Here is a 288,358-nt window from a genome sequence, read left to right as displayed (position 1 = left end):
ACCACTGGGACATCCAATGCAAAAATCGTTACTCCTTCACACAAATTACAGGACGCCCGCTTCCCGCTGCTTCCTACGGCGCCTTCCGTTCAGAGCCAACTTGTATATCTCCATGCGATAGGTCCGGTCCCACACTCGCTGCGTCAACCCGACAACCGTCTTCCACCACGTCCCGGAGCACACCCCCGCAAAGGACCTCGCCTCGTTACTCCTCCGTGGGTCCCATAGGGCGCTGCTTACCGTCCTGACCGTGGCAGGAAAGATAAACCACCAGAGTGGCACTATCGATATGAGCCGCCACGGCTCAACCAAAATGGCAGATTCCGCAGGTGTTTCGCCCGCCCTAACCCACAGCAAGGCTGCAGCGAAAGAGGCGCGTGAGTCGGCTGCTCCCGTCGATGTCAGCGTCCCGCTTGCTGCAGTAGAGAAGGTATTGGCCGACAAGGAATGGCAGATCGCTGCGCAAGCGCAGGAGCTGCTCGACCAGCATTGGATAATCACCGACCTCTGCGGCTCAAGCAATTCCCCACACGAACAAGCACACTTCATATCACACTACACTCGCCTGCAACTGGTGATTCCTGCACAAGCGTCCCACTGCGGCAGCTGACTCCAGCGGCAGAATCAGCGGCGGCAGATGCGGACTCAGAACACCACTACACTGGGCCCTGGCAGGTGGAGGGCGCACGACGGAAACACAAGAACACAACGCAAACAAGCGAGCAACCACACTCGCTAGGCAGCCGAAAGGCGCTGCTGCATACACCAAAACCCACACTTCCGGCTAGGAACACAGACACCCCAACCAACGTGAACCGACCTGGGGTCAGCAACAACACAGAAACACTAACTGCAGCTACGCCCGCACAACAAAAGACTGGTTTTCCCCCAGTCGTAATACAGAACTATGGCGACCTTAGTGTCCTCAGCACAACATTCACGGAAAGGACACACCTTGTAGGCCTACGCTTCACACCAAGTACTCTGGGGATAGGGCCTCATTGTACGTATCTACGAACACTGAATACAAAGATCTCCTTAACTTCCTCAAAGAAAAGGGGATCGAGCACTATACGTACACGACAGCAGAAGAACGAACACAGCAGTACGTGGTCAAGGGAGTGGACCCCAGTACCCCAAACACAAGCGGCGCTCAACTTCCCGGGTTTCGACTGCAAAAGTGCTTCCCGGATGACGGGCTTCCGCTCACACACCGTCTGCCACACTACCTGGTCGAGATGGCCGATACGGCCGCCTCCCGCCGTCTTCTGCAGATAAAGAGCCTTCTGCGGATGGACGTAAGGGTAGAAATATTCGAACCACCACACGTCCCCCAACAATGCAACAACTACCAGCGATTCGGTCATTCGGCCCTTCGCTGTGGCCTGGCACCCCGTTGCCGCGGATGCATCCAACGCCTGCACACTCATACAGCAAAACGTACGCCGTTGCGCCAACTGTGGTGAAGGCCACTTGGCCAACTACAGGGGCTGCGACGTATACAAAGACGCGCAGAGGCGCAATACACAAAAACTGAGGCCACCCAACGCCATACCACGTCCAAGGCCCGCACCAAACCCTGTCAGGAACAGAGTATCGTTCGCCATGGCTACCCGCCCTGGAGGAGCGGGGCGGGCCGCAGAATCTCCGCGCCCATCACACGCACTTGACACCACCGCTGCGACAACAACACAACCGTCTCAGCCAACACAAAACACCACAACCACACCGGTACCAACACCAGCTCCCCAAAACAACACGACCCCAGCACCTGAGGCCATGGCCTGCGAAACCACGCACACCGCACAGGAAGACGCACTCACACAAGGAGTCCCAGAACCCAATACCAGAGAAAGCGTAGGCGACCACGAGGGAACAGGAATGGGGACACACGCACACCACAACAAGCCACTCAGCAACAACAGAACACCGAAATGCAGGCACACAGCCAGCAAGCCAGAGACACCAGCACACACATTACTCCACCCCTCATCACAACTGTAACACAGGCACCGCAGACTGCACCACACAGTAGCAACAAAAGCGCCAGCCCACACATATCGCCAACAACCGCACCAGCAGCCGCTAACATTACAATCGAGCCACAGGCCGACACGCACAACACCAACACAACACTTGAGGGAATATTGACAACACTATTCCCTCAGCATACGACCGCTCAGATCTCTAGCAAGATCATGGTGGTCGTCACCACACTTTTCACACAGCTCATGACTACTCAACCCGGGCAGTACTGGGTTGCCATACAAACAGCACTCACAACACTGTTCACACCCCTTCATGAATAACACGTCACACCCAGCCCCCATCGCAAACAAGCAGACACTATCACAGATCCTGTTCTGGAAAGCAGACAGGATCAACACCAAAAGGGCGGAACTTGCCGCGCTCATGGAGCGTAAGAGTGTCCTTGTTGCACTACTGAGCGAAACTAGGCTCAAAGCAAGCAACCACAAAACTTCACCGGCTACTGCGTCTATCGTACCAACCGACCGGACGGCTCCGGTCACGGTGGAACGGCCATCATCATACACAAAGACGTAGAACACACAAACATAGTGCTCCCTGAATTTGAAAAATTAGAGGCAACCGCCGTCAGGGTCAAGTTCAACGCAGCCTACACTACACTGGTGTCAGTATACAACAGCCCTAAGAACATCAAGACACGCGACATCAACACTATACTCAACATATCACCGCGCGTAATCGCCGCTGGAGATCTTGACGCAAAACACCCGGACTGGAACTCACGAATACGAAACTCCAACAGCAAGAAACTATACGAACACGCACTAGGACGAAACTACATTACACTAGCGCCGACCAAACCGACGCACATTCCCTGCCGGAGGGGTCACAGGCCACACGTGTTAGACATGGCCCTCATCAAAGGCATAACAAGGGCAATCAGCGTTGCTGTTGAAAACGATCTGCCCTCAATTCACCAACCCGTTATACTGTACATTGAAGAAACACTGCAGCACATGGACCAACGCAGGATGTTAGACTACAGGCTCGCGAATTGGACTTTGTTCAAGGAAACGCTTGACAGTCGCATCCCACCCACCCACGCGATTAACGTGACAGCTCAAGTTGATGAGGCCGTTGAAACCCTCACTAGCGCCGTCCAAGACGCAATAGCCGACACCATACCAATCCGCACACCACAACAACACAGTGCTGCCCTGCCCCGGGAGATCCTGGTCTTATCTCAATGAGGAACCAACCGCCTCAGTAGACATTGGCAGCGTACCAGGCGCCAGCACTTCAGACAGCACATCAACAGGCTCCAGGGAATAATCCGGGACATAATACAAACATTTACAACATTTGTCTGGCGTGAGGTCAGTCGCTTGACGGCGCGTTTCGGTGCGGGCCCGCCCGTCGCCGGCGCGCCGTAAGGCACGGATGCTCGCACTGGAGCGTATCGCTTCACGTCAAGCGTGCCGCGACAGTCCTCACTTGGGGAAGTGATGCGTCTCTCACAGCCTCTCCTTCCCAAGTGGCTCTTTCCGCCTTCCCGTGGTGCCAGACGTCAAGCTTGGCATTCTGCCTTGCGTCAAAAGGGAGAGCTGCGACCCAACCCGATGCGAAAGCGAAGGGTGCGTGGCACAGGGGGAGCTGTGTCGAGGGACCGAACACCAGTCCCTTTCTGTTCGCAGGGCACAGACCAGCAGGTGCTCTGCATGCCGGCGACCTCGTTTGTCGGCGTGGGATCACGGCGCGAGTCGGCAAGGGTGCTTCGCCGCGCCCCTGGGTAACCGGGGCGTGTTCTGCCAAACCCAGGTGGTGGTGACATCGCCTGGGCCAGGTTAGATGGGCCCAGACCGCCGAACGACTGGGGGACCGACCCACCACCTGAGTAGGAGTGGGTCCTTGGCCTTCAGGTGGAAACTCGGGCAAGTAGGCGGCGAAGGGCGAGAGGTGCATCCGCCTCTCCGGAGTGCGGGGTGCAGTTGCCGAGGAGCGCCGTGTGAAATCGTCGGCGACGAGGCCATCGATGGGGACCAGTGCGCTGGCGACGGTGTGCTGAACCCGGCAGCTCTGGAGTGCCCTTGACCTAGGGGCGACGTCGGTGGGCGAGCTGCAGAAGTCCCCCCCCCCCCCCCCATGCCAGAGGAGCCGGTCCGGGGCAAGAGACGGGCTCCCACTTCTTTTATCACTCGTTCAACCATGGCTACAAACGAAACGAGTGATTCGTGTGCGACTCAGCGTGCTTCCGTTGTGCCTGATCCCGCTCCCCAGGACGAGCAGGGACAGGCAGAGAATGAATCAGTCATGGAAAGGTACACGAGAATCACGACGCTCATGGAGCAGCAAATTAAAAATGGGAAGATAAGCCAAGCAGGACTTGCCATTATCAAAAATGAGCTGGCAGCTTGGGCTATTGCCCACGCCAAGCTAGAAGGTAGGGTAGAAGAGCTTGAAAAGGAGAATGATAGACTAAGAAGTCAACCGACAAAGACGTGGGCTGCCGTGGCCGCGCAAGCGCCCACTAAGCGCCCACAATACACGACGAAAGACACTATTGAAAAAATGACAAAGAAAACAGATACTGCAGTCTTCCTAAGGACACTACCTGGGCAAGACACAAGTGTGAAAAGAATTCAAGAATTATTTACGAAAAGTATTGACCCTGTAAAGGACAAAATTAGAATCAAGAAAATAAAACCGAGTAGAAACTCTGTCATCGTAGAAGTAGCCTCTGAGGAAGATAAAAATAAATTACTGAATAACCAAAAACTGAACTCGGTGGTCAAATGTGAACCACCGAGGAAAAGAAATCCCCTAGTCATATTATATGACGTTCCAACAATAATGACCAATGATGAACTCTCAGATAAAATTAGAAAACAAAACTTTGATGATATAGACGAAGAAGAATTTAAGAACAGCTTTAAATTAAAATTCAAGACTGGGCCAAGGGGTCGTGATGTGGTACATCACGTCGCCGAGGTGTCAGCGCAGATGTGGAGAAAAATAATAACAATGGGCAGAATATATGTTGGCTTCCACGCCATAAACACAAGAGACTATGTCGTGGTACCTCGTTGCCACAACTGTGGTGACTTAGACCACGTCCTAAGGCTGTGCACCAGGGAGCCGGCATGCACCAGGTGTGGGGAGCACGGTCATGGCCGCAAAGACTGCAAGGCAGCAGCAGTCTGTATACCTTGTAAGAATCGCGGGAAGAAGTCTTGCGGAGCCACAGGCAGGAACTGCCCAACATATAAAATGTTGGAACAAAGGTTAATTTCCAGAACGGACTATGGCTGAGCCCGGCATACTGAACAGGATGCCGAAACGAAAGTCCCCGAGCAAAAGGAGGAGGGACGCCATGAGGGCAAACAGATTTAAGGACTTCTTGAGGTCGCTCTCGAGCGCCACCAAAATTGAAACAATAGATAGAGCAATACAAACTGAAATTCCAACTATGGACATTGGCACACAAACTGATCTCCCACTCATGGCCAGTACTCTCTCCTCTGGAAGCCGGGGACCAAAGCCGGAATTACACCAGCAACGGCAAGGGCATCCTGTGGCTGTGGCAACGCTTAAAGACAAACACATCAGTCAAACAAATCAACCCATACAAGAAAATATAGTAACAAGCTCGAGTACAAGCCCCGCTGTACAAAGTTCACCAATAGTTAGACTGCCACCAGTTGATCCAGTTAGGGTGTACCCCAACTTGGAGTACACCATGCAACTATCTAGATTGGAGCAGCCGGCTACCCTGACCACTGCCTTGCGACATGTGGTCCGTGTAGGACATGAGGACGGCAGAAAGATAACCTTCTCGGTTATGGAGGCTGTTGACAGGATTCAGTTAAAATCAGTGAATCTTCCCACCGACTTCGGAGCCTTGCGAGATCTGCTTAAGAAAGTTTTTGAAAGACGAGGTGAGAAATTTGATCTTAATGACATTTATGAGCAATCAGTAGTAGCACACGGACGGATTGCATTCGACTGGACTAAGACTTGGCCACATGACCGTATACATACGTATTTCCCCTAATGACGAAAATAACTATTGGACAACTCAACACTCATAATAGCAGACTCGTCATGCAAGAGCTCCGTAGGGAGGTGGAGGAGAGGAGATTAGACGTACTCTGTCTACAGGAGCCATACTCCCTGGCTGGAAAAATAGCTTTTGCCGCTGCGGGCTGGCAAATAGTCAGCAGAGGGGATGACCCGAAGGCAGCAATTATAATTGTTAACAGACTGTTGAGAGTCACCACGCTCTCAAAATTTACAACCAGCCACTGTAACGTCGTGGAGGTTCAGACCCCTATGGGGATCATAACTCTCATAAACATGTACTTCCAGTACGGGGACAGCATAGAACATCATATAGACCATCTAGCGAGAGTTACCACGGCGTTACAGGGAAGAAAGATCGTGATAACAGCTGATATCAATGCCAAATCCCCCCTGTGGTACAGCGGCACAAGAGACGCTAACGGTGAAAAAGCTGAAGAATTCATAATGGCATCACAACTTGTGGTTGCAAATAGGGCCGGCAATCCTCCTACCTACGCTGCAGGGGGAGGACAGGGTACAAATATTGACGTCACACTCGTAACTCCAAATATGGCAAACACCATACAAGACTGGAAAGTCATAGAGAACGCCACCACAAGCGACCACAACTTGATATGTTTCACCTTGGGAGACAGAGAGTGCCGCTGGGCCACGGGGTGGGAGGTGCAATTGAATTACAGGAGAGCTGATTGGGAACGGCTAGCAAGGGAGTGTGACATTCCTCCATTACCAGAAGGTGACATGCAACTGGACATGGACGTAGACCAGAGAGCAGAGGAACTGGTGAATGCAGTGACAAGAGCGGTGAAGGCAGCCGTACCGACAAGGAGGAGGGCCATAGCGGCCTCTCCGTCACCATGGACTGCTGAACTGGGAGAACTGCGTCAATCTGTCAGAAGGCTGAGGAAGCACTACCAGCGCAGTGTTGTCTGGCAGGAACGACAAAGGTGGCAGGTGCTATATAGAGAGGAAAAGCGGAAGTTCCAAAAGGAACTACGCGAAGTCAGGATGAGAAGCTGGGAAAACTTTGTGCTGAACCAGCTGGTCACTGACCCATGGGGGCTTCCTTATAAATTGGTGAGGGAGAAAATCCGCTCTCCTCTGGAACTGTCAACAGTCAGGCACGGGGACGGGATGACGGAGTCCTGGCAGGAGACTGCGGGGGTCCTCCTCCAGTCCCTGTTGCCTGACGATAATGCGGATGGGGAGACAGAGGGACAGAGGCAACTAAGAGACGAAGATCAAGAAGAATATGTTAATGAAACGGCTGTCTACCCCTTCTCAGAGGAGGAGGTGGCAACCCATATAAAATCGCTGAAAAAAGGAAAAGCACCTGGGCCAGACGGCATTGTGGCGGAGGTAGTGCAGTTTCTGGCGCCTCAGTTAACTGCGCCACTAACAGAACTATATAACGAATGCCTCCGACAAAGGAGATTCCCAAAAAAATGGAAAATGGCAAACGTGGTTATAATAAAGAAAGGATTAGACAAGGACCCTGCAGAAGTAAAATCCTACAGGCCGATCTGCCTGTTGGACGTATTCGGCAAAATCTTAGAGAAACTGCTGGCTGACAGATTGACAGCACACCGAGTGTTGTGTGGGATGAGTGACAGGCAGTTCGGTTTCAGCCCGGGGCGATCGGCATCTGATGCAATTGCCCTGGCGGCCGAGGTCTGTGGCTCGACCCCGCACAAATACGTGGTAGGCATCATGGTGGATATCAGTGGCGCCTTCGACAACCTGTGGTGGCCTTCGCTCTTCTCCTGCTTGCGGGAGAAAGAGTGCCCAGGGCCGCTATATGGTTGCCTGAGGAGCTATTGTAAGGATCGGGAGGTCTGGTTATCATCGTCTAGCGAAAGAGTTGGGAAGGTAATCACCAAAGGATGTCCACAAGGCTCCGTTTTAGGACCCCTTTTTTGGGACATCCATATGGAGCCTTTATTAGATAGATTGCAACAAAGCGATGAGGTGCTAGAGGTGATAGCCTACGCAGATGACCTCCTTCTGCTGGTTGGCGGCCGTAGCCGCGAAGACATCGAACCGAAAATAGAGACGGCACTAGACAAACTCCAACAGTGGTGCCACACGACTAAAATGACGATTTCACCAAGTAAATCTACTTACTTACTACTAAAAGGACAACTTATCAGAAACCCGACAGTACGAATAGACGGTTCACCAGTTCTCCGACGACGAGAGACACGCTACCTGGGAGTCACCATTGATGAGAGGTGGAACTTCGGAAAACACATTGACATTGTCACGCAAAGAGCCCTTCAAATATTAAATAATCTCATTTCAATTGGCCACAAAAGATTTCATCTTCCTCCACACTTAATCAGACTCTACCATAACAGTATCCTAACCTCAGTTGTGGGCTATGGCTCGGGAGTCTGGGCGCACAGGCTCACGAGGGTTGTGCCCGCCATGGCCGTGAGACGGGTCCAGAGAAGCATGGTACTAAGAGCAGTAGGTGCTTATAGAACATCTCCGGGGGGGGGCCCTATTAGCCATAATGGGGCTCTGCCCCCTGGACATAAAGATAAGAGAGCAAGCGGCGTGGTACTGGGCCAAGAAGGGAAATTATGATAAGATTGCCGATATCATGGGTATTAGAGTGGGGGATAAGAGAGAGATAAGGAAACGAGGGGAGGAGCTCTGGCAGGAGACCTGGGAGGCAGAAGAGACGGGACGAAGAACCTTCCAGTTCCTACCTGATGTCAGGGAACGACTTGGACTACATTACTTCGAACCTACGCGAGGGTTGATACATTTTCTCACTGGCCATGGCCCCTACCCGACATACTTATGTCGATTTGGGAAGAGGGCATCACCAGCGTGTGACTGTGGTGATCCAGAGGGCACACCTGAGCATGTAGTTTACGAATGTCCCCTCTTCAATGATGTTGCCAATACACTACGAGACAGACTACCCAACCGCGACACATACCAACTACTAAGACAAGAGGAAACATTTCAGACATTAAACACCTTGGCTAACGAGGTATCTCGAAAAGTCCTAATTGACTATTTAGCTGAGATATAATAACCACCAATTGCGTCCAGGAACCCTATTCCCATGCCGCCTGTGCGTGGACTGGCCGACCACATCTAAGTTGGAATCCGCCACGTGCAGGATTAGGGGGAGTAGGGAACTAACACCGATTGTGAGACACACCGGATTGACGTAGGATAAGTTAGTATGTAGGAATTAGTTATAGGAAATAAAGATAGGGACTGCAGCGATTTAACACCGAGGCCTGCCCAGTGCCAGGGGCATGCTCTTCGGGGTTAGCTCGAAGAGCAAGGCAAATACAAGTAGGTTTATATCCTTACTGGCACACATGTGACGCTGCAGATCACTAATTAAGTTAGTCATAGGAATAGATAATAAGTAGTAAATGTAGATGTTAGATGCCCATTGTTATTAACACTAATATAAGCTGTAGCTCACTAACTAATACTAAACTAGCTGCAACATTTTAATATCAATGTATAATTGCTAGGACCCACTAATGTAGTAAGGAAGTGGGTTATTTTGTATAAATATAATGATTTGATAATAAAGAATTTTTTTTTAAAAAAAAAAAAAAAACATTTACAACACAACAGTGGGACCAGAAACTCGAAGGGCTGGACACCACGCGACCTGGCGTGTGGCAGATGGCCCGACACTTCACCAGGGAGAAACTGTACACACCCACGCTACAAGGGCCCGACGGACCGGCATATTCTGCGGAAGAAAAAGCGGAACTGATGGCCCTCACACTTGCAGCGTCATTCACACCGAACCTGGGTCCCTCAGACCCAGCGTTCACACTTGGGACCGACCAGGAGGCTACACGCATCTTGGCCCAGCCATCGCGCAACGACATCCGACAGGCTAGCATAGCTGATGTCAAATGGGCCATCGTGCATACCACAGCTAGGAAGGCCCCTGGTCACGATGACATTAAAAAAAACCGCGTCCTCCAGGAGTTCACGGATAAAGCAGTAGAATACCTCACACACATCACGAATGCCATTCTTAAGCGCCAACACTTCCCCGCCTTTTGGAAGACGGCCAAGGTCCTGATGTTCAGGAAGCCGGGGAAAGACCACTCCCTCCCACAAAATTACCGACCGATCAGTCTGCTGAGCGCGCTCAGCAAGATCGTTGAGATGGTAATACTAAAACGACTCACTAGGCACTGCTTTACAAACGACACCCTGCGGCCGGAGAAATTCGGCTTCAGGAATCACCACTCGACAACACAACTCCTCTGCGTCGTTGAATACATAACACACGAATACAACACAAACAAAGCAACTGGGGCGGTGTTCCTGGACATCAAAAAGGCCTTCGATCGTCTGTGGCACAACGGCCTCATACGCAAACTCAGCGACGTGGGGTTCCGCGACGGGACCGTACGTCTCATACACTCATATCTCACGGACAGGAGTTCCAACACCGACGTGCAGGGCAAACAATCAATACGACATGGGATCCAGGCTGGAGTACCCCAAGGAAGCAACCTATGGCCCTTACTGTTTAACCTCTACATTAATGACCTCCCAGCTACACGCAACACGATGGTGGCAATCTACGTGGGTGATACTGCCATCCTCGCGCAAGATTGGAAGCCGTCTAACATTAACTCACGACTACAGACTGCACTCAGAGCGGCAGAGTCTTGGCTGGTAAAATGGCGTGTTAGAGTAAACGTGGACAAGTGCGAAGCCGTTCTGTTCACTAGAAGACCGAAACTACTGCGCAAACATCAACACTGTAACCCAATAACACTAAATGCACGCCCAATACGTTTCCGTGTGAAGGTCAAATACCTCGGTGTCTGACTGAACCGGAAACTACTCTGGGGGGGACCACACTCAACACGTGACCAACAAGCAAACGCGAGGCTTAAACAACTATGCTTAACAGGCGTAGCACACTGAATAGGAAGGTGTCCAGGTCCATGTACATTACACTTATCAGACCTCTGATGGCGTATGTTTGTCCCGCCTGGGGATACGCTGCGCCCACACGCCTGCGCCGTCTGTAGGTCATACAGAACAAAGTACTCAGAATCATAAGCAACGCTCCGCGCTACACACGCACTGCGGATCTTCACCGGGAACATCGGCCAGATACCATCTTGCAGGTATTCCCAAAACTCTCCACACGACTGTACAGAAACACGAGACACTCGTGTAACCCGTTTATCCTTTCTCTGGTTAACTACGACCACAACCATGGATGGAAACGTAATAGACCAAAGACACTATTAGCAAGAAACTAAGCATGGTCCATAGCACGCAAACACGACAGTACTGGCGAGCCCCTGCAACACAGCTACTACTGGCAACCCCAGATGCTCGACCCTCCGAAAAACAGGCAATCGCAGGGAAACCGTACTGTACACAGCGCGCAAACCAGCCACACACACCCCTTACACTGTGAGCTGATCTATGACCGATCGCCCACTAATGTATGACGACCTGGAACTGTTACAGGGAAGAAGCAACTGCAGCAGGCCCTACAACGAGCACCCGCAACGACAGAGGTAACGATGCACGATACCTCGCACTAACATAACCATACGTTGCATGCACTGTCGCAGCTAGCAAGCCGCTACTGCCCTTACTACCCGTCCTACTGTCGCAGAGGTTTTTTTTTTTCCTTGGCTCCTGCCTTGGCACTTTTTTCCCTCTGCTCTTACAAACCGCTGCCCTTCGATCGCTTTCGTCTTCTTTCTGTCTCCTGATGGACCATGTCAATGATTAATCCTACCCAGACGCATGGACAACATCACAGCCCGCATCCTGTGACTCACGATTTGAAAACTAACATGTTATACGGAGGTGACAGTAGAACTTTGGTTTGGTCAACACGTTGGTGTGGGCGTGGAGGGGCCCCATCCTTGCCGGAGCAAGGAGTGCAGCTCAGTCCCTTTTCTGTGAGTCATCTGTTAACGGTCCTTGTGGTCACTGAGGCACCAGCTGCACCTCGGATCGATGACAATGATGAATCTGGGACTCTGTGTGCATCTCTGACGGTTGCTCATTTCGCGTCTCTGTCAAAAGTAATGAACAGCAGAACTGTAACGAGCCACTGGGTGGCAAGTTGCAGGACGTCGGTACTGTTATCGACTACTAATGCGATGATAATTTCAATATTTCATCCAGGCTCAGTCAACCAGACCTCGCTACATACAACTCGAAATTTCCGGTGTGACCGAATATTATACGCAACTGAGTAGCCATTAGGGGCATCACAGAAAAATAATAAGCAACAAAAAACATGCACAGTCACAAGGTAGAATTACATTCCAAAGTATATACTTTGGACATATATATATATATATATATATATATATATATATATATATATATATATATATATATATATATGACTGCTCGACTGCTTTGATAGCTCGTTGCTGATTTTAGCCAATTCGCTCAAGAATACACAAATACCTGATCAGGATTAGAATATTGCTTTTATGCAGAAGCACTTATTACTTCTTATTCCAACTAGCAGTAAGGAGGAACAATCGGGCCATAAATAAAGGAATTCAAATGCAATCTGTTTATTGGACTTAAGAAAGTACTGTGAAGTACCCCATATGATTTAAATCAAACTTTAATTACAGAGTGTTATAAAAAGGTACGGCCAAACTTTCAGGAAACATTCCTCACACACAAATAAAGAAAAGATGTTATGTGGACATGTGTCCGGAAACGCTTAATTTCCATGTTAGAGCTCATTTTAGTTTCGTCACCTACGCTTCCACCTACGCTCAATGGAGAACATTATCATGATTTCATACGGGATACTCTACCTGTGCTGCTAGAACATGTGCCTTTACAAGTACGACACAACATGTGGTTCATGCACGATGGAGCTCCTGCACATTCCAGTCGAAGTGTTCGTACGCTTCTCAACAACAGATTCGGTGACCGATGGATTGGTAGAGGCGGACCAATTCCATGGCCTCCACGCTCTCCTGACCTCAACCCTCTTCATTTTCATTTACGGGGGCATTTGAAAGCTCTTGTCTACGCAACCCCGGTACCAAATGTAGAGACTCTTCGTACATTTTTGTAACACCCTGTATAGCTTATGTCCATCAAAATGTTAGTAACAATTTGAACTAAAACGGTCAACAACTTTCCGATGTTTTTGCTAACAACGTTTCCCCTTTACATATTAAAGCATACCCTGACAGAAAAAATGGCAACCCCAAAAAAAATTAATGTAGAGCGAACAAGTTTAGGGAATACATATGCCTAGGTAACATATTCAAGTGATTAACATTGCAAAATCACAAGCTAATAATGTGCGAGGTAAGCCGTTGCAAATGTGAAATAGTGGTACATTAAGAACCTCTGTACCAGTCAGAATATTGAATGCAAGCGTGCAAACGCGCCTGTTGAATATCAGTTTGTGGGATGGAGTTCCATACCTGCTGGACTTGTTCGGTCCATACAGGGACGGTTAATGCCGTTTGTGGATGACGCTGGATTTGTCATCCAATGATGTCTCATATGTGTGCGACTGGGGAGAGACCTGGTGATCGAGCAGACCAAGGAAACAAGTCGACCCCGAAAAGAGCATGATGGGTTCCAAAAGCAGTATGTGGGCGAGCGTTATCCTGTTGAAAACACCCCCTGGAGTGCTGTTGATGAATGGAAACATAACTGGTCGAATCACCCGATTGACGTACAAATCTGCAGTCAGGGGCGTGGTATACCTACGAGAGTGCTCCTGCTATCGTACGAAATCGAACCCCAGACCATAACTCCAGGTGTAGGTCCTATGTGTTTAGCACGTTGGTTGCATGCCCTAAAATGGCCTCCTTCTATCCAACACACGGCCGTCACTGGCACCGAAGCGGAATTAGTTTACACCATAAAACACAATAGACCTCCACCCTGGCTTCCAATGAGCTCTCGCTTGACACCACTGAAGTCGCAAATGGCGTTGTTTTGGAATTAGTGGAATGCACGCAATAGTCCGCAGCTCGTGGTCGTGCGGTAGCGTCCTCGCTTCCCGCGCCCGGGTTCCCGGGTTCGATTCCCGGCGGGGTCAGGGATTTTCTCTGCCTCGTGATGGCTGGGTTTTGTGTGATGTCCTTAGGTTAGTTAGGTTTAAGTAGTTCTAAGTTCTAGGGGACTGATGACCATAGATGTTAAGTCCCATAGTGCTCAGAGCCATTTGAACCATTTTTTTGCACGCTACAGGGCGTCTGGCTCGTAGCTGTCCTTAAATACTCAATTTGTAACAGCTAGTTGTGTCACTGTGGTGCCAACTGCTGCTCAGATTGCTGCTGCAGATGAGTACGATGTGCCGGAGCCAAACGGCAAACACAATAGTCTTCTGTCTTGTTGTTGCCACGTGGCCGTCGGAGCCCGGTCTTCTTGTGGCCGTACATTCCCGTGACCACCGCTGCCAGCAGTCGTGTGCAGTGGCTACATTCCTGCCAAGCTTTTACGCAATACCGCAGAAGGAAGGCAACGGCCTTGCCGCAGTGGCCTCAGCGGTTCCCGTGAGACCACCGAAGTTAATTGCTGTCGGGCGTGGTTGGCACTTGGATGGGTGACCATCCAGGCGGCCATGCGCTGTTGCCATTTTTCGGGGTTCACTCAGCCTCGTGATGCCAATTGAGGAGCTACTCGACCGAATAGTAGCGGCTTCGGTCAAGAATACCATCATAACGACCGGGAGAGTGGTGTGCTGACCCCATGCCCCTCCTGTCCGCATCCTTCCCCTGAGGATGACACGGCGGTCGGATGGTCACGGTAGGCCACTCGTGGCCTGAAGACGGAGTGAGTGAGAGTGCAGAAGGAACGTCCAGCTTCTCGTAGCCCTATTACACGATCTCGTTCAAACTCAGTGAGGGTTGATAATGGCGTCTTTGTCGCCTTAAAGACTACTAGCGCGAAATTTTAATAGACATATATTTTCAGATGTAGAAATACAAGTACCAACTTTCGTTTATGTCGCACAGCTCCTGCTTGGCGTTGCGATTTTTTTCCGTCAGTGTATATATGCATTACGTATATTTAAAAAATATAAAGCCAATATGAAACTTCCTGGCAGATTAAAACTGTGTGCCGGACCGAGACTCGAACTCGGGACCTTTGCAAAGGTCCCGAGTTCGATTCTCGGTCCGGCACACAGTTTGAATCTGCGAGGAAGTTTCATATCAGCGCACACTCCGCTGCAGAGTGAAAATCTCATTCTGGAAACATCCCCCAGGCTGTGGCTAAGCCATGTCTCCGCAATATCCTTTCTTTCAGGGGTGCTAGTTCTGCAAGGTTCGCAGGAGAGCTTCTGTTAAGTTTGGAAGGTACTGGCAGAAGTAAAGCTGTGAGGGCGGGGCGTGAGTCGTGCTTGGGTAGCTCAGTTGGTAGAGCACTTGCCCGTGGAAGGCAAAGGTCCCGAGTTCGAGTCTCGGTCCGGCACACAGTTTTAATCTGCCAGGAAGTTTCATATCTGCGCACACTCCGCTGCAGAGTTAAAATCTCATTCTATAAACCCAATGTTTGTCCGGATATTTATTAGAGTATTGCGTTAAAATTTGAAATATATTTGTAAAGAACTTCTCCTCCCGCCTTCCACCCAAAAAAAATATCTCATTACGAGACTAAGCTTTCCTGCAAAAGCACGAGGTATCAGTTCGTTTACTCTGTCTGTAGTCTTCATATAACAAATAATACCGACTGAACATAAGGCTGTGAGGAAGTCGTACTCACTGGACCTGTATCAGGCAGTGGGCTTACCTCACACCAGCGTGCTGTGCCGAGAGCAAAGAAGTCACCTGAATAAATATCCCGTAAATCAGAAATGCTTCCGAGAATCCGTAAACGGATACTCAGAACACCTGCTCCTAAACCAACAGTTGTTCCTAATTTTATTTAATGGTAGGAGCGTTACCACAACATTACGTACCTCGTACCGAACGGCTTATTGCTGATTCTTCCAGGTCGAAACGCCTGGCACCCAACAACTGACACCAGAACACACCTGTTATACCACAAGGCATACGTAGTTCTGCCGACTCCGCCGTGTTTACCACTACGGCCCCGCTCACATAACTGCACCTACCAAATAAATTGTTATCTTCGCTTAGGGACGAAGCCCGTACCGCTCACCAATCATATACCAACTACCCCACTCCACAGAACACACTTCCCCCGTGTGGGCGTACCATATCGTTTAATGAGAAAGCTAACAAACGAGAATATATCGACATTGATCATCATGGAGAAAGGTTACGACACACGCCAAAAATGAGACATCTTCCAACTATAGGAAGGAGGCTGAAACAGAAAGCATGTTTCACATTGTCTGGACTAGAATGCAGTAACCGCTCACATTTTTCAGAACTGAGACTGCCTGAACAACAAGGATGGGTTGAGACAGCAGCTTCCCCAAACTCAGAGTGACCAGTAATCAGTAAGCTTCCACCCTCAAAAAATAGCTCTCCTGCCAACTACTGAGAAAGGCAGCGGCCAAGTTCTACCTGCCAGAAAACAGAAACAGATAATTGTTGCGCCCGAAAATAATATTCCCGACGGATATTAATAATTTGTCAAAGTTCTACCATGCCAACGTCAGAGGCAGAACAGGATGGGTCAACAGCGAGGTATTCTGATAACACTGTCTCATTAGCACCTTCAAGCATTTTAAAAAATCCTCACCACCGTATTCTGAATGACGTTGTCCTGACGACTGTGGAAGCGACGGTCCAGGCATACAATACAACGTTTTTGTTTCTCAGACATTCCCCATCCTGCTTGGGCGCCAGCTGATGTGGAGGAGAACGTTTTCTGAACCAAGGCTCTTCTTTTAGGAAGAAGTAGCTGTTCTGACTTTCAGCAGATTGTAATGGTTCACATTCCAGGAAGAAATGGAACAGCAAGGACGCCACCACAAGTTGTATTGTTGCCAAATTTATTCAAGATGGCGGATCCAAGATGGAAGCAAGAAATGTGGCAACATCGCAATGACGTCATAGCAGGCAGTTCAGATTTTGACGGGGAAATAGGTCAATTGAACTACCTCCCCTCCCCTCCCCTATTAAATGGCGGGAAGTTCAAATTTTTGTGGAAGAAAGGTCACTTGGACTACTTCCACTCTTCTTTTCCTTCAGCGTTTGTCCCACGTGCCTGCGCGGTCCACTACATGGGTCTGTTGTCTCCATTTCGCTCTATCACAGGCTGCATCTGGGTGGATGTTCACGCATTTATTGTCTTTATGAATTGTATCAGCCCAACGTTGCTTAGGTCGTCCTTTGGGTCTACTGCCGGTGACTTCAAGTGTGTAACCCGCCTTGGTAATAGAGTCATCACCGGCCCATAAAACGTGCCCAAACCATCGAGGACGACTCTCACGCATCTTATCTTGGATCAGTGCAACACCAAACTGTTTCCTAATGCTGTCATTAGAAACGTGATCTAACTTAGTGAGGCCCACTGTCCACCTTAGGATCTTCATTTCCATTACACTTAGGCTGCGTTCTCAACTGTAGTCTGCCAGCACTCACAACCATACAAGGCAACTGGTCAGATGACAGTGCGATAGAGTTTTGATTGTAAATTATTGATTTTAAATTATCTTACATCCTGCAGTCACAAGTGACTCCGGTCGTTGTTCGCCACTGCATTCAGGCTGCCTGAGTTCTGGTGTTGACTCCTTCGGTGAGTCGGCTGTCAACTTGGGCTACTTCCACTAACCTAAGAAAATGGCGAGAAAATTTTGGTGGGAAAATAGGTCACAAATTTTGGCGGAAAAAACGTCACTTGGGCTACCTCCACTAACCTAAGTCATCTGACCGCCACCTCTTCCTTGGAACTGGAGGGAAAAGGACCCAGTCTGTGCTGGATAGGATGGTTGTAAGTCTTTATTTTGCGTGCAGTGTTTATCTAAACAATTTGAGGCAGTAGCTCCATCCAGTGTGTTCACCATGAGGTCCGGAGTCCAACTGACCTAGTACACAGTACTGCTTGCAGGGAGCGCTATCATCCCATGATGGTCTGGGGAGAAAGATGGCGGGGAAAGGACTCAGCCTGTGCTGGGCTGCTGGAGAGATGAGGGAGTGTACTTTATTTATTTTGGAACAATTTATTTAGGGACGGATTTCACATGGTTCATTTATTACACTCACACAAAACAGTCACCCTGACTTGCTTGCTGGGGGTCACACTACATAGCACGCATACCTGCAAACTACTCGTAAATCACCGAAATAATGCAGTACACTGGTGTAGAGACACGAAAAAAACTCGTAAATTGTCAAAAGAATGCATGTAAAACGCTCTGTAAACACGCTTACTAATTATAAACTGTCTAAATAATGCAGCATACACAGCATACATACCTGCAAACTACTCGTAAATTACCGAAATAAAAATGCAGTACACTAATGTACAGACGCACGAACAACTTGTAAATTGTCAGAATAATGCATGTAAAAGGCTCTGCAAACACGCTCACAGAGCTTAACCACCTTAACATAACGCAGTGCGCAAGCACTCAGTGCATATATATAAAACACTTTCGAACTATCGTCAACCACGACAAAGCAGTAAACTGTTCTGATGCGCATACATGCCAATGCCGCTGACACTGCACAGGCAATTTGCAGGGCCAGCCGGACGCAAGCCAGCGGAGAGACGAAAGCCGGGGTGCGAGCCATCACTCTCCCGCTGCTGCTACCCACAGCCAGAAGGTGCAAGTCGCGTCTATTTCTGGGTGTACAGTTAGAGTTCTTCGAGGGTTATTCTGACATCACATGTCTATGTAAGAAAGAGCTATGTCACCCTCTGGACACACACGCTTTCACCTAACCACCGTGGTTGAGGCGTACCTGCCAGTCCGGCACCAAGATAAATTTTTGCATAGTGACTCACTGTCGCAGACGTGGCTAAAAGGTTCTCAATGAGAACCTGAACCTCTGAATGAGCTACAGAAGTCTGTTGCAATGTTTCCCAGAATAGCGCAGGGTGCATTGATCCTAGCGATCCTAATGGGGTCTGCAGCTCGTGGTCGTGCGGTAGCGTTCTCGCGTCCGCGCCCGGGTTCCCGGGTTCGATTCCCGGCGGGGTCAGAGATTTTCTCTGCCTCGTGATGACTGGGTGTTGTGGGATGTCCTTAGGTTACTTAGGTTTAAGTAGTTCTAAGTTCTAGGGGACTGATGACCATATATGTTAAGTCCCATAGTGCTCAGAGCCATTTGAACCATTTGATCCTAACGGGACATTCGAGACGCATCGGCCTTGCACACGTGTTTACCTGCCCAGCGAGGCTGATGCATCGCCATGAGAGGTAAGCATAGCATGACTGGAATTTGCGGTGTCCTACAGCTACTGGTCTGGTGATGTCCTAATACCACAATGTCGGAAGAGGGACAGCATCACACCATAGATGGATGGTCTGCTTCAACTTGTCTTTGATCAGCTGAACAAAGAATACAACACCTTACACTCAGAAAGTTCCGTAGATAACTTGCCCCCCACCTTGTTCAAACAAGTCTGTACAGGCTCCTGTGTCCGAGCACAAAGGATGTCTTGTGAATGAATGGAGCATTCTGCTTGGCCCTTACTGAATTTACCTGCCAAATTACTGATGCTGCCAGTGTGGAAGCTCTGTCGGCCTTTTTTTCTGAAGACAAGACTTTCTGTGACAAAACTATTTTGTACAGATCTCCATATTGCACTGATAGCCAAACCCTGCAAAAATGGTCTACAGATGGTCAAATACATCCCCTGTATATACCGTGCTGTGCAGCGCCAGTGGAAGAAACTGCCACCATAAATGTGGGCCATGACCACAGCCACAGAAGAATGTGTCAGCCAGAGAGAGGCCAGGTACCCGTGGATGACCCCACATCCCTGGAGAACCTAAGTGGTAGGAGTTGGTATGCTGTCAATACTCCCATTGCAAACACTCATCATACTGAATCTTCTGACATCTCCACAGAGTATACAAGTGACACATGCGGTCCAGAAGGCGACTCAATGCAAACTGGGTATTAGTTCACTATTCACCTGTCCAAGGCAGCCACGAGCCAAATCATCATAAGCCAGAAGCTTTCTCGGACTCTCTGAACTAGTGTACAAAGGATGGGCAAACCCCAGCTTGGAACAAAGGCGTCCCCAGAGGTGCTGTTTCCAGCTCTCACCTGCTTGCTTGCTGCTGGCTGTGCTTTCTATAGCCATCTCCAGACTCACAAGAATATGGGAACCAGACACATATTTATCAGTGTAACTACAATTAAATATTAGAATTGCTGCCACAGTCTGACACCGAGCAATGTACTTGATATGTCTCCTCTTTACATCCGTGGTTCTGGAATGAATCTCAGTATCTGTAGCACACATAATTTTCCACATAAAAAAATCTTCCATTCCCCTTACGGCTGGATCCATACTTGCCTCACGATAGGACATGCAGTAGCGACCACCAGACACTCATACATATACTGTGAAGACTGTTGTACAAAGTCGGGCTTGTTTCCCCTCAGCACAAAGGCGTTATTATTTCTGGCCCTGACCTGCTTGCTTGCTTGCTTTGTACACCCACCTCCAGACTCTGGAACTACAAGAACACTATTTTCACATGGATACTTCTCGATACAAGCAATATTACCTGCATAACAATATCGCTTGCACAGTATAATTCCAAAGATTTAGACTCAAAACTATTTCTCTAGAAACTCGAAACGTTAGTGAGATGGAGCATGCTGTAAACCACTGAGTAACTAGAAACTTATCCCTTATTTACATAGACTTGTGATGTCAGTACAACATTGAGAACCCACTGCGCATCAGTGTACTGCATTATTTCAACAGTTTATAATTAGTGAGCGTGTCTACAGACCGTTTTACATGCACTTTTCTGACAATTTACGAGTTGTTTGCCTATCTGCAGGCTGTGCAATGCATCATTTCGACAATTTACAATTATCAACCATATTTGTAGAGCATTATACATGCATTATTTTGGCAATTTACGAGTTGTTTTCGTGTCTGTACGTCAGTGCACTGCATTATTTTGGTGACTTACGAGTAGTTTGTAGGTCTGTAGGCTGTGTAGTGTGACCCCCAGCACATCAGGGCGAGCGTTTTGTATGAGTGTAATAAATAAACTATGTGAAATTCATTCCTAAATAAATTGTTCCAAAATAAATAAAATACACTCCTTCCTCTCTCCAGCAGCACAACACAGGCTGCGTCCTATTCCTACCATCCCCCCCCCCCCCCCCCATGACCACCATGAGACGATAGCACCCCTGGTAGTAGTACTGTGTACCAGGTCAGTTGGACTCCGGACCCCATAGTGAGCACACTGGATTGAGTACTGCTGCAAATTGTTTAAATAAACACTGCACGCAAAATAAAGACTTACATCCATCCTATCCAGCACCGGCTGAGTCCTTTATCTATCAGTTCCAAGGAAGAGGTGGCAGTCGGATGACTTAGGTTAGTGTAGGTAGCCAAAATTACCTGTTTTCCCACTAAAATTGTCCTGCCATTTTGTTTGGTTAGTGGAGGTAGCCCAATTGACCTATTTTCCCGCCAAAATTTGAACTTCCCACCAAGACATTATTGCGAAATTGCCATATCTCTCGCCACCATATTGGATCCGCCATCTGGCAACAATGCATACTCAGGTGGTGTCCTTGCTGTTGCACTACTACAGCATACTGCTCTGCAGTACATAGGAAATCTGCCTATGATAGGCTCTTTACTCTATTGAGGGCTAATCTGTATATAAAGTTATATACACATCGAAATAAAATTAATATTAAAAATGAAATGTACTAGATTGTTAATTGTAATGAGAGGATCAATATTCAATAAGAACATAAATTTAAATTTAATCTATGTATGATTCTTTTTGTGTTATTTGACATCGTGCAAACGCTCATGTGCGCGTTCCGGGAAGCGGCGAACCTGGCTTGAGTCGGAGTGTTACCATACCACAGCGCCACATTATTCAGTATCGTTTAAAAGCAATGCAACATGCATTTGTTACTATTATCTTAACTTATTGTTCGACCAGGAAAGAAATTACCAAATGAGTTTTAGTAACATGACAACTTTGCCAGAGTACTGCGCCAGTGTGGCTGTCAAAATACAGTGCCTGACAAGAATGTGAAACACCAGAATACAAGATCTTAGGTCAGTGTAACTGTGTACACGTAGGCCCTACATACCAGCATGGTCGGATGTCAATGTAACTTCATACATGTACGCCCTACACACCACCAGCAGGTATGTAAATGATTAATCTAGCAATTTTGTGTGACAAGTAGGGTGGCCATAAGAGTTCATTACAGTTGTTCGTTTTTAGTGTTGTTACCAGGCCTGACAGGGTACATAAGGGACGTCAACAGCGTCATACATTGCGTAATAACTGAAGGACACGGAGATGCTGAGTGTGTATGAGACAGAGTTATCAGAACTTGACAGAGTATGAAAGGGGCCTCATTGTGGTTCTCCATTTGGTCAGCTGGACGATTGGTGCAATTTCCAGATTTGTCAGGCATTCGGATGTGACAGTGACCTGATGTTGGATTGCATGGGAATGTGTGGACAGACATACTTGTATAGCTTCCAGTCGTCCACATCTGACCACAAGGGAGGACCGCCGTATTGTGCACCAAGCACCACATCCTAACACGTTCACATCTGGACGTGCTGACAACATGCAATGGACTTCCTGAAACGTTCTGTGTCATCCTGCACCACTTGTCAGAGACTAGCAGTTAGTGGTCAAGGAAATTATTGCGCCATGTATAGGCTGTCATTAACACCACAACGCAAGCCGCGCGGAATCAGCCGAGAGGTCTAGGGCGCTGCAGTCATGGACTGTGCGGCTGGTCCCGGCAGAGCTTCGAGTCCTCCCTCGGGCATGGGTGTGTGTGTTTCTCCTTAGGATAATTTAGGTTAAGTAGTGTGTAGGCTTAGGGACTGATGACCTTAGCAGTTAAGTCCCAAAAGATTTCACACACATTTGAACAACTACAACGCAAACGGCTGGAATATGGTGTGGTGCTGTGACCGGGAAACAAGAACTGCTGATGAATGGCTTCGCACAGTGTTCAGTGATCAACTCCAGTTCTGCACAACCCCAGGTGATCATCATAGGCGAGAGCACAAAGACGACGTGGGGAGGGCTCTCGTTCTTCCAGAGTTTTGCACAATGTTATTACAGCTGGCGTCGTGGTGTGGAGCGCCATTGTGTATGACTTTAGATTACAGGTGGTACTGATTGAGACCACACTGACTGCACAACGGTTCGTCACTTGCCTCCTGCATCCTCATGTGTTACCTCTCATGTGACAGTATCGTGATGCCATTTTTCAATAGGACAACGCTCCTCTACAAATGCCATGTGTTTCTTCAAACTGTGTGCGTGATTTTGAGGTATTCTTGTGACCAGCGAGGTCTCCAGATCTATCCCTGCAGAACATGTTCCAGGACCAGTATCGAGGATATCAAAGGCCATGTACAGTAATTGTGGGCAAACTTGTGTCCGCAGAGCATACAATGGCTTTTCAAACCGAATCGATTTACATATTCGGGCGAGAGTGGATGTAACGTCAATACTGAAAAGTGGGCTCATACTGCCAAGTTCTTTGTAAATATGATCGGACTTCGTAATTAGTGAAATAACATCACCTACCATCTCTGCCCGTGAAGTTTAATTCCGTTTTCTCCTCTCCTTCTGGGTCCTTCTTTTTTTTTTCTTCAGGAAGTTTACTTCACTAGCTAGTCTCATACAGACAAACCTTCAGTACTTGTACAATCCTTAGGACATTGTGCATGAGTTTTGTAAAGTTGTGTTCAAGATGCAGGCAGCATAGTGAGGTAAACTGTGCTAGCACAATGTGGTAAGACATATATAAGGTTGTTGTTCGGCTGGACATATTGATTAATAAACAATAAGATTTATTCTCGCGTTACAGGAATACACAGCGACGTGATTTCTACGAACAGGAAACTACAAAAATTAAAGAGACGGTTTTATTTGTTCTTTGTAAAACGCTTATAAAAAAATCCGAACAGCTTAGCATTACAGAGCAAATGCGTTTTCTCTTCAGATCGCGTCCTAACAGAAACGCTAAACGTAAATCCCTTTGTACCAGTATCGTCTTTAAAGCACCAGATGAAACCACGGGGTGCACGGGCAGACGTTCCAAATTCTGATTTGGTCCGCAGGTCGTGGTCGTGCGGTAGCGTTCTCGCTTCCCGCGCCCGGGTTCGATTCCCGACGGGGTCAGGGATTTTCTTTGCCTCGTGATGACTGGGTGTTGTGTGATGTCCTTAGGTTAGTTAGGTTTAAGTAATTCTAAGTTCTAGGGGACTGATGACCATAGATGTTAAGACCCATAGTGCTCAGAGCCATTTGAACCATTTGAAGCCAATACTGATTTCCATAAATCAAGGCAAAATAACAAGAATGATAACAACTCGACTAGTTGACCATCGAGTTTTATGAAACTTACCCAAAATGAACAACAAATAACGCCCCAAAAAGAGAACGTAAAGGCACATGTACTGAAAATATTTATTTTCTAAATTACAGAACTTAACAAAACGTTCGAAATGTAAAGTAAAAACCGTTAGAGGTAGGCTTAGAATCGGTTACATCACTGTTCGTTACTGTTGGTGGCCAGAGCAGCAACACAGCACATTCAGCGATGAATGGTGGCGTCTATGAGCTCAAAGTCACTTAAACGCCCATTGAATTGGTCAGGAGAGATGCGGTCAGTAACACGCCTCTCAAATAAACCCTGATTCGTCACAAATATTTCATCAATTATTTTTCGTTCTTCCGTTTTCGGCTGGTTCGTTTGAGTTGGTAGATACCGATAATAGAATACTTTTTCAGTAAAATATTTCGTATCATTACATCAAAACCACTGATTTACATTACTATAGTAAAAGAGTTGTGATATACTCCATGTGATACGTTCCTATCAATATATTTCGGGTAAACCAGCGGCGGTGCTTTGAGATGAAGTTCTTTTACACGCCGCGAGAGCACACTATATCTGGATGTGCGCTCTGGAGACCCCGCGCAAACGCAAAAGCGAAATATGGGGCTTGGCCGGACAGTGATGGTCAGTTCGCTAGCGGTCGGAACACGCGAAGGTTGTCCTGGGCAGTGGAAATTGTTGGTATAGAAGGGCAGCAGGTTTCCCTCTTTAGAGAGGGCTGTGTGAAGGGGAACTAAAAACGAAGTTGTCTTTCACTTCTCGGTACGTCCATTGCTGGTGTGGAATATTCAGTACAGGGAATCAAGGTGAAGATGCTCTTGGGAGACGGTTTGTCCGCTTTTACCATCGCACAATGAGTATGGTGAGGTCCTGTCTGCTTCATTGCGTAATAACGGTTTTCCCAAAGGTGACTGAATGTAGCAGTCCTCTTGGGTGTTCCAGTCTACCATCATTATCGTGTAATTCTATTCAAAATTCTAAGAGAGTGTCAAGGATAAAAACCTTATACAATCAGTGCCAGAACGAGCAAAGAAACCTATGCACAATATTCCTAGTATCGCCACAGTTCGGTATTGAATACCACCCGACATAGTGAAATAGTATCACGAGGATATCCTGAGGCTGTAGTTTCATCTGGAGTCAGTATCTGGACGCATAAAATGATACAGGTAGAGCAAGCAGTTCACAATCCTGCGGAGAAAGCGGAGTACCTTTACGACTCACTGGTGCATACAAGACAATGCCAGGAGAATCCCAATAAGTAATCCTGGGAACATACCACAACGATCTACAGATTGGAAGGAGAGAAGCTGCTTAGGCCTACTGGATACGAAAAAGAATCAGAGGAAAAGTGCAGGCAATATCTGGAGAGATATTGAATATTAGAGATGCAGTATGGAAGTGGCTAGACAAAGAATGGCAACATATTTAGACAAATGCATTTACTGGCAGCGAAGTGTGTTCACTTCTGTCAAAGTAAAAGGGCAGAGATGAATGAAACAGTTGGCTCCCACAAGAGGTCTTGTTCACATTATCTCTGAGCATGAATCCTACCCCTTGTATTTTTAATAAGGTTGGGAAGTGAAACAGGCTTGTTGCCTATCGCCTTTCTTATTCTATATGTAGGCTGAGTAAGCAGTAAAGACAATTAAGGAGAAATTTTAAAAGGGGATTATAGTTCATTGAGAAGATGTAAAAACTTTAAGGTTTCTCGGTGACACTGTACTCCTATTAGAGACGACCAAGGATCTGGATGTACAGCTGAACGGCATGTATAGTGTCTTGAAAAGAGATTATAAGATTAACATCAACAAAAGTAAAACAAAGGTAATGTACTGTAATTGAATTAAATCAGAGGATATTAAGGGATTTAGATCATGAAATGAGAAACTAAAATTAGTAGATGAGTTTTGCTATTTGAGCAGTAAGATAACGTGCTGGCCCATGTAAAGAGGATAGAAAACGGAGCGTGACAATAGCAAGAAAAGAGTTTCTGAAAAAAGAGTAATTTCTTAACATCTGACACCAATTTCAATTACAAGAAATCTTTTCTGAAGATGTTTGCCTGGACTGAGTGTAGCCTTGTATGGAAGTGAAAAGTGGACGATAAGCAGTTGAGACAAGAAGAGAATAGATACTTCCGAAATGTGCTGCTGTAGAAGAATGTACATTAGATAGATATAACAAAAGAGGGGCTACAGATTCGAACTGGGGAAAAAAGACCATTAAGGCACATCTTGGCTAAAAGAAAGGGTCGGTTGAGAGAACGCACTCTAAGTCTTCAAGCAACTGTTTATGAGTTAATGGAAGTACGTGGGGGGGGGGGGGGGGGGGGTAGATTAGCATGAAGGGCTGCCGGCACCTGTGGCAGAGCGGTTCTAGGCGCTTCAGTCAGGAACCGCGCTGCTGCAACGGTCGCAGGTTCGAATCCTGCCCCGGGCATGGATGTGTGTGATGTCCTTACGTTAGTTAAGTTTAAGTAGTTCCAAGTCTAGGGGACTGATGGCCTCAGATGTTAAGTCCCATAGTGCTTAGAGCCATTTGAACCATGAAGAGCTGCATCAAACCAGTCTTTGGACTGAGGAGCACAACAGTAACTGTACAGATCAATGTAGACGTACAAAATACTGTGACCCAGAGAGGTGTGTAAAACTTTGTGGCATCTTGGAGATATTCACTCACTAAAGGACATGTAGCCATACATCAGTGAAGGGCCTGTAACGTGATTGCCCCAGGACAACGATGTGCGATGGAGGCGGGAAATTCGAATGCTTACCACTGCAAGAATGCAACACAGCCAGCCCAGACAGTGACGACGCAAATCTCATCGAAGTAGAACCATAAGAACTAAAGCGAAACGTGCTCCCTCTGAGTCGTCTCTGGTGCTGACCCATGATAGTTGTGGAGATCTGCTGAAGGTTAATGCCAGAGATTCTGCCCCCAAAGCCTTAACGTGATGGAGACCATGGCCACGCTGCGAGATAGCTTGGAGGGCAACTGGTAACAACTGACAATGAAGCGTTGCTCTGAGAGGAGAAAATCTGCGGATGAAGATTTCCAGCTCTGTGCCAGAGGTACATATTCTTATCTTATAGCCTCACAGTGCAATGTAACACCACATCATGCACTGTCTCCAGTGATTAGAGACTACGACCATGTCAACCGACTAAGGGCTGAAACTGATTGGGGATGTAGTAACACCTGCATTCCTTTTTTGCGGCCAGCTTTTGAGGGTGCTTGTTCGTATAATCATAGAAATGGGGTATAACAATACCGGAAATTAAATAGTGAATAATTTTTCTATTCTCTTACACATATACAGGATGTCTCATAAAAGTCGCGATAAAGTTGGGGGGAGGGGGAGGAGGGTGTTGTAGAGTGTGTCCTGAGGAACAAAACGAGAACAGTAACCCGTCTCCGAAAACGTCATCCAACAACGCTACATAACATCGAAGCTATAGGCGCCACTAGGCCACTTCTTTGGCAGCAAACGTGACTTTGTGCACTGACAGAAGCTAAACGGAACGTGCGCAGTGTTGTTTATTATTTAGTGCCACAATCGCCAATGGAAAAGATGGAGCTCGTTGCTGCTTAGAAGAGCCTTGTCTTCTATGAATGCTATATGTTGCCTTTGGTGGATGACAGTTTTGGACTGGGTTTTCCATCTGGTGTTTGTTTTTTTTCTGGAAAGCTCTAAAATCTCCACTATTTTTCGGTATAAGGGAGAAAAATAAACTGCAGATGGAAACCTGTGTCCGAAACCGTCATTGCCGGCCGGAGTGGCCGAGCGTTTCTAGGTCCTTCAGTCTGGAACCGCGCTACCGCTACGGTCGCAGGTTCGAATCCTGCCTCGGGCATGGCTGTGTGTGATTTTCTTAGGCTAGTTAGATTTACGTAGTTCTAAGATCTAGGGGACTGATAACCTCAGATGTTAAGTCCCATAGTGCTTAGAGCCATTTGAAACATTTTGAAACCGTCATTCACCAAGGCAAGAGAGCATCACATTAATAAGAGACAACTCCCTTCTACGCAGCACCTAGCTCTTTCTTCTCCACTGGCGATCATGGCAGTCAATCGCGATCACTGAGTAACAAACAACATTGCGGGACGGTCTGCCTAAGGTCCGTCAGTGTACAAAGTCACGTTTTCTGCCGAAGGGATCTATTGGTAGCCGCCATAGCCAATAACTTTGACGCTCTGTAATGTCCTTGAATGACGTTTCTGAAAACGGGTCCCTATCCTCGATCTGTTCATCAAGACACCCTCTACAACACCTCGAAGTTTGTCGCAACACTTTTGGGACACCCTGTATAAGTGATCAAAAACAATTTACTTACACTAAAGTCTGAGTTCATCGCAACAAAAACTAACACACAAAGCTTGACTACAAAATACGGTCATATCAAAGACTCCCATATTTTAAATACTTAGGCGAAGTCCTTGAACCTACGGGGCGAGAGGAAATAGCACAAAACATTCACCTCCAAAAACTAAAGACAAGCTATGGAAGAACCTACAATGTGTACAATAAAAAATGCTTGTCCAAAAACAATAAAATTAAACACTGTAATACAGTTTTAAAATCTGAAGTCCTGTATGCCAGTGAAACTTTCACAGTCCACACAAAAAGTGACCTTGAAAACTTATTAAAGGAAGAATGTAAAATCATCAGAAAGATACTAGGGCCAAAGAAAACAGAAGAGGGCTATAGACAACAATCTCGTCAAACAACTGAGAAATTGTCCAACCTTGCAGCAGACATTAGGAAAAGGCGATTAAAATTTTATGGGCACGTCTGTAGGCTTCCCAAAACAAGACCTACGCACAAAATTCTTAAATACATAGAAGGACTTAAATCTATAGCTTGGATACAAGTGGTCAAAAAGGACCTACAAAAAGCTCAGATAAATTATTCAGATATTTTGGACAGAACGGTATTTAAGCAGAAAGTTGACAGATGGAAAGTTAAGTCAGAGAACAAAGCTCCGAAGAAAGCAGGAACAAAATGGGCGGAGGAAAGGAAGAGAGCCCATGCAGAAAAAATAAGAGTAGTGTGGAAAGAAAGGAAAAAGAATCAAGAACCAAAAGATCTAATCGATACATATGTATATAGTTTGGTATACTAACACGCATAGGCGTCCGCAAGGGGTGACGGGATAATTGGCTCTTGTGTTTCTGTTCAGTACACAATTCTCTTGAATTCCTAGGAATGATTGTCTGCGTCTCCACTAAACGGCAAATTTAATACTGCACACACGAGGAGAAGTATTCCAGCTTTAGCAATCAGTATAGGTTTTCGGTGTTCTTAGATGTCACGCTTTTAACGAGAAATCGTTGGTGCGGTTGTGGTTTCGGCACTGATCTGCAGTCAAGCTGGATACGAAACTGTACAAATGGTTCAATTGGCTCTGAGCACTATGAGACTTAACTTCTGAGGTCATCAGTCCCCTAGAACTTTGAATTACCTAAAGCTAACTAACCTAAGGACATCATACACGTCCATGCCTGAGGCAGGATTCGAACCTGCGACCGTAGCGTAGCGCGGTTTCAGACTGAAGCGCCTAGAACCGCTCGGCCACACTGGCCGGCGAAACTGTACAGAACCGTGCTGAAGTAACGTATTTTTCTGTCACTTTCTAGGGTCAGCCCTTATCTAGGTGTAGACAGAAGTCAATGTATGAGTAACCCCCTGGCGCCTGGATCCCGTCACCGATTGTCAACACTTTATCAATGTAGTAGTATAGATGCCAGTCATCCTGCCCCAATTCCCATTAGGAAGGTCCCTGCCGTTGATGCTCAACGGAATCACAACGGTAGTTCACTATTTGCCTGTGGGAAAAGAAAAGCCGTGATAGCTCGTTGATTCTGCATTAGTTTTACACGAGCATCACATCCACCAGAGCTGGAAAACGTTGAGAGAATTTGCGTTTCACAGAATATCGGTGCCAGTACTGGCAAACAAAAGAGTATCAAAGGGTATAGTGGGCGTCGGGAGTCGAACTCGGTTACAAATAGCGCCACGAGACCAACAATAGCTCACAGTCTGGTTGGAGTACACGCAGCAACAACACGTAACAGCAAAATTCGTAGCAACTGAAGAAGACAGCTGGGTCGGTCATTGGAATATTGTGCAAAAAATGTAATCAACTCGGCACAGTACCCGGATCTATATCATTATGTTGTACATGACGGTATCAACGCTTCAGCCCAAACTCATCAATAGCAAAAAGAAAATAATTTCTGCCCTATAAGAGAGGGAAAACATACGTGCTTTCCAGAATTGTGAGCTCATCAAAGTGTATAGGTGCAACATAGCGCTGCATACAGTCACAGAGTTACGAATTCTGCATTCCAGTTAACATGGATGCACAGTAATGTAACAAACTGGAGACAAGGATTACCTTGGCACATTAATAGGGTGGTTAAAAGTTAATTGGACCGGTCAATTTGAGGATGATTTTAGGAGGTTTCCCACATTCATTCAGTCTTATGTTGGCACTGGGATACACTTTACCTAACTGATAAAAAAAAAGTATCTTTCAGAACACATTTTGTTCATCTTTGGATATGCCCGTCAACAAAAAATAAACAAAAAAATCGAAATCTTGAAGGCACTGCAATAAAATCATTAATGTGAAGTTTTATGAGCAAATAAAATGTTAGAGCTGCTATCAAAAAGGCGGCATCCATATTCATATTAATGACATACAAAGATGAACTTTACATATTGCACACCAACGCTAGCAGTGCGACATCTCGAAAAAAAAACCATTTGTAGGAAATTCCGTTTGAAGATTTCAGTAGTATTATTAGAAAGTACAAATATCTTCATCTTTACTATGTGTGCTTTAAGTATCTATCCAAACATTTGCTGAGAATATAACCATTTTAAAGTACACTTATGTACAATTTATATTAATCTTTAAAACTATTTGAGTTATCGCGTTGTTCTATTAGCTATCATGAATCTGGTTTTGAGTTGTAGCTTTTTATACTTGTTAAGCAATGAAGTATGTATATAAAAATCAATTGTTTCTACATGTAGTTATGTAATATCGGTGTTTGTCTTTGCAATTTACTACCATACTACAATTTTATTTTTAAAAATTATTTGACGTCCAAAATTTTAAAGGTTTTAATTGCCAAAAACCAATGAAATTGATAAACTCAGCAGAACAAAACTTTGAAACTGGTAAGGCTATAATTATTTAACTAAGATTTTTTTTACAATGGTGTAAAGGCTGAAAGTAAACTAATATATGATTTACTGGACTGAAATAAAGATTCAAATAACTGTTGTTATTTTTCTATCTACCATTGTGTTGTGAACAGAATTTGAAATCTTGATACCTTTTTAACTTTAACACAGTAATGAATCGTGGAAGAAGAGATCCAAATTTTGTAGAATGAGTGTCTAATGTAATAAAAAATCTGTTTACTTTTTTTTTTAAATTGCTGACGTGTCATGTGATACGTAAATATAGTTAGTTGTTCAAAATTTATATTAGTTACATGAAGGTACAGAACTAATATAAATTTTAAATGAGAAAAGACAGTAACACAATAAAAATGCAAAACGAGAATGTTTGAAAGACAAAAAGTGTTATAGTATTAATTGAAACACCATTTTTATCACATCCCATTTTAAATACTCAAAATCACGTACATTTGGTAACACTATGGAGCTTCCTATTACGATTAGCAAATAAGACTACTCCTTGTTGACACTGAGAGAATTTTAAAAGTTAAAGCAACAAGCTGGGATGTTTTCCTGTTGACTTGAGACATCATGTGTTTCCTTTTATTCATAGAGATTCCCAATCGCGTTTGGTAGGCCTGCACGTCTTTCCAGTGTTTAATGATTTGTTTCCTCTTTCTGGTGGATTGCGTTTTCGTTTATGAATTTAATATCTCCTCCTTTTCCTCTCCCCTTCTTGGTTTGACCTAACTTTTCCTTCCATACAGACTTCATCTCTGAATATTTGTACTGCTTCATAATCTTCACTACAAGACTAGTCATACCACACGTAGCAAGTTCCTTGTTTCGTTTTGCAGACAAATGCTATCAGATTGTAAGTAGACAGTGAGTGTATTTTTATAATAAAAAACTGAGAGGTCTCCTTTAGGTGTAGGAAGCGCTCGCTGCCTGTGAATTACATGCACAAACGATCATATTGGAGTCTGGATTCAGTTTATCACATTGCAAGGCTCTTTTCCAGTTGATGTAAGTGATACTCATCACTCTTTGGCTGCTTGCTAATATCATCAGAATTCCCATATGCTACGCAAAACTCATCTAAATCTTTTTTGGGCTCGAAAAGGGAGATTTTCAATTCAAATTTGAATGATTTTGGAAACACACAGAGAGTACCATCAGGCTTACCATTCTTTTGCGATCTCCTACGTTGTCTCTGCATATACTCGCAATAGTTCTTCCTCCTTCTATAAACTTGCAGGACGTCTGCGGTCGTAGATAATGATTCTCAATACGAGGGACTGATTTAATATAGTGGTCGTCAAACGGCATTCGAATTAGTCTCCAGCTGTGGGAAAAGACAGTTCTCAAGCATATCGAGATATGTTTTCCTGTAATAATGTTCGTGGCAAAGAAAACTGGACCATACACCTATTCCTGTGAAACTGCACAAAGCACATTAAATTCTGGGGAGTCCCTCTCATGTACAACTTCATGTGGTCGCTCTGTACCCCACATTCTCACATTATGACGGTTCACCTTTTTTGCCGAATGCTACGCGAGTCAAGTATTCGTGCAACCCGCGGTTCTCAGCCGTATTTTATAGTAATATGCATTAGGCAACTAACAGTCGCGCCTAAAACCTTCAACTAACGTTAAGATCTTTTCAAACAGTATTATTTTGTCACTTAGCAACAAGCAAAAATACTTACAGGGACGGTCATAGTTTATGATGTTCTTAATTTTAATCGCCGCTGATGAATTCGGCCATGAGCTAAGTAAAGTTAGCTGCCTCCCCCAGGAGCGCGGGGGGGGGGGGGGGGGGGGGAGGAGAGGAAGTGGCACGACCATTGCAGGATTAGAAGACTCAATCCTGTATTATTCTTCCAGTATTCTCAGCTCACTGACGTGCCCGATTCGTACCAATCAGCAGCTATGGTATAAATTTTGACACGGAATGAACATCTGTTGGTAAATGCACATTATGCAGATTATCACCTAAAACTGCAGTACTTGTTAGTGGCAAGCAACAACATTAAATTAATTAAGGCTGTTGTAATGCAGAGTGTACCAAAAAGAACCGCCCGATTTAAAAAAATTTGTGACTATTATGTTATTTGAGATATGTGCGTGAACAACGTACTGTTAGAAAGAGCGAACTCTCGAGTTTTACATGCTTGTCGCTAGGTAGCAACAGTGTGCGCCCAATTCGGTTCTAGTAAAAATGGTATCGGGACAACAGAAAGCGTTTTGTGTTCTACGCTTACGCAGTGAGTGTCAGTAATAGCCGTTTAGCGTGACTTTCGTACTACGTATGGAGTGGATCCTCCTACAGCTCAGAGCATTAGACGATGGCATGAACAATTTTTAGAAACAGGCTGTTTGTGTAAAGGCAAATCGCCGGGCGATTCCCGAGTGTCTGACACAGACGTGGAACGTATCCGCCATAGTTTCACGAGTTCGCCGTGCAGCTCCACAGCTCAACATGCCCCCGATGTCAATCTGGCGTGTGTTGCATCGACGTTCACACATGAAACCATACACAAGCTCTTCGTGAAGGTGACAAACAACAATGCGTGGAGTTCTATATAATTTCGTTCTTGACAAGAGGGAGGTTGACAGTTTTCTTCCACGCTTAATATTTAGTGATGAGGCAACATTCCATGTAAATGGAAAGGTGAATCATGATAATGTGAGAATGTGGGGTACGGAACAACCACGTGAAGTTGTACAACATGAGAGGGACTCTCCAACATTTAATGTGTTTTGTGCAATTTCACAGGAAAAGGTGTACGATCCATTTTTCTTTGCCACGAACATTGTTACAGGAAACACATATCTCGATGTGCTTGAGAAATTTATTTTCCCACAGTTGGAGGCTAATTCGAACGACTTCATTTACGAACAGAACGGGGCACCGCCTCACTGGCATCTGGAAGTGCAGGAATTTTTAAGGCAAAGAATTACTGAACGATGGATCGGTCGCACTGGACCAAATGATTACTGGCCTCCAAGGTCATCGTACCTGATTGTATGTGATTATTTCGTGTGTGCCTCCTTTACCAAAAACAATGAATGAACTGAGACATAGCACAACAGCAACTGTTGAAGTTGTAACTCAGTTCTCGCTGAGGTATGGGAACAATTTGAATACCACAGTCACATACGCCGTGCATCTCAAGGAGAGCATATTCAACACCAATGAAAAGGCATGAAAAAAGCTTTTTGAGTTCCCTGTTCATCAAAAAACAAAATTCATTGTATATTTTATTACTTTCAGAAATATAGACGTGCTAAATTTGATTATTCTTTTTGAAACACGCTGTACAATGCCGCCAGCAAAGGAAAATGACATTCCAAATATTTAGTAACCAGTTTTCACAGTGTCTCATATGGCACACACACAATTGGGCTAACTTTTTACCAGTCAGGATATTTTTGCACCAGTTTCTACTTTTGTTTCAAATAGATGGTATGCCATCTACTTGCATTATTTTATACTGAAAATAACAGTTTTATTACCTCTGTGATTTCTAGTTGGTATTTGAATTCTCTTTTCACCTCATGTTGGGGTTATTCTTTGACTGCGTTGGCTGTGAAGAGAGCTTCTGAGAATAGTAACTGAAACTGAACAATGCCTGGTCGATACAAATATCTTATTATTTCAAAATTTGGTTTTATGTGCTTCCATTCGGAAGGCTGGGATTGTTTTTTATTTTTTTATTTTTTTATTTTTTGTTCTTTTCTTTGGAGTTTGCGTTATTTACGGTTGCCATCTTTTCTTCATTTCTGGTACTAGATGGAAAGAGTTGTTTGATCACAATTCACAATCTGGGTGATGGTTCTTTTCCAATTGTTGGTCCTCAGAAGTAAACGACTTCACGCTTTCGGTACTGTTGAGTGAAATCTTCATAGGAGCTCGATGTCTGTTTCTCTTTAGCTTCCTTTTGTTGTTGCTATGGTCTTCTTCTGATATCGAAATATCCTTACGTTCCGAGTCACAATGAGCGTCTTCTATACTGACAGCAATGTTACGGAGTAGTTATGGTTATTGTTTGGATGGAAGGACGTTATTCCTTCTGAGCATTTGACTTCAGGAGACGACGGCGGAAACTCTTTTCTTAAAAGAACTGCTCACTTAAGGAATGCAAATATTGAGTGTATTCGTAATTGCACGGCAGTCAAAAATTCCCACTATCAATCTGCTTCTTAGAATTAAAGCATGTACGCTTTTTCCTTTATGGTTTTTTTTTTCATCCTAAGCACTTGTGGCTCTAGATTTTCCTCATTGTTTTGCTACTTGGCAACTAAAACCATTTTCCAACCTCTCCCAGCGAGGCCTGGAACTGTTGGAATGTTGATTATAAAGTCCAAAATATGAAAAAATGAAAATAAATAAAAGGAAATTATGCCTATACTGTAGGCCATATTTTTCTGTGTGGTGGAATGTTACAAATCAAAATTAGAGAAGTAACGTGACTTCACAAAATCCTACAGGCAAGCAATGTGACAAGTACAAATTCAATAGACTAGCAACATGATTATTATAAAATGCTATGGAAACCGACAAGCAATGTAACAGCTCAGACAGTCACTTCTCACCATACGGTATACTCGACGTCTCGGGACCAACTAAGCGATTCGTCTATTGTCGCGATGTTGGACAAGCCGTTGCTCTCTCGTTTCTCCAGCTCAGCGTTGCTATAACAGACATCTCTCGGCAGCTATGCACACTAGTAATATCGCACTACTTCAGTTCTGCAGAGCTGTTTCCGCACCATTTCCTTCGATAACTCAAAATTCGAGTTTTTTGAGATGTCACACTGCTAATGTCGGTGTGCGATATACTATTGATATATTCTTACTGTTTAGGTCCCGGATTAAAATATCTTAAAAATACGAAGTAGATAACTACCAGTCTCTTGAGATACAAGAGGTTTTACTGAAAATGTAGTCAATATTCAGAATCAGCCAATAGATAAATGAAATAAATACTCTAAGGCTGCGAGAGAAAGTAACGTCAACAGCTGTCGGCGCGGCACGTGTGTCACAACGAACAGCGCCATCCTGTTGTAAACAGGACGCGCACACCGCAGTTTCCTTCAGTCTCTGGACATTCCTTCCGGTATGGATTCAGGTTCACGTGAGTACAATTTGAGAAAAGAAATAGTTATTTTTACCAATATCCCTGCTTAAGAAGCTGACGAAAATCATTGTTGTCAGAACTGTACTGTTTTGTTTGAGTATTGCATTTTTTTCATTATTGCGAAGCCATGGGTGGTGTGACTGGACACAGTTTCACTGTTGAGGCTGTTGAGGAATGGTTTGTGGCGTAAGTGAGAGTGGACGAACGTCCAAACACAGGGTAAACAATGGCAGAAAAAAAATGACTCTGAGCACTATGGGACTCAACATCTTAGGTCATAAGTCCCCTAGATCTTAGAACTACTTAAACCTAACTAACCTAAGGACATCACACACACCCATGCCCGAGACAGGATTCGAACCTGCGACCGTAGCAGTCCCGCGGTTCCGGACTGCAGCGCCAGAACCGCACGGCCACCGCGGCCGGCAACAATGGCAGAGATAATGAGTGCGTTTAGAGGTTACTTTCGCAGGGCCCACCTCGTAATGCAACCCTGCTTGATTGAACTACAGACTGGTGGTGTCTGTTCTGTCGGAGATGCCTGATACAACAGTGTGCTGCACCACCCTTTAGATACCACGAACTCGTAGGAGATACACTGTATGAACAGGTTCTAACAGCAGTGCAATAGGTAGGTGAAAAGCAATTTCAGACAATGTAGCTCACTCTCGTGAGCTGTTGTCCTGACAAGACCTTGCCTACATTCAATGACCTGTGTGACTTGAAACACGTGTCTGCACTGACACGAAGTCACGTTTGATATTCACCTTCTTACGCTATAAATCACACTACAACTCGCTATATCACTCTGTACGAAAGGATGGACACAACTACACTTTTCGTGGTATAATGGGGTCAGTGACAGCTATCTGGATATCAATTACAACAACGCATCTATCAGAGCTCAGTAGGGTCGAAAGATAAAATACCACCAAAGCTAGTATCAGTCACCAGAAAAATACTAAATGCAGGAGTCTACGGGGAGTAAAAATGATGTATTTACGTCACCTGCAATGAAGCTTACTCTTTGTACTTTTTTGTACTGTTTTTTACAACTAATCACTTTCTCAACATAGGCACCAGAAACGATAGCTTTCGTATATAACTGATGAATACGTCATATAGGTCCGTTGCCTCTTGTACTTGCTCCTCTTTTAAAGCTTCAACGAATAATCGTATATACACTCAATCAGTGTGAACGTGATAAATTTTTACATAAATTGGAGAATACATTCATAAGGCAAAGATATAATTTATATTGTTTATTTCTCGTTGTCAATCAACGATAACCTCTATAAGTAGCGCCCGTCGACCATAAATATAATAGACTGGCCCTGACGTCATTTTCGTGGCTCCAACATCTCTGGGCTGAAGTCACGTGAATGTTGGCAAAACATGGTTGTTTCGTGTTGCGCTTATGGCTGTACTCAGCGTTTTGTCGGGGAAATGGCATTACATTTCACGTGTAAGTGTGTCTAAGATAGTGCAGATGCGTTTATTGAAATCTGCTGAAGTGACTTTTATATGTTTTTCACACTTGAAATTGAGTATCACGTAAATTCAAGTGTTGAAAGTGATGCCTTACAGTCAGATTCATATTACATTTTGGAAAGTATCTGTGATAATTCGGTTACAGAAGTAAGTATAATCGTTTTTCGTTCTCCTACTCATAGGTTCTGTAAGGATGAAAACCGAAGGCAGCTTTGGATACAGGCCTTGAAACGGAAAAACTTTAAGCCGTTTGCACATACGCGCCTTTGCTCGAAGCACTTCGAGGAGAAGTGTTTTGATAGGTTACTTATTATTTACAATGTATATCTATAATTTGTATTTACAGTGTCTGTCATTTTTAAACCTAGGCTCCAAAATTATTTTCTGAAACTGCAAAGTCTCACCTTTCATCTAAAATATCATTTTTTTTAACTGATAGTTTAAACTTTTGTAAAAATAGTGGGAACTGAACCTTTGAAGTGCACCTAAAATTGATACTCTAAAATGGACCTGCTCCTAAAGTAAACAATTTTGACACCTATAGTTGACATAATTCCCATAGCCCATTTTCTTTTATAAGTGACTAAAGCTCTAAACGTGGCGAATACAATGTTTAAAGTTTTGACACGAGCCCACTCTTACTGTTTAAAAGAATTTTAACGACATTTTACTATAATTGATAGTTTATAGTAATTTCGTCCCGCTGCCCACCAGAGTGGCGTTCGATGTATTCAAATGTAGCTCTGGCACAATTTTTCACAAATAAGAAAGTAGTTTTTGTTGGAAGCGTTTGGCAGTCAATTGAGAAATGTGGGGAAAATCCGATACAAACATAGGATGGCAGACTGCTGATTTGAAATCCCGCCACGTTTTGCCAACAGTCACGTGGTTTATGTTGGAGCCACACCAGCCGTATAGCTTCTGCACAGCAAGGCCAGTCTACTAGTATCTATGGTCGAAGGTAGCGCCTTACTACAACAATATCCTTGACTCTAGTGAAATTTTATCATAATAAGCTATTTCGTTAATCCCAACCCTTTAGAATTACATGGAATTTCAATAAAATGCAAACGTGCTTTCCACATCTGAAGATTAATTATCTTTCTTTTCGCTGCAGGTCGTTCACTGAGAAATACTATTCCTTCTCTTAAATTTCTATGAACTTTGCTTTTACCAGTATTCTAGTCTTTTTCTTTATTGAGCTTTGGATTCATTTTGTTACGAAAACATATATTCAAGATATTAGTCTTCATTCAAATAAGCCTTTGATTATTTTTGATTGCAATAGTTTGGGGATAGAGGATTAGTCGGGTGCTGACTTTTTCTGTTATAACCGTTTTCTTTATTTCCTGCAATTAAATAATTTACAGGAACAAGTCATCTTTTTTTACGAGTGTTGGTTCTCTATTCAAAACCCCACTAAGCGGAAATGTAATTTACAAAAAATAAAACATAAAACGTGAGTGTCACAGCCACTTTTCAGCTATATAAACAAATAATCAGACAATGTTCAACTACTTCGGACTTCCGCAACCCAGCAATATTTAAAACTTAAAACACAGCACTCGATTATCTCTTTCAGAGAGAATTGGCTTGTTTTGTAAGAAATGGTTTTTGATTTGTAGTTCAGGGACAAGGGGAAAAGCTATCAAATTCTCAATAAACTTCCGACTATTTCTCAATAAATAAATATTATGTAGGACAACCGTTCTCTTTCGTGTACACTACACATTAAGTTCATCCAACGATATTTCCAGAATTTACTGTATTACGACGCTTACGGTGAAGTCACACAATAAATCTCAACCAAATATCCCTAAGTTACTATTGCTCAGTGCTTGCGTACACCTATACAACCACAGTAACACAATGCAACGCTACCATCCCTACGCCGCCTACGTGTTGCCTCCCTACCCCCCAATCTACGGAAGATCTGCCACAGAGCTCAAATATTCTGCCTGAACCATCAGTACGTGTCTATCGTTCTGCAGCGTCGTTCGCATTTTTAGAGCCACGGCTTCTGAGGAGGTGAACTGTTTTATTTGTGTGCAAAGAAGTAAGGTTATTGAAGTGTAGGGAAAAGAATTGGATACATGTCATAGCTCAGATGTTCCAAGAAAGGACAACAAAGGCAAACTCTTGGAGAGACAGAGATCGTTAGTTGTTCACGATGGCTGACGAAAACCTATAATAACGAGAACTTAATCTTTGGGTAGAGGAAGCAAAGTCGCACCTTCCCATCCACAACTGCGATCCACTACCCCAACATTCTGATTCAGAGATCATGGTTTCTTGTGTGCTACTGAGATGACAGCAGAGTGTAGTGAAACAAAAACAGACGCATTTGCGCGATCGTGATATTGTGTATAGCGTGAGTACATAATCAATGAAAAACAGCACTTCAGACTTGCTAGAGCTCATAACGTTAACCGGGGTCGAGCTAATGTTCATTGTCTCGAGCATTTGAATGTGGTCGCAGCCGATGCACAGTATCACAAATCGTGCGTGCCAAGATTGTACCAGGTCCCATCGATTGGAGAAATATGTTCGTATACAAATGAGATCTATACTGCAATGCAGTATATTTACTCTTATCTCGAGCAGAATTCTGAAGAGTGTCAGTTTTCTCTGGATGAACTGATGACCAACACACAAAATCTGTGAAAACACAACTCGTCAATAAATATGGTGACGTTATTTCGATTGCCTTCACTGCCATTAAGACTTCTTGTTGAAACTTATTTCTTGCAAATGCAAAAAGGCATGTCGGGGAGCCTGTGGACGCAGAAAGACTGAATAATGTACTCTGTTATTTGCACGAATTACAATGGTACCTGTGATAATTCGCAAGCTCCACTACAAGATTGCGATGAAGAGGAAGAAACGGAGACTGTTCTCGAGCAAACTCATGACGAAATTGAGGAACAAGAGGGTTAAAATTAAGCTGATAATCATATCGCGGATAACGTGGAAGAAATTTCTGTGTGAGACGTTTCGCTCGGTACTGAAGACAGTGAACTCACAAAACACTGCCCATCGATGATAGGGAAGCGAAGGATAATGCGCTAAATTTCATAATGGTGGATAATGGCCTACTGGCTTGACCACAAAAAAAGAGGCGCCCCTTACCCTACCTCAGTGGTGGTATAGAAATGAATTTTTTGGCCAGAACACGTCTTGGAGTAGACTCTGCGGTGCTCGTTCGCTAAAACTATTTATTTTACAAAACAATGTTACCACATAAAAATGATTCAAATGACTCTAAGAACCATGGGACTTAACACCTGAGGTCATCAGTCCCCTAGACTTAGAATTACGCAAACCTAACTAACCTAAGGACATCACACACATCCATGCCCGAGGCATGATTCGAACCTGCGACCGTAGCAGCAGCGTGGCTACGGACTGAAGCGCCTAGAACCGCTCGGCCACAGCGGCCGCCAATGTTACCACATAAATTATAGGAAATTTTCTCTAATTTATTGTGTCAAATAATAATTAACTATTTTCACCATAAAATGAGTTGGAAAGGAGATATTGTCAAAAAAGTGTTTTGTGGCACCATTTTCCAATATAGCGGCGCTAGCAGCAAAGATACGAGGTGGCAAAGTAAGAGCTCGAGAAAAGCACGTCGAAATCTACAAAAATACGTATTTTCAGAACTCCCGGGGAGTGGACTATTATTGCTGACCGAAGCTACTGCGGATGTCGGCAGACAGCCCACCGCCGGCGCTGACTCGTCGGCACGCCCGCCGCCGTGTCTGTGACGCAAGCTGCAAGTCTCGTAACGCCCGCTGTTGTGCAACGCATCACTCTAGCCGGGGCGTGTGTCAGCGCCCACCGGGCTGCACGTACAAGCGTTGCGCAGCTCCCCCCACCCCGCTCCGCCCCCACCGCCACCTCGCTCGAGGCGCACACCTCTTTCCACGGATTCCTCGTAACACTGAGCTGTCGGCAAGAGCCACTAACGCTGACGCTGCTTCGCAAGAAGGCAACGAGCGTGGCCAACGAACCCTGACCACTGTCGTGACATCCGAAATCTGCTGCGAAGTCGAAGAAGAGTTGTTACAGGGAGAGATAAGATTCCCCTACAAACTAATGCTAGCTATGATGAAGCGCTGCGTGTGCATCAGTCGACAGTCTGTGGGCGCTGAAATGTGTACGGCAAACTGACTACACAACTTCAGGCACATTGTGAAACAGCGCTCATGTAACGTTCTTGTTCAGTTCCGATACATTGCATTACGACTCATTAATGTAAAAAAAAGTACAGTTGGATCATTACTTCTCTGTTGCCTAAAGAAAACAAACTTGACACTTGCTTTCAGGCCTAAGTGGCAAACATGTCTAAAATTCCTAAAACAAATTACCTAGCGGCTGGCGATAGCAGGCACACGCCTTGCTTGTAACAGAGCTCATTACCAACCGCCATTAGAAACAGTACCACGTCGTCCTTTATGGGTCAAAAAGTATTTTGACCAACATTATCAATGACAGAAAACGCGATCATAACACACATTAATACAGGAAAATTTTGAACGGTTGTTTTTTTAGTATGGAATCATTTCACTGACCTGAGTACGCAATAAGAAGGCAATACGGTTGGCATTTTAAAAATGAAAATAATAACTTAACGCGGAAAACATTAATTGCTGAAAATAATTTGCTGATGTATGCCAATCATATGATTTTTTGTGGAAATGTTGTTTATGGCATAAACAATATTTGATGATAAATGTTTATCAGGTGATTAACCTTTCAGTAGGACTATATTATTACATTATTAACTAAAATATGTCGTTATACTTGCAGTCAGTTGCCTGCGCCGAGGTAATTTGACAAGCTGCATCATCTGTAATCAACACTTACTATCACACACACACACACACACACACACACACACACACACACACACAACATACAACACACGCACATTTAAAAGATTTTAATTATTTTTTGGACAATGGACAATATAGTCCCAAAAATAAAATAGTTCGAATTTCCTTGTTCGACCAAAGTTTCCTTTTATCATCACGCGAATGCATGAACTGGAAACCTCGTGCCAAAGATTCCCAATCGGCATTTCCCCTGCCCTATTCCCAACTTGCTGATATATTTGGCGAAAGGACGAGCCTCCAACAACCTCCTTGCTCACAAGAGGTGGGGATGAAAGATGTTGAAAATAAATCACCGCGATATGTACTGCAATCCAAATTCAGAAGAGCACTGTACACTTGAAATCACCGCTCGTGTTGCAGGTCACGTGTGAAATGAATATTTTTTCCATATTCGACTGCATTCCTATACCCTGCCACGAAAGTTCAGTCTCAGAAATTAATTACATAGAATCGGGATCAGATATGGATACTTAAAATGTAAAAATACTAGTAATCAACTCTTTAAGTATTCGCATAACTTATCCTCCTCTCTCATCCGCCCACTCCCCAAAAAAGAAACAATAAATAAAGAAAAATGTACACAAAGGAGGTTCCCTTTCGCACCACACTAGGAACCAAGAACTAGTTGAAACACAAGGTTTCTACAGCACATGTAACGGACTTTGGGAAGATACTCCTCACAAAAGGACTTACTATGGTCAAGAGTACATAGACTTATGTCACCAGATATGGCAGATATCTCAGTTGCGGGATGCAGAGGCATCATTCATAATATCATTCAACGCAGTCTAAATGAATGCTTTGATTTTGGGGGGCGGGGTGTTTGAATTTAATTTGCCAGCTATGGAAACAGTACCGATGACAAATAGTATTGCGAAATAATACTGCATGCATTAGCGGACGATTGTTCTATTAGCAAAACCACATCCGAGGTAAATATTTTAGGCCTCTTAGCTAATCCACAGCGCTATTAAAGAAACACGTGTTATATGGTTCTGCAGTGATGATGACAACCGAAAGCAAAAATTTTGTCAAAAATGTGAGTATTCGCATTTGGTACAACACATAGATACTAACAGTCTATCTAAAAGATTAATTGGAAGTTCAGATGAGTTGGACGTAGAAGAGTGTAGGTCAAAGCTCAAATACATTATTCCTGGATAGATATGTTGAACGTAAGGCAACAAAGGCCATATCAAAAGTACTTGCAGCTCGTGAATCTGTAAGACGGGCTGCGCGAGGTGCTCACAGTTAACCGTAGCGCGAAATACGAGGGTTGGAACTTAAATAGTGGCAACTATTTACTCACAACTGATACAAAAGAGTTACATGTTTGCACCTGTTACTGTCCATCAAAGTAGTCACCAGTGTTGTGTAGAACCAGTCGCCAGCGATGTGGAAGGGGTAGTATACCGTTAGCAGAGCCTGTTCTGTTGATGGTGCGAATGGAGCGGTCTGAAGTTATGGTGGTTCTCGTGTACGACTGTGATAGTGTTATCCTAACGCTTTACGTTCCTCCACGGCAGACCGTCAATGCACAGTAATACTGTTCGTTTTTGGAGCATCAGCTGCGACCAGCTTTGCGAAAGAAGCGGCTACACTTTCTGCGCAACCCACCCTTCATTTTGCACGACAATACGCGGGCGCATACAGTGCAAGCTGCTGCTCTGTTAGGTCGATGGGACTAGGAAGCACTGTACCATCCACCATACTCCTTGTGAATTTGATTTGATTCCGAAAATGAAGGAACCATTTCGTGGCATTCACTTCAGAACTGTTTCAGAGATTCGGCAGGCAGTAGACAGCTCCATACGCACCATCAACAGAACAGGCTCTGCTAACGGTATACTACGCCTTCCACATCGCAAGCAACGAGTTGTATTGATTGTGAATAAAGTTCCAACGCTCGTATCTTTCAGTATATCATGGAAAATTGCGCTCCTGTTAAGTCGAAGAGCGGGTAGAGAGACCTTCCTTCCAGTGAGTGAATTTGGGCTGAAAATAAAAGACAATAGCTAGGGAACCTTTAAACTATGGATTTAAAAGTCCCTCCACCCACATCGTATCACTGTTCGATCGACACACGAATTCGTGAATAAGTGATAATGAGAGAAGTGCTACGGGTATTAAAAAGGTTCAAAGGTGTGTGAAATCTTATGGGACTGCTAAGGTCATCAGTCCTTAAGCTTACACACTACTTAATCTAAATTATCCTAAGGACAAACACACACACCCATGCTCGAGGGAGGACTCGAACCTCCGCCGGGACCAGCCGCACAGTCCATGACTGCAGCGCCTGAGCCGGCCGGGGTGGCCGAGCGGTTCTAGGCGCTATAGTCTGGAACTTCGGGACCGCTACGGTCGCAGGTTCGAATCCTGCCTCGGGCATCGATGTGTGTGATGTCCTTAGGTTCGTTAGGTTTAAGTAGTTCGAAGATCTAGGGGACTGATGACCTCAGATGTTAAGTCCCATAGTGCTCCGAGCCCTCTTTTTTTTTTTTTTCCAGCGCCTGAGACCGCTCGGCTAATCTCCGACGCCACGCGACGCTACGGGTGTTGAAAAATACTGGAATGTAGTTGCAGCGAAAAGACGCGAGACCTTTACGGAATTACTGTTCAAGTTTACGCTGAGTCCATTGCGGAATTAGCGCTTTTCCTACCTCACATTTTATTATCTCTCATTTACCTCGCGTAATGAACAGTGTCTAGTGACTGCAGAAGAGCGGAGGTTAATATCATTGCTAAGAACAGTTATAAAAAAGATGAGTAAATATCCCAACGTCTGCCTATTGTACTTATAGAATTCTGGAGCGCATTCTAAGCTGTAATGTAGCATTAATCCTCGAAATAAAACAAGTTTCAAAGAATATATGTGAATTCTGGAAGCACCACTTGTGTGAAACACATCTCACTCCTTTCACATACGATCTCACACACAAGACACGGCACACAAACGGATTCCTTCTTCCTACATTTCCTAAGTGGCTGCAACACTGAGCCGCAGTGTATATTTATAAGAAAGACTACCTTCCTTGGTATGTGAGTGGTTTGAAGAAATTTTTATTGTTAGAACTCTATATATTATAATGTATGGTGAACGCATTGCAGAAAAAAATACTAACAACGGGTGGAGCATAGTAGGAACGCTAATGTCGTAGATAGATGTGAACGTTTTATCAAATAGTTGCGTAGTAGAAAGTAACATTTCTGAATTATTGCGAGGAAACGCAGGACGATTTGAGCGGTATTTCCAGGGATTTTAGATTTCTCATAAAGAGAATAAACGGAAGACAACGGATATAAACAAGGAAAAGAACAAAATTCAGATTACGGCATTAGTGAGCCCGCAGTAGCTACGAGTGATTGACAATATCCAGTATCTCCCTTTAAAATGTCGGAAACATCTTCTCGAAGCTAGGGGTGTTTATAGGCATTCAGAAGCCCGCAGTTTACGCACGAGCATCGTGGCTCCGGCTTCTGGATTTTGCGTTGCGGACTGTCGCTCACGCGGAGAGGATCCCAAGTGCTCCCCGAGTATGTTTAATTCAGTGATATTTATATTCAGTGTTGTGTCATATTCCGACATCTAGTTGACCTTTTCTATATGACTGGTAAATATTTATGTTGACCACAATGCCAATTGTGTTACATGCGAATGTCGGATCTACCACTCATGCGGCATTTCGAGAGGCACCGTGACAAACACACTGCAGGCCATCAAAATTTTAACACCATGAAAAAACGGACAAGAAATATACAGGGTGAACACGAAGTCTTGCCCTGATTATAAAAATTTATAAGAGAATAACCGTGTGACATAATAAGTAATATTTGATGCCGTTGCATAGGTTAGTGTTACTAGTTTTTTTTAAGACCACTTACGTTAGTAAACCTCAACTTGTGCTCTCTCGGTAGCTCGGAGAATGTTAGGCGGTATTCCAGTTCCCGCCAGGTGTTTCGTAACATGTGTTCTGTCACAGTACCCACAGCGGAGTGTATCCTAGCCTTCAGTTCGTCGACGTCAGCAACTGGTGTGACGAAGACTCTGTCCTTGAAATAGCCCCAGAAAAAAAAGTCAAGGGGCGTAATGTCTGGAGAGCGAGGTGGCCAGGGTGTTGGACCCTTCCTTCCAATCGACCGATCCGGACATTACTCCCCTCAAACGGTTATTCTGAAATAAATTGTTATTATCAGGGCATGAGTTTGTGCTCACCCTGTACTACATAATGAAATCCTCATTTTGTAGCGGAGTGTGCGCTGGTATGAAACTTCCTGGCAGATTAAAACTGTGTGCCGGACCGAGACTCGAACTCGGACGTGTGCTCTACCGACTTTTTCCCCTTAGACCTTTCAAACTTCAAGCGTTGGCCACTAATACCCATACTCCCTCCAAAACCTATCTAACCTACAAACAGAAACAATATCTAATCCCATGCCAAATCCACTCTAAAAGCGAAGTAGAACTGATTGTTGCCACCACTTAACGCTCCGCCCGCGAAAGAAAACGAAACTTGCCTGCGATCGTTCTGAATAAAACGAGGGTGTACGGAAAAGTTATAATCCTCTTTTCATTTTTATTTATTTATTTATTTATTTTTTACAACCATTTTCATGAGGGTGCCCGCAACAGCCTGACAGTGGATGTCCAGGTGGTCTTCTCGCTATTCGAGGGTTAATTTTGTTGTATGGGCTTCAGGGCGGGGTATAACCCAAAGGCGCATTTCTGTACCTAAAATTTCGTGCCAAGAGACATCATCAGCGGCTATAAACACTCAGATAGCAGTATGAAACTTAAACAATCTCAGCAACCCTAGCCGTTTATGTGTGTTCACGCAAGGTCAGATCGTGACGTCACAGCGGCCGGATCACGTCGCGTGTGATCGATGCTTTAGGAAAAGAAACTTTACGCCTTGGGCCGTGGTTGAATGTTCATAAAATAAAATTCACCAATTTAAAATTATGTGCCGATCCGGGACACGAACATCTTCAATCTCCCAGGAAGTTTCAAATCAGCGCATACTCCGCTGCAGAGTGAATTCATTACGAAAAATTCGCTAAGAAGGTAAGTAGCGGCCCTGAAAGCCTGCATTATACAAAATAATGAAACACTTTTATGGGGAGGACTTTTCGAGAAAAGCTTTTGAAAGGCACACAGAAGAAGAGATTTCGTTCTTCATTCCTTTTTGCTACGATACAGAAACATCAGCAAGACAATGATCTTTCTGCGGGAGAAGAGAAACTTTAATTCGGCATCTGTGCATCGGATCTACGACCGACAGAGTCCCCGCTCCTCTGAGAGCGCATCCATCACACGCAGCGTGAACTCTCTGCTGTGACTTCGAGACCGACCGTTGCTTGGATACGTATAAACGATTCGACTTGCTGTCTGAGTCTTTATAACCCCTGATGAAGTCTCCAGATTAGGAGTCGAAACTCTGTACACAGAAATGTGACTTGAATCACGGCCTAATGCATGTAAAACAAAGTTCACGAAAGACAGGTATCCACAAAGTTTCGTGTATATCGGACTGGTGCTTCACGGTGTAACACTTCCCGTTTTCGTCAGTGTATACAGGGTGAATCACCTAAAACTTGCACCGCAAATATTGCGGATATGGAAAGTGCTATTGATGTGCGGTTTTCACGGAATGTATTGATAGTCAGCGGCTCGTACTGTTAGCCATTAAAGGAATTGCAGTAATACTGACAAAGTGTATTTTTTGTGCAAACATACACTTTTTTAAATGGAACAAAGACTGTTGACACTATCAAACTAAAAGTAGGGTAAATTGGCATGTCAGAGGTATTTGCTGCAGGAGTCAAGAGCGAGTCGTTTACGAGACATCGTATTTTGAAAAGTTTCCACGCGACACTTATTTGTCCCATTGAACCTGCTTAGTTGCTATGCACAATATTGCTATGTTTCCTTCTAGTGTGCTTTTGTTTTTCTTAAGTGCACTGCGATTTGCTAGTCAGTTTGTGTGTGCCAGTCCAAGCAGTAGATCGTGAGTGAACATTGCGATTTATCGATGCAGAAAAAGCCGACATGCTCATGGTGTATGAAGAGTGTAGGAAGAATACAGTTCGTTCTTCCAACTGAACGTCAACTATCTCGGCAATTATTTATCAATCTCTTCAACCAGTTCCGTGATAGTGGTAGTGTAACACGTAGATAACGTAACAGAAGGAAACAAGTGACGACAGAAGAGAGTGAAATTAATATTCTTGCTGCTGTTGCAGTTGAACCGCATGTTAGCTCCCGCGCAGTCGCACGAGGATGTGGCACGAGTCAGGCAAGTGTTCTGCGCATTCTCCGTCGACATAGGTTCCATGCCTGTCACATCTCTCTCCATCAAGAGCTGCTTGACAACGACTGTGGGGATCGTGTCAACTTCTGTACATGGGGATTAAGACAGGATACTCCAGATGTATCACGTATCTTGTTTAGTGCTGAAGCCACAGATACCAATCATGGTCGGGTAAACTGCCGGAACACGCACTACTGGTTGTTTGTCAATCCCCGTTGCCTTTGTCAGGTGGAATGTCAGCGTTCATGGAGTGTAAAGATATGGTCCGGTATAGTGAACCATCAGCTAATAAGACCACGTTTCACAGACGGAACAATGAATGTGCACAAGTAAGCCTCAAAACAGACAATCTTCCACAGATGCTAGATGTTTCTCTGTAGTTACAAGGAACCTGTGATACCAACATGATGGCTTTCCAGTCCACAGTGCACGAAGTCTTCATGTCTTCTTTCCAAATCGTTGGATATGGCCTGTACCTCCGTACCTTGGCTGGTCCATTCCCTGGATTTGATGCCTGTAGCCTTTTTTTCTGGGGGGGAAAGCTGAAAGACGCTGCCTGCATGGACATACCAACTAGATCCGCTGATACGCAATGATGTATTACCGCAGCCTGCTAGGATATCTCCACTGAAATGTTAAGACGTGCACAGCAGTTGCTCCATGACAGACTGGAAGCATGTTTTCCGCTACTGGTGGTCATTTACAACAGAACCTGTGATAGTCAGTTGACTTTTGCTGGTTACAATCCATATAACTAGTTTATGCTCTTCTGTTCTTTAGTGTGTGCTACCACAGGTACCGTACAGTACAAGTGTCGGTGTGGGATCTTTTCAAAATACGATATCAAATAAGTGACGTGCACTAGACTACTGCAGCAGACAACACTGAAATGCCAATTTACCCTACTTCTACACTCATGCTCATAAATTAAGGATAACTGCATATTGTGGTACCACAAAACGTGGCACTACACAAAACTAGCGCTAATAGCATAGGCACATAGGGAACACACACGACACAGTTATGTAAGTTCACGGTATTGGTGATAAGTTGAGAAAACTGTCCCAAACACATCTACTATAAAACGCCACTGTTTCCTGCGCATGTACCCCGACATCAATATGGGATATGATCACAATGCACACGTACACAGGCCGCACAACGGGTTGGCATACTCTGGATCAGGTGGTCGAGTAGCTGCTGGGGTATAGCCTCCCATTCTTGCACCAGAAATGTCGTAGGGGTTTGAAGACGTGCAGCGATACGTCGACCGAGAGCAGCCCAGACGTGCCCGATGGGGTTAGGTCTGGAGAACAGGCAGGCCACTCCATTCGCCTGACATCATCTGTTTCCAGGTACTCCTCCACGAAGACAGCTCGGTGGGGCCGTGCGTTATCATCCATCAGGAGGAAGGTGGGACTCACTGCACTCCTGAAAAGGCAGACATACTAGTGCAAAATGACGTCCCGATACACCTGACCTGTTACAGCTCCTCTGTCAAAGACGTGTACCAATCTTAATTCCACCCCACACCATCAAACCACGACCTCCCTACAGGTCCCTTGCAAAGGCATTAAAGGGTTGGTATCTGGTTCCTGGTTCACGCCAGATGAAAACCCGGCGAGACTCATACGTGAACATAACCTGGGACCACTGTTCCAATGACAATGTACTGTGTTTTTGACACCAGGCTTTACGGGCTCTCCTGTGACCAGGGGTCAGTGGAATGCACCTTGCAGGTCTCTGGCCGAATAAACCACATCTGTTCAAATGGGCCGGCCGCGGTGGTCTCGCGGTTCTAGGCGCGCAGTCCGGAACCGTGCGACTGCTACGGTCGCAGTTTCGAATCCTGCCTCGGGCATGGATGTGTGTGATGCCCTTAGGTTAGTTAGGTTTAAGTAGTTCTAAGTTCTAGGGGACTGATGACCACAGCTGTTAAGTCCCATAGTGCTCAGAGCCATTTTTTGTTCAAATGGTTCAAATGGCTCTGAGCACTATGGGACTTAACATCTGAGGTCATCAGTTCCCTAGACCTAAGGACATCACACACATCCATGCCCGAGGCAGGATTCGAACCTGTGACCGTAGCTGTCGCGCGGGTCCGGACTGAAGCGCCTAGAACCGTTCGACCACCGCGGCCGGCCATGTCTGTTCAGTCGTCTGTAGACTGTGTGTCTGGCGACAACTGTTCCAGTGGGTGCGGTAAGGTCTCGAGCAAGGTTACCTGCAGTACTCCGTGGCCGCCTGCCGGCACTGATGGTGGGATATCGGACTTTTTGTGGTGTTGTACACTGTGGACGTCCCGTACTGTAGCGCCTGGACAAGTTTCCTGTCTGCTGGAATCATTGCCATAATCTTGAGATCACACTTTGTGGCACACGGGGGCCCCGTGCTACGACCTGCTGTGTTTGATCAGCCTCCAGTCGCCCTAGTATTCTACCCCTCACAACGTCATCAATATGTATTCTTTGAGCCATTTTCAAGAAACAGTCACCATTAGCACGTCTGAAACGTTTGCACATTTACTCGCTGCACCGTACTCTGACATGCACCAACACACCTCTGCCTATGTGGACTGCTGCCACCGCCACCGTGCGACGACCGCAAGTCAAATGCACCGCATGGCCATACCCCGAGGTGATTTAAACCCGCAGACCGCCCACCAGAGCGTTGTTTCACCATGTATCAGCATTATCCTTAATTTTTGAGCTTGAGTGTAGTTTGTTAGTGTCAATAGACATTGTTCAATTTATAAATTGTATGTTTGCACAACATATTCGTTTTCTAAGCATTACTAAAATCTGTTGATTGGCTACCAGTACGGGCCTTCACTACCAATCTATCCTGTCAAAACTGCGCAACAGTAGCACTTTCCGTTTCCGTAATATTTGCAGTGCAAATTTCAGGTAATTCACTCTGTATAGTCTACAAGGAAGCTGCACACTGCATAGCGGAAAAATGACCGATATTCATTTTGAAACACCCAGCGCAATGACAACAGGATCTCTGGCGTCTGGCTGGCTTAACAAGTGGTCTCGTTCTCTGGAAGGTGGGGCTGAAGGAGACGTGTGGGACGACTCCAGTGGCACGTGCCGAAACAGGCATACCTTGTGTGGACACGGCTGGCTGTGTGCTGCGCATGCTGATGACCAGAGTCCCTCCTAATGAGGCGCAGCCGGCTCGCGACCGATCGCCCGCAAAATGAGGCTCGGCCGGAGCGGCGTGCGCCTTGCACTGGCCGGCGACCCACTTGGTCAGCCGCGCGCTCCTTTCCCTTTGTCTCAGGTGGCCGCGGGCTCCAGCTCACCTGCCGTCTCGCTTTACAGCGCCCTAACGGCCCAGCCGTTACGGTCACCCATTTAATTTGCGGTCGCTGCGATCGTCTTCGTCGGGGGCGTGCGATCGAGAACTGGCAAATTCCGCCCGGTAGCGGCAACCGTGCCATTCCCGCTGAGGTAGGTAACCTCCATGGTGTGATGCGACTGCAAGACGTAGTTAAGCATTCCGGCAGTGTTGCCCTTCCTTACAGCTGGATTTAGACGTGTGGACTCCAGAAAGTATGTTAAAATGTTCGAATATATGCTTTCGCGGCGAAATCCGTCAATAAAACATTCTCGGGTTTCAAGCCGCGTCAACTGCCCACCAGCTTTCGGCAGAGATCTCCTCTGCCATTGTAAGTGGATGACTGTCGTGCGTTTGTCATTGCCATGCTTATATAGCCGCGCCTGGAGCACCTCAACAGCATCCACTACCACATCAACTTCACAATGGAAGTAGAGAAGGAGGGTTCCCTGCCGTTCTTGGACGTGCTTGTCTACATCTACATCTACATCTACATACATACTCCGCAATCCACCATACGGTGCGTGGCGGAGGGTACCTCGTACCACAACTAGCATCTTCTCTCCCTGTTCCACTCCCAAACACAACGAGGGAAAAATGACTGCCTATATGCCTCCGTACAAGCCCTAATCTCTCTTATCTTAACTTTGTGGTCTTTCGCGAAATGTAAGTTGGCGACAGTAAAATTGTACTGCAGTCAGCTTCAAATGCTGGTTCTCTAAATTTCCTCAGTAGCGATTCACGAAAAGAACGCCTCCTTTCCTCTAGAGACTCCCACCCGAGTTCCTGAAGCATTTCCGTAACACTCGCGTGATGATCAAACCTACCAGTAACAAATCTAGCAGCCCGCCTCTGAATTGCTTCTATGTCCTCGCTCAATCCGACCTGATAGGGATCCCAAACGCTCGAGCAGTACTCAAGAATAGGTCGTATTAGTGTTTTATAAGCGGTCTCCTTTACAGATGAACCACATCTTCCCAAAATTCTACCAATGAACCGAAGACGACTATCCGCCTTCCCCACAACTGCCATTACATGCTTGTCCCACTTCATATCGCTCTGCAATGTTACGCCCAAATATTTAATCGACGTGACTGTGTCAAGCGCTACACTACTAATGGAGTATTCAGACATTATAGGATTCTTTATCCTATTCATCTGCATTAATTTACACTTATCTATATTTAGAGTTAGCTGTCATTCTTTACACCAATCACATATCCTGTCCAAGTCATCTTGTATCCTCCTACAGTCACTCAACGGCGACACCTTCCCGTACACCACAGCATCATCAGCAAACAGCCGCACATTGCTATCCACCCTATCCAAAAGATCATTTATGTAGATATAAAACGATAGCGGACCTACCACACTTCCCTGGGGCACTCCAGATGATACCCTCACCTCCGATGAACACTCACCATCTAGGACAACGATCCGCCGTAAACCCAATGGGTCTCTAGGTCATAGCGTTTACCACAAGCCCAACCACACGGATCGGTATCTGCACGCCACCAGCTTCCACCACACAGCTCAGAAACAATCACTTCTGAGGACCTTCCACATCGAGCTGAAACCGTCTCAGGCGCTGAAAACTTGAGCCACTTACGCAACGTTTTTAAGGAAAACGGTTACAACAACAAACAGATCTCACAAGTAGTGTCATCCAAGCCTCAGAGGAAGAAGACCTCTGAAGAAGATACCAAGCCCTGCATTCTTACCGTTTTGTGGTTCGACAACAGGAAAGATTAGTCGGCTCCTGAAGAGGCATAAAATAGACACAATCTTCAGGCCGCCGGCAAAGATCCGGCAACTAATGAAATCTGTGAAAGACGATGTAGGCCTCAGAACGCCAGGAATTAACAAGATACCGTGTGGATGTGGGCATTTCTATGTCGGCCAGACTGTTCGCACTATTGAACAGCGCCGCATAGACCATGAAAGGTGTTACCGTCTGTGCTATCCCGAAAAGTCAGCTGTAGCAGAACATGCTCTGGAAAACGGACACCGAATTGCATTCGATGAGATCTCTTTTATTGAACGGACTACTGGCTTGTGGGATAGCGTGATAAACGAGGCTATAGAGATTAGAATTTCTGACAACACCTTCAATAGAGACGGTGGATTGCAGCTGAGTACAGCGTGGGGTCCGGTGTTGAGGGAGTTGAAGCGGGTCCGGCGGTCGCGCGGCCAAAACATTACCATATATGGTGCGGGACCAACCAACAGTGATGTCACGAGCGACGTCACGAGCGACGGCGCGGCTATATAAGCACGGCAATGACAACCACACGACCCCGCCACCGGCAATTGCAGCGACATATCCGGAACCTCCTTACAGCAAAGAAACGCCGGGACTGGCGTCAGACATGCACACGCCTCAACTCCACCCTCCCTGTCAACTCCTCCAAGTACTGGTCGGCCTTCCATCGCCTTACTGGTAGCCATCCCACCCCACATTACCCCATCCTCCATGACGATCGACCCTTTCCTGACAACCTCAGTAAGGCTAACCATTTTGCCTCCCACCTATCCGAGGTCTTCTCCGTTCCTGACGATCCCCATTTTGATTACTCGCTCTTCCCCACCGTCCTTGACTGCACTGACACCTCTGTCCCCCCACTCGCCCCTAGCTTCCAGTACTTGGATCGGTTACCCCCCTCCGACATCAACACTCCCATGACCACGCAAGACATCACACTCGTCCTTCGCTCCAAACGCAACACCGCCCCTGGTCATGGTGGCGTCACCTCAAGGAATCCCCTCCATCCTTCCTGTCTGTCCTTGCTACCCTGTACAATGCCCTCCTCTCCACTGGATTTTACCCTGACCTGTGGAAGACTTCCCGTGTCCTGCTGTTCCCTAAGCCTAACAAACCCCCCTCTGCTACCTCTTCCTATCGTCCCATCTGCCTCACCTCCGTGTTCAGTAAGGTCTTTGAGGCCATCCTCTCTCGCCGTATCCACCGCCACCTTAACCAGCACCGCCTCCTTCCTCTTACCCAATGTGGCTTCCGGCCTTCCTTCTCTGCTGACGACCAGCTCCTTAACCTTACCCATCTTCTATCCCTCCAACTTAACTCCCGTCGCTCTGCTATCTTTGTTTCCCTTGATCTCCAGAACGCCTATGACCGTGTCTGGCATCCTGGGCTCCTTTTCAAACTCCAGACCTATGCTCTCCCCATCAACTTCGTCCGTCTCGTTGCTTCCTTCCTCTCCCATCGTCCCTCCTATGTGACTATCCACAATTCCAACTCCCGTACTTTCTACCCCTCTTCCAGCGTGCCCCAAGGTTCTGTCCTTTCCCTTCTCCTCTATCTCCTGTACACTGCTGATATGCCCAAACCTCCCCCTCCTGTTCATCTTCTCCAGTTCGCTGATGACACCACCTTCCTAGCCCTTTATCCTACCCTTCAACGGTCCCAACGTACCCTCCAAACCCACCTTGACCAATTCACCGCTTGGTGCAACCAGTGGTTCCTCCTTGTTAATCCCTCCAAAACCCAGGCGATCATCATAGGCCGCACCACCCGCTCCTTCCGCCTCCATGATTTCTACCTCACCATTTATGGCCGTCCTATCCACCTCACTCCTACCCTCAAATACCTTGGCCTCACACTCGACCGCCACCTCACCTGGACTCCCCATCTCCTTACCATCCAAAACAAAGCTCACAACCGCCTCCGCCTCCTGAAACTCCTGTCCGGCCGGACGTGGGGTCTGAATCCTTCCACCATCCTTCACACCTACAAATCCATGATCCACCCCATCCTTTGTTATGCCAGCATCGCTTGGATTTCCGCCCCTCCCCAGTTCTATAAAGCCCTCCAAATCCTCGAACGCCATGCACTCCGCCTCGCCTTCCGCATCTGCCTTCCGTCCCCCACGCGCATCCTCTATGACCTCACCCCCTTCCCCCACCTTCTCCTTTTCCTTGAACACATCCGCACACTGTATATTGTCCGCCGCCTTGATCCCCCTCACCCCCTGGTGTCTCCCTTCCTCTCCACTCCCAACCAGTTGCCGCACCTTTACCGTTGTGTCCCTCCCTCTCTCCATCTCCATACCCTCCATCTCCTTTCCCAACACCCCTCCCGGATGATGAGCTTCGCCCTGATATCTACCCTTCCTACCAACTCTAACCCCCTGCCTCCTCCTCAGGGCTCCCTCTCCCCCCCTCCCTCCTTCTGAGCGGATTTCCCCTCCTACTCCCCCTCCATCTCTTGTGCCTTCTTTCAGTGTCTCTGCGCTCCCTCCTGCCCTGTCTTCCCTTTTCCTCTCCTGCCCCATGTGTCTCCTGCCTCTTCGTGAACCCACGGTTGCCCCACCTCTTTTCATCCCGCCGCTTCCCCAGCTGCCCCATGCTCTCCCCTCCTTTTCCATCCTCTCTGACCTTTCCCTTGGCAGGTCCCACCTGGTAGTTTTATTCTTCGTCGTGTGTGCTCCAAGTGGGTTTTAAGTGTGTTGTTTCGGAGTGTTTTTAATACTGTGGCCAACTTTTAACGTGTGCATGCGCATCCAGTGTCTTCTCTGTGTTTTAAGAATCGCCAACTGTGTTTTTTAACTTTCTGGTAACTTTTTTAACTGTCCCCAATGAACGTCTACGTGTCAGTGTATTTTTCCCTCCATTTTCTCCCCTTACTCTGTTTTATGTTCCCCTTTTTATCTCCTTATGTATGTATTATTTTATTCTTGTTTTAGTTGTCATGTCACTCGGCTGAAGAGCGGCGGATTGTGCTGCTGACAGCCCTCCCCTGCCCATATGGGGCAGGGGAATGAAATTACAATAAAGAAAAAAAAAAAACACACGAAGTCATCCACTTGGCAATGGCAGAGGAGATCTCTGCCGAAAGCTCGTGGGCTGTAAACCACTTGACGCGGCTTGAAACCCGAAAATGTTTTATTAAGTTAAAATGTCGTCCCACTCTGAAACCACTGCGCAACAGGAGCGGCGCATCGTCACAAGAGAGTACATGTTCCAGGTTTCATGGAGAGACAGTGCTGCGGCAGTATGGATGAAGGTCAATTGACACTGGCCGTCACAGCACTATCACGTGAAGGTGTATTCACATTGTTGGCACGCCAAGTCAGTTCATATCACGTGATCTCAACTCTCATGGCTGTCCTCGGTTGTTTTTTTGTGCGAATTGAGGTCTATGCAAGATGATTTGCAACTGTTTTCACGATAGAATTGTACACTGAAATGACAAAAGTCATGGGATACCGCCTAATATCGTGTCAGACAGCCTTTGTCTGGCGTAGTGCAGTAACTCGATGTGACATGGATCCAAAAAGTCTCTGGAAGTCCAGGACAGCCATGCTGCCTCTATGGCTGTTCACAATTGCGAAAGTGTTGCCGTGCAGGTTCTTGTGCGCGAACTGACATGTTGATTATGTCCCGTGAATGTTCGATGGTATTCATTTTGGGCGATCTGGGTGACCAGATCATCCACTCGAACTGTTCAGAATGTCCTACAAACAAATGGTGAACAATTGTGGCCTGGTAACATGACATCGTTGTTTGGGAACATGAAGTCCATGAAGGCTACAAATGGTCTCCAGGTAACTGAACATAACCATTTCCAATAATGATCGGTTCAGTTTGACCAGAGGACCCATGTAATGTCAGCCCACACCATTATGGAACTTCCACCAACTTTCACAGTGCCTTGTTGACAAATTGAGGCCATTGCCTCGTGGGGTCTGCGCCACACTCGAACTCTGCCATCAGGTCTAACCGGCTCAGATCAGGACCCATCTGACTAGGCCAGTCATCTATGCTCCGACCGACACGGTCACGAGCCCAGGAAAGGCGCTACAGGCGATGTCGTGCAACAGCAAAAGCACCAGCGTCGGTCGTCTACTGCCATAGCTCATCAACGCCAAGTTTCGTCACACTGTCCTAACTGATACGTTCGTCGTACGTCCCACATTGATTTCTGTAGTTATTTCACACAGGCAAACGCCGCTGCTTTCGGTCGCTACTCACAGGCGAGCATTGTCCATCCACACCACGTAGTTACAAAAGGCAACCAATGTTCAGATGATACGGCCTTCATGTTAAGATTTGGAGTAAATGTAACACTACTTGCATCCGTTGATGTAATTATTGTGTTTTTGCACTGACATTTAGTCTTTAGAAACTCTTTACCCTTCACAAGAATCACAAGCAAACACTTGGAAAATCAAAGAGCATGTTCAATCCGCGGATCATGCGTTATTTCTCAACCTCTGAAGACTCAACCACAATAGAAATATGTGTGTTGATCTCTTTTACCGGTATAAAAGAATCCATTTCCAGTGAGTTTGTTTGATTGCTGCTTAATAGCTAACGTCTAGTCATCAAAGTATTATACCCTAGCCTTATACCTATCACATTTAAGCACAGTTAACCCAGTGTGGGTGACGATATCCTTCACATCATACACTGAACTGCACAATTGTATTTGTTTTGGGGAATGTTTTTGGATATATTTCCATTCTGTATAGGCTTCTAGAATTGTAGGCAAACAGCTGTAGGCGTTGCATTTGACTCTGGACAGACTCTCAGTACTCTTCCACATCCATCACCCCCCTAGCTCCTTATTATAGAGGCGCTTGTCTAGTGGTACTGTATTTAATCTACAGAGCATGTTTCTGAGTGTTCTCGAGACTGTGGGAGTTTACTCCTGTTCAAGTTAATGGATCCGTTGTAATGTCTCCATGTATGATGACAGACCTTGGATGACCACGTTTAATGTCTTCCATTCCCAGCCGCTGCCAGTCGATCGGCAATGGCACTATCATGAGCGCCGAGGCATGCTGAACAGAACAACGGTTTCGGCTGATCGCCATTTAGCAAGCCTGCTCAGTCGATAATCCCATTTGCCTTCCCAACAACGACAAACGCAGCGATGTCACAGGCTGCCGAGCAAGAAGAAATGGGCGTGTGTGTGGCGCTGCGCTCACACGCCAAGCTCAAGACAACTCCACCAAGTCTGATAGCGCTACGAACCTGCGCCTAACAACTTCGTCTACCGCCATTGTCGTAGCGTAACTTGAAGACGCTCGACGATGGAAGGAGCTGTCAGAAGTTAGAGGACGGCAGACTGAGAAGTTGTTTCCCGCCAAGCACCACGAGAAAGAGCGCCACATACGCTAGGAAAGTACAGAGCCGTGAAAGATCGCAGGGAGAGCCAGACCAAATAGCCTCCCCTTGGTAAGGAGCATCAAGAATACACAAACAGGAAAGGAATGCGGCACCTGAGGACAGCGAGTGGAAGAAGAAACTTGCCGCCAGCATTCCGTGTGCCATAAAGGGGCACAAGGCGGAAGTTGTGGCCGACAAGCGACCATGGTCTACACTCATTGCCAACCAAGCAAGAGCAGTACACTTACCAGACACAGACAGTCGCGTCGAGTCGCAGCGCAGAGGGTCTGGCGGGGTCTTTCCAGTCCTCTACGAAGAATAAGACGAAGACGATCACACCACCTGCTTCTGTGGATCACAATTTTAGTTCCAACTCTCGCGACCAACGACCTGCTGGGTGGAAGGAGAACAGACAACAGCCAGTCATCATTCAAGCACATGACGACTACCAAAAATTTCTGCAGATAGTCTCACTGTGGGTCACGAAAGACAGCACCGTAAAATCGACCGAAAAGAATGGGTACGGGTAAACTTTTGCAATTGCGAAGACTAAAGGAAGGTGATGAGTGAAGCAGCCGCTAGCCAGTGGTCGGTTTACAGTTGCTAGGTGCTGTTCGTAAGTTGTCAGTTTACTAAACGACGCCGGCTGCACTTTCCGACAGAGTACTGGTTCAAATGGCTCTGAGCACTAGGGGACTTAACTGCTGAGGTCATCAGTCCCCTAGAACTTAGAACTACTTAAACCTAACTAACCTAAGGACACCACACACATCCATGCCCGAGGCTGGATTCGAACCTGCGACGGTAGCGGTCGCGCGGTTCCAGACTGTAGCACCTAGAACCGCTCGGTCACTCCGGCCGGCGACAGAGTACTCCCCACTTTCGCAGATACGTTATTTAAATATCGCACAGCGGTTTAAAAGAAAAGGCGCATTCGTAAATGAATAATAGATGCCAGTCTTGCAAAATTATTAAATCGTACGGACAGGGATCGACTACTTACAGAGTCCACAGAAAAAGTCCAGCAACACAGGAACAATCCATTAATACATAAGACAAAGTATTAAATTACACTGATTGTGCTTTAGATAGTTGTGAACGGGCCCCAAGGATTGGGGAAACAGAACAGAAAATGTTGTCTCCAGGGATCACGTTCCATTTTACATTCGCCAGTGCTACAAAAGTAATTCAATTGCCCATGCTGTGAGACAGGGTGTTAATCAGGCATGCAAAGGAATTACCAATTTTGCACTTGACAATGTAATGAGCACTGGGACCATGTACACAAGGATTCACTCAGACAAGCTCAATTTGGGAAATCGACAAAAGTAAGGTAAGCATTAATGCGATACGAAACAAACCAAAAGTCACTGTCACGATTCTAAAAATAAACGATGTGCGATCGAAACTCTCCATTTTCGGTTCAACTCAGCGACGCAAATGGAGCAGCGCTTACCAAAAGCAACCTCCAGGATCGGAGTCCCGTGTCACAGTGCCAAAAAACTTTGCTCAAGTCTCATCTTGGGGTCACCATGAAAAAAGATATGTCTAGGCTGACATCGGTCGATCGAAACCAAGTGACATGAAAGGAGACAATCATCATAATACCCCCCCCCCCCCCCCAAAGAGAAAATTCGAAATAACTACCAACAAATAAAATGATGGGCTTACTGGTAACTGACAGACAAGCCGCCACATTGTCACAATATCGGTTTGCTCAGAAAATTTCAAATGTTACCAATACATCGCCCTTGCTAACAAGAGGAGTCTGTCTTACAGTGGCAACTGCCAACCATGACGGCAAAGTTCCTAACCCCAGAAAATTCGAAATAAACCGTCAAGTCACAATAATGTGACCACCGCCCATGGTTGACGTCAACATGCAACAACCACTCACAGGCGGCAGGTAGCAGCACTAGCGTGTTGTGGAGACGAAGGAAACAGAGCAGTCGTTATCGTAACACGGAAACGGAGCGATTTATCTGACGTCCAAACGCGCATGATCATTGGCTTTCAGGTCATGGGCGAAAGCATTTCAGCTATGACTAAGTTTGTAAACTGTTCGCGTGCCGCCGTGGTTAAAGTATGACATGCATGGCAAAACGGCGCTATCCAAAGCCGGCACCGAGGCACCTGTCGTGCATCATAGGCTGTAGATGACAGGTGTGAACGACGGCTGCGGAGATGTGCACGGGCGAACAGACGTGCAGCTCCTGAAGAACTGACCACTCAGCTGAATCAAAGAGCTGCCAACAGTGCCAACAGTGTCTCCTCAACGGCTGTTCAGAAAACTTTGCTGCTTATGAACCTACGCAGCAAGAGCGTCGTTCATGAAACCGTGCTGCCTGCTATTCATCGACGACTAAGACTGGAATTTGCACGCTGATACCTCAACTGCATGTCCACCGACTGGCGATAGATGGCCTTTTCAGATGAATCACCTTTCATACTCCATCAGACAGATGGCCGTTGGCGTCTACGTCCGAAAGCAGACACCCTGCCACAATCGTCGAAGAGTTCAGGCCAGAGGAGGGAGTGTTATGGTCTGGGGAATATTTCGTATTATTCCCTGGGTGATCTCGTCTTCCTGAGAAGCACAGTGGATCAACACAAATGTCTTTATTTTCTTGGGGACTATGTCCACCCCTACATGCAGTTCGTTTTTTCTCGGAATAGTGGCATCTACCAACAGGATAATGCAACGTGTCCATAGCTTCCTGTAAGTGCATGGTACGAAGAGTACCAGGATGTGTTTACAGTACTCCCCTGGCCACCAGATTCCCTGGATTTAAACCCAATCAAGAGTCATAATAAAATGAACTATATGTAGATTTTTTGATGTTACTTTACTACACTACAATCAGTTACAGTGACTCAATACACCATCTTCAGACTTTAACTAACGCTGAGGGATTGAACTATAGTTGTATACAAGATAGCATTAGTGGCCAACATCTATGAACTAGCTTGTGTAGAATATTATAAAAGCGATGTTGTGTCTGTAATCATCAACTATCAACTCAAGTTGCTGACAATGAACGCTGGGTCATCCCAAGCTCTTTTCTCATCAGAAAATGATTTTATAACACCTGATGATGCAGCTAAAACGCTATGAAACCGGTCGTGCCTGTAAATAAAGTATTTTCAGCTGAAGCGGTTTTATCTTCAAAATGATATATCCAGGCCGCGGCTGCCCTGAATACAAAGTCTTAACTAGATATATGATAATTATTATGTACACCAACCCCCTTCTCCCTGATATTTCTATGCTCCCACCACAAATAATAAAAAAATACGGAAGTAGCCAACTTGGATTGGATAGAGAGAATGATACAGATGAGAAAGGGATAGGGAATGGAGAAGATGGTTATGGAAGAGGGGATGGCCTCGAACAGTGATCTTTAGGTTACAAACTAAATCCACATGAATGGATTACGTGGATGATCCACAACTATATAAACCTACTATCAAAGTCGGGCATATGCTGTAGTGACCATATGCTATGGTAAAAAAATTCTTTCCAAGCAAAACAGATGTTGTCTTCTGCTGATAATGCTATTGCACAGTCGAGACTATATGGTACTTTTTCAATTTACAGCAAAATTGTAACAAATTCCCCTAGAGAGTGTCAGATAATCAATCAAAAATAGTAAAATTGGAAATTTGTGGTAAGTCCTATGGGACCAAACTGCGGAGGTCATCGGTCCCTAGTCTTACACACTACTTAATCTAACTTAAACTAACTTACGCTAAGGACAACACACACACCCATGCCCAAGGGAGGACTCGAACTTCCGACGGGGGTAGCCGCGCGAACCGTCGCAAGGCGCCTTACAACGCACGGCTACCCCGCACGGCTCGAAAATACTAATCTCAGGTACAGATAAGCTCCAGACTCCATACATCACCATATTACAGCAAAATTATAACAAATTGACCAATACAGTATCAGACGGTCGATCAAAAATAATAAACTCGGCTACAAATAAGCATCAGACGCCATACATCACCATCTAACAGAAAAATTATGAAAAATTGCCCCATGTTGAAGCAAAATGGTAACGCAACTACTCTGCTATCCACGTCCAACTGCTTTGTGTAGCGATCCACAGACTACTACTCGACCATTCCACTCTCGAATAGCATATAGGGAAGATGAAAAGCTAAATCTTTCTGTGTTAGCTTTGATTTCTCTAACTCCAGAAAATATTTCTGTATACAAGTTTAAAGATGGGAAGTTATAATGACGTACACGTGATACAAACAAAGAGCACATAGCACATAACTGTGTTTTATCGTGTTCCCCCCTCCCTCCACCCCTCCCCCACACCAGATCCTGATGTAAGCTATACAAGCCACTGCTGCGAACCATGTAGTTGTGATGAGATATTTTATGGTTGATACTATTTCCATTGCACAGTAGGTTACATTTATATACATTGAGGGTTACTGAAAGACCCTGTACCAATCACTGATTCTCTGCAGGTCTTCCTGTATTTCGATGCAGTCTTCGCATAGATGATAATATTATTTGGGAAAGTTTTATGCAGATTTGAATATAATCTATTGTTAGCAGTAACGATCCTATAACAATCTTCTGGCCTTAGATTATGGTTACTTGAGATTAGTTGGATGGTGTGGTAACATATAACTACGTGTGGGAACTGCTATAGAACATTCTGCTGCTCAAATCATTATAGGTTCTGTAAGCTGGCTACAGCCCGAGATAAGCTCAGCTGAAATTTTTGCGAAGAACCTAACGGCGATCCGAAAGGACAGACTAAACAAGGTTCGCGGTGGCGTGTTTGTTGCTGTTAGAAGTAGTTTATCTTGTCACTAAATTGAAGCAGATAGTTCATGTTGACTTAGTATGGGCAGAGGTCATTGTTAGCAACTGGGATAAAATAATAATTGGATCCTTTTACCGACTTCCCAATTCAGATGATAAAACTGCTGAAAGGTTCAAAGAAAACTTGAGTTTGATTTCAAACACGTACCCGACTCATACGATTTTAGTTGGTGGTGACTTCGGTTCACCTCGATATGTTGGCGAAAACACATGTTTAATTCCGGAGGTACGCATAAAACATCATCTGAAATTGTGCTAAACGAATTCTCTGAAAATTATTTCGAGCAGTTAGTTCACGAGCCCACGCGAATAGTAAACGGTTGTGAAAACACACTTGACCTGTTAGCAACAAATACTCCTGAGTTAATAACAAGCATCAAAACGGATATAGGGATTAGTGAACCCAAGGTTGTTGTAGCGAGATTGAATATTATAACCCCCCAAATTCACCAAAAATAAACGAAAAATATATCTATTCAAGAAAGCAGATAAAAATTCACATGACGCCTTCCTGAGAGACAATCTCCACTCATTCCAAATTAATAATACAAGTGTAGCCCAGATGTGGCTTGAATTCAAAGAAATAATACCTGCAGCAATTGAGACATTTATACCAGATAAATTAACAAACGACGGAGTTGATCCTCCTTGGTACACAAGACGGGTCAAAACACTGTTGCAGAAACAACGAAACAAAAAACAACCTAAAATCCCCAAGATTGGCGATTTTTACAAAAGCTCGAAATTTAGCGCAAACTTCAATGGGAGATGCTTATAATAGTTTCCACAACGAAACTTCGTCTCGAAACCTGGCAGAAAATCCAAAGAGATTCTAGGTGCATGTAAAGTATGCTAGCGACAAGACACAACGAATGCCTTCTCTGCACGATAGCAATGGAGATACTATCGAAGACAGTGCTGCCAAAGCAAAGTTACTAAGCACAGCCTTCCGAAATGCTTTCACGAAAGAAGACGAAATGAATATTCCTGAATTTGAATCAAGAAAAGCTGCCAACATGAGTAACGTAGAAGTAAATATCCTTGGAATAGTGAAGCAACTTAAATCACTTAATAAAAGCAAGTCTTCTGGTCCCGACTGTATACCAATTAGGTTCCTCTCAGAGTATGCTGATGCAACAGCTCCATACTTAACAATCATATACAACCGTTCGCTCGACGAAAGATCCGTACCCAAGGATTGGAAAGTTGCACAGGTCACACCAATATTCAAGAAAGGTAGTAGGAGTCATCCACTAAATTACAGGCTTATATCACTAACGTCAATATGAAGCAGGATTTTGGAATATATATTGTGTGTCGAGCATTATTAATTACATCGAAGAAAACGGTCTATTGACACACAGTCAACATGGATTTACAAAACATCGTTCTTGTGAAACACAACTAGCTCTTAAGTCTCACGAAGTGTTGAGTACTATTGACAAGGGATTTCAGATTTATTACGTATTTCTGGATTTCCGGAAGGCTTTTGACACAGCACCACACAAACGGCTTATACTGAAATTGTGTGCTTATGGAATATCGTCTCAGTTATGTGACTGGATTCGTGATTTCCTGTCAGAGAGGTCGCAGTTCGTAGTAACTGATGGGAAGTCATCGAGTAAAACAGAAGTGATTTCTGGCGATCCCCGAGGTAGTGTTATAGGCCTCCACTGTTCCTTATCTATACAAACGATTTGGGAGACAATCTCAGCAGTCGTCTTAGGTTGTTTGCAGATGACGCTATCGTTTATCGACTAATAAAGTCATCGGAAGATCAAAACAAATTGCAAAACGATTTAGAAAAGGTATCTGTATGGTGCGAAAATTGGCAATTGACCCTAAATTACGGAAAGTGTGAGTCATCCACATGAGTGCTAAAAGGAATCCGTTAAACTTAGGTTACACGATAAATCAGGCAAATCTAAAGGCCGTAAATTCAACTAAATACCTAGGAATTATAATTACGAACAACTTAAATTGGAAAGAACATATAGAAAAAGTAGTGGGGAAGGCTAACCAAAGACTGAAAATGTAACAGATCTACTAAGGAGACTGCCTACACTACGCTTGTCCGTCCTCTTTTAGAATACTGCTGTGCGGTGTGGAATCCTTACCAGATAGGATGTACAGAGTTCAAAGAAGGGAAGCACGTTCAAAGAAGGGAAGCACGTTTTGTATTATCACGAAATAGGGGAGAGAGAGTCACTGAAATGATACAGGATTTGGGGTGGACATCATTAAAACAAGGGCATTTTTCGTTGCGGCGGAATTCTCTCACGAAATTCCAGTCAACAACTTTCTCCTCCGAATGTGAAAATATTTTGTTGACATCGACCTACATAGGGAGAAACGATCACCATGATAAAATAAGCGAAATCAGAAGTCGGACCGAAAGATACAGGTGTTCGTTCTTTACGCGCGCTGTAGAGGATTCTGAAGGTGGTTCGATGAACCATCTGTCAGGCACTTAAATGTTATTTGCAGAGTATCCATGTAGATGTAGATGTAGACACAGAGGTACGCATTTAGAGAGAGTGTAAATGGTGGGTCGTAATTAATATTTAGCTTGCGCTTTCGAGTGTGCTGCAATAAATTGGTGGAATTGTTTTCAGCGACTACTCTACAGCTCAAAATTGTTTATTGACATGGTGCTCCTTATAATATTACTGTTGAACGCTTCCCGCGCATTAAGTATTTTGAAATTAGTGATGAACACTAAATATGACTGTGCCATTGCACTATTAAACATAATGTCAGTTATGCTGTCAACTTCCCGCTGCAGGGTGACGTCACGACGAAGCTTTAGGTTTCCTTGAGCGGCCATTATATTTTACGACAGGAGACGATTATAATGCTAATCTACTGGCTTCGATGGAGCACAGAGCCACGCTATTCTTATGCTGCAAAAAAGTAACCTCCGCCTCCAGTTAACCTTGTCAGTCACCATGGAGATAACCTAGCTGCCGTCATGCATTTAAAGATCCTATATTTAAGCAACTGGTCAGCGTACTTTTCTTTTCACGTACTGACACTCTACATTCCTTTTATCAGCTGTCCTTTTCCTATTATTTAGAAGTAAACAGTTTGGTGGGATGTCAATGTACATCCCTCATGTTACTGAGCAACATTGTTACTCAGGTGAGCACAGCCTAAAAATTAAATTGGGATTACAAGGACAACAGAAAAGCGCTATGATAAAGTGAAAAAAAATTTGGAAGCCACTGGAGAGTACATCAATAATTTAGTTTGTCTCTTACATAGTCAAGACATTCTAAATTCAGACGAATTGAATGAAATAAATGATAAGGCGAATAAAAACGGTGACTACAACAGTAATCGTTACTTACGATGATAGATACAAATGCTTCAGAAAATAACTGGATGGGCATCGGCGAAACGCCCATGTCCAAAAGAACAGATACCACATATATAATCTAAACTGAATGTTTCTCGGAAGATGGATCTTGTACTCCAGTTTCCCAGGACCTTACTCGTTTAGAATTTTGCTAGCAAAGAAAAAAATAGCACAATTTACGAATTGATCGTTCAGACCATGAATAGTGCTGTCTTCATAAAAGTATGCCAAGACGACCTCAGAAGAGCTGCACGTGGTCTTGTCAAGAGAAATCGAAAATGCATTCAAGCCAGAGGTGGAGTTATGAAAATCAACTTGAGTCGTAAACCTATCCTTAACAACTTATGCCGGTATTTGTTTTGGTTACATTCTAACAGCTGTATATCTGTAAGCAATAAAAACTGTGTGTGTGCCACAACTTTATTGTACAATATTTTGTATCTATAATTTTGTCTCCTTTCAATATCAATCGACATTACTTAAATAGAAAAAAAATTGACAGAAATATGATCTGAATCGACACTTTGGGTGGTTGGATTACGTTTGTAGTTGTACATTTATAGTATTAAATAGCTCAAAATTTTTGTTTGGTCTCGTAATTAAGACACGGGTCTCGACGTCGAAGAGTTAATTACCGCGCATCAAATGTCAGAAGATAATTCCGAAGGCAGCAGTGGACGAATATACCACACGTAAATAAAGTTTATGAGAGGAGTAAAACGTGTGATAAAATTTTATCATACACCCAAATAAGGGAACAACTACATATTCTCCCAGCGATAGGAGAAAGGAAGGATGATTACTCATGAAAATGGCACATTAAATGCTTATAGAGCGACCATTCAATTAAGTGCGTTTGGAAACGCCAAGGAAGATGCAGTGTGTTAGAATGTAATGTGCTTTCCATGCCTAGGCTGTAAAGTAGGTGTTAATCATAGTGATTAAAGCGATACCCAGATATAAATGATCCTGTTTGGTTTAAGTTACACTGCGCGGTCTAGGGCACCTTGCCAGGGTTCGCGCAGATGCCCCAATCGGATGTTCGAGTCCTCACTCGGGCATGGGTGTGTGTTAGTTTAAGTTAGATTAAGTAGTTTGTAAGCCTACGGACCGATGACCTCAGCAGTTTGGTCCCATAGGAAACCACAAATATCCAAATTTCCAGACAGGGCGTGTTTCTGTTACTGCAACATACGATGACGAAAACGAGAAGATACAGTATACAGTTGCAATGAAACTGATAAAGGGAAAGAAGGAAACACATATTATTAAGCATGGAGGCTAAAATGCATATTGGTGGCGTAAAGCGCCGGCCGGTGCCTCAGACATGGATGTGTGTGATGTCCTTAGGTTAGTTAGGTTTAAGTAGTGCTAAGTTCTAGGGGACTGATGACCTCAGATGTTAAGTCGCATAGTGCTCAGGGCGATTTGGTTTGGTGGTGTAAACACATCTAGCACGGTGGTTAGCGTAGCTAATGTGCACTACCACACAAGAAAAGTGAAGTACTCGGAAGACATCGTCGATTGTCAGTGTAATTTTTTTTTCTTTATTGAATTTCAATTCCCCCCGAAGGTGGCGGGCTGGCAGCAGCTTAGTATGCCGCTCTTCAGCCTAAAGATTTTGTGAGAAAGTTCAAGAGAATAAATAATAAAAAACAGGCGATAAAATCGGAGACTTAAAGAGTAACATGGCGAAAAGAAATCGTGGAACTTAAAACAAACAACAGAGGGATGATGATGCTAATAAAATACATACGAAGCAGACAGGGAAAACAATAGACAGACAATTAAAAAACACGGCGACATTCTGGATTCTGTTCGCAAAAGACATAAAATTCACACCTAGCGACAGCATGGTTTCTGTTCGCAACACGAGAAAGACAAACAACACTGAATAGTCACTGGAACACTGCACTAAAAAGTTGGCAAATGTGACATACCACAGTCGAGAGCAGGTGGGGGGGAAACTGGACAGAAGATGGGAAAACAAAAAATGGGGGAAAGGTGAGTAAAAACGAAGGGGGAACCGGGAAAGGAGCTGATGGAGGATGAGGACCCATAAGAGGGGTGGGGGGCAGACGCGACAGGGAGTGGGGTAGGCAGAGGAGGGGAATACAAAAGGACTTGGGGGGGGGAGAAGGGTGGTAGGGAGAGGTTTAGTGGGGAGAAAACAGGACGGAAGGGGGAGAAGAGGGAGCCCAGGGAAAGGGCAGAGGAAAGGAGGGGGAGTGAGGATCAGAGTTGATAGGAAGGATAAATGGAGGGAGAGAGGGCATCGTCCGGGAGGGGGAGTTGACGGAAGCCACCTTGGGAAAGGAGATGGAGGGTGTAGAGATGGAGGGTAGGGGGGACACAACGGTGAAGACGTGGCAGGGGGCGGGGATGGGAGAGGAGAGGAGCAACCAGGGGGTGAGGGGGTTCAAGACGGCGGGAGGTGTAGAGGATGCGGATATGTTCGAGGAATAGGAGCAAATGGGGGAAAGGAATGAGATCATAGAGGATCCATGTGGGGGACGGGAGGCAGATATGGAAGGCGAGGCGGAGTGCATGACGCTCAAGGATCTGGAGGGACTGATAGAATTTGGGGGGGGGGGGGGGCAGATATCCAGGCAGGACTGGCATAACAGAGGACGGGACGGATTAAGGATTTGTAGGTGTGGAGGATGGTAGAGGGGTGCAACCCCCATGTCCGGCCAGAGAGGAGTTTGAGGAGTCAGAGGCGGTTGTGGGCTTTGGATTGGATGGAGCGGAGATGAGGTATCCAGGTGAGGTGACGGTCAATGGTGAGGCCAAGGTAGGTGAGGGTGGGGGTGAGGCGGACAGGACGTGCGCAGACAGTAAGGGAGAAATCCAGGAGCCGGAAGGAGCGAGTGGTACGACCTACGATGATTGCCTGGGTCTTGGAAGGATTGAGTTTCAGGAGCCACTGGTTACACCATGCAGCAAAAAGGTCAAGGTGATTCTGGAGAAGGCGTTGAGACCATTGGAGGGCAGGAGCGAGGGCGAGGAATGCGGTGTCATCAGCATATTGCAAGAGGTGTACTGGAGGGGGGGGGGGTTGGGGCATATCCGCCGTGTACAGGAGGTAGAGGAGAGGGGAGAGGACAGAGCCCTGGGGCACACCGGCAGAGGGGTAGAAGGTGTGGGAATTGGCATTATGGATGGTAACATAGGAGGGGCGGTGGGAGAGGAAGGAGGCCACCAGACGGATGTAGTTGATAGGAAGGGCGTAGGTTTGGAGTTTAAACAGGAGACCGGGATGCCAGACAAGGTCGTAGGCCTTTTCGAGGTCAAGTGAGACAAAAATGGCGGAGCGACGGGAGTTAAGCTGGAGGGGGAGGAGATGAGTGAGGCGGAGGAGTTGGTCATCAGCAGAGAAGGAAGGTCGAAAGCCACATTGGGTGTTTGGGAGGAGGTGGTTTTGGTGGAGGTGGAGATGGATGCGACGGGAAAGGATGGATTCCAAGAGCTTGCTGAACACCGATGTGAGACAGATAGGACGATAGGAAGAGGCATCAGATGGAGGCTTATTGGGTTTGGAGAACATCAGGATACGGGAGGTTTTCCACAGGTCGGGATAGAAGCCAGTGGCAAGGAAGACATTGTAGAGGGTGGCAAGGAGGGAAAGGAAGGAGGGAGGGCAGTGTTTGAGGTGGCGGTAGGTAACGCAGTCGTGGCCGGGAGCAGTGTTGCGTTGAGTGCGGAGTGTGAGGCTGATGTCCTGTGTAGTGATGGGAGTGTTAAGTGCAGATGGTGGGGTGTGGCCCAAGTACTGGAAGCTAGGAGCAAGGGGAGGAACAGAGGTATTCGTACGGTCCATGACATCAGGGAAGAGGGAATAATCAAAGTGGGGATCATCTGGGATGGAAAAAACATCAGAGAGGTAGGAGGCAAAGTGGTTGGCCTTACTGAGGTTGTCAGGAAAGGGACGGTCATTAAGGAGGAGAGGGTACTGGGGGGTGAGCGGTTCCCAGTAAGGCGGTGGAAAGCAGACCAATACTTGAGTCAGTGTAACTTTGCACACGTATATGTTGTCGGCAGGGATGCGAATGATTAAGTGTTTATACTCTCAGACAGGTAGAACACCGAGCGAGGTGGCGCAGTACACTCGCATTCGGGAGGACGACGGCTCAAAATCGCGTCTGGCCCCCCTAATTCAGGTATTCTGTGATTTCCCCAAATCGCTTCAGACAAATGCCGGGACGATTCCTCTTAAAGATAACAGAGGACTTCTTTTCCCATCCTTCCCTAATCCGATGGGGCCAATGACCTCGCTGCTAGGTCTCCTCCGCCGAATCAACTAACCAACCAACAGGTAGAACGGCGACCTTCGATCATTACTGCTGTTTACGAGGGTTGACTAAAAAGGAATGTCTCCACCTTCGAAACTCTTCAACAGTTGGCAGCATTGGTATGCGGCAGGTACTGGCTTGTTCCGCAGCCTCTTTTCTTCAGCTCCAGTTGGCGGGAAGCCTTAGCATTGAACGGTTGTGTTGTTACAGTGTAACGTATGGAGCCCTGCGCAGACCGTCGGTCAACGCGATTTAAGCAACATGCAGTCATTGAATTCTTGACAGGAGAAGGTGTCACCCCAAAGGAGATTCATCAGAGAATGAAAGGAGTTTACGGTGATTGTGTTGACGTGAGTACTGTGCGTCGTTGGGCGAGTAAGTTTAAAGATGTTGAGACGGGAACGTCTGACCTGCGTGACAAACAAAGAGTTGGACGTCCTGTGACAGCAACCACCGAGTTTCACAAACAAAATGTTAACAGATTGATTCAGGACGATCGTCGTATCACTCAGAGAGAAACTGCAAGCACCATCGGCATTTCACAAGAACTTGTCGGTCACATTATTGCTTTGCTTGGCTATCGGAATATCTGTGCACGACGGGTACCCCGGAAGCTGACTCCTGAAATGAAAGCGCACACATTTGAAATTTGCCAGGATCTCCTCTCGCGTTACGAGAACGAAGGTGACGCCTTTCTCCATTCAGTTGTGACAGGAGACGAAACGTGGGTACACCATTACGACCCGGAGACAAAACGTCAGTGTATGGAATATCGACACAAAGACTCGCCCCAGAAAAAGAAATTGAATACGCAGCCTTCAGCTGGAAAAATCATAGCCACAGTGTTCTGGGACGCAGATGGTGTTATCTGTATGGAACAAGAAATTCAGAGCGTTACACAACAACGCTGCGAACTCTGAAACGACGGCTAACAAGGGTCCGAAAGGAAAAGGGGAATGTTTTCTGAAGCATCACAATGCCAAACCACACACTTCATGTGCCACCACAGCAGAACTTCAGAGACTGAATCTTACCACCGTACAGCATCCTCCATATAGTCCAGATTTAGCACCGTCCGACTTCCATCTGTTCCCGATAATGAAAGACGATCTGTGGGAACATCATTATGCCTCTGATGAAGGCGTTGAAAGAACTGAGAGACTGTGATTGCGGAAACAGTGTCGACTTCTTCTGTCACGGCTTCAGAAACTTGTTCATCATTGGCAGAAATGTATCCAATTGGCTAGTTATTATGTGGAAAAGTGAATATTGTTAATTAAAGATCACATTCTAAGGATTATTTCTGCGTTTGATTTATTAAAATATTTCCATCCAAACCCAATTAACGAAGGTGGAGGCATTACTTTTCATTCAGCCCTCGTATCAGCACTTGACAGAGTTAGGAAGAGGGTTCATTGTGTGTCTCCATTTGGTCAGCTTGTGGAATCGAGCCATATGCAGATTTGTAGAGCATTAGAACGTGACAGTAGCCATATGTTGGACCGCATGGGAATGAGAGCAGGCACACTCGTCAAGTTTCTACTCGAACATGTCTCATCACCACAAGGGAGGATTGCCGTATCGTGCACCAAACACTTCGTAACCCCTTCACTTCTGCAGCTGCCATCAGAGAACAAGTAATAGACTCTCTGCAACACTCTGGCACCATTGGTCAGAGGTCAGCACCAGCCGGACTAGGGATTACCGTCCCATGCGTATCCTGCCGTTAACACCACAACACAAACGGCTGCATTTGGGCCGGCCGGTGTGGCCGAGCGGTTCTAGGCGCTTCAGTCTGGAACCGCGCGACCACTACGGTCGCAGGTTCGAATCCTGCCTCGGGCATGGATGTGTGTGATATCCTTAAGTTAATTAGGTTTAAGTAGTTCTAAGTTCTAGAGGACTGATGACCTCAGATGTTGAGTCCCATAGTGCTCAGAGCCATTTGAACCATTTTTGCTGCATTTGGAGCGGTGTCGTGACCGGGAAACATGGACTGCTGATGAATGGCATGGTTTTGTTTAGCGATGAACCGCGGTCCTGCACTACTGTTCAACACTACCTCTAACCTTGATACAGCTGTTGTTGGAAGAAGGCAGTATCCAAAGCCTACTCACCGCGGACAAGTAGAAAAATATGCAACAGTTGGTCATCAAAAACGTTGAAATAAACATCGTGGTTCATGATCAAATAACTTATGGAATGCAGCCAGATAACGTCATCGACAACAGCCGATGTTTTGACAAGAGCACACCTTGCCATTTTCAAGCTATAATTGCAGGAAGTGAGCTCTGTGCAAGAGAATTTAAAAGCTTGGTTGGCAGAGAAACTCCGGAAAGATAGCACACACATACAGTACACACCAGTGCCATCACAAACCAAAGATAATGAACCTCAGAAGTTACCAGTAGTGGAATTAATAATCAACAGGTGAGATAGCATTAACTCTGTCCCTCTGGTTTTTTCTAAGGGTGAGAGCAGGTTTCCATGCAGAAATTAAACAAAACTCACCATCTCTATTTATAAGATAGCTTGATGATTTAATTTCAACTGCTGCCTTAATAATACTATCCCAACAGCTGGAAGTGCATCCCAGAATCTCCGTGTTATATTCCACAGGATGACTGGAGCCAATACTGTGTTCTGCAGTGGCGCATTTGCTCGGCTGTCGTAAGCGTGTGTGACGCTTATGCTCAGTTCACCGGTCCTCCACAGTCCTGATAGTCTGATTAATATATGACATACTACAACTGCAAGGAATAGGTATACACCCGCCTTACGTAAACCAACATCATCCTTTACGGAACCTAAAAGGACGCTGATCTTGGATGGTGGCCGAGAAACGCATTTCACTACATATTTCCGGGAAATACGACCAGTCCTGTTCAAAGCGCTCCCTGCGTAAGGGAAAAGGCCATAGATTTTGGTGCCATCTCGGTATTGCCATCACTCACACGGTGCATTGCTGATCGATAGCGCAATGCACGTCTGATCTGCATTTCACTACAACCATTCTGTAGAATGGTGACCTCGCGATAGGATGACTCACCTGACAAACTCTCGGGGTCTGAGATGACATCTGCCCTGTGCACCAAGGTACGAATTGCTCCCGTCGAAATATCGGCGGTTGTCGACGACGTCACCCAACTGCATTCCCGTAACTTATTTGAACATAGTATACGCCAGGAGAAACTCACGTCTCACATCGTGGTACATATCTGCAATATCTGAATAAGTGCGTCGAAGTGAAATCGTATGGAAAACACCACCAGAGCATCGTACACTCACCTCCAGCCAGCGCACCAGACGCTTCGCGTCGTTTGAAATGGGCCAGAACCGTGAATTGTCGGAGCACGCTACACATAGTCAACTACTGTCTAGTTTCTTTGTTGTTTGGTCCACTGCAGATGTTAAGCTTTATGTGCCGCTGCGAACGAAGGCCGATTGTAGTCGGGTACTACAAATGTCTGTTGCAAGTTAATCCCTTCGCAGTTTTCGCTCGGAAACTGACTGAGATAGAGCTTCGCTCACTGACAGCAGTAATTCCTGGCGGGTTTCAAACCGATTATCATTGACAAGGCGTGACGTTCGTCTCCGGTACCTGTCGGTTTGGATCTTTTGACGACCACTGTTGCTACGCCGTGTTACACAGCACGTTGGAGAGTCCGCGTCGATACACCAACAACAAATGACGCAGCTTCATTCACTGTGTGTTCATTGCCACGTCCAAACGCGGTAGCTCCTGTTGCCATTTTGTCACGTTTCCACGTCGACTAGCCTTTCTGCCCTGATTCCCTACAACCGACTGCAGCATACACATCAGTTCAATGTCATGACTTACGTCACTCGTAGACGGTCACATGACCACCTGTCACCAGTAGATTCTACACTCTCTCCAGCGCTCCAAAGCAATCAGTGAGCCCTTTTAAGGGGTGACTAATATTTCGTCTGGTGACTTTGTTTGGGAAAAAGTCACGTATTGTCTTAAAGAACAAATCAACGACTGATTATCTTCTTTTTTAGATAGTTTTCACGTCACAATCAAATGACCATTCATTACATGACGTTAATTGGTTCGACCAGCTATTGTTAATCTTCTGATTATCAATAGATAAGATGAATTGATCACGTTAGCCACTAAAACAATAACAACCAGAAACCTGGAGCAAATAATTAATGAATGTAGCTCTCTCCACTTCTCTCTCTCACTCTCTCTCTCTCTCTCTCTCTCACACACACACACACACACACACACACGCACACACACACACATATACACACATAGAAACATCTATTTAAAAAACGCCGCTCTCACAAGGAACGTCACATATACACGTAACAAAACACACGCACCCACACACACAAGACAAATGAATAATGTCAAACAACGCGCAACACAAACAAAAGCCAAAAGATAAACACACAGCGACAGTTGGCAACACTACACACTTTAAACACACACATGTTGATCACGAAATGAAAAGTGCAAGTGATGTAAGTGATGTGTTGTAATAAATGTGGGTAAAAAACGCCAGATATCGGCCAGCTGGAGCATGAGGACTAATGAACATATCTCCAGGACCACACATATGGGCTAACAACACTGGAAATCGTAAGTAACATCAAACGATAATTTCACCTCACGAAATTTGTGCTACAAAATTTGATTCTAATGTGAAAAACAAGAGGGAAACATGACAAAATGTAACATAGTAACATGTTGTAGCTAATACATAACACAATAACTATCTTCAAAGAAACACGTATAACAGGCCACCGACGATGCTTCACAAATAAACGAAGCGAAACGCGTATGGCAAAAAACAAAGTGCCTTTCTTTTAGTTGCATAGACGGAACGTGTCTACACAAAAAAAAAGTTCCTTTGTTTCTTCATTTTATTAACTGACGGTCTGAAAATTAACGTCGCCTTTTCGAAAATGGTTTACGGTCTTGTGAAGTGCTCATGTTAGCATATTTGTTGAGGCATGTTAATTCGTGGCTGCTTTTCGTTCTTGAATTGTGTCCAAATCTGTGTTCGTAGGTGGAAATATGTGTGACAATGACAGTTTGAACATGACGGTGTGCTCGCATAGTTTAACTCCTTCGAAGTTAAGATTAATTTTGCGTATATTTGAAAAATAAGAGGTCAGAAATTGTCTTCCTTTATGGTAAATAATACACTTTCACTACCAAATAATTTTTAAGCTCACCGATTTCGAAAAATCTGTCAAGTGGGACAGGCGTTTCCCACAAACCTAACTAGATCTGTGTTTTCATGTCAACCTAAGATTTTCAGAGTGAAATCTTTAATTTCAAAATGGTTTTATGAGGATGGCAATTATGTGAAAAATATAACAATTCAGTACTAAAACATAATTATTCTCCTGGCAATGAAAAACATGAAATATTGCACACAATTTTACAACATAATATTTGAAGATGAGTTTGATATACCTGAAACCAATTTTTTCTACATTCTACGAAGTTTCTCGGGTATATAAGTCCAGCTACATACAAATCACGTACAAAATAGCTGAATTATTGAGATTTCTAGTAATGTTTCAAAACAATGCCTATAATGTATAAGAGAACACAGTTAGTTGCTTCAGACATTCTTGGAATGTCGCAGAAGGTGATTTGATACGATTTTCGTGAAACAGGCGCACTATAAACACACGCCGCCCCATGTGATCGCTCATAGCCTTTATATAGCCATCCTGCTGTCCGTAGTACTTTTCTCCAAGTTCGGAAAGGATCTCGCTACATCGTAACACGAGACAGATATGAGATATGGACGCCCCAACGCTCAAAACTGCGTATTACTTTAATGGGCCGTATTTGTCCCATCAACCACGAAAGGAGTAACGGTTAAGGCAACTGCTCGTGATAGGCAGCCAGATTCGAGACACAGTCCGGAACAGATATTCAGCTGTCACAACACGTTTATTATACGACAAGTTCAGCATATCTGAAAGGGTTTGCACTGAATCGCTTCGTAAAGGAAAAATTTATTCACCAAACGGATAAATAAAAGTACATGCGAAGTTTCTTCGACTGAAAAGTCATTCAGCAGAGCATTGCTGAGGACAACCTACTTTTTATACAATTGTAACACCAACACCTTTCGCCATTAATAGAACTATCGCTGTATTAGTGCTGTCTGCCAATAAATGTATACAGTTTTTCAGTGTCTGTAGTAACGAGGAATTTTTTATGTGTGGTTTATGTATGAAAAAAATGTTGGTCGGTGCGTAGGGATCGACAGGTAATAATGTATTGTTAGGGAAGGAGAAGCTGGAGGGAAGAAACTCTATGCACAGCATCTGATTAGCCCGAAAGCAAAAGGTGTAAGATTTCGTAGTGACCGCGCAAAGAGGGTAACAGTAATCAGTCAGTGGCTAGCGTTTAATGTGTCAACGTCTCGGAGTGGAAGCGAAGCTAAGTTATCTGCAGTTTCAGTGAAAAAGCACTCAGATGGACGCATAAGCAGCTTACTGTAGCGGGGAATGTTTGGATGTTAAAGAAAAGAGTTATATTACAGCAATTTGTATGCAGAACCACGCTTGCGCAATATTAGTTAAAATCACCACCGCCGCCATCACAGCTCAATGCATCGTCGCTTCCAGCCATTGTATTGTTTCATCAGATTTGTAAAAATGCATGGATTTTGTGGAATTTTATCTTCGTGTGTTTCAAGATAGTTATTGATTTGGTTTTGTTAGTAAAAATAACTCAAGTGCTAAAAAAGTATGAGTAAAATCATTAGTAAAGTTAAAGAGGGATGCTCTGTTTAGAAAGCTTAATCCGAACCGAAAACTCAGTTTCAAAGAATATAAGTAGTATCCTGTTCCACTCTGTTTTGAAGCCATCCTTATAAAAATAATTGACATAGAGGGTGAATATTGTGTAATGCATTTCTACTTTAAGAGTGTCCCAAACAAGGGTGGCCATGTGTTATTGTACAGAGAGGAAGCCACATTCCAGAATTCAGTATACTCACTGCTTGACTGATATTGTAAGAGAAATATTCTTTCAAAGTTAGACAGTTCAGTTAACAAACGTTATTGTGAGGGAGAGGTCTGCTAATCCGTTAATAACTCATCGCAGCGAGCTGCAGAGAAGCTGTTAATAGTGACTGATTTCACCAATTTGTCCACATGTGAGATATATGCTTGATGGTTCCACCACATCTAACGAATCTCTGAAGGTTAAAATTACTAACGCTTATTTCAAAATAACATGTCAGATTTGGATTGCCGACCGTGCTTTTACCTGGGTACAAATAATAACAACTGTTAAACGAACCCCTCTTCAAATAGTACTTTCATATCTATTTCACCTGTATAAAATAATGTTGTGCTTCGGTGACGAAACAAATAGGTCAATTGCTTAACATCCATTAGTTGTACGATCACGATTATAATTCCTGTAAAAGGTTAACACTAACATGCTACTATAGTAATACAGTAAAGGGGTGTTGCACAATGAAAAGCTTTTTGAACAAACCTGTGGAGCAGCTGTGGAGAGTCAATTAACATTCTTAGTTGCTAACTTATTTATGGTAGATTTTGAGGATGTCAATTTTAGAATCATCCTCACCTCTTTTTGCAGATGTGTTGTTGACAAGTTCATGATCTGGCCAAATTGATGAAATGAAATCACCTGTTTCTTGGAGCATTTTAATTCTTTTGTCTCAGCAACATGTTGTAGAATGTAAGACCATTAATATAGGGCAGGGTAGGGAGAGAAACGTTAGTCGGTAGGATCAACGAATATCGCAGTGAAATAAATTGCCTGGGAGAAATAGCCGGTTGAAGTTCATTGGGAGAAGTCGTGTAGTACACATACTTGTTGCTTGTGGAAGGTATCGCTATGAGCGCGGCAGAGTAACCGGGATTATAAACTAGAAATGAAACGACTGTTTTGTTGAACTGAGTTTGTGGCTTGTGTAGAACGTACGGAGCTGTTAAACTGGGTGAAGACGTGCAGAAATTTGATGAGGTGCTAAACGATATACAGCTGCAGAATGTAAGACGGAGTGCGTGGCGTTTAAGAGTCTACAGATAATGATAGATCTTTGGTGGAGCACGTACCCAGGCTACATTGGTGCAGATTTTGTAAATGTTGAGGACAGTGTAGATTTGGAATCGTCATGTTGGCCACTTAGTAGTTTTAGTCTATTGTGGACTTTCCGTTGGATGATTAGTAGGTAAAGTATCCATATTAGGTCATATTCCACTGTTAGTCTGAGATATCTCATTGTATTAGTTAATAGCATAGAACAGTGGTAAACAGTTAGGTAAAATTTATGAGGACGCAAGATTAGTGCGCCAACGGTCTTGCCGCAGTGATAACACCGGTTCCCGTCAGACCACCGAAGTTAAGCGCTGGGCTAGCACTTAGATGGGTGACCATCCGGTCTGCCGAGCGCTATTGGCAAGCGGGGTGCACTCAGCCCTTGTGAGGCAAACAGAGGAACTACTTGACTGAGAAGTAGCGGCTTCGGTCTCGTCAACTGACATACGGTCAGGAGAGCGGTGTGCTGACCACTTGCCCCTCCATATCCGCATCCAGTGACGCCTGTGGGCTGAGGATGACACGTCGGCCCGTCGGTACCGTTGGGCCTTCCAAGGCCTGTTCGGATGGAGTTAAGATTAGTGCTGTAATTATTGCCTGGGTTTTGGGTGGGCTTATCTTAAGAAGCCATTATTGACGCCAAAAGGTAAGGCTGGACGTATCGATGGGACTTCCGGAGTGTAGGACAGAAGGTGTCATCAGTGAAGGAGATGAACAGTAGAGTATGGTTTGAGCATATTTGGCGTTGTAGAGGATGTAAAGAGACGAGAAAGGATAGTATTGAATCACATCTGTAACAGGGTGAAATATACGGGGATACGTATTGTTAATAGTAACAAAGGATGGGCAATTACACAGGAAGGATGCAATGAGGCGGACATAGTTGATTGAAAGTGCATATGTTTGGAGGTTGAAGAGGAGACGAGACTGCGAGAGTCGCTCACAGACTTTCTCGAGATCGAGGAACACAAACCTTGGGGAATTTGATTGCTAATTGAGTAGGAGATGGTTAGGTACAGGAATTGGTCACCAGAGAAACAACTGGTAGGAGGCACACGTCTAAATCCATATTCCCTAAGTCATCTGGTGTGTGGCAGAGGGTACTTTGTGTATCACTATCACTCCCTCGCCCCCCATTTTCTGTTTCAGTTGCGACTGGTGTGGAGGAAGAAGGAATATTGGAAAGCCTATGTGTGAGATCGAATCTAATTTTAGCTTCATGATCTTTTCGCGAGATATACGTAGTAAGAATCAATATATTGACTGGCGCTTCTAGGAACGTTCGCTCTCGAAATTCTACAGTATATCTCACACTGATGCGCGGCGCCTCTCTTGGAGTGTCTATCACTGGAGATGGGTGGGCGCCTCCCCGATTCTTTGGCGCTTATTGAACGATCATGTGACGAAACGCACTGTTCTTCTTTGCATTTTCTTTATTTCATAAATCCTATATGTTTGACCTAGGGGGACAGTTTGAATTATTAGAAGACACAGTTATAAAGACGAAGTGTGTTCTTAAACAAGTAACTGGATTCAAGTTAGCAGATAGTCATTATCAAATAGAGACAAGGGCTTTGATTTAAGTAGAACACAGTAGTCTGCATAAATCTGCATCAAAAGATACCTGCGCTTTGGCTTGCCTGCCACACGATTTTGACGGCAATTTCCGATAAAGCTAAGCCCTTCTTGCTAGCAGTTGCTACGCTGTAAATACACTCGTATATTATAATGGGGGCAGCATTGGCAACTCTACATTTTCTGTAGTACCTCTATCTGATATTCGTTTGATTTCGGCGAGATTATAAAACAGCGTCTCATCTGAAGATGACCGGCAGTCAGACAGCACTTGTAGGGGGATGGGAGGAATCTGTAAGTAATTTAGAATGTGAGGATCGAGTTCAACTCCTTCGTGTTGCGATGTAGTAATGCCACATTCGTGTACAGATGTTTAGAGCTGTGATTTATCACAAGAAGGAAAATTAGGGTTAAAAAAATGGTTCAAATGGCTCTGAGCACTATGGGACTTAACATCTATGGTCATCAGTCCCCTAGAACTTAGAACTACTTAAACCTAACTAACCTAAGGACATCACACACACCCATGCCCGAGGCAGAGAAAATCCCTGACCCCGCCGGGAATCGAACCCGGGCGTGGGAAGCGAGAACGCTACCGCACGACCACGAGCTGCGGACTAAATTAGGGTTTAACGTACCATCGACGATGAGGTTATTAGAAACGGAACACGAACTCGAATTAGGGAAAGATAGGGAATGGGATCGGCCGTGCCCTTTCGAAAGAACCACTTGCCTTAAGCGGTTTAGGAAAATCACGAAATACCTAAATCTCGATGGCGAGAGGGGAGTTTGATTCCCGCTCTCCCAAATACGATTCACCACTGCGCCACCTCACTTGTTGCTGAGAAGATGACAGAGGGCTTTTTTTTTCCTTCTGATTGTTTTGATGCGGCCCTCCACGAATTCCTTTCCTGTGCCAACCTCTTCACACAGTAGCACTTGAAACCTACGTTCTCAGTTATTTGCTGGGTGTATTCCAATCTCTGTCTTCCTCTACACTTTTTGCCTTTTATAGCTCCTTACGATAGCAAGGAGATCAGTGCCTCATGTCTTAACACATGTTCTGTCACCCTGTTCCTTCCTCCTGTTAATATTTTCCACGTTTTCCTTTCTTCGTCGTTTTTGTGGAGAACATCGTCATCCCTTATTTACCACTACACCAAGTTTTCAGTATCCTGAGATAGCATCACGTCCCAATCTTCTCGATTGTCTTCTTTCCCGGTTTCCCCACATTCCGTGATTCACTACCTAACGATACAGAGCTCCAAACACATTATCAGGAACATCACCCTCAAATTAAGTGGGTTAGTAACAGACTTCTCAAAAAAAAATGGTTCAAATGGCTCTGAGCACTATGGGACTCAACTGCTGTGGTCATAAGTCCCCTAGAACTTAGAACTACTTAAATCTAACTAACCTAAGGACATCACACACACCCATGCCCGAGGCAGGATTCGAACCTGCGACCGTAGCGGTCGTGCGGTTCCAGAATGTAGCGCATTTAACCGCTCGGCCACTCCGGGCGGCAGACTTCTCCTGTAGTCACTTAATTAAGAAATTCTTCCTCATTTGAGGCAAGTGACCAGTCAGACTTGGCACAAGATACAATTTTGAAAATGTCTTGGTCGCAATTTAATTTATTCAGCATCACGTGTTTCGATGCATCATCATCAAAACATAGAATAAAATAAGAAACAAAGCTCACGAAAGTTAGCACACAAGACACTAAAATAAGACTTTCATACCTATGGAGTCAAATGCCAAATCTTTTTTGGCCAGCAATGTCCTCTTTGACTGTGGTTGTCTACTTTTTGTGTCCTCCTTCCTTCGTCTCAAACTTTCGCCCAGGAATGTTTTCTTTGACTGTGGTTGTTTGCTTTTTATGTCCTCCTTCCTTCGTCTATCATATGTTGTCTTCTAAGGTATCAGAACATCTTAGCTGCATCTAACTCTCTATCATCAATTTTAATGTTAGGTTTATGGCTAATCTCATTTTTGCTACGCCTCGTTATTTTGGTTTTCCTTCGATTCAGTCTCACTTCTTTTCTGTACTCATTAGGCTGTTAATTACATTCAATGGGTTCTGTAATTCTTCTTCACTTTGTAAACCTGAACTGCAGGAAAACGAAAGGATGCGTGGGAAATCGTGGCGGCTAGCCGCACACGAATGTGATAATGCAATGGCGAATGTTCAAAATTTGTGTTTGACCGAGATTCGAACTTGGATTTATCGCTTTTCGTGAGCGGTTGCCTTAACCGCTTCGACCACCCGGACACGGTCTTTCAACTCAAATTTCCAACTTACCGCACAGTGCAGTGCAGCGTACATCGTCCATTAAACTTTCTACTCGTAAATCCCTATTCTGTAGGAGTTCGGATAATATTTGCGCTTCCGCACTGAAACAAACGTCGAGAAGCCGTCCCCTCCTTTTCCGAACTGTCTATATGTGTGTGGAGTCTGTTCTCTCGGAGATGATCTTCACTTTTACCGAGGACAGAAATGTCAACAGCGAATCTTATCGTTGATATATTTTCGCCCTGAATTTTAATTCCACTCCTGAAACATGCCCTTATTTCCGTCATGGATTCTTAGATGTATAGATTTAACAGTGCGGGTGAAAGAGCATTTCCCTGTCTAATATTCTTTTTAATCAGAAAATTTCGTTCTCAGTCTTCCACTGTTATTGTTCCCTTACGAGTCTTGTACGTATAGTATGTTATCCGTCTTTCTCTATAGTTTACTAATATTTTTTCATAATTTCCAATATCTTGCACCATTTTATATTGTCGAACTTTCTTCCAGGTCGACAAATCGTATGAATCTCTCTTGATATATCTTCAGTCTTTCTTCCATTATCAGGTCCAATGTCAGGACTGCCTCTCTGGTACCTTCACCTTTCCAAGCGTCATCTAACAGACCCTCAATTTTCTTTTCCATTTTTAGTATATTGTTTTTGTTATCAACTTGGATGCATGAGCTGTTAAGCTGATAGATAATTCTCACAGTTATCTGCCCTTTCTGTCCTCAGGATTGTGTGGACGATATCGTTCCGAAAGTCTGAAGGCACGTCTCCGGCGTCATAAATTCTACACGCCAACATCAATAGTAAGTGGGTTGCCATTTACCCCAATGATTTTAGGAATTCCCTAAGGGGTGTTATTTATCTCTTCTGCCTTATTTGAGTGCAAGTTTCCAAAGCTGTGTTAGACTCTAATTACGGTTCCCATATGTCTTCCATGTTGTCTCTCATTTCTTCTTCTGTCACTTCATCACACAGTTCCTGAGCTTCGTAGAGACCTTCACTGTACTCCTTCCACCTATCTGCTCTCTCTTTCCTGTGTTTGTAACAGTATAATTCCCGTTATACTTAAACGTTGATGCCTTGCTTTTAATTTTGCCGAAGGGTATTTTGACCTCTCTAAACGTTGAGTCAGTCCTCTCGATTACCATTTCTGATTCGATATCTTCACATTTTCCCTGTAGCCATTCCGCCTTGGGTTCCTTGCACTTCATGTTTATTTCGTTTCAGGGTGACTTGTACTTCTTTTTTCTTGAATTTCCCTTAAAAGCTTTGTACATCCTTCTTTCGTCGATCAGCTGAAGTATTTCTTGTTACCCAAGGTTCGTTTGTTGTTACCTGTCTTGTATCAAAGTTTTCCTGTCCAACTCCTGTGACTGCTCTTCTTACAGATGTCCACTGCCCTTCAGATGAACTGCCTACTGTGGTATTCATTGTCGCAGTATGTGCATTGTTAGATAACTTCAACGCGTCTCATCATTCTTCTGTGCTTCTGTACCCCACACGTAGTCAGTGATAAACATGGTTTATAGGGAACGGGTAATGGAAATGTGTAATCCATAGAGCTGGTTGCGGAGCTTATATATAGGATCCGAATACAGCCACACATTGACGTGAAGGGTATGTTCCTCACGTAGCAAAGTAGGGTGTGTTGGAGGAACGACATTTGCATTAGTTTGGACCATGTTGTGGGACGTGACGAGGTAGTCTGCGCTATTGCAAAGTCTTCTTTTTTTTAACCACTGTTCCTTGAGTCTACTGTTTCATTATTCAGAGTTTATCCATGCCTGCGAAAAGCAGAGGTGACTGCTTCGATCTGAAAACATGAAGAGGTAGGAGGAAACGATAGCTAAAGTTTCCTTACGATTATTTCTCTTTTCAGTGACGTTTGCAACTCATTTACTGTCGTGTAACTTTAACGGCGCTATCTCTTGGTTGAAGCCACGAGCCCTCGTTTCACGGCATTTAGTATTCACTCTACGACCCATTTCCTGCAGTCTTGACACGCGTTCGCTTTTACAACGCAGCCACTTGAAAGCTACGATGTTGGTAAGAAACGAGTAGTCCCACCTCTCCGACATCCGCATCTCTTAAGAGCTGAACCTGTTCTCAACCTCTTCATTACCACCCTGCTAATTCCTTTCGGTGGCATGTCTTGGCACTCCACATTAATACAACCGTGCCCCTTATACTTGCTTACTAAAGAGATATCATGTATATACTACGTATACTTTAGATTCAGAATAGCATTATGAGTGGAGCCACGAATGTCTGTCTCTATTTTGCCCCTTATCTCGGCTCCGTTGTCTGTATTACGGCTACATTCCACGAGCGAGTCCGTTCTCTTACTTTCCAGATCCGCACCTACAACAACACGTCTGGCCGTACTGTCTGTTTCTATTTCAGTGTAGAATGCAACGATGGAGAAATGTGTCTCCGCGGGCCGATAAATCTCTATTCAGCGCTTAAACGAAAGCTGTGATGTATGCTTTGAAATCATTGTGCAGCACATCTTGAACAGTGGATCTGGGCGTTCCAGCAGCTGCTTCAATGAGATAAATCCTCATCTCCAGCATTAGCTGGTTGAGGTCTGTCCGTAGGTCTGCGACGCTCTCGTCTGCATTGATAATTGGAGTTAAGTCTGACAAGATCTCCACTTCGAACTAAAGCAGTTAAGACGAGAGTTCAAGAACACAACTACAGCAAGAAAGACGCTGTGGACCCTTTCAGGAGCGAAATCAGCGCAAGATGCCAAGCCAGCGGGATGTCTTCCATATTACGACGCAACGACTAGCAACATAAGACACTTCGTCTAGAGATAGTAATTAAGATCAGTGTTCAAGGGAATCCCAACAATTTCAGTATGTAATGACCCATTAGAGAAAAGTAGGTTTTAGATCGCAGCTTCTTTTCTCTACTTTTACCTACGATACATTACATTTTCATTGATTAAACGAATTTGGCACCTGCAGCTCGGTGGTTAATAAGTTGGCGAAAATGCGTTGGTCTTTATTTCACGACCCGTTTGTGACTGTTCATCAAAGTGAGAATGGATTATCAATATTTTTAGCGTTTCAGAAAGTACCTAGAGTAAAAGAAGTGCGCCGGCCGAAGTGGCCGAGCGGTTCTAGGCGCTACAGTCTGGAACCGCGCGACCGCTACGGTCGCAGGTTCGAATCCTGCCTCGGGCATGGATGTGTGTGATGACCTTAGATTAGTTAGGTTTAAGTAGTTCTAAGTTCTAGGGGACTGATGACCTCAGAAGTTAAGTCCCATAGTGCTCCGAGCCATTTGAACCATTTGAACGATCTAACGACTGCGCCAGACACTTGTTTTATATAGGCGTTGCCGACCGCATCGCCGTATTCTGCCCGTTTACATATCTCTGTATTTGAATACGCACGCCCATACCAGTTTCCTTCGTGCTTCAGTGTAGAACAGTGGCAGCGTAATGGTAGCCAAGGGCCTGGTAATCCAGAAGTAAGTCGCCAGCGAGTCTGATCGGGGCGGTGTCGGTGTCGCCTGAGGTGGGTGAGCGGCAGCGCGCCCGGCTGGTGCTGGCGGTGTCCCGGTGACCCGCATCCGGGACGGCAGCAGCAGCAGCGGCAGCAGCAGCGAGCCGCGGCGGCCCCGGTCCCTCGCACGCTGCCACAGCCAGAGTGGCGGCCCTTGCGCAACAGCCGTGCCCCACTGCCAGCCGCAGCTGACCCCTGAGCCGTGGCGGCTCGCGCGAGGCGCGTCTGCCGACGCTCACACTTTTCCTGCACAACGGAAATGCCCTAAATTTGCTGCCTACGTGCTTGTAATGGGCTAATTTTGTACTGTTATAGAATCCAGAATCTACATTACTACATTACATACATTACATACAAAGAAAGCAGGTGTTGACAGATGTGAAAATTACCGAACAATCAGCTTAATAAGCCACAGCTGCAAAATACTAACAGGAATTCTTTACAGACGAATGGAAAAACTAGTAGAAGCCGACCTCGGGGAAGATCAGTTTGGATTCCGTAGAAATACTGGAAGACGTGAGGCAATACTGACCCTACGACTTATCTTAGAAGAAAGATTAAGGAAAGGCAAACCTACGTTTCTAGCATTTGTAGACTTAGAGAAAGCTTTCGACAATGTTGACTGGAATACTCTCTTTCAAATTCTAAAGGTGGCAGGGGTAAAATACAGGGAGCGAAAGGCTATTTACAATTTGTACAGAAACCAGGTGGCAGTTATAAGAGTCGAGGGGTATGAAAGGCAAGCAGTCGTTGGGAAGGGAGTGAGACAGGGTTGTAGCCTCTCCCCAACGCTATTCAATCTGTATATTGAGCAAGCAGTAAAGGAAACAAAAGAAAAATTCGGGATAGGTATTAAAATCCATGGAGAAGAAATAAAAACTTTTAGGTTCGCCGATGACATTGTAATTCTGTCAGAGACAGCAAAGGACTTGGATGGTGTCTTGAAGGGAGGATATAAGATGAACATCAACAAAAACAAAACGAGAATAATGGAATGTAGTCGAATTAAGTCGGGTGATGTTGAGGGTATTAGATTAGGAAATGAGACACTTAAAGTAGTAAAGCAGTTTTGCTATTTGGGGAGTAAAATAACTGATGATGGTCGAAGTAGAGAGGATATAAAATGTAGACTGGCAATGGCAAGGAAAGCGTTTCTGAAGAAGAGAAATTTGTTAACATCGCGTATAGATTGAAGTGTCAGGAGGTCATTTCTGAAAGTATTTGTATGGAGTGTAGCCATGTATGGAAGTGAAACATGGACGGTAAATAGTTTGGACAAGAAGAGAATAGAAGCTTTCGAAATGTGGTGCTACAGAAGAATGCTGAAGATTAGATGGGTAGATCACATAACTAATGAGGAAGTATTGAATAGGATTGGGGAGAAGAGAAGTTTGTGGCACAACTTGACCAGAAGAAGGGATCGGTTGGTAGGACATGTTCTGAGGCATCAAGGGATCACAAATTTAGTATTGGAGGGCAGCGTGGAGGGTAAAAATCGTAGGGGGAGACCCAGAGATGAATACACTAAGCAGATTCAGAAGGATGTAGGTTGCAGTAGGTACTGGGAGATGAAGAAGCTTGCACAGGATAGAGTAGCACGGAGAGCTGCATCAAACCAGTCTCAGGACTGAAGACCACAACAACAACACATTACTAAACCAGTTCACGTGCGTGTTCCCAGCTGCAGGTTGCCTATCTATCTTGGCGTGAGGTCTAACTTAAAATGAACAGATCTGAATTTGAATAGTTCATATAATCACTCTTTGAATTTAAAAATTTAAAATTCTCTCATAATCTAGTCACTAAAATGTACAATCTTATATTCAACGTTTAACACAGTACGAAAAGCATTACAGTCAGAAACTGAACATTATCATTTTGAGAAGACAGGAGGAGCGATCTGTTTTACTTGGTAAAAACATTCAAAAGTGACGCCTGCATAAATACTTCATAAAAACAACAGGTTCGACAGACTTTGCTGTCATCTTCAGATCTTAAAAAATCTTTATGTCATGAAATGTGTTGCCTGGAAACATGTTGCCTGGAAACATGTTGCCTGGTCGGATGAGTCTCGTTTCAAATTGTATTGAGCGGATAGACGTGTACAGGTATGGAGAAAAGCTCATGAATCCATAGACCGTGCATGTCAGCAGCGACTGTTGAAGTGGTGGAGGCTCTGTAATGGTGTGGGGCGTGTGCAGTTGGAGTGATTTTGGACCATTGATACATCTAGATACTACTCTGACACATAAATGATCTTTTGGATAGGGTGGATAGCAATGTGCGGCTGTTTGCTGATGATGCTGTGGTGTACGGGAAGGTGTCGCCGTTGAGTGACTGTAGGAGGATACAAGATGACTTGGACAGGATTTGTGATTGGTGTAAAGAATGGCAGCTAACTCCATTTATCTATATTTAGAGTTAGCTGCCAGATGAACAGGAAAAAGAATCCCGCCATGTTTGAATACTCCATTAGTAGTGTAGCGCTTGACACAGTCACGTCGATTAAATATTTGGGCGTAACATTGCAGAGCGATATGAAGTGGGACAAGCATGTAATGGCAGTTGTGGGGAAGGCGGATAGTCGTCTTCGGTTCATTGGTAGAATTTTGGGAAGATGTGGTTCATCTGTAAAGGAGACCGCTTATAAAACACTAATACGACCTATTCTTGAGTACTGCTCGAGCGTTTGGGATCCCTATCGGGTCGGATTGAGGGAGGACATAGAGGCAATTCAGAGGCGGGCTGCTAGATTTGTTACTGGTGGGTTTCATCATCACGAGAGTGTTACGGAAATGCTTCAGGAACTCGGGTGGGAGTCTCTGGAGGAAAGGAGGCGTTCTTTTCGTGAATCGATACTGAGGAAATTTAGAGAACCAGCACTTGAGGCTGACTGCAGTACAATTTTACTGCCGCCAACTTATATTTCGCGGAAAGACCACAAAGATAAGATAAGAGGGATTAGGGCTCGTATAGAGGCATATAGGCAGTCATTTTTCCCTCGTTGTGTTTGGGAGTGGAACAGGGAGAGAAGATGCTAGTTGTGGTACGAGGTACCCTCCGCCACGCACCGTATGGTGGATTGCGGAGTATGTATGTAGATGTAGATCTAGATTTGAAGTTGGACCTCACGCAAGTTGTCATGTGGACAAAAAAGAGCACATTATGTCATTATGACTCACCTTTTATAATGCGCAGTTTTTTATCCACATGACAACTTCACGTGAGGCCCAACATAAAATAAACTCGTTCCACACACAAAAAAAAAGACTTGAAGATGACAGCAAAGTCCGTCGAAACCGGTTGTTTTAAATATAGAAACATTTATGCGATATTGGCTTTCGAATGTTTTTAGCATCTATTGAGTACAGTTGTAAAACCACCCTATAGAATCAGAATCATAAGTAATCGTAGACTATGGTAGTTTTCCTAGCAGCTATGATCAGTTAAGATCGTACCTACGTAACCTGTATGTTAAGTGTGTTTCATGCCAATCGGGCGTTACCTCATCGCTCTCTTTGCGTTCGCGATCAGTGTCTTACTAGTTCCCCTAGAAACCGAAAGCGGTTACATTTTGTTCGAAAATTGTCGATCTGTAACGTGAAACACAGGAATGTTGCAGTAAAAACAAAGTAAAGAATACAGATTTATCCTCAAAAGTACGTAAAAAAGCGCAAAACAAAACTGTATCAAATATCATTTCAGTACTTCGTCGAACTTACACAAAACATGTTTCTGTTATTCATTCGGGAGGACGAGAGTTCGAACCCGCGGCCGGCCATCCTGATTCAGGTTTTCCCTAATTTCCATAAATCGCTTCAGGCAAATGCCAGGATGGTTCCTTTAAAAGGGCACGGCCGACTTCCTTCCCCATCCTTCCCTAATACGATGCGACCGCTGAGCTCGCTGCTTGGTCCCTTCCCCAGGAGTCAATCAGCCAACCTTCCCTACACTTCCTATCTATTTCTATTCAGTACAAAATAACAACGATAATTATATATATTCTTTACGTTTGTGACTGTAAACTGTACTTGCTTCAATATTAACTGCTTTTGTTACATAAAAGAGCAGAAGTTACACGACCAATCAACTTTTATTACATATAAAATGCAATTTGTACTCTGGAAGGATATGAAATACACAACGGACTACCACCGAATGGTGTGCGATTGTAATTATGTGGAAATGAAACAACCAAACAAACAAAAAATCAAAGAGAATTCGTCGGCTCCCAATTTCTCTCTTACACTCATTTGTGTTTCTTTTTCCATGAACGCTACTATTTATACGTCATTTACGTACTCTTCCAAAACTAGCGAACCGTAGTTTTGGTAGGGCGCAAATCTCGTGTTGAGGCAGCATAACTCATTGTGCGCAAACATATTTATCAAGTATTTGAAGTTGATAACACTTAGCGACTTCTAACAAACTCTACACATATTTTTAAACTTCTACGGAACTTTTTTCGCTAACACCCCTCCGCCCCTTCAAAATAGGATGAAGTGCAACTTGTGGATGTTTCCAAAAACTTAGTTTTAACAGTCGCTCCCTCTGCAGGCACTGTCTGCTTTTGTTAGGTTAAAATTTAATCGTTTACTATGTTTTCGCTGTCCATGCAGTAAAACTGCAGCGTTTTAATTATTACTTCTTTAGTACTAACTCTAGTCACAACACATTTTGCGGACAGTATCCACATATATCACTGAATGTACCTGCCAAATTTTATCACTGTATGACCCGTACTTCAGGAGTTGTGACATCATAAGCACTGAGATGGGTAAAAAACTAGTTTTTGCTTATGTGGAGAAGGTGCCTTCTATCTCCGCCACGTTACATTGACCGTTTCCGATGCAGCTCTTACCAGGAAGTATTAACAGCAGGACACTGAATTTTTTTCATATACATTTACACTATTTGCTAATAAGCTGACATATTTTGAAGAATTGTATGTTAAAATTGTAATTTTGAGAAAAATTTTCGTAATGACCCTTTTTGGGCGATTTTTTAAAACTTATCATGGGTTCTTTATAACAAAAATAGCTAAAAAAAAAAAAGGCCCTTCAAGAGCATGTAATAAGGCAACTGACTGTTAGATTTTCATTGCTCTGGGATAAATGATTTCAGAGAAAATGTACATGTTATGAAGAATTGACTTCAAACTTACATTGCCCTTACAGTATAGTAATACGTTCCTACTGTGTGTACATTTTTAAAATGGACGTATAGCATATGTAAGCATATTAATATCCAATATAACAGTTCTGATATCAGTTTCAGTGTGTTCTGCATCATCACTATAGGTAGAAGGCTGTAAAAAGTTTCCTTCTGAAAGAGCAAGTAGCAGAGGAGTTTCCTATTGATTCTATACTCACAGAAGGAGTAGTATCACCAAACCTCAAATTTACACTACTATTACTACACAAATGATTATCAACTTCTCGCGTATTTATAATGTTTGGATTGACTATTTTCTTTCTTCCAGGCCGCAAGCCTCTCCCTTTCCCTGAAAACTTTGGAGATCAATCTCGGCATTTCTTTGCTCAGAAACAAATAGCACACATGTTACATTGTTATATTGGAAACAACTGAATTCAGGACAACGAACAGTGTAGTCAATAGCTGAAAGCTCAAAGCAACAGGCAAAAATCTCCCTAGCCTTATGGATTCAAAGATTGTAGCAAGAGAAGTCACAGCGCAAAAGCTGGCGAGCCTCACTGCGCAATCTGCCCTTTTGACTGACATTTACTACCTTTAAATAAGGATTTGGTCTATTCCCACAAAGCGTACGTCAGACCATAATAATGACCAATAAAAATAGTTTCATATTATAATCATTTTAAAGGCATCTTCTGCCGTTAAAATGAAGCGCAAATTAGTCTACACCCTTCCGTTACTTGATAATGAGAGCACTTAGTAGCTTCCATCAAACTTTAAACATAATTTCAAACATTTTCTTAACTTTTTCTCGCTTACATGGTTAAGTCCAGTATTTAACACAATAACTTATTTGTAACAAGACATTGAAGCTGTTTGATAAATGGGAGTTCGATTCTTTAAACAATCGGGGAGGGGGGGGGGGTATTGATAACGAAGATCCGGACATACAGTTCACATGCATGTCTCTAAATAACTTCTTGGCACCTCAGCTTCGACATTTCGGGTGTGACGGTGCCGATTTGATGTCATCTACAATCCATCCCATGAGGTCTTGAAGATCATAAGAGTTCTGAGTCGTAAACTCAATCACTGATGTAGCCATTGTGCCGTGAATTTGTAATTTGCAGCACGTCTTGTTTCCTGCCCCGTACAGCTGGCCACTTTGGTATTGCTCCTGCTTGTGCCTGGACGGTGAAAATAGCCTCATTTTGGCAGGGAATGGCCATTTCCAGGCTAGGCTATAGAAACTCAGAATGGATCTGGACAAGGATGCAAAATCCTATCGCGGCATAGCTGAGGTTGTGAAAAGGTGGAACCGCGTTTCCAGGTGTAAGGCTTGGAAACGAACACCCACCACCCTACTTCCTGCACTGACCGTGCGGAAAGCATCAGTTTCATTTCCTACTACACGTGTATCTCGACGTTGTCTGCATGATCACAAGGGATCGTACCCAAAGTGACGATAGATTTACTACAGAAAGGGATAGGACAACCTTGCTAAAATAATAGTCGACTACAGTTTTAAACAGGTATAATTTACGAAAAGGAAGGACCACAAATACATCAAAATATTATACAGTCTATTGATTTTTCACATTAACAAAGCCGAAACTACATTGTTCGCACAAAATACAAAAATACGTCCACTCACACGAGAGGCCAGCTTACTACTGTCTCACTCAGCGGAAATAACAATATTCCAAAATGGTTTACAAGTTTTCTTGACAAATGAATTTCTATCAGTTTCGTTTATTATTTCATAAATGAATCCAGAAATAAACATAATAAACAGTATTAGATTGCATAATTAATAATAGAAATTTTAAGTGTGCCAAATAATTCGTAATTTCCAATTTTCTAAAAAAAAATATTTTAACTGTACATTCAGAACTAGTACTTATCGATCATAACTTTCAAAATAAAGTAATTCCTTTTCATAAATTTTAGCTTGAAAATAACGTACTGTGTATAAAATTTTCAGAAAAGCAGCTGAGATAATACTGACCCATCCAAAATTCGAAAAATAATGCTGGTATCGACAACTACTGTTGAGGAAAAGTAATGCTAGAGAAGGATGTCCCGTTACAGGTCTAATGACGGCATACAGCAGTAGAACGAAGTAGTTTAAGTCAGCGGCTGCTTGGAGGCCTCAGTGGTCCTGCGGCTATTGCAGTTACGAGTGGCCATCGTAATTTCAGATGATCAGGTTGCCCCTACTGGCGGGCATGAAGACCACGGTCTGATTCTGCGAATGACCATTAGAATCTCATCGACTTCCTGGTGCCTGTACCAGTAACTATCTCCAGGTGGCACCTAAACGGTTCAGACTAACTGTACGACTCACGGGAACACGTCGAGACTCCAGAAGAACTCGGGTCCGCGTCAAGCAGGGCCCTTGCTGTGGATGTTTTTTTAACATCGCGGGTTTTGGAGGAAACGCTCTACTGCACGAAGGTTCTACTTTCTTAGCCAACCTAACGAACAGAGCTCAATGCCAGTTTGGGAAAAGGTACAAAGTTAACTTTGGCTGGCTAGCCTCTAACGGTTAGGCTCGCCTCTATGACGCCTTTGGTGTCTCCACGAGCGAATGAATCATTCAAACTAGGCACAAAGCAGTCCCTTGCAAAGAAAAGCGCCATCTTGGTGAAATTTATCAACTCCTCAATGAAGCCCCCAGCACTGCTGTTCAAGTTTACGGGGAATGTCAAGTGGGCTGAGGCGTGAATAGGAATTCGGACTGAGGAGGGAGGCGTGCTAGAGTTGACTGTGCAGTTGTGCGAAGCCACTGTGTCAGGGTGGCCTAGTTGTTAGCGCATCTGCCTAGTTGTAAGGCAGTCATGTCATTTTGGTTTTTTATGTCATCGATGGGCACATATAAGACATAGATGTAACATGTATGTAACCTTCCCACTATTTTTGTTTCTGATTAAAATTTCATCCAACTTTACCTCCCAGTCTATAAAAGTCTACGTATTGCTAGAACTATGTACTCGCAAACTGTTATCCAACTTACGGTCGTATGCTAACCCTTGATTAAACAGAAACTAATTTGAACTGAACTGTCACTGATCTGAAAGCAGCCTGTCTTTGTGTTAAATGCGCAACTAAAAAAATTATCTGGCCCTAATCAAAGTTCTCACTTACCTCATGTCTCAACAAAATTGTTGCAGATTTCTCGAAAGCACAATAGCAAACAGCAAGCAGGCTGTGGCTAAGATAGATTTATGATTCTAAATATTTATTCAAACTGTCGCATGTGCTAATGCGTAATGATAAACAGTGAGTTGGGAACTGTTCCTGTGAAATGATGTCCCAAGACAAAGATTTTAGAATGAAGTATATATTCAAAAAGATAAGAGTACAACTTAGCGTGATCTTCACACATAACATGGGTCTGAACAATACTGTGCTTAACAAAGTGAACAATGATTTAAAGAGGGTACAATGTTATATGAGAATTTCTATAAAAATCAAACAGCTTAATAAAAAAAATGGTTCAAATGGCTCTAAGCACTATGACACTTAACATCTGAGGTCATCAGTCCCCTAGATTTAGAACTACTTAAACGTAACTAACCTAAGGGCATCACACACATCCATGCCCGAGGCAGTATTCAAAACTGCGACCGTAGCAGCAGCGCGGTTCCGGACGGAAGCCCCTAGAACAGCTCGGCCACAGCGGCCGGCCAGCTTAATCAATTAATACGTTAATGCTTCACTCAGGGAAGTGATGTAGTCTTTCTCTCAGCTCTGAGTAAGTTAACTAGCTGGCAATAATCACTCCTAGGTGCGCAATGCTGCAGTCTTACCTCAGCCTTCTTCTCTTCAAAAATAATAACATTATACAAAATATATATATATATATATATATATATATATATATATATATATTCCTTTCACCTTTCAATGTACACATCATACTAATTCTTGCTGTTCTTTACCATATTCTTTACCTAACAGATACAATCACAAGTCAACACAGCACTACTGAACACATCCATCACCTACCACACTTCAGCTAAGAATGTATCAGACTTCGCAGAGGCAAAGACTGTGCCACGACAAGACCAAAGATTTTTTAACACTAACGTAACTTGCTCTCTGTCTGGCCGGCCGGAGTGGCCGAATGGTTTTAGGCGCTACCGTCTGGAACCGCGCGACCGCTACGGTCGCAGGTTCGAATCCTGCCTCGGGCATGGATGTGTGTGATGTCCTTAGGTTAGTTAGGTTTAAGTAGTTCTGAGCTCTAGGGGACTGATGACCTCAGCAGTTAAGTTCCATAGTGCTCATAGCCATTTGAACCATTTTTCTTTTTTGCTCTCTCTCTCTCTGATGTGCGCATCGATGACATACGAAAACCAAAATGACATGACCACCTTACATATCCTCCACTTTCCCTAGTAGAAATTTGTAGATGGTTGCCCGTGTAGCGATTGAAGAGGGACAGTTTGTGAACAAACAGGAACGGGAAGACTTCTCCAAGCTGGTACGCCAAGGAGATGTCAATTGGACCTCACTAATGGTCATGCCGGGGTATGTCAGCTGAATGTACTCAGCAAGCCAGTGGGGCTGTAGGTGTCTTTTTCCCGGGCGACAAGTCGGCTATTCCGGTGCAGACACAAAATTGGGCTGGCCGATTACAACTAAACGCTTTGACGACCGACACCACTCTTTTGGTTGGTAAAGTGCGGCAATATGGTGTTGGTTGGTTGGTTGATTCAGGGGAGGGGACCAAACAGCTAGGTCATCGGTCCCATTTGATTAGGGAAGGATGGGAACGAAATCGGCCGTGCCCTTTCAACGTAACCATCCCGGCATTTGCCTGAAGCGATTTAGGAAAATCACGGAAAACCTAAATCAGGGTGGTCGATCTTCCTCCCGAGTGCGGCAACATAGTGTAAAGTGAAGAGCACAAGCTGTGCATGGAGTCTATCGGATGATCAGTAATATTGCACGTGGAAGTTCAGTGGGCACAGTGCCACGTGTTAAGGTTGTTGTGTGGTGGCACGTTGGGCCTCGAGGGTGATTCCTCTAAAAGTGAGAGCCATACTGATTTTGTTATTTGTACGCTGTGAGCATGATTGATTTTCTATGTGCCATTGGACAGAAGGTAATCTTGTTATTACTATGCTGTGAGCGTGACTGATTCGGTTGATACCACTATATCGAATTTTATCTTGTCATTTTACCCCATAGGAGTGCTCTGTTTTATACGTCACATTGTACAGACATATTGAGAAATTTCCGTAGGTAGGTTGACACTACCTTTAGTTAGTGTGTAGTTGGTGATGGAGATGATACCAGATGTACAGGGTGTTTCACAATTCATGTTATGCACTTCTAGAGGTTGTAGAGGGGACACTAAGTCTTTCATAGGAACCCATGTCCGGGAACGTCATCTAACGACGCTGCAGAGCGTCAAATGATAGCCACCGGCAAAAAATGGTTCAAATGGCTCTGAGCACTATGGGACTTAACATCTGAAGTCATCAGTCCCCTAGACATTGAAAAAACTTAAACCTAACTAACCTAAGGACATCACACACATCCATGCCCGAGGCAGGATTCGAACCTGCGACCGTAGCGGTCGCTCGGCTCCAGGCTGTAGCGCCTAGAACCGCACGGCCACTCCGGCCGGCCCCCGTATGACCATTTCACGAGTGTACCGTGAATATCGGGAATCCGCTAAAACATCATATCTCCGAAATTGCTGCGGCCGTAAAAAGATCCTGCAGAACGGGACCAACAACGACAGAAGAGAATCGTTCAGCGTGACAGAAGTGCAACCCTCCCGCAGATTACTGCAGATTTCAGTGCTGGGCCATCCACAAGTGTCAACGTGCAAACCATTCAACGAAACTTCATCAATGTGGGCTTTCGGAACCGAAGGCCCTTTCGTATACCCTTGATGACTGCACGACAAAAAGCTTTACGCTCGTCTGGGCCCGTCAACACCGACATTGGAAACATGTTGCCTGGTCGGACAAGTCTCGTTTCAGATTGTATTGAGCGGATGGACGTGTACGGGTATGGAGAGAACCTCATAAATCCGTACACCCTGCATGTCAGCAGCGACTGTTCAAGTGGTGGAGGCTCTGTAGTGATGTGGGTCGTGCGCAGTTGAAGTGATATGGAACTCCTGATACGTCTAGATACGACTCTGGCAGCTGACGCGTACGTAAGCATCCTGTCTGATCACCTGCATCCATTCACGTCCATTGTGCATTCCGACGGACTTGGGCAATACCAGCAGGACAATGCGACACCCCACACGTCCAGAATTGTTACAGAGTGGCTCCAGGAACACTCTTATGAGTTTAAACATTTCCGCTAGCCACCAAACTCCCCAGACATGAACGTTATTGAGCATATCTGGGATGCCTTGAACGTGCTGTTCAGAAGAGATCTCCACGCCCTCGTACTCTTACGGATATATGTTCAGCCCTGCAGGATTGATGGTGTCAGTTCCCTCCAGCTCTGCTTCAGACGTCGAGTCCATGCCAGGTTATGTTGCAGTACTTCTGCGTGCTCGAGGGCAAGTGTACCAGTTTCTTTGGTTTTTCAGTGTATAAGTAATCTTTATCCAATCAGAGAGCTGTCTTGTAGTTTATTGTCCTTCGATTAACTGCAGACGTTAATTTGAGTGTCTTCTTTTTGCCTGTGACCAGAACCATATTTTCTAAACTGTTAGTATACGCCCGATTCTATCTGCTGGGTCTAATGCTATTTGAATTTCGTTTTCATTATATAATTTATGTTGCTATTGTCGTGCTGAGCGCTGTCTTCCAGAACTGTATTACGCCTTAAATTAAGTTCTGTTTGTTAGCATTTCTCTCTTGTTAAGGAGAAAATGTTATCCTCAATAAATTCTGAGTAAAACTGAACTCCGACTGCACAACCCCCAGCCCGAATCCCACTCCACACAAATCCCTATGATACGCCATGAAGACTAAATCAAGCGTCGTGACTTCTGGGACTAGTAGTAATGGTCGACGTCATCCCATCCGCTGTCCTGGAAGAGTTCCAAGTGCGGCTCGGACTTTCGGTGCCCCTTGTGCAGAGCACCGTTCTGCGGAAACCAAATGTGTGCCTGTAGGTGTTTGACTTGTGCAATACGTGTATTCAGCTTACGTGTCTAACTAAGTTTCTGATGTGACGGGATATTTTGCTTCACGCATCGACCCACAACCACGATGAATTTATTAAATTAATCTGTGTAAAAGTTTCTGGCCTCTATGAGATACATGTCAGATCATACAGAGTGGACCTTGCTCCCCTTCTAGCAGCAGTTGCCGTAGGTCACTGGGGCAACGATGGGTACCCAAAGATTGGGAAAAAAACTCAGATCTTTTCCGGTTACAAGAAGGATCGTAGGACATACACACATAATTATAGATAGACCTATATCGCTGACGCTATACAATTATAGAACATCTTTTATGCGCACGTATTATGACGTTTTTTCGGAACGAAAATCTCATCTATCAAAATCAAGATGGATTCCGCAAACAGAGATGTTGTGAAATTCCGCTCCCTCTCTTCCTCTAGAGATTAGTAGTGCTGTAGCCAACGGCGCTCAGGTTGATGCCGTATTACTTGACTTCAGCAAGACATTTGACACAGCCCCGCAGTGCCGTTTACTGAAAGGAATACGAGCTTACCGAGTACTGGACCAGATTTGCCATTGATTTCAAGATTTCCTTGCAAACAGGACTCAACACTTCAATCTTAACGGAACAAAATCGGCAGATGTAAAATTAATTTCAGGGTTAGCCAAGGAAGTGTGATACAATGTTACTGTTTATAATTTGTATAAATGATGTAGTAGGAAACGTCGGAAGCTTCACAAGACTGTTCGCATATGATGCGATTGGTTGTCAGAAAGCAGCAACGCCAGGAGGCTGTAGCGATTTGGAGGAGGACCTACAGACGATTGATGAATGGTGCAGGGGTTGATAGTTGACACTGAACGTAAATATTTGTAACACTGCGCATAAAAAGAAGTCCACTGCTGTACAACTACACCAGTGGTGACAAACTGCTGGAAACAGTATCTACCGTAAAATATCTAGAGGTACCCATCCGGAGTGACATTAAGTGGAATGATGTCATAAAACTAATGGTAGGAAAACCAGATGCCAGGCGGATCCGTAGCAAGAATCTCAAGGAAGTGTAATTCATCCACGAAAGAAGTGGTTTACAAAACACTTGTCAGGCCGATTCTTGACTGTTGTTCATCAATCTGGGATCCTTACCAGGTAGGAGTGATAGGCAGAAGAGATAGACAAAATCCAACGAAGAGCGGAGCGTTTTGCCACGGCATCATTTAGTCGGCGTGAGAGCACTGCGGAGATGCTCAACGGAAGCCGGCCGAAGTGGCCGTGCGGTTCTAGGCGCTGCAGTCTGGAACCGCGAGACCGCTACGGTCGCAGGTTCGAATCCGGCCTCGGGCATGGATGTGTGTGATGTCCTTAGGTTAGTTAGGTTTAAGTAGTTCTAAGTTCTAGGGGACTGATGATCTCAGATGTTAAGTCCCATAGTGCTCAGAGCCATTTGAACCATTTTGCTCAACGGACTCCAGTGGCAGGCGCTACAAGAGAGGCGTTGTGCATCACGTAGAGGTTTACCATTGAAATTTCGAAAGAGCACGTTCCGGGATGAGCCGAACAACATGTTGTTTCCTCCCACATCCGTCTCGCGAAATGAACACAACGAGAAAATTCGAGAAACTAGAGCTAATACAGAGTTTTATCTATAATAATTCTTCCTATGCGCCATTAGCGAATGGAACAGAGAAAGTGGGGAGGAGCGGGAGGGAGGGGGGGGGGAGGGGAATATCAGTGATATCAGAAGTACCCACCGCCACACATCGCCTCGTGGCTTGCGGAGTACCTATGCAGACATAGATGTGTTTCTCTTGAAAGTCTTTTTTAAAATCAGAACCAAAAGTTATATACGTCATGATGGGTCACTTTCAACACCACTGTCATTTTCAAGTGAATCTACATAAAACTGGGAAATTGGGTCCTTGGATAATAACAGAAATTTCATTTTCATATACAGGCCACATAGTGACAAGACAGCAATTAAATTATGACTGACTAATCATTGGGAATGCAGGCTTTCTCGGCGAATCTCGATGATGAGGTTTTCTCGCGTTATCGGCCGAGTCAAGGCGTCGTTCGACGGCAACGTTTCGACAAGTTTCCTACTCGCCAACTTAAGGCGAAGTCTGATGACGAGTTCGAAACTTATCGTAACGTAGCCGCAGCACGACGCCTTGACTCGGCTGATAACCCGAGAAAACCTCATCATTGACTAATCACTATTAAAAGTATCTGATGTTACTCAACAATCATACCTAATCAATTTATGCATCAAATTGTTACGTTCTGTTCTCAAGCGGAAGAGGAGCTCACAAATGGAAAACTGGGATGATTAAAACAACTAGCAATCTACTGTACCAACCTTAATTGATGTTAACGTTACATAACGTGACATTGCAGTCACATATCGCTATAAGATATCAATACATTTTTCAGCGACCATTTTGCAGTCACATTTGTGGGCACTGAATAAGTGTGCTCAGAGAGGAAGCTTCGCCCCCTCCTAGCGGTGCAAGTGAGCCCCGGTATGGTCTTGGCTCGAATTCGCTGATAGAGTTCACTCTGTGAATCTCATTAGGTCAAACACGCCTCTCTGAGGTGTTGGAGCACGACGTCGCTCCATAGCACTTAGAAACTTCCAAACTCTTGTTATTTGCCTGTACAACTGCGTGACAGTTTACTTCTACGCCTCATCTCTTAAAGTTTTGAGTATTTAACAAAGTATCGTAACATCTGAAGAAGCTTTTTGATTATATTTGGCACAGTAAGCTATTTTGTAATGCGAGAATATATACAGTTATTCAAGCAAATCAATGTCATGACAATCGGATTTTTTTCTAGTAGAGATGCTCTACTACCCCTATTAGTAAGTTTACTTTTTTCCCATACTTGCGTTTACCTGGCGAATTGTTTTCATCCTAGTGTACTGTGGCGGCATTAGATACAATTCGCAACAGTTGTTCTGAATACACGAACTGTTTAACTGTCGACAACAGTCAGAGGCTAAGCTAATTCATGTACGTTTGTCCTCTATGGAATGCGAGACTACTGCTGCAGCAGAGAGACCAGCAGTAAACTACTTTCCCAGCGGCGGGTACAAAGGATAAAGTACACCCACCTCTGGACAGTGCATATTGCCTGAATTGAGCAAATCTAGACATTAATCCTAGACTGTAGCATCAGCTTCAAGCACTTCAGGTACCTAAAAAGTCTACGACAAAGTATGCATCCAAATATTCAAAGCAGTGACCTGACGCTAGCCACATCGCCAGGAAGCCACCATCAACGTTTCAGCAGCTCGCCATCGCCCAGCTATCCGCTAGGTTTCGTAGGCATTTCGGTCTTCCTACGTACTACTGCTCGTCTTTATTCAAGATTGTATTCGCTGTTTTCTGTTCAATGGTATCGTCTTTTAAACTAAAAACCGAACTGAATCCGGTTTTATTGATATTTTTGCTGTATTCATTATCTTCATTTACCTCGTCATTCTGAACAATAGGTCCTGCATATTTTTGATAAATAAATACAGTTCTCATATATTTTATTGCCCCCCCCCCCCCCCCCGAACTATGGATCTTGCCGTTGGTGGGGAGGCTTGCGTGCCTCAGCGATACAGATGGCCGTACCGTAGGTGCAACCACAACGGAGGGGTATCTGTTGAGAGGCCAGGCAAACGTGTGGCTCCTGAAGAGGGGCAGCAGCCTTTTCAGTAGTTGCAGGGGCAACAGTCTGGATGATTGACTGATCTGGCCTTGTAACACTTACCAAAAGGGCCTGGCTATGCTGGTATTGCGAACGGCAGAAAGCAAGGGGAAACTACAGCCGTAATTTTTCCCGAGGGCATGCAGCTTTACTGTATGGTTAAATGATGATGACGTCCTCTTGGGTAAAATATTCCGGAGGTAAAATAGTCCCCCATTCGGATCTCCGGGCGGGGACTACTCAAGAGGACGGCGTCATCAGGAAAAAGAAAACTGGCGTTCTGCGGATCGGAGCGTGGAATGTCAGATCCCTTAATCGGGCAGGTAGGTTAGAAAACTTAAAAGGGAAATGAATAGGTTAAAGTTAGATATAGTGGGAATTAGTGAAGTTCGGTGGCAGGAGGAACAAGACTTTTATAAATACAAAATCAAATAGGGGTAATGCAGGAGTAGGTTTACTAACGAATAAAAAAAATAGGAGTGCGGGTAAGCTACTACAAACAGCATAGTGAACGCATTATTGTGGCCAAGATAGACACGAAGCCCACGCCTACTACAGTAGTACAAGTTTATATGCCAACTAGCTCTGCAGATGATGAAGAAATTGATGAAATGTATGATGAGATAAAAGAAATTATTCAAGTAGTGAAGGGAGACAAAAATTTAATAGTCATGGGTGACTGGAATTCGAGAGTAGAAAAAGGGAGAGAAGGAAACATAGTAGGTGAATATGGATTGGGGGAAAGAAAAGAAAGAGGAAGCCGTCTGTTAGAATTTTGCACAGAGCATAACTTAATCATAGCTAACACTTGGTTCAAGAATCATAAAAGATGGTTGTACACATGGAAGAATCCTGGAAATACTAGAAGGTATCAGATAGATTATATAATGGTAAGACAGAGATTAGAACCCAGGTTTTAAATTGTAAGACATTTCCAGGGGCAGATGTGGACTCTGACCACAATCTATTGGTTATGAGCTGTACATTAAAACTGAAGAAACTGCAAAAAGGTGGGGATTTAAGGAGATGGGACCTGGACAAACTGATAAAACCAGAGGTTGTACAGAGTTTTAGGGAGAGCATAAGGGAACAATTGGCAGAAATGGAGGGGGGGGGGGGGATATAGTACGTAGAATAAGAATGGGTAGCTCTGAGTGATGAAGTTGTGAAGGCAGCAGAGAATCAAGTAGGTAAAAAGACGAGGGCTAGTAGAAATCCTTGGGTAACAGAAGAAATGTTGTATTTAATTGATGAAAGGAGAAAATATAAAAATGCAGTAAATGAAGCAGGCAAAAAGAAATACAAACGTCTCCAAACTGATATCAACAGGGAGTGCAAAATGGCTAAGCACGGATGGCTAGAGGACAAATGTAAGGATGTAGAGGCTTATCTAACGAGGGGTAAGATAGATACTGCCTACAGGAAAATTAAGGAGTCCTTTGGAGAAAAGAGAACCACTTGTATGAATATCAAGAGCTCAGATGGAAACCCAGTTCTAAGCAGATAAGGGAAAGCAGAAAGGTGGAATGAGTATATAGAGTGTCTATACACGGGCGACGTGCTTGAGGACAATATTCTGGAAATCGAAGAGAATGTAGATGAAGTCGAAATGGGAGATACAATACTGCGTGAAAAGTTTGACAGAGCACTGAAAGACCTGAGTCGAAACAGGGCCCTGGGAGTAGACAACATTCCATTAGAACTACTGACGGCCTTGGGAGAACCAGTCCTGACAAAACTGTACCATCTGGTGAGCAAGATGTATGAGACAGGCGAAATACCCTCAGACTTCGAGAAGCATATAATAATTCCAATCCCAAAGAAAGCAGGTGTTGACAGATGTAAAAATTACCGAACAATCAGTTTAATAAGCCACAGCTGCAAAATACTAACGCTAATTCTTTACAGACGAATGGAAAAACTAGTAGAAGCCAACCTTGGGGAAGATCAGTTTGGATTCCGTAGAAATATTGGAACACGTGAGGCAATACTGACCCTACGACTTATCTTAGAAAATAGATTAAGGAAAGGCAAACCTACGTTTCTAGCATTTGTAGACTTAGAGAAAGCTTTTGACAATGTTGACTGGAATACTCTCTTTCAAATTCTAAAGGTGGCAGGGGTAAAATACAGGGAGCGAAAGGCTATTTACAATTTGTACAGAAACCAGATGGCAGTTATAAGAGTGGAAGGGCATGAAAGGGAAGCAGCGGTTGGGAAGGGAGTGAGACAAGGTTGTAGCCTATCCCCGATGTTATTCAATCTGTATATTGCGCAAGCAGTAAAGGAAACAAAAGAAAAATTCGGAGTAGGTATTAAAGTCCATGGAGAAGAAATAAAAACGTTGAGGTTCGCCGATGACATTGTAGTTCAGTCAGAGACAGCAAAGGACTTGGAAGAGCAGTTGAACGGAATGGACAGTGTCTTGAAAGGAGGATATAAGATGAACATCAACAAAAGCAAATCGAGGATAATGGAATGTAGTCGAATTAAGTCGGGTGATGCTGAGGGAATTAGATTAGGAAATGAGACACTTAAAGTAGTAAAGGAGTTTTGCTATTTGGGGAGCAAAATAGCTGATGATGGTCGAAGTAGAGAGGATATAAAATGTAGACTGGCAATGGCAAGGAAAGCGTTTCTGAAGAAGAGAAATTTGTTAACATCGAGTATAGATTTAAGTGTCAGGAAGTCGTTTCTGAAAGTATTTGTATGGAGTGTAGCCATGCATGGAAGTGAAACATGGACGATAAACAGTTTGGACAAGAAGAGAATAGAAGCTTTCGAAATTTGGTGCTACAGAAGAATGCTGAAGATTAGATGGGTAGATCACATAACTAATGAGGAGGTATTAAATAGAATTGGGGAGAAGAGGAGTTTGTGGCACAACTTGACAAGAAGAAGGGACCGGTTGGTAGGACTTATTCTGAGGCATTAAGGGATCACAAATTTAGCATTGGAGGGCAGCGTGGAGAGTAAAAATCGTAGAGGGAGACCAAGAGATGAATACATTAAGCATATTCAGAAGGATGTAGGTTGCAGTAAGTACTGGGAGACGAAGAAGCTTGCACAGGATAGAGTAGCATGGAGAGCTGCATCAGACCAGTATTAGGACTGAAGACCACAACAACAACATATTTTATTGCACTTTATTGGCCTTCTTTCATAATTTTTGTATGCAAGGTGCATTTGGATACGGGCCAAGGCGTTTGAAACATTTATAAGACTATATGTTTCTTGCTGACATTGTGGGAAAATGTTTCATAGTTAAATAACATGAAACGGCTTAGCGTAGCATTAGTATTCATACTGTCTGCCCATTTTATTAATGCTATTATACAAGGTGTAAGGGGTAAATTTTTACAACGCACCACAGTGTTGGATGGCAAGCCGAGAGGGACAATTTAATCAGGACACTTGTGGTCTGTCAAGCGGGTGAATAGCCTCAAATTGGCCTACATTGATCTACAAAAGCCACGTGAACTAGAGCGCATGCGTGCTGCGCGAGGTTTTCAATAGCCTCTCAGTCTGTAACACCGCCGGCTTAGTTGGCTATTTCGATAAATTATTAATTTAAACTTTCTCGTGAGGGTAATGAAAGAAAAAACTACTTCTGTAAACATTAAACAAAAACTAATTACGTCTGCAACCCGATTTGAACTTAACCCTCACAAGCACAGTACTTTCGTAGTAAGAAGGCCAGACAAACAAAGCGATTTAACCGTTAATCTTATTTTGAAAATTTTTTTTAAATTTATTTGCACTACTAGTTGCAGATACTGCCCATTCTCAAGTGTATCTATAGCAAACGACTTGGACACATCGCTGTCCATCCGTTAAAAAGTCGTGTGCATGTTAGTGCACTGGAAATAACGTTATTTAAAACATAGCCTAGTAGAATCATATCATTTTTCAAATTTATTAAGGATGTGAGGACCACTCAGAAGGAAATGATATTAATTTTATGCTCTTAAAATTCATAATATAATTCACACAAACGTAAATTTTAGTTTGTAAGTGCAAGATCAAGGGGATTTTAATATTCAAGGACGATTTTAGCCAAACTCTGGAGCGTCACACATCCGTTGTAGCTAAAGTATCTTTTATTGACCCATTTGAGGCTGCTTCACGGCTTGATGGATCCTGTCTGTCCTATCTCAATCTGTGCGGCTCGACTTTACCTATACCAATCTGGTACGTTCCATACAGTTATCGTTCACGCCCTGTACCGACACAAGCACTAGAAAGAGCTGTAATTGCTGCAACAACGAAAAATTACATTTTACTAAGTATGTCCATGAAACTCATAGTCATTAAACAGTTTTTATCACGAACATTCTTAAAGGAATAATGAAATTTTAGACGTTTTAAGAAGTTCTTAAACATCTATACAAATTGCTACTGAGGAATTCCTCCAAGCTGTAGAAGCAATGGTCACGTAAATATGTCTTCAGTCTCGCTTTAGGAATTGATAAGGTTTTACAAATCTTTGTATCATACTTTCCTCTCTAACTAAACTTTTGATTTTTCAGTGTGGACTCTTTTCTTTGTTTTTATATTGTAAGCATGGAAATCTATATATCTGTGGAACAGGTTTGGATTTTGAATTGCATACCTTTTAAGGAGCATTACAGCCCCATAAATATTTGTACATGAGAAAGGGAAAGTTCTTGTTTTTCTGAACATGCATTGTAATGAAAATGTAGTGACTGTTGTGCCAGACGGGTTCTTGTTGCGGTCACTATATATTCATGTGTGTGTCCAATCTAAGATCATCATGGAAGCAAATTTATAGAAATATTGTGTTTGGTCCCATAGAACTTACCACAAATTTCCAAAAAAATTTTTTGATAATCAAAACATTGCGTAATGCATTTCAAATGACAGAATTCACACAGGTCGTCAACGGAATGACACGTCACCGTCCAAAATTTTCTGGAAGAAAGATTTAATATTGACGTTCGAAGGGGGAGAGTGGTGTAGGCTGCTAACATCTGAACTTAAGCTGTCCTCGCCACGATAACTTATGATTTAGTAGTGTATTTTGGGCTGTTGCGTCCCTTTACTCTACATTTTATGTTAACTTGTTTTGTGACATATTGCGAAGATAAAATGGCGAACAGGATATTTTTCTTACGAGTTTTCGTCCACAAAAGAGGCCAAATATCTGGACGCGAAAAATCATTTGGGCTTTGCAATATTACGCAAAGGAATATCCACCACAGTCCACAAGTAAAAACGTAAATGGATCAAAAAAGTTTATTAAAAACCTTTCAACAGCGAAAGAGTGAGCTGTATTGAAGGTTAACAACACTTGTTTTTGACGTTGTTTGGTACTTAGAAAAGAAAAAAACCGCAGTGGATAAAGTAAAAACCCACCCTGCTTTGATTTACAAACGTTATTAGGTGTGTTTCTGTTACTGTAAAAGTAAGATAATTGGTAAATCCTAGAATTAACCGGTGAAACCTAAGATTTACCGTAGTGGTGAGGCAAGAGTCCGAAATTTCTCATTATATGCATAGATTTCGAACTTTTACCAGGAGACATTGGTAAATCTTCGGATTTACGAAGGCAAACTGGTAAAAACTGGATCGAAGACTCCCGCCTCCGTCGTGCAGGCTCATTTGTTGCCAATTTTCTGTCCAGATATGTTTCTTTGTTGGCAATTATGAGTTCTCAGTCCGCTCACCGCTGCGTAATTTCAGAGTAGAGCATCGTGCGTATGGTCATCTTTTCGACTCAGTTTAGTGGTGTTTCTTCTGCAGCTTTGCATCGGAATGAATGATGTTGCGTGTAACAGATTTTGCGAACTTTTAAATGGATCAGTGGATAAGAAGAAGGACAACAATTTTTATGTACATTCTGAGCAATATAATACTCTGTTAAGTGAAGTGAAAAATGCAAAAATCGTTTCCAATGAAAAATCTTTTCACTACAGACATTTGATGTTCTCAACATCGTAGGTGAAGAGAAATTCATAGCACCGGTGTCTGCTGCAAAAGAAGAAATTCGTTATTACGTTCGTTTTGATGAACTGTTTAACGTACTACATGAGACCCACATTGCTATAGGCCATGGCGGCCGAACACAGATGATTGTGGAACTGAATAGTAAGTACAAGAATTTGACTGTTGAATCAATCGTTACTTATCTGAGATTATGTGAACCATGTCAGAAAAAGCAAAAAACATTGAAAAGGTGCGTTGTAGTGAAGCCTGTCATACACAACAGTGAAATGAATTCACGATGCTAAAATGACTTAATCGACATGCAGGTAAACCCAGGCAATAAGTCGAAGTTCATACTTGTATACCAAGATCATATGACAAAATTTTGTATCCTCCGCGCTCTAACTTCGAGAAGGGCTGATGAAGTAGCATATCATCTTTTGGACATTTTTGCCACCTTTGGTGTCCCAAGTATGCTACATTCTGATAATGGTAGAGAGTTTTGTCAGTCTCAGGGATCAGTCGAAAGAGCAAATCAAGATATCGAGAATATGTTGTCAACTAGGATGTAAACAAATGAAACTTCAAACTGCTCTGAAGGGCTGAGGTTTGTGCAAGCAATGAAAAATAGGGCTTATCATGAAGGGATCAGAGGCTCACCATCTGAAGCCAGGTTTGGGGTTCCAATGACAATGGGCTTTGCGACCTCAGATGTGCCACGTGATTTAATAAAAAATATAAACTCTGAAGAAGACTTGGAAACAATTTTAAACACCACTTCCACTGACTCACAGTAAATTAAAAATGACGGCCAAGGAATTGATGCCAGAGAATCAAGTACTGGAACAGAAGGAATGGAGGTAGAAAGTGCGGCTGCAGCAGGTGAGGAAGCACCAGACACACAGGATTGGACGACAGTTAACGAGTCACTGGCACCAGCTGATGGTTGTGACGAGACGCTGACAACTTCCAACAGTGTTAATAAAGAGAAACTGATCCGAGAAGTTGCCAAAGAAGGTCTTCAATTGCAGGCAAAGTAACTGAAAGCAGCGTCATGTAACAAGTACCGGATGAAGACAAGGAAAAAATTGATGCAAAATCTATAATAGCAGTAGTGATAAATATCCAGGATGACGAATTTTATCAACTTGGTACCGAAGCCGGTAAACTGAAGTCATTGTACACTAGGAACCAATTTACATTGTCCAAGGAAAATTTTATCAACGTCGAAGAAGTAGCAAGAGAGGAAATTAGTCTACGGGAAGTGCTTGCCAAACAATCTTTTGTTGAAAGACAAGGGTTCAAAAAGTGCAATTGCTTAAAAAGGTGTTCACCTAAAAAATTCTTGTGTAAATCGTCTTCCATATTATGTAGTTCGAAATGCTACAATAGTCAGCCTTGTTGTAACAAAAATTAGCGTTCACAAAGTAACAGTATTTACATTTTTCACTAATATGGAATATTGCTCATTATAATCACATTGGAATGCAAGGCTGTTTAAAATACATAAATTTACAGGAAATACAAACTATTTTAGTAAATTGTTAAGCTGATCTCTTTTAATGAATTCAGTTTTACCAGTTGGTATGGGTCCATCCTAAGATTTACCAACGTCTCATTGTAAAAGTTCGAAATCTGTGCGTATAATAAGCAGTTTCGGACTTTTACCATACCGTGATGGTAAGTCTTAGGTTTCACCAGTTAATTCTAGGATTTACTACTCGTCTTACTTTTACAGTAACATTTCTATTTCCACACTTTCTTAAGCAAATAAATGTGGTGTTTTGAAATGTCTGGTCGAAACTTTCACCTCTTGGCAGTGCATTAAATTTTGTACGTATCATTGCAACTGCACACGCTCCGCACCATTACAGAGCCTCCATCACTTGAACAGTCGCTGCTGACATGCAGGATCTATGGATTCATGAAGTTTTCTCTGTACCCGTAGACTCCATCCGTTCGATACAATTTGAAGCGAGACTCGTCCGATCAGGCAGACATGTTTCCGGTTATCAACAGGCCAATGTCGTTTTTGACGGGCCCAGGCGATGCGTAAAGCTTTGTGTCGTGCAATCATCAAGGTTACATTAGTGGGCCTTCGGCTCCGAAAGCCCGTATCGATGATGTTTTGTTGAATATTTCGCACGCTGACACTTGTTGATGGTCTAGAATTGAAATCTGAAGTAATTTGCGGAAGGGTTGCACTTCTGTCACGGTGAACGATTCTCTTCAGTCGTCATTGGTCCTGTTCTTGCAGGATCTTTTTCCGGACGAAGCGATTTCGGAGATTTGATGTTTTATCGGATTCCTGACACTCACTGTACACTCGTGGAATGGTCGTACGGGAAAATCTCCACTTCATCGCTACCTCGGAGATGCTGGGTCCCATCACTCGTTCGCGGACTATAACACCACGTTCAAACTCATTTAAATCGTGATAATCTGCCACTGTAGCAGCAGTAACCGATCTAACAACTGCGCCAGACCCTTACCGTCTTATATAGGTGTTGCCGACCGCAGCACCGTATTCTGCCTGTTTCTGTATTCTGTATTTGAATATGCATTCCAATACCAGTTTCTTTGGCGCTTCCGTGTATATCGAGGAGAGTTAGCGCATTTTACTTGAGACGAAAATGTCTGAGGGAGCTTTCACAGTTCATACATCTCCATTTATTGCCACTATGCTAGTGAGAAACTTGAAAGTTCATTATTACTGACTTGGCGCGAAGTGGGCACGGAGTGCGTAGTGAGAGGGGACATGCATGTGACGATGTGGCGAGACGATTCAGGTAGTATCGAAACGGTACTTCAAGTCTTGTGGACTACTCGTTACTCAGTAGCGAATACAGAAGCTTACGATATGCAACAGCCTCACGGTTAGTTTTAAGGCCCAAGCGTCACAAGCGGCCGCTTGGGGTGCCAGCCTGAGAGAGGCACCAGAGGCTTCCAAGTGCAAATCTGTATACAGTGTGTGTCTACTCTGCAAACCACATTTAAGTGCCTGGCAGAGGGTTCATCGAACCACCTTCACAATTCTCTATTATTCCAATCTCGTATAGTGCGCAGAAAGAACGAACACCTGTATTTTTCCGTATGAGATCTGATGTCCCATATTTTATCGTGGTGATGGTTTCTCCCTATGTAGGTCGGTGTCAACAAAATATTTTCGCATTCAGAGGAGAAAGTTGGTGATTTGAATTTCGTGAGAAGATTCCGTCGCAACGAAAAACGCCTTTCTTTTCATGATGTCCAGCCCAAATCCTGTATCATTTCAGTGACTCTCTCTCCCATATTTCGCGATAACGCCAAACGTGCTGCATTTTTTTAAACTTTTTCGATGTACTCCATCAATAATATCTGGTAAGGATTGGACTGATTGTGTGTTAGAACTAGTAGTGGAAAGTAACTCGGGTGAAAGTTTATGATAAGACACATGAGCTCGCAAACAAGCCAGTAGCCAGTTGAGAATGTGTGGTTATGGGCAGCCACCGACAGTATTTGCAAGATGTATCCAATATGGTGGAGTACACAATACCACCACCAGAGGGCACTGTCGTCTGTTCCGTGACGTCATCCAAGATGGCCACTGTGACGTCAGCTCATTACACAAGTACCATTACCCAAGATAATGGGAAACAGTGTGTTCACCATGAGGTCTGGGCCTAGTACACAGTACTGCCACCAGAGGGCGCTGTCGTCCATTCCATTCCGTAATCCAAGATGGCGGCCATGACGTATGCTGATGACATAAGTACTTTTATCCAAGATGGAGCAAACAGTGTGTACACCACGAGGTCCAGGGCTAGTACACACTAGCACCACCAGAGCGCACTCACGTCCATTCTGTGACAATCCAAGATAGCAGCCATGACGTCAGCTGATGAAAGTACCATTATCCGAGATGTTGGGAAACAGTGTGTTCACCACGAGGTCCCAGTTAGAATAAAGGTGATTTTTATGTCAGCTTTTCGATCAAGTCTCCACCTAATGGAGTTCAAATTTCGCCGAAGACCTACATTAACACAAAATGCCGTACTTCTCCAGCACATTATATGTTGCAATTTGTATTCCACGTGTTGTCCTCACAAAACATTATGAACAGAAAATTCTCTTCCACATCACACACAAAACTGACTTTTCCTTTTGCAGTTTCATGTATCAAAATTTTGAATATGTTTATGAATTTACATCTACTTCCATGGCAAATTTTCCGACATTTGACCACTTACTAGTGAATTCTCTCTATATGCAATGCACAACTTCATGTTTAACACGCCAAAATAAAACTGCTTACTTACTCTCTACTCTTACCCTCCTGGCCCCACAAACAGCAGCTGGTTTTGGCCTCGTCTAGCAGTCTCTTCCATAGCGTTCTGTCCTTGGCATCATCTTCCTTTGCTCTAGTCATTTGAACCTTGCCGCCTGGTCTCTCCATCTCATTTATCTCTGCCAAAAAGTCTTCGTTCTTCAGGCTTCTTCTCTGATACGTCTCTTCTACAGAAGTGGCTAGCCCATCTCAGTCTCCTTGTCTTGGTTTCTGCAACAATGTCTGATTTATTTGGTAACTTCCTGAGCTTTTTCTTCTTCGCCTTTCTCCTCCCTCAGAATATAAAATTAGTGCACACTTTTTGAACTGCTGTCTCACTTTCTCCGCTGGAATGTGAAACAATTTGTAAACTACGGAATTATATAGGGTCCTTATTAAATTGAAAAGTAACAGAAATTTTGCGTTGTCATGCTTTCCTGTTAGTTTAATAGGCAGCACATTTATCGAAGCTAGACAGGTCTATTTCTTTCTGCCTTCACATAAAGGTTAGTTTAGTAGCACATTTTATCGAAGCTAGATAGATCTATTTCTTTCTGCCTTCACATGAAGCTTTCAAAGATCTGGGGAATTACCTTCTTTTAATATTTAACTCTGGAATAAATTTTAGTAATGTATTCTGCTACAGAGTAATGTTTTCTACAGCTCCCTCTAGTACCATGGAAGCTATTGTCTGACGTCTCAACCCAAGTCCTGTCGTTGTGTCTCTTCTCCTTGTTAGTGTTTTCCATATGTCTCTTTCTTCGCCGATCCTGCAAAGAACAGTCCACATCTTTCCGTAGCACCATGTCTCAAAAATGTCGATTCTGTTCTTTTCTGGTTTTATCTCAGTTCACGATCTGCTACCATATGATGCTGTGCTCCAAACGTACATTCCCAGAATTTTCTTCCTCAAATTAAGGCCTGTGTCTGACAGTAGTAGACGAGGAATGACCTCTTCGCTGTGCTAGTCTGCTTTTGCACCCTCCTTGCTTCGGCCTTCGTGCGCTACTTTGCTTCCAGGGTAGCAAAATTCCTTAACTTCGTCTATTTCTTCGTCACCACATTTGATGTTATATTTATCACTAATATCATTTCTGGTACTCCTCATTTCTTCCGTTCACTCTTAATCCATATTCTCTACTGTTAAGACTGTTCATTCAGCTCAACAGGTCCTGCAGCTCTTCTTCACTATCACTGAGCACAGCAATGTTATCGGCCAATCTTATCATTGACATCATTTCCCCCTGACTTTTAGTCCTGCTCTTGAAACTTTAATTTCTGTCGTTTCTCCTCCAACATACAGAGTGATCAGTTGTGCGAAAGATTACATACTTGTCTTACTCTTTTTAATCCAAGCTCTTCGTTCCTGATCTTTCAGTCTTATTGTTTCCTCTCGGTTCTTGTACATATCCTATGTTTCCCGTCTTTCCATGCAGCTTACTCCTCTTTTTCTCATAATTTCGAACATCTGGTATCGTTTAACAATGTCGAAAGTTTTTTTTTGGGTCGATATAGCGTATAGAAGTGACCTAATTTTTCTTCAGTCTTGCTTTCATTATCAATTGCAACGTCAGAACCACCTTTCTGATACACTTACCTTTCTGAAAGCCAAACCGATTGTCACCAGAATGAAAATTTCACTCTGCAGCGGAGTGTGCGCTGATATGAAACTCCCTGGCAGATTAAAACTCTGTGCCGGACAGAGACTTGAACTCGAGACCTTTGACTTTCAAAGGCATGTCCTCTACCGGCTGAGCTACCCAAGCACGACTCACGACTCCTCCTCACAGCTTTAATTCCGCCAGTACCTCGTCTCCTACCTTCCAGACTTCACAGAAGCTCTCCTGCGAACCTTTCAGAACTAGCACTCCTGGAAGAAAGGATATTCCGGAGACATGGCTTTGTCACAACCTAGGGGATATTTCCAGAATGAAATTTTCACCCTGCAGCGGATGGTAGGAGACGAGGTACCGGCGGAATTAAGGTGTGAGGACGGACCCTGAGTCGTGCTCAGTCGGTAGAGCACTTGCCCGCGAAAGGCAACGGTCCCGAGTTCGGGTCTCAGTCTGGCACACAGTTTTAATCTGCCAGGAAGTTTCAAATCGATTGTCGTCTAACAGATCTTCAATTTTATTTCCAGTTCTTTTGTACATTATTCTTGTCAGCAATTTGAATGCATGAGCCATTAAGCTGATAGTGCGATAGTTCTCGCGCATATTCATCCTTTTATTTTCGGGATTGTGTGCACGACATTTTTTCGAAAGCCTGATGGTATGTCTCCAGACTCATAGATTCTACACACCATCCTGAATAGTCGCTTACTTGTTACCTCGCCCAATGATCACACAAATTCCTAAGGAACGTTATCTCTTCTACCTTATTTGATCGCAAGTCTTCCGAAGCAGTATTAAACTCTGTTCTAATAATGGAGCCCCTATGTCTTCAATATCGACTGTCATTTTTTCCACAGTCAAGTCCTCTCCTTCGTAGAAGCCTGCCACGTACTTTTCCCACCTATCTGCTGTCCTTTCTGCACTTAACAGTGGAATTCTTATTGCTCTCTTAAAGATAACGTCCTTGCTCTTAATTTCACCGAAGGTGGGTCAGACCTTACTATATGCTGAATCAGTCCCTCTGACCACCACTTCTTGTTTTTCTTTTTCAGATTTTTCCTGGAGCCCTTTCGCGATGGCTTCCCTGGACTTCCTGTTTATTTCATTCCTAAGTGAATTCTTGCGTTCGCCTTGCATTTAGTCTGCTGCTGTGGAAAGGCGTCTATGCGCTACACTAACACGAATTATGTAACAGTTCTTCACCTGAAGGTGATAGTGTGAACGATCGAAACACTTAGTGATAAAATACGTGACTGATGCAGAAAACTTTTATTATTGATACTGTTAATTCCTCCTTAAGGGATGCTTTAAAGCACAATTAATTTTCATGGCAGTATTTCTGTCTTCTTTTTTCTTCCTAAAAGCCTCTCATACATTCACTGCGTTTCTTCTTCCTCTCTTCTGTCCAGTTCTTTCCTGTTTTCTTCTCTTTGGGCGTTTGCTGAAATTTCTGTTTTCTGATTTTTGCTCTGTATTTTTCCCTGTCTATCATGTGCTCTGCGGAGTTGTTAGATTTCTTGAGGTGTTCTATAGCATCCGTTACTCAGTTACTATATTAGCTGTTACTGTGTTAAAAATCTTGGTCAGTCTGCTTTTATTCATCCTATGCATTTGTCGGAAGAATTTTGTCTTTGTTTTCGTGATGCTGTAATCGTTTCTGTCCGTACAGTTCTTTTGTCCGTCTCTTTGTCCAGAGCCCTCTTTCTAAACCGGCGCGTAGATCTTTCTCAGTAATCTCCTCTGTTGTTTTTCATTCTCCTTGATTTTCTTCTTCTTTTGATTACTGTTGTTTCTGAGACACACAAGGCCTTTTGTAAGACTACTCTATTACAGTGTCTTAATTTGGCATTGATGGAAATACTTTCTTTGTAATGGTTTAACGTAAGTCTGTATGCTTTTTGTAGTTTTGTGATCGTTTCTTCAATGGATGTCGAGTTCAGTCCTGTTTTCTGTGTAATCTCTCCCAGGTCTTCGAAACTTTCTACTTGTGTTATCTCTTCATATTTCGTTACCAGTGGCTTCCTCTCTGTGGATTTTTTGTCCGTGTAACGTGTTTTTTTTTCATATGAGATTTGTAGTCCTGTTTTGGCTGCGATTTCGTGTAGCGTCTCTAGAGCTTCTTTGGCTTCTTTTCTGTTATTTGTTATGACGGCTATACCACGAGCGAAGACCAGACACTTTATGTTGACGGTTCTATCCTTGTGTCTGCCCATCTTTACCCCCATTGACTCCTTTGTCCCATGTCCTAATTATTTTCTCCGAAACAAAGCTAAATAGACTGGGTGACATGTCGTCTCCCTGCCTCACTCCTGTCTTGATTTCGAATGGTTCCGAGATCTTTCATATAAACTTCACATTGAAAGTTGCATTTGTTGATGTTTTCTGGATTAGCTTTCCGTTCTTGATCTCCACCTTGATTTCTTCCAGTGTGTGAAGGAGTGTTTCTCTGTCTATGGAGTCGTGGGCCTTCATGAAGTAAACGAATGTTATCGTGGTGTTCCCAGACTTCCTTATTATCAATAGTGTTCTGAGGCACCAGATCTGTCCACTGCACGATCTCCCTTTCTGCACTCTTCATGGTGTTCTCCTACCTGTGAATCTGTTTGAGGCTCTAGCCGATTTAACAGAGCTTTAGATAGAATTTTGTGCGTCACAGGCAGTAGTGAAAAATGCTTCCGCACAAATGACGTATCATTTGCTCCTCCTCCTTCCCCTCACGCCTCCTCAATAGCTGTCTTCTCTTGGACTCTTTGCAAGGTCTTTAAAAACAAACCTAAATCTAATGTACTGGCAGAAGTAAAGCTGTGAGGACGGGGCGTGAATCGTGCTAGCGTAGCTCAGATGATACACGATTCATTTGTCAGTTGCTAAAATTCATTGCCGGCACGATAGCTCAGTGTGTTCGGTCAGAGGGTGAAAGGTGGCTACATTGAGCCACAGCGCCAGAGATTGCGCCAAAGAGTATTATTCAGCCGCCTCCACTGGCTGTGCTCGTCGTGAAGTCGTGGTGGGTAGTAGTTGTTCAGATGCGGTAGTAGACAGTGCTTGTCGAGAGGTGGTAGTGGAGAGTTGTTGTGAAGTCGTGGTGGAGAGTGCTTGTTGAGATGTAGCAGTGGTGAGTCGTCGTTGAGAAGTTCCCTAGCGAGTGCTTGTTCAGATGTAGTCATATTGTTTTGATGGGCTAGATACCAGATATTGTTGGATTGTGGATGCTGTAATGATCAGAGTGTGCTTTTCGTCAATATATATGAAGGTAAAAAATTCCTTTTTTTATTATTTCAATGTCTTAAACAATAATGCCTCTTGGTTACAGGTTCAGTCAACAAAGCATCTGGCTCGTGTTCTTGTATTAGACTGTATTTCTGGTTTCTATGTGCAATTATACTATTTCTGGTTTTTTTAATTACTTCAGTGTAAATGGCGTTAAAAGCATCTTGTCGTATTGAGGAAGAACCGTGCCAGATGTGTACGTTGAATCACACTTCCACACACAGAACAGCTACACTTGTGTTTTGTTGTTTCCTAGGTTTTATAGTTGCTGGGGACTTAATTAATTAATTAATTGTGTTAACGGAAATTTCCTTTCATTCTTTGTTGTTATCCTATGCAGTCAGATTGCGTACTAATACCAGTCAGGGCCAACCGATTACGAGACTGCGTAACCGGACAGACAGTAAAATTATTTGCACTAATATTTAATTAAGCCCCCATGCACGTGGAGACCGCTGCTTCGGATCGTCCCTTGGAATTCTTCTGATTGTAAAAATAGTAGATAGTAGTATTGTTGTAGTAATTTGTAGTTTAGTAATTGTAGTCTATATTGCATGTGTAGATTTGGTAATTGTCAGTCTTCTAATGGTATTTTTTGCAGAATTTAATTTTTGATGTCTTGTATACAGGTCTGACAATTTTGTGCAATTGTGAAGGTTTTAATTGTTCGTTAGGCGTGTTTGTCGGGAAGCATTTCGTGTGAATGGTATTGTTGGAGATAAAGTGTCATTGTGTGTAATTTTCGTATAGGGACGAGTTTTGTATATTTTGTAAATGATTACGCGATCGATGAAAAAGGCGAAAATGATGACTAGTGAGAATGACGAAATTGTTAACATGGCGAACTCGCCAACACAAGACAACAGTATGATGAATAATGGAGTTGAAAACAATTTAATAAGCAGGGAAAATAGTCCGGAAACAGTTCAAAATTTTTCACAATCGAAAAATTTTCAGATTACGTGGTTAACGACAGAAGATATGGAGCAGTTGATGAGTGCAATATTAAATTTGGGATCTGAATTAAAAACACGGTTAGACTCACTAGACTCACAAATAGGAACAACTAAATCATAGATGGGAACTTTGGCAACACGGTCAGAAACTGATATGGGAACAACGGAAACACGGTAAGGATCTGAATTAAAAACAGAGATAGGAACAAGTAAAACCGAGATGGAAACAATGGAAACACAGTTAGGCTCACGAACAGGGACATGTTTCAAAAACATGAAATATGAATCAAAGAAAGAAATTAGAGAAGTACAACCGATTTTGAATGCTCACAATAATAGTTTAATTTCAATAGAAATCAGACAAAAGGAACAGGATAGAGAACAGGAAGAAAGAGATCGCGTGATAGTACAAAAATTTTCAGAGTTAAATTTACAACGTGCACACGATAAGAAGAAATATTTGAAAGAATCGAGGAATCCGTACCAAATGACAGAATAAATAACTTAACACAACAGTATGAACAATTAACTACTAAATGTGTCAATACTGAAACCCGAGTCGCGACACTTACGGAAGACGTAAATAAACAGAAAGAACAAATAGGTGACTTATCGGAAAGAGTTGGGGAGATTTCAGATAAATTGACGAGTCTTAGTTTAAATGGGGACAGAGATTCAGATGATACAGCTCCATTGCCATTTGCAGAAACAGAAGAGTACCAGAACATAAATAAGCATGTTGAAAATCAGGGAAAATTTAATAGACGAGTTAAAAGAGAATTTGAGGCATTACAAAAGCAAGTCAAACAAATTGAAGGCGAAAGCGTATGAAAAGACAGTAGAAGAAATTTAGAATCACAGATAACAGAGGGGTTTGAAGAAAATAATTTGTTTCATTTACGAGATGCAACAAGAGAGCGCCAGGCGCGCGAACTTGACAATAATCAACATTCGGACTGGGACAGATGCGGTAGGTCTTTGTCGCCACGAGGAGAAAACTTTGACTATAAACACTTCTTAACTGTTCGGAAATTTAAGATCTTTCGCAATTCTAAGAACGACATACATCCATGTTCATGGTTAGATCAATTTATGTACGCACTTCCACCAAATTTGCCACTAAGTCACAAACTGGAATTTATGTGCGGCTATTAAAGTCCTCAGGGGATTCACTACGCTAAGTGAATATGTGCCGTAGCGTGCACAGGGCCCCGAGCTGTAGTAGTGCTGTTTCACTTTTAGTTTTCTGCACTGCTGCCTACTCTTTTACTATTCTTTGTATCTATCAAAACAACTCTTCGACTATCAATCTATCTAGAGAGGCGGTAAAAAATAACCGGATATGACTATTTTACCCAAAAGTGATTCGGAAATTACCGTTTGGACTAACTATATTTTCTGCAGCATTCATTCGTAGTTCAAACGAAATTTTACCTGTTTATCATCGTGACAATATTACTTCATATGTTGACGATATTCTTATTGTTAAAAGTTCTTGGAGTGAGCATAACAAAATTTTGGATTCATTATTACGTATTTTTGCAAGAGTTGGCGTTACAGTGAACTTGAAAAAATCTGAATTTGGTCGTTCTCAGGTGAAATTTCTTGGTCATCTTATTTCTACAGAAGGTATTCCTCCTGATCCAGAGAAACTAGACGCTATTCGTAATTATGCTGTCCCTACTACAAAACGTGATGTTCGTAGTTTCCTTGGTGTCTGTAATTTTCTTAGACGCTTTGTTAAATTGAACGATTTGACCACACCTCGTTTATGTGAACTATCTGGAAAGAAATCTAATTGGTGTTGGGATGAGGAAGCTCAATCAGAATTTGAACAACTTTGTGATGCTTTAGTTGCTGCTCTACTTCTTTCACATCCGGATTTATCTAAAGATTTTTGTTTGGCGACGGACTCATCATACAAAGGCCTAGGTGCACACTTATTTCAAGAGATAGAAGACAACGGCGTTGTAGTGTTCTCTCTAAATCAGAAAAGAATTATTCGATTACGGAACTTGAGGCTTTGGCTGTTGTATGGGCTTTCACAAAATTTCGCATATTTTTGTATGGCAGACATACTAAGGTTTACACCGATCATCGAGCTCTGGAATTTCTTATGTCAGCAAAATTAACACATGGAAGATTGTCACGATGGGCCCTGTACCTACAGGAATCTGATTTTAGTATTGTTTACATACAGGGTTCTTCAAATATTATTGCTGATGCTTTATCACGTGCACCTATGGGTTTGAAACAAAGTGCTGAAGAGGACTGCCAGGAAAATAATTATTGTTTGATGTATATTCAAGGTGCTGCGTTTGAGAAATTTATTTCGTCTTCGCTCCAGGACATCGCTAAGGAGCAATACAAGGATCCAATCTGGAAGGACATTAAGGAGAAGTGGAGGAGAAAGGAAAGCGTAGCGATTAGACAGTACTGTTTAGTTCGCAATGATATTCTTTTTAGACGAAAATCGGTCGACAACTCTGGTTAGTTTGTATTCCTGATGAGTGGGTCAATAAATTGATTTGGTATACACATTTCAGTTATGCACACTTTGGTCCCAGAAAATGCTTTCATAAATTAAGAAAAAATTGCTACTTCAGTAATATGGAAAAACGTATTCGATCTGTTCTTGCCAAATGCAAATTATGTCAAAAGGCTAAGCCGCCAACTATTTCTCACAGAGCACCGTTGTTTCCTATCATTCCAGCGAAATTAAAGGACATGGCTGCAGTCGATTTGTTCGGTCCAGTAGTTCGTTCTATTAATGGTTTTGCGTACATTTTGGTAGCAGTGCAATTGACATCAAAATATGTGTGTTTTACACCCCTACGCAAAGCAACAGCTCGGTCAGTATCTAATGCCTTCAACAAACATTTTCTTAAAGAAGTGGGTCATGTTGATAAGGTTATATCAGATAATGGATCACAGTTTCGTTCTAAAATTTGGCTTCGTACTCTACGGCGTCGTAAGATTAAACCAATTTTCATTTCACTTTTTCACCCTCAATCTAACGCTTCAGAGAGATGGATGAAGGAAATCAACAAATTGTGTCGACTTTACTGTCATCAGAATCACAGAACGTGGGATCAGTATCTTCATATTTTTCAAAACATTCTGAATGAACTCCCTAATGATTCAACTTCTTTACCTCCTATACTGATATTAAAAAATAAAGCACCGACAAATCGCATTTCTGAAATCGTTCCTTTTCCGCCTTCACGGAAACTGCGGCATTCTGAAGTTGTCAATCTGGCTCCACAAAATATTGCATCTGCGGCTGCTAGAAGAGAGAAATCAGCTAAACGTCCAGGTCGTTTAAAAACCTTGTCAGTTGGCCAAAAGGTGTTAATTAAGTCTCACCGTTTGTCTCACAAAGGAAAGGGCTTGTGTCGCAAATTTTTTCTGCTTTATAACGATCCATATAGAGTTCGAAAATCATTCATGATAAGACTGTCGAAGTAGAAACTCTTAAATCTCGATGCTCTAAGGGAATACATCACATATCGAACGTTAAAATTTTTGTGGGATGACATACTTTCGAGAAACCAACAGTTATACGTAAACATACGGAGAGTACAAGGATACCGCGCCGTGTTCCGGCGGCGGCACATACTCAAAGCAACAGTCAAGTCTGCGCGCCGCACAAGGCAGTCATTGACCGCAAACAATTACTTCCTACGTCACGCGTACCTACAGCTGATCGAGCGCTCAGTGCGAATGCACTGACAGCCGTAAACAAATACACAGTTTAATTTCTCTGATTAAATTCAGTATAAAGCTATAGTGACTTGATAAATTATGTTATTAACGTTCAGTATTTTTCAGGATACGGTTGTATAAAATATTTAAGAACTTCAGGTAAATTCTGTGTGTGTCCGACGTTAAGAGGACTTGCTATCGAGAAATTTTCAGGAAGAATGTAATTTCGAAGAAGAAACTAATAAACTAAAAAGGTAACTATTAATTGAGTTTCTTTTTCAGGTAACACCTTTCCCCTTAGGTACGTACTTTAGACGTAATTTGCTGCTCGCGATTACGTGATTTATACTTCGTGTTAACTGATTTTGACAATTATTGATTAATGAACAGGGTTGTTAATTATGTATATTATGCATCGCTTGGCTGCACTGCTTTTTCAGTGATGTCACATTTTTTTTTATTATGTGTCTGCTGTGCTTATTTATTTAAATTATAATTGTCACCTGATTAATTGTGCTGACTGTGGTTATGTATGTAAATTATACTTTGTGATTTATCTGCTTGCGTCTTCATGTTTACTTATTAAGATTACATATGAACATTTATTTGCTTATGCTGATATGGTGCTAGTGACCTGTTTATTATGTAAGACACATATTTGCTGCTTTGCGTATGGATTGCATATTGACACATTTTTGTTTTGTTGTCTTAACTACTCTTTATTTTGGTATATAGAAATGCTGATATACTGTGTACAAACATGGAGTTTAGGTCACACTATGGTATTAATTATTGTTCGCTTGGCAGAGCCTCGTTGTAGGGATTGTGCTACATCCATGTGTTGACATTCTGTTCTCTACTGGTATATTTACTCGCTATTGCATGTTTTGCTTACGCTCAGTGCCTTATATTTGTAAGATAAGAAAATGAACTGCTATAATTCTACGAACGACATTAGTACAAGAAACTTCATTGAAGTCACATGAGCTGGAGGTTTTATGAAAGCTGTATAAATTTATGCTAATAGGAAGGAAGCTAACGACATGACATACCAACACTAGGTTTAGACCATTGACAGTTATTACACTGCATGCTTTGTGAGCAATTGAAATAGTAAGTGACACTTGACACAAGAAATACTCTACATGTTTGCTTCTGTTTTGCCATGATTCTTGAAGTGGTGTACACACTGTGAAATATTACGATTTATTCATTCAAAGTCTTATGTGATCTTTCATACTACGTACTCGCACCTACTTACTGAAAGTTATTCAAACTGAAGGCTGTTAGAGGTCATGTATCCATTTCTTTTATTTAATGATGGACAAGGTAACCAAAATGTATTTTATAATTCATAATGAGTAGAAGATTTGGCTCAGGTGGACTACACAGAGGTTGTGTGTGGACATTGTATCTTCGGATTGCATGGGATGATAGATTGAAGTTTGCACTAGGATTTTGTCTGTACTTGTTCGAGGAGACTGACCAGAGGAAAGAGTTGTTATGGAAGTGAAATGATATTAGTAATCAGGTTTATATGTATCGACGTATTGAAGAGGTATTATTGAGGTATTGAGATTGTGTGAAGTTGATGATTATTGAAGTTTTGGTAGACAAGAGGTAAGGTAAATGATATTGATGACAAGTTTTATGTGTATCGACGTAAGAGGTATTATTGAAGTATTAAGATTATGTGATGCTGATGATTATTGGAGTTTTGGTGGATAAGAGGTAAAGTAAGTGAGGAGCATATTTTTTTTTTTTTTTTTGTTGGTTTATATGGAACAAGGAAGATGAAGTTGGCAGACTAGAACACTCAAGTAGAAAGAAGATTGTCTACACACACACTTTGTTAAATCACTAAGCAGTATATACTTTTTTTTTTTTTTTTGGAGAGAGGAAGCATTTGCATATCTTGGCACACTGACAGTTGTTCAGCAACCGTACATTTTGATTTGGCTTGGCAAACATTGGTCTTGACATGATGACTATGACGTTGACTATTATTGATTGTTATACATTGCTGCCACTACTACTTGATACACAAGTTGAACATAAAATTTTGGACAGAATTTGCATTTACACAGTTAACACTATTCAATTACACAGTAGTACTTAAATGTGGATGAAAGATGAGTGAGTGTGTTTTGTGTGTTTTCCCTTCCTAATCCCAAATAATTGGTACCGACCTATCTCCTAAATATTTTTTTACTTGTTTGTTGTTGCCTGCATTGACACCCATAAATATTATAGGTTTACTGATATTTGTGTATTTGTAATATTTAATATGACAAACATAAAATTTTGGACAGAATTGCATTTACACGGTTAACACTATTCAATTACACAGTAGTACTTAATGTGGATGAAAGATGAGTGAGTGTGTTTTCCTTTTCTAATCCCAAATAATTGGTACCGACCTATCTCCTAAATATTATTTTACTTGTTTGTTGTGGCCTGCACTGACACCCATAAATATTATAGGTTTACTGATATTTGTGCATTTGTAATAGTTAATATGACAATTATCTGATATCATTTGTGTGTTTATTATAATTTGTATGTTTAGTGTAAGAGCATTGAGAATAATTTTGTAAAAGCAATTGTGTGTGCATTCAAACTGTTGTTCACACCTGCACCTGTTAAACATTGATGTGGGACACTTAGAAATGTTTAATTTCTGCTGATGAACTGTGTGATTAGTGATAGTGAATATTATGGACAGCTGTCTGCACCTGCTCAACATTGCTGGGTGCCACTGATGGACTGCATCTATTGAAATAATGTCACTTGTTGGTGTCTGCACCTGCTCAACATTGCTGGGTGCCACTGATGGACTGCTTCTACTGAGATAATGTCACTTGTTGGTGTCTGCACTTGCTCAACATTGCTGGGTGCCACTGATGGAACTGCTTCTATTGAAAAGATGTCACTTGTTGGTGTCTGCACCTGTTCAACATTGCTGGGTGCCACTGATGGAACTGCTTCTATTGAAAAAATGTCACTTGTTGGTGTCTGCACCTGTTCAATATTACTGGGTGCCACTAATGGACTGCTTCTACTGAGATGTCACTTGTTGGTGTCTGCACCTGTTCAACATTGCTGGGTGCCACTGATGGAACTGCTTCTACTGAAAGGTTGTCACTTGTTGGTGTCTGCACCTGCTCAACATTGCTGGGTGCCACTGATGGACTGATTCTACTGAAATGATGTCACTTGTTGCTGTCTGCACCTGCTCAACATTGCTGGGTGCCACTGATGGACTGCTTCTTCTGAGATGATGTCACTTGTTGGTGTCTGCACTTGTTCAACATTACTGGGTGCCACTGATGGACTGCATCTATTGAAATAATGTCACTTGTTGGTGTCTGCACCTGTTCAACATTGCTGGGTGCCACTGATGGAACTGCTTCTACTAAAATGATGTCACTTGTTGGTATTTGCACCTGTTGACCATTACTGGGTGCTACTGCTGGAACTATCAACTACTTGTTTTTTTTTTTAATCATTGAAAGCATTTTACGTGAACATTTGTATAAACTGATTTTTTTGTGTATTGTATAAACTATTATGTAAAGTCACATGTATGAAAGAATTTGTGTTGCTTACTGTATTTTATATATTAGGTTATTGAAAGGTCAGTGCAAAGCCAAAGTTTTATCTAATTATGTGATATTTACGTATTAATATTATCTTTTATTTTTGTCTGTATTTTTGTGGACGAATTTGGTGGTATTTTCACCACCAATGCTGGCAAAAATACCATCAAATTCTGGCCCGTGGAGGAAGGGCATATGAAAGGTGGCTACACTGAGCCACAGCGCCAGAGATTGCGCCAAAGAGTATTATTCAGCCGCCTCCACTGGCTGTGCTCGTCGTAAAGTCGTGGTGGGTAGTAGTTGTTCAGATGCGGTAGTAGACAGTGCTTGTCGAGAGGTGGTAGTGGAGAGTTGTTGTGAAGTCGTGGTGGAGAGTGCTTGTTGAGATGTAGCAGTGGTGAGTCGTCGTTGAGAAGTTCCCATGGAGAGTGCTTGTTCAGATGTAGTCATATTGTTTTGATGGGCTAGATACCAGATATTGTTGGATTGTGGATGCTGTAATGATCAGAGTGTGCTTTTCGTCAATATATATGAAGGTAAAAAATTCCTTTTTTTTATTATTTCAATGTCTTAAACAATAATGCCTCTTGGTTACAGGTTCAGTCAACAAAGCATCTGGCTCGTGTTCTTGTATTAGACTGTATTTCTGGTTTCTATGTGCAATTATACTATTTCTGGTTTTTTTAATTACTTCAGTGTAAATGGCGTTAAAAGCATCTTGTCGTATTGAGGAAGAACCGTGCCAGATGTGTACGTTGAATCACACTTCCACACACAGAACAGCTACACTTGTGTTTTGTTGTTTCCTAGGTTTTATAGTTGCTGGGGACTTAATTAATTAATTAATTGTGTTAACGGAAATTTCCTTTCATTCTTTGTTGTTATCCTATGCAGTCAGATTGCGTACTAATACCAGTCAGGGCCAACCGGTTACGAGACTGCGTAACCGGACAGACAGTAAAATTATTTGCACTGATATTTAATTAAGCCCCCATGCAAGGGTTAGCTGCCCACTGTAGTAAAAAAACTGAGTTAACGGATCAACAACGAACTTAAACGGACGTATTACGACGTGCGCCCGAGAAGATTCAACGAACAAAAGCGTAAAAAAAAGAGATTAGAAAAAAATATGGTAGAGCACTTGCCCAAAAAGGAAAAGGTCCCGAGTTCGAATCTCGGTTTTAATCTGCAAGGAAGTTTCTTATCAGCGCACACTTCGCTGCAGAGTGAAATCTCACTATAGAGCAGTGAAATTTCTCTGTAGTTGTGAGGGTCGGTTTAGTCGCCTTTCTTGTCGTTGGGATGTATTAGGTCTGACTTCGATTCTTCTGATACCTATTCTGTTACCCAGATGTTTTCGATAGTTCTATGTACACTACTGGCCATTAAAATTGCTACACCGCGAAGATGACGTGCTACAGACGCGAAATATAACCAACAGGAAGATGTTGCAAATGATTAGCTTTTCAGAGCATTCACAGAACGTTGGCGCCGGTGGCGACACCTACAACGTGCTGACACGAGGAAAGTTTCCAACCGATTTCTCATACACAAACAGCAGTTGACCGGCGTTGCTCGTGAAACGTTGTTGTGATGCCACGTGTAATGAGGAAAAATGCGTACCATCAGGTTTCCGACTTTGACAAAGATCGGGTCGTAGCCTATCGCGATTGCGGTTTATCGTGTCGCGACATTGCTGCTCGCGTTGATCGAGATCCAATGACTGTTAGCAGAATATGGAATCGGTGGGTTCAGGACGGTAATATGGAACGCCGTGCTGAATCCCAACGGCCTCGTATCACTAGCAGTCGAGATGACAGGCATCTTATCCTCATGGCTGTAATAGATCGTGCAGCCACGTCTCGATCCCTGAGTCAACAGATGGGGACGTTTTCAAGACAACAATCATCTGCACGAACAGTTCGACGACGTTTGCAACAGCACGGACTATCAGCTCGGAGATCATGGTGGCGGTTACTCTTGACGCTGCATCACAGACAGGAGCGCCTGCGATGGTGTACTCAACGACGAACCTGGGTGCACGAATGGGAAAACGTCATTTTTTCGGATGAATCTAGGTTCTGTTTACAGCATCATGATGGCCGCATCCGTGTTTGGCGACATCGCGGTGAACGCACATTGGAAGCATGTATTCGTCATCGCCATACTGGCGTATCACCTGGCGTGATGGTATGGGGTGCCATTGGTTACGCGTCTCGATCACCTCTTGTTCGCACTGACGGCACTTTGAACAGTGGACGTTACATTTCAGATGTGTTACACCCGTGGCTCTACCCTTCTTTCGATCCCTGCGAAACACTACATTTCAGCAGGATAATGCTCGACCGCATGTTGCAGGTCCTGTACGGGCCTTTCTGGATACAGAGGAGGAGGATATTGGTGTTTAACGTTCCGTTGACAACGTGGTCATTAGAGACGGAGTACAGGCTCGGATTAGGGAAGGATGGGGAAGGAAGTCGGCCGTGCCCTTTCAAAGGAACCATCCCGGCATTTGCCTAGAGTGATCTAGGGAAATGACGGAAAACCTAAATCAGTATGGCCGGACGCGGGATTGAACCGTCGTCCTCCCGAATGTGAGTCCAGTGTCCTACCACTGCACCACCTTGCTCGGTTCTGGATACAGAAAATGTTCGACTGCTGCCCTGGCCAGCACATTCTCCAGATCTCTCACCAATTGAAAACGTCTGGTCAATGGTGGCCGAGCAACTGGCTCGTCACAATACATCAGTCACTCACTACTCTTGATGAGTGATGATGATGATGTTTGGTTTGTGGGGCGCTTAACTGCGTGGTTATCAGCGCCCGTACAAGTTCCCAACCTTTGCTCAGTCCAATTTCGCCACTTTCCTGGATGATGATGAAATGATGAGGACAACACAAACACCCAGTCATCTCGAGGCAGGTGAAAATCCGTGACCCCGCCGGGGATCGAACCCGGGACCCCGTGCTCGGGAAGCGAGAACGCTATCGCGAGACCACGAGCGGCGGACCCACTACTCTTGATGAACTGTGGTATCGTGTTGAAGCGGCATGGGCAGTTATACCTGTACACGCCATCCAAGCTCTGTTTGACTCAATGCCCAGGGGTATCAAGGCCGTTATTACGGCCAGAGGTGGTTGTTCTGGGTACTGAATTCTCGGGATCTATGTACCCAAATTGAGTGAAAATGTAATCACATGTCAGTTCTAGTATAATATATTTGTCCAATGAATACCCGTTTATCATCTGCATTTCTTCTAGGTGTAGCAATTTTAATGGCCAGTAGTGTATTTTGCGCGTAATGTTTTCGTGATCCAGATCACTTTTATTTACGTTAGCCCATATTGCTTCTCTCCCTGTTACCTTGTGTTTCAACTAAATTGTAGCGCCTACTGCGCAGAACGCCCGAAGTGCAAGTGGAGCGCGAAGGAGACGTGCTCGCTGACTCGGGGTCCGCATTAGGAGTGAGGCGTGCTTCGCGCGCGACTCACGACGAGCCGGCGGCCGCATGTCCGTGCAGGCCGCGGCGCGCGCCCGCCAGCAGAGCCGGGTGCCAGGAAACGGCCAGTGCGCCGAGAGCCTGCCTGCAGCGTGCAGCGCGCCGCGCGCCGCGTGTCTGCCGTGCGCTCTGCCTCCGGACGCCGTACCGTACACCTGCTACCAGAGATGACCCGGCGCCACACCGGCTGGCCACGCCCGCCCACTTCCGGGTCCGAGCGCTGCGCTGGCGCCAACGGGATGTCGCCGCAGCCACTCGGTCCGCACTCAGGTACTCGTGCATTCCAACTACTAGGCAGTTGTCTGCACCGCTTCGTGTCCGTACTAGAGGTATATTCCGTTTCCGTGTAGGATGGAAAATAAGAAAGGAATGGTATATGGCGAGAAATCACAATGGGTGTTCCGCAGGGTTCTATCTACATATACATCTACGTGATTACTCTGCTACTCACAACAAAGTGCTTGGCAGAGGGTTCAATGAACCACCTTCATACTGTCTCTCTTCTGTTCCACTATAGAACGGCACGCGGGAAAACGAGCATTAAATTTTTATGTGCGAGCCCTGATTTCTCTTATTTTATCGTGATGGTCATTTCTCCCTAGTAGGTGGGTGCCAACAGAATGTTTTCGCAATCGGAAGAGAAAACTGGTGACTGAAATTTCATGAGAAGATCACGTCGCAACGAAAACGCCTTTGTTTTAATGATTGCAACTCCAATTCACGTATCATCTCTGTGGCACTATCTCCCCTATTTCGCGATAATACAAAGCGAGCTGCCCTTCTTTGTACTTTTTCGATGTCATCCGTCAGTCCCACCTGATGCGGATCCCACACTGCACAGCAATAGTCCAGAATAGGGCGGACAAGCGTAGTGTAAGCAGTCTCTTTGGTAGACCTGTTGCACCTTCTAAGTGTTCTGCCAATGAATCGCAGTCTTTGGTTTGCTCTGCCCACAATAGTATCTATGTGATCGTTCCAATTTAGATTATTTGTCATCCCTAAGTATTTAGTTGAATTTACAGCCTTCAGATTTGTGTGACTTATGGCGTAATCAAAATTTAGCTGATTTCTTTTAGTACTCATGTGAATTACTTCACAATTTTCTTTATTAAGCGTCAAATTGACACTTTTCTCACGATACAGATACCTTATCTAAATCATTTTGCAAGTCGTTTTGGTCACCTGATGACTTTACAAGACAGTAAATGACAGCATCATCTGCAAACAATCTAAGACGGCTACTCAGATTGTCTCCTATGTCGTTAATATAGATCAGGAAAAATAGAGGGCCTATAACACTTCCTTGGGGAATGCCGGATATTACTTCTGTTTTACTCGATGACTTTCCGTCTCTTACTACGAACTGCGAACTTTTTGACAGGAAATCACGAATCCAGTCGCACATCTGGGGCGATACTCCGTAGGCACGCAGCTTTATTAGAAGACGCTTGTGAGGAACGGTGATAATGGGTACGTTACTGTTCTTCGTCCCGTCGGCGTTTCTTAATGTTTTCAATAAGTGACTTTTTAAGATCCTATTAGATCTATAACTTTTCTTCCGCCGTTTTGCAGTAGAGGGCATTAGTGGAAAGTAGTGGTCCACGTCGTAGGTCGTAATTCTCATAGAGTAAGCTTAGACATTTGAGAACATACCGCCATCAAAATATTAGTGGATTTTTGATTACATCTTAAAGTTATTCTCGGCTGAATATGTCAATTTACGAGTCCAATTCTCGTCATCTGCGGGAAATTTTAATTTTCTGCTTTGATATGAAGAAATCTGCGGCTGAGCATCATAAAAAGCTAGGCAAGACCTATGATGAGACGCCTGTTAGTGTCAGAACTTTGCAAAAAATGGTTTCCATGCTTCAAGAACGGTGATTTTGACTTTGAAGACCAGCATGGTTGTGAAAGAGACAAAGCTTTCGATGCTACCGCAATCGACGGGAACAATCACAGGAGATCGTTAATGAAAGCAATTGCTGTGTTTGAGCCGATCACTGAAAGACAAACGGCCACAATACAGCGATAGACATGAAAAGCCGTTTTGCAGCATGACAGTGCTCGACCCCATGTCGCAAAACCCGCCAAAACATTTCTGGAATCGTTGAAATGGGAAGTTCTACCCCAACTGCCGTATTCACCAGACCTTGTTTCCTTTGACTACCAACTTTTTAGTTCGGTGGCACACGACCTGGCTGTCCAGCGCTTCCTGTCAAATGAACAATTGCAGAATTGGATCGATGGATGGATCTTCTCGAAAGACTCCCAGTTCTTCCGCCGCGGGATTCATATGCTGCCCAAAAGATGGGAGAAAGTAGTGGCCAGCGATGGCCAATAGTTTGAAACGTAAATTTTTTGTAAGATGCTCTCAATAAAGTCTCAAACTTTGAGAAAAAAACGGCGGGAGCAAAGTTGTAGCCCCAGTATGTTATCGTGAAACCCTCGATTTGCTTCTGTTCTTTATCTTACACAAGCTTTTTACCCACGGCTTCGCCTGCATGTTCCTGTGTTACACATACACTGAGGTGACAGAAGTCATGGGTTACTTCCTAATATCGTGGCAGACTTCCATTGCCCAGCGTAGTGCAGCAGCTCGACGTCGCATGGACTCAACGAGCCGTTGGAAGTCCCCCGCAGAAATATTGTGCCGTACTGCCTCTATTTTCATTTTATTATTATTATTATTTTGTTTTGAATCTTCAGTTTTACTGGTTTGATGCTGCCCGCCACAAATTCCTCTCCTGAGCCGACCTCATAGTAGCATTTGCAACCTACTTAATCACCTGTTTGCTGCATGTACTCCAATCTCTGACTTCCTCTAAAGTTTTCGCCCTCTACAGCCCCCTCTAATACATGGAAGTTATTCCTTGGTGTCTTAACAGGTTGCCGTATCGTCCTATCCCCACATCTTGTCAGTGTTTTACACATATTCCTTTCCTCTCCGCTTCTGCGCAGAACCTCCTCATTCCTTGTCTAATAACTCAACCTAATTTTCAACTTTCTTCTGTAGCACCACATCTCAAAAGCTTCAACTCTCTTCTTTTGCAGTTTTCCCACAGTCCATGTTTCACTCCACACAATGCTTAGCTAGAAACGTACATCCTCAAAAATTTCTTCCTCAAATTATGTTTGATACATGTAGACCTCTCTATAGCCGTCCATAACCGCGAAAGTGTTGCCAGTCCAGGATTTTGAGCACGAACTGACCTCACGATTACGTTCCATAAATGTTCGATGTGATTCATGTGGCCACGCGGTTTGTGGTGCCATGTCACGGACTGCGCGGCCCCTCCCGCCGAAGGTTCGAGTCCTCCTTCGGGCACGGGTGTGTGTGTGTGTTGTTCTTAGCATAAGTTAGTTTAAGTAGTGTGTAACTCTAGGGACCGATGACCTCAGCAAAATGGTTCAAATGGCTCTGAGCACTATGGGACTTAACATCTTAGGTCATCAGTCCCCTAGAACTTAGAACTACTGAAACCTAACTAACCTAAGGACATCACACACATCCATGCCCAAGGCAGGATTCGAACCTGCGACCGTAGCAGTCCCGCGGTTCCGGACTGCACCGCCTAGAACCGCACGGCCACCGCGGTCGGCGATGACCTCAGCAGTTTGGTCCCTTAGGCCTTAGGAATTCACACACATTGGAACATTTTGATTCATGTCGGGTGGCCAAATAATTAGCTCGAATTATGCAGGTTGTTCAACAGACCAATCGCGAGCAATTATGGCCCGGTAACATGGTGCATAATAAGTCACAGCTGCAAAATACTAACGCGAATTCTTTACAGACGAATGGAAAAACTGGTAGAAGCCGACCTCGACGAAAATCAGTTTGGATTCCGCAGAAATGTTGGAACACGTGAGGCAATACTGACCCTACGACTTATCTTAGAAAATAGATTAAGGAAAGGCAAACCTACGTTTCTAGCATTTGTAGACTTAGAGAAAGATTTTGACAGTGTTGACTGGAATACTCTCTTTCAAATTCTAAAAGTGGCAGGGGTAAAATACAGGAAGCGAAAGGCTATTTACAATTTGTACAGAAACGAGGTGGCAGTTATAAGAGTCAAGGGGCATGAAAGGGAAGCAGCGGTTGGGAAGGGAGTGAGACAGGGTTGTAGCCTCTCCCCGATGTTATTCAATCTGTATATTGCGCAAGCAGTAAAGAAAACAAAAGAAAAATTCGGAGTAGGTGTTAAAGTCCATGGAGAAGAAATAAAAACGTTAAGGTTCGCCGATAACATTGTAATTCTGTCAGAGACAGCAAAGGACTTGGAAGAGCAGTTGAACGGAATGGACAGTGTCTTGAAAGGGGGATATAAGATGAACATCAACAAAAGCAAAACGAGGATAATGGAATGTAGTCATATTATGTCGGGTGATGCTGAGGGAATTAGATTAGGAAATGAGACACTTTAAGTAGTAAAGGAGTTTTGCTATTTGGGGAGCAAAATAACTGATGATGGTCGAAGTAGAGAGGATATAAAATGTAGACTGGCAATGGCAAGGAAAGCGTTTCTGAAGAAGAGAAATTTGTTAACATCGAGTATAGATTTAAGTCGTTTCTGAAAGTATTTGTATGGAGTGTAGCTATGTATGGAAGTGAAACATGGACGATAAATAGTTTGGACAAGAAGAGAATAGAAGCTTTCGAAATTTGGTGCTACAGAAGAATGCTGAAGATTATATGGATAGATCACATAACTAATGAGGAGGTATTGAATAGAATTGGGGAGAAGAGAAGTTTGTGGCACAATTTGACAAGAAGAAGGGATCGGTTGGTAGGACATGTTCTGAGGCATCAAGGGATCATAAATTTAGCATTGGAGGGCAGCGTGGAGGTTAATAATCGTAAAGGGAGACCAAGAGATGAATACACTAAGCAGATTCAGAAGTACTGGGAGATTCAGAAGTACTGGGAGATGAAGAAACTTGCACAGGGTAGAGTAGCATGGTGCATTGTCATCCATAAAATTTCACCGTTGTTTGGGAACACGAAGTCCGTGAATGGCTGCAAATGGTCTCCAAGTAGCCGAACATAACGATTTCGAGTCAATGATCGGTTCAATTGGATCAGAAGGCCCAGACCATTTCGTGCAAATAAAGCCCACACCATTATGGAGCCACCAAGAATTTTCACAGTGCCTTGTTGACAACTTGGGTCCATGGCTTCTTGGGGTCTGCGCCACACTCGAGCAAAGGCGCTCACTTTGTCGTCTGCTGCCAAACCCCATTAACGCCAAATTTCACCGCACCGTCCTAACAGATACGTCCGTCGTACGGCCCACATTGATTTCTGCGGTTATTTCACGCAATGTTACTTTTGTGTTAGTACTGAAAAACCTACGCAAACGCCGCTTCTCCCTGTCGTTAGGTGAAGGCCGTCAGCCACTGCATTGTAATGCCTTCAATTTTGTACTCTTCGGCACACTCTTGACAGTATGGATCTCGGAATATTGAATTCCCTAGGATTTCCGAAAGAATGTCCCATGCGTCCAGTTCCAACTACCATTCCGCATTCAACGTCTGTTAAGTGGAGGATGCTAAGTTCACCGGACTTGGATACGATGTGACGTCATTAGGACGTATACACGCTACATCGAAAACGATAGAAACCGTATATCGACTATTCGACTTTTGTGAACTTTCGAGAGGTTGTGACAGGGTAGCGCTGTGCTCTGCGCCATTCGTTTAAATGCGTTTTGCGTTCCTTGCGTTTAAATCATATATTGCATTGTGTTTGTGTCCTGTGCGTTATTTTTCGTTTGATCGTCTCTAATTATTGTGGCTTTCCGCTCATGTTGTGAAGCAATTCGTATTTTGCACAATCTTGTCTTAGCAAATTATACTGCTGACATAAAGCAAATTGACATGGCCAGGTGCATGCTAAAACTACTGTGGTTGTATACATGACATAATATACAGTACGTCTGGTTTATCATACCACCATGGAATGCTTTGACACTGCATTCAATCATTTCATACGTCAATCAGTACTAGACACTAACCTTTGGTTAAGATTACATTGAGAAATCCACTTCCCCTCGTATTTCATCTCCGGTCGACGATTTTTCTTCAACAATGCCTCATATTTTTCTTTTTAAGTTCGAAATTCAATCATTCTACACACCAGTCATTACTGGACACTAAGGTATCTGTCTCTGCGGTCCGAGTGTAAAATTACTTGGAATTATGGTTGATAAAAGACTATCTTGGGATGGACATCTAAATTACTTAGCTAACAAACTTGCACGAGTTCTCTTTCAGCTATATAAATTAAGAAATAGAAGTCAGCAAGAGTATGCTGCTACAATCTAATATGTACTGACAAGACCAATTGTATGAAACCATACTAAAATGTTGATAATAAATAAATATTATTTTCGGCGTAAGCATTCAATATAACAATCACACAATCTAATCTGGTCGGGACATAAGAAGACTTCACTTTTTTACGAAACGTGTTGTCCGTGGTGTTTTCAATGCCACGGTCAGGAATATTTCTATTAATATCCAGCTCTTTTACTTTTATTTTGGCGAAATACATATACGCTGCCACACAGCTGTTTTCAGAATCGCACGTGTCAAAACAAACCATTAGCTGACGACAGTTTAGAATCTCGAACGTTCGTAAAAGTCGATAGGTGTGTTAATCGACTAAAGCGTATATACGTCATAATGACGTCACATCATATCCAGGTTGGGTGAACTTAGCATCCTCCCTGTTAAGCACCGTCATGCGGCCATAATCACTACGGCAACCTGAATCACCTGAGTACAAATGACCGCTCCACCAATGGACTGCCCTCTTGTACCTTATGTACTTAATACAGTCGTCATTTGTATGTGTGCGCCTTAGTTTATACACAGGATGTCCCAGAAGGAGTGTTCAGTACTCATGAAAATGACAAGCACGATCATTCGAAACAAAAACGTCTAGCACGCATGCGCTCTAAAATGCATACTTTAAGAGCCATGAGCATTTCTTCATCTTCGATGTTGTGAAACAAATCTCTTTTGATATAAACACTTTGCTTTCCGTATTTTGAGAGGTGCTAGTAAGAAACAAAATGAGAAAAAAATGTCCATTAAACATCGGCCTTAAAAGTGAATTCCTTAAGAGCAACGAGCACTTATTCATCTTGAGTACTGTGAAACTTGTCTCTTCTACACAAGTGCTCATAGCTGTTAAGGCACGCATTTTAGAGCCCATGTTTACTGCGCAATCAGTCTTTTCTTGTTTTTTATCTTCTCCCGAAATATAAAAAGCAAAACTTTTGCAGTAGAAGAGACTTGTTTCACATAAACGAAGATGAAGAAGTGCTCATAGTTCTTGCGGTATGCTGTGGATGCGGCTGCTTTGCGAGATGGGCGATGGCCGCATTTGAATGGTCCACTACCGTACAATCACACCCTCTGTATTCTGGCCGACCGGTTCTAGGCGCTTCAGTCCGGAACCGCGCGACTGCTACGGTCGCTGGTTGGAATCCTGCCTCGGGCATGGATGTGTGTGATGTCTTCAGGTTAGTTAGGTTTAAGTAGTTCTAAGTTCTAGGGGACTGATGACCTCAGATGTTAAGTCCCGTAGTGCTCAGAGCCATTTGAACCTGTGCACTCGTTTCTTCATTTTACAGTTCGCCGTCTGCAAGGTTGCGTCTGGTTACTGACAGTACAACCTTATTCGCTGTCGGTGTTGCATTCGAGACGACTATCGAAATTAGTAAGTGCAACCGAGGGTTAGTTAGAGACTTAACCCTGGAACACCGGAGAGGGGGGGGGGGGGTAGGGGGTAGGGGGAGGGAGAGGGGAATGTTACATTACTATTAAACCACCGTAAAGTTTACTACTGCATATTTTAATCAAAGGTTATGCATTAGTTAATTACCATTATTAGAGCTCCAATGGCATGTTACATAACACACTAAGTACAAATTGTCTTGTTTTATACCTTACTGCAATCGTAAATTTTACGAGGGTTTACTATGACAGTTATTTCTTTTTTTCTTTTTCTGAAGTTATTTTCTCAAATGTTACGAATTAAGGCAGGCAAGTTTCTCGGAAATCTTGAGTGTTCTCCAGTGAACCCTACCATTCCGCGGAACACAGTTTACGCTGCTCTAAGTTAATGATCTACCATTTTGTGGAATCGGGAAGCAAAGTTAGTTCTTTTTGCACATGGCAGAGGCATTATTGTCAAGTTGATCAAAGAAGTATCAGCAAGGGAGTAGTAAATGACGTTTTTATTAATAGTATTGATTGGTTTTCGGTGAATGGACTACCTTCAAGAGCTGAAAAAACAGATGTCATCGACGTTTGTAGTGCCAGAAATATCCCGCCCACTATGAATGTAGTTTATCAATAAAACGTAATAAACATTGTGCAAAGTTCTATGGTCTTGGGTGCGTATATTGATAAAAGCTTAACTTGAAAAAACCGTGTAGTACACCTGCTAAAACGTTTAGGTTCGACTACTTTTGCCATCAGAATAACTGCCAACTGAGCGGACATAGAAACATTAAGCTACCATATTTTTCCCATTTTCATTCACTGATGCTTTACAAGATTATATTCTCGGGCAATTCCTCACTTAGTCAAAAAATATTAGTTCGCAAAAGAAAGTAATTACAATTATATGTAGAGTTCACACAGGTATATGTTGCAGGTACCTATTTAAGAATTGGGAATAAATTTACTCACCGGTGAAATTTGTTGTCAGCACTCCATTGCAGTTGAGAGGAATAGAGATATTCACCAAGACACTACTAGAAGCAGAAATTATCTACATTTCCCTCTGGTGAATCTTTGGCACAGAAAGGAGTGCGTACACAGATACGAGGTGACTTCAAGAAATAAGTTACACATATCATCAGACTCTAAGACCGTCGCGCAACAAGAATGGCACATTGTCAAAAGAGAGTACATGTTCTACATTTCTGCAGACGCAGTTCTGCTGCGGTAATCGTAACAGAAGCAGCACAGTATGCGAGTGAAATGGGCGTGGCAACTGGAAACGTACTCCAAAGCTGGAAGTGTACGGGACAGTACGAGTCTTTTAGGTAAAACATCTAAATTGTATACAGGTTCACCGTCAAATTCTGGCAGTGTACGGACCAAATGCTACATCGCGTCCAGCCTTATTGAAATCGTGTCAACCATTTGATGAACGCCACACAGACGGGAGTGATGGTGATCGGGAAGCAAGGCCATCGACGTCGACCACAGACGACAGTGTCCAGGAAGTCGAGGTACTGATTCGCAGCTATCGCAGAATTCCCAACGGCGAGGACATTCACACGGCGGCTCCCGAATTGCTCCGTGACCAAGCAGCGGATTTATATCGTTGAGGAATTGAACGACTGGTAGAACGTTCCGGCCGTTGTTTACGCAGACTTTATGGCAATGCTGAAAGAAAAAGTGTCATGTATCTGCGCCACTTAAAAGTGTTGTGCAGCATTCAATAAAAGTTACTAAGCCTGCCATGATAATGCGTAACTTTCTTTTTGAACTCCTCTAGTAAAAAACGATTTGACAATCTACCCAAGGAAATATAATGCCTGACAGACAGCAGAAGTGTTTTCATATGTTAATTAAAGTTGTTTATCTCTTCTTCTTGTTCTTTTTTTCTGGTGTTAAGTATATTATGCTCGACCCAAAAATACTCGTCTTCTTCCAAGTGGCCCAGGTAAAGTAAAAGGCTGACACCATTGATCTACACCTAAACTCTGTAAACCACAATGGGGCGCATGCCAGAGGGTATCTCTCGTTGAACCACATGTTTGGGTCTCTTCTGCTTCCATTTGTTAGCGAAAAATGTCAGCGATACGCAGGGGATTGTAGTGTATCCCCTAATTCCTCACTAAAGGCTGGTTCACGAAACATTGCAAGTAGGCTTTCTTGGAACAGTTGGCATCTACCTTCATGTATTTGACGTTCAGGTATTCCAGTACTTCAGTGATGCTCCCCCGTGAGTCAAACAAATCTACTTAAATATCATGTCAGTACTACTTGCTTTGCTTCTGGTTCGTTTAGAGTAGCCGTTCAAAATAAGTGTTCTGGTTGGATATCGCACCAAAAGTGAAGTCCATTCTTCAATACGATTCTTAGTGGCGAAAAATCTCAAAGTTGCTGGCATTCATCGCCATATTTGTGCTGTATACAGAACAAATATTGTGAGTAAAGATTCTGCATGTCAATAGTGTTGTTTGTGTGTTTAATACTGAACGCCCAAACGGGCAAAAGACGCGCATAAAATGTACCGTTTATTTTACATTTTATGCGAGTCTTTTGCCCTTTTGTGCGTTCGGTATTAATGCTGGACCATGCCTCGCGAATGTCAGCAGAGAAGGTGGAACGTGTGCGGGAATCATTGTCAGAACCCCGCAGAAATCGACGACGCATATGAACGGAGAAATGCAGATACAGCAGTCATGCGCCTGGTGCATTCTACGCAAACTTCTACATGCAAAACCATACTGGCTGCAGTTGTTACATGCACTAATTGCTTGGGACAATGAGCTTCGTTCTGACTTTTGCAATGACTTGCAGCGGCTACTAGAGGAAGACGGTTTTCACAGAAGGTGGTTTTCAGTGATGAAGCCACGTTTCGTGTGTCTGGGAAGATGAATCGTCAATACGTGCGTGCTCGGGGCACAGATCATCCACATGAGATTATGGAACAAACTCATAGTTCACCTAAAGTTAAGGTCTTTGGCACCATTTTCTCCCCAAAAGCTTACGGACTATTTTTGTTTGTGGAGAAAACTATGACTGGGTTCGTGTACCTGGACATGCATAACAATGACTCAGGCCACAATTACCCAGACTCATCTTTTCTGTGACACCCACAGTCACATGACTTAACTCCATTTGATTTCTTCTTAGGGGGTTATGTCAAAGTGTTTTCGTACCTCCACTGCCATTAATTCGGAAATTTTGCAAGGAAGAATACCTGATGAGGTCGCTAACATAGACCATGACGTATTGGGATGTGTACGGCAAGAGCTTGATGTTGTATTAACGTTTTCCATTTCACGAAGGTCGCCCATGTTGTAATGTCTGTTAAAAACTTTGAGAGATGCTCTATCCACTAACATTTTCCGCATATCTATCAGGTTTCATGCAGTCATCTTGTGAAACTCTGCAAGTACTTATAAATAACTCTGAACATAACTCTTGTCCGTTGGATTCTTGAGTAGTATTATTCGTCTCCAACATCACCAACTTGACTGGGAACCATTAACAACAAAATGGCAGAATAACGAGTAAACTACGATGGAAGGCGCTACACGAAAAACATCGTCATCACTCTTGTGATGACTTATCTAAAATTGCCTAGGCCCCATTCCGCGACCGCGATGCGGCAGTCACGAGTGCAGTACAGCACTTTTCAGATAAGTTTTTACGGTCTGGCGATAATTTATTGATTTGTAGTTTTAGCTTGATGACGTCCACTATGGAAAAACGGTAGTTACTTTCATTCTGAAGAAGGTTGGGTTATCCCGACTGAAACCTAGGTAAATCTAGGTAAACTTTGCAACTGAGGCTGTTGGTTTTTAAAATTAAAATTAATATAAAGATATTACTTTACTTCCGCAGCCATCACGTAATGACCACGATAGTAAAATTAGAGAGATTTGACTTCTACAGAATCCCACGAAGAGTGGCTCTTAGCCCTTACCTTCCATCAATAGAATACGGAAGAGGAAAAAAGGCGCTGGTAGTCTATGTACCCATGACCACACAGTATACAGTGGCTTTCGGAATAACGATGTAGATGTAGTACGGTGTTACACAGCTATAAATTTAGAAAGCATTCATAACCTTCCGTATAAAGCTTTCTTCAGCCTTCGTAAACACCTCAGTTCACGAACCCATTTAGTCTCATTTTCAAGAATGAACTCTGGAATCTTTTACACTTAGCTCCCCCGCACGTGTTATTTATTTTTACAGTCGCTAATTTTGAACTGCAACCTTCCCTCTCTCCACCATCAAAATTAGTCTCTGTCTTAGGAGCTACGAATTTAAGAGATATCTTGCTCACACTCGCTTAAAGTTAAATTACGAGGGAACGAACAAGTGAACAAGAGACTAGACTAAAATAATGTATGTGGTTACTGACGAGTTTGTAGGCACTGTACAATAAGCAGATGAGAATCTTATGTACTAGGCGGCTCGCCGTGAATGTGGGCGCGCAGTGCCTTTCATCGGTTCTAACGCCAGTTGGTACTGTGACGGAGAATGACCTCAAAGTTGTCATAGTCGGAATCCTACAGTAAGTAGCACTGCTCCCCATAGGGTATGCTTCCGGCTCAGTGGTGCCACTAAACGGAGAGGTTTGTAATAATAGAAACGTACTGAGACAAGAACGGTCATCTAAACCCGACAGGTTTAACAACCGATTGGTCAGTCGACTGTTTTTTCAGTTGCTTGAAACTATCGAATAAACTAGTCTCTGCGCCCATGTTAGCTATACACTGAGGCGACAAAAGTTATGAGATACCGATATGCACTACAGATGGCGGTAGCTTCGCGTATACAGCATGTAAAAGGGCAGTGCATTGACAGACCTGTCATTTGTGCTCTGGTGATTCACGTGAACAAGTTTTCGACGTGATTATGGCAGCATGACGGGCATTAACAGATTTTGAACGCCGAACGGTAGTTGGAGCTAGACGCATGGGACATTCCATTCGGGAAATCGTTGGGGAAGTCTATATTCCGAGATCCACAGTAACAAGAGTGTGCTAGAATATCAAATTTCGGGCATTACCTCTCACCAAGGACAACGCAGTGCCCGACGGGCTTCACTTAACGAACGAGAGCAGCTGCATTTGCGCAGAGTTGTCAGTGCTAACAGACAAGTATCACTGCGTGAAATAACCGCATAAATCAATGTGCGACGTACGACGAACGTATCCGTTGTGACACTGCGGTGAAATTTGGCGTTAATGGGCTATGGCAGCAGACGACTGACGCCTTTGCTAGCAGCACAACATCGCCTGCACCACCTCTGCTGGCTCGTGACCATAACGGTTGGACGCTAGACGACTGGAAAACCATGGCTGGTCAGATGAGCTCCGATTTCAGATGTTAAGAGTTAATGGTAGGATTCTAGTGTGGCACAGATCCCACAAAGCCATGGACCCAAGGTGTCAACAAGGCACTCTGCAGACTGGTAGTGGCTCGCTAATGGTGTGGGCTGTGTTTAAATGGAACGGACTGGGTTCTCTGGTCCAACTGAACCGATAATTGACTGGAAATGGTTATTTTCGGCTACTTGAAGACCATTTGCAGCCATTCATTTACTTCATGTTCCCAGACAATGATGGAACTTTTATGGATGACAATGCACCATCTCCGAGCCACAGCTGTTCGCGATTGGTTTGAAGAACATTGTGGACAATTCGAGCCAATGATTTGGCCTTCCAGGTCGTCCGATATGAATCCCATCATACGTTTATTGGACATAAGCGAGAGGTCGGTTCATGCAGAAAATCATGCACCGGCAACACTTTCGCAGTTATGGACGGCTATGGACGCAGCTTGGCTCAATATTTCAGCAGGGGCCACGACGAGCTGCTGCACTGAGCCGGGCAATAGGAGGTCCGATATGTTAGGAGATACCCCATGACTTTTGCAACTCAGTGTATGAATGTTATCACTCACTCCTGAGATTTGAGTGGTATCACTTAGTGTGAAATAACCGACTAACACAAGTCTCTGACGGTTATGTCAGTTACTTGAATGTTTTCTCTCAGCCTGCGAGTTTGAGCAATTTAACTTACATACTTGTTCAGCCTTTTCGCCCGCATCTCGTGGTCGTGCGGTAGCGTTCTCGCTTCCCACGCCCGGGTTCCCGGGTTCGATTCCCGGCGGGGTCAGGGATTTTCTCTGCCTCGTGATGGCTGGGTGTTTTGTGCTGTCCTTAGGTTAGTTAGGTTTAAGTAGTTCTAAGTTCTAGGGGACTGATGACCATAGAAGTTAAGTCCCATAGTGCTCAGAGCCATTTGAACCATTTTATTCAGCCTTTTCGGTTATGCAATACTACTAATGAAAAGTTCAGTAAGTTAATTAAATAGCAGTTTGTTTTGGCAGCCCGACAGGTTTTCTGAATGACAGCTACTGTCCACATCCTGACTGAAGCAAGAACCAGTTACCAGATGCGCTACCTACGATATGTGCAAAGCAGCGCGCCACTAGAATAGCAGCACAGCAGCTGAAGTGCCCATGGCGAGCTCAACTGTCATCAGTAATGATGGGCGAAAGACTGTCCGTATCAAGAAGGAAGAAGAATGACGGTTTGGTGACACGTCGACAACGTGGTCAGAGAAGATGAATCTCGTCACCAGACAGCGCCTTAGCCTACAAACAGTGAGGTGCCGTTGCGAGTATTCCAAGTTTACGACGAGAACGTCACAAGAGAGCACAACGCCTTTCCTGCTGCTGCACGCATTTGCGACTTTCCACGAAACAGGAATGACGTGGCGCGCGATGCTAAGCACAAAGGACCAACTCCGGAAAGGAGTCGCGCGCGGAAGCTGTAGCCAAGCGAGGGGTTACGGGCCTATATGACTCAACACATCGCTCTTAACAGGCTGTAGAGAAAGCAATTTAGTGAATACCTCAAGCATGTGTTATAGCGCCCTTATATGTCTTTAGCCAACACTGAAAACAGTCGGTCAGCAATTTCGCACCCATATGGACTCCTGGGAGCGAAAATTGGACTCGCCTTCAGTTCTGATCCGATACAATCGATCGTTTTGTGTTGTTAAATCGTTATTGTTGGCTGCATTCTGTTTCCAATGTCGTCACTGTATTTATCTTTCCGATATTTGCTTTTTATTTTGTGCCAATAAGTAGGCATTACGTTTAATTCAGTGAATAGAGCATTTACACAACAGTGAACTTTACGTCTACATCAAAATGCCGAAACGCTCACAATGGCATGGGATTGGGATAAATCATATGACTGCATAAAAAGAGATTCTCAAGATTAATTCAGTGTAATATGCAGTATTCAATACCTGTAGGGATGATTCATATTCTGAAACTACAAACGTTAAAAAATCTAAGAAAAGGAATGAGAAACATTTTTCGGTAAGTAGTATTCATTGCCTCAAAACGGTCGGCCTGCTCCAGTCATACGTTTATATCCGACGTGGTGCAATACCCGCCTCCTTGCTAGCAACTACCGAACGAAGTGGCGCAGTGCTTAGCACACTGGACTAGTATTCGAGAGGACAGCGGCTCAAATCCCCGGCCGGTAGTCCAGATTTAGGTTTTCTGTGATTTCCATGAACTCCTTAAAGCGAATTCCGGGACTCTTCCTCTGAAATTCCTCCTCCATCTTCACCAGTCCGAGCTTATAATCGATGTGTAATGGCCACGTCATCGACAATATTTTAAATCTTAATCTCTCTTCCCTCTTACTAGCAACCATGTTTTAAAAGAGATTGGAGCCTCTCCGCGCTCCACTCCTATGGCGGCCATCACGGTCACATCTTTGAAGGAATTAGTCACTATCAATGACTGGCAGGATGTGGGACGGCAACGTTATCAACACGTATGGATCAGTACACTCACAAATACGATCGATCAAGGAATTATTAGAAAGCCTCTGAAGGGCAGCGGCTCAGGCGAGGGAGGGGGGAGGGGGGGAAGGGGCGGGGGACATACACTGCAAGCCAAGGGAGAAAAATCTCTGAGAAAGTCTGGGTGGCTTATTAAGGCCGTTCGCGGATAACGCTTACTAGCTGTGCCGTTTCATTCAACATCATTTCATCTCCATCCGGAGCGCAGGTCGCCCAATGTAGCGTCGACTGTAATTAAGACCTGCAGCAAGGCGGACGGACCTGCCCCGTAAGGGGCCTCCCGGCCGATGACGCCAAACGCTCAAAGAATTGTTAGTAAATGAAAATGAATGCAAAGAATTGTTAATAAATGCTTGGCTACACTTGCTGCTGGGCTTCCACCATCTCCTATGGTGTATGGTAAATATTTATTTATCATCAAACTAGTTTCGCGCTGTAAGAGCCACATTTTCGGAGATACATATTCATTTCACAGTTTACTTCAAGAGATAACGAGTAGGTGACCCAACATTCTTTGTCCAGTTGCGATGAAAAATCTCCTCTGGATTAGCTGCAACGGTTTCACTCCTGTAACATGTCAGAATCGTCGTCAGAGGGGTCAACTGGAACATAAAATCGGCCTCGACGTAGATGGTCATGTGTGGTTTTTGGTTCCCCTGTTGCGAGTAGGTGACCCAACATTCTTTGTCCAGTTACGATGAAAAATCTCCTCTGGATCAGCTGCAACGGTTTCACTCCTGTAACATGTCAGAATCGTCGTCAGAGGGGTCAACTGGAACATAAAACCGGCCTCGACGTAGATGGTCATGTGTGGTTTTTGGTTCCCCTGTTGCACCCGGGCGCTAGGCTGTATGAGGAGTGCAACTGGCACAGCCAGCGAGATTTGCTATTGTACAGGATCTCGCCCACATCGTGCTTTCTGCTTGTCGTCTGTCGTGGGCTTACCGTACTGTGTTACGTTATATTATGAACAAATATTTCCGGAAAGTTACGTGTGGTTGTGATCGTAAATTCCCAGATTCAAAATGAAGGTGTTATTCGAATGTCTTGCGATCTTGGACAGTCGTGTGCGCGAGTTTCTTGAAAATTTTTACGAGGGGCTCAAGCCAAAATTCACAGTGCATGTTCGTATGCTTGTGTATCGTGAGCATTGCCTATGATTCGTAGAACTTTGTTCCGTATGTCCGGCAGGCGCCACATATGTGTTGCAGCAGCGCATTCTCAGATTAGAGCTTTCTGCACTTAATCGTTTTATGATAAGTTCGTATTGATTATAGTCTTGTGGCTCTTGATGATTTTTTCCATGAAGGAATTGTGTCCGTCCTGTATTTCAACCAAGTCGCGGCATGATTCCACGCACGAGTCGTTTAGTTCGGGAGTCAAGGAGTGCGGGACAAACGTTGCACGCACTTATCTCCTCTTCAAAACATTCTGGAGAAAGTGATGAACACTTAATTTAGAGATGTTGCTCCATAGCGATTCGAGACACAACAACGCTCACTTACTATGGCCGCACGCCCCCTACTTAACACTGCCTCCTCGCAACTGATTGGTCGAATGGTCATGTATTACTTATAGTTGTTGGTTCAAGATGCGACCTTAGTTACTGCGATGACGTCGCTTATATTCCATAAATAAAGTCAGTCTCGATTCGGAATTTTTTGTATGGACACCGTGCCCCATTCGTGCTGCGCATGCTCTGTCGTTCAAAACTATGACGTTATTGTGATCATTTGTATCCACAGGTCTCCACTCGTTTAATTCGTGCTCGTAATTTACATTTCTTTAATGTTGGATAATTTCCTGTTTATGTAAAGATTCACTGCCCCACTTCGTATACAGGGTGAGTCACCTAACGTTACCGCTGGATATATTTAGTAAACCACATCAAATACTGACGAACCGATTCCACAGACCGAACGTGAGGAGAGGGGCTAGTGTAATTGTTTAATACAAACCATACAAAAATGCACGGAAGTATGTTTTTTAACACAAACCTACGTTTTTTTAAATGGAACCACGTTAGTTTTGTTAGCACATCTGAACATATAAACAAATACGTAATCAGTGCCGTTTGTTGCACTGTAAAATGTTAATTACATCCGGGGATACTGTAACCTAAAGTTGACGCCTGAAACCTCCGGCGTTCAGTTGCGTGTTGTAACAAACACGGGCCACGGTCGGCGAGCAGCATCTGCAGGGACATGTTTACGATGACGACCGTGTTTACGAGTGTGGCTGTAGTGCACTGTTGTGGTTTGGTCTAGCTGTCGCAGTGTCCGCATGTAGCGCTTGCTGCTATTGTTATTCTGCAATAGTCTCCGTACGCAGACCAACTGTAGTACACCGTGTTACCAGACGTCTGTGATAGTGTAGTGTTGTAGGAACTGTGACCATGGTGTATTCGACCTCTGAAAAGGCGGAGATGATACTCATCTATGGCGAGTGTCCACGAAATGCAGCTGAAGCCTGCAGGGTGTATGCAGAACGGTACCCGGACAGAGAGCATCCAACGTGCCGCACATTGCAAAACATCTACCGCCAACTGTATGCAATAGGTATGGTAGTAGCACGCAAACGGGTCCGTAACAGGCCCGTCACAGGAGAAGCGGGTACAGTTGGTGTGTTAGCTGCTGTTGCCATAAACCCACACATGAGTACACGGGACATTGCGAGAGCCGGTGGACTGAGTCAAAGTAGTATCATGCGCATACTGCATCGTCACCGCTTTCACCCGTTTCGTGTGTCGCTACATCAGCAATTACATGGTGATGACTTTAATCATCGAGTGCAATTCTGTCAATGGGCATTAACAGAGAATGCGTTGCAGTTCTACCTGTTTACCGATGAAGCGGGTTTTACAAATCACGAGGCAGTGAATCTACGGAACATGCATTACTGGTCCGTGGACAATCCTCGCTGGCTCAGACAGGTAGAGCGACAGCGACCGTGGACTGTAAATGTATGGTGCGGAATCATTGGCGACCACCTCATTGGTCCTCACTTCATTGCAGGGGCCCAAACAGCTGCAACATACATCGCGTTTCGACAGAATGATCTGCCAACGTTGCTCAAAAATGTCCCACTGGAAACGCGTCGACGTATGTGGTATCAGCATGATGGTGCACCTGCACATTCCGCAATTAACACTAGGCTGACCCTTGACAGGATGTTCGACGGGCGTTTCATAGGACGTGGAGGACGCATAAATTGGCCAGCCCGTTCTCCTGATCTTACACCTCTGGACTTCTTTCTGTGGGGTACGTTAAAGGAGAATGTGTACCGTGATGTGCCTACAACCCCAGAGGATATGAAACAACGTATTGTGGCAGCCTGCGGCGACATTACACCAGATGTACTGCGGCGTGTACGACATTCATTACGCCAGAGATTGCAATTGTGTGCAGCAAATGATGGCCACCACATTGAACATCTATTGGCCTGACATGTCGGGACACACTCTATTCCACTCCGTAATTGAAAACGGAAACCACGTGTGTACGTGTACCTCACCCCTCATGGTAATGTACATGTGCGTCAGTGAAAAAGACCAATAAAAAGGTATTAGCATGTGGACGTAATGTGCTGTTCCAGTCTCTTCTGTACCTAAGGTCCATCACCGTTCCCTTTGGATCCCTACGTAATTCGGTGCTCTCCGATACACGCGATCGAACAGTGGAGGAGTGGTACTCAAGCGTCAACTTTAGGTTACAATATCTCCGGATGTAATTAACATTTACAATACAACAAACGGCACTGATTACGTATTTGTTTATATGTTCAGATGTGCAAACAAAACTAACGGGGTTCCATTTAAAAAAACGTAGGTTTGTGTTAAAAAACATACTTCCGTGCTTTTTTTATGGTTTGTATTAACCAATTACACTAGCCCCTCTCCTCACGTTCGGTCTGTGGAATCGATTCGTCAGTATTTGATGTGGTTTACGAAATATATCCAGCGGTAATGTTAGGTTATTCACCCTGTATATAAGAAGACCACATACGTTAATTAGTAAAGCCATTCTTTCAGTAACACGTTTTCCTCTTTAATATCTCAGCGGAATCCAATACATCATTACATCAACATCACTAGGTGAGTACCCGGCGTTGCACCGGTATGTATCTGTTCCAGTCTTCTATTAGTCCATCCCCTGCCTCCCCCTCTCATTGTCATCTCCACCACCCCTTCTCTCTGTCCACCTCTTCCACCAACCCCCCCTCCCCCCCCCCCCTCTGTGTGCCTGTCTTCTCCTTCTCCCTAGCTGTTGGTCCATCTCTTCGCTCTCCCTTCTCGTTCAACATTATCACACTCACCCCAACAGTCTTTCCAGATTGTAAGTAATATGTGTAACAAATTTGACTGTAATTGTTCCAGGGGCTTAGGATGGTCTTTTTACCCATGGTTTTACTCGCACACGTATACGTCAAGACGTTTCACACATATTGAACATATTTGTAGCGTATTTGTGCACATGTTTTACTTGTACGTCCAGCGAATTTCACCCTGGAGTTTCATTTTCACGCAGAGCAATGCTTATTACATCGTATCTCCAGAACTATGTGCTGTACAGTGATATAATTTTGCAGGTACGTGCAGTGATATATCTGTCCACTATCTGCGAAATGTGTAGTGAATAGAATTAGTAGTAAATAAGTAATAAAGTAACACGTCATGCATGACGCGGCAGTTTCACACGCATCTCAGTGTTTAGTATATCACATCTCCTGAACAACTGTATGTGTCGTACAATGACATATTTTCGTAGGTATGTTCAGCAGCAACCGTAGATCCCGTCTGCTAAAAGTGTGGCGAATAGAGTTAGTGGCAACGATCTAATAAATTTAAACGTTTTGCATAATACGGTTGTTTCTCACGCTTTCAGTGTCTATGACGTCATATTTCCTGAACTAAGTGTCGTACAATGATGTAATTTTTCTGATACATTCAGTGGAATACGCAAATATTGTCTGCAAAAAACTGTGTCACGAATGCAGTTAGTGCCAAAGAACTAATAAATTAAAACGTCATGATTCGTGTGGCATTACGTCACGAATGTGAAGGCATGTAGTAAGGCATAAACTTCTTTAATTTCGTCATTTTTGGGGGATCGTTAACGAGAAAAAGTTTCGTAAAGGTTAGAAATTAAGTATAAGTTTGTTGCAGGTCTCTAGTCTCTAAGTGCTCTCATTGTGAAATATTGTATGTTTAAAGTATGGGTACCCTCCCGTCGTGGGCTACACTGCTTTTTCAGCCCCACGCCCAACCCCACCCCTCTGGTAGCTGCATGCTTCTTACACCCGCAGCGATTCTCTCCAGGCAGTAATTAATATGTGTACGACGTTTGGTTGAAATAGGTCTATTGGTTTAGGAGATGTGGAACACACAAACATACATACCCTACTGACCATTAAAATTGCTACACAGCGAAGATAATGTGCTACAGACGCGAAATTTAACCGACAGGAAGAAGATGCTGTGATATGCAAATGATTAACTTTTCAGAGCATTCACAGAAGGTTGGTGCCGGTGGCGACACCTACAACGTGCTGACATGAGCAAACGTTTCCAACCGATTTCTCATACACAAACAGCCGCTGACCGGCGTTGCCTGGTGAAACGTTGTTGTGATGCCTCGTGTAAGGAGAAGAAATGCGTACCATCATGTTTCCGACTTTGATAAAGGTCGGATTGAAGCCTATCGCGATTGCGGTTTATCGTATCGCGACATTACTGCTCGCTTTGGTCGATATCCAATGACTGTTAGTAGAATATGGAATCGGTGGGTTCAGGAGGGTAATACGGAACGCCGTGCTGGATCCCAAGGGTCTCGTATCACTAGCAGTCGAGATGACAGGCATCTTATCCGCATGGCTCTAACGGATCGTGCAGCCACGTCTCGATCCCTGAGTCAACAGATGGGGACGTTTGGAAGACAACAACCATCTGCACGAACAAAAAAATGGCTCTGAGCACTATGGGACTTAACTTCTGAGGTCATCAGTCCCCTAGACCTTAGAACTACTTAAACCTAATTAACGTAAGGACATCACACACACCCATGCCCGAGGCAGGATTCGAACCTGCGACCGTAGCGGTCGCGCGGTTCCAGACTGTAGCGCCTAGAACCGCTCGGCCACCAAGGCCACTTCTGCAAGAACAGTTCGACGACGTTTGCAGCAGCATGGACTATCAGCTCGGAGACCGTGGCTGCAGTTACCCTTGACGCTGCATCACAGACAGGAGCGCCTGCGATGGTGTACTCGACGACGAATATGGGTGCACGAATGGCAAAACGTCATTTTTTCGGATGAATCCAGGTTCTGTTTACAGCATCATGATGGTCGCATCCGTGTGTGGCGACCTCGCGGTGATAGCACATTGCGTGTATTCGTCATCGCCATACTGGTGTATCACCCGGCGTGATGGTATGGGGTGCCATTGGTTACACGTCTCGGTCACCTCTTGTTCCCATTGACGGCACTTTGAACAGTGGACGTTACTTTTCAGATGTGTTACGACCTGTGGCTCTACGCTTCATTCGATTCCTGGGAAACCATACATTCCAGCAGGATAATGCACGACCGCATGTTGCAGGTCCCGTACGGGCCTTTCTAGATACAGAAAATGTTCGACTGCTGCCCTGACCAGCACATTTTCCAGATCTCTCACCAACTGAAAACGTCTGGTCAATGGTGGCCGAGAAACTGGCTTTTCACAATACGCCAGTCACTACTGTTGATGAACTGTGGTATCGTGTTGAAGCTGCATGGGCAGCTGTACCTGTACACGCCATCCAAGCTCTGTTTGACTCAATGCCCAGGGGTATCAAGGCCGTTATTACGGCCAGAGGTGGTTGTTCTGGGTACTGATTTCTCAGGATCTATGCACCCAAATTACGTGAAAATGTAATCACATGTCAGTTCTAGTATAATATATTTATCCAATGAATACCTGTTTATTACCTGCATTTCTTCTAGGTGTAGCAATTTTAATGGCCAGTAGTGTACATACGTACGTACATACATCCATTCTTATAATTTGTACAGAATTTTGAAGATGTGCTTTAGCACATTTCATTCTTATTTCCTCGCCATTTAAATCATCTAAACGGTACTTAGCTGTCAGTGTCTTTGATACCTTGAGGCAGCTTACTACTTCAAAGATTAAAATAACGAAGTTACTACACCATTTATGTTTTTACAATGCAGCGCAATGCATTTGGAAAATTGATTCCCGTTTTCAAGTGCTGTGGAAGTTTGCAAAGTTTTTATGGCTCTTTCGTGTTTGTCTTGCGTTCTAAATTTACTGTTTTGCTTTTGCAACGCTAGGCTGGTTGGGTACTGGGTACTGGGTACACGTTGCTCAGCAGGAGCAGTACGATCACTCCACTCTGACTTTTAAACCCAAGTGCTCCTCGTTACGCGCGCTTTATGTCACATTCCTGCTTTAAACGACCTCCAAGAGCATTCCTTGCTGGCCTGCAACGATTTCTAGTGAAGCAAACGCAGTAGCATCGCGGGAAGCTGGGACAGATTAATTCAGGCGGCAATGATATCGCTGATTCTCTCGGAGATGTTTAGTGTTCTAATAGTGAAAACACTTAACTGATACCACTATTACTGTCAGCGTTTCGAACTAAGTTTGTATTTTAAAACGTTCTGCGGTATTTGAAATTGGCAGATGTTATTTTTTTCCACTAGCACCATTGTCATGAAATGAACAAGGGTTCAAATCTCCACCGATCGTCCTGATTGAATCTGGCATTTTGAGGTGTCGGATGTTCTGCCGGATGTCAGTGTCAGTGTCAAGAATTACGTCCTAACCGAAGTTTCCCCGTGTTTTCCAAAAGTGATATGACTACTAGGATGTGTCTTCAACGCAAAGAAAACCTTGTCCAGTTGAATTTGTGTAATATCTCTAAACATCGCAACGTTGGTAGGCTGTTAAATTCTAACCTTCTTTGTCTTCGTTCCATTTCATTTTGTCTGCCAAATCCATTTGTAAACAGTGTCTTAGAAGCCAACGTTATTTCAGAAAAAACGTACAAAGTTCTGAGATTTTTTTAACAATCAATTCTGAATAATTCAGTCATCTAAACTCTAAAGTGTCAGATCTACTGGCGAGCCAAGGCAATATTTCTAGTAGAAATGACAGTACTCAAAATAGTGCTCAGGAAAAATCAACGAATTGAAACTTCATCTTAATGCTCGCTTTACACAGACGGATTGTTGCATTTTACCAACCTCATACTTTCCCAAACTCGCCCCGATTTCGATATCTTGCTAGTGTAACTTGGGATAAAGCAACAGGATCTTGACAAGCAGATATGTACTGAGAGTTTCATTTTACGGTGTGAATAGTGAGAAATATCCTGTCACGTCTTGTTTTCTCTCGAGAATGATTTAACAATCTGGTATATTCAGGCACATCATCAAAATCCCGAGCCGGTTGGTGGACACTGCCCATAATGCTCCAGAAGTTCTCAATTTGGGAGAGATCTAGCGACCTTCCTGACCAAGGTAGGGTTTGGCAAGAACAAAGACAAACAATAGAAACTCTCACCGCGTGCGGGCGGCCATTGTCTTGCTAAAATGTAAGCCCAGGATGGCTTGCCATGAAAGGCAACGAAACGGGGTGTAGAATATTGTCGCCTGTGCTGTATGGGTGCCGCGGCTGACAACCAAAGAGGCAGTGCTATGATGATATCCCACCGCTGTCGGGGGCGTCTCCAGATTCGCTCGCTTCCCGCGCCCGGGTTCCCGGGTTCGATTCCCGGCGGGGTCAGGGATTTTCTCTGCCTCGTGATGGCTGGGTGTTGTGCGATGTCCTTAGGTTAGTTAGGTTTAAGTAGTTCTAAGTTCAAGGGCACTGATGACCATAGATGTTAAGTCCCATAGTGCTCAGAGCCATTTGAACCAGATTCGTCATCGGCCTGGGATCTCACTGACTGGAGTAAGATTGCCTCCATCTATGAGTCCCGCTTCGAACTGAGCCCCGACTACCGGCGAAGGCGTGTCTCGAGACCCTGGACAGCGGTGGGACTCGAACCTGTCTGTCGACCGCCATACGGCCCAACAGCCATGGGTGATGGTCTGGCGTGCCATTTCTCTTCATAGCAGAACCCCTTTGGTTGACATCCGCAGCACCCGTACAGCACAATGATACGTCGATACTCTACGCCTCATTTTGTTGTCCTCCGTGACAAACCAGACTAGGTTTACATTTTAGCAAGATAATACCCGCCCACACACGGCTAGAGCTTCTACTGCTTATCTTCTTGCTGTGCAAACCTACCTCGACCAGCAAGGACGCCGGACCTCGCCCCAACTGAGAACGTTTGGAGCATTAAGGGCAGGGTTCTTGAATCCAAATCGGGATATTTTATGATCTAAAGCGCCAATTGGGCAGAATTTGGACAGAGTATCCCTCAGAGAAGATCCAACAACTCTATCAATCAATGCCAAGCAGAATAAATTGTGTAAGGGGCAGAGGTGGACCAACGCGTTAATGAACTGCTCAGTTTGTAAAGCTCTTTCTCTTGAATAAATAATCCAGTTTTTCTGACATCACAGTAATTTATTTGTCTGTACATGTGCTTCGTATCTATTGTACCAGTTTCCATCCAATTCGGATAACTCCTCATGGTACATCTTTTTATATATGGGGTGAACCACCTAAAACTTGTTTCATAATTTTTAACATTTTTATGCAGCGACAGCAACTGATATTGTTTATATAAGAATATACAGCCTACAGTTGCAGGTTAACTTTATCGTTTACCTAGGTTTCAACGTTAGTAATAACGTCTTCTCTGAAGGCTTCCAGCCTATATTAGGTTTACAATAATTCATAATGCATGTGACCATTACAGTTTCTGCAATAATAGAACCTTTCCTACAGATGTTCATATGAGATTTGTTGGTCAGTTTATAAGGCTCTGTAGTAGAATGTAAAACGTAGTCATGCTGGATACTGTAATTAACTTACAATAGTAAAGAATAAAATTAATTCATAGCAAAAATGTTATCTGACGCGTGCGTAATAAGAGTTTGATTCTATACGTCTCGCGCATGCGCGCCGCCCTCTGTGAGGCAGACCGCGAAGCCCTCTCGGTCCGCAGTCTCTAGTCACACGACGAGGCCTATACGACGGGCTTGAAGTGAATTTGCTACAGCTTGTTTAATAGAAGTGACAAAACCTTATGGTTGTGCATCAAGTTTTATAAAGGTGACTTAGGACATGACTTGTTTTAGGCAAACATTTAAATAATATTTTATGTAAGTACTACACGTTGCATCCTGTAGGATGACCATATCTAATATAATTTACTAGCACATTTTAATATTAACTTTTTGCAGGTTCTGAAGAAGACGTTATTACTAACGTTGAAACCTAGGTAAACGATACAGTTAACCTGCAACTGTAGGCTGAATATTCTTATATACCTAAAACTTGCACTACAAATACTGCGGAAATGGAAAGTGTTATTGATATGTGGTTTTCACAGAACTGATTGGTACTCAGGAGCTCGTATTGCAGATTGTAATACTAACTACAAAATGTATTTTTGTGCAAACATACATTTTAATGGAACAATGCCTATAGGCGTATGCAGTCTAAAAGTAGGGTAAATTAGAATGACAATGGTGTTTGTTTCAGGATGCTAGCGTGGGTCTTGTACGACGTACCGTATTTTGAAAAGTATTCACATCGACACTTGTACAATACCTGTGGTAGTACACACTGAAGAACAACACAAGTGTATATGTGGATTCTGACCAGTAACGGGACAACTGACCATCAATGATTGTATTCAAAATGACCACCGGCAGAAGCATTACACGTTTCAGTCTGCTATGGAACGATGGAACGACTGCTGTACACGTGCCAGCATTTCAATGGAGATGTCCGAGCAGGCTGCAGTAATAAGTCGCTGAATATCATCGGGTGTAGATGGTATAGCCTTTCAGACTGTTTCTTTTAGCTTTCCTCAGAAAACAAAGTCTATAGGTGTCAAATCCGGGGAATGGGCCGGCCAAGGTATAGGACCTCTGCGTCCAAACCAACGATTTGGAAACAATTCGCGAAGACATTCTGTAGGACTTCGTGCATTAGGGGCTGGACAGCATGATGCTACAACCTGATCCTAGTCTACAGAGGAACGTCTTCTACCATCCGTGGAAGATGGTCTGTTACGAGGCTGCGATACTTGTGCGCGTTCGGTGTTCCGTCTATGAAACATGGGTTCGTGAGCTGATGATTCAGTATCCCACAGCATATGTTTACACTCCATGGACGGTGACGTTCTACCTGACGAAGTCAACGGGGATTGTCAACAGACCAATGGTGCTTGTTTCGGCAGTTTACCTGGCAATTATTGGTAAATGTGGCTTCATCACTAAACAAGATACATGATACATTTGGAGTGCCCTGTCTTATTGCGTATGTACAGAAGTTAACACGATTCTCATAATCGCTTCTACGCAGCTCTTGATGGAAAGAGATGTAATACGGATGGAACCTATGTCGATGGACAATGCGTAGGACACTTGGCTGACCCATACCAGTTTCTCGTGCGAGTGCGTGGGAGCTAACGTGGGAATCAACTCCAACAGCGTCAAGGACATTAATTCCCCCTCTTCTGTAGTCACTTGATTCCTTCTGTTACATTGTCCAGCTGTTACACTACCACTTTCACGTAACTGGTTGAAGAGCTCGATAAATAATTGCCGAGATGTTGACGTCCTTTGGGATATCTTGCCGCATACACCTTAAAAGAAAGAACTGCATCCTTGCAACACTCTCCATACATCATAAGCATGTCGGCTTTTTCTGCGTTGGTAAATCCCATCGTCCACTCACGACCTACTGCTTGGACTGCCACTCCCTGACTGACCAGCAAGACGCAATGCACTCAAGGAACACACAAGCACACTGTAAGCAAACGTAACAACATCTTACCTAGCAATTGGGCAGATTGAATGGAACAAATAAGTGTCGGAGTCTATGGAGTGTGGCCATGTATGGAAGTGAAACATGGACAATAAATAGTTTGGACAAGAAGAGAATAGAAGCTTTCGAAATGTGGTGCTACAGAAGAATGCTGAAGATTATATGGGTAGATCACATAACTAATGAGGAGGTATTGAATAGGATTGGGGAGAAGAGGAGTTTGTGGCACAACTTGACTAGAAGAAGGGATCGGTTGGTAGGACATGTCCTGAGGCATCAAGGGATCACAAATTTAGCATTGGAGGGCAGCGTGGAGGGTAAAAATCGTAGAGGGAGACCAAGAGATGAATACACTAAGCAGATTCAGAAGGATGTAGGTTGCAGTAGGTACAGGGAGATGAAGGAGCTTGCACAGGATAGATTAGCATGGAGAGCTGCATCAAACCAGTCTCAGGACTGAAGACCACAACAACAACAACAAGTGTCGGTGTTGGAACTTTTCAAAATACGATATCTCGTAAACGACTCGCACTAAAATAGTGCAATAAACACCACAGACATTCTAGTTTACATTACTTTTAAGTTTTTCAACGTCAATAGGCGTGGATCCATTTAAAAAAGTGTATGTTTACAGAAAAAAAACACTTTCTAAGAACTATTACAATCTGTTTATCGGCTAACAATACGATAACAATACGAGCCCCTGACTACCAATACATTCTATGAAAACCGTACATCAATAGCACTTTCCATATCCGCAATATTTTCGTTGCAAGTTTTAGGTGACTCACCCTTTGGCCTCAGCCATCACAAATAATTAATTAATTAAACATATGCAATATGTGAACCAGGGCAGATTGTAATGGCCCAGCGCCTAGGAACAAGCATCTCGGGAAAGCTGGCTGGCTGTTCGCGTGTTACTATCGTGAGAGTCTGTGCAAAGCAGTTGACGGACGCCGAAACCACGAGTAGGCGGCAAAGTGCTGGATTTCCACGCCGTGTCATAGGACGTGGATGTCGGGTGATTGCCCTCCCTGTAAATCAGGATAGTCGGCGATCTGAGCCAGACGACAGAGTACAGTGCCGGTGCGTGCATGAGTGTTTCGGAGCACACACTGGTGAACATGGGGCTTCGCAGCAGACTACACCTATGCATTTCTATACTGATCCTACAAAATCGTCAGTTACAACTGTAACGGACACGGGATCGTCTAGATTGAATCCTAGATCCATGGAATCGCGTCGCCTGGTCGGATGAATCACATTTCTTCTTATCCCAGATCGACAGTCGTGTATACATAGGTCGTCATCCAGGCGATCTGTTGCTAGAAAAATGCACCGCGCCGTGGACGCGGGCCGATGGGGGCAGTATTATGCTATGAGGGACATTCCGCTGGGTTCCCACATGATCTGTGGTGGTAGTCAACGGCACTATGTCGATCCTGGACTACATGAACTGTTTTGCGGACCACCGGCATCCCTTCATAGTCGAAATTTCCTCCGAGCAGTGGCATCTTTCAGCAGGGTAAGTGCCCGTGTCACGAGGCCAGACTCGTGCTGCGGGAGTCTGAGGACTGTGACAGTGAACGGAGTCATGCCTTGGACAACAAACTGGCCTGATCTGAACCCGATGGAACACATCTGGCACGCTCCCGGCCGCCAGATCCGAGCGCACACAACCACTGGCCCGTGATTTTCGGGAAGTGTCATCTCTGATATCTGGTGTGATACAACTCTAGAAACGCACCAATTGCTAGTCGAATCTGTGCCTCGCTGAATCGCTGCTGTATTGTTTTTCAAAGGTGAACCAACACGATATTAGGGGCAGGTGGTCACCATGTTTTGGATCATCATTGCATCGAGACATGGTTTCCACGTCCTAGGTGCTTCAGCTCATATACATCCATTAGGGTATCTTCAAGCATCGGTCTTAATCTCCAGCTGCTTCGAGATTGGGAAGCAATGATTTCTACCTGATTTTGGCGATTTTGCGACACAAATTCTCACTGTGTATCCAGTGAGGAGGAGACGAATGTGTTTATCTCGAAATCACATTCGTTTTTTAATATATGCTAGCGACTAACGGCGGCTGTTAATAACATGTAATTTTACTTTTCAGCACTTTAAACATGGCCGTAAATAACCAATGACTGCGTGCGAGCATTTTTGTGGTATCTCGGAGAAACACCAGCAGCAAATATGTATCACTCTCTTTTCACAGATATTCTCTGGCACGCTGGATCACTTTCCGTTATCGTAATTACTACAGGCCTCGTTCCTCTGGGAAATGACGCCTCCAGTTATGAAACACGATAGCCTTGACACCAACAGCCCTGAAAAAGGTCGTTTTATCGATAAAGTGTCGAGAATTGTACTTTAGATGGCTTATCTGCTGGCGATTTCCTCACCAGGAAAGACGTATCTGCTGACACTGATATACCGAATGCAAGAACTACAGATAATGATGATGTCATCTATTAAGTTGAAGATATGGCTTTTGATTGCTACAGTGTCCATGGAAGTTCAACGTAACCATTAACGAACCCATTCCAAAGATGGCATCCTAGATTGCTCGTTAGTTATCTAAACTGATGCAAGGGAACTTCTTTCCTGTTCACTAGAAATGACTACATACCTGATTTCACTGTTAAGAGCCTTCTTAGCAGAAGTATGCTCCCTAAATGTTTGCATGCAGTTAGTTAGTTGAGCGTTCTAAGTAAGGTATGAGTCTTGATATACAGGGTTATTACAAATGATTGAAGCGATTTCACAGCTCTACAATAATTTTATTATTTGAGATATTTTCACAATGCTGTGCACACACATACAAAAACTCAAAAAGTTTTTTTAGGCCTTCACAAATGTTCGATATGTGCCCCTTTAGTGATTCGGCAGACATCAAGCCGATAATCGAGTTCCTCCCACACTCGGCGCAGCATGTCCCCATCAATGAGTTCGAAAGCATCGTTGATTCGAGCTCGCAGTTCTGGCACGTTTCTTGGTAGAGGAGGTTTAAACACTGAATCTTTCACATAACCCCACAGAAAGAAATCGCATGGGGTTAAGTCGGGAGAGCGTGGAGGCCATGACATGAATTGTTGATCATGATCTCCACCACGACCGATCCATCAGTTTTCCAATCTCCTGTTTAAGAAATGCTTCTGCTTTAGCCTTTTCCGTAAGATTTTCCAAACCGTCGGCTGTGGTACGTTTAGCTCCCTGCTTGCTTTATTCGTCGACTTCCGCGGGCTACGCGTGAAACTTGCCCGCACGCGTTCAACCGTTTCTTCGCTCACTGCAGGCCGATCCGTTGATTTCCCCTTACAGAGGCAACCACAAGCTTTAAACTGCGCATACCATCGCCGAATGGAGTTAGCAGTTGGTGGATCTTTGTTGAACTTCGTCCTGAAGTGTCGTTGCACTGTTATGATTGACTGATGTGAGTGCATTTCAAGCACGACATACCCTTTCTCGGCTCCTGTCGCCATTTTGTCTCACTGCGCTCTCGAGCGCTCTGGCGGCAGAAACCTGAAGTGCGGCTTCAGCCGAACAAAACTTTATGAGTTTTTCTACGTATCTGTAGTGTGTCGTGACCATATGTCACTGAATGGAGCTACAGTGAATTTATGAAATCGCTTCAATCATTTGTAATAGCCCTGTATATATATGTGTGTGCGTGTGTGTGTGTGTGTGTGTGTGTGTGTGTTTCTTCCATATCTTCTCCTAAACTACTGGACCGTGTTCAACCTAACTTTGTACACACATCCCTTACTGTCAGACAAGAATAGCTGTGCGGGTCAGAACCACCTACCTATCATAGTTCACTAGATATGTCATAAACAATGAGATGCGTGAAAAACTGGCGCATCATGGACAACGTTTAAATGTATTACTTCGGTGCTATTAAATGTATTCCAATAAATTTCAGTGGCAGTATCGACATATGTCGCTAAATGCACCTACAAAACTATATCTTGATACCACACACAGTCCAGGAGATATGACGTCTTAAACACCGAGATGCCGAGCAACTTCCGCATTGTGCGTGACGCTTAAATTCATTATGAATTTTCTACTAACTCTATTTCCAAAACGTTTTGCAGACAGTATCCATATATGCCGCTGAATTCACCTACAAAATTGTATCATTGTATAACACATAGATCAGGAGATGTGACATCATTAACATTGAGATACGTGAAAAAATGCCGTTTTATGCATGACGTTTAAATTTGTTACTTGTTAATTATATTTCCCTGGCAGTATCCAAATATGTCGCCAAATGTACCTATACAAGTATATCATTGTGCGACTCATAGTTCAAGAGATGTGACAGTGAAATGTATGAAAAAAGGCCGTATCATGCACGAAGTATTAACACATTTACTCTTTACTAACGAGACTCTCCTACAGCCAACTTCAGGAATTCTCTAATACCAGACAGCGCTTTTGACAGCCTTCAACTATGAAGCGCAAACGACTGTAGGGGAAAACGGTAGTCATCTACATAGCTATGAAGAGGCGTTGCAATAGATACGTTTACAAAATCGCGTTGTAGCAGCTGAGCACAGCGTACGGAAACTTTCCGGGATCATGTTTCTTAATTTGGATACTGTACATACACGTTTTTACATTACGCGTATTTCTTTGAACGACTGTTACGAATTTCAAGTGTGTTTTCACGAATACATGGAAATGAAATTTTCACTAAAACACAGTTCATTCTTTTGCTTTCGTTTCTAATAGAAATTTGGCAAATGAAGACACGATCAATGCTGGGTTTGTCAGCTAGTCAAGGAATAGTGCACAAGCTTCACTCAGTGTTCCTCCTGCACGCAAAACTGAAGTCATCTGTAGCACCACCACGCGCGGGGCCCAACTGCGTCTGTCATCCTAGACTGTTTCAGAAAGCGAGAATTGTTGCAGCAGTGAACCTAATTCGATCAGTGAGTGCCTGTAGATATAACGTAGAATGAAATATTGAACTTAAAGGGTTCTCAAAACAGTCTCAACTGGAAACGAGAAGGTAAGTGAAGTCCGTCGGCCACTGTGATGTCCATGGTGCGATGTAACCCCATAAATTTGGTACTCTCGGCACACTCTTGACACTGTGGATCTCGGAACATTGACTTCCCTGCCGATTTCCGAAATGGAATGTTCCATGTGTCTAGCTCCAACTACAACTCCGCGTTGTAGGTCTATTAATTCCCATCGTGCGGCCTTAATTACGTCGAAACCTTTTCATATGAATCACCTGTGTAGTACATTGTGTATTTCGTACTGCAAGAAAAAGGAAAGGTCTGATTGGAGTATATGCGACAGTCTTAAATGCTGACCTCACGAATAAAAGACAAGTGCCTTAAGCACTGTTCGTCCGTAGCTTTTCTAGCATCAAGTTTCAAGGGCTCAATTTCCCTCGTACCGGTATTCAATGCGCTTTAAAATCATGCCTAGTATTCGGTTGATCCCTTGGGTATTGTGACGCAACTATAAAAAAAAGAAAAGAAAATGGTTCAAATGGCTCTGAGCACTATGGGACTTAACTTCTGTGGTCATCAGTCCCCTAGAACATAGAACTACTTAAACCTAACTAACCTAAGGACATCACACACATCCACGCCCGAGTCAGGATTCGAACCTGCGACCGTAACGGTCGCGCGGCTCCAGGCTGATGCGCCTAGAACCGCTCGGCCACCCCAGCCGGCCGCATCTATACCAGGTCGCCATTCACGCGACTAAACGTATTCACACAACCTTGTTCTTGTGCTACTTTGAATATAACCGTACATAACAGTTTCATTCGCATCAGCTGAATCATTAGCGTTCTGTTTTAGCCAATGAGTGATCCCATATTCTGACTTTCTGGACACACCCCCTCTTTTCATGATTTTGCACACAGATATATAAGTAAAAATCTAACAGATTATTCATAGCACTATGGAGCTTACGCTAGTGATGCGTGCTGTCCATAACCGTACTAAATACTTTTGCAAACACCAGTGAGTTGTCTGTTCTGTGATACTCTACCTACATACTACGAAGAATATTTTTATCTTTGAACCGATGAAAGGTAGCACAGAATTTTGCAAAAAGAGATTTAACACTTTTTTCATGTGGCGTTTATTTAAAGCAATTTTATAGTTCGTAAATTTCATATTTCAGTACAAACTATATTCAACTGTCTGGCTTTAGGAAACGACCTTATCCGTATCCTTCGTTAAATTCTTCTCAGAAGCTCGCTCCGCGGTATCTGACAAGCTTACAACGGAGCACATAAAACGGAGAAGCTTCTTATCTGCACTTGACCTTCCCCACGTTTTACTGAACCGTTCCCTGACGTAAGTGCCCCTTACGTAACCTTCTTTGTCTCAAAGCCCTAACGAATTTCAAAGTGAAGATAATTAACAAAGCTATTGTTTCTGTTATTACATAACTCGAACGAGAGACCAACTGTAATCTCATGACTTCTAACTTTATCTGGAATATGCCGAGTTTCTCCGCTGGCGGCAACAAGGCCTAGTCGATAAATTATGCGAAATAGCACACAGATCTGAGAAGAAAGTGATTAACCAGTCTAGTTTTCGGGTCACCTCGATGTCCTCTCTATCGTGTACCAGACAGACCGGTTGATCGAGTTGACGGACCTGAATTGTTAAACGAATCGGAGACCTGACCTCCGACGACTGCGCTTAGAAAGTATTACTAGTGACATCTGTGTGGCAGCGCGCCAACCAACTGCGCGGCAGCCCGACAGAGGGCTCTCGTCGCAGGTCCATTTCTCCAGTATCTGTCGCGTGTGAGAATTCAGACAACCAATCGCACATTGTGCTTCAAATGTCATATGCTGTGCACCCTTGCAAACGACCATCTACTGTACTGAACAGCAGAAGGCTACTTTAAAACGTTTGGCGGAGAACTGAATGTGATTCCTTAAACTTAAATACCTATTATTAACTAAGATTACACGATATTTCGAATAGCAACTCACACCCGCAAACGTACAATACATGAGGTAATATTGACCTTACGACTAATAAGATAGGTCGAAGAACGGGAAACCTACGTTAATAGCATTTTTAGCTTTACATAGAATGTTTTTGACAGTTTTTATGTATATAGACTGAGGTAGCGAGTGAAAATGTGTACCAAGGCTGAGAATTGAACCCGGGTCTCCTGGTTAACTTTAGCCACTAAGCAATCTTGGTACACGGATGCACGGATTACCCTGGCACGCCTTCCTCCTCGATCCAAGTTCTCACTACCATTCCAGTCTACTTTAAGCTCCTCCTTACACACGAACAGCTCTCCATGTTCTGGTATAGCACCTCAACATAGAACGTAAATGGGGAATCCAGCTTGAAACCCAGGTGCACACAATTTCAGAGACTTTACTGGTCTCATACGAATATGATTTTATGTACGCACATCAAAAAATGTTTTGCATCACCTCGGTTCCAAGAGTTCCGGAATATGTACAGAAAATTGGAACAGAGATCAACATAAATATCATTTCCGCCCTTTTAATTGCTCATGAAAACCACACATTGCATGTTGTACCACCATACAGCGAGACCTTCAGAGGTGGTAGTCCAGATTGCTGTACACACCGGTGCCTCTAATACCCAGTGGCACGTCCTCTTGCGTTGATGCATGCCTGAATTCGTCGTGGCATGCTATCCACAAGTTATTCAAGGCACTGTTGGTCCAGATTATCCCACTGTTCAACGGCGATTCGGCGTAGATTCCTCAAGAGTGGCCGGCCGGTGTGGCCGTGCGGTCTAGGCGCTTCAGTCTGGAACCGCGTGACCGCTCCGGTCGCAGGTTCGAATCCTGCCTCGGGCATGGATGTGTGTGATGTCCTTAGGTTAGTTAGGTTTAAGTAGTTCTATGTTCTAGGGGACTGATGACCACAGATGTTAAGTCCCATAGTGTTCAGAGCCATTTGAACCTCAAGAGTGGTTAGTGGGTCACGTCGTTCATAAACAGCCCTTTTCAATCTATCCCAGACGTTTTCGATAGGGTTCATGATGACCACAGATGTTAAGTCCCATAGTGCTCAGAGCCATTTGAACCTCAAGAGTGGTTAGTGGGTCACGTCGTTCATAAACAGCCCTTTTCAATCTATCCCAGACGTTTTCGATAGGGTTCATGTCTGGAGAACATGGCCACTCTAGTCGAGCAATGTCGTTATCCTGAAGGAAGTCATTCACAAGATGTGCACGATGGAGGCGCGAATTGTCATCCATGAAGACGAATGCCTCGCCAAATATGTGCCGATAGGGTTGCACTATCGGTCGGAGGATGGCATTCACGTATCGTACAGCCGTTACAGCGCCTTCCATGGCCGCCAGCGGCGTACATCGGCCCCACATAATGACAACCCAAAACATCAGGGAACCTCCACCTTGCTGCACTCGCTGGACAGTGTGTCTAAGGCGTTCAGCCTGACTGGGCTGCCTCCAAACACGTCTCCGACAATTGTCTGGTTGAAGGCATATGCGACACAAATCGGTGAAGAGAACCTGATGCCAATCCTGAGCGGTCCATTCGGCATGTTGTTGGGCCCATCTGTACTGCGCTGCATGATGTCGTGGTTGCAAAGATGGACCTCTCCACGGAGTGATGTTGCGCATCATGCAGCCTATTGCGCACATTTTGAGTCGTAACACGATGTCCTGTGGCTGCACGAAAAGCATTATTCAACATGGTAGCGTTGCTGTCACGGTTCCTCCGAGCCACAATCCGTAAGTAGCGGTCATCCACTGCAGTAGTAGCCCTTGGGCGGCCTGAGCGAGGCATGTCATCGACAGTTCCTGTCTCGCTATATTTCCTCCATGTCCGAACAACATCGATTTGGTTCACTCCGAGACGCCTGGACCCTGCCCTAGTTTAGAATCGTTCCTGGCACAAAGTAACAATGTGCCCGCGATCTAACCGCGTTGTTGACCGCCTAGGCATGGTTGAACTACAGACAACACGAGCCATGTACCTCCTTCTTGGTGGAATGACTGGAACTGATTGGCTGTCGGACGCCCCCCGTCTAATAGGCGCTGCTCATGCATGGTTGTTTACATCTTTGTGAGGGTTTAGTGACATCTCTGGTCAAAGGGACTGTGTCTGTGATACAATATCCACAGTCAACGTCTATCTTCAGTAGTCTTGGGAACTGGGGTGATGCAAAGCTTTTTTTGATGTGTGTATATAGATTGAAGTGGCGAGTGAAAATTTGTACCCAACCCGGGTACAAGTTTTCACTCACCCCTTCGTTCTATATCCGTATGAGACCAGTAAAGTCTCTGAAACTGTCATTTTTTTTACAGCGTTGACTTGACTACAGTCTCTGAAATTCTGAAGGTAGCAGAGATAAAATACTGGAAGCGAAAGGTTATTTACAACTTGTACAGAAACCAGACTGCATATATGAGAGTCCAAGGATATGAAGGGAAAGGAATAGTTGAGAGGCGAGTGAGACAGCACAGCAGCTGATCTCCGATGTTATTCAATCTGTACATTGAGAAGGCTGTGAAGGCAACCAATGAGAAATTTGGAAAGGGGATTAAAGTTCAGGGAGAAGATATTAAATCTTTGAGGTTTGCCGCCGGCCGGAGTGGCCGAGCGTTTCAAGGTGCTACAGTCTGGAACCGCGCGACCGCTACGGTCGCATGTTCGAATCCTGCCTCGGGCATGGATGTGTGTGATGTCTTTAGGTTAGTTAGGTTTACGTAGTTCTAAGTTCTTGGGGACTGATGACCTAAGAAGTTAAGTCCCATAGTGCTCAGAGCCATTTGAACCATTTTTTGAGGTTTGCCGATGACGTAATTCTGTCACAGACGACAGCAGTTGAACGGAATGCACAGTGTCTTGAAGAGTAAAACAAGGGCAATGAAAAGTTGTTCAATTAAAGCAGGCGATCGTGAGTGACTTGGATTAGGAAATGAGACGCTAAAAGTAGCAGATGAGTTTTGGTATTCGGGCAGCAAAGTAACTAATGATGACTGTAGTAGACAGAGTATTAAATGCAGACGAGTAATGACGAAAAAGGCATTCCGGAAGAAGGGAAATTTTTTAAAATCGAATATAAATTTAAGTATATCGATGTCTTTTATGAAGATATTTATCCGAAGAGGTATTTATCTAGAGAGTAGTCTTGAGCTGGAGCGAAACGTGTATGATAAGTAGTTCGGACTGTGGTAGGTATCGATAGCGAAGCCACGGCGTAGGTGCAAGTTTGTAGGTTGGCACTACGACATCGACGACAGCGCCCTCCAGTCGGCGGGGGGGGGGGGGGGGGGGCGAGCGGGTGGAAAGGGGAAAAAACTGTACAGGGAGACAAAGGGGGCTGCGGTAGTTATGCAATGGTGAAAAGGATTGCATAGGATAGACTAGCATTGTGAGCTGCATGAAATAGGTCTTCGAACTAAAGATCACAACAACAGCAAGTTGTGTGCATATGAACATGAATGAAATAGGTTTAGTCGTAGGTAAAGTAAGGGGTAGACTTCGGTTCATTGGTAGGATACTGAGAAAATGCAATCAGTCTACAAGGGGAGATTGTTTACAAAGCACTTCCGCAACGCATCCTAGAATATTGATCATGTCTCTAGAACGCATACAACATGGGACTACACAAGTCACATTAATGTGACCGCCGCCTGTGTTCGATGTTAATGTGCAATAACCATTCACAGACGGCAGTTGGCACCACTAGCAGAGTATATAAAACGTGTCTGCCGGGTTGTGAGGGGGGGGGGGGGGGCGGGGGAGGTGGAACAGCGCAGTCTTTGTCGTAATGCGAAAAAGGGAGAGCTTTATCTCATCATTGGCTTTCGAGCCAAGGATCGAAGCGTTTCCGAAACAGCTAAGTTTGTAAACTGTTCGCGTGCCGCCGTGATTAAAAGTATACCGGGCATGGCAAAATTATTCTATCTAAAGCCGGCGCCGAGGCAAATGTGGTACACCACTTGCCATAGATGACAGGTGCAAACGACGGCTGCGGTGGTGGAAAATATCCCGACCTAGTTCCTGTCTGTATCAGATAGCTAGGAATTATTTATCTGTTGCAGAGACTTTAGTCCCAGTAGAATGGCTATTTTCAGGAGTTGATAAAGTGATTTTTTCACAAAGAAGTAGATTAAAAGCCTAACAGTCTAACAAATAAATAATTTTAAGTTCTCTAGAAACTTTGGAACTGATAATTTTTTCATTTATATTATCTGTGTTTAGAATGACATTTTTCAGTTTTTTTTCATATTATGAGGTAAAGCATTTTAATTTTTTTCCAAATATTTAGCTGTTTATAGGCAAATAATGCATAATTAAATTTAATTTTCCTAAATTTGCTTATTAATTCATAAACCCATTCTTTATAGTTTTAAATAACACACTCAATCTTAATTAATCTGAATTTTAAAACTAAATTTTTGGTACAAATAAACCGAGATCTCGACTTTTTAATTCGATGAATAGATGATATCGATTTTAACACAGCGACATATGATTACATCAAATATCGATATCTATCTTCCGATGCCCCGTCCCTAATTCGAGGTTGCGTCAGCCATGCGCATCACAGTGGCTTGTAGAGTATAGATGTAGATAGAGAAGGAAACGCACGCTACTCTTGTCTTATTGCCCACTCTGTGTCTGCTGTGCGGTTGGCGGTCTGCATCCTATAACACAACAGCATTTGATATTGTTACCACAATACATCTAAATGGAATAGGAAAGGCATTTTTTTTTTTTTTTTTTTTTTTTTTTTTTTTTTTTTTTTTTTTTGGTGCCATGATCTCTTCTAGCCGAATGTGATCACGAGCACACTGGACTCGCATTCGTGATGTACAGGTTCAAATCCTCGTCCGGCAATCCAGCTTCAATGTTTCGACTCTTTCCTGTATCACTTCCGGTGAATGGCGGAACAGTTCCTCGGAGCCGGTTGCTGTGGCCGAGCGGTTCTAGGCGCTTCAGCCTGGAACTGCGCGACTGCTACGGTCGCAGGTTTGAATCCTGCCTCGGGCATGGACGTGTATGTTATCCTTAGGTTAGTTAGGTTTAAGTAGTTCTAAGTTATAGGGGACTGATGACCTCAGATGCTAAGCACCATTGTGCTCAGAGCCATTTGAACGAGTTCCTCCGAACAGGCCACAGTTGATTTCCAGTCCCAGCCGTATAAACAGCCAGAACTTGTACTTTAACGAAATAGTCGTCAATCAGACGTTAAATTATACTCTTCCCTTTTTCTTGAATTCACCAAAGATGTCACCCTGCGGTTTTTCTGAAAACGAAGGAAGGAAGGTTAAATGCCCCAGCGAGTGAAAAAAAATGGCTCTGAGCACTATGGGACTTAACATCTATGGTCATCAGTCCCCTAGACTTAGAACTACTTAAACCTAACTAACCTAAGGACAGCACACAACACCCAGTCATCACGAGGCAGAGAAAATCCCTGACCCCGCCGGGAATAGAACCCGTAAACCCGGGCGCGGGAAACGCCCAGCGAGTGAGGTGACATCTCGGGCTCACTGTTGGGAGGGACCGCCCCGTAGCTGAGTGGTCGCGGCGCGGCAGCTCCAAGTGTTTGGTCAGGAGTCTGGGCACCATCTGCACTAAAAAAGTGTTTTCATCCATTGATGTTGACAAGACATCATGCCGCATTTTGCACAGACGGATCTCCCAGAAGAGGAAAGATGACGAAGAAATAGACAGAGGAAAGAAATGGAAGTGGTCAATGTGGCTGACTACCATGCGGAGAGTCCAGGTTCAGTTCCTGGTACTTCAGTGGATTTTTCATTTTCCCTTGGAGTGGAGACTGAACCACTCAGTTTTGTAATGCCAATTGTATAGCTATAAGGGCAATCAAAAAGCTTCCGTTCGAAGACCTTACAGTCCAGAATCGCTACGAAAAAATGTTTGCGAATTCCTAAGGGACCAAACTGTTAGAGTCATCGGTCCCTAGACTTACACACCACTTAAACTAACTTATGCTGAGAACAACACACACACCCATGCCCGAGGGAGGATTAGAATCTTCGGCAGGAGGGGCTGCGCAATCCGTGACACGGCACCTCAAACCGCGTGGCCACTCCGCGCGGCCCACAATGGGTACGCTAGTCAGGCAAAATCGCCGTGAGCACTGAGGCAATCATCCCGTCGACGCACCAGGTTCAAGATACCATCTGCTAAAACACCGTGTCCTGTTGCATGAAAAAGTCCGTAAGTGCTTGCTGCACATCCTCGTCCGACAGGAATCGTCGAGCCTTCAAGGCCTTTTTTAGAGGACCGAAAGCATGATAATCGCATGGGGAGAGATCAGGACTGTAGGCCGCGTCCTCGAATATCTCCCACTTGCGTTGGGGTAGCTTCTGCATTGCGACATTTGCGATATGGCGGCGTCTTGTGTCGAATCGCTGCCAGCACGGAACTTGGCGTACCATTCCACAACGGTGGTTTTCCACAGACGTGCTGCCCCGTATGCATTCTTCATTCTCCGATGGATGTCTAGCGGTGATTGGCCATCGGCAACTAAGAAAAGAATAACACTACATTGGTCCTGTTTGGACGCATTTGATAATAACGTCGCCATAGTTCACATTTCCACATTTACCGCACGCACTACAGAAAGATACGAATCTCACTCTAATCTCTTGCCAGCATGTCGGCACTTACATACGCGTATCGGAGTCACACTACGTTGCATGTACTCTCCAGCAAAGTTGTCAAATGGAAACTTTTAGATCGCCCCTTATGTTTGAACGAGAACCAGCGGCTCAGATGCATGCAAAGCCGACAATGGCCGGGAGAGAGAGATGAGCCAATGCCATCGCATTCAAATGACGCCATTGTCTCAGGGTGACATGGCGGTCGGTCGATCCCAATTGGTCCATCTGAGGCCAGAACTGCGGAGCTTTGCTTTGCTTTACTTGGTGTCGAGAGGACTACGTTTAAAATCCCTTCCGATCATGCGTGCTATATTTCCTAAGTTCACCAAAGCGATTAACGCAGATGCCGAGAAAGCTCATTTGAAAAAGACGCGGCCAATCTCTTCCTTCACCCTTGTGTATATCAAGTCTGCACTGAGATCAAATCTTCCCTATTACTTCAGCTTATGTCCCGCCCTCAGTGTTCTCATTAGTAACAGAGCAGTTCCTTCTTTTGAGATGGACGTTGATTGATATCGGCGCTGACCTATTTACAGGAGCCATGATGACATTCACAGACATTCTAATTGTGAACAGCCAGACGGAGATTTGAACGCCGCTCCTAGTGACTACGAAACCTACATCCCAACCAAAGTGTCATTTAGAGCGCTTTTCTGTTAATAGTCTTATTTTGTATCTTGCAACTTATCCTCACATGATATTTTTCAAAGTAGTTTGTCGCCTAGTTCATTTAAAAACCTTCTAGAAAGTCAAGTTAATGAATTCTCCAATCGATTCTTCGTAGAACAATTTGTCGGTCTTTTTTTTAATTTTTTTTTTATTTTTTTTTTTTTTAGAAGAGTTACTTTTGATCGTATGACGGTCTTCAACTACATCATCAAAGAAGGCGTACATGACATTCTTCTGGGCTTCATCGTGTTGTAAAATTATATACGTCGTGCCCTTTCAAAGAAAGCATCCCGACATTTGCCTAAGGCGATTTAGGGAAATCACGGAAAACCTTAATCAGGATGGCCGGACGTGGGATTAAACCGTCGTCCTCCCGAATACGAGTCCAGTGTGCTAACCACTGCGCCACCTCGTTCGGTGAACTTGAGTTGGTATATCTGTCTAGGGAAATGAATTCGACCCATCCCAGTTTCGATTCTATCGTCTTACTGCTGTGGCTTGTATTTGGTTCAATAAATTTCTACTTATCAGAAAAATATATTTGACTGTGTTATTGGACGCTCCTGTCATTTCTTCACAGCGGTTTTTGCTACAATATTCGCAGTGTCGCATATGTTGCACAATATTTCCAGCGTCGTATATTCTCTAAAAGGACATGAATAATTTTACAATTATGTAAAAATTGAATTGGCTCTACTTAACACGCGATGACATATCACCATCACAGAGGCGCACCTTACAATCACGAACACTTCAGACTTGTAAGACGAATAATTCATTTACGAGACGTAACATCCAAGGGAACGGAACAATCACATAACTACATGTAGGCGGAATTATAAATGCAGTAACCGTTTTGTATATCTATGACTGAAATATAACAAGTACCAGACGGTGAAAATAAAACTGGCAAGGAAATTGCGAAGCAAACATCAATACTGACATTATGCAGCCGCTATTCATCGTACTGACAGAGTTTACAGACCCACACAAACAAGACGCGAGAGGACCCAAATGTCATGATACTACTTCATTCAGAAACCACTGGCACAACAGAACGTTTGCAAGGATAAAGATGCAAATCCTTTTGATAATGGTTTATGAAAATTCATAGGTTCCCTCTTGCACAGTTAAGCTGCGTTTCGATTTCGTTGGACTTCTCTGCAAGCTAGTTTTATAATCCATCAATACTTTTCTGGTGTTCAGGCTTGTTTCCAAATGTTTTATAACATTTCCTTTCTTGTTCAAATTACGTTGTCGCCTTACTTAAACAAAGAAACGAATTTTTGGAGCGATCACTCTGTTGCGTAATGCACCAGGCCACGAATATGCATGACGCTAAATAAGTGCCCTAATGATGGGAGCATGTGATAAAACGCTTGCATACTTACTGGAGCCGGCCGAAGTGGCCGTGCGGTTCTAGGCGCTGCAGTCTGGAACCGCGAGACCGCTACGGTCGCAGGTTCGAATCCTGCCTCGGGCATGGATGTGTGTGATGTTCTTAGCTTAGTTAGGTTTAACTAGTTCTAAGTTCTAGGGGACTAATGAAATCAGAAGTTGAGTCCCATAGTGCTCAGAGCCATTTGAACCATACTTACTGGAGTCCTTCAGAATGACTGAGCTGCATTTGAAAATTTATGTACTTACACTCTAGTATATAAACATGCGTTGTCGAAATGCAGCACATGAATAAAGAAATGTTTCCCTTGTGAGTAATGCTCAATTTCAGCTTGAAATAATGTATACCCGTTAACATATTCTACTTGTTTCGGTGTTTCCTTCCTCCGCTCATTTCTGGTATGTAATTTCGGTTTATGTGCTCTGCTTATAAAGTTATTTCTAGGTACTCGTATAATCGAAGATGAACTACCGCAACAAATCTTTTAAGTCAATTTAGAAATACGTAGTTCCGTGTGTTATCGTGGTTAGAGCTCCTCATTCTGCCCAACATTGAGCGAGTTATGATAGAAATTTTTGTTCTATTAGTTAAGCACCAGCGAAAGCATTATAGAAGGAATACTAGATCACTTTTCACTGGGATGTGGGAAGATATTGCTCAAGAACAGATAAAACTGGGAAAAATACGAAATCCTATTTATAAATAAAGAAAACGGGGTTTGATCTTGACATTTCCCACTATCTTCCTGTATTTTATCTTTGAGGCCACTGCAGCCTTATAGACGTTGAAAGCTAACACTACTTCCACGAATCTCGAGCAACGGGTTTTCGTCCTGTATCCTCCTTGCGTTATGTTAATAGCTGTTGTGTCTCTATTCTGATAAGCGTGGCACTAAGAGTGGGAAATAACACCGCGGCAAACTTACGTTCAGTCTTTAACGTCGCAGTGCTACGCAACGGGATTATTACGTCGGAGCCTAGCCGACATTCCAGAGTGGTTTCGCAAGTAAGCGGGGCGCTGAACGAAATTTTGGCTCGGTTGTCGCAAATGATTAATAAAATGAAGTTTATACGACACAGCGAATCAGAGTCAGGTGACGCTTGGAGAAATCCTGAGTACGGCAGAGTAGAAAATCTGTTTATTTGTTTTACTCTGTGTGACTAAAATTTTAGTGAAATGGTAATAGCGCTCATGTGAAGAGTGACTTACTTTCTGTTTGCAATCCGAACCAGAAACATGAGACAGAATGCTTTAAGTTTTGCATATGAAATTGTAACAGTTAAGTGCACCACCCTACATTATTTTAAAAGCAACTGACTCTATAACCGCTCCATGACACTTGCGTAATTAATTGCCTCATTCCACAGACCAGCATGAAGTATCATTATACATTTCTAAGTGCCTTGCGCTTTCTAGCAAACTCATCAAAAAAAAAAAAAAAACGGCTCTAAGCACTATGGGAGTTAAGATCTAAGGTCATCAGTCCCCTAGACTTACAACTACTTAAACCTAACTAACCTAAGGACAGCACACACATCCACGTCCGAGGCAGGATTCGAACATGCGACCTTAAGCAGCAGCGCGGTTCCAGACTGAAGCGCATAGAACCGCTCGGCCACAACGGCCGGCAACGCGGTTATCTGCGCCCGTACAAAGTCCCAATCATTTCACAGTCCAGTTTCGCCGAAGTCCCCAATGATGATGAAAGAATGAGAACAACACAAACATCCATCCCGGGTGGAGAAAATCCCCGACCCGGCGGGGAATCGAACCTGGATTGTCAATTGACTCTCAATGTAGACAAATGTAATGTGTTATAGAAAGAAAGATCCTTTATCATTTAGCTACAACATAGCAGGTCAGCAACTGGAAGCAGTTAATTCCATAAATTATCTGGGAGTAGGTTCAAATGGCTCCGAGCTCTATGGGACTTAACAGCTGTGGTCATCAGTCCCCTAGAACTTAGAACTAGTTGAACCTAACTAACCTAAGGACATCACACACATCCATGCCCGAGGCAGGATTCGAACCTGCGACCGTAGCAGTCGCGCGGTTCCGGACTGCGCGCCTAGAACCGCGAGACCACCGCGGCCGGCGTGGGAGTAGGCTTTAGGAGTGTTTTCAGATGGAATGACCATGTAAAATTAATCATCGGTAAAGCAGATGCCAGACTGAGATTCATTGGAAGAATCCTAAGGAAATGGAATCCGAAAACAAAGGAAGTAGGTTACAGTACACATGTTTGCCCACTGCTTGAATACTGCTCACCGGTGTGGCATCCGTACCAGATAGGGTTGCTAGAAGAGATAGAGAAGATCCAACGGAGAGCAGCGCGCTCCGTTACAGGATTATTTAGTAATCGTGAAAGCGTTACAGAGATGATAGTAAACTCCAGTGGAAGACTCTGCAAGTGAGGCGCTCAGTAGCTCGGTACGGGCTTTTGTTGAAGTTTCGAGAACATACCTTCACCGAGGAGTCAAGCAGTATATTGCTCCCTCCTACGTATACCTCGCGAAGGCACCATGAGGATAAAATCAGAGAGATTAGAGCCCAGACAGAGGCATACCGACAATCCTTCGTTCCGCGAACAATACGAGACTGGAATAGAAGGGAGAACCGATAGAGGTACTCAAAGTACCCTCCGCCACACACCGTCAGGGGGCTTGCGGAGTATGGATGTAGATGTAGAGGTAGTAGATGGGACCCCGTGATCCAGAGGCAGCTACGCTAGCCACTAGACCACGAGCTGCGGACATTCTTCCCAGACGTCGACAGCCGTATTCGGAGGGCTGAACGTGTAATTCTTGGTTGACGAACACTCAGGCATCCTACCACACCTCGTCTGTCCTGCTAAATCATACGACCAATATTCCCACAGAAAATGTCTGGGACTATTTCGAACAGCGGGTGAAACATGTCAATCATCCCCGCAACATGGTAGCTCTGCGGCCGATGGTTGGCAGACTGCGGCCTACGGGTCGCATGCGGCCCGAATCAATTATTCGTGCGGCCCGCCGTTCTCAGGCATATTTGATGATAACTGTGCATCTAGCAGCTAACAGCCAAATACTATCACCAGCGATAAGAACTTCTTATGAGTGTAATAGACTGTAACAAAATAAAATATTAAAAGAGACAATAATATTTTAAGATGTGCTCAATTTTAATTGACGTTGGTGAATTCAGCCGTGAGTTAAGTAAAGTTGGCCAGTTACCCCTGGGGCAGTAAGGTAAGTAATGTGGCCACTGCAGAAGAGGATTTGAGGAGGGGAAAGTTGGATTTTATTGTTTTCCAGTATTGACGACGTGCCCAACTAGCACTGATCAGCTGCTACGGTATCAATTTTAACACGGAACTAAATTGATTCTACATCTACATCTATCTACATCTACATCTTTCCGTACGAGCTCTGATTTCCCTTATTTTATCGTATTGATCGTTCCTCCCTATGTAGGTTGGTGTCAACAAAATATTTTCGCATTCGAAGGAAAAAGTTGGTGATTGGAATTTCGTGAGTAGATTCCATCGCAACGAAAAACGCCTTTTTTTAACGATTTCCAGCCCAAATCCTGTATCATTTCTCCCATATTTCGCGATTATACAAAACGTGCTGCCTTTCTTTGAACTTTTTCGATGTACTCCGTCAGTCCTATCTGGTAAGGATCCCACACCGCGCAGCAGTATTCTAAAAGCGTCGTGTAGGCAGTCTCCTTAGTGGGTCTGTTACATTTTCTAAGTGTCCTGCCAATAAAACGCAGCCTTTGGTTAGCCTTCCCCGCAACATTTTCTATGTGTTCCTTCCAATTTAAATTGTTTGTAATTGTAATACCTAGGTATTTAGTAGAATTTACGGCTTTTAGATTAAACTGATTTATCGTGTAACCGAAGTTTAACAAGTTCCTTTTAGCACTCATGTGGATGACCTAACACTTTTCGTTATTTAGGGTCAACTGCCATTTTTCGCACCATTCAGATATTTTTTCTAAATCTTTTTCAGTTTGTTTTGATCTTCTGATGACTTTATTAGTCGATAAACGACAGCGTCATCTGCAAACAACCGAAGACGGCTGCTCAGATTGTCTCCCAAATCGTTTATATAGATGAGGAACAGCAAAGGGCCTATAGCACTACCTTCGGGAACGCCAGAAATCACTTCTGTTTTACTCGTTGACTTACCGTGAGTTACTACGAACTGTGACCTCTCTGACAAAAAATCACAAATCCAGCCGCATAACTGAGACGATATTCCATGAGCACGCAATTTCACTACGAGTCGCTTGTGTGATACAGTGTCAAAAGCGAATGCGCGTTATAGAGACGGCAATTTTCAAATGCAGTAGATATTTGTAGCACACAATATGAAATTAAATTAAGGCTGTTGTAATACTAAGCAATGAGTAAAAGAAAAATGACATTCAAAATATTTAGTGAACATCTGTGATCTTGTCTCATATTGCATAATCTATTTGAATGTAAGTACAATTGCTATTATAAATCAGTTAATCACCCGCTCACACAGACAACACGACAACACTTCGACAGGCAGTTACAGTGTCACAATGTTGTGGTCGGTGATGGTGGCTGTAGATTAGCCGACAAAAAGTATTCCGCCTTTAATGATCAGTACTCGAGGGCTGGCGGCAAACTTATAGCGCCCTTGCGGTACCTAATCCATTGGGGGCTCATAACATATTAATTTATGGAGGTTACCAATTAACAATAATATCGGTACAAATGCGGCCAGAGGCGCAGCCCCAAAATGTCAGCATTGGCTCTTGAACAAAATGGTTTGACGAGCACTGCTCTACGGGATCTGATCATCAATGCATGTGGCTTGCCTGAAGAAACTTATGGACACGGTTCGTCTCCGAACGGAGACAGTTACCGAGGCTAGGGCAGAGTTACACCGTATTGATTTGATGCCCTAGGGGGAGAGTAATTTTTTGCTCGGTGTACTTACGACTGAAGGCAGTAACCTGGCGGAAATGTGATTGGCTCTGTGGAAATTTGAATATGTGAATATACATAAACGATATAATGTAGTTTCAGCAGCATTTTCAAACGACACTGCTGTTGGAGGTATCGATGTTAGACAATCGTAAGAAAATAACAGAAAGACAAAATTTCCATTTGGTATATTAAATGGCATTCTCTTTAAATGTGGATAAATGCAAGACTATGCCCATAACACAGAGCAAGAACCCAACAGTATTCATTAGAAGATTAGTGGTCAAAATCTGGAGCAAGTTACAAGGTAAGGTAATACTGAGAAGTTATATGAAACAGGTCGAACACGTAAACGCTCTACTAGAATCGTGTAACGGAGAGGCCTAGTAACTTAATAGTGTATCCTTTCACAGAAGATTGATGTCTTCGTTACAATCCTATTGGGTACATCTAAAGAAGCAGTACTGGTGGAGGAGTATGCGATCACTCTGCTGCCACCATATTTTACTGGGTGTTTATAACTGTTGTTGTTGTCTTCAGTCCTGAGACTGGTTTGATGCAGCTCTCCATGCTACTCTATCCTGTGCAAGCTTCTTCATCTCCCAGTACTTACTGCAACTTACATCCTTCTGAATCTGCTTAGTGTATTCATCTCTTGGTCTCCCTCTACGATTTTTACCCTCCACGCTGCCCTCCAATGCTAAATTTGTAATCCCTTGATGCCTCAGAACATGTCCTACCAACCGGTCCCTTCTTCTTGTCAAGTTGTGCCACAAACTTCTCTTCTTCCCAATTCTATTCAATACCTCCTCATTAGTTATGTGATCTACCCATCTAATCTTCAGCATTCTTCTGTAGAACCACATTTCCAAAACTTCTATTCTCTTCTTGTCCAAACTATTTATCGTCCATGTTTCACTTCCATACATGGCTACACTCCATACAAATACTTTCAGAAACGACTTCCTGAAACTTAAATCTATACTCGATGTTAACAAATTTCTCTTCTTGAGAAACGCTTTCCTTGCCATTGCCAGTCTACATTTTATATATTCTCTACTTCGACCATCATCAGTTATTTTGCTCCCCAAATAGCAAAACTCCTTTACTACTTTAAGTGTCTCATTTCCTAATCTCATTCCTTCAGCATCACCCGACTTAATTCGACTACATTCCATTATCCTCGTTTTGCTTTTGTTGATGTTCATCTTATATCCTCCTTTCAAGACACTGTCCATTCCGTTCAACTGCTCTTCCAAGTCCTTTGCTGTCTCTGACAGAATTACAATGTCATCGGCGAACGTCAACGTTTTTATTTCTTCTCCATGGACTTTAATACCTACTCCGAATTTTTCTTTTGTTTCCTTTACAGCTTGCTCAATATATAATTTATAATTAAAGTGCAGAGGTCCAGTGTAGGCTGTAGTTATCGTATGGCAGTGAAACTTGGTAAATATTCTAATGCGTTAACGCGGAACCGATTCACCCTCGAAAAAAAATCAGTTCCAATTTTGGCCACCAGGTGCAAATCTGGTGATGGGAGTGGAAGAAAGACGTATAGAAATGTTATCATATGTAATGGATTAAAAACGGGATGTGACCAGAAAAGGCCCAACAAGTCAGAAAGGCGTGGTGTTGATCTAATTATTAACCGCCACTTCCACAATTTGTTGAATATGGACACCGAAAATATCGACGACAGGCTGTACAGTGCCAGATTGGCACCTGGTGGCCAAGATTAGAACAAATTTTCTTCCGGCGTAAATCGGTTCCGCGTTAAAGTATTAGTATATCTACCAAGTTGCACTGCCATACGATAATTACAGCCCACAGCGGATCTCCGTAAGTAGCTGCTCTTTAACAACAACCACCCGGAACGTCACGCAGGTAATGGGCGTATAGAGGCATTTTAGACAGTCATTATTTTCTAGCTCAATACGCAAGTGGAATAGAATGGAAAATTGCTAATATTGCTACAGTATACCCTCCGCCATGTACTGTACTTTGCGGAGTGCATGTGCAGATGTAGACACAGAATTCTGTGCGGTCAACAACAAACGCTATGCGGCCTTCTCACCTTAGAGTGCGGATACTTCTCCTCACTGCACCGCACAGGGTGCAGGTTAGCACGAGAGGGATGACACCGGTACTGGACGCTCCAAATGTAGGAAAAGCCACCCTGAACTGACGAGTCGCTGTGCATATCGGTACATCCTAAAGATACGGTATGCCTGTGCAGAAAACCACACGGATGACAATACCCCGGTTGCCAACACGGCACTAGTCGGAGAGGTGGTGGTCGTGCGGGATGTTTAGATGGGTGGAATAGGAACCCCTGATAGTCTGCCATCGTGTCTCGCTGGTGGGCGGTACGAGAAGCTGTAATGGTTACTACCATCTATAGCGGTATGACGTAGTAAATCGTAGACGTTACGCATTGCTGATTCTCTGGAATTTTTGGAGCGAAGCACACCTTCTTTTTTTGGCAGGTGTCTTGTCACAGCAATGCCCAAGCGCTACCGATCAAGCGCCAGAATGCAAGGACGGAGCTGTTGTTCGGGTTTCATGCGGAACGGTCGCGTGTATTTGCGTTGAACCGCAATGATTTGATCAGTTTTCTAATTTATTCGCGAAAGGTGTGCGTAATTACCTATCAAATAAGTCTTCGTACATTAATATTTAAATTGGATGATGGTGGGACATCAGCTGGTATAATTTTTATTAAAAATGAAACTCCTCCGGCTGTACTTTTGGCTACTAGTTTCGACGTTGCATCAACGCCATCTTCAGGCCCGTACACTTTGATGATATCAGTTGTGTGTGGCTGAATACTAGAAGTCCGCGGTAAGACCAATGCATGCTCCATATGGATGGTGAGCAGTAACTAGTGTCACTAGTTACTGTGGTCTCACGGTTGCTGCCCGCCAGCCATGTGGAGCACACACTGGTCTCACAGTTACTGCCCGCCATCCATGTGGACCACGCACTGGTCTCACGGTTACTGCCTGCCATCCACATGGAGCACACACTGATCTCAATGTTACTGCCCGCCATCCATGTGGAGCTCGCACTGGTCTCACGGTTACTGCCCACCATCCATGTGCAGCACACACTGGTCTCACAGTTACTGCCCGCCATCCATGTGGAGCTCGCACTGGTCTCACGGTTACTGCCCACCATCCATGTGGAGCACACACTGGTCTCACAGTTACTGCCCACCATCCATGTGGAGCACGCACTGGTCTCACAGTTACTGCTCGCCATCCATGTGGAGCACGCACTGGTCACTGTTACTGCCTGCCATCCATGTGGAGCACGCACTGGTCTCACGGTTACTGCCCGCCATCCATGTGGAGCACGAATTGGTCTCACGGTTACTGCCTGCCATCCACGTGGAGCATAAATTGGTCTCACGGTTATTGCCCGCCATCCATGTGGAGCACGCACTGGTCTCACAGTTACTGCCCGCCATCCATGTGGAGCACGCACTAGTCTCACGGTTACTGCCCACCATCCATGTGGATCACGCACTGGTCTCACAGTCACTGCCCGCCATCCAAGTGGAGCATGCACTAGCCTCACGGTTACTGCCTGCCATCCATGTGGAGCACGCACTGGTCTCACAGTTACTGCCCGCCATCCATGTGGAGCACGCACTGGTCTCACAGTTACTGCCCGCCATCCATGTGGAGCACGCACTGGTCTTACGGTTACTGCCCGCCATCCATGTGGAGCACGCACTGGTCTCACGGTTACTGCCCACCATCCATGTGGAGCATGCACTGGTCTCACCGTTACTGCCCGCCATCCATGTGGAGCACGCACTGGTCTCACTGTTACTGCCCGCCATCCATGTGGAGCACGCACTGGTCTCACGGTTACTGCCCGCCATCCATGTGGAGCACGCACTGGTCTCACGGTTACTGCCCACCATCCATGTGGAGCACGCACTGGTCTCACGGTTACTGCCCACCATCCATGTGGGGCACACACTGGTCTCACGGATACTGCCCGCCATCCGTGTGGAGCACGCACTGGTCTCACGGTTACTGCCCACCATCCATGTGGGGCACACACTGGTCTCACAGTTACTGCCCGTCATCCATGTGGAGCACGCACTGGTCTCACGGTTACTGCCCACCACCCATGTGGAGCACACACTGGTCTCACGGTTACTGCCCACCATCCATGTGGGGCACACACTGGTCTCATAGTTACTGCTCGCCATCCATGTGGAGCACGCACTGGTCTTAGGGTTACCTTCCGCCATCCATGTGGAGCACGCACTGGTCTCGCCGAGGACTTCAGCACTCAGCCACACACAATTGATATCATCAAAGTGTACGGGCCTGAAGATGGCGTTGATGCAACGTCGAAAGTAGTAGCCAAATAAATATGAAATCTTAAGTACAGCTGGAGGAGTATCATTTTTAATAAAAGTATCAAATAAGTAAACGAAATAGTATCGTTGATCTTGTTAAGTAGCTTCCGTTGGTGGAGCATATTGTTTGAACAGTTACAACAAAGTTATAATGGATAGCTACAACGAGAAACATTAATTCAGTAAAGCAATACAGCAACAGGAAACTTCGGTGTGGAAGTACAGTATATTTAACTGCTAATACGAGCATTGTTGAGCCCAGGCATTGTTAGGAAGCGTATTACTTGCAAAAAATAAATAAACGAATTAAACATCTGTGCTGTTTTCCGCCTGAAGCAATGAAGAAATTTAATATTCATAAAGTAAGGAGACATGTTTGCGTATTAAGTAAGGCAATCAAATTTATATCGCAATGAAATATCTTTTCTCCCTATAACAAACCCCCTCCCATGTCCGATCACCCAAAATTAATGCAAACCTACTGGCAGAACTCAGCAGGCGATCTCTATCTTTAGCAAGATAAATCATTGCGTCATCGATCCCAAATAGTATTGGAACATTTGACAGGCATTCAGGGGACTTGAAAGTGCTTGTGTGGTTCCCCAAGTCAACAGATTCAAACTAGTTGTTCTTAAAGGAGCGAAATTGACAGATGTAAACGTAATTTTGCAAGGACTCTAAGTGAGTGCTATAGAACTGCGAGTGTTTACAATTATCTAGTGGGTAACGTAGGAATCCTCACAAAACTGTTCGCAGACGGCCTCGTGTAGGGTTGCCATCCGTCCCTGTATATCGGGGCCTCTACCGTTATGGACGTTCTTGTCCCGACATACCGATAGGACCCAATTTTGCAAAATACTGTTACGAGCTTAACTCGAGTACTGAAGTAACGCCATGTGTTAGCAAACATGTAAATGCAACCTACGCTAATTTTATTTACGTCAAGAAGTTTACGTTGACAAGGTCGCCTCACAGATGCCGTTGCACGTTGAGTGTATATACTGTATTGACTATGTAAACATCTTCTAGGTGTAGCGCCATTATTTGAGAAAATACCAAACTTCTCCAGTTGAACGGAGCTGAACAATATCAAACGCTGCTAGAGTCTTAACTCTCGACATTGAAATAATCGTCATGAAAATATTTAATTATTTTTCAATATACACGGTAAGAAGCTGAAAGAGCGCTGCTTATGCGTTGATGTCAATTATCTCACAAAATACAAGATGGCTGTCGTTAACGCCCGCAGCTGAAAGAATTCTTAAGCTTTGGATACCATTAAAACAGTTTTTTCACGCAGAGGACAGGCCACCTAGAATAATTTGAGATTTTGTCAGCAATTCGACCAGTGAAATTTACTATATGATTCTGCAATCAAACTTGGCTCTGTTTGCAAAAGATATAAAGTGCATGGAGAAGAATGAAGTCTCGATTACTGAAATAAGAAATATATTAATCGACATTGAAAGTTTTCTTAATAAATGGAAGACAGTCAATTTTGTTGGCATGCAAACCAAGATGAATTCGAAGAAATTAAAGAACCAAAAAATTTGATTTGATTTGATTTTTATTGTTGTAGAGACCCCAGAGATCATCTGAGGCATTACGAAAGTGAATATTACACAGTATTAATGTTACACAAATAATTACAAAAACAAGAAAAATATTACACAATATAAATATTACACAAATAATTATAGTAACCTCACACAAATACAAAACAGAAACTTCTGGTACAAATTGATATTGCATAGTAAATTTAGTCAACTACAGACTTACTCAGATGTTGTTGTTGTGGTCTTCAGTCCTGAGACTGGTTTGATGCAGCTCTCCATGCTACTCCATTCTGTGCAAGCTTCTTCATCTCCCAGTACCTACTGCAGCCTACATCCTTCTGAATCTGCTTAGTGTATTCATCTCTTGGTCTCCCTCTACGATTTTTACCCTCCAGACTGCCCTCCAGTACTAAATTGGTGATCCCTTGATGCCTCAGAACATGTCCTACCAACCGATCCCTTCTTTTAGTCAAGTTGTGCCACAAACTCCTCTTCTCCCCAATCCTATTTAGTACCTCCTCTTTAGTTATGTGATCAACCCATCTAATCTTCAGCATTCTTCTGTAGCACCACATTTCGAAAGCTTCTATTCTCTTCTTGTCTAAGCTATTTATCGTCCACGTTTCACTTCCATGCATGGCTACACTCCATACAAATACTTTCAAATATAGAAGCATATACAAACCGACCACATAAAGTTCTGTTGTATTGGAAGATCCCTGATATGTTGGGGTATGACATTAAAACATTTTATGGACTTGTATACGAAGCACTTTTGTGTATTTTTATATTTCCATTGAAAATAAAGTATGTCCTGCTTGTTTCTTGTGTTATAATTATGTAGCATGTCATACTGTTGATAACTGGAATAGTTTTCCTTAATATGCATTATACACTGTAGTATAAATATTGATGGTAGGGTCATAATCTGTAATTTTTTAATGTTTGGCCTACAGTGAGCTCTGGATGCCAAGCTACATATCAGTCTTATTGCCTTCTTTTGTAGTTTGAGGACATTAGCTGCCTTGCTTTGATGTCCCCACAGTATTGTGCCGTAGAAAATGTGACTGTGTATTAAAGCAAAATAAACCACTTTAAGTACTGACACGTTCAGACAAAGACGAAGCTTCCTTAGAGGAAATATTCCCTTGCTAATGTTGCTTCCCACTTTTTCTATATTGCTCCCCCAGGATAATTTTGAATCTATTGAGATTCCAAGCTCTGCTCAAATTCAGTGTTATTATTCCACGATAAATACAGGTCTTGTATTTTTGTCGGTTGACACAAAGGGAATTAGCTTTACACCAATTTTCAACTTACTGGTGATTGAAAACACTATCACATACCTGACTAAAAGTGGTGTGAAGATTTCAGGCTACAATTGTTTTCAGAGATATATTATGTATTTGGAGGTTTTTTAGAAACTATGCGTCACTTAGAACGGAAATCTAAACACTCTGTGGAAGAAAAGTGGGTTCGCTTTCTCATAGAAACCGAAAATCCTGAACGCAAATGCCAACTGCTAAAATTATGCGAGTATTTGTTATCTATTACCGTGCACAACGCTACTATGGAAACAGTATTTTCGCTGATGTCGGCCCAGTGGACTGATGAAAGAAATCGACTGTTGCCAGGGACTGTGGAATCAATCTTACAGTGCCTGTTCGACTACAAGTTGACTTGTATGGAGTTTTGTAAATACATAAAAGGGAAAAAAAGACTTCCGAAAAATATGGTGCACCAACTGCTTCTGCCGCAACGCGTTCCAAGTAATTGTGTTCTAAATAAAATGTAATTATATTAAATAAATTGTTTTACTTAATTTCTACATTCGCATCTTAGAGTGCCTGACGAGGTCCCAGCTAGGCATGGCAACCATAGTGGTCTATAGGAAAGTTGCAACTCCAAAAACTGTAGCAAATGCAGGAAGAGCTGCGGAGGATCGACAACTGGTGAAGGAACTAACAACTGACTTTTTTTTAACGTAAACTGTTGTACGGCGTATTAGTAGGCGAAGAAACCCGCTGTTGTTCGATTATATTATTGCGACTAATCACCGAAAACAGTAGCTGTTGTAAAATACCAAGTAAAAACCATTCTGAGCGACCTAAAGTGGAATGAACACACAACACAAATCACAGGGTGCAATTCATTGAAAGATTATTAAGGAAACGTAATTCATTCACGAAAGAAGTGGCAAAATACTTGCTCGAGCAATTGTTGAGTATTGCTCACCAATCTGCGACATTTACCAGATTGGATTGATAGATGAGACAGATAACATCAAATGAAGAGCAGCAGGTTTTGTCACGGGGCCTTTTAGTATGAACGAGAGCATTAAAGAGATAAGCAAACTCCAGTGGCAGATGATGCAAGGGAGGTGGTGTATATCACGAAGAGGTTTAATGGTGAATTTCTGAGGGTGTACGATCAACATATTACTTCCACTTACATGTATCTCGCGAAATGACCATGGCGAGAAACTCCGAGAAATCAGAAGTCATCTTAGAGTGCTCGACAGTGTTGAGTGTCGACAGTGTTTTCCCCATATAGCATTGACGAATGGAGCAGAGAAGGCAGAAAATTAGTGCTACCAGACGTGCCCTCTGCCACACACCGTAGGTTGCTTGTGGTATATTGATGTGGACAAGTATTCGTTCTGCTACAAAATCCGTAGGTGATCTGCACCTGCATGAAGATAAATTATCACCCCTATCTCTGTCCCCAATCGTACTAAAACGCCTTGAGGAACACTTCACGTAGTCACGGAGCTGGGGCTTGGTTCTGGGTGGGGGGTGGGGGGGGGAGTGGGGAGGGGGTAATGTAGAAGTATTTTACTCCCCCTCCTTCCAAATGTATAACTTTCCGTCCCCCTCACTTTTAATGATCCACAGATGCTTAATAGTTTACAAATAATATTTATATTATAGAATTGGGTTGAAGCATTGGTTCGTAGCGTTTTTCCAAAACATTAATAAACACTACAGATACACACAACAGAGACTTTAGATATCAATGATACATTCTCCTTCACTATTTACAACAGTCTGCCAACGCTAGAGTAACTTTTCGATTCCGCGACTGTAGAAATCACGTAGTTTTGAGCCGAAGAAGTCGTCGAGCCAGGTTCGGAGCGCATTTTGATCCGGAAAGGAAGTTCCTTGAAGGTTGTTTGATAGAGAGCGGAAATGGTGAAAATCTGAGGGCGCAAGATCAGGTGAATAAGCTGGGTGCTATATCGTGTTCTTTGTCAGCCTAGCAGTATGCCTGCGGGCGTTATCGTGGAGTAGCATCACTTCACGCAGCCTCCCTGGTCGTTATTCTTGGATTGCGTCTGCAAGACGTCTCAGTTGTTGACAATAAATGCCAGTGTTGGTTACACCACGGGGAAACAATACGCAGTACAACACACAGTCGCTGTTCCACCAGATGCATACTTTATCTTTTGTGGATGCGCGCAAGTCTTTGTACTGGGAGTTGCTGCCTGGTTTGGGCTCAGCATTCCTCTATTTTTCGTATGTTAGCAAAAAGACACCATTTCTCGTCACCTGCAATGGTAAAGGATAGGAATCGTCAGTGTTGTTCACGAGCCATTTGATGATGAGCAAGCAGGGATGCACTTATGGCCAGCCGCTGATTTTTGTGATTTTTGGCTAAGGGCGCGCGGTACCCAGACACCCGAGTTTTGAACCTTCTCTACTACATGGAAATGTCGCACGACGATGGAATGACCACCGTTCATCACATCTGCCACTTCTCGAGTACAAGGAATACGACGTGGATTATTGTGGATTAATGCATTTAAACGATCTTCGTCAAGCCCCGAAGGTCTTCCTGCACGTGAGAGTCAGTAAGAATGACCCTCCTGAAAACGATCAAAACCATTTTCTTGACTCGCTCTGTCCGATAGTATGATGCCCACACAAGGCGCAAATGTTTCTGGCTCTCTCCGCTGCTGTCGTCCCTCTACTGAACCCGAACAGAAGAATACGCGGGAAAGCCTCCGATTTATCCACATGGCACTCCATTTTCTAGCGTCCACAGGTCCGCTCACTATCTCCAAATAACAAAGTAACAACATGTAAACTCAAATAACAACAGTGAACTACGAATGAAAAATGACAATCGATAAATAAACCTATAGCAACCAGAATACCAACATGCAAAACAAAAAAACCCCGAACTTATGCACTTGTGTTTACATCAGTGTTTAACATATCATTCTAACATAACTGCCAAGAAGTTGTAATTTAGGTAAGTACATCATCTGAAAGGCATTTGCCCAAAAAATTTGAGAAGTACTTACGTCATGCAATTGTTTGAATAACTGTAACAACAATAAACTTTCAAAATGTTAAGAACTTCATAATTTATATGGATTTAAAATATAGGTGTGGACTCATCATTAACAGTGTTTCACTTAGCTCTAAGATAGTGAACACAGGCCTGCAGATTACAGCAATGAGAGCATATAAATTGGGGGGAATGCTGTGTCGTTTTGCTTTTCCACCTACATTCGGTTAAGTCAGTGTTTCTGTTACTTACTCCTAGTCGTTGCATTGTACCCCTTCTGTCTTTCCTTCCCTCAACTGGCCGTGATTTCTCGGTTCCGCCTGTGGACTCTATGAAACCGTAACAGATTTGTTATTAACTGCAAGTACAGTCAGCCTGTTAATGGCCGCCTTTTCCTGGCTGAAATGTTTTCTACGGCGTCAGGTTGCAAAACAGTCCAAGTGGGCTAAACCTCAGGAACGCAGCTAAAAAGTATCCTGAGTTAAATGAAACTTGTAGTTCTTTTTAGAATTTCTTGCCACCTTCGAGACTTTTATTCTCACGATATTGTATTCTCCAAACGTTTATTGAAAAATATATAAATTAATACATGTAAAAGGAAATAAAAGGGATGACTAATATTTTAGTCCAGTGAGCTTATTACAAACTAGATTGGCATTCAAACAGAGCTGTGACTGTGTGAGGGACTCCAATTTCTATTGCGATGCGCTGAAACACGTAGGTATTTGGCCTTCGGCTCAATTTAAAATTCTATATACAGGGTGTTACAAAAAGATACGGCCAAACTTTCAGGAAACATTCCTCACACACAAATAAAGAAAAGATGTTATGTGGACATGCGTCCGGAAACGCTTAATTTCCATGTTAGAGCTCATTTTAGTTTCGTCAGTATGTACTGTACTTCCTCGATTCACCGCCAGTTGGCCCAATTGAAGGAAGGTAATGTTGACTTCGGTGCTTGTGTTGACATGCGACTCATTGCTCTACAGTACTAGACTCAAGCACATCAGTACGTAGCATCAACAGGTTAGTGTTCATCACGAACGTGGTTTTGCAGTCAGTGCAATGTTTACAAATGCAGAGTTGGCAGATGCCCATTTGATCTATGGATTAGCAGGGGGCAATAGCCGTGGCGCGGTATGTTTGTATCGAGACAGATTTCCAGAACGAAGGTGTCCCGACAGGAAGACGTTCGAAACAATTGATCGGCGTCTTAGGGAGCACGGAACATTCCAGTCGGTGACTCGCGACTGGGGAAGACCTAGAACGACGAGGACACCTGCAGTGGACGAGGCAATTCTTCGTGCAGTTGACGATAACCCTAATGTCAGCGTCAGAGAAGTTGCTGCTGTACAAGGTAACGTTGACCACGTCACTGTATGGAGAGTGCTACGGGAGAACCAGTTCTTTCCGTACCATGTACAGCCACTATCAGCAGCTGATTGGCCTCCACGGGTACACTTCTGCGAATGGTTCATCCAACAATGTGTCAATCCTCATTTCAGTGCAAATGTTCTCTTTACGAATGAGGCTTCATTCCAACGTGATCAAATTGTAAATTTTCACAATCAACATGTGTGGGCTGACGGGAATCCGCACGCAATTGTGCAATCACGTCATCAACACAGATTTTCTGTGAACGTTTGGGCAGGCATTGTTGGTGATGTCTTGATTGGGCCCCATGTTCTTCCACCTACGATCAATGGAGCACGTTATCATGATTCATACGGGATACTCTACCTGTGCTGCTAGAACATGTGCCTTTACAAGTACGACACAGCATGTGGTTCATGCACGATGGAGCTCCTGCACATTTCAGTCGAAGTGTTCGTACGCTTCTCAACAACAGATTCGGTGACCTATGGATTGGTGGAGGCGGACCAATTCCATGGCCTCCACGCTCTCCTGACCTCAACCCTCTTGACTTTCATTTATGGGGGCATTTGAAAGCTCTTGTCTTCGCAACCCCAGTACCAAATGTAGGGACTCTTCGTGCTCGTATTGTGGACGGCTGTGATACAATACCCATTCTCCAGGGCTGCATCAGCGGATCAGGGATTCCATGCGACGAAGGGTGGATGCGTGTATCCTCGCTAACGGAGGACATCTTGAACATTTCCTGTAACAAAGTGTTTGAAGTCACGCTGGTACGTTCTGTTGCTGTGTGTTTCCGTGCCATGATTAATGTGATTTGAAGAGAAGTAATAAAATTAGCTCTAACATGGAAAGTAAGCGTTTCCGGACACATGCCCACATAACATATTTTCTTTCTTTGTGTGTGAGGAATGTTTCCAGAAAGTTTGGCCGTACCTTTTTGTAACACCCTGTATAAATGGAACAAAAATACATGCCATCATTAGACGTACGGGTAGACTGACGCTAGTACAATGACACCACAAATCTGCGTTTCAAAAGATACCGCTTCAGTCAGCGTCCAAGGAAAGATGGCACTCAAGGTGTTTCACTCGAGCTAGATCAATATTTTACTTTAAAATAAATCTTTGATGCAACACTGATAACTGCCATCTTGAAATTATCGGCCACAGTGTTTATGGGTTTATCTGAGCTGCAAGTGAAAAATGTCGAAGACGTCAAAAAAATTTGTATTTCTGAGGGAGTTGTGAATTTGGGAATCTTTAGATGTTTATTCATAGGTATTCGCATTTGACGCCGTGACTGGAATGCACTCTTTGAAATTCGGAAGTTAGCAGCGATAAAATACAGTGTTCGAAATATTATATACAGCATGTACAGAAACCAGATTTCAGTTATAAGAGTCCAAGGGCGTGAAAGGGAAGCAGCAGCTGAGAAGGGAGTGAGACAGGGTTCTAACCTATCCCCAATGTTCTTCAATTTGTACACTGAGCCAGCAATAAGGAAAATAAATGAAACATTTTGAGAGGGTATTAAAGTTCAGAGAGAAGAAATAAAAACTTTGAGGCTTGTTTATTCATAGGTATCCGCATTTGACACCGTGACTGGAATACACTCTTCGAAATTCGGAAGGTAGCAGCGATAAAATACAGTGTTCGAAATGTTATATACAGCTTGTAAAGAAACCAGACTTCAGTTATAAGAGGCCAAGAGTGTAAAAGAGAAGCAGCAGTTGAGATTTTAATTTATCCTTTCAAAACTAGCAAAGGACTTGCAAGGGCAGTTGAACGTAATCGATGGTATCTTGAAAAGAGTTTATAAGATGAACATCAACAAATAAAACAAGGGTAATGCAACGTAGAAGAATTAAATCAGGCGTTGCTAAGAGAATTGGATTCGGAAAGCAGACATTGAAAGTAATAGATGAGATTTGCTATATGCGCAGTACAATACCTAATACTGGCTGAAGTAGACGCAATATAAAATAACCGTCTGCCTATAAGAAGGAAAGCATTTCTGATAAAGAGGAATTTGTTAATATCTAACATAAATTTAAGCATTAGGAAGTATTTTCGAGGATATTTGTCTGGAGTGTACTTTTGTATAGAAGTGAAACGTGGGCCATAAAGAGTTCAGACAGGAAGAGAGTAAGAGTTTTTGAAATATTGTGCTATAGAAGAATGCTGAAGATAAAATGGTTACACCACGTAGCTAATGAGAGATTGTTAATCGAATTGGGGAGGAAAGACATTCATGGCACAACTTTATTTAAAGAACGGATCGGCTTCATTCTGAGACATCAAACAGTTTTCAGTTTTGCACCGGAGTGACGTGTGGGGGGTAACAATTGTAGAGGGACATCAAGGGATGAAAGTCAAGGAATGGAAACATTACCCACAGGTTCAGATGGATGTTGGCGGCAGTGGTTAATCAGAGATGAAGGGGCTTGTACAGCATAGATTAGCGTGGTGAGCCTCATCAAACCAGTCTCGGGACTTATTTATTACCCGAAAATAAACCTTGGTGGATCTCACTGCCAACAACCGACATCGCCCTCTGAAGATTGCAAGTAGCCACGTGGCACAACCACCTCAGCAACCTTTATTACGTCCGCCTAGCCTTAAAGCAGCACTCCTCGTAAACTGATCGCGCTAATACTCACGCAAATAACGGCAGAGTCTTTGCAGTTGTCACAAGAAGATCTAAGGTACTTGAGATACAATATTTAGCATGCATACCACCGAAAAGTACTGGTTTTTATATATAGGGGAGACTGGGTACAGTTGAAACACAGGACGGTTGAAACAAAGCTAAAATCTCTGGAACTGTTATTCAGGGAGGGGGGGCCTAACGGAACAAAAGAGCGGACGACAATTCCGAACACGAATCTCAGTGTTGCGCTGCTCCCCGTGCATTGTCGCCGCGTACAGGAGGCCGTATTGTTTTTCTACACAGAAAAGTAAGTATTTTCCTTCTGGCTTTTGTGCTAATATTGTGTATTTTATTTAAGTCAAAGTACTGAGAGTGTGTTTGTGCCTTTAATGAAGCTTGTAGAATTCGGAATAATGACTAGTTTTAATGCGTTATTATTACTACCGTTCCTATAAACTCTCTTGTTTCATAGGTGGGGTTGGGGACGGTTGAAACAATAAATATATTATTTCGTGTTGTTTTGTAGATGCCGAGGGTTAGGGTGAGGAAGACTTCCAGAGGACAGGTTGATTTGTCGAAGTATAAGGATGCATATGAAGAGGTGAAAGCACGAAACTCACTGCGTAAAGCAGCGGACAAACATGGAATAAACCACTGTTCTCTACTCCGGTACATACGAAAGCGAGACGCGACTGGCCAGGACGATGAAGCCGGCCGCGGTGGCCGAGCGGTTCTAGGTGCTCAGTCCGGAACCGCGCGACTTCTACGGTCGCCTCGGGCATGGATGTGTGTGATGTCCTTAGGTTAGTTAGCTTTAAGTAGTTCTAAGTTCTAGGGGACTGATGACCACAGATGTTAAGTCCCATAGTGCTCAGAGCCATTTGAACCAGGATGATGAAGGTATGGGATACAGAGCCCCCAACAAAGTTTTTAAAGAAGAACAAGAACTATCGAAATATTTGATGCGATGTGCTGATATATATTTTGGTCTGTCTAAAAAAGAGGTGAGAAAATTAGCTTACGAACTTACAATTAAGTATAATTTATCACGACCTCCAACTTGGGACGACAACGAAATGGCTGGTGAGGAATGGTTTCGGATGTTTATGAGAAGAAACCCTGAACTGCCCGTACGCGCTGCGCAAGCTACAAGCCTATCAAGGGCGACTAGCTTTAATAAAACTAACGTCGATGCTTTCTATGACAATTTGGCCATTGGGAGATGATGATGTTTGGTTTGTGGGGCGCTCAACTGCGTGGTTATCAGCGCCCGTACAATTTCCCAACCTTTGCTCAGTCCAATTTCGCCACTTTCCTGGATGATGATGATGAAATGATGAGGACAACACAAACACCCAGTCATCTCGAGGCAGGTGAAAATCCCTGACCCCGCCGGGAATCGAACCCGGGACCCCGTGCTCGGGAAGCGAGAACGCTACCGCGAGACCACGAGCGGCGGACGGATATTTGGCCATTGTCATGGACCGTCGTCACTTTGAACCCCAAGACATATATAACACCGATTAAACAAGCATAATCACTGTTCAAAAACCAGACAGAGTAGTAGCCAGACGCGGTGCTCGTCAAGTAGGTCTAGTAACATCAGCTGAAAGGGGTAGTTTAGTGACAGTAACCTTTGCAGCAAACGCCATTGGTAATGTTATTCCTCCATTCTTCGTTTTTCCACGACTGCGTTACCAAGACCATTTTGTTAGGGGTGAGCCAGTAGGGTCTGCTGGAACTGCAAATCCATCTGGTTGGATGCAGGACGAATCATATATGAGTTTCCTGGAACACTTCAAGAAGCACGCGAATGTATCTCCGTGTCATAAAGTGTTACCCATACTTGATAACCACTCCTCACACAGTCGTATTGAGGCACTGGATTTTTGCAAGAACAATGGCATTGTCTTACTGTGTTTCACTCCCCATTGTTCTCACAAACTCCAGCCACTCGACCGATCTGCATATGGCCCTTTCAAAAAGGCTGTGAACTCGACCTGTGATGCGTGGATGCGAAACCATCCAGGAAAAGCAACGTCAGTCTACGACATTCCGGGGATTGTAGCGTCTGCTCTGCCCCTCGCTCTGACGTCTTCCAACATTCCAGCCGGCTTTCGCTAATCGGGAATTTACCCATATAACCGGCAGCTGTTTAGTGAGCTCCATTTTGCTCCTGCATTTGTAACAGATAGACCCAATCCTGGAAATACAGCTGAGTCTGCAGTTGTTCCTGTAATTAATGAAAATCCACCCGAAGATGAAACACCGCCATTAGGCCTGTGACCTTCTCTTGTAACTGAGGAACTAGGCCCAGTAGCAGAGACAACAGTTCAACAACAGGCTATTAATAGCTCACCAGTTCCATCAACCCAGCAAGAATACGTTGATGAACGTGAAGAAACTTCGAATAGATCTAGAACACCTAAACTGTGCAGCAGCATTAAGCCGATCAATCAGGAAACTTCACCGAGACCCTCTACAAGCACACAAGCAATTTCTAACGATGCTGTTGTATTTACACCGGAAGCAGTACGGCCTTTACCGAAAGCACCCCCGAGGAAATGTAATAGGCCGACAGGGCGAAAAACTAGAAAGTCAACAATTTACACTGACACCCCAGGAGATAAGAATAGAACATGAAGCAAGATTGAAACGGAGAAAAGCTAAGCAAGTGAAGAAAAGATTGGATGGAAGGAAAGGAAAAAAAAATATTTCAAAACGAAGAAAAAATAATACTCAGCAGGAAATGTCATCAGAAGAGGAAGACTGCTACTGTATTGTTTGCGCCGGCCGGTGCGGCCGTGCGGTTAAAGGCGCTTCAGTCTGGAACCGCGTGACCGCTACGGTCGCAGGTTCGAATCCTGCCTCGGGCATGGATGTGTGTGATGTCCTTAGGTTAGTTAGGTTTAATTAGTTCTAAGTTCTAGGCGACTGATGACCACAGAAGTTAAGTCGCATAGTGCTCAGAGCCATTTGTATTGTTTGCTTATCTTCATATTCAGAGAGAAGACCCGGAGAAAAGTGGGTTCAGTGTATTACTTGTAAACAGTGGGCTCACGAAGAATGCACAGAAGGTGGACTTAGCTATGTTTGCCAGAATTGTGACTCTGAATATTCAGATATTATTCTGTAAGTTTATTTTTTGAAGAAATGTTTCCTTTTAGGTTTTTCGTAATGTTCATTACTTGTCAAATGTTATTTGGAAATGTCTTTATAGGTATTAAAACCTTGAAGACTGATTAATTTTATCATATAGTGCCATAATTGTGTATATCACTAGAATTAGCCTACTTTTAAATAAACAAGTTGCAATATTAGTCTATATTTTGTGTTATTTGCATGTGTTTCAACTGACCCCTATCACTGTTACAACCGCCCCAAGTATGGGGACGGTTGAAACGAAACGGATGTTTTCTTTTTTTAATTTGTATAATGCGAAATACGCTTTCCAGAAAGAAAAGTTCTATAGCCGTTCTGTAGCTAGAGCCGCGCTCTTGCATTTGACGTATCATTATTATCAATTGGTTTATAAACAACAATAATATGAGCGATAAAAGCCAAATCGTTTCAACTGTACCCAGTCTCCCCTATTTCGTGTCAAAAAGTGCACTGTGTACGTAAATTTTAGTACAATACACGTAACATTTATAGAAACGAATTGTGCGTGTCTTACGATGGAGGCTGCTTGACTTGTTGAAACCTAGAAAGTAAACAGAGAGTGGGCAAGAAGTATTTAAAAATAAAGTAGCGATAAGACGGTGGCAGCAGGATGCGGACGAATGCGACGCAGCCCCCCTATCTCGTCGGAAGGCAGTACGCAACACGACACCCGCTCGTTATCACGCGGTCTCGCCGGCACATTCGCTCTTGGGCGCAACTGCCTCTTCCTCCGAAGGAGGCAGCCCAGTGAGCAGCACACTGGACTCGCATTCGGTGGGACGACGGTTCAAATCCGCGTCCCGCCATCCAGATTTAGATTTTCCCTAAATCATGTAGGATAAATACCGGAATGGTTCCTTTGAAAGGGCACGGCCGAGTTCTTTCCTGTTATTATTTATTTACCGTATGGCTTTACCAGTGCAAGTGCGGTATTGACATCGTAAATTTACGTAACATAATAATACAAATATACATATACACACATATATAATAATATAAACCGAACAAACACCAGTCATTATTAAATCTGAGCAAAGTTGAAATATAATCACAGCTACAATTCGTCAAAAAGTTATGTCCAAATGTGACAGCCATTTAATGGCAGCAGGACTGGCCTCCACGAAGTCTCTCCAGCCACCACAGAATCTTCGCACCGGGCAATCTTGCACTAGGTGTTGTAAAGTTTGTTCATCAGTTTCACAGTCACACATTGGGTTATCATTGGCGCCCCATTTGTACAGCATGGATTTAGTTCTCGCGTGTCCGGTTCTCACACTGTTAAGCTGGCACCAGATTTTACGAGGAAGCTGCATTCCTGGGAGTTGTTGGCTGGGGTCCTCTACATTGCGTCGGTTAATGTCCCTATTGTTCCACTTGATTTTCCAGGATTTGTGGCAGTCATAGGTATTTCCTTGGGCAAGTGTTCTGTCTTCCCATATTGGGGCTCTTGATTTAAGGCGATATCGACAGCGGTCATCTAGTACTTGGTGTATCGGTAGTACTCTTGCCTTATCTGCATGATTCATTTTTTTCCATTCCTGAATTGTTGCCTGCTGTCTACGGATTTCAGGTGGAGTGGTGTTTCAGAGGACATGAAGCCATTCTAGAGGTGTTGACTTTAGTGTCCCTGTTGTCGTCCTCATGGCTTCATTGATCTGGGCGTCAATCTTCTTTACATGGGCACTCCTACTCCACACAGGGGCACAGTACTCTGCCACGAAACAGACGTGTGATATTGTTGCAACACGTAGTGTATTTGCATCCGCTCCCCATGTGGTACCTGCTAATCTCTGGATGATGTTATTTCGGGTTTTCAGTTTCTGGCTAGTTAGTTCCAGGTGTTTCTTGAAGGTAAGTGACCTGTCAAGAATTATGCCTAAATATTTGGGAAATTTGTTATGTTTAATTCGTTTTCCACAGAAAGTAATATTTAGTTCTCTGTCTGCTAGTCTGTTATTTAAATGGAAGGCGCAGGTCTCTGTTTTATTTGGGTTTGGGCACAGTCTCCATTTTTTGTAGTACTGGTTTAGTACTTCTAGGTGAGCAGTTAGAGTTCTTCTAGCCATTTGCTTTGAGTAGCTATAGCCATGTCAACAGCGTAGCAAAACTTACTTGACTCAGTGTCTATCATGCCACTGATGTAAACATTAAAAAGCAGTGGAGCCAATACGGATCCTTGGGGAGTCCGTTTTTTATTCTTTTTTACTTGCTGCTTTGTGACCCCGGGTTTACTTTGAAATATCGGACTTTCAGCATTTTTTCCAACAGGTTTGTCAATTTCAAGCATTGGATCATGTTGGCAAATTTCAGGATAAGACCATCTATCCATACCGTATCATAAACTGCACTGAGGTCGACAAAGACTGCTGATGTTTTCAATTCTTTTTGGAATTCCGATTCTATGTATGATGTGAGGGCTAATACTTGTTCACAGCAACTTCGATTAGTTCTGAATCCGGATTGTTCGTGAGGCAGGTGTTTGTCTATCGTTGAGTATATCCTATTGTAGATCAGTCCCTCCAGCAATTTATAGCAAATGCTCAATAATGCTATTGGGCAGTAGTTTGCTGGGTTTTCACCAGATTTCTCTGGTTTAAGGATGGCCAGAGTAAGAGACATTCTAAATTCCTTCGGGATATTTCCAGTTTTTAGTATGTCATTGAAGTAGTCTTTAAGCCAGGTTCTTGCTATTTGTCCCAGATTTTTTATAAATTCAGGAAATATATTATCACCGACAGCTGCTTTCCGTAGTTTGAGGGTTTTTATACCTTCCTTTACCTCCCTGATAGTAAAAGGTTATGAAAACTCTCTGTTTTCTTGTAGGGTGCTCTTTACTTCTTTGAGTGACTCCTTAACGGATGTTCTATTCTCTTGGCTCAACATTACATTTTCAGCACTCTCTTTTATATGTGAGGCAATCTGGTTTGGTGATATTGGTGGTTTCGGGGATGGTGTATGAGTAGCTGCCCCCAGACGTCTTAACAATGACCAACTTTTCCGGCTAGAATGCGTGAAGTTCATATTTCCAGTGGTTTCTTCCCTTCTTTTCTTCCTTTGCTCCTTGAGCGACTCTAGCAATTGGCTTCCTAGTTGTGGGTTACTTGTTTCCTGGTATTCTCTGTACAGTTCTTCAGTTTCAGAGTCTTTCCTGTCATTCCCTGTTTCTAGCTTGTGCTCGGTCACTAATGACCTGCTGTCAACGGAACATTAAACACTAATATTTCTCATTTAATAAAATGTTCCGAGCTATTATGTCGTGGTCGAATGGATATCGTATTAAAACCCAACGTTTCGTCCCCCATCTGCGGAGGACGTTTTCAAGGGGTATCGTAGGTTCTTTGAATGTCCAATTCACAGCCTGGCTCGCTACTGACTACAGCAAAATTCCGCTTCCGCGCAGTAGCGTGATGTCACATGTTTTGAACGCACAATTGGTAGTTGTCGACCGCCGTCGCCCGCTGTTGCTATCACTCTATGCTGGAAGACTGCTACACATCTCCTTCCGTACCGATATCCAGATATTATTCAGTTTCACGCATTCCTCCTCCGTTCTGAAATTATTGGGGTGTTTTACAATCTTTATGGCCTCTCCGTATAACCTTTCATGGTATCCGCTTGTGGCTGCCAGTACTTGAGTCCTGTCAAAAAGGATTTGGTGGTCTCCTGGCTGCAAAGCATATTCCGCAACAGCTGATCCGTCAAACTCCCCACTTCTGCAATTTTCCTTGTGCTAGTCTAGTCGTTTTTTGACCGTTATTTTTGTAGTACCCACCTATAACTCCTCACACTATCTTCCGGTTGGGTTTGTAGATTACTGCGATGTTCTGATTTTTCAAGGATTTTTCCTATTCAGTCACTAAACTCCTTAATTAAAGGCAGTAAAACTTCCAGTGCCGATCTCTACCACTTCAGCCAGAAGATACAAGATCACCTAAAATCGGCCAAGGATGCTCACCAACCGTTGGCAAAAGCAATATTTATAGGATTCCGTATAGTTGTGGGGAGGTGTACGTGGGTACCACAAAAAGAACAGTCGAAAAACAACTGGAAGAGCTGAAGAGCAATTGGAGAAGAGGGAAGATCGACAGATCAGCTGTTGCAGCACATGCTTTCCCGCCAGACCACCACATTCATTTTGATAGGACTCAAGTAGTGGCAGCCACAAGCAGATAGCATGAAAGGTTATTCAGAGAGGCCATAGAGACTGTAAAACACCCCAGGAATTTCAGTACGAAGAAGGAAGGAGTGAAACTGAATGACATCTGGATTCCGGTGCTGAAGAAGACGTGTACCAGTCTTCCATATGCTCGCGCATTCAAAACGAGGCCCACGAGAAAGACAGGCAGCGGCGTGTACGTCACGAAGGTAGTCCTGAACTCGCTCGCTCGCTCAGTTTAGGAGACAGAATGCGTTTCTAAACCTGTTAACTCGCAACTGGGCGTGTAGGCACTAACGATAATTGCATCTTCTACTGGAATCTGCTATTATGAAGTCTTACTGATTAACAGTACTACAGAAAAATTTAATTTAAGATCAATACTAGATATAAATGGTGTAACGGCTTGTTTATAGTATTTAGTCTCTTCTGCTTAACAGTACTCATTACATGCTGGAAGTGGTGCCTTATGCAACTGATATTTATTTTAGCATGATTTTGTTTTATTGTACGCCAGTACAGCTGTAACAAATTATAAGTAGGCCCATGGACTTCCCAACATAATAGGACTAATAATAGTAAGATTCCATAATAGCGGATTCCAGGAGAAGATTCAGTTTTAGTTTGTACAGACATGCCTAGTTACGAGGTAACAGGTGTAGAAACGTAGTTGGCCTGCTGAATTGAGCGAGCGAGCGCAGGACTACCTTCGTGACGTACGCGCCGCGGCCTGTCTTTCTCGTAGGCCTCGATTCAAAACATGTGACGTCACGCCACTGCGCGGAGGCACGTGAAAGCGCAATTTTACTGTAGCCACTAACGAGCCAGGGCGTGAATCGGACACTGAAGGAAGCAACGATCCTCCCCTTGAAAATGTTCTCCGCAAATGGGGACGAAAGGCGAAAAAAGGAGGGAAAAGCTGAAATCCATTTGACCACGGCATAACAGTACGGCACTTTTTATTAACTGTGACATTTCCGACCGTGAAAGCTCACATTCTGCGCTAATATTTCTTCCTTCTTTTGCAACTTTCTTCTCTTACGGTATTTATTGCCAACATTCAATTGCTGGCAATCTCGTCACAGTTTACGACCTACAGGGTGGTCCATGGTGTGGAACCAGTCTTCTGAAACGAAAACTGGTGGGTAAACAGAGTTTTTTAACTCTATATTCGCTGCAACTCAGAATTTTCAAATTGAAGGGGGGTCATACTATACATAAACATGTAGAGAATTACACGAGAAAAATGTTTAAAGCGTTTCATTGGAGCCACCTCTATTCATTCTCGAGGTATGACTGATGTTCCTTCCTTACAGGTGACGTGAAAGCTGATGGCATTAAGGCAAGCTGAACGAAAAAAAATGGCTCTGAGCAGTATGGGACTTAACATCTATGGTCATCAGTCCCCTAGAACTTAGAACTACTTAAACCTAACTAACCTAAGGAGAGCACACAACACCCAGCCATCACGAGGCAGAGAAAATCCCTGACCCCGCCGGGAATCGAACTCGGGAACCCGGGCGTGGGAAGCGAGAACGCTACCGCACGACCACGAGATGCGGGCCACAAGCTGAACGCATTGGTGTAGTATTGATATCAAGAGAGAAGGGCACCCGTGTTATCAGATAGGATTTCGACCAATAACACTCTTGAGAGACTAACCAGTACCCACAGTGCTGTGGTCAAACTCCTCGCGAAATTCCGTGAAATCAGCTCTGTCGCAGACAAACCGAAAGCCGGACGATCAAAAACGTCTATGAACGAAGAACATCGACCTCTTTTCTCGCGCAAAAATAGTTCAAATGGTTCTGAGCACTATGGGACTTAACTTCTGTGGTCATCAGTCCCCTAGAACTTAGAACTACTTAAACCTAACTAACCTAAGGACATCACACACATCCATGCCCGAGGCAGGATTCGAACCTGCGACCGTAGCGGTAGCGCGGTTCCAGACTGTAGCGCCTAGAACCGCTCGACCACACCGGTCGGCTTTCTCGCACAGTTCAGAGCCTAGTACTCGTTCCATCACGGAGGAAACGGAGGTCAGCCGAAAAATAAGAAAGAGAATTTTGGCCACACATAACCCCCCCCCCCCCCCCGTAAAAAATGCAAATGTTACAACATCTTCCCAAGAACGATGCCGTATGGTTGGGTTAGGCTTTCAGAATGAGTGACACGCAAGATTAAACGAAAAATGGTTCAAATGGCTCTGAGCACTATGGGACTTAACATCTATGGTCATCAGTCCCCCAGAACTTAGAACTACTTAAACCTAACTAACCTAAGGACATCACACAACACCCAGTCATCACGAGGCAGAGAAAATCCCTGACCCCGCCGGGAATCGAACTCGGGAACCCGGGCGCGGGGAGCGAGAACGCTACCGCACGACCACGAGCTGCGGACAGATTAAACGAAAACCGTCTTTCCCCCAATCAGATATTGTTTACAGGTGTGCACGAAGAGGTAAGTCAACAGAATCACAGGTCCGGGTCAGGTGACAATCCTCACTAGTTCGCGTCTCGAGAGCGATGGTTTGGTGTGGAATACGAGGTTCTCCTTTTGTTGGTCTCTTCTTCATTCAGGGGACACTAACAATAGCCTGTTATCTGCGGTTCTGAGACGAAGCTGTGACGCCGTCGCTTGGTGTTTGAAGGAGAAACATTTCCAACATCCTTTCAGCATTAGAGTGCCCCACCTCATTATATGGTTGAAATGGCTCTGAGCACTATGGGACTTAACATCTATGGTTATCAGTCCCCTAGAACTTAGAACTACTTAAACCTAACTAACCTAAGGACAGCACACAACACTCAGCCATCACGAGGCAGAGAAATTCCCTGACCCCGCCGGGAATCGAACCCGGGAACCCGGGCGTGGGAAGCGAGAACGCTACCGCACGACCACGAGATGCGGGCCACCTCATTATAGGCTAGCCGCCCCGGCATACCAGGATATCCGGTTTTCCCGGAGACCGATAGGTCGTAGAGGTCATATGGTGTCTCAGCCTTACAGATTTTTCCCTTCCGCAACTCATAATACTTGATTTTAAATTTCTGTTTATCCACCTGTTTTTGTTTTAGAAGTCTGGTTGCACACATGTCGACCACCCTGAACATAAATACACGTTAGTGGTATGCGAATAAGACAAGCCTTTGTGTTAGTTCCTTTTTAGTTTTTGACAGTGCGAGGTGTTTGGCTGCAGGACTTTTCTGTAGGCCATTTCTTACTTCACAAAAAAAAATGGTTCAAATGGCTCTGAGCACTATGGGACTTAACAGCTGTGGTCATCAGTCCCCTAGAACTTAGAACTATTTAAACCTAACTAACCTAAGGACATCACACACATCCATGCCCGAGGCAGGATTCGAACCTGCGACCGTAGCAGTCGCGCGGTTCCGGACTGCGCGCCTACAACCGCGAGACCACCGCGGCCGGCTTAGTACTTCATCAATCCTCTTCTGGTGTTCAGACTCATTTCGGATAGTTTTTTAATGACCCCTGATTTTTAAATTACGGTGTCGCGTAATACCAAAAATAGTTTTTGGGGAGTTTTATTTTCGTAACTCAGTAGTTGTTCTGGCGCATTAATACTGACACAAAAACAGAAGAGTTGCATAACTGTGTGTAGGTGCAGTGGTAAATGTAGCAACGGCCATCCATGTTCTCAAGCATCGTTCGTTATAAAACAGAGGAAGGAACCGGTCGTCAGTAACAGATCTGATCTTGCAACGACAGAGTCGAAACTAGATTGTGAGGGGTAGCTCTAATGGCGACGTTATCCCCTTAAAGCTACTTCCACTTCGAAACTATAGGCAAGGCAATATTCAGCTTCACTTAAAGAAAGAAAGAAATTTCTGGAGTGATATTTTTGGAGCCTGGCTAGGAATATGGACGCCCGCATCTCGTGGTCGTGCGGTGGCGTTCTCGCTTCCCACGCCCGGGTTCCCGGGTTCGATTCCCGGCGGGGTCAGGGATTTTCTCTGCCTCGTGATGGCTGGGTGTTGTGTGCTGTACTTAGGTTAGTTAGGTTTAAGTAGTTCTAAGTTCTAGGGGACTTATGACCACAGCATTTGAGTCCCATAGTGCTCAGAGCCATTTGAAACATTTTTTGAATATGGACGACACAAAATCGTAGCGCCACTATTACTTTTTGGTGTTACTGCGGAAACTAGAAGTTCAGCCGCAGCAGTTGAAGGAAGCTAATATTGAGCCGTGCTGCCTCTGTAGACGTCCATAACTGCGAAAGTGTTACCGGTGCATTTTTTTGTGCACGAACGAACTCTCGATTATGTCCCATAAATGTTCGATGCAATTCATTCGGGCGATCTGCGTGGGCAGTTCATTCGGTCGAATTGTCCACAGTATTCTAGAAACCAATCGCGAACAATTGTAGCGCATTATCATCCATAAAAATTCCATCGTTGTTTGGGAACATGAAATCCATGAATGGCTCCAAATTGTCTCCAAGTAGCCGGACATAACCATTTCCAGTCAATTATCGGTTCAGTCGGACCATGTAAAACCAGCCTACACAATTACGGAGCCACCAACAGCTTGCACAGTGCCTTTTTGACAACTTGGGCCCTTGGCACCTTGAAGTCTGCACCACTCTCGGAACCTACTATGACACCTTGAGAGGCACCCACATGCCTTGCTCATACTGTGGCATCAAGCAGTCAGGCCTGCAAGATGAGTGGTCTGCCAAGCGAGTGGATTCATTCTTAGTTATCGAGTAATAGTAGCTCTAGTACTCTCACTTAAGTTACAAGTTATCCTCCTATATGATTACTACGCAACGGAAACGCATATCTGACTATCAGTGCTTTACAGAACTCTGACTGTACACTACGCACTGGCAGTACCACATTTTCTTTTTGTCTTTTATTTGACGGCTTTTATTAACACGTGGCCATCCCACTGAATATGAATGGCGCACACATTATAAATTCGGGACATTATGACAACATACAATTTGAAGGAATAGTCTACCAATCTCTTTCTTTTCACTATCTGATTTATTCCGATAAATTCCCTAACCTAAACACACAAATTCTATAACCTACAACAATAACATATGAGAAATTCCGCCCAGTGGGCATGGCTTTACATTAGTGAATCTCTATATTATGGTCTCGTAATTTATTTAACGCTACAGTGCACTTTCTGGATAGGTTGGTGGATCTTTTATTATACCTCACACTTCGACTCTCACAATCATCATCACGAAACTTTCCTCCAGACCGAGCGGTACAGAAGGAACAAGCATAACCCACTAATCTTTTGAAACTACTTCGCTACACACCCATGGAAACCACACATACCCAAATTACATGACATACACCACACAACAATATGAAATACTACACAGAGAATGGTTACAACATTATCACTTTCAGCTTTCCCACTTCAATTAATATTGATCCCAGTTTCACACGACACTGCCCCACTTTGTAATTCTACTTTCCTACTGTGAACTCTGGAGATAAATGCACGTCTTCCTGTGCAATGCAAGCCATGTGGCGTTGCTGGATAGACGGCCGACTCACCTTTCTTCTCTCTCAGAGTTTGAATCTAGCGTCACACGTAAAGTAATATTAATGTATTCATCACACACGCGAGTCCTCAACTGATACCATGGACGAGTACTTCTCTTTATCCTTTGTCTCATACACAGATTGAGACTCACACAGTACTCACCACGTGGAAGTACTCGTCTCTAATTTCAAGTCCTGCACACGCCATTTCTTAAATATTTCAACTTATGGTACACACGCTATCTCTTAAATATTTCAACTTATTGTACACACGCTAGTGATTCAGTTTAACTTAAGCACACGGTAGTATTTCAACTTATTGCTACACGTGGTTTCTTTGTGACCGTTGGTCACTTCCGCAGATTACTACAATCCCATTAATATTACCTGCCTGACATTTAATTCTCCCCACAAAAGTTCCTGAAATAGAGAAATTATTATTTCAAACTACTCTTAAATATTTCACATGCATACCATGCCTCCACTCTTTCGTCATTACGGAGCACATCTAAAACAGGTGTTAACAGCACAGGATCCAGCGGCAGAGTGCTGAAACATGGCCGTATTCAGGTTCTCTCGCACCTCTGTCGAAGTGGGAGAAGCACCTTGCTACCTTATTGGTCAGCCACATTTCAGGCGCTCAAAGCTCTGGTAAATTTCATGTCTTTGGTCCCACCAAAGGTGGCCAAAGGATCGACTCAAAGATGATCATATATTCACATTCACTATCTGTGGTTAGCAGACGACCATACACTCATTCATTTCAAAAGATCTCACCAAACTGGATGTAGGGATTTATTTTGTGGGAGTGCACATATGATAAATTAAATACATAAATTGTCATTCATTTCTACACTGGTATCCGGCTTCGCTGTATTAATTGAAATTGAGTTATTTTACAAACAAAATGTGTTGTTCTGACAAAAATAATGAAGTATGTTGAACCTATTTTCAATGTCGGGCGGTACTGTACCCTTTCAACCTTACCAACTGAAATTGGGACTCATCTGACCAGTCCACTGTTTTCCAGTGATCCAGGGTCCAATTGATATGGTCACGAGCCCAGGGCAGGCACTGCAGGCGATGTCGTGCTGTTAGTAAAGGCACTCACTCGCATTGGTCGTCTGCTGCCATAGCCCATTAAAGCCAAATTTCGCAGCACTGTCCTAACGGATAAATTCGTCGTACATCCCACATTGCTCTCTGCGGCTATTTCACGCAGTGTTGCTTGTCTGCAACTCTATGCAAACCCCGCTGCTCTCGTCGTTAAGTGAAGACCGTCCGCCACTGTGCTGTCCGTGATGAGAGGCAACGCCTGAAATTTGGTATTCTCGGTACATTCTTGACACTGTGGATCTCGGAATATTGCATTCCGTAACGATTTCCGAAATGGAATGTCCCTTGCCTCTAACTCCAGCTTCCATCCCGCGTTAATCCCGTCGTGCGGTCAGAATCACGTCGGACACCTTGTTAGATGAATCACATGAATACAAATGACAGCTCCGCCTATGCACTGCCCTTTTCTACCTTGTGTCCCTAATAGTACCGAGATCTATAGATACTCATATCGCTCTCCCATGACTTTTGTCACCTCATGTGCATCACGAGATGGACTAGGCCAAGTAGCGCGGTATTGCAACGCAGCGCTAAGACAGCGATCTACGAGGCAAGCATATCCCACCTTGCTGGGCACGGAGCCACGGATCTTCTGTCCTGCACGTGACTGGAAACAGCGCGATGGCACACTGCACTGTAGTGTCTTGTATGCATTTGCAGCTCCATGACATTGAAAACTCCAGATAATTGACCATTAAAAGCCCTCTGCTCCAGTGAATATAGTGCACCTCAGAGTTACCTTCCCATGTGTAGTTAGCCATTAAACCACAATTTAATGGCCGCAGTTAGTGGTGCTGTGTCCGGGAAGCATGGTCTGCTGCTGAGTGGCGTCGCATTGTCTTCAGCGATGATTCCAAGCTATGGTCTGTAAGGGATCCGTGAGCCTACGAACATAGATATTACACTACTGGCCACTAAAATTGCTACACCAAGAAGAAATGCAGATGATAAACGGGTATTCGTTTGAGAAATATATTATACTAGAACTGACAGGTGATTACATTTTCACGCAATTAGGGTGCATAAATCCTGAGAAAACAGTACCCAGAACAGCCACCTCTGGCCATAATAACGGCCTTGATTCACCTGGGCATTGAGCCAAACAGAGCTTGGATGGCGTGTACAGGTACAGCTGCCCACAGTTCATCAAGAGTAGTGACTGGCGTATTGTGACGAGCCAGTTGCTCGGCCACCATTGACCAGACGTTTTCAATTGGTGAGAGATCTGGAAAATGTGCTGGCCCGGGCAGCAGTTGAACGTTTCCTGTATCCAGAAAGGCCCGTACAGGACCTGCAACGTGCGGTCGTGCATTATCCTGCTGAAATGTAGGCTTTCGCAGGGATCGAATGAAGGGTAGAGACACGGGTCGTAACACATCTGAAATGTAACTTCCACTGTTCAAAGTGCCGTCAATGCGAACAAGAGGTGACCTAGACGTGTAACCAGTGGCACCACATACCATCACGCCGGATGATCCTCCAGTATGGCGATGATGAATACACGCTTTCCAAGTGCGTTCAACGCGATGTCGCCAAACACAGATGCGACCATCATGATGCTGTAAACAGAACCTGGATTCATCCGAAAAAATGACGTTTTGCCATTCGTGCACCCAGGTTCGTCGTTGAGTACACCATCGCAGGCGCTCCTGTCTATGATACAGCGTCAAGGGTAACCGCAGCCATGGTCTCCGAGTTGATAGTCCTTGCTGCTGCAAACGTCGTCCAACTGTTCGTGCAGATGATTGTTGTCTTGCGAACGTCCCCATCTGTTGACTCAGGGATCGAGACGTGGCTGCACGATCCGTTACACCCATGAGGATAAGATGCCTGTCATCTCGACTGCTAGTGATATGGTTCAAATGGCTCTGAGCACTATGGGACTTAACATCTCAGGTCATCAGTCCCCTAGAACTTAGAACTACTTAAACCTAACTAACCTAAGGACATCACACACATCCATGCCCGAGGCAGGATTCGAACCTGCGACCGTGGCGGTCGCGCGATTCCAGACTGAAGCGCCTAGAACCGCTCGGCCACCAGCGGCCGGCTGCTAGTAATACTAGGCCGTTGGGATCCAGCACGGCGTTCCCTATTACCCTCCTGAACCCACAGTTTCCATATTCTGCTAACAGTCATTGGATCTCGACCAACGCGAGCAGCAATGTCGCGATACGATAAACCGCAATCGCGATAGGCTACAATCCGACCTTTATCAAAGTCGGAAACGTGATGGTACGCTTTTCTCCTCTTACATGAGGCATCACAACAACGTTTCACCAGGCAACGCCGGTCAACTGCTGTTTGTGTATGAAAAATCGGTTGGAAACTTTTCTCACGTAGCACACTATAGGTGTCGCCACCGGCGCCAGCCTTGTGTGAATGCTCTGAAAAGCTAATCATTTGCATATCACAGCATATTCTTCCTGTCGGTTAAATTTCGCGTCTGTAGCGCGTCATCTTCATGGTGTAGCAATTTTAATAACCAGTAGTGTAGTATCCGACACCCAGGTCGATAGCAGACAGGAGTCGATTGTCGAGCGGTGCAGGAGGCAGTGAGATTAGTGTCGAGTGAAAGCAGCACTGGGAAGACGGGAAGAATGGTGGTCGAGCTGCGTACGGTGTCAATGGCGGATGTGCCGAGTGAGGAGTATATTGTAAATTCACCGGAGTGTGACAAATTAGCGCGTTCCTTTATCGTCGTGGGGTTGACCCTCATCAATACCTATTCGCGGGTATAACACCAAAGGTGACAAGTGCTGAATTACTTGTTTCGAGTCTACCGCGCCGGCCAGCAACTACCATGGATTGCAGTGAGGATTGCTGTGAATGTTAACCATCATCATTGCGTGTGACGAAGTACTTAAAATCAACAACCGATAAAAGATATAACCGTAATTAAACGTGTAAGGCGAAGGTAGCAACTGCATCAGAATTTGTGTGTTAATATAAAATACATATCAGTTTGTATATTGCAACCTTTGTGGTCTTTACTAATAGAAAAACTTTCAATCATCAACTATTCCGTCTCAGAACAGCCACACTATGTTGAAATACCCCCGAAACCACAGCAGAAAAACCGATGGCCTTTCATCCATTAAGCATACGGTCATATAATCATAACAGTTAACTGTTTGGCGGCTTCGGTAAATCACACAAAACCCAATAAAGGATATAACGGGGGTTTTTCAGATCCAATAGCATAATACTGCAGTCACCAGCCTGCGCCCGTTCCGTGATCCATGTCATGAGCAGCCGTTTGCCTGTGTGAAGTCATATCCGGACAGAACTGTCAACCTCTTGTAACACGAAACGTGATTCATCTGACCAGACGACACGTTTCCACTCATCCACAATCCAGCCTCAATCATCCCGTGCCCACTGCAATCGTAATTGACGATGTCGTTGGGGCCGGCCGCTGTGACCGAGCGGCTCTAGGTGCTTCAGTCCGGAACCGCGCGCCTGCTATGGTCGCAGGTTCGAATCCTGCCTCGGGCATGGATGTGTGTGATGTCCTTAGGTCAGTTAGGTTTAAGTAGTTTCTAAGTCTAGGGGATTGATGACCTCAGATGTTAAGTCCCATAGTGCTTAGAGCCATTTGAACCATTTTTTGATGTCGTTGGGTCGAAATAGGAACACGTAAGGCTCTTCTGCTTCGGAGTTCCATGTTCAATAATACGCGCTGAACACTGTGCTCCGAAACAACTGCACCTGCACCAGCACTGTAGTATTTTGTCAGATCGCCGGCTATCCTACTTTACAGAGCGGGAAAGCGGCCCGTCTTCACGTTCTGTGATGAGGCGTGGACGGCCAACAACTTGACCACTATTTGTGATTGCACCATCCTTCTGCCAATGTGTTCACGACAGTTCCACGCAAACAACCCACCGCCTTCATCATTTTCGAGTAGCTCGTTTCCAGGCGACGGGCCGTAACAATCTGTCCTTCGTGAAAGTCGCTTATGTCAGTGGATTTTCCGATTTTCGGTCCGTATCATCTCTGCTCCGCTGATATGCGTTCCATACCGTGTCACGTGCCCACAGCAATCTCACAGTGGGTGTAATTTTTTCCTCATATATGTGGTAAGCCATGAAAACTGTACAGAAATGCGTTGAAATGTGCTGAAGAAGCAATCCTTAAAGAGACACTGTGACTAAATAAAATTAGTGAAGAGAAAGTAAAACAGGATCGCAAAAATACTAAGTGAGCTAGATGCTAACTAATCCTAATTCAGGCAAATAGCTGTGAGACTTTGCAAGTCATTCGGTGCAAGAGTATATCAACAAACTGTTTTAATGGGTCTTTGCCAACGGCGTAAGAAAATAATCTCTATCGACAATATTCTGGTTGACTTCGGAATCATGCACAACAGTTCAAGAGTGGTACAGAATATGCGAATGGAAACTCATGTGCCAATTTGTAATACACGAAATTTTCCCTAATAAAGTAGAATTACGAAAAATTTATTCTTCAAATGTTCGAGAATATAATTTCATGCCAATGACCTGCTAGGTCGCGTTGTTCATAAATCTAGCACAATCATACGAGCTTAATCCTAAAAGGTATCATAAGTGTTACTATTTGCAATTCCGAATTGGTAGTGGCTAATTTTCCCTTGAAAATTGGACGTGAGGCTGTAGGCCCCTGGCAGCGCGTGTGCTACACGCGGTGTATGGATAAACTGCCTGGTCTGGACGCCCTCTGCGTCCATCGTGTAATGGCTGCAGCTAAGAAATGTGGTTTAGCAATTACCGTCTCCGACAAGTGACGCAGAGCTCCCAAGTTAGATTCTCGCTAAGCTGATTCACCGTCCGTGACCATACAATACGTTCGCACGCGACCCAGTGTCAACTCACCACAACACGACTGCGCCGATTCTGAATCCTTTTAGCAGATACGAGGACGTCCCGAAAAGTAATGCCTCCGATTTTTTATGTGAAAACTCTTAAGGCTTTTTAAATAAAACGTACGTTATTAACATTCTACATCTTTACGTATTTATTTCTCAACATCGTCTCCCTGGCGACGAACACATTTCTCCGTACGAGAGACTAATTTGTTGATACTACGCGTATCACTGTAGAATGTTTGACTTTGTTAGCGGAGCTACAACCTCACCTTTGATTTCACCGCTTCATGACTTTGCGTGAAATCATTGTGGATGTTCTTTAAGTTTTGGAAACAGACGCAAATCGTGTGGGCACAATTTGGGACTGTATGGAGGATGGTCGACGGCAGTGAGTCCAAGGCCCAGATTGTTGCAGATGTCGCAGCGCTCGTGTGTGGTATGGCGTTGTCACGCTGAAGAAGACGGTGCCCCATATATCAACTCTTCGAATTAGAAACTCGATTACAGCACGCTGTTTCTCACATGCAGAGATAGTTACGTTGCACACCGCCTTTTTTTACACGCAACAACTCGGAGCCCCTAGCCGCTGAGGACTGCAAATATGTAGACATCAGGAATAAGGATATAGACTGTTAGCAACGTTTGTTTTATTTAAAAGTTTTTAGTGTTTTCGCAAAAAAAATTGGAGGCAATATGTTTCAGCACACCCTCGTATTTCTTCAGAATCAGGAAATAGTAGCACTATCAAATGGTTGGCCCATTTAGAACATTTCTGACCATTTCGCCTAAATATTCGCGGAAATCAGTGCAGTGGGGAAACAGAGCGATTTATCTGACGTCCAAAAGGACATTATCATTGGCTTTCGGGCCAATGGTGGACCAATTTCTGAAACGGCTATGCTTGTAAACTGTTCGTGTGCCTTCGTGGTTAAAGTACACCGTGAATGGAAAAATGGCGCTATCCAAAACCCGCGCCACAGCAACTGTAGTGCCCCGCATGCCATAGATGACAGGGCTGAACGACGGCTGCGGTAATTGGTTCGATAAACTTACCGCCCAGATGAACCAAGGGGCTTCCAACAGAGTCTGCTGAGCGACCATTCAGTGAACGGTGCCGCGTATGGGCCTGTGCAGCAGGCATCTGGTTCATGCACTCATGCTGAGTGCTGTCCACCGGGACGAAGACTGGAATCTGCATGCCAATACCGGAACTAGACGTCCACTGAAGGGTGACAGATGGTTTCTTCAGACGAATCACGTTCTATGCTCCATCGGACAGATGGACATTGGCGTGTGCGGCGTGAAGCGTCTGAACGCAAATGCCCAGCGACCATTGCCAGAAGGATCCAGGCGCAGGAGGGAGCGTTATGGCCTAGGAAAATGTTTCTGTGGCATTTCTCGGATGACCTCGTCATTCTAAAAGGCGCAATGGACCAACACAAGAACATCTATCCTTGAGGACCATGTCCACCCCTACATGCAGTTTGTTTTTGTTCAGCAAGATGGGATCTTCCAGCAGGACAATACAACGTGTTACACAGCGCGCTGGAACAGTTTGTAGTACACCCCTGGCCGTCAAACTCCCCGAATTTAACTCAGTTGGGCTGTCCGCACTACGGATCTTCAACCGAGAAACCGCGCGCAGCTGACTAGGGCACAGGAGTCGGCATGGCTCAACATCCCAGTCGATACGTTCCAGAACCTCACAGACTCTCTTCCTGCACGTATCGCAGCGGTCCACGTTGCAAGAATGGTTATTCAGGCTTTTGACAGTTGTTCACTTTAATGTGACTGGACAGTGTAGTATATGGAGGTGAAACAGGTGGATCTCCCCGTTCATAGATTTTCGAAATGCGTTCGACAGTATTCTACACTATCCACTAATGGAAATGGAAATGCCGCGTGGCTAGGGCCTCCCGTCGGGTAGACCGTTCGCTTAGTGCAAGCATGGTATTTCGAATTGACGCCACTTCGGCGACTTACGTGTCGATGGGGATGAAATGACGATTATAGTGACAACACAACACCCAGTCCCTCAGCGGAGAAAATCTTCGACCCAGCCGGGAATCGAACCCGGGCCGTTAGGTATGACATTCCGTCGCGCTGACCACTCAGCTACCAGGGGCGTATCCACTAATAAGCAAGATACAAGCACACGGCTTAAAGTAAACAGCGTGAATGAATGTGTGGGTGAATTTCTGCACAATGAAGGATTCACAATATCTGAAAACCATTAACAGACGACTGCAGTGCAAGGGAAGCAGGACAACATACTCGCAAACATCACACGTACTACTCAGACAGCGTTTGAAAATTGGAATAAATTGCTGCATATGACAAGTAACTGATGCAGAAGTTAACTATTTAAATCGTCAGCGATGTCGCTTACAATCAGATTTCGAATCTAGCATAGAAACTCAGGGGAAAATTGCTCTTCTGCGGGATGTAGTTTCGAAAGGTGCCAGAATAAATCGAGTTCGAACGAGACAACAAAATTTCATTAAATGCATACTGAATTAGATTTCTGTGAAAAGGTGAATCATCGAAATTATAGCGGCCATTGGTTTGTTTAGAGCAGTGGTTCCCAACCCCTCTGAGACATAACACCTAAGGGCAATTAGATATTAACTAATTCCTCTCCACCGTCAGCAACATTAACACCTGGCTAGGCTTTAGAATGAAAATTTCAGAAAAGGAAGCTAACTGTCGTCACTGAGGGCGGACGCTTGCTACAATACATGCTTCCTCTGCAGCACTCCTATGCCTAGCGAGAGTTACTTCGCAAACACCCTGTACCCCCATTTAAAACCAACCAAATTAAAATGTGTACGCTACACTTAGACCTACTGCTTGTAAATCACTTGATTCCTGGACGCTTTACTTATGAACTGATAGAAACTGGAAGACCTTAGGCTACTAATGCTTTGTGTCTAACCACTGTCACTAATGATGATAATAATAATAATAACACGTTGTAGGCCCTACAGCAGTGTAGTAGCCATACCTAGTTTCTGTTGTGTTGTGCTGTGAATTAGTTCGTTAACTGTTGCGAAGTGAATAATGTAGCATCTTCTATTCTATGTGATGCAGATGTCTCAGTTTTATTGCCATAGAGGAATGGTACCAAGTACTTGTGTAGTGAGTGGACTATGTGAGGGAGATAGTGTTCACGCATTCGTTACGAAAGTTTTAATCTCCACCACATTCCGTCACGCGAACGCTACTATTTGAAAAAAAAAAAAAAAAGTGCTCGTAACTTACATGGTGAGTATTACAGTCTTACAAAACAGTGTAATAGTAATGATCTTTTAAAAATAATTTAGTTTTGTGACTTCAAGACAATTGAATCCATTTGTTTTTACCTCTCAGAAAATTACTTTTCACCTCTCAGGGAGGTAATTATGCACAGTGTGGGAACCAATGGTTTAGACGAAATGTCAGTTCATACGAGGGCGTACGCGTATTTGCAGTCCTCCGTCACTATAGGGTTCCAAATTGTAGCACGTAACATAGGGGTGCATAATGTGAGTATGTCGGTCTCGAGAAACAGCTTGCTGTTATGGAGTTTTGAATTCTAAGAGTCCGTCACACGTGAAGGATCCTCTCATTCAGCATGACAATGCCGCACCACTCACGAACGCTACATCTGCAACAATCCGACGCCTCGGTTCACTGCCATCGATCATCCTCCACACTGTTCCTACTTGGTCCCAACCGATTTTCACCTGTCCCTAGAATTTGGAGGAGGCCTTTGAGGACTTAGTTTGACAGCGCTGAAGCGGTGCAAGTAGTGGTAGGACTGTGGCGCCGCCAACCAAGTTAAGCATTCTACAGTGACGGTATCATCAAATTGGGCTCTCATTGGGAAAAATGTGTTCGTCGCCATGGTGACTATGTTGAGAAATAAATACACACATCAAAAAAAGTTTTGCATCACCCCGGTCCCCAGAACTCCTGAAGATAGACATTGACTGTGGATATTGTATCACAGACACAGTCCCTTTGACTGTTCAGAGATGTCACTAAACCCGCCCAAAGATGTAAACAACCATGCATTAGCAGCGCCTATTAGACAGAGGGGGTCCGACAGCCGATCAGTTCCAGTCACTCCACCACGAAGGAGGTACACGGCTCGTGTTGTCTGTAGTTCAACCATGCCTAGACGGTCAATACCGCGGTTCGATCGCATCCGCATTGTTACTTTGTACCAGGAAGGGCTCCCAACAAGGGAAGTATCCAGGCGTCTCGGAGTGAACCAAAGCCATGTTGTTCGGACATGGAGGAGATACTGAGACACAGGAACTGTCGATGACATGCCTCGCTCAGGCCGCCCAAGGGCTACTACTACAGTGGATGACTGCTACCTACGGATTAGAGCTCGGAGGAACCCTGACAGCAACGCCACCATGTTGAATGATGCTTTTCTTGCAACCACAGGACGTCGTGTTACGACTCAAACTGTGCGCAATAGGCTCCTTGATGCGCAACTTCACTCCCGACGTCCATGGCGAGGTCCATCTTTCCAACCATGACACTAAGCGGCGCGGTACAGATGGGGCCAAAGCATGCCGAATGGACCGCTCAGGATTGGCATCAGGTTCTCTTCACCGATAAGTGTCGCATATGCCTTCAACCAGACAATCGTCGGAGACGTGTTTGGAGTTAACCCGGTCAGGCTGAACGCCTTAGGCACACCGTCCAACGAGTGCAGCAAGGTGGAGGTTGCCTGCCGTTTAGGGGTGGCATTATGTGGAGCCGACGCACGCCACTGATGGTCATGGAAGGCGCCGTAACGTCCGTACGATACGTGAATGCCATCCTCCGACCGATAGTGCAACCATATCTGCAGCAAATTGTCGATGCATCCGTCTTCATGGACGACAGTTCGCGCCCCCCATCGTGCACATCTTGTGAATGACTTCCATCAGGATAACGACATCGATCGACTAGAGTGGCCAACATGTTCTCCAGACATGAACCCTATCGAACATGCGTGGGATAGACTGAAAAGGGCTGTTTATGGACGACGTGACCCACCAACCACTCTGAGGGATCTACACCGAATCGCCGTTGAGAAGTGGGACAATCTGGACCAACAGTGCCTTGATGAACTTTTTGATAGTATGCCACGACGAATACAGGCATGCATCAATGCAAGAGGGCATGCTACTGGGTATTAGAAGTACCAGTGTGTACAGCAATCTGGACCACAACCTCTGAAGGTCTTGCTGTATTGTGGTACAACATGCAATGTGTGGTTTTCATGAGCAATAAAAAGGGTGGAAATGATGTTTATGTTGATCTCTATTCCAATTTTCTGTACAGGTTCCGGAACTCTCGGAATCGAGGTGATGCAAAACTTTTTTTGATGTGTGTGTGTGTGTGTGTGTGTGTGTGTGTGTAGACATGAAGAATAAAGATGTAGAATGTTAATAACGTTTGTTTCACTTAAAAAGCTTTATGCTGCAATGTGATAGTCAGAGAACTGTTGCCAAATAGAAGTGTCAATCAAAGTTTAATTGTTTCTTTATTTTATTTATTTATTTACGCATTTATTTCACTTGCCTTATAACCAGCCAGAGCTACTCAGTGAGTAAACATCACAATTTGTATACAGGGTGTTACAAAAAGGTACGGCCAAACTTTCAGGGAACATTCCTCACACACAAATAAAGAAAATATTTTATATGGACATGTGTCTGGAAACGCTTAATTTTCATGTTAGAGCTCATTTTAGTTTCGTCAGTATGTACTGTACTTCCTCTATTCACCGTCAGTTGACCCAATTGAAGGAAGGTGATGTTGACTTTGGTGCTTGTGTTGACATGCGACTCATTGCTCTACAGTACTAGCATCAAGCACATCAGTACGTAGCATCAACAGGTTAGTGTTCATCACGAAAGTGGTTTTGCAGTCAGTGCAATGTTTACAAATGCGGAGTTGCTAGCTGCCCATTTGATGTATGGATTAGCAGGGGGTAATAGCCGTGGCGCGGTACATTTGTATCGAGACAGATTTCCAGAACGAAGGTGTCCCGACAGGAAGACGTTCGAAGCAATTGATCGGCGTCTTAGGGAGCACGGAACATTCCAGTCGGTGACTCGCGACTGGGGAAGACCTAGAACGACGAGGACACCTGCAATGGACGAGGCAGTTCTTCGTGCAGTTAACGATAACCCTAATGCTAGGGTCAGAGAAGTTGCTGCTGTACAAGGTAACGTTGACCACGTCACTGTATGGAGAGTGCTACGGGAGAACTAGTTGTTTCCGTACCATGTACAGCGTGTGCAGACACTATCAGCAGCTGATTGGCCTCCAGAGGAACACTTCTGCGAATGGTTCATCCAACAATGTGTCAATCCTCATTTCAGTGCAAATGTTCTCTTTACGGATGAGGCTTCATTCCAAAGTGATCAAATTGTAAATTTTCACAATCAACATGTGTGGGCTGACGAGAATCCGCACGCAATTATGCAATCACGTCATCAACACAGATTTTCTGTGAACGGTTGGGCAGGCATTGTTGGTGATGTCTTGATTAGGCCCCATGTTCTTCCACCTACGCTCAATGGGGCACGTTATCATGATTTCATACGGGATACTCTACCTGTGCTGCTAGAACATGTGCCTTTACAAGTACGACACAGCATGTGGTTCATGCACGATGGAGCTCTTGCACATTTCAGTCGAAGTGTTCGTACGCTTCTTAACAACAGATTCGGTGACCGATGGATTGGTGGAGGCGGACCAATTCCATGGCCTCCACGCTCTCCTGACCTCAACCCTCTTGACTTTCATTTACGAGGGCATTTGAAAGCTCTTGTCTACGCAACCCCGGTACCAAATGGAGACTCTTCGTGCTCGTATTGTGGACGGCTGTGATACAATACGCCATTCTCCAGGGCTGCATCAGCACATCAAGGATTCCATGCGACGGAGGGTGGATGCATGTATCCTCGCTAACGGAGGACATCTTGAACAATTCTTGTAACAATGTGTTTGAAGTCACGCTGGTACGTTGTGTTGCTGTGTGTTTCCATTCCATGATTAATGTGATTTGAAGAGAAGTAATAAAATGAGCTCTAACATGGAAAGTACGCGTTTCCGGACACATGTCTACGTAACATATATTCTTTCTTTGTGTGTGAGGAATGTTTCCTTAAGGCTTGGCCGTACCTTTTTGTAACACCCTGTAGTATATGAGCAATATAATAATAGCAATAATAAATATAATGTATATTAATAAATATGAGGAATTTAAGAAATATCGGTCTTATTAATATTAAGCAATTTTTTCATTACGTTCTTGTGGGACGCTAGTAGTGACATCTAACAGAAAAGTATAAAAAAAATGACAACGTTAGAGAAGGAATCAATGTGGAGAAGAAGTTGAGTGGTTAGAGGGAGATCGAGAGTGAGATTAGCACATGAGAAAATCATAGAAACTTTATAATGTGAAGGAGATGCTGGTTCCCTGTTGCACAGAAAGAAAACAGCTGGGCTATGCCCAGAGGAAAGCTAAGCCGATGATAAAAGATAAATTTTAAATCTCCTCTTGAATTGCAGAGAAGTTTTGATAAAACTCATGTTATGGGGTAATTTGCTCTTGAGTCGTGTGGCTGAAATGGAGGAGGAGGGAGATTTAATGTTACGCCAAAGTACAGTCAAGAAGCTGGATGTATCCGATCGGGTATTTCACTTTCGGAATAGTGAAAAGTGTTTGATATGTGAAGAGGAGTGTTGAGGGCAGTAGTGACTAACTAATCGATGAGGAAAACCGAGCGTGTAGAGATTACACCGCCTATTCGGTCGCATCCATTCTGACTGAGTATACAATCAAGGAACGAAATGTTGCACACATACCATTGCTAGGTCGACTCGTCAAGAGTTTTCACTCCAAGTGCCGTGTTGAGCTACATCACAGCAGTAAAGATTTACCATAACTAGGGACAGGAGCCGGCGGGAGTGGCCGAGTGGTTCTAGGCGCTAAGTTTGGAACCGCGCGACCGCTACGGTCGCAGGTTCGAATCCTGCCTCGGGCATGGATGTGTGTGATGTCCTTAGGTTAGTTAGGTTTAAGTAGTTCTAAGTTCTAGGGGCTGATGACCTCAGAAGTTAAGTCCCATAGTACTCAGAGCCATTTGAACCATTTTTAGGGACAGGACTAATTTTTCTGTTATCTGCATGGCGTTAGTGTACAGACGCATAACGTATAAACTTGCCTCCCATTTCTCTGACGTAAACACGGCGCCAGAGGGATAAAGTTTCAGTTCGATTTGTCGGTTAATACGTAGATGACTACGTATCCTGTGACCAAGGGGCAGTTTTTAAAAATCTGAGAATCGTGATTGTGTGGAATGCAGCCTTTTGGCCAACACTGGTTCTGCAGCATTTTGCACGTGCGTCCGTGGGCCTTACCGAACGACTACCTGGATAACAAAAGGCAGTGCTGGCAGCCACCAAACAACACAGACCCCAGTCGCACACAAAGGCAGACTGCCGCCCCGGGTGCGACAGTGGACGACTGGACACGCAGCGAAATGTCTCGGCGCACGCGGAAGACCGCGACTCCACAGCTTGACGGTATCGCGATGTGTAGCTCGGCAAGCGAGGTAAGACTAGTACTAAAGGTAACACTTGGTACAAGGAACTGTTTAAAGGCAATAGGCTGCATTTTTGACTCCGGTTTCTCTTCGCTCTACAACTTACTATACAGTGCATGGCGTAGCACCCTTCGAACCAATGATTTTCTGTCTTATTCCTCGGCGTATAGAGAGAAAAAAATCATTTTATATACCTCACCACGCGACCCAAGCTTTCTTATTATCAGGATTCTTGCGCAGATTCAGGTAACAGAACTGCCAGGCAGTCTTCCTGAGACATTGGTTTTTCAAATTTACCAAACGCTCTTTGCGAGAATAACGTCGTCTTTTTCGCAGACATTCGCATTTAAGTTCCCTGAGCCTCTCTGTTAAACTTTGGTGTAGTTGTCTGTATGTTCCATGGATCACAACTGCAACCTCTCTCTATGCTGTGCAGTGAAGGAAAGAAGCATGATTACGGTTCAGCGTCCCGTCGTAGGCGAGTTCATTAGACACAGAGGAGAAGCTCAGATTGTTTCAAGAATGGGGAAAGAAATCTGCCGTGCCCTTTTCAAAGGAATCATCCTGGCATTTGTCTGGAGCAATTTACGGAAGTGGCGGCGAACCTAAATCTGGATGATCGGATGTGGATTCGAACCGTCGTCCTTCCGAATGCGAGCCCAGTGTGCTAACTACCGTCCCGCCTCGCTCGGTATGTGCAGTGGATCAGTTTTACAGCTGAATCGATCTTTTCTAAAACTGTCGTCGCCCCATACAAGCCTATACCTCTCTGAAAAGAGTTACTAACACTTAATTTTTTTATTTGATGTTATTTTGAGAAACGTTTTATCTGCCCTTTTGTATCCTTTCCACATCGACTATCGTCAGTTATTTTGCTGCTCAAATAGTACATAATGATACTGTTTAAAGAATTTTTTCATTAAACAGAGGTTGATGGACTGAGGAACGGAATAGTTTTGCTGCATCAACAATTGAGAGTATCTTAGCGTACTTAAAAATTTCAGATGAGATTTGCAGCGTTTTATAATTATGCAAGCAAATAAACTGATCTACTAAAAGCTGTCAAATCATCTGAGAAGTCCATAAAATAATGTGTGTAAAATTGTGCACCTAAACAACTTATGTTATACTTTGTTCTTTTCGAATACACTGATGAGAAAAAATCGCAACACAGAAAAATAATTAAAGTAGAGTAATGAAATTTCTGGAATACATTTGTCTAGGTAACATATTTAAGCGGTTAACAATGCAAGATCACAGATTAATGTAAGCGTGAGATAAGCATTTACAAATGTGAAGTGCTGGTCATTAATAACCAGTGTAACCGCCACAAAGTTGAATGTAAACATACAAACGTGCATACATTATCGTGTACAGGTGCCAGATGTCAGTTTCTGGGATGGAATTCCATGCCTGTTGTTCTTGGTCGGTCAATGCAGGGGCGGTTAATGCTGTTTGTGAATGACGCTGGAGTTGTCGTCTGATGATGTCCCATATGTGCTCGATTGGAGATGGATCTGCTGATCGAGCAGGCGAAGACAACATGTCGGCACTCTATAGAGCATGTTGGCTAACAACAGCGGTATGTGGTCGAGCGTTATCCTGTTGGAAAACACTCCTGGAATACTGTACATGAATATCAGCACAACATGTCGAATCAGCAGATTGACATACAAATTTTTAGTCAGAGTGTGGAGGAAAATGGCGTCTTCGTCGCCTTAAAGGCATTCTTGACTGACATCAACTCACCAAGTCTAATCTCAAACAGTCGCAGGTTCGAATCCGGCCTCGGGCATGGATGTGTGTGATGTCCTTAAGTTAGTTAGGTTTAAGTAATTTTAAGTCCAGGGGACTGATGACCTCAGATGTTAAGTCCCATAGTGCTTGGAGCCATCTAATCTTAAATGTGACTAACGCTAACGACATCGTGTGTTTGAAGCCAACCTGATTTGCATCCACATAATGGCGCCACTCTTATGCAATGGGCACGAAATTTAGATAATCATCTCTCAGATAAACATGCCAATCAACTTTCGTTTATGTCGCACAACTCCTTCTTGGTGTTGCGATTTTCTTTCCATCAATGTTCATTTATGCAAGCGTAATGCTCAGCAGTGACGAGTAGGTTAATTTTTCCAAGGGTCTACAATCCATCCTCACTCTCGTCTTATGATTGGATTTATGTGGATTTTGTCCTGATTTTAGTACCAACATTTGTGGCAACCATGGCTTGGGCCCTTACATCGTGAGCATTAAATGACACACATTTCTAATAAAATTAAAAGCTAGGACAAGTTGCAAAGTCTAAGAGAAAGAAGAAGGTTCTGCTGTTAGGTAGTTCTCATGGTAGAGGTGTAGGCCAGTAGTTGCAGGAAGTGTTGGGAAGTGAGTACCAGGTCACCAGCATTGTGAAACCTAATGCAGGATTGGCTCAGGTGACAGTTAACATAGGGGGGTTATGTAGGAATCTTACTAAAGAGGATCAGGTAGTGATCGTGGGTGGGGCTGGTAATAGTATTGACAGGGATGGGGAAGATGACATAGATGGTGACCTGGAAAAGATAGCCACTCAGACTGGCAACACGAATGTGCATTTCGTGGAACTGTTTCAGCGTCACGATCGGCCTCATCTTAATACAGCCGTCAGGCGTAATAACGTGAGACTTGGGGGTGCGCTGATGACAGAAGGCAAGAGTCGCATTTCAATGGTGTCAGTGGAGTCTATCAGTAGGACGGGTTTCACTAGACATGGCCTGCACCTCAACAGGTATGGAAAGGGGAGGTTGGCAAAGCTTATAGGTGACAGCATAGGTGGGGGTGGGGGGATCACTCATGGGAAAATTCCTGTAGTAGTGGGTGTTAGAGCTGTACCTTTTTTAAATTGAAGTCAGCTGATAGGTATTCCTGCTTAAGAGAAGTCTCTCTAACAAAGAAACCACTTTCAACAAAGCTTAGGTATCCGATGAATGAGGGAATTAGTATATTTCATCAAAATATACAAGGTATTAGAGATAAAGTTAGTGAACTGCTTATAGATGTTGACTCTGAAATTATTGTTATATCTGAACACTTCTTAAATAAGGAGATAATTCAGAGGCTTCCTTTACCAGGATACAGGTTGGCTGGCAGCTTTTCTAGCTCTTTGCGGTGTGGGGGAGTAGCCATGTATGTGAAAAACGGTATCCCATTTGAGTCAATTGATATTTCAAAGTACTGCACTGAAAAGGTGTTTGAATGTTGTGCAGGTATGGTTAAATTTAGTGGAGCTAAACTTCAAACTGTTATTATTTATAGATCCCTAGACTCCGATTTCACAACATTTTTGCTAAAGCTAGAGGAGGTTCTTGGTTCACTTTATAGGAAATACAAAAAGTTAGTTGTATGTGGTGACTTCAATATTAATTGTGTAAGTGATTGTGCAAGGAAAAGGATGCTGGTAGACCTCCTTAATTCATATAATCTTATGCAAACCGTATTCTTTCCAACGAGAGTGCAAGCGAACAGTAGAACAACCATAGGCAACATTTTTGTTCGTTCCTCATTACTAGAAGGACATTCTGTTAGCAAAAAGGTGAATGGCCTTTCAGATCATGATGCACAAATTTTAACTCTAAAAGATTTTTGTGCTGCAACACATGTTAAATATAGTTATCAACTTTTTAGGAAAGCTGATACAGTTGCTGTAGAGACCTTTGTAAACCTTATCAAAGAACAAGAGTGACAAGATGTTTATAGAGCTGATACAGTAGACGATAAATATAATGCTTTCCTCAAGACTTTTCTCGTCCTCTTTGAAAGTTGCTTTCCGTTAGAACGTTCAAAACTGGGTACTAGCACAAACAGGCAGCCTGGGTGGCTGACTAGAGGGATAAGAATATCCTGTAGAACAAAGTGGCAATTATATCAAAACGTTAGAAATAGTCAAAATCTAAATGCAGCAGCCCATTACAAACAGTATTGTAAGGTGCTTAAAAAAGTTATTAGGAAGGCAAAAAGTATGTGGTATGCAGATAGAATAGCTAAGTCTCAGGATAAAATTAAAACCATATGGTCAGTCGTAAAGGAAGTGGCTGGTCTGCAGAGACAGGTCGAGGCTATAGAATCAGTGTGTAGTGGGAAAGTCCGTGTTACTGATAAGTCGCATATATGTGCAGTATTTAATAATCACTTTCTGAATATAGCAGGTGAACTAAATAGAAACCTAGTCCCAACAGGGAATCATATAGCGCTCGTAGAAAAAAGTGTTCCGAGACTGTTACCTGAAATGCTTCTCCATAATACTGACAAGAGGGAGATTGAGTTAATAATTAAATCACTAAAGACCAAGAACTCTCACGGATATGACGGGGTATCTAGCAGAATACTGAAGTATTGTTCTATGTATGTTAACCCAATAGTTAGCCTTATCTGTAACTTTTCCTTTAGGAGTGGTCGGTTTCCTGACCGATTAAAGTACTCGTTAGTGAAGCCACTTTATAAAAAGGGAGACAGGGATAATGTTGACAATTATAGACCTATTTCTATGCCATCGGTGTTTGCTAAAGTTATCGAGAGGGTTGTATATACAAGGTTACTGGAGCATTTAAATTCTCATAATTTACTGTCAAATGTACAGTTTGGTTTTAGAAATGGTTTAACAACTGAAAATGCTATATTCTCTTTTCTCTGTGAGGTTTGGACGGATTAAATAAAAGGTTGCGAACGTTAGGTGTTTTCTTTGATTTAACAAAGGCTTTTGACTGTGTTGACCGCAAAATATTACTGCAGAAGTTGGACCATTATGGAGTAAGGAGAGTAGCTTACAATTGGTTCGCCTCTTTAAGAACAGAAAGCAGAAGGTAATTCTCCGCAATATTGAGAGTGGTAGTGATGTTCAGTCCTAATGGGGCACTGTTAAGTGGGGCGTTCCCCAAGGGTCGGTGCTGGGGCTGCTTCTGTTTCTTATTTATATAAATGATATACCTTCTAGTATTACAGGTGATTCAAAAATATTTCTGTTTGCTTATGACACCAGCTTGGTAGTGAAGAATCTTGTGTGTAATATTGAAACAGTATCAAATAATGTAGTTCATGAAATAAGTTCGTGGCTTGTGGAAAATAATTTCATGCTAAATCACAGTAAGATTCGGTTTTTACAGTTTCTAACTCACAATTCAACAAGAACCGATATTTTGATCAGACAGAATGGGCATATTATAAGCGAGACGGAACAGTTCAAGTTCCTAGGCGTTCGGATAGATAGTAAGCTGTTGTGGAAAGCCCATGTTCAGGATCTTGTTCAGAAACTAAATGCTGCTTTATGTACCATTAGAACAGTATCTGAAATAAGTGACAGTTCAACAAGAAAAGTAGTCTACTTCGCATATTTTCATACGCTTATGTCATATGGTATTATTTTTTGTTGTAATTATTCCGATTCAAAAAGGATATTTTTGGCTCAAAAACGGGCTGTTCGAGTTATCTGTGGTGTAAGTTAGAGAACCTCTTGTCGACCCCTATTCAATAGTCTGGGAATTCTGACATTGTCCTCACAGTCTATATTCCCTTTAATGTCGTTTGTTGTTAGCAAATATTAGCTTATTCCCAAGAGTTAGAAGCTTTCACTCAGTTAATACTAGGCAGAAATCAAATCTGCATGTGGAATGCACTTCCTTGACTCTTGTGCAGAAAGGAGTACAGTATTCTGCTGCATCTATTTTCAATAAGCTACCACAAGAACTCAAAAATCTTAGCAGTAGCCCAAACACTTTTAAGTCTAAACTGAAGCGTTTCCTTATGGCTCACTCCTCCTCTTCTGTCAAGGAGCTCCTAGAAGAGCTGAAAAATTAAGCAAATTCCAGTGTTACATTGTTGATTTTCTTTATTTAAACTTCCGAATTGTCGCCTGAATATGTTACTTATATTTCATTTTATGTGTTTCTACTATCGTGTTATAATTTCATGTATTGACTCGTTCCATGACCATAGAGACTTCTTAATTTGGTCTCACGGAACAAAAAATAAATAAATAAATAATATAAATAAATAAAATAGTATCTTCACATTTTCACAGGTGAAACTACCACATCTTATTCCGGATTTATCTAGCAGATTATGCCTCTCGACTGTTAACTTCCTTAAAGTCCTTCGTCTGCGAATCACTTTAACAGCGTCATAGAATTATGCAGAGACTATAAAGCAAAACGAATTATTCGCACATGTATCTGGAACAAAACGGTACAACACACAATAACGTTTTTTCGTAATATAATGTAATGATGTTAATATTCTTGTTTTAAAGGGAAAAAACTCACTAAGACAGCTGTATTTAGCCAAAACTAGTTCGGGGAATTAAATAAAGAAATGTGTTTACATCAAGGCGGACCCATAATCCCTTATTGTTTTGCCCCGACACGGACCATTAAAGTAGAGGAATTCGAACTACAGTGATCTCCGTCCCATGTGGCGGTACATCCTCACTAGGGTCGATTTCACACAGACGCATCGATCCCAGAAATTTGTGTAATTAATAAAGCCTCTGTTTCTTGGCCGAAGAAGATCGTAATAGATCGTTTGCATTATGGAGAATGCAACGTTAGCCGGAGCCAACACCGATCAATAATTACCGAAAGTGGAATGGAAAGGCCGTATAAAGTTACGAAGAAGAGAGGATGATAAAATATGCCAGTTTCGGTGTCTATAAGCTGAAGTCGGTTTCATAGCTTCCGGTCTTACACTAGGACTTGCAGTTTTATTCTATTTGTAACCAATAGACACACGATGCACGAAATCTGCAGCTCACTCTCTACCAATCAGGCGTGGAGAAACGTTCATGTAGCTCGGCCCTCCGCCGCTACTGAAAGCAACCAATCGCTTTCCTGCCCGCGTGCAGCGAAGGTGGAGGATCTCACGCTTACGTTGGCAACACTGGGACATGAATGGCGCGAAAGCTGTATGACTAATACAATGAAGGTCGTTCGTTCTTCGAGGCCGCGACCTTCCTGAGCGGGCGTTCCAGCTTCGTTTTGAATGATCTACAGCGCAACAAGCATTACAAAGAACTGTATACAGACCCAGTACGGACATTTAAAAGATCGGGAGGTATTATCTGGGCTGTAAGATTGTTCTGCAGTCAAACGCAAAGCCAATGAGGGGCCCATGAGCATTTATATTTCGACGGTTCATACGATAAAGAAGTTACGATTATTATTTATCTTAATTTACTTATTGTCTTTCGAGAAGCATGGTACAAAACACGAAAGATACTGATTGTGGTCCGTAGGATTAACCTGCAGTATTCTCTAGCTCAAGCCTTATATGAAAAGTTTTCGTGACCTGTAGCCTGCTTCTCAGTCAGGTAACTGCTCGATTGACCTTACTCTAGTGCATTGCTCCCACCAAGCAAAAATCCTAGAACTAGCGGGTCCTTCGCAGCTGTCGTTACTGATATCTCTTCTACCGTTTCTAAAAATAGTGCCATCAAGTCTAAGAACTCTTACAACCTAATTTTATGACCGTAGGTACACGAGGAGAGTGTTTTCTTTTCCAGTTTGTGATGGCGAACGAACCAGTGTTTCTATACACTTAAATGTTGTAACTTAGAATGTCGTCCCATTGATTCGTAGTCGATATGTTATTCACAGTAATACACACAAATGCATAATGCGTAACTGTTATTGACTCTACCACCACATTGACAGTATAATAAAAAGTGTCTAAACGAAGGGGTATCATCATCAGTTCAAATGTTTCGATGTTTCTTAAGGTGTGTTAATATTGCTGTCACGACAATTTTAGACATAGTATCAACTGAAGAGACGAAGATGGCACAGAACTATTATTTATACAGGCACGTTAGCGAAAATGTGTTGGCGCTATACACCAGTATGTAAATATTATTTTTTAATTTCCCTTTAGTACTATCCATTGGAAGATATATCTTCAAAGACCCCAGAATTTACAAAGCACCAAATCAGTCATCAGTTCTATGTTAGAAGCTATAACCGTTGTGCAGAACTGCTTCTTCACTGTTAGGCACAGAAGCCCTTTCTTAGAAATACCCGACACCCCAAACTGGACGCTGGATGCGTGCGAAACGCCCGTCTGGTCTGATGATTCTTGGCACACGACTATGACACGATGTGTGTATGCAAAGAACCACCTGAAGCAAAGCATCCTGCTGCCTACAGGGCATCAATCTGCCTTATGGTGGACGTGTTTCTAAACATTTTTCCTAAAGAAAATTTAACTATTACTTCTATACTCATAAATTAAGAAGCTTTTCCTTTTTTGGTAATAGTGAAGAAATATTGTTTTGTTATTTTAAAATACAAGAGGCAGTCAAATGGAAACGAGGCAGGTGGAAAAAAGAAAGTAAACTGTTAATTATTACAGAGGTAACCGTCATAACTGTTAATACATTTATGCCACAGTGAGACAAGACAATTAATACCTACATGGAAAACGTTTGCGGTTGGCTACGGAACCGTGATTGTAACCAGGCGCGCATCTCTTCGTCCAAAGGAAATCGACGCCCATGAATGTCTTACTTCAGGGCTCCAAAAATATGAAAATCGCCTGGGGAGAGACTGACTCTGTTTGGACGATGTGAAAGGGCTTCCCAGCTAAATTTCTACAGCGTAATCGAAACAAAATGGTTCAAATGGCTCTGAGCACTATGGTACCTAACATCTGAGGTCATCAGTCTCCTATAACTACTTAAACCTAACTAACCCAAGGACATCACACACATCCATGCCCGAGTCAGGATTCGAACCTGCGACCGAAGCGGTCGCGCGGTTCCAGATTGAAGCGCCTAGAACCGCTCGGCCACCTCGGCCGGCTACTCGAAACAAATTTGGCATCGTGTGGGACCAATTTGCGACTGCTTTGTTTTACAAATGCCGCTCAAACTACGGCCACATCCTCTCGTAAGACGATGAACTGATTACAGTACACCGCGCAGACGCTAAATGGCAGTTGTGAACTCTGTTTATAGTGAAAGGATAGTGCTTGCTTGTTGTTAAGTAGAGAGAACTATGGAAAAGATGAAAGGCGACTATCATGGACAAATATGGACCGTATCATTTTTGTGGAACGGAGGAGGCAAAACAACGGATATTCATCAAGTTTTACTGCGGTGTGCGGTCAAGGAGTTCCTACACAAAACGTTATAACTGGATAGCTGGGTTCGTTACTGGAAAGGGCACACTAGAATGTGAGTACTGTTTGTCCGTCAACTTCGCAGTCTCCAGGGAGTATTGAGATTGTCTCCGTATGTACATCTTTTTAGCGGTGGTTGCGGGACTCGGCTGTTCGATAGAAGATGTCAAATTAAACACCTTTCAGCCGTAAAACTTCCAACTTTATTTTATTTGGCAACCAGTTTCAGCGTTTTACTACGCCATCTTCGGGCCCCTAACCGACGTGTAGGAAGCATCTGCCTCGGTTGTGGTCAAAACAGGGACCAGCAAGGAAGAATCTGCTTCGGTTGTGATCAAAACAGGGGCCAGAAATACTGGCCAGAATAACAGTTCGTATTCCGAGATTGACACCTGCCGCAAAACGTGTTCGACAATTTTCTCGAAGGAAGAAAGACTAGGGTTTATCATCTCATCGACAGTGCGCTTCTTAGATACGAAACACAAGCTCATGTTGAAGACTGATGAAGAGAGAAATCGTCCTAGACCTTTCGAATGCCGGGATCCTCCTCGATCAACTTCAGGAAACCACAGAAAAGCTAAATCTGCGTGGTCGGGTGGAATTTGAACACCGCTCCTCCCGAATGCGAGTCCAGTGTTTGGCTGCTGCGCCATCTCGTTCAGCAGCCGTTCTGGAATGCAGGAGCTTTCGAGATCCGCTGGTGAGAAGAATGAACTAGTACTCCGTTCCCGACTTTTATTATTCAGTCGGCGGAAGAATGCCCACACTAGCAATGAATAATTTAAATGGCGAGACTCGGGAGAAAGCGTACATGCTACTGGCGCAGTTTCAAGGGCAGATTCTCGTCGGGGTTGCCGAAAACAGGCCAGAGGTGTTTTCGCACTACTTGGCTAGATTTGGTGAGTGTAAATTTGTGGTTGGAAAGATGGTGATGCCGCAAACTATTATTTCGAGAGACTTCTCACTCTTTATCGTAGAATAGGTTCCTACTCTGAAGCAAACAACCTGTAATTCTCGTGTAATACTTAGGTAGGATTTATTCCTGATGTAAATCGAATTTTCGTAAGTCGATAAAGGCCTACCTAGTTAGAGCCTCGAGACACTCTGAACTAGTGTTCCTCTTTCCTCGGGGTAGGGTGCCGAGCGTGTATCTGTGTCTGGCTACTAAGAATTCTTATGTTTAGTTTGTATGTAGACGACGGTGGTACAGAGAGGATGAAACCTGTTGGCAGCACATGCAGGGCCAGTTCGATAAAAAAAAATCTAAGCCTAGTGATCGTAGAAACGGGCTGTTTTTCTTTTAAAATAAGTACTACAAGGACACTAACACATTTCTGAATCCTCTTCAAGTGATAAATATTAAAAGAAGAAACAATTAATTTCCTTTAAGATAATTTCTGAGATCTTCAAAGGTTTTACAGAAAGCGGAAAGAACTAGACCCACTAACTCCAAAACAAATGTGCTATCTGTTGCAGTGAGTGGAAAGAATAAAAATAAAAAATTCTATAAAAACATTGAGTTCAATAATTGTACATTTAAATTCTAAAATTTACCAATTATTTCACGTTCCACCAGAAAAAGTGGGACAGGAACACATCCAAAAATCTCGTTTTATACTGACGTGTTAAACGGAAGACCTTGCTTGTCTGTGTAAGGTGTAAGGTGCATATGAAGAAAACTCGCCACTTAGGGCTAAATTTTAGAAAATTCATCGTAAAAGTAATTGAAGATTGATAAACATACTCAGAATTTTTATTTATTCAACTGAAAAGCAAAACATAAATTTGTTTGGGATACGAAAGAGACGTATTCTATTAACACAGTCATGTATATTTCCTACAGTTGGACAGTACAATCTACAATTTTTCCCTTGGATAAAAACGCTATATTGACTTTTTTCTAGCAGTTGACTTAGCAAAATCTTTCAGGATAGAATCTGAATCTATTGACTTCTAGATGCTGCTTACAACGGCTAAAGTCGACAGTCTACACAGTCATTCTTTGAAACTATTGACCTATGCTATGATACTGAACTCAGTGGCGGTTCGTTATCACAAATTCGCATTTATCTCGTGAATGGCTGTTTGTGGACGCATTTTTAGGGGAACGTTTTTGCTTCTGTTGTCGTATACTTTCACCTGTGTTCCTTTTCGCCACTAATTATCACACGCTCTGCATACACATTTTGCCCTAGCGAGCCCCTCTCAGCTTGCCTACACCTCTGCCTCACAGTCCGCTAAATTCAGGTGCCGCTATGGAACTTCCACAAACGGCCTCGAGCCAAGTAGTAAAAAACGCGTGATATTGACATACTATATTGTAAGACCTTCTTTCGCCCACAAAATCGCAACAGATTAATTACCAATCTGCAGAATAGCCCAGAACATACAGTGTATTCAACTCATCCCTTTCAATTTAGTTTTATGCAACCTGTAGTTCATGTACTACTAACAACAATTCTTCTTCACAGCTTCACAGACCAAGTTGATACAATGTGATAAGTAGGTTCAAGTGCAATATGAGAAGAGAAACTATTAAAATCTATCTTAATTCAATACTGAAAACAGGAGGAACTCATAAAACTATCACAAATGCAAACAATACACACATTAAAACAGGAACTGCACACAATGACTAGGAAAATGTGCCGTATTAACCATGATCTGTTCGCTTCAACCCAGATATCGCAATACGGGTAAATCAGCTTAATTTCGCTCATCATATTAGATATTTTGGGAGAGCCTGCAACCGTGTCATTAATGATTCAAATAATGAAACTGCACCAGTTACTTATTTTTTACTGCTTAGCACAACGCGTTTCAAGAATTTATTCTCATTTTCAAGCGCATTTTTGCATTTGTTTAAATGAATTTGTTTGGTGATATTTGGACGTGTGATTTTTTGCCTCTCTTGCGTCTTTTCGTCCATTTTACAGCAAATCACACACACGCAAATCATCACTTACACTGTTTCTTTGCAAAACAATGTACTGATGTTTTGTAAAGGAACAGTGTAAGCGATGATCTGCGTGTGTGCGATATTCTGTATATGGAGGACACACAATATCTTCTAACTTCGAAAGGACGTGAGAGAGTCACACGTGCAAACATCGCCAAACATATTCGTGTAAATAAATGCACAAATGCACATGAAAATGAGAATAAACTTTTGAAACGTGTTGTGCTAAGCAGCAAAAAATAAGTAACTGGTGCAATTTTCGTTATTTAAATCATACAGGTAACTCATTTGGCAAGAGCACGGTCGAAGATACTTAAGCGGGTAGAATTTGAAAGTAAGAAGGTACCGTCTTTCTTGTTTTGTTTTCATATTATCTCACATTATAGTGGATACGGCAACGTTGTATGCTCGTTTCCGAAGACAGCTTTGCTCATCGGACATTTAAAACGGCAGTTTTTATGGTGTCGTTGATTATGAAGCTGAACTTGATTAGGCCAAGAGTATTACGACCAGTGGATGATAAACGTAAAACAGTACATGAAGTTCCATTCGCTCGTCACTAAGTGGAGGATCTGCTGTTAATGGTGACCTCCGTGTTCTACATGAGGCTGTGTACGGAGCTGTAAGGGCAATCTCTGGCACGATTCAACGCATAACAGATAGTCAGGCCTCGGCGATGAGTCGTCGAAAGAGATCTGTTACCGCTGACGAATGTGCATACAACATTTTGTTTTAAACGATCCCACAGGATAAAGCTGACTTGCTTAAGACCGAGAGCCCTAGCGGAGCAGAGGACAGTTGTTCTCTTTCTTGTTTACCAGGATATACGGCCTGGACATGATTCCGATTGACCTCCGCCCATTGTGTCAGAGCAGCGACATCTTATACCCACATCCTGTAGCGGTCCAGCACAGTCTCAAGTGTCCACGAGGGTATGATGCAGCGATGTCTTAGCACAGACGATTGTACTCAGATGACGGTGGTCACGGACTGAGCCCGCGCTGAGAGAGCATGCCTCAGAATAATTACTCTGTTCAGTCTCGTCACTGAGGATGGTTTTGTGTTACAAATACAGGAGTTGGAGACAACGTCGGTTTGGACGCTAACAGACTTCTGCACCGTGGTTAGCGGTCATATACACTACTGGCCATTAAAATTGCTACACCAAGAAGAAATGCAGATGATAAACGGGTATTCATTGGACAAATATATTATACCAGAACTGATATGTGATTACATTTTCACGCAATTTGGGTGCATAGATCCTGAGAAATCAACACCCAGAACAACCACCTCTGGCCGTAATAACGGCCTTGATACGCCTGGGCATTGAGTCAAACAGAGCTTGGAGGCGTGTACAGGTACAACTGCCCATGCAGCTTCAACATGATACCACAGTTCATCAAGAATAGTGACTGGCCTATTGTGACGAGCCAGTTGCTCGGCCACCATTGACCAGACGTTTTCAATTGGTCAGACATCTGGAGAATGTGCTGGCCAGGGCAGCAGTCGAACATTTTCTGTATCCAGAAAGGTCCGTACAGGAACTGCAACATGCGCTCGTGCATTATCCTGCTGAAATATAGGATTTCGCAGGGATCGAATGAAGGGTAGAGCCACGGGTCGTAACACATCTGAAATGTAATGTCCACTGTTCAAAGTGCTGTCAATGCGAACAAGAGGTGGTTGACACGTGTAACCAATGGCACCCCATACCATCACGCCGGGTGATACGCCAGTATGGCGATGACGAATGCACTCGCTTCCAATGTGCGTTAACAGCGATGTCGCCAAATACCGATGCGACCATCATGATGCTGTAAACAGAACCTGGATTCATCCGAAAAAATGACGTTTTGCCATTCGTGCACCCAGGTTCGTCGTTGAGTACACCATCGCAGGCGCAGCGTCAAGGGTAACCGCAGCCATGCTCTCCGAGCTGATAGTACATGCTGCTGCAAACGTCGTCGAACTGTTCGTGCAGATGGTTGTTGTCTTGCAAACGTCCCCATCTGTTGACTCAGGGATCGAGACGTGGTTACAGCCATGCGGATAAGATGCCTGTCATCTTGACTGCTAGGGACACGAGGCCGTTGGGATCCAGCAAGGCGTTCCGTATTACCCTCCTGAACCCACCGATTCCATATTCTGTTAACAGTCATTGGATCTCAACCAACGCGAGCAGCAATGTCGCGATACGATAAACCGCAATCGCGATAGGCTACAATGCGACCTTTATCAAAGTATGAAACGTGAGGGTACGCATTTCTCCTCCTTACACGAGGCATCACAACAACGTTTCACCAGGCAACGCCGGTCAACTGCTGTTTGTGTATGAGAAATCGTTTGGGAACTTTCCTCATGTCAGCACGTTGTAGGTGTCGCCAACGGCGCCAACCTTGTGTGAATGCTCTGACAAGCTAATCATTTGCATATCACAGCATCTTCTTCCTGTCGGTTAAATTTCGCGTCTGTAGCACTTCAACTTCGTGGTGTATCCATTTTAATGGCCAGTAGTGTAATAGACCCCTAAAGAAACAAGTGCTCTCTCTCTCTCTCTCTCTCTCTCTCTCTCTCTCTCTCTCTCTCTCTCACACACACACACACACACACACGTACACGTACACGTGCGCGTCGCAATGGGAAATTCTGAAACCCTGCTTATTGTCTGAAAGACGTTTTGCGCAGTGCGGGTCAGTAATAACTGTTCACCGTGACTTTCGTACTAGGTATGCGTGTGGACCCTCCTACAGCACAGAGCGTTAGACGATGGCATGAACAATTCCGAGAAACAGGTTGTTTGTGTAAAAGCAAATCGCCGGGCCGTCCCCGAGTGTCTGACACAGACGTCGAACGCATCCGCCACAGTTTCACAAGGAGTTCGCGGAAATGCGTTCGTCGTGCAGCGAGACAGCTCAACCTGCCCCCGATGTCCGTCTGGCGTGTGTTGCGTCGACGTTGGTACACATGAAACATACAAAATTCAGCTACGGCAAGTTCTTCGTGAAGGTGACAAACAACAATGTGTAGAGCTCTGTAATTTCGTCCTTGGCAACATGAAGGATGGCGGTTTTCTTCCACGCTTAGTGTTCAGTGACGAGGCAACATTCCATTTAAATGGAAAGGTGAACCGTCGTAATGTGAGAATATGGGGTACGCAACAACCACATGAAGTTGTACAATATGACAGGAACTCTCCACAATTTAATGTGTTTGTGCAGTTTCACAGGAAAAGGTGTATGGTTCATTTTTCTTTGCTGAGAATACTGTTACAGGACGCGCATATCTCGATATGCTTGAGAACTTTCTTTTCTCACATTTGGAGACTATTTCGAACACTTCATTTACCAACAGGATGGGGCACCGCCACGCTGGCATCTGGACGTGCGGGAATTTTTAAATCAAAGGATTACTGTACGATGGATCGGTCACACTGGACTAAATTAGTCAACCTTAAATTGCTGGCCTCCTATGTCACCGGACGTAACTGTACGTGATTATTTCTTGTGGCGGTTTACAAAAGACGCTGTTATGTGCCTCCGTTACCAACAATAATGAATGAACTTAAGACATCGCGTAACAGCAGCTGTCGAAGCTGTAACTCAAGACATGCTCGCTGCAGTGTGGGAACAATCTGAGCACCGCTTTGGCATATGCCGTGCATCTCAAGTGAGGAATATCGAACACCTATGGAAAGGTATGAAAAAAATCTTTTTGAGTTTCCCGTTAATCAAAAAGCAAAATTCATTGTATAGGTTTATTAGCTTCAGAAATATAGACGTGCCAAATCGGATGATTCCTTTTGATACATCCTGTACAATTTTCTATAAAAAAGAAATGCAATGAAATTAAGCTAGAGGTTTTAGGGGCTTACAGAGTGGCTGCCTCAGCCTGTTGTAATCTAGTGATCAGTGAGTCACTTTTATTTGCTGTATTATGAATACAAACAGTTTGCGAAATGGAGTGCTCCATGCGTCCCACTCTGCGTTGCGCCGTTTCCGAGTTAATTAGCACTGAAGTTCGATAATCAGGTCGTTGCGCGTTCAGGTTTAAGTGGCCCGCCAGAGACGGTGTCGACAAACGCGATTTACGTTTCGTTTCTTAAAACCGAACATGACAACGATACAAAAATTAGACATGGGACCGTAGTAAGAGTCGAACCCGAGCCAAAGGCTGAGCCGTCTCGCGCGTATTACCTACGTTGTGAGAATAACTGACACTAATTGTCTCTGGCGGGCCGCTTGAATTAACTCGTGCAACGACCTCTTTGGCTAACTTCAGCGCTAATTAACTCGGAAACGGCCCAACGTATCAAATATTTTTCGTTAGAGTCATTTTTCAGCACAACCTACTCTTATAAGCTTCTCATACTGTTCCTGATCACCTTGTTATAAAGCTATCAAAGGTCACCTCGTTTTTCTTGCTCGGTTCAGTTTTTGTTAAAAGGAGAGGTTTCGAAACAGCTGACTTTTAAACCCACTGTTTTGTTGCTCTCTTGTGAGTTTTACACGTATTGACTTTGAGTAACAAAAATAAGATGATAAATTTAGGAATATGAAATTAACAATCATGCAGCGTGATATAAAAAAGTAAACGTGTAAAAGTTCAAATGGCTCTGAGCACTATGGGACTTGACTGCTGTGGTCATCAGTCCCCTACAACTTAGAACTACTTAAACCTGACTAACCTAAGGACATTACACACATCCATGCCCGAGGCAGGATTCGAACCTGCGACCGTAGTGGTCACGCGGATTCCAGACTGGAGCGCCTAGAACCGCAAGGCCACTCCGGCCGGCTGTAAAAGTAAACCATGAAAGTAGGGACTTGAGGGTGTCCCAGCATACTCATGTAGGGACGTCCCTAGAAAATCGGAACAGGTTGCAACCCTTAAACCTAACTAACCTAAGGACATCACACACATCCATGCCCGAGGCAGGATTCGAACCTGCGACCGTAGTGGTCACGCGGATTCCAGACTGGAGCGCCTAGAACCGCAAGGCCACTCCGGCCGGCTGTAAAAGTAAATCATGAAAGTAGGGACTTGAGGGTGTCCCAGCATACTCATGTAGGGACGTCCCTAGAAAATCGGAACAGGTTGCAACCCTACTTTCACGGGATGGTTTGCGTCTCTCTTCAAGCGTTTGCTAGTTCAGGTATTTCAGTATCTCCGTAACGCTCTCCCACGGGGTCAAACAAGTTGGTGAGCATGCCCTCCTTCGTATACTCTCACTATCCTCCGTTACCGCTATTTCGTAATGGTCCCGCACATTTGAGCAATATTCTAGGATGGGGCGCACAATTGTAAGGGAGCAGTCTCCTCTGAAGATTGCATTTTATAGTATCCTCTCTCTGAACCGAAGTCTGCCACCTACTTCACTTGCAACTGAGCTTATATGATGTCCCCACGAAAGGTTTAACCCAGTTTGTATGAGTTGACTGGTTCTTGTGGTGACTCACTGAGATTGCGTACGATTCCGTAGCGATTTCGTGCTTGCACTTTCCGCGGTAAAACGTAAAAAAAAAAAGAAAAGAAAAAGGTGTGAAAAGATGCAAGCAGTTAGAGAGACTGTTAGTGGTAAACAGAAGCGTGCTCTAGAACACGTACACCAAAGATGAATGTTTCCTCTATATTAACTAATTTATCATATCAGACAGTGAAAATGAGCAGAAATTGTCGGCACATACCTTAGCTGCGCTGCAAAACTTCTGTACAGAACGAGCTGTGAATGATCCAAATGTACAAAACGTTCCACGAATAAAGTCGAGGAATTACAACTTAATGAAAACTGGTAATTAATTTACTTCCATTATGATGAAGAAAACACTAAAATCTTGGCAGAAGCAACTGCGACGGTAGTTGGTGAGAGAGCAAAAATTGCTTTGATTTCCTATCCAGCACTATTTCCCATGGTCGAGAAGACTCATAAATTGCGAAGCTGTTTGACTGTGATGCGTACCATGCACTATTTCGGGATGACTAGTTTTTAAGCCCCCCCCCCAAGAACCATGGACCTTGCCGTTGGTGGGGAGGTTTGCGTGCCTCAGCGATACAGATAGCCGTACCGTAGGTGCAACCACAACGGAGGGATATCTGTTGAGAGGCCAGACAAACGTGTGGTTCCTGAAGAGGGGCAGCAGCCTTTTCAGTAGTTGCAGGGGCAACAGTCTGGATGATTGACTGATCTGACCTTGTAACACTAACCAAAACAGCTTTGCTGTGCTGGTACTGCGAACGGCTGAAAGCAAGGGGAAATTACGGCCGTAATTTTTCCCGAGGGCATGCAGCTTTACTGTATGATTAAATGATGATGGCGTCCTCTTGGATAAAATATTCCGGAGGTAAAATAGTCCCCCATTCGGATCTCCGGGCGGGGACTACTTAAGAGGACGGCGTCATCAGGAGAAAAAAAATTGGCGTTCTACGGATCGGAGCGTGGAATGTCAGATCCCTTAATCGGGCAGGTAGGTTAGAAATTTTAAAAAGGGAAATGGATAGGTTAAAGTTAGATATAGTGGGAATTAGGGAAGTTCGGTGGCAGGAGGAACAAGACTTTTGGTCAGGTGATTACAGGGTTATAAATACAAAATCAAATAGGGGTAATGCAGGATTCGGTTTAATAATGAATAAAAAATAGGAGTGCGGGTAAGCTACTACAAAGAGCATAGTGAACGCATTATTGTGGCCAAGATAGACACGAAGCCCACGCCTACTACAGTAGTACAAGTTTATATGCCAACTAGCTCTGCAGGTGATGAAGAAATTGATGAAATATATGACGAGATAAAAGAAATTATTCAAGTAGTGAAGGGAGACGAAAATTTAATAGTCATGGGTGACTGCAATTCGAGAGTAGGAAAAGGGAGAGAAGGAAATATAGTGGGTGAATATGGATTGGGGGAGAGAAATGGAAGAGGAAGCCGTCTGGTAGAATTTTGTACAGAGCATAACTTAATCATAGCTAACACTTGGTTCAAGAATCATAAAAGAAGGTTGTATACATGGAAGAATCCTGGAGATACTAGAAGGTATCAGATAGATTATATAATGGTAAGACAGAGATTTAGGAACCAGGTTTTAAATTGTAAGACATTTCCAGGGGCAGATGTGGATTCTGATCACAATCTCTTGGTTATGAACTGTAGATTGAAACTGAAGAAAATGCAACAAGGCGAGAATTTAAGGAGATGGGACCTGGATAAACTGAAAGAACCAGAGGTTGTACAGAGTTTCAGGGAGAGCATAAGGGAACAATTGACAGGAATGGGGGAAAGAAATACAGCAGAAGAAGAATGGATAGCTTTGAGAGACGAAGTAGTGAAGGCAGCAGTGGACCTAGTAGGTAAAAAGACGAGGGCTAGTAGAAATCCTTGGGTAACAGAAGAAATACTGAATTTAATTGATGAAATGAGAAAATATAAAAATGCAGTGAATGAAGCAGGCAAAAAGGAATACAAACGTCTCCAAACTGATATCAACAGGAAGTGCAAAATGGCTAAGCAGGGATGGCTAGAGGACAAATGTAAGGATGTAGAGGCTTGTCTCACTAGGGGTAAGATAGATACTGCCTACAGGAAAATTAAAGAGACCTTTGGAGAACAGAGAACCACTTGTATGAATATCAAGAGCTCAGATGGAATCCCAGTTCTAAGCAAAGAAGGGAAAGCAGAAAGGTGGAGGGAGTATATAGGGGCCTATACAAGGGCAATGTACTTGAGGACAATATTATGGAAATGGAAGAGGATGTAGATGAAGATGAAATGGGAGATATGATACTGCGTGAAGAGTTTGACAGAGCACTGAAAGACCTGAGTCGAAACAAGGCCCCGGGAGTAGACAACATTCCATTAGAACTACTGATAGCCTTGGGAGAACCAGTCCTGACAAAACTCTACCATCTGGTGAGCAAGATGTATGAGACAGACGAAATACCCTCAGACTTCAAGAAGAATATAATAATTCCGATCCCAAAGAAAGCAGGTGCTGACAGATGTGAAAATTACCGAACAATCAGTTTAATAAGCCACAGCTGCAAAGTACTAACACGAATTCTTTACAGACGAATGGAAAAACTAGTGGAAGCCGACCTCGGGGAAGATCAGTTTGGATTCCGTAGAAATGTTGGAACACGTGAGGCTATACTGACCCTACGACTTATCTTAGAAGAAAGATTAAGGAAAGGCAAACCTACGTTTCTAGCATTTGTAGACTTAGAGAAAGCTCTTGACAATGGTGACTGGAATACTCTCTTTCAAATTCTGAAGGTGGCGGGAGTAAAATACAGGGAGCGAAAGACTATTTACAATTTGTACAGAAACCAGATGGCAGTTATAAGAGTCGAGGGGCACGAAAGGGAAGCAGTGGTTGGGAAGGGAGTGAGACAGGGTTGTAGCCTATCCCCAATGTTATTCAATCTGTATATTGAGCAAGCAGTGAAGGAAACAAAAGAAAAATTCGGAATAGGTATTAAGATCCACGGAGAAGAAATAAAAACTTTGTGGTTCGCCGATGACATAGTAATTCTGTCAGAGACAGCAAAGGACTTGGAAGAGCAGTTTAACAGGATGGACGGTGTCATGAAAGGATGGTATAAGATGAACATCAACAAAAGCAAAACGAGGATAATGGAATGTAGTCAAATTAAGTCGGGTGATGCTGAGGGAATTAGATTAGGAAATGAGACACTTAAAGTAGTAAAGGAGTTTTGCTATTTGGGGAGCAAAATAACTGATGATGGTCGAAGTAGAGAGGATATAAAATGTAGACTGGCAATGGCAAGGAAAACGTTTCTGAAGAAGAGAAATTTGTTAACATCGAGTATTGATTTAAGTTTCAGGAAGCCGTTTCTGAAAGTATTTGTATGGAGCGTAGCCATGTATGGAAGTGAAACATGGACGATAACTAGTTTGGCAAGAAGAGAATAGAAGCTTTCGAAATGTGGTGCTACAGAAGAATGCTGAAGATTAGATGGGTAGATCACATAACTAATGAGGAAGTATTGAATAGGATTGGGGAGAAAAGAAGTTTGTGGCACAACTTGACCAGAAGAAGGGATCGGTTGGTAGGACATGTTCTGAGGCATCAAGGGATCACCAATTTAGTATTGGAGGGCAGTGTGGGATGTAAAAATCGTAGAGGGAGACCAAGAGATGAATACACTAAACAGATTCAGAAGGACGTAGGTTGCAGTAGGTACTGGGAGATGAGGAAGCTTGCACAGGATAGAGTAGCATGGAGAGCTGCATCAAACCAGTCTCAGGACTGAAGACCACAACAACAACTACAGTTTCTAACGGTTTCAAGTTGCAACTACAAATTCCAGAACCATTTCAGTTATTTTTCTGTCATTGTTGCTGATCCACCTTTTTTGTCAGATGAACGCTTGTCCAGAATTTGTGAGACAGTTAAATTTTCGACAAGGAAGGGAATAATTATTTGTAGTGGCGCAGTGATAGAAAATTTGGCTTCAAGACTGCTGGATGGTAGAACAAGCTCCTTTCAACCAAAACATAAAAACAATTTGGCAAATTAATTTGCTGTTGTACAAGCTAGAGGGACAGAGAAGTTCCAAAATCCTTTTCTTTGATATTGTACAATAAAAATATTTTTTTTGTAAAAAATGGAAAATGATCTTAACCTCACAATCATAACTGATGAGCTACTTGAATCAAAAGTAGCGGCTCCAAGTTCGGGAAAACCGATCACGGTAGGGAGGGCGATGACAAACATTGCACAAAAATAGCAACAATTTTAATTCAAAGTAAATGTAATTTCATCCCGAGAGAACAATTCCCCATGAATGATGAGACTAAAGTTTCGTGTGGCAGTGATGGGATTCCACACAAAGTAATAAAACGCAGTGCTAGATTCATAATTCCGAACTAGCTGACATCAGGAATGTAGCATAGGAGTCTTCGCAGAAAAACTGAAAAAACGACTGTCAGGCCAATTTATAAGAAGAGTGACCATTTGTTAATTATCGACCTATATCACTGTTACCTGTTTGTTTTTTTTTCAGAATTAGTTGAAAGGATACTGTATGAACGACTCTCTCATTTCCTTAACAAAAATCAAAAGTTGGTTAATGGACAGTACTGTTTTAGGAAAAATAGGTCACCTGCCAAAACCATCTATAACTTTTTAAAACTGATTAGTAATTCCACAGGTAATAATGAATTAAACTGGCCAGTTTATGGAACTATCTAAGGCGTCTGATATTAATGATCACAATTTATTGCTCAGGAAGCAAATTCCTGTGGGATTTGTGGGATAACATATGATTGTTTCAAATCCTATCTTTCTAACGAGTATCGCAGGATAGAGGTACAACATATAGGTAGAGCTTACCAACAAACGAGAGAGTCATGTAAGGGCTACAACAGGACTCCGTACAGGGACCATTGCTGATATTAATATTTATAACTGACATACCAAGCCATCTATCAGCAGCAAATACAATATTGCTTGCTGACGATACAGTCTGTTTGTTAAAGCTATGAATGAAACTTGACCTACACGAGAGAGTCACAGCAGCTACAGAAGAAGCAAGTATTTGGTTTAGGGACAACAAATTAATTGCGAATGACATAAAAAGAAAGAAACAGTTTGGATGAACTTGGGCAATATAAGAAACAAACTGGGAACCAACCTAACAACAGAACTTTTTACAGTGTAAGATAGAACAAGCTCCTCATACTAAATTTTAGTTTTATGCCTAGATGCACATTTAAGGTAGTGGGAACCTACAGAATTGTTAAACAAAAAAGTAAGTCACTACTGTTATGTTCTTTCAATGGTTGAAAATTTCTGTAGTGTTGGTGTAGTGTTAAGTTCCTAATTGCAATCATGCAGGTTTTGGGGAGAATACCTGTCTGGCTAAACACTAATTTATGTTCCAAAAGAGAGCTATTAATGTAATCAAAGGGATGACAATTTTCAAGCGACTAATAATGACCCTACCGTGTATTTATATTCATGATACTCACTGTGTTCTGAAGGAACACCAGGAACTTGCAGCGTTAAGAATGCTGGAACCATTAGCATGCCTAGTAGAGAAGCTTATTTCCTTCATTATAGTAAAATGAAGTGCTCATGTGCTAAAATAAACTGTATTCGCACAGATGTAATAAAACCTCTTTTATTACTCTAATTTAGAATTTTCTGGCTTTTGTGAGTATTCTGCATAAGAATATTTTATTAGCCAATGAGTAGTTGGAAAACTTTTATATCTACTATTATCTACGTAATACCATGTGTGAGAAATCCTATGTCATTGTACACGACGAGATACAATAATGCTAAATAAGTTGATGGAATGTCGGCAGTACCGTACTAATTATGTTTCATACTTGATGAGTAATCGTTATTCAGCGGTCGTTGCACTGTTAAATCAACTTTTTTAAGTTTTGAAAATATCTGTAACCAGTGTTCTAGTTTAGCTACTGCCGAAAAGAAGTAAACAACCTTTCGCGGCAGCACTCTTTTTCTTCTTTTGCCGCCCGCAAGCGGTGCCTGTCACACCGAGAAGGTGGTGGGGGAACCGTGTGTGAGCCTCAGCCATCGTTAATTAATCTTCTTTTCGACAAGCTTTGAGTGAATATTTCCGATCTTATTCTGAAAATCAACCAACTTTCACCGCACCACTGTCGCCCTGAAAAAGGGACACGAAGAAGTGGCGGATGACAGGTGCCCGTATACTGTTGCCATTTTCATTTATTGTGTTGGCTGCACCCACGCGTATTTGATAGAGAAGCGTCGCGTAGGATCTGTTTGCATGCGGGAGGCAACAGGGGCGCTCATTTGCTGTGAACGAAGGTAATGACTGTATAATTATGCGGTAACTGTTGGGTAACACTAATACAGGCGAACATAAACAGTGCTTGTCTGTTTACAAACAGAAAGTGCACGGAATGTGTAGAGCAGCATGGCTTCCAATGGTAACAGGTTGGCGTACAACCTTCCATTATGTCAATTGCTACGCATCCACTGAGTCTTTTCTGTCAGTATACAGACAAGATACGAATGTAAACAACTATCAACAATGACAAAAGTGCTTGAAACCTACAGGAAATATTAAGTAATCTGACCTTTCAAATAGTTTATGATGTTTTCCGAAATAAGGCCTGTTCGCTGTCACCAAAATAACCAACCTTAAAGTAACGCAGTTTAAAAGGCAGTAAAATGTAGACGGCAATACCCAGAACTGTTATTAATGACACTATATTTATTATTTAATGTCATGCTACAGTAAAGGCGCTTATCAATGAAGAAGAGGTAGAGCAAATATCGGTAACCGTGTGTTAAACATGCGACCTATGAATCTTCTTTGGAAAGCAAATCACAGAATACATATTGTCACTGTCACACTCATAAGAAAATCGAGTCACTTACACAAATTATTATAAAACATTTAACGATCTGAATCCAAAAAAAAATGTCAAAGAGCAATGTTTTTGTTTGCATACTTTACTCAGTATAAATACTTTCCCATACTCAAGAAATTAATAGGTGTGTACCTCCGGAAACAACATACTTGCAAATAAAGTAACTACCCTTATAGTATTTCGGCTCACTTCCGGTGCTTTATTTGACTGTTACAGTTGTCTACTGTGGCAACTATCCACAGCATAGGAATAGCTATTATATGGAGCAACCACTGTATTCTAGATTCCAGATAATTAAATGTTAACTCACTTGAAACATCAGCAAATGCAAAGATATAAATTGCTGCATCCCATAACCTCTAATATTTTCATCAATATCTTTATTCTTTACTGTCTCAGGGGCAATTAAATATATAGTGTGTGTGACTCTCGAAGCATTTTAAATATAGCTCAGAATTATGCTAATAGAGATAAAATAGTCTCGTCCATTTCAGTTGAATTAATGTTTTAGTCATTTTTACAATCATTTACTACACTTTTTTTTAGTAATAATAATGTTTGCATCAGTTTTATTTAGGAACCAACACAGGGGGTAGAGGAAGGGGGAATGGAGATAGTTATCCATATGGCATGCTCACTTGCAGGTTGGAAAAAACTGTAGTGTTTTAAGACAATACATTTACAGTTGTTTGCTTTATGTATGGAACAGACCATATGCTATAAAATTCCTTGTGAAGGAGGAAGACGTGCTATATTATCTAATGGAGATATTTGTAGAAATATTGTAAGTCATCTGTGTTGATGTTACATGAGTCAGTTACTTAGAAATCAGTATAATTACTTCACACTTTACTTAGTGCCAGAAATTAGATCTCATAGGTAGTGATAAATTATTACATTTGAGACTGACTGATAGATTTGTTTTATCTTTTACAACAGATGATGGATGCAATAGATTTGGCACGGCTTAGAGCAGCTCGACATGATTTGAGGGACAACTTGGTATTTGAGCACATTGCTGCAGAGCTGCTGCAGGAAGGTGTCTTGGATCGAGATGAGTACCAAAGAGTTAATTCTGCACCTTGTGATGCTGAAAGGGTAGACCGGTTGCTGGATTTGTTGCCTGAAAAGGGTAGCGAAGCATTCAGAAGTTTCATTAATGCTCTTGAACACGATTATCCATGGCTGGTTGATGCTCTGCTGAAAGATCCACAGGCAGCTGATGGAGTTAGACAAGAAACAGATCTTTGCCTGCAGGACCAAAACAACACAGTTAATGAGGATGACAAAAGAAATGTTTCTGAAAGAAAATTTGACCCAGATAATACTAAAAAGTCTGAGAAGAAAAACACTGAAAATACAAAAGATGATGACCGTGGTAAGCAAACGTAATTAGGCTTTGTAATTCTAAAGACCAGTAACCCTTATTTACCTGCTCTCTAAAGTAATGGTCATGATAATGTACTTATTCTTGATGCCCGTACATTGTAAAGATGTGTTATTTTGGTATTTTTAGTCTAACACACTAGATCATTTACCAGTTAATGATAGTAAAAATGAAATTATTTTCCACATTTCTCACTTTAATTGCATGTTAATATTGAGTGCCTGTTATGGCGCAGAAATAATTGTTAAACTGCCAGAAGCTTTAAGTATGATTGGATATCCATGTATGTATTTAAAAGTCATAATGAAATTCTGCAAACTTCATCTTATGTATATTTACAATATATTTCAGAATTATAAGCCCTTAATAGCCCTAAGCACTACATTTTATTGTGGGTAATGTGTTTTCAAGTTTAGATACATGATTATTTTTCACTTCTGAGTTCTTGTGTGGATGTGCCTGCATACTCAGTGCCAGTGAACTTGGTTGTAGAAGTTTGCACTGTGGCTATTCATGAAACATTCCAAATTGAAAATCGCTTCCTTGTCAGTCTTTACATATCTGCTGTCCAGTGAATTATCTGAGTGAAGAGTATGAAAGTTCTGGTAGCCATGTCGGGAGAGTTGGAGGGAGGGTTGGGGAGGGGGGAGGGTGAGAAACCTGATAGCCCAAGGAACTAGCATCCATGGCTATGTCCTGTGCTGAATGAGCTGGGGCATTGTCGTGGAACAAAAATACCTCCTTGGACAGCTTCCTACAATGCTCTGTCTACACAGTCTTGTTAATATGCACCTGTCAAATTTTCCCCCTCAACTTGCCACACCGTGTTAGTCCCAAAAATACACTCAGCATCGCCTAACCAAATAATGGTATGTCTTCGCCTTTTCTGCAGTGGTGAATCCATGTTTCCACTGCTTGCTATGCTCCTTTGCCTTTGGGTCGTAGTGATACTCCCAGCACTCGCTCATGGTTATTAGGCGGCTAAAGAAGTTGTCTGGATTCACTTACACAGTCACAACATTTCCACTGCTACAGGCTTCTTGAATGGGCGTGAGCAGTTGTGGAATGTAGAGGGTGATGAGCTTCAAAGTGTCATGTAAGATGTTGAAAACTAATGAGCAGCTGATTTTCATTTTTTTTCTATTATAACTTCAGTTGTGATACTCCGGTCATCTAGCTTCAGGGCCTCAACATCTCTCACAATTTCATCTACATCTATACTCTGCAAACCATTGTGAGTTGCAAGGCAGACAGCACATCCCATTGTACCAGTTATTAGGGTTTCTACCTGTCCATTCACATATGGAGTGTGGAAAGAATGATTGTTTGACTGCCTCTGTGCATGCAGTAATTATTCTAAGCTTACCCTCATGATCCCTATACGAGTGATACATAGGGGGTTGTAGTATATCCTTAGAGTAATCATTTAAAGTTGATTCTTGAAACATCATTAATAGAGTTTCCCAGGATAGTTTACGTATGTCTTCAAGAGTCTGCCTGGTCAGCTGCTTCAGTATTTCTGTGACATGCTCCCGCAGATTAAACAAACCTGTGACCATTCGTGCTGCCCTTCACTGTATATGTTCAATATCCCCTGTTAGTCCTATCTGGTATGGGTCCCACACACTTGAGCAATATTCTAGGATGGCTTGCACAAGTTATTTGTAAGCAATCTGTTTTGTAGACTGCTTGCACTTCCCCAGCAGTCTACCAGTAAACCAAAGTCTATCACCTGCTTTACCCATGACTGAACCTATGTGATCATTCAATTTCCTATCCCTACACAGTGTTACACCCAGATGTTTCTATGAGTTGGCCGATTCCAACAGTGACTCATTGATATTTCAGTCAGGTTACTATGTTTTAATTTTGTTTTGTGAGGTGCAAAATTTTACATTTCTGAACATTTAGAGCAAGTTGCCAATCTCTGCACCACATTGAAATCTTATCAAGATCTGACTCAATATTTGTGCAGCTTCCCTCAGCTAGTACTTTATTATAGGTACACCATGTGATCAAAAGTATCCAGACACCTGGCTGAAAATGACTTACAAGTTTGTGGTGCCCTTCATCTGTAATGCTGGAATTCAATATGGTGTTGGCCCACCCTTAGCCTTGATGACAGATTTCACTCTCACAAGCATACATTCAATCAGGTGCTGGAAGGTTTCTTGGGGAATGGCAGCCCATTCTTCACGGAGTGCTGCACTGAGGAGAGGTATCGATGTTGATCGGTGAGGCTTGGCACGAAGACAGCATTCCAAAACATCCCAAAGGTGTTCTATAGGATTCAGGTCAGGACTCTGTGTAGGCCAGTCCATTACAGGAATGTTATTGTCGTGTAATCCCTCCGCAACAGACCATGCATTATGAGCAGGTGCTCGATCGTGTTGACAGGTGCAATTACCATCGCCGACTTGGTCTTCAACAGTGGGAAGCAAGAAGGTGCTTAAAACATCACTGTAGGCCTGCGCTGTGATAATGTCACGCAAGACAACAAGATGTCCAAGCCCCCTCCATGAAAAACACGACCACACCATAACACCACTGCCTCCGAATTTTACTATTGACACTACACAAGCTGGCAGATGATGTTCACCGTGCATTCGTCATACCCACATCCTGCCATCAGATCGCCACTTTGTGTATCATGATTCGTCATTCCACACAACATTTTTCCACTGTTCAGTCATCCAATGTTTACTCTGCTTACTCCAAGTGAGGTGGTGCTTGGCATTTAACGGCATGATTTGTTGCTGATGAACAGCTGTTCAACCATGAAATCCAAGTTTTCTCACCTCCCGCCTAACTGTCACAGTACTTGCAGTGGATCCTGACGCAGTTTGGAATTCCTGTGTGATGGTCTGTATAGATGTTGCCTATTACACATTACAACCCTCTTCAACTGTCGGCTGTCTCTGTCAGTCAGCAGACGAGGTCGGCCTGTACGCTTCATGTTTCCACTTCACTATCACATCGGAAACAGTGGACCTACGGATGTGTGGAAATCTCACATACAGACATATGACACAAGTGACACCCAATCACCTGTCCGTGTTTGAAGTCCGTGAGTTCTGCGGAGTGCCCCATTTTGTTCTCTCACAATGTCTAAAGACTACTGAGGTTGCTGATGTGGAGTACCTGGAAGTATGTGGCAGTACAATGCACCTAACATGAAAAAGTATGTTTTTGGGGTGCCCGGATACTTTTGATCCCATGTGTAGCTGCATCATCTGCAAGAAACCTGATTTTGCTATTAGTATTGTCTGCAAGGTCGTTAATATACAACATGAGCAGCTAGGGTCCCAACACACTTCCCTGGAGCGCACCCGAAGTTACTTATATGTGTGGCAATGACTCTCAATTTGAGATAATATGTTGTGCCCTCCCTACCAAAAAGTCCTCAATCCAGTCACCAATATCACTTGATACCCCATATGATGGTACTTTTGACAATACGCATAGATGCAGTACTGAGTCAGAGGCTTTTTGGCAATCAAGAGACGCTGCATCTATCTGGTTGCCTGGATAGCTTTCAGTATATCATGTGAGAAAAGTGCAAGTGGCATTTCACATGATCGATGTTTTTGAAATCCATGCTGATTGGTGTTGAGGAGGTTATTCTGTTGAAGATGCCTCATTACATTTGAGCTCAGAATATGTTCTAAATTTCACAACAAATCTGTGTCAAGGATATAGGACAGTAGTTTTGTGGATCACTTCTACTACCCTTCTTTTAGACAGGTGTGACCCATGCCATTTTCCAAGAACGGGGCATAGTTTTTTTGTTTGAGGGATTTCTGATAGATTATTGTTAGAAGAGGGGCTAACTCGGCCACAAATTTAGTATCGAATCTGACAGGGTTTCCATCGGACCCTGGACCTGTGTTCAGTTTTAACGATTTCAGCTTTTTTCATGTATCTTTTTAGTAGTAGAAGGATTAAATTGGGGCAATTCTCCTGGGTTTTCTTTTGTAAAGGAACATTGGAAGATGGCGTTAACCATTTCAGCTTTTGCTTTGCTACCATCAATTTCAGTTCCTGTCTCACCGGCTAGTGACTGGACACTAACTTTGATGCCACTTACAGCCTTTACGTATGACCAGAATTTCTTTGCATTTTGTGAAATGTCATTGGACAGTATTCTGCTACAGTAGTCATTGAAGGCATTACGCATTCCTATCTTGACAGCCAAATGTGTTTCATTCAGCATCTCTCTATCTATAGCCCTACACTGTATTTTACACCTATTATGCAGTAATCTTTCTTGGTTCTTTATGAAGATGTAGTCTGCCACTTGGTTTTATGTCATTCAGACTTGTTTGACCATGTTGGAATTGTATGTGCCATCTAACCACTGTGCCGTATTATGGTGCATTGTTGTTGTGCACTTTGACGAACACAGCTTGGGTTGTTGTAGCGTCATTCCGAAGAAAAGATTTACCGCACGATACTCGACTTTATTGATGGTTTGTACTATTTTGTTTTGGCTCCTGTAGCAGTGTGTTTTGATATAGTGGCATGGGGCTTTTGCTGTGTACCATGTCTGCAAACACACTTACAAACAAACAAAAAATTAATTATGTAACTTCATATTTCCAACACAACAATTAAAACTTTTTCTCGTATATGATAAACCAAGTCAACTAATATACAGTTAGCTCATTACAGGCAGAGTAAGAGTGAATTTTAAATCACCTTTTCTTTTAATGATTGATTGCATTACTATCATTGCGAGGTGATACTGCATAAAATGTTAAATTTGTAACACAGATATTTGGTTCCAGCTATGTACAGATGGAGATTTAAGTGTGTTAGTTCTCCTTTTTGCCCGAAGTGCTACCCAGAAAATTTCCTCAGCCATATAATGGCCAATTATTTTCACACACACACACACACACACACACACGCACACACACACACCTCGTAGCTAAAATGTCTAGTAAACCTGGGCTCAAAATAGCATACCTTAAGAGCTATAAGCACTTGTTCGTCTTTGCTACTGTGAAATACATCTCTTCTACAGAAAAAGTGCTCATAGGTCTTAAGATGTGCGTTTTAGAGCCCATGTTTACTAGACAATTTTTTCTTGTTTTCACCCATAATACCTCCTCTCAAAACATGGAAAGCAGAGCTTGCATTAGAATAGATCTGCTTTGCAGTATCAAAGATGAAGAAGTGCTCATAGATCTTAATGTATTCATTTTAGAGTCTGTGTTTAATAGACTTCTTTGCTTCAAATCATCATTCCTGTCACATCGCTGAATATTGACCATTCCTCCTGGATCACCCTGTATAGAAAAATTCTGTGCAGCAAATTCCGATGGCAGTAGAACAGGGTACACTCCCTGTAGTATGTGTTTTCATTTCACAATGTGAAATCTATTTCTTTCAGTCTGTCTCCTGTCTTGCCTTTATAGATTCAGTTCCACTTATCAGGAATTTGTAACTTTTTGTTTTGTGAAGAGGACTAACTCTTTATTCTTAAATTTTAATCTTATCAGTTTCTCTTTAATTATCTTGTGCTAGAATAGATTAGTGGCAATAGTGGGAAATTTGGAAACTGAGTCCATGAATATTATGGGAAGTAATGATGTTGTAGACGTCTTCTTTCTCCTGCATTAATTTTTAACGCATTACAAGATATGTCTGGCTACAAATAGCACTTCATTCCTGTTCAAAAAGGGACATTCAGATATTACGCTGGGTCATCCTTGAACATATCTTTAGTTGCTAATTAAATTGTGCAATTTTAATATAGAGGATCCTAATTTGGAAGGAGTAGGTCACAGATTCTTGTCCTCAGCCCAAATAAAGTCTCCCCAAATAACCACAAATCACTTCTGGTGAATGCCAGAATAGTTATGTCAACAATGTTGGAATTAAAATCTTGCTCCAGCTTTGGTAGACAGTCATAGATAATGCAAGAGGGTAGAATGCTGATCAGTTTGTGTCTGTCATGTACCTGGAGTGGGTATTGGGTGTTCATATGTGACACAATAAAAAAAAATAGGAGCTATTGATAAATCACTGTAATACTTCTAAAGATAGAGGTGATCCTAATACTGTGATAAATTTTTCATCGTCATGTATCACTTGCAAGAAAGGATAGTTCTAACAAACAAAGTGTTTGCAAGAGCAATTTCTCTTAGTGATGTTTTATTAGGAATTTTATTTTTATGATGATTTAACAAGATTTGTTTTCCTTTGGCAGAGTTGACAACAGAAATGATGAATGTTGTCAGAAGAAACTATAGAGCAGCTCAAGGATGGACGAGTTTAGCACATACATTAGGTCTTACAAAATGCATTAATAATATTCGTATGCGTGTTCTTGTTTATGGAGAAAACAGTGATGTATGTGTCCAGTACCTTTTGGAAGAATGGGTAGGATTGAAGCCTAAGGAAGCAAAACTGAATAAATTGATATCTGCACTCAGGGAGGAAGGATTCAATGATGTTGCAGGTAGAGAAGTACTTCTTAGTATTTGCTCAAACTAAACTTAAGAATTCTTTTATCTTTCATCATGCTTTATATCTAAAAACAAAGCTGATGTGACTTACCAAACGAAAGTGCTGGCAGGTCGATAGACACACAAACAAACACAAACATACACACAAAATTCAAGCTTTCGCAACAAACGGTTGCTTCATCAGGAAAGAGGGAAGGAGAGGGAAAGACGAAAGGATGTGGGTTTTAAGGGAGAGGGTAAGGAGTCATTCCAATCCCGGGAGCGGAAAGACGTACGTTAGGGGGAAAAAAGGACAGGTATACACTCGCGCACACACACACACACACACACACACACACACACACACACACACACACACACACACACATCCATCCGCACATACACAGACACAAGTTTGGCCAAACTCTTTGCCTTTAAAAATGTCTGCTTGTGTGTGTGTGTGTGTGTGTGTGTGTGTGTGTGTGTGTGTGTGTGTGTGTGTGTGTGTGTGTGCGCGCGCGTGTGTGTGCGCGCGCGAGAGTGTATACCTGTCCTTTTTTCCCCCTAAGGTACGTCTTTCCGCTCCCGGGACTGGAATGACTCCTTACCCATTCCCTTAAAACCCACATCCTTTCGTCTTTCCCTCTCCTTCCCTCTTTCCTGATGAAGCAACCGTTTGTTGCGAAAGCTTGAAATTTGTGTGTGTGTTTGTGTTTGTTTGTGTGTCTATCGACCTGCCAGCACTTTCGTTTGGTAAGTCACATCAGCTTTGTTTTTGGATATATGTATATAGTAAAATACACTCGTGAAAAAAAATCTCAGCACAAAGATATAATTCTTCTAAGTTTCTAAAATTTTGGGAATACATTTGTCTAGGTAACCTATTTAAGTGATTAATGTTGCAAGATCACAGATTAATTTAAGTGTGAGAAAAGCCATTGCAAATGTAAAATACTAGTACAATAATAAATGTTGAATGCAAGCATTGGGTCATACACGTGCCGGATGTTGCAGGATGGACACATGCCAGTTGCACTTGGTTTGTCAATACGAGGACAGACAGTGCTGGTCATGGATGACGCTGGAGTTGTCTTCCAATGATGTCCCCTATGGGCTCGACTGGAGAGAGTTTTTGTGATCGAGCAGGCTGAGGCGACATGTCAACCCTCTATAGAGCGTGTTAGGTTACGATAATAAATGTGGGCGAATGTTATCCTGTTGGCAAACACCCCCTGGAATGCTGCTCACAAATGGCAGCACAACAGGTCAAATTACCAGACTGACATAAGAATTTGTAGTCAGTGTGTGTGGGATAACCACAAGAGTACTCTTGCTGTCTTGTGAAATCGTGCCCCAGACAGTAACTCCAGCTGCAGGTCGAGTGTGCCTAGGCCACTGACACGTTCGTTGCAGGCACTCTCCTAGCCTCCTCCTAATTAAGGCGTGGCCATGTCTGTCACTGAGGCAGAACCAGCTTTTATCAGAAAACACAACAGATATCCACTCCATCCTCTAACGAGCCATCACTTGACACCACTGAAGTCGCAAATGACAGTGGTTTGTGCTCAGTGGAATGCAGATTACAGGGTGTCTGTCTCATAGCTGTCTTCAAAGTAACTGATTTGTAACAGTTCACTGTGTCACTGTGGTGCCAACTGCTTCTCGAATTGCCCCTGCAGACACAGTAGGATGCATAACAGCCAAACACTGAGCGTGACGGTGTTCCCTCTCGGTACTGACACACAGTCTTCTGGAGCGCAGTCTTCTTGTGACTACCATCCCGTGACCACCACCACTGCCAGCAGTCGTGTACAGTGACTGCAGTATTGCGGAAGAAACATCCAGCTTGCCATAGCCCTTTTACGTGACCACATTCAACCTCAGTGCCCTATCGATAATGGCATTTTCGTCGTTCTAAAGGCAGTCTTGATGATTTCTGATATAGTTCAGAACCTACCACCAAGTACAGAGGCTGTAGTGTGCAGCCCTGTGCAAATTGTGCCACCAATTAGACTTGTCATAACGGAAGTGATTAGCTTGCGAGTTTCATTCATAGCGCTTGTTAAAACAGTTGATTTTATGAAATGCTACACTGGCAGGTAAACACCGAGGGGTAAGCTGAACTTAACATCCCAAATCAAAAGATAGAGCACATTTAGCAATGCCACAGGCCTTCACTCTATCAGTCACTATTGGGAGATTAAGTTTTAACCCAGAGTTGCCTACACTTAATTTAATTCCGCATGATCAGTGTTTTTCAAAAGCCTTCTGCCTAGTCATTAATTATTTAAATGATGATTTCTGCATGCATATTTTGATGCATTTCAGCAATTTTTTCCTGTCTGTGTGTGTGTGTGTGTGTGTGTGTGTGTGTGTGTGTGTGTGTGTGTGTTTGTTTGTAATGTTGTGCATATGTATCAATTTCTATGCTATGGAGGAGACACAATACTTTAAAATAATAAAAAAAAAAAGATGGCTGCAGGACAAGAGAAGCAGAACAAAACACACATACACACACGCACGCACACACAGAGAGAGGACCCATATACAAATCCAATGTAAATCATTGCACTTAAAAATGTGAATGTATGAGTAAATGTAGTTGGTAAAGTGTTTTATTGTGTAAATTACTTATATATTCTTTGGTCAGGAACTATATGCCAAAATCTTGCTTCTTGTAAACAAAAATCTCTTCACCAAATGTTTGACACAGCTACTTTTAGACTGAAGGCCTTTACTCTAATAATGCATTAGCCACCTTCTGCTACAGAGATGGATTTATTTTGCAAAAAAAGGGCACTCTTGACATCTTTAAATTCATACACTCACTATTACACTGAGATTGAGTTTTTAATTATCTTATTTGCTAATAGTGACTGTAAGTTTTGCAGTAACAGTGGTATGCACAAGCAAAATACAAGATAAAAACCTAATTTCTAAGCAGACTTTATATCCTTGCCTAATAATTTGAATGCTGTATGCTCTATTCTTGTGCAAGATATAAGTCAAGAAACTGAGAAATCATGGAAGTTCTAGAGAAATTAAAAAGAATACCTCATTGACACCTCTTTCCGTAAATTGTTTAGATTCTGAAAGTGCTGTTTCCTGTGAGGACTGTATGCGATACTTTCCATCAGGGTCAGTCGCGGAGTGCCAAACTCCATGCATGCAGGATGTGTGGTCCGCAGGTGGGCCAAGGCACAGCCTGTCTTTGGTTTGTTTGGTCATTCCTTCCCGGAAGTATCTGGTAGAGTGCATTTCATTTGGTATTGCGGTGTAGCAGTTTTCGGTCAAGACAATTCCCTTCGGATCGGCAGAATCTTGATGTAAGCGCTGTTTACCCTTTGCTGTTTGTTCATGATATGAAGGACATGAACAGATCCAGTGGCTGCTTGCGCCAAAAGCAGTGTAGTGATCTATTGTAACAAACCTTTAACAATGGATGGGAATGAGAGAAGTTAGGGAAGAGAATGCTTGATATATATTATGCACTCACATAAGCAAATGGTACTCCAAATTTGCTATGAAATGACACTAAAGTATGATGCAAAAAGAGTTTAACGATTTACTTGGCAATGAAAGAGCAAAAACTTATATGATCGACAGATGGGATTCATTGTCCTGTACATCAAAAGCACTTTGTGCTAAATTTGTAGGCATGCAGCACGTGTAAAAAATTTATTGTGCAAATAGCAAAATTTCTGAAGTTGCACGCAGTGTGTCAGTTGCAACAGTTTTTAGTGGAGTCAGTCAAAGAGTATGGAGACTACATATTACTGCAAAGTATGTTGGTTAAGTCAAGGGGCATACCTACAATGATTTTTCAATTTGAGACTTGCTGTTGTTGAATTTATGAAGAAAAAGGACTGCAGGAACAGAAATTAGAACATCCATAATGGATTGGAGACTTTAAATCTTAATTGGATTTGACTGCACACTACCTACAGTAACACTCTGCAAGGTGTTCTGCATTGCTTTCCTCAGGCAGTTTCACGCCTCCGTAATAAGGTTGCAAAAGTGCTACAATATTTTGATCAACTTATGCATGTGAAAGAGGTTTTTTCAATTACAAAACTAAGTGAGTCATGATTATGTGGCAATTTGAGTGTGAAAATCCGTGAAATTGTCTGTGTCTGTCTGTCTGCTAACAGTTTGTACCAGATGCAAATTATATGTCGTCAGTGTGCCAAAAGTAATTAAATAACACTGAAAATTTGTTTTTCTTTTGATCTGTGTTGTTGAGAAATGTGAAATTTAAAACCAAGTCCGAGGCTGTGCAGCTGCATTTCCATTTCAATACAGCGCAGTCACAATTTCTCCCTATTCATGCTGAGAAAACATGGGTGAGGGGAAATGTGTTAGCTAGGCTAAGCACTATGGCACTTATGCCAAGGCAAAGCCTGTGAGCCAAATTCTTGGCCACCCCTGGATGTATAGTATAGTGAGACTCCTTTTTCTGCAGTACATTAATTACAGTTTTGCTTGTGAAACATGTACTTTTTAGAAACTTTGTATCTGTTTTAATTGTGTGTCACTTGGGGATTGGAACTGGGAATCGTGCTTGCCAACTAAGCTGTACAGGCATGACACAACCCATCCTCACAGCATCAATTCAGCTAATATTTCTCTCATATTTTCCAAACTTCACAGTACCTCTTGTGCATAGCTTGCAGGACTAGCAATTCTGGAAGAAAGGATTTCATGAAGAACTGGCTTATTGCTGGGCTAAGGGTTCATTCTGGAGTCAAGTACTTTTCTCCTAATTGACATAATTTTTTTAAAATTCTTTAAAACATGTGTAAATTATATTTAATTTTTCTTATTAATATTAGAGAGAAGCTGAAATATGACAGAACTGGCATTTGAATGTGAATATTTTGCATTTCATAATTAGCACTACCAGCTAAGCTGTCTTATCACACATCACAATATGATTCACTGATCCAATCTGCCGATAACTCCTAAAGGTTGTTAGTTTACAGAAACATGGTGCATTAGCTGCCCTCAGTGTTATTGTAGTTCTTGGTCTCATTTAACATGTATTATGGTTCTTCATTAAAAGATTTAAGCAGGTCCGGCTCTCGCATTGGTAAACTAGTTAGTCACGATTCAGAGAATGCCAAATATAGGACATAAATCCAGAAAACTGAAGTAAATTAGATTCACTTCCTGTTCACGTTATTAGCAGACTTGCCTTATGACCAGTGTAATAACATAACAGCGTTACCACTGGGCCACACACCACCAGTCTTGTGCAGCTCTGCTTCAGTGAAACACTTCAGTTGTCATTGCCAGAATAGCAGCCACTATGCATGTATTGCCTTACCATTGGAAGAGTGGATAAATTTCCTTTCCATCCTGCACCAAGCAAATTACAACAGGAAAAAAAATTCTTGACGATCTTAATGTGGCCGGAGGCAGTATTATTACTGTTGTTCTACTTCATGACTGCATTATTACATTAATTTGTCAGTTTTCTATTTTTCTGCTGGTCCTCTGTTTTTATAATTAACTCTCTCAAAAGTGCTACTAACAGTCTTCTGGCATATTACAATAACTGGATGATCCATCGAAAATACATTTCTTTACAATGTAGTATTATAATAACCAATAAGTGATAAATTACTCACCTAGCTTGGCTAAATATATAGAGCTGGTCCTGGATCTAAGCATACATTGAAATAAAAAACCTGTCTACTGACTGTTCTACATTATCTTCACACAAATATGTAATACTTTACAGATTATTTGGAGGCCAATTACTTATAGAGGAAGAATAAGTGGATGGCAACTGATGGTACCTCATTTCACTGGATAAGGAACAAATCATGTAAATGACATCACTTCCTGCAGCTCCTGTATCATCATAAGTCCCCTTTGTGACTGAAACATTTCGCTATATGGTGCCTTAGAAAGTATTATAAAAATGGTTTATTACTTATTATAGCATCACATAGAACTTTATTAAAAGCAATGATTGCATCAATCATTTATGTATAAAAATGTGTACTGTGCTATATTCTGTGTTTTGTGTTTTGTGTTCAAAAACAAATGTGGACGATTCAAAAAATATTGTTAGAACTGATTTTTCATTGTAGCACACTAGCATAAACTGTGAATGCCATATATAGTGATATTTTTTAAAAATTGAATTTTAAAGATCTGTTGAAAAGTGATATTTTAATTTTTGTACTGTTGGTTAATAGTATCAAAAGAATTGTTTGTTTGTAATAATGTGAGACGAGGCTCTCGATTGAGGAAATTGAATAGAAAACAGAACACATTTGAAGAAAATCTTGCTATCTACTATCTTCTCATGGATTTACAGTGCACTGAATGTGTATGTGGAGGGATTGTGTCTCTCAGAAATAAGTCTGTAAAGAAATAATGGAATGAGGGAAACATTCACAATGTTTTGGTCTCTGGCTCTTTACTGATGGACTGTTTTTAATTATATTGCTAGACAGAAGCAATGCCACAAAGGGCTGCATCTTGTGATTGCTTTTACGATTCAAGTCAAATGCTGACGAAAATTCTTAACAGATTGTATTGGTTCTGCCTTGCATAGATTCAACTACAAATTTCAGCATAAAATGATGATACTATTTTGGTTAAGAATTTAGGAGTATAGCACTTCAGGGATAATTTCAGAAAAGAAAATATTTTATGAAGTGAACATGTCAGTAGCCTGCTTGTACAGCATATTTTCTATTTTTATAATATAATAGGATAGATTTTTAAAAAAAGTCTACACATGAAGTGGTGGTAGGAATAAAACACATAAGAAAGATGTGTAAACATGTGAGCTTTTGGAGCCATTGGTTCCTTCTTCTGGCATAAGGGTTGAAGGGAAAGGAAACGGGACAAAAGACGAGGACTAGTGAGGTTTAGGATATGAGAAGAGTAACAGAAAAGTCATCCAGAGCTGCAGATCAAGGTTTCCTTCTCATCCCATCCAATATGTCCCCTCTAACCCAGAGTTCTGGTCGATTTTTCTGTAACTCTTCCCATTTCCTAAATCACACCAGTCTTTTTCCTTCATCCCTCTTCCTTTCCCTTCAACCCAAAGAAGAAGCCACTGGCACTGAATGGTCACATGTTTACACATATTTGTTATTTATTTTTTCCTGCTGCCACTTGGTGAGTAGGTTTTTTTATTTATCCTAGTACTTCGTATTTTCAAACATTGATTATTTTCATTGATATATCTTCATTTTTGCTATATGTGCAAAATGATCCTTAATTTTATCTGAATCTAGTTGATGATTTTGTGGCCTAAATTTGTGTGATTGATATCTAAATGTTATATTGTTTTGAAAAATTAAAGTTAGAGAAGTGACAGCTCTTGCCAGACAGATTGAATAATGTAAGAGTCAAAGTATGAGCAAAATTTGCAAGTATTGCAGTATAAACTCAGATCTCACTTTGTGCCAGGAAGACGAAAGTGTAAGATTAATGTGTTCAGATGTTTACTGTATTATAATTTTCAGTGATGCATTTTTCAGTACGTATAACAGTGGAGTAAATACAGTTAATCACTGTATGCTGGAAAAGAGTAGCTGAGACACTCACAGAAGTTGAACATTGAAACTGCTGTATGTGCTTGCTCTCATTCTTCGTTGGACACACAGTGCTACACTCTACTCCCCAAGCTCTGTGGTGTAACTAGTGTGTGTGTGTGTGTGTGTGTGTGTGTGTGTGTGTGTGTGTGTTCCACTGTTTTTAATGTGCCTCTTAGTTCCTCAACACAGCATAAGAGGATGCTTGTTTCCACACCTTGCACTGTGTGTATTCCATCCACGATTTTCCATTACCACATAAATTTCTGTAAATAAAAGTTCTTCTATCTTTGATATACATCATACACTATGTTGTGTGTGGCTTTATGTTATAGTAAATTAAATTATATATATTCTGTGTAAAACATTTTTGGCAGCCGTATCAAAAGGTATCATATATTTATGTATATGTGCAATTTAAGAATATTTTACTGATACCATTATATGATATGCTGCTGAGTGTTATGTATTTCATTGTAAAAATACCATATCTTCCATTCCTTTTCTACATTGTGATATTGTTTGTACTTCCAGTGTTCAAAAAAATGTACAATATTTTGAAGTGATACACAAAAGAATGTATGTGAATTTGTTGTACAAGTACCTAAATGGTATAAAGTAAAATTAAAAAGTATTTACAATTATTACTAAAAAAAACTGACTCTTGTTACTAAAAGAACCTATGTGTCAAAGTGGTTACTTCTCTGATTTGAAAATACTAATTGCTTAGACATTATCTATCTCAAACCATTTATTTATTTATTCTAATAACTGTTTGTCTAGGAAAGAAACAGACATGATAATAGAACCAGCTACAGTAACATGTTTGTTGTTGTTAAGTGGCATAGTTAAGCAAACACATTTTAAGGCTGCTGTATCTTAAAAGAAAAGCAACAAATAATTTACATTACAGTTATCTATTACTGCATTGTGGATAGAGTTTTTCAATGCTACTGATAAAGACACAAGGGAAGGTATTAATTGTATATAGCACATGACAATTTCTACCATATGCAGTAAAAATACAATTAAGATAAAGTTAAAATTGTGACTTAATAAAAGTGAGACACACAGTAAAGAGCACATATGGCTTTGGAAATAGAAGTTAGAAGGGAATGCAATAATTTAAAATGCTTTCATAATTACATGCACACAAACTATTTCCATCCACATAATATGGGTTTTGTGATATAATCACAAAGACAGGAAGGCCTCTGTTGAGAGCAATTTCTCATGGTATCATATTTAGTCCATTGTTGATTAACATACATAAAAAATATCTCTTTTCTGCAGACCAGTGTGAAGTGCATGGCGGAGGGAATGTCTCATTGTACCAGTTATTACGGTTTTTTTCCTATTCCATTCTCATACAGAGCCCAGGAAGAATGACTGTTCAAGTGTCTCTGTGCATGCTATAATTGATCTTGTCCTGACTGTCCATATGGGAGCAAAATGTAGGGGTTGTATATTCCTAGGGTCACCATTTAAAGTCATTTCTTGAAACTTTGTTAATAGGCTTTCTCAGGATAGTTTCTGTCTTGTCTTAAGAAAAGCTGCCAGTTCAGTTTCTGCAGCATCTCTGTGACACACTGCCATAGCTCAAAAAACCTGTTTCCATTCACATTGCTCCTCTCTGTATACTTTCAATATTCACTATTAGTCCTGTTTGGCATGGGTTCCACACAGCTGAGAAATATTCCAGAATGAGTCACACGAGAGATTTTTAAGCAATCTCTTTTATAGACTGATTGCATTTCCCCAGTATTCTACCAGTAAACAGAAAAGTGGTACCTGCTTTAAACAAGGCTGAGCCTATGTGATAATTCCATTTCATATCACTACCAAGTGTTACAATCAGGCATTTGTATGAGTTGACTGATTCCAACTGTGACTCATTGATGTTATAGTCATAGTATACTATTTTTTGTTTTGTTTTGTGAAGTGCAGTATTTTACATTTCTGAAAGTTTAAAGCAAGTTGCCAATCTTTATACCACTTCGAAATCTTGTCAAGATCTGACTGAATATTTATGCAGCTTGTTTCAGATGGTAATTCATTGTACGTAATCACATTTTCTACAAAAAGTATGAGGTTACTATTAACATCATCTACTAGGTCATTAACATACAACATGAACTGCAAGGGTCCCAACACTCTTCCTTGGTGCACACGTGAATGTATTTCCACATGTGTCAATGACCCTTCATCCATGATAACTTGCTGTGTCTTCCCTACCAAATCCAGTTACAAACTTTGTATGCTACCCCTTATGATCATACTTTTGACAATAAATGGATGTGGTACTGAGTCAAATTTAGAAATACCCCATCTACCAGACTGCCTTGAGCCAAAGATTTCAGTGTGTCCTGTGAGAAAAATGCTAGTGGGATTTCACAAGATTGATGTTTTTGAAATACATACTGGTTGGCAAAATCCATGCTGATTGGCATATGTTTTAGATCAGAATGTATTCTAAGATTCTACAGCAAATCGACGTCAATAGTAGTTTTGTGTATAACTTCTATTACTCTTCTTGTGAGTGAGTCTGACCTGCACTGTCTTCCAACTACTGGGTGTGATTTTTTTGTTTGAGGGATCTACAGTAGAATATTGCTAAAAGAGGAGCTAACTCAACTGCAAATTCAGTATAGAATCTAATAGGGATTCCACTGGTCCCTGGATTTAAGATCAATTTTAATGATTTCAACTGTTTATCAATGCCACTGTCACTAATACTTACTTCATTCACCCTTTTCAGTCATTTGAGGGTTAAAATGGGTCAATTCTCCTGTGTTTTCCTTTGTAAAGGAACATTTGAAAATTGAGTTTAGCATTTCTGCTTTTTCTGTGCTACCCTCAGTTTGAGTTCTTGTTTCATCTGTGCATGACTGGACACTAACTTTACACCACGAACAGCATTTACATATAACCTGAATTTCCTTAGGTTTTGTGAAAGATCATTAGACAGCACTCTGCGGCTTTGTACATTGCTCTCTTGCCAGCAAAACACGTTTCTTTCATCACCTTCCTATCTATAGCCATGGGCTTTGTTTTACACTTATTATGCAATAGTCTCTGTTTCTTTAGAAGTTTCTTTACAGTGACTGTATTCCATGGATGGTCCCTCCCATCATGAACTGTTCTATTGTGTACATAACTATCCAGTGCATGGTCAACTATTCTTTTAAATTTGAGCCATAGTTGCTCTACAAGCTCCTGTCAGTGCTAAAATTTTCAAGTTCCTAATTGAGATATGTCACTGCTGTTTTTATATTGAACACACACACACACACACACACACACACACACACACACACACACACACACATATATATATATATATATATATATATATATATATATAATAGAGGGAAACATTCCACGTGGGAAAAATATATTTAAAAAGAAAGATGATGAGACTTACCAAACAAAAGCGCTGGCAGGTCAATAGACACACAAACATACACACAAAATTCTAGCTTTCGCAACCAACGGTTGCCTCGTCAGGAAAGAGGGAAAGACGAAAGGATTTGGGTTTTAAGGGAGAGGGTAAGGAGTCATTCCAATCCCGGGAGCGGAAAGACTTACCTTAGGGGGAAAAAAGGACAGGTATACACTCGCACACACACATATCCATCCGCATGTACACAGACACAAGCAGACATTTGTAAAGGCAAAGAGTTTGGGCCTCGGGACGGAAGTACAGAGGCAAAGATGATGTTGAAAGACAGGTGAGGTATGAGCGGCGGCAGATTGAAATTAGAAATTAGCGGAGATTGAGGTCTGGCGGATAGCGAGAAGAGAGGATATGCTGAAGGGCAAGTTCCCATCTCCGGAGTTCTGACACCTGTCAGTGGGAGATTGAGTAGATGGGAGAGACTGGGTTTGTGTGCAATGAGAGGAGGTTGAGGTTTGCTGGAAAGGTTGTGAAGGGTGAGTGAGTTGCCTTTCCGGAGGTGGGAAACCAGGAGATTGGATAGTTTTTTAAAAAAACTCACTCACCCTTCACAACCTTTGCAGCAAACCTCAACCTCCTCTCATTGCACACAAACCCAGTCTCTCTCATCTACTCAATCTCCCACTTCCAGCTCCACTCCCTCCAAAACCTCAAAATTCCAATCAACACAATCTGGAACCACAACACCCCAATTCAGTAGTTAACCTTTCCTCCAAACCTCTCTCCCAATCCAAAACCTTTGTCCTATCCAAAGGCCTCACCTTCAGCTCCACTCCCAGATTTAACCAAACAGCCCTCGTCAAAGATTTACTGTCCTACACCCGTACTCTCTGCTGGAAATATCACTTTGCCACGAAGAAAAATGATCCTAATCGTACTCCTAATGATCCAACTCCCCAAGACACTATCCACATTGAACCATTCCTGGAACAGTTCCGTCCTCCGTCACAGCGGGACCCACCTCCTCTTCCTCAAAATCACCCTCTCCTAACCTTCCAGGAATTTCTGACTTCCAGCCTTGCCTCTCAATCCTTCTTAAAAAACCTTAATCCTACTCCCAACATCACACTGCTGAAGCCCAGGCTATCCGTGATCTGAAGGCTGACCAATCCATCGTCATTCTTCCGGCGGACAAGGGTTCCACGACTGTGGTACTTGATCGTCGGGAGTATGTGGCTGAGGGACTGCGTCAGCTTTCAGACAACACTACTTACAAAGTTTGCCAAGGTAATCCCATTCCTGATGTCCAGGCGGAGCTTCAAGGAATCCTCAGAACCTTAGGCCCCCTACAAAACCTTTCACCTGACTCCATCAACCTCCTGACCCCACCAACACCCCGCACCCCTACCTTCTACCTTCTTCCCAAAATTCACAAACCCAATCATCCCAGCCGTCCCATTGTAGCTGGTTACCAAGCCCCCACGGAACGCATCTCTGCCTACGTAGATCAACACCTTCAACCCATTACATGCAGTCTCCCACCCTTCATCAAAGACACCAACCACTTTCTCGAACGCCTGGAATCCCTACCCAGTCTGTTACCCCCCGGAAACCATCCTTGTAACCATTGATGCCACTTCCTTATACACAAATATTCCGCATGTCCAGGGCCTCGCTGCGATGGAGCACTTCCTTTCACGCCAATCACCTGCCGCCCTACCTAAAACCTCTTTCCTCGTTACCTTAGCCAGCTTCATCCTGACCCACAACTTCTTCACTTTTGAAGACCAGATATACCAACAATTAAAGGGAACAGCCATGGGTACCAGGATGGCCCCCTCGTACGCCAACCTTTTCATGGGTCGCTTAGAGGAAGCCTTCTTGGTTACCCAGGCCTGCCAACCCAAAGTTTGGTACAGATTTATTGATGACATTTTCATGATCTGGACTCACAGTGAAGAAGAACTCCAGAATTTCCTCTCCAACCTCAACTACTTTGGTTCCATCAGATTCACCTGGTCCTCCTCTAAATCCCATGCCACTTTCCTTGACGTTGACCTCCACCTGTCCAATGGCCAGCTTCACACGTCCGACCACATCAAACCCACCAACAAGCAACAGTACCTCCATTATGACAGCTGACACCCATTCCACATCAAACGGTCCCTTCCCTACAGCCTAGGTCTTCGTGGCAAAAGAATCTGCTCCAGTCCGGAATCCTTGAACCATTACACCAACAACCTGAAAACAGCTTTTGCATCCCGTAACTACCCTCCCGACCTGGTACAGAAGCAAATAACCAGAGCCACTTCCTCATCTCCTCAAACCCGGAACCTTCCACAGAAGAACCCCAAAAGTGCCCCACTTGTGACAGGATACTTTCTGGGACTGGATCAGATTCTGAATGTGGCTCTCCAGCAGGGATACGACTTCCTCAAATCCTGCCCTGAAATGAGATCCATCCTTCATGAAATCCTCCCCACTCCACCAAGAGTGTCTTTCCGCCGTCCACCTAACCTTCGTAACCTCTTAGTTCATCCCTATGAAATCCCCAAACCACCTTCCCTACCCTCTGGCTCCTACCCCTGTAACCGCCCCCGGTGTAAAACCTTTCCCATGCACCCTCCCACCACCACCTATTCCAGTCCTGTAACCTGGAAGGTGTACATGATCAAAGGTGGAGCCACGTGTGAAAGCACCCACGTGATTTACCAACTGACCTGCCTACACTGTGAAGCGTTCTATGTGGGAATGACTAGCAACAAACTGTCCATTCGCATGAATGGACACAGGCAGACAGTGTTTGTTGGTAATGAGGATCACCCTGTGGCTAAACATGCCTTGGTGCACGGCCAGCACATCTTGGCACAGTGTTACACCGTCCGGGTTATCTGGATACTTCCCACTAACACCAACCTGTCAGAACTCCGGAGATGGGAACTTGCCCTTCAGCATATCCTCTCTTCTCGCTATCCGCCAGGCCTCAATCTCCGCTAATTTCTAATTTCAATTTGCCGCCGCTCATACCTCACCTGTCTTTCAACATCATCTTTGCCTCTGTACTTCCACCCCGACTGACATCTCTGCCCAAACTCTTTGCCTTTAGAAATGTCTGCTTGTGTCTGTGTATATGCGGATGGATATGTATGTGTGTGCGAGTGTATACCTGTCCTTTTTTCCCTCTAAGGTAAGTCTTTCCGCTCCCGGGATTGGAATGACTCCTTACCCTCTCCCTTAAAACCCAAATCCTTTTGTCTTTCCCTCTCCTTCCCTCTTTCCTGACGAGGCAACCGTTGGTTGCGAAAGCTAGAATTTTGTGTGTATGTTTGTGTGTCTATTGACCTGCCAGCGCTTTTGTTTGGTAAGTCTCATCATCTTTCTTTTTAGATATATTTTTCCACGTGGAATGTTTCCCTGTATTGATGTGACTTACCAAATGAAAGTGCTGGCAGGTCGACAGACACACAAACGAACACAAACATACACACAAAATTCAAGCTTTCGCAACAAACTGTTGCCTCATCAGGAAAGAGGGAAGGAGAGGGAAAGACGATAGGATGTGTGTTTTAAGGGAGAGGGTAAGGAGTCATTCCAGTCCCGGGAGCGGAAAGACTTACCTTAGGGGGAAAAAGGGACGGGTATACACTCGCACACACACACATATCCATCCACACATATACAGGCACAAGCAGACATATTTAAAGACAAAGAGTTTGGGCAGAGATGTCAGTCGAGGCAGAAGTGCAGAGGCAAAGATGTTGTTGAATGACAGGTGAGGTATGAGTGGCGGCAACTTGAAATTAGCGGAGATTGAGGCCTGGTGGATAACGGGAAGAGAGGATATATTGAAAAGCAAGTTCCCATCTCCGGAGTTCGGATAGGTTGGTGTTGGTGGGAAGTATCCAGATAACCCAGACGGTGTAACACTGCGCCAAGATGTGCTGGCCGTGCACCAAGGCATGTTTAGCCACAGGGTGATCCTCATTACCAACAAACACTGTCTGCCTGTGTCCATTCATGCGAATGGACAGTTTGTTGCTGGTCATTCCCACATAGAATGCATCACAGTGTAGGCAGGTCAGTTGGTAGATCACGTGGGTGCTTTCACATGTGGCTCTGCCTTTGATTGTGTGCACCTTCCGGGTTACAGGACTGGAGTAGGTGGTGGTGGGAGGGTGCATGGGACAGGTTTTACACCGGGGGCGATTACAAGGGTAGGAGCCAGAGGGTAGGGAAGGTGGTTTGGGGATTTCATTGGGATGAACTAAGAGGTTACGAAGGTTAGGTGGACGGCGGAAAGACACTCTTGGTGGAGTGGGGGGGATTTCATGAAGGATGGACCTCATTTCAGGGCAGGATTTGAGGAAGTTGTATCCCTGCTGGAGAGCCACATTCAGAATCTGGTCCAGTCCCGGAAAGTATCCTGTCACAAGTGGGGCACTTTTGTGGTTCTTCCTCATCCTCTCAAACCCAGAACCTCCCACAGAAGGAGTTTGGGAACTTGCTCTTCAATATATCCTCTCTTCCCGTTATCCACCAAGCCTCAATCTCCGCTAATTTCAAGTTGCCGCCACTCATATCTCACCTGTCATTCAACATCATCTTTGCCTCTGCACTTCCGCCTTGACTGACATCTCTGCCCAATTTCTTTGCCTCTGTATATGTCTGCTTGTGTCTGTATATTGGGGATGGATATGTGTGTGTTTGCGAGTGTATACCCGTCCTTTTTTCCCCATAAGGTAAGTCTTTCCGCTCCCGGGATTGGAATGACTCCTTACCCTCTCCCTTAAAACCCACATCCTTTCGTTTTTCCTGACGAAGTAACCGCTGGTTGCGAAAGCTAGAATTTTGTGTGTATGTTTGTGTTTGTTTGTGTGTCTATCGACGTGCCAGCGCTTTCGTTTGGTAAGTCACATCATCTTTATATATATATATATATATATATATATATATATATATATATCTGCTTGTCATAGTTGCCCTTTGTGCTTGGGTAATCATTGTTGCTACAACTGTCTCGTGGTCACTGATACCTGCTTCAGTGTGGACATCCTCAAAGAGGGCAGGTGTATTTATAGCTCTTAGATTAATATATTTACATCATGAGTTGTAAGTCGTTTTTAGAGAAGGCATTTAGTAATGCTTCACAGGCTGTCTGGCACTAAAAAAACTAATTTCCGCAGTTGACTGTTGGACGATTATAGTCTCCACCATGATTACAGTATGATTGGGCACTTACGTACAAGCAAACTGATGTTTTCTCTAAAGTTTTTTGCTGCACTGGTAGATGAGGCTAGTGGTTAGTAAAAGGATCTAATTACAATTTTATCTTCACCCATCATACTGAGTCTTCTCAAAACAATCTCACATGCATCATCAGTTTATATCTCAGTGCATTTGTGTTTCTTGTCTATTGCAAAAAATACACACCTCACTTTCCCATTAGCCCCATTAGCCATCCTTTAAATTTTCCCCAAAACTCTCACTGCTCTCAGTTTAAGGTTTTAACCAACTTCCTGTACCTAATATTATGTGAGCTTCAAAGCTTTTCAAGAGCACTTTAAACTTTGGCACCTTATTGCAAATGCTTCAGCTGTTTACTACTAGGATTTTAGTACTCTTGCCTGTGCACCACATTCCCTTGGATCTTATACTAATTTTTCTCTCTCTCCTACAGTTGTTATCTGGATTGAATGCTTAAAAAAAAAAAAAAAATACTTGTGCGCACCCCACACACAGTCAGTTGCCTGGGTAGCAGCCTCTGATGTGTAGTGCACACCTGACCCATTCATGGGGATCTTGCAGTTCTCAGCCCTATGGCACAAGTCCAAGAAGTCACAGTCTAGCTTGTAACAGAACTCTCAAAGTCTCTGGTTCAGTCTTTACATTCAACTCAGAACCAGAGGGCCACAATCAGTTCTGGAGAACATGCTGCTTCATTGAAACTTCTTGTACAAGGCTGGTCTTCTCAACCTTCCGTGCCAGTTTCTGGAACAATCCAAGTGTGACCTCAGAACCCAGACAACAGGCATCATTTGTTCCAAAGTATGCCACAATCTGCAGTTTGCTGCAACCTGTCCCTCAATGGTTGGCAGAATAGCCTCTTCAGCTGCTGAATGAGGGCCCCAGGCACACACACTGAGTGCATACAGTATTCCTTCCTGTTACTGGATGCCATAGCCCTAGGGGGTACGATTATTTGCCATACGTTTAAACTGCCAATGACTAATAGAACACTACCTTTTTCAATTTGTCTCCTCTTGACACAGGGCACATCAGATTTCTCAACAGCTCAAGTGATTTCCGGTGGCTCAGTTTTACCTTAAGTGGAAGATAACACATTGAATTTATTGGTTGGGGGGATCATAACACACTGAGTTTTATATTTTGACTAAAGTTCAGTCTTGATCACTCATGTATGTTTTAATGATATAGGTAACCGGTTTCGGTTCTTTCTACAGAACCATCATCAGACCTGTGGATAAATTTTAAGAAATACTAGATACCAATCTTTAAATAAAATGAAGTGTCTAATTATGTCAAAATTTAACAAGATAAGATAAAATTAATTATACCCATGGCTCCCTTAGGATGGTAGGCGGAGCTCTCCTCGCTGCTACGCAGTCAACTGATGGTTTGAGTGCTGAGCACGAGCTTAAATATGCAGAGGCTCCGCCTACTTCCTGTCACACTACTTCACAACTGCCAATCAGCATTCATAATATGACGCCATCGTCAAAATATAAAAGTAGGAAATACACTAATAACATAAAACTGATTCATTTAAATGTCTGATTAAAATATAGTTAGTATGTCTACAGCTTATTTATATTTTGGATAAAAACATTGAACTACGATGTGTAATAGTTGTGCCCTCTATGGGCTATGGAAGAGCTCTTGGGACAAGAGGATATTCGGACAATGAACTGGGCTGCCTGTGTCCCTACAAATTAAATACCATAGAGCACATGTAAGATGTGTTGGGGAGATGTAATGCAGTACGTCCATGTGCACCAATGGCCATCTAGCAGTTGGTAAGCATGCTGGTGGAGGAATGGAATACCCTATACCGCTTATCAGCCATGTGGCCAGGGATTACATTGCAGAGCAAGCACTCCACGACACACCCTATTAAGAACCATGTCCCACCTTTTGTAATGTCCAGAGGACTATTATAAATCTCAGTGACTTCAATGTAATTATTGTTGTTGAATAAAGAGTCATTTTTGTTCATCTCATTGTGTACTTCTTTTAGTTACCTTCTGTACTATATTGTCGCATTTTGTTCTATGTCTGCTCCAAGTTTCATTGAGTTGTGTTACTTGGCAGAGACACATTAGGTAAAAGTTGCTTTAATTCTGAAGTTTTGCACACCAGTGTACACAGACTGAAAATTTAGAAAAAAGTATTCCATAGATATCATTATCATCTGACAGAATGGCTTCAGAATCATTTTACATTCAAAACTATGATTTTGATTCAGAGCAGACAAGCAAATATTGTGGTGAACAGATGTTACAGAACTTATCAATTTCATTGTGTCTCTCCATCATACTGAAACTAGCCATTTCCCTGCAGCTTCGTGCCTGTACGCATTTCCTCCACCCCCTCTCTCTATCTCCTCCTCCTCTCACTTTCCATCTCCACCTTCCCTTCTTCTTATTCCACCTTCCCACTACCCCTCCACCTGCCTCACACATCTCGCTCTCCTTCCCTCTCTCTATCCTTTTCCTTCTCCCCGTTCCATCTCCTCCTCTGTCCATCTCAACCTGTCCCCCAACCATGTTCATTGGCACATGTAGCCTATGCAATGCAGTTCAATAAAGCAGCCCTAAACTATTGTCACAACACACCTGTCATGCAGAGCAGGCTACACATCAGGGGCTTGAAAATCATTTATTTGCCCCTGACATAAAGGCCAACATGCAAAGCAGATCAATAAAGCAAGCTGATACTACTCCAACACCACATGCCTGTCAAGCAGAGCAGCTAGTAAGCCATGGACTGGGAAAATAAATTTTGGCCATATATCTACTCCTATTGGAGTACGAGGTTATAAACCCCACAGTGCTGATTCTCATGAGGCCAGCTGATTCTATGCCAAAGTTGGTTGAAATTGATGTAGGAATTTGGGAGGAAATCCCAGACACACACACACACACACACACACACACACACATACACTGTGCTATACGTTATCATCACACAGTGCGTCACATCTTGACTATCAAACAATGGAAAATCCAGGATGGAAAGTAACAATGTTAGAGAAAGAAAGGTGCTACTCACCATATAGCGGAGATACTGAGTCGTGATAGGCACAACAAAAATATTCACACAATTATAGCTTATGGCCATTAGAGCCTTGGCAGCAATAGACACACACACACACACACACACACACACACAACTTGCACTCTCATCATTCAGCAAACACAATAATTCTGAAATAACACTGAGTGGCATGGTTACAAGACTAGACTTACATTCAGCAACAGAATCGTTACTTCGTATGGTCATTCCAGTTTTAGTTTACCTAAATTACATGAGGCTTATGCTGAGATGATTCCTTAATCCCATCAGTACCTTTTTTTGAGTGAAAGTCTTCAATATACGGATATTTTAATTAATGCTACATTAGAAGCAACATAATGAAAAAAAAATATTTCCCATCATTTTGGTTTCCAATGCAAGGAGGGGTGGCACAGGAGGGTTATTCATAAGTACTTCTGGAGTTTCAGAAGTCAACTGTGTAAAAACTACAAGACATGCAAAAAACAGATGCACATCAGCAGTAAGAGCATCCTTCCAAGCTTTTAACTCACATTACAAGATGCTCAATGTGGACATGATTTTGATGTGTCAAGTATCAATATGTGCATGCAGTTCATTGACATAAATGGTCTGGGACTGCTTGACAGCAGCCCACTTTTCAGATCTGTTCATATTGTTGTCAACACAGCAATATGGAGCAGCGAGGAGCAGAGGGTTAACAATAAGACAATGCAGCCTACAGGTGCAAGCTGTAACTATAAGAATTCAGGAAACCATTAGAAAGCTCCCCTTTACCAATAGGACACTGATACAGAGCAATAACATGCTCCAAATTCCCACTAGTTGTCTGATAACCTATCATAGGACACATATAACCCAATGGTAGTGAAAGGGCTAAGCTAGGCTATGTTCTTCCCCCATACATTTTCAATCACAAATAATGTCCGTAATGGGATCCTAACACTCAGTTAGGTGCACCCCTAATAAGTGCTTGGATAGTTGCTATGGATCTGAGAGATACAAATGAGGAAAATGGATAATTTTGGAAACAAAACCAAAAGAAGAGAAGAGAAAACTTCTCAATCAAAAGTGGGGCATGAGAAACAAGTCATTTTTCAGATATTTATTGAAAAAATGGAACAAATATAAAAAAAATATATGTATCATTTTGAGTGGATGTGCTTCATCAGTTGTTTCGTTTCACAGGAATCTGTGAGTTAGGAACTATAAATTAACTTAGTCTACCAATTTTTTGATAAAATGTATGTGAAAATAAATTCTCTGATAACACCCTAGGAACCCAAACGTCACAATGTATAAACCATAATACTAGTAGTTTCACTTTCACTTTCAAAAAGATGAAAAGGAAAAGTAAATTCAAACATTATCAAAGTAAGATACTGATTAGAACTAAGGAGAACACTGCTCAGTCTTCATCCTCATCGTATTCAACAGTTTTTTTTTTTCCCCCCACAGCCATCAGTACACACATAGGCACAGTGCTGAAGGCACAAGTACATGCAACATTGTTTGCAAATGTGCTTTCTCAGTCTTCTTCAGTTACATTTCAGACAGGGGCAGCAACAGTTCTGAGAACTCACTTCGGAAGAGTCGAGTTCAGCAGTATTGCAGGTCAAAGAGGAATCAGCAATTCTGGGTAGAATGTCTGCAATCCTCATATGAATGGATTGTGGTAAATTGGGGACTAACATTCACCTCACCAAATGTGCTTCAGCTAGTTCCATCCCAAACTGCTTGAGAAAAAGGGTGACATTGTATTTTTTTCATTCTTGTATGATAAATGAATTACTTGCAAATTGATCGCACTAATGTTGAGAATTGAATAAAATACAACCATACTCCATCTCCTTGTTCCTCTTTGAACATTGTACGATGAGCACATCTTATCAAAAATGTCCACTCCAATTTTGAGATGGTGTAGTATGTGACCATTTCTGGCTTCCTTTGTGATCTGCTGATTCCATCATCTATGTGCATACTGGATATCACAGTCACATTTATCTTTTTGATTTTACCCTGTGGCATGTAGAAAACAATTTGTTTCTTCCCTCCAGAATACAAACATGGTGGAAAAGTCATCTCTATTTTTTATTTCTTTTGGCTCCCTAGGGATTTGCCAGTGGTTTTTTAGTGTACCTACAAATAACAGGTGATGTTGTGATAATAATTCTTGGAGGGGGGCGCACAATTGAAAACCAATTGTCCACAGTTACGTTGCACCCAGAATTATGAACATGGGTTATCAACCATTTCATTGACTCTACATCACTGTTAACGATCTGAAATGTCTCTTCTGGATGCCTGCCTGTGTAAATTTCGAAACTGCAAGTATAACATGTCTCCGAGTCAACAATGGCAAAGATTTTCATTCTGTACTGGGTAGATTTGGGTGGAATATATTGTATGGTTGAACACTGGCCTCTAAATGACTCCAGTTTCTCATCAACAGTGACATCTGCCATAACTGTGTAAGAGTTCTTGCAATTTACCACGAATTTCTTTTGTTGTTGGCAAATTTTTCAATCATTAAATCTCAGACAACCAAGTAGAAATTGGAATCTTTTTAGACTCACAGTATGATGAAATATTTTCACTCCAAAACCGCTCGAGTCCCATAAGTCTCGAGGTTTATCTTCCCTCCCTTATACATCCCAGCAAAATATAGAAGCCCAATCACTGCTTGCATTTCTGTCTTGTCTGTTGCTTTTGCATCCCATTCATGAGTAAATTTGTCATTAATCAAAACTGATGTATTGATTTGTGAATATGCCACTACAAGAAACTGCAGGATGAGATGACACAAGTTCTGGAGGTTATGCCATGTACAAAGAGGGAAAGAGGTCAGATCGATGCAGGATGTCACCTTCTGAAAACTGTGTTTGGAAAAGGTAACAAAGAAGATATCATGAGGCTGAAGGGTAAAGTGGAGTTATGAGACAATGAGCTAAAGGGAACAAAGCAGCGAGTGAGTGGCACTCAACAAAGAGCATGAATTTAGAGAAAGGTGTATTGAATAATATGGGATGTTATGGGGAAATAACGAATTATGCGAGAGCCATGGAAGATCTGGCAAATCAGAATTTAAAAGTGTTGGACGCCAGAGTGGAGATGTTGGATAAGAAAATAAGTAATGAGAATGTGGTTGCAGTCATTGGAAAACAGATTAATGCATTACACAGATAAATGACCAGGGGGGTGGAGGGTGGGAAAATCTCGGTGGAGACACTAGTACAGCACGTAGAGCAATCCAAGAAGGACCAGTACCAAAATGGAACTGCATTGGCTATTGCTGTACAAAGTGCCACCTACTCTGATATGTGTAATCTTTGTTTTCATTTACAAGAAGCAGAACACAGGATGATGGACAGAACCAGCTACTGTTCAAATCCCAGTGAACTAGATTTCCAGAGCCTAAGAGGCAACAGAGGAAACCATAAAAGCACATTAAGCAAAGAGCGGATGAGCCAGTCGAGGCTGGTAAGAAACTGCTGGAGCTTAGGATAAGCAGTACATAAGAAAATAATAGTGATAAGACTAATACTGAACTGACAGTAGAATAGAGCCAACTGGGAAAGCTGCCAGAAGACTTGTTACTTTAGACTGTGCAAATACAAGCAAATTTAAGGTGACCCATGGGACCGGGTCTTCCTATGAGGCATCACAGGTGGAGAACAGACGCGCGAGTGGACGATGAATGTTGCAACCACGTATGTGAGCTCTGGTCGCAGTGATAATACATCATAGTTTGCTACACAGGTACAGTGGTGTGTCAAGTAGTCCCCTGTTATGTTGATAACCCCCCCCCCCCCCCCGCCCCCCCTGTTATGTTGGAGGAATACAACATTACGAATGGGTTTTCCAATTAGAAGTTATGAAATACTGACCTGTCCTACCATTGCAGTAATGAGTTGTGGTCCTATGTGTATTGGATATTCAAGGGCCATTGAGTAGCACATCATAAATTATGATTGTGTATCTGTTTCTATTCCTTGATTACAGCACCATCTGTGGCAAAATGAAGAAAATGCTTCAGACAAAATGTGTAGATTTTGCCATGGAATCATAAACTGCAATAAAAAAAAATGGGGGTTCCCATTGAAGATTTCAAAGTTGCCTCCTGCCACTCACATGTTGAGTGGAGAGGGGATCGAGTGTGGTGGGACATTGAGTGTGGTATCATTGGATGCCGCCTTTGAGACAAACAAATTGGAATTATAACTTTTTTTGCTCTGATGTGTAGTTTTCGAGGTATTTCAATATCTTCAGTTAAAATGCACATGCTGTATATCCAAGCTATTTGTATTAAAATCAGTTCTGTCAGCACCACAACTCTACCACAGCACTACAACTCTATCACCACAGGGGCTGTGTTGCCTGGACACCATATGGGATGCTGATTGAGAGCTGCAGTTTGCATCTGTATCAGGGCAGCCCACTCTGGAGCTGTTCAATCCTGGAGTTGCCGCTACAGCAAGCCAGTGCCGGCCCAGGGCAGCAGCTGCGACCACCAGCACAGTGGCAGTGGGTCACTGCTTGCTATGTCACCGGTCAGCCGCCTTCTAACACCGTGGGGAGGCAGCCTCAGGAGCGTGCCACCACCAGCTTGAGGGGCCTTGCACACGAGGTTACATCATGAAGGCCACGTCTAGCCGATGCTGCCCTCTGTCAGCAATCCTAGGCATCAACAGAACCCAATGTAGTGGAATTCCTCAGTCAAGTCATAACTCTTCTGTACTGAGCTGTGGCAAGATGCAATAATAAATAACTCTCAGTACTTGCAGACTATTTGTCTGGAACTCCTGGTGTCTGTTCAATCACTCCCATCTACCAGCACTCCCACAAGTGCTGCCAGTAGCCAGTGTCCTTAACAGTACGGGGTGGGAGAAATAAAAGTGGCCCAGACGATTGGGCACGAATGTAAGTGTGTAATTACACACTGTGACATGCACCCCACGTGTACAACCACCACGTGATCCACACCAGTTCAGAGCATAGTGTGGGCTATGCCAGTGTGAGTGAAGCAGTGCTAAGGAGAATATGGTACTCACAGTGCAGCAGAGGGTGTTTGTTGTGGAAAGTTATGTGACAACAAAATCATCGAAACAGTGTTGTCAGTTGTTTGCTGCGAAGTTTATTAGTTTCAAAGTGCCAGCAAAGACTGCCATGTAGCACTTAATCTAAAAATGCTGTCAGACAGGATCTGTTTTGAACAAGACAAAAAGCATTCCAAATGTGCCTGCGCACCAGAAAATGCTTCAGAGTCCTACCAAATCAACCCAAAGTCTGTTGCAAGAGACTGGCATATCATGTTGATCATGCAGACGAATACTCCACTCTGGTCGCAGCCCAAGCTGGACAGCCAGGTCACCTGATCTGTCAGTGTATTATCACTTTGTGTGGGGAGCACTAAAGTCTAAGGCGTATCAGAACAACCCTCACAGTCTTCAAGAACTGTGGCAGAACATTTCAGATGAGATGGCAGTAATTTCAGTAGTCCAGCTTCGATCCGCCTTCAGCAGCTCACTGACCAGGGTCCAAAAGCGCCAAGAGATGAATTGTGGTCACTTTCAGCTTCTGCTATAGTCAGGTTAGTACTGTATTTACTTTCCTCTGCTGTTTCTTTGTACCCTGGAACTCTGTTATCCAGGCCACTTTTATTTGCCACACCCTGTAGAAACCATATAACTTCCTACATAAAGAGTTGCTCCAGTGTCACACGTAACTGGTATGCAAGCACTGCAAGTTGGTAGGTCATCCTGCAACAAAATGGAGCCATGTGCCTGGGCGCATTGCCCTGTTCCTGATTTTATTATGGTGAATTCTTCCTACAGAAGTGGCTGCCAAGATGTTCCCCAGGGCCAGTTTATTTACACTTCACCCTTTAACATTGGTGATGGCTTCACTTGATACAAAATTGTCTGCATGAGCAAGCTCTGCTGTTCATGGAAATAATGTGTCAATGAACAGACACATGACCCGAGACTAGACATATAGAACAGAAGCAAGTATTTTCCACCCCATTTTTGGACCCAGACTTTGGAACAGCACTAGCTAAGTTAAAAGCATGTATTTCCACTGATTGTTATGTTTTAACCTATAAATTACTACATACTGTTACTTTTCAGATGATGCATGAAATTAGTTGTAGGTGAATATGTTTTACTACTACTCCATTCTAGAAAGGAACATCCTGGACTATGCTGAAAGAGAAAAATGTTTTTCCGTATAAATGCTTTTAAAAGGAATTAACCCAGTAACTATCTTTAGTGATTTAGGGTAACCACAGGAAACTTAAATCTGGGTGCCATCCAAGGAACTGAACCCTTATCATTCTAAATATGAACCCAGTCTTAACTATAGTGGCACCTGTCCCAGTTCATGAAATGGTACCCTCTTGATTCAGCTCATAAGTGCAAATTACAGTAACCTCATAGAACTCCTTTACAATGGAGTAAAACATCTGTTTAAGTATTTAACTGATTAAGTATTTTAGAGCTGAGTTTTCCTCAATGAGCTGGATTGAGAATGCAAAGTCTCCATAATTTGGCAGTACACAAGTTCTTGTTCTCTGCCAGATTTAGAATCAGCCTAGGCTTTATAAACCCTATGTGGAAACAAACTTCCATTTGGGCTGAAACAGTCAAATTGGTCACATGTGAATTTCAGAATTCCTCTTATGCTCATACCACAAAGAGCTTGCTTTTCTCCAAAACATGAAAATGCAACAGACATTTCATATCACTTTGTGTTATTCAAATGGCTCTGAGCACTATGGGACTTAATATCTGTGGTCATCAGTCCCCTAGAACTTAGAACTACTTAAACCTAACTAACCTAAGGACATCACACACATCCATGCCCGAGGCAGGATTCGAACATGCGACCGTAGCAGTCGCGCGGTTCTGGACTGAGCGCCTAGAACCGTGAGACCACTGTGGCCGGCTTTGTGTTATTAAGCCTTGATATTTAAGCAATGTGACAGGTTCCAAAAACTACAGCTAATCTTGTAATGTTAAAATACTGTATTATTTCCTTATGTTATGGGAATTATGTAGCATTTGTCCATGATTAAAGAGGGGTACACAATAACGAAACACTTTCTATGTGATCCTGCATTTCCTTGCAGTCATCCAGCAAAGGAAATTTTCTGCAGACTGCAGCACCATTAGTGCGGTGCTGTCACTAGCTGATAAACTGTTTAGATAGAGGGAACATTAGTCGTTACATTATGCTTCCTGGGAGCACACCCAATGTCATTTTCACTTATAGACATTCGCCTTTCTTATAACAATGAACTGGATTTTATCAGCAAGCATTCTTCAAGCCCATCACATATTAGTGATGATACTCAGTACAGTGAATGCTCTGAAATTTGTAACAGATGAATGTTAAGAAATATATGCCTCTAATTCTGTGATATTGTTCTTTGACCTTTGTTTCACTAACGGAAGTACCCTGTGCTTTTGTCTCGTCATATAGAACTGTACACTGAACGGTATTGTATTAAAGTACGAAAGGAACCAACCAAAACCAAAATACAATAGGAACTCTGTTAAAACATGACCCCTTGTTCATTTACACAGGTTTCAACTGTTTTTCAATGTGAGGAGGGCTTATTTCAGTACGACTCATTTGTGTGTGCTTGTGTTTTAATCAGACATTGATACAGTAGTAAGATCATGTGTGAATGCATTTTTAAATGCAGAATTTAATCATCCAGTTTTCTGTCTTTTTTTTCTAGCTTAATTACAGGCCAATTGATACAAACTGAATGGAATATCTGGATAGTTTACTGAACAATTGAAAGTTCAGGTGGGAACGTCAACAATATTATGAAAAAGGACAGATTGTTACTCACTATAAAGAGGACCCATTGAGTTACAGACAGGCACAATGAAAAGGCTATCACACATTTAGCTTTCACCCAGAGATAGCAGACGTGTGTGAGAGGTGTGGTTGCTTGGGTGAATGAGTGTGTGTTTTATTTTCTGAAGAAGGCTCTGGCCAAAAGCTAAATGTGAAACCACCTTTTCATTGTGCCTGTTTGCAACTCAGTGGGTCTTCTTAATGGTTAGTGTCAATCTATCCTTTTCACAATGTTGTTGGATAGTTTATTGACTTCATATAAAATCAAAAGTGTGTTTCTGATAGAGTCGACAGAGTAAATGACTGTACATTAACATACAGCACGTAGATACAAGTGTTAAGTTTTCTATAACAGTATTCCTACACATTCTTTTGCAGTGACTGTAGTAGTCCTGTTTTTCCAGTTCATATCAAACCATAGTGGGCTTTCAACACCTGCTTCATATTTACTTGAAGCATGATTTGCAGTGTGTATTAGCTTTCATCACAACTCTGCACGCTGGGAAGATAGGAAACAAATGTTCTCAATTCGACTTAAATGGATGTTCATTAAATGTATTTGCAACTGCGAATACGGACGACCATCAGCTATAGAATGGAATGATGACAATGACAATTTGTGCCAGTCCGGGACTTGAACCCAGATTTCCTGCTTATTGAAAGTGGTTGTCTTGCTACCCGTGCATGACTCATAGCCAGACCCATACTTCCATATGTTGGCCATCATACGTCTACAACTGGTTCTCATACATCCATTATGTATATTTCCGTAGAGGTGAGATATTTTACTCGAAAGTCGCTTACCTGGTGTTTGCGGATAAATACGATATTGTATACATGTCCGAAGGAACATGCATCGTACTTCTGAACAACACAGGCACTGCAATATCATATTTCTCCACCGACACTGGGCAAGCTGTACGTAATGGATGTATGAGTACACGTTATAGACGCGTGGTTGACAACATATACAAGTTTGGGTCTGGCCGTGAGTCGTGCATGGATAGCCAAATGATAAGGCGACTGCTCACAATAAGTGGGAAATCTGGGTTCAAGTCCCAGTCTGTCACAATTTTCATTGTTGTCATTCAACTCTACAGCTGATGGTTGTCCATATTCACAAATATGAATACATTTAATGTATTTTGTAATGTCTGTAGTTGCCACAGTGCCTGTTACATTGGAGATGCATGCATGCATATCCAAAGGAACTTTGCATTGTAGTTCAGAATAACAGGCACTGCAATATTGTATGTAATTGGATGTGAGTACCTCTTCTGAGAACCTTAAATACTTACCTAATTGTTAATGATTTTTCTTTCTTTGGTGAGCATCATTATAACTGTTAAAATCTCTTTCCTATAATACTGTTAAAAAGATTGGGAGTATCTGTAGCCACGTCAAAAATATTTCTCTCATGTTTTTGCTTTATAACTATTACTTCAAAGCAATTTTCCGAAAGATTTGCGGCTGCGCAGTACTAACAGCAATTATGCATAATTTTACCACCCAGTACTACACAAATCAGTTACTCCTACCATTGTTTGATTGTCATATTGAATTTACATGGTTAGAATTAATCTTTGGTACATCAGATTATTTATCTTGGTATAATACCACCTGTTACTCTTGCCATGCATGTTCAGTTGTTATCTTGAACCTAGCTAGACCTAATGTTTATGCTTTTTGCAATAAGCATTTCACCTCATGGCGAACCTGTCTCTAATAATTTCAAATGTTCTTAAGTTGAAAATTTGGGTATGCAATTCATTGAAATTATGTTACAAGTTGACATCATCACTTGTCTGATCACCCAAGATGATTTTCACATTTTCTACTTTAGGTTTCAAGGAACACTCAGTTTCTAACATTAAATGAAGGTAACTATTTCCATGGAGAAAGGAGAGTTTGAGAACTTTTCTGTGAGCACAATGGTAGTTATGAACAATTAATTCCACCATTTCAAATTGGATTGGCTTTAATGTATTCCCAAAGTTATCAGAATTTATGTCTCTGTGGTCATCTGGTGCCAGATATAAAGAACATATTTATCTTCTGTAGAACACACATTCTGATGGTAACCACTTGTAATTCATTAGTAAGTGTGTCTGGTGAATTACTGTGTGTGTCATTACTACACACACCAAACCCCATCGTTTGCCTTATTGCCACCAGTGTCGCCCCTTTTAAGCTGATTGTATAACTCATTACCACCAATTTGTTGGTATCTCTCATTTACAACAAACTTCAATTCTTCCACATAAGCCTGTTGAATTACGTGAGGCAAAAGACTGGACGAGCCACAATCACATGCACAGTACTTGAGAAGGATAATAGAAAGAGTAACTGTTGACTGAAGATTGAAAGTCTCGGTCAGCACATATCAAAAAGTAAATGTGTTTGTAAAGCAATAGCTGGTGTGTACACTGAACTCATCATCATACATACATTACATACATACTGGGAGTGATAAAACTTTCGTATTTTGTTACTGCATGAACTGATTATTTTAATCTCTACAAATTTCTGCTTGCATGAGCTGCTTGGTTCTACCAAGCAACATTCATATTGAAGTTTAGTTACCAGATTATTACGTCACACAAAAAATGAAAAAAAATTTTGTTGCAAACATCCAGTTATAATGAACAGGAGAACCAACAACGTGAACATATAAAGACACGAGTGAGTTGCTAATGATTGCTACCTTCTGGAAGAATACTTCTTCGCGCTAGATTCCGTATGCATGCGCACACACGTGCACATACAAATCACACACCTGATGGCTATATTGTGCCTGCTGAATACATCTAGCTCAAAAAAGGATTTATCTGATGCTAACAAAGTTTGTGTTATATTTGCCTTTGAAAACTCAATGCCTCTATTACTGTTACCTTTACTTCTAAATTGTTTATAAAAAAAACTGTAAGAAAGATATATAATGTGGAATTGTGCACTGATGTACGTGTGTTAATTATATAGTTCATGAAACATTTAAAAAAAATTAATACAGATAAACAGCCAAGAACAATGTAACAAGTGAGACAGTATGTTACAGACAAACTTCAAGAACTGCTGTGATGGTGTGTCACAAATCTTTGAGGTTTCGTTGCTAGCAGTGGAACATAAACATGACCCTTGCTGTAATCCAGCAATAAAGAATCCCAAGGTGTTACATCTGTTGGGCACTCAGGTAGCAATGGGTTGACAGCCACAACACGGCCTATTCAGTGACGTGCAACATCTGATTCAGATTGATCTTATACACAACTGAAAATGTGAAGGGGTGCAATCTTATTGAAGAATGAAATCCCTACAATCCATTTAAAGCTGTGATATGAGGATTTCTGGTCAGATGAGTATAGGACAATATCAACAGCAGACAGACAGTGGAAATCAGATTCATTATGAATAGGAAAGTCAGTCAGAGAGTACACTACTCTGAATAGTTGAGTGCTAGAGGTGTTATCAGTTACAACAGCAAACCAACACCAGCAATGATAATTTATACCAACGTTGCAAACGAAAGATGAGGAGACAAAGTATTTGAAGATACTGAATGGGTAATTCAGTATGTAAAGGGAGATGAAAATCTAATAATAATAGGGAATTGGAACACAGCTGTAAGGGAAGGAATAGAAGAAAAGATTACAAGAGAATATGGCCTTGGCAGTAGGAATGGGAGAAGAGAAACACTAACTGATATCTGTAATACATTTCAGATGGTAATAGCAAATACTCTCTTCAAGAAACACAACAGAAGGAGATACACCTGGAAAGACTCAGAGAGACAGCCAGATTCCAGCTGGATTACATAAGGGTCAGACACAGATAACGAAATCATGTATTGGATTGCAAGGCGTACCAAAGTGCAAAATAACAATTTAGTAATGATGACGATCAGACTGAAGTTTAAGAGAATCATGCAGAAGAATCAATGTGGAAGGAAGTTGGATACTGAAGTAATGAGGAATGATGAGATGTATTTGAAGTTTTCTAAGGATGTGGATACTGCAAAAGGAATAGCAGAAAGGGCAGTTCAGATGAAGAGGTGTGGACATCTCTAAAATGCAATATACATCCCTTAGAAATGAAATGAACAGGAACTGCAGGGCAATCAAGGCAAAATGGCTAGAGGAAAAATGTGAAGAAATCGAAAAAGGAATGATCATTGGGAGGACTGTCATCATATAGAAAAGTGAAAATAACCTTTTGTAAAATTAAAAGCTAATGTGGGAACAGTAAGAGTGCAATGTGAATTCCAAAGTTAAATGCAGAAGAGAAAGCACATTTGTGGAAAGAGTACACTGATGGCCTCTATGAGGAGGAGGAGGAGGAGGATTTGGCTGATGGCATGATGGAAGAAGAAACAGGAGTAGACAGGGAAGAGATAGGAGATATAGTATTAGAATTTAAGAGAGATATGGAAGAACTGAGATCAAATAAGACAGAATGGATAGGTAGCATACCAACTGGGGAAGTGGCAACCAAACGATTATTCAAGCTGAAGTACAGAATCTATGAGACTGATAATGTACCAACAGACTTCCAGAAAAATATAATCCGCACATTTCCAATGATAGCAAGGGCAGATAAGTGTGAGAACTACTACACAAGCAGCTTAACAGCTGATGCAGCCAAGCTGCTGACAAGAATATATAGAAGAATGGAAAAAAACTGAGGATATCTTAAATGAGAATCAGTTTGGCTTTAGAAAACGTAAAGGCACGAGAGGCAATTCTGATGTGCTTAATAATGGAAGCAAGACTGAAGACAAATCAAGACATGTCCATATGATTTGTCAACCTAGAAGAAGTGTCCAATGATGCAAGATGTTCAAAATTTTAAGAAAAATAGGAGAAAGCTATAGGGAAAGACAAGAAATATACAATACTGTAGTGATACATCCCATTCCTTGAATGAGATATACCAAGTCCTTAAATACACATGTCAGAGAAAAGCTGTTCGTGACAGTAGTCAGTAAGTGGTAAGCACCCCAATGTTGGGAGGAGTTTCAAATCGTAGGTGCTAGAACCGGAGCTAATGATCCAGTGACTGTATGGAAGTGGGTAGCAGTCAGACGACCCTGCTTGCTGAGGTAGAGATACGAGTTCCTTGGAGCGGGTGGTGTGGAAGAAAGAACTCCTTGAAATCTAAGAACGCAAAATGTCGAAGATGATAAATGTACAGTAACTTAATTATCAAGTTGAATATCAGATCTGCTATGCACGTAGTACAAAGAGACAGTATACGAGTTGGTAGCTATCGTCATTGATCGTGTACTGAGTTGTAATTTTGAATATAATATAAGAAGGCGAAATGCATCTCACTTATTTTTTTTATAAGACTAGCTGGACCCTGATTAATACTACCTAATGGTGAATGAATATTCAGTAAACAACATTTAACGTATATAAAAGGAGTGTTCAGGTGGCAACTTATTTAACTATTTGGTGCATGAGGTGAAGTAAAACAAACCACCACACAGCCCAAACCAACCTTCACTTCACTTGGCGATCTTAGCAGCTAAAACATACACACACACACACACACACACACACACACACACACACACACACACACACGTGAAATCAAGAAAAATTGGTGAGAGTGTCAAGAATAAAACATGTTGCCAATGGCAGTGGTAAAAAAACAAAAAGAAATTCTATACAGTTCAGACGTCAAACTGGATCAGAAATGCATAGTAAAACTGAGTGAAAAAGGAATAACAACTTTGTTGAGGAGAAACAAACCAGAATTCACCCAACAACAGTACGCAGTCAACAAACAGTCATCCACAGATTGCAGTGCGCGCACACACACACACACACACACACACACACACACACACACACACACACACACACACACACACACACACACCTCGTCAGCAGCACATAGTCGCGATTGCAGACTACATGCAGCACGCTGCCGTGAGCAGTCCATCTGCAGCACACTGAATAAAGTTAACAGTGAGCTGTGCTTGCAAACAGTTTAAAAAGTTGTGTGTATTGTAAGTGATACACTAAGGCAAGCGTAGGATACAATTCATTTTAAAATCAAAAACATCAATAAAGACGATAAGCATGTTGAGGTGATAAATAAAATATTCGTTTATGCCTATCATCACAAGAAAGATAACATAAGGAGAAATGAATTTAGAAATAATTTTGGAAAAATTTAAGGAGATAAACAGTAACAATGAATGATTTGCTCAATCTGATGACAAACTTGAGCATTTTGAGGAGTGTTAGCAAATACTTTTCACATGAATCATCTGAATGCAAATAACAGCTCTGCCAATGCACTGCCCTTCTATACCACGTGTACATGACACTATCGCCATTATTACATGTGCATATCACTATCCCATGGCTTTTGTCATCTCAGTGTATATTAAAATGTATGTACCCTACGTCCATCTGAACATTTATTACAGCACTGTATAAAAATTTGAAGGAAATTGGTAAACACTGTTCAAGAGTTTTGGTAACAATGTCAAACAGAATTGGCTTCATATAGTAGAATATGATATACAGGAGCCAAGAGGGAACAATAAGATTTGAAGATCAAGAAGAGAGTACTCTTATTAAAAAGGGTGTAAGATAGGGCTGCAATCTTTTGCCCCTCTTGTTCAATTTCTATACTAATGAATCAATAACAGAAATAAAAGAATATCAAAGATAAAGTTTGCTGACATCACTGTTATCTCAAGTAAAAGCAAGTAATGATTTCAGGATGTACTGACTGGAATGAACTGCCTATTGAGCACTGAATATGAGTTTAGAGTAAAATAAAGAAAAAAAAAAAGGTATGAAGGGTAACACATATGAGACTAATGAGACACTACCAAAACTAGGGACCAGAAAGTGGAGGAATTCTGTGGTGTTAGAAGCAAAATCACACGACAGATAAAGCAAGGAGGACATAAAAAGGCAGACTAGCATAGGAAAAGAGGGAATTCCTGCACAAGAGAAATCTACTGGTGTAAACATAGACCTTAATTTGAGGAAGAAATTTCTGAGAATGTATGGGGCACAACATGTATATTGTGAATCATGGATAGTGGGAAAAACCAGAAAAGAAGAGAATCTAAGCATTTAAGATAATGTGCTACAGAAGAATGTTGATAATTTGGTGAACTGATAAGTGATGAAGTTCTCCACAAAATTGGCAAAGAAAGGAACATTTGAAAAACAATGACAAGAATAAGGGACAGAATGATCGGACACTTGTTACGACATCAGGGAATAACTTTCATGGTACTAGACGGTGCTGTAGAGGCCCGTAACTGTAGGGGAAGAGAGATTTGAATACGTTTAGCAAATAATTGAGGGCATAGGGTGCAAGTGCTACATTCATGGAATCTCAGATGTGTTATTTGTATTCTCACTACCGATTGGCGAGAGGCAAATTCTAGCAAAGAAAATGCTCTCTGGCTGGTTTTCAGCAATTTCAGTCAGTGCCATCCCTGTCAGCAGGTTTACAAACCACATAAAAAAAAAGAAACCTAACTAACTTTGAGAGTTAGTCTTTCACATACCGTATCATTTGTTACATTATGTTTAGCCATTTACCTTAACTGATTTATTGAAATGTTTTGAGGACTCTATAATTACTTCATACAGAACATTTATACACTACTGGCCATTAAAATTGCTGCACCACAAAGATTACGTGCAACAGACGTGAAATTCAACCCACAGGAAGAAGATGCTGTGATATGCAAATGATTAGCTTTTCAGAGCATTTACACAAGGTTGGCCCCAGTGGCAGACCCTACAACATGCAGACATGAGGAAAGTTTCCAACTGATTTCTCATACACAAACAGCAGCTGACCGGCGTTGCCTGGTGGAACATCGTTGTGATGCGTCGTGCAAGGACGAGAAATGCGTACCATCACGTTTCCAACTCTGATAAAAGTCGGATTGTAGCCTATTGCGATTGCGTTTTATTGTATCGCGACATTGCTGTTCGCATTGGTCGAGATCCAATGACCGTTAGCAGAACATGGAATCAGTGGGTTCAGGAGGGTAATACGGAAAGCCGTGTTGGATCCCAACGGCCTCGTATCACTAGCAGCCAAGATCACAGGCATCTTATCCGCATGGCTGTAACGGATCA

The 288,358-nt window shown here is 43.1% G+C and overlaps 1 protein-coding gene and 1 non-coding gene across 3 annotated transcripts; both read left to right on the top strand.

Moving 5' to 3' along the window:
• Nucleotides 1-15,442: 15,442 nt before the first annotated feature.
• Trnap-ugg (transfer RNA proline (anticodon UGG)) lies at nt 15,443-15,517 on the top strand. The gene has a single exon. It is a non-coding gene; the product is annotated as a tRNA-Pro (tRNA).
• A 115,509-nt stretch (nt 15,518-131,026) lies between these two features.
• LOC126162559 (uncharacterized) lies at nt 131,027-260,830 on the top strand. Of its 2 annotated transcripts, none has more exons than XM_049919148.1 (4): nt 131,027-131,167; nt 246,219-246,657; nt 252,881-253,132; nt 258,862-260,830. In XM_049919148.1, exons 2-4 carry the CDS (start codon nt 246,219-246,221, stop codon nt 258,885-258,887), a joined length of 717 nt encoding a protein of 238 aa, XP_049775105.1. In that variant the 5' UTR covers nt 131,027-131,167; the 3' UTR covers nt 258,888-260,830. The 2 variants fall into 2 exon arrangements, with proteins under 2 accessions (XP_049775105.1, XP_049775104.1); XM_049919147.1 differs by lacking the exon at nt 131,027-131,167 and adding an exon at nt 244,433-244,710.
• Nucleotides 260,831-288,358: the final 27,528 nt, after the last annotated feature.

The sequence above is a fragment of the Schistocerca cancellata genome, chromosome 2 (assembly GCF_023864275.1).
Source record: "Schistocerca cancellata isolate TAMUIC-IGC-003103 chromosome 2, iqSchCanc2.1, whole genome shotgun sequence".
Lineage (NCBI taxonomy): Eukaryota > Metazoa > Arthropoda > Insecta > Orthoptera > Acrididae > Schistocerca > Schistocerca cancellata.
This window is presented reverse-complemented; position numbering and strand designations above follow the sequence as displayed.

What these genes read in the sequence shown, in the direction of transcription:
- LOC126162559 (XM_049919148.1), top strand. Translation starts at nt 246,219, where the DNA reads ATGATGGATGCAATAGATTTGGCACGGCTTAGAGCAGCTCGACATGAT. An exon ending in TACAAAAGATGATGACCGTG is followed by an intron (nt 246,658 to 252,880) that starts GTAAGCAAACGT and finishes TTCCTTTGGCAG; the next exon opens with AGTTGACAACAGAAATGATG. An exon ending in AGGATTCAATGATGTTGCAG is followed by an intron (nt 253,133 to 258,861) that starts GTAGAGAAGTAC and finishes AATACTTTACAG; the next exon opens with ATTATTTGGAGGCCAATTAC.